At 41.8% G+C, this 288358-nt stretch overlaps 3 protein-coding genes across 5 annotated transcripts in view; 1 reads left to right on the top strand and 2 right to left on the bottom strand.

Moving 5' to 3' along the window:
- tbc1d9 (TBC1 domain family, member 9 (with GRAM domain)) overlaps positions 1-35387 on the bottom strand; it is a 109564-nt gene extending 74177 nt beyond the window's left edge. For both annotated transcript variants that reach the window (XM_051928109.1, XM_051928110.1), the window contains exon 1: positions 34793-35387. In XM_051928109.1, the coding sequence (XP_051784069.1) occupies positions 34793-34913 (121 nt within the window). In that variant the 5' untranslated portion in view covers positions 34914-35387. The remainder of the gene's footprint in view (positions 1-34792) is intronic.
- Positions 35388-55304: 19917 nt separating this feature from the next.
- On the bottom strand, positions 55305-231417 carry rnf150a (ring finger protein 150a). 2 transcript variants are annotated; one of them, XR_007935101.1, is made up of 8 exons: positions 230586-231417; positions 128891-129141; positions 126155-126226; positions 115150-115232; positions 98989-99085; positions 94797-95007; positions 85242-86622; positions 55305-55366 (listed from the first exon to the last, which is right to left on the bottom strand). XR_007935101.1 is itself a non-coding variant. In XM_028802742.2 (7 exons), exons 1-7 carry the CDS (start codon positions 231037-231039, stop codon positions 86504-86506), a joined length of 1287 nt encoding a protein of 428 aa, XP_028658575.1. In that variant the 5' UTR covers positions 231040-231417; the 3' UTR covers positions 84930-86503. The 2 variants fall into 2 exon arrangements, 1 of the variants encoding a protein (XP_028658575.1); XM_028802742.2 differs by lacking the exon at positions 55305-55366 and having other exon boundaries at positions 84930-86622.
- A 29496-nt stretch (positions 231418-260913) lies between these two features.
- Positions 260914-288358, top strand: part of znf330 (zinc finger protein 330) — a 92942-nt gene continuing 65497 nt past the window's right edge. The window contains exons 1-4 of the mRNA XM_028802741.2: positions 260914-261049; positions 276796-276935; positions 277669-277688; positions 286802-286872. Coding sequence (XP_028658574.2) covers positions 276816-276935; positions 277669-277688; positions 286802-286872 — 211 coding nt within the window. The 5' untranslated portion in view covers positions 260914-261049; positions 276796-276815. The remainder of the gene's footprint in view (positions 261050-276795; positions 276936-277668; positions 277689-286801; positions 286873-288358) is intronic.

Genomic DNA, 288358 nt, shown 5'->3' with positions numbered 1-288358 from the left:
CCCCCAACCCCATATCAATATACTCCAATAATTCCACAATCCCACTCTCCCAAATACAATCCTTATATTGCACCAAACCACCAAAATCATACCCCCCTAGTATCAATGCCAACCCCCATCTTAAACCAAGTGACCCCCTAGTAACAGACACTCCAACTGTTCCTTCTTCATACCTCTAACACCCAATAGTAATGCACTTCCCGTCTGTAAACCTATTATCCCAATAATTAATGTGCCCTTGCTTCACTTCCCCTGCCCACCTTTCTCTACCCACACTAAAGCACCCTCTCAGCCATATAAATAATATATTGAAACTCCTCCCTATCTGCACATTCATAACAAATGCTGTCTCACTCCTCCTCCTGCCTACACCCCCAACCAATTAAATATCACACACTCAATCTCCACCCCCTGCCACCACCCATTAACTAATACACTACCCCTCCTCCTTCCCCTATCCCACACCTCATGAAAGCAGATCAGGACTATTGAGCGAGTTCTTTAGATTTGTCAGTTCTGGCACATCACTAGTGTTTCAAGGATAATAGAATTTCAGAAAATAAATGGGTTCATTTTTGCACCAAATGCAAAAATTGGAATGGAGTGAAAATTTTTATCAGCAGTAATATCTACACCCTCACTTCAGCATTATTTCCAACATTATCTGGTTAAAATGGAAGACTGGCCAACTGACAGACACATACATATTTTAAAATAATACATCACCATTTAAAAACCTGAACTAAAATATATGAATACACCTGAGAGGCAAGCATAAAATATGTAAGGGGTTAACCTAAACAGCCTTCATCTTGCTGATCTTAACGTTTCCTTCCTCTTGAGAATCAATATCTGTAAACATTTATGGTCAAAACAAATTGGCACTAAGTATCAAGTCACACTATAATGGCATCAAAGTAGTCAATTACACAATGGTTGTATGAAAAGTAAAGGTGCAATACAGCATTAATGGAAAATGGTTGTTAGTTATCTTCATTACAAAGAACATTTACTCGTACTGTAGAACTGGTTGAAGATCCTCTTCCTTTGTTAAGGGACTCTGCTGTGTCCCATTCACCTACACATACCCAAAAAATAAAAAAAATAAAAAAAAGAGTATAGTGGGCATTCAAGGCTGCATATGTAACCTGCTTCCTTCGGGACTAAGCACTGCATATCATTTTTCTTACAAAGGATATTGACAAGTACGCAGAAATCTGACATTGTCATTGCCAACTGCCAACCAGAAAGACTTCATGTTTGTGCTACAAGAAACACTAACAACGGCAATACTAATACAAAACTACAAACACAGGGTACAACATGCACAACTAAACAGTTTAACGGCCCCACACCCCCTCCATTACCTCCCACCAGATGAACAAGAGGTCACCAAAGTTGAGCTTTGAGGTCAACACCATCAGAGGCCATCTGTCTACACCGACATCCCCAGGACTGCCTCACACGCCTGAAACTGACAAGACAATATAAAAATAGGCAATCAACCAGATGGCTAATGAGTCAGAAGGGTCAAACTTCCTCCATTTATTACAGGTCAGCAAGGCATTGACCAAAAAAGACATAATTTATTTATTTATATTTATATATAAAAAAAGCCAAGTACGGAATGAAGGGCATTATTCACGGTTATAGAAGGGAGACCTTGCATCAGGCCAGTTTAACATTAGTGCATTGCTCTGTAAATCAACAAGCAAAGTGATTGTGGGACCAAAAAAACAACGGACTTACTTCTTCATTCTGTTCAGTAAATATTTCTATACAATTCCTTTCATGGCTAGCACCATGAGAATATGCTTCAATGCAAAGTAAATGATTATCCTGGGCAATACACAATATAATGATATGTATTTAGATCAGTGAGTAATTTTTTAATTACAAGTACCACTGTAAAGCGCTTTACAAAGCATGATATGATTAAAATTGTACATTAAAACAAAACTGAGTAACTAGTTAGCTGCTGGCAGCTGTACTAAAGGGAGGCATACAGAAATTATAGGGGAGCCGGCTTATGTCAATGTGAACAATGTCTCATCATTTATGGAGGGCCCTGTGGATTTTGAGAGGATTGACTTTATATTTTGTGGAATGTTGCATTTTACAGTTTTTAGCATAAAAAATGCACACAAGGCAGCCATAATAAAAGACACTTTATTTCTAAACTGACCGAACTTCAAGCTGCAAAAAGACATACATAGTCCTCACTTAGACTTGACAAACCACTAGGAGGAAATGTATGCTCATTTATACATAATGTTTGCATATTTCTAGTTGCCTATGGCTATAATGATCACATCTCCTCTCTTTTTAAGCACGGAGGTTACCAACAGTAGAAACTGTAAATACTAATTCACACATAAATTAATTAATTAATCTGATGCTGTTGTATTTTAGGTCTTTAGACTTTCCTAGCAGATTTCTTGGAACATGATGTTAGCATTGTAGGTTCAGCATGGTGCCAAAAGGGGTTGGCACAGCTGCCTCATATTTCAAGAATCCACTATATGGAGTTCATATATACTCTGCCCTCTTGTTTCTCTTCCCCATCCCAAAGAACTGACCTTTTTTGAGTATATGCAGATGTGTGTGGGCTGACTGACTACCCTTCCAGTTTTGTTTCCACCTTGCTGGCAGTGCAGCTGGGATTGGAAACTGAATACACTGGTTAGAAAAAAGTATGAATTAATGTTAATAACTTGAAATCCGGCACCTGTAAGTGCCAGGCAGGATTATCCTGCATCCCACCCGGGAGAAAAGGGTGACCGTTGCCAAGAAGGAAAGTGAGAATGGAAGAACAGCGATGGACTGCCAGCCCATCCGAGGTTGGTATGGGATCCTTACCCAGACAGGAGGCCAAAACAAAGGAGGATTGAGGAAGGCTCCTATTTAAGAATAGGTTTATCCCCCACCCGCTAGATGGCAGCATTCCAGGACCTAAGTAACCATGTGACACCTGCAGGGCATGATGAGAATTGCAGTGCCATTAGCTTGTCCTGATGGGTCCTATGGGTGCCACCAGGGGGTGGTGCGGGAATTCTCAGAACTTCCATTTGACCCAGAAGTGCTACCATCGGGAGATAGCCTGACACCGGAAGTACTTCCAGGTGAAACATAAAAGGAAGGTGTCCAACCTCCTCCAGTTAGGTCAGAGTCAGATGGAAGAAAGGAAGATGAATGGACAGAGAAAGAAGAGAAGAAAAGAATAAATGTTGTTTGCAATCATGCTGGGGCAAACTTTATAATAAAAACCCAGTGACTGTATTTGTGTTGGTTGGGTCCAGGATTTGGGGGTTACCTCTATTTGTCACACACTATGTAAAAATGTTTTGAATGTCATCAGTCTTGTGCAAAGCAGAAGTTGTGAACCCAAAAAAATGACCCTATATTCACCAGGGGCCTCATGTATAAACGGTGCGTATGCACAGAAATGTTGCGTAAGAACGTTTCCACGTTCAAATCGTGATGTATAAAACCTACACTTGGCGTAAAGCCACGCATTTTTCCACGGTAGCTCATACCCTGTTGTACGCAAGTTCTCTGCATGGTTTTGCAGACTGGCGGCACCCAGCGTCAAAGCAGTGCTACTGTTCCTGTGTGGTTACCCTTTCTTAGATCCACATCCACGACGGCAGCTGAATCAAATACACTGAAATTAACCGCATATCGTTCATAAATTAAATGCATCTGATTGTAATTAACCTGTAACAATATAATGGTCCACAGAATGGTCAAACTATTCTAAATACCATAACTGCTTTAGCGTTGTTACTCTCACTGCACCTTCTTCTTCTTCTTTCAGCTGCTCCCGTTAGGGGTTGCCACAGCGGATCATCTTTTTCCATATTACTCTCACTGTACCACTCGGAGTATTTATATCACTGTATCCGAGTGTGAATCACAGATCTACAGCGATTGGAAAGAGAATTATCAGTATACAGCATCAAGCACCCTCTGCCTCAGCCATTCGCTATTTGAACTGCTCTCATCCGACCAACGCTTCACAGCCTTTCCTGTTCGGACCTTGCAGTTCACAAACAGTTTCATCCCAAGAACTATACACGCACTCAATCAGTCCATCAAGTGCTCCTTGTAAAACTGTTTGTACTTGCAAGTTACCGTGAGGTAATTGTAATTATGATAGTTATAATATTGCACAACCTGAGCCACTTTATGAAGCGCGTATTTACATATGATGACAATATCATTTTTAAGATGAAATGCAGCAAAATTTGTTGATTATACAGATAAAACTTTAACTTTAACTACACGGTGCCGCAGCGCTAGCGAGCTTGAGCTTCGTTCACGGTTTGTTCCTGCCTCACGCTGTTTTCATGCTGTGGCTGGTGCGACACTGGAAGGATAGATGGATAGAATAATTAAACATTACGAAGATATTTCGATGTTCCTTAAAAGTTTTGAAGAATCTGCGTTCTAAGCTTACAGATGGCTTCACGTCTATTACAGAGCTGATTGTGTGGCAATTGGGTATTTGGAGAAAGAAAAGTAAGGACAGGAATTGGAGGTTAGTACGTTTGAAAAAGACAGTACTTCTGTAATAAAGCATTTCATTGAAGGTCGCGCATGGCACAGCAAGCATCTTGCTGTAAGACATGAACGATCACTGCGCCACCGTGTTCCCATGTTTAATTACATGCTTTAACTCATATCATCATGAAAATTATATCACGTATACATCTCAGTATTTTAATTACTCAGAGAGCTATAATATTACGAACATAATGGATTCTGTGTCCTGTCAGAGGAAAAGCACGTAGTGATTCAGGCACATAGAGTACATATAAGATCAAATACAAAACAAAGCATTTAACGTGCTACTTTAGTAGATGGGATTTGAGAAACTAGTAAATTAAATGATTTTAAGATGAAGTTTATGATGTTCTACTTTAATGACAAAATAAACTACGAGATTAAAGTTGACATTTCGTGCTTTTTTCACACTGTGTGCCTTTTTTTTCCACTGTACCCTAACAAACTTTCATATGACACTCAGGCGGTGGGCTACGAGTCGCCTCTTCATGCCGACTTTGATATGTGACAACTTTTTTACTTCGGGCACTGTGCGACTTTGTGAACTTGAGCTTTCGAGTTTCTCCAACACGCTATATCACTCGATCAACTTCCTTTTGTTGCTTATATAACTGTTTAAACCAACAAATACTACGTTTTTCTTTGCCTCTATTTGGTATTCGCTGAAATTCTTCTATTTTTCCTTGTACTTTTGCCTTTGCCTTTTCACAGATCGCTGGGCTTAAGGGCTATTTATATTGATTTGCATATTCAAAGAAGCGTAATTCTGGGAGGAGTTGGGGAGGGACAGCAACCTCGTGCACGTGCGTTTATTTCCACGCTGAGCGGGATTTATGTAGCGGAAGAACACAGAAGTTGGCGAACGCACAGATTCCTGCATCTAGATTTTTCTGTGCGTAAGCACATTTTGGCTTTTGTGCTTACGTCATGTTATAGTGCGAATTCTACCCATGGCGTTATGCATGAGGCCCCAGGTGTCTCAGAGTGAAAATACAGTCCCCAAGTTGCTGGCAAATCAGGGTTTGGCCCTACATTTACATGCACCAATGGAAAATATTTAAAACTTAAGGTGGCTTCTAACTGGTCAAGTACTTAGGAGATCTCACTCTTTCTTAAACATTACCAAGTTGTCAACTCTGACAGGAGGCTAAGCAGAGCAATATTTCATTATGAAAGTAGCATTTTGTTTTCACGTTTCTTTCTTTAAAACAGTATTTAATTAAATGAAAATGATCAAATACTAATTGTTCTCATTTGCACATAAAACAATATTTGTACATGTTCCTCATTTCTCTATGCTTTATAGACACATATTAGACTTGTGAATTATGGTTCTACCTTAATTCAAAGGTTGTAAGTATTGTGTTCATCTACAAATGGCACAACCAGAGAAATTATACTCTTCTATATAGTACCTTTCACAGAGCACAGCTCTACAATCAGTTTCGCAAAGCACACAAAAAAAATCAAAGCAAGAAGATACAATAACGAGTGCAGTGAAGTTCAGAGTATGTCTTCTTGTGTTTACAAAATCATCTGGTAATCCGGGCAGGAAACACAGCAACAAAAACAACTTTCTACCCAAAAATCTGTTTAACATCAAATGCAGCTACTTATCTAAACATTTTTCAAAATGAAAATAAAAGTCACAGCTTTCCGTTTTCCCATAAACATCCATCTATCCTCTCAATCAGCTTTTTGTATTCACCTCAACAGGGTCATGGGGAGCTAGAAGCAGTCCTGATGACATGAAAGTCTGAAAGCAAGCACTGTTTATAATAAGGCTTATGGCATAAAGGCGTTATCAATGCAACGGTCAAGAAATAATATCTAGTGTATCTGGTGGTGCCCAAAGGATAGAAAAAGAAGGCAGCAAAGCCAACTCATGATAAGATAAAAACAGACCAATGCACAAAAAAAAAAAAAAAAAAAAAAAAAAAAAAAACATACAGTGACATCAGAGGACAAATATGCCTATGAATCAGATGTATTCACAAGGAGAATTTTCCTCACAATAACAAAAAAAATAATTATCACACAAGCTGGCATATATGTAAATATATTTATATCAGTATGGTATAATCAATATGGGTCAACTCTGAAGTCAAAGAAATGTCTGCAAGGAGCGTCTCTTGAAAAACCATTGCCTGCCAGGCAACTAATGTTATTTGAAAAGTTTCTAGCTATGGACTTGTACCCCCCATGCCAATTTTCACTGCAAACTCCAGATGCAGACCACTCTCAAACCCAGCACTATCTGCCACATAAATAAAAAAATACCCATTGCATTAGTGTTCATAGATGGGACTCTAATAATAAATAATAAATCAGTTACTAAAACTAGTATTGAACTGATCCCTAAAAATAATCATTAGTACTGTAGTATTTTAAAGTCAATTCTAACCGCACATGAAGTTTTAAATAATCTTACTCTGTCCTACATTTTGGAATGCCGGTCTCCCTACACTCCAAGTTGTAACCTTAGATCTTCTAATGGTGGTCTCCTTATAATTCCAAGAGCCAAGCTTAAAAGAAGTGGTGAGGCAGCCTGTTGCGGTTATTCACCCAATTCCTGCAATACATCACCAATAGAAATTTGCCAGGCTAATACTGTGGAACAATTTTTTAAAAAACTGCCAAAAACTTAATATTTTAATGTGGCATTTTCTTAGCTACATTTTAGTTGAATTCCTAATAGACTATATGGGCACAGAATTATCATATTCTTCAGGGATTTGCAGTCTTTACTAATCTCTACTTTTATTTGCGGTCTTTTCCGTTTATGCTGTTGTGGCACTCTGGGTCACCAACATCTGATCAAGGCACCACGCAGCCCTCTGTAATGATGGAATGAAGGTGGGCACCCCAGTTGTTGATCCGATCCTCTTATATAAAAAGCCTGGAAACAAAGAGGATGAATTAAGAACATTTATGTTTAGGTAGAATGCTCAGTGGGGACTGGGCAGTTTTTTGGCCTTGAAACCCTTGCAATTTTTTTTTTCCGTCCTCCCAGCCATCTGACCTTATTACCGGACTCATTTTTAGAGATCATGACATTGTATACAAGTACACTACTCTTCTGCATGATATTTATCTTAAGATTGTTTATATTTTTTTTCTTTTTGTTACTTATTCTTTAATATTATTGCCTAATAATTGTTTTTCTTTTCTTTTAGCTTTCTCTTTGACACCTTGTAAAGCACTTTGAGCTACATTGAAATGGAAATTTGCAATAGAAATAAATGTTGTTGTTGTCTCATACATGATCCACAAAGAAAGACATAAGGACAGAGATTAGTTGCTTATCAGTGTCTGAAATTAATATATCACCACTCTATCCAGCTCACTAAGGACAGCTTCATTGAGCTCCTGATGCTAACAGTTCACTTCTAAGTCCAACACAGCAGGTTTGGGACGCACTACCAGCAGTATGCCAAAGTGCAAATCTTCAGACTGAGAAGCTTCTTGGTGCGAGTCCGCAGCAATTTACTTTGCCACGAATCAAGCCAGTATGTTTCACCATTAGCATTTCACAAAACACATACTCTTCCCAAATTTTGCCCTTGAAAAATATTAAGGTGCCCAAGAATTACTGTGAAATACCAGAAAATCGTAAACAAGAACTGAAACAGACAAGGGTGAAAACCATGAGAACAAACTAAAACAGGAAACCAGAAACCAAGGGGTAAGATGACACCCAATAGTTAAAGTCAGAAACAAAATATCAATCCTAATGTTAGGACCTACAAAATTATAAAGCAGTTTTATTCAATGAGGGATGAAGGAAAAGGAGTATGTGGGTCCTTTTCATAGTTAATGTTCAGTGACTTAACACATTGCAAAAAAGACATGAACTAAAAAGAACTTTCTCCATTCTTATTCTAGGTGATAATAAAGAACAGGAATAAGACCCAAAACCTGAAATAAACTCAACACACATGTGTGTAACAGTAAATATTATGACAAAAAAAATGTTTTTTGATGGAACTGTTCAGTTCAGTTCACCTAATCCTTTTCAGGTAAACTTTCTTGTGAAGATATCAGGTAAACTTTCTTGTGAAGATAATATTCTTACTAACAATTCTTGGTTATATAACCCAGCAAACCACAATAGCTTTATATATAATATTGGCACAAACTTTCTTGTGAAGATAATATTCTTACTAACAATTCTTGGATATAACCCAGCAGACCACAATAGCTTTATATGTAATACTGGCAAAATACGCAAACATTATCTGTACTAACACCCTGCCAAAAAAAAAAAAAAACTTGCACCAACTTTGAGGAAAAAAAAAAATAAAAAAACATTAGTAGAAGAGAAAAAGTTTGTAAACTAAAAAGGATAACTAGGGATATGTAAAAGCTTTCAGAAAAAAAAATAACGACATTGCTATTAAAATTGTACACTGACTGAATCTGTGGCTTAAAGGCAAAAAAAAAAAAAAAAAGTAATTTGTACATTAAATTCACACACATTTCAGTGTTGCAGGAGCAAAGATGGCCTCAACCCCTGAAGGTAAAATGACAAATATTTACTGATACAAAGCCAATTAACATAGTATGGATGCCTTTGGGTTTCAGGCAAAACATATGAGAAAACCTTCCCAGGCAGTAGAAGAACACACAAACTGGACACAGGGATTGACTTCACCCATATTCAAATTTAAAACCCTGAAACTTACACAGAATTCCAAACCACCACACCACTGTGCCACACCAAATCATCACAAATACAGTATAAACGAAATGAATCTAATCCATTAGAGTAGCCATCAAATATTTACAACAGGAGCACAGTGAGAAATATGCCACATTATCAGCCAACAAGGAAATTTCTAGATAAGGAAAAAATAAACAAATGACATCAGAAACTGAGCAAGACAGAGGGAGCCATTTGTACATGAAATATGCACATAAAAAAAATACACAAAAAAAAGTTAAAGGGGTTGTTCAAGTTGTGCTTTAAGGCTGGGAACTGAGTGAACACGACTTCCTTCTACTGATTAGCCTAAACCTGTTCACTGGGTGTCAGCACTGCTGACTCAGGAGAAACTCAAGAGTTCAAATGCCTTAGTGACATTTTAAATAAGGAGGCAAACAGTTTATTTAACAAAAAGCAATGAAGAAAAGGTAAGTAACATGGCATTGCAGAGAAGCAGAACAGCTAAATACTGTCAAACCAGCTTAATCCAATGCAGTGTTAAGACAAAGGTCCCCACACAGATGGGTTCTAACAAAGCACAGCTACAGACCCTTCAGCATGATAACACCACAAAGGCAAAAGAGTGATTGAACAGCAAGCCTTGCAACACCGAAGGGCCTGTGTGTAATAATGTTACGAAACTGTTCTGATTTTCCATGATACCAGGCCTCTACTTGTGGCATCATTCTCACATGTTTTAGTTATGAATAACTAGTCACAAGCTTCTGTTGTCAAACAGGATCTATTAAAATTTAGATAGGAGGGAAAAAAATAACAGGAAAAAAACCTGAAGTATAACACTACCATAAAGAGACAACCTTCTGTTTTTGTGTGTGTGTGTGTGTGTGTGTGTGTGTGTGTAACAATCAGAATTGTTCATTTTATTGCTAATATTTTGCCAAAACAAACAACTGTCCAATGTCCAGCCAAAAAATGACAGATCTTAAACAGAACGCACAAAACCAAGCCCCAATCACATATATTTCAATTATATATCTCTCTATTATAAAAGAAAATCTTGAGATAAGACTATTGCCATTAGATTTTTTTCAAGTCCCACCCTCCTCTCAACAATTTTCAACCATAACCACAGTCCTCTCACCTCTCATCCATGTGAATGCTTTTGTCAGACAAAGTTCCTGTGCTCTCAGGTCTTATACATTTTACATTTTCCTCACTTTAAGTTCTCAATAAAAGAAGACGTATTATGTCCAAATCTTATTGAAGAATTTCATCCCAAAGGGTTATCAACAGAAGAAATGAGTACATGGGCAATCGTAGCACAGAGAAAAGCTGAAGTCAAACGCATTAACGAGAAAATTGTCGATCGGTTACACTGCAAATTGGTTAAATGCATATCAATAGACTATGCTGAAACAGTTGGAGGTGATGGTGTGGAAGATGAAAACATCAACTTACAATATCACGACGAATATCTACAACCGTTAACACGGTCTCTGGTCTTCCACCGGCCGAATTACTGCTGAAAGAAGGATGTATCGTAATGTTATTGTCTAACATAATAATAATAATAATAATAATAATAATACAATGTTATTGTGAATTTCCCATTGGGATTAATAAAGTATCTATCTATCTATCTATCTATCTAATTTATGTCTGAGTGATGGGCTATACAATAGGACAAGATTAGTTGCATTCAAAATTGGTAGAACAATTCTGACATGTAAAATTTTAACAGGCAACAAAAAAGGTAATATTAGTACATCTTCCACGGATAACATTAGGCACCAAAGGAGATCTTGATATGCCATTCGTATTAAAACATTTACAGCTTCCTGTTAGAATAGGTTTTGCTATGACAATTAACAAATCATAGGGGCAAACATTCGAAAAAGTCAGTTTATTTATTAGAGAGAAAAACGATATTAACTCACGAGCAGTAATGCATTGTGTTGTCACGATTCAAGTCCAGACACGGAATCAAAATTCAATGCAATACTGACAAAAAGTTAATTAAAAAATTGTTTTTATTGAAGTTTTACAGTAAAAGTGTAAGGTTAAAAAGTATTTGCGTGTTACTCTCAAAGTCAAACAGAATGAAAACGTATAGCGCAATGAATAACTAACGCAACATGAAACAATTTTCTTCATTACATTTTACTATTTTTGATTATGGTTAATTACAGGCAGTCCCCAGGTTACGTACGAGATAGGGACAGTAGGTTTGTATGTTAGTCGGAACAGGTACATTATTTTAATAAATGCTATTGTTGACCGACTATAACCAAGTGCTCTGCCAATGAATGATGGAGTTTCACCTCTCTCTGACCTTTTTATTATTTCTACTTTATTTTCAATGGTGATGGTTTTTCTCTTCTTTACTGTATCACTAGCACTTGCATCAGATTTGTGTTTCAGAGACATTCTTGAAAGATGAAGACAAAAGGTTAAGATGAGCTCTTCTGCACAGCACTGTATATGCTATCACAGCAGGAAGGCACCAGTCATCAACAAGTCTGGTGTACTGACAAGAGACAACTTCCTGCTATGTGCGTAACAGTACAAGCAGGCTTGCTATTGAGAATGAATGGGGGCGGCGAGGGGTGGTTCATCTCCAGCTCACCTCGCAGTCACCTCCACTACAGTATGCTGTAGAAAGAACACGGTGCGGCCAAAGGCAAGTAGTGAATCGCCCAACCTCAATTCAACAGGCAGCCATCCGAGGCACACTACAATGCTACCCCCACCACCCCGTTCAGCCACAACTGGGTCACCGCTTGCAGCATTACCAGCCGTGTGTGCTGGGCAGTCAGTGAAATGCCCCCCTCTGCTTCATCCAGCCTGCATCCAGTCAGGAGCAGTAGCTGCAGCGGCGTAGCACATGAGCGATAGCTGTGGCCCCGGTGACTATGGACAACGGGTCACCGCTTGCTGCCCAAGGGACACTACACTGCGTGAGCAGTGAAATCGCCCCCCTCCAGCCACTGCTTGCAGCATCCCCAGGCCAAAGATGATGGAGCGGCAGTTACTGAGGCGCATGCGTCGCAGCTGCATCCTCGTTCGTAAGTTGTAGGTCGGATGTCCGTAACCTGGGGACTACCTGTACTCGCTATAATGTACAACAGTTAGTTCTATTATGCATATGTAACAATTCCCATGAAAATAACAATCTGTTTAAATTGTACATCCGCTTCCCCATACGCGAGCGGCAGAACCACAAAGAGGCTAGCATGTAGCACCCGCACGGGGGTGGGCGATCGAAGAGAGCAGGGGGCAGAGACCCCTAGTTATTACATAATATTATTCATTACTATTCATTGACTTCTGGTCCATTACAGGGTACATTTCAAGGTGCTATTTTTTTTGTTTTTAAGTGCCTAAATGGATGAGCACCTTCCTATCTTCCAACGTATTACACTTTTATATTCCATCTCGCCAACGTGGGTCCTCTGATCAGACACTCTTAGAAAGTGTGCCTATACAACAGCCGCCACTCCGCTCTGCAACAATCAATCTGATCGTGTCAGTGTGACAATCTGGGATAGCTACACTGTCATACTAATTGAACTGGAGACTGTTGATAGTATCGAACTGAGATGCACTGGGTAAGGAGGGCACATAAGCAAGAGTAAGGTGCAACAAAGTGCCTATGTGCTTTTGTTTAGAAAAAACAAAGTGTTCAAAAAGTACAGTGTTCCATCCATTATAATAAGTACCCTAAGTTCTTGTCTATAAGCCGCGGCTTATCTAAGGAAAAAAGTTGTGAAAATGAAAAAATAGAATATCGGCTTATACATAAGTCCGGCTTATACAGTAATCCCTCCTCCATCGCGGGGGTTGCATTCCAGAGCCACCCGCGAAATAAGAAAATCCGCGAAGTAGAAACCATATGTTTATATGGTTATTTTTATATTGTCATGCTTGGGTCACAGATTTGCGCAGAAACACAGGAGGTTGTAGAGAGACAGGAACGTTATTCAAACACTGCATACAAACATTTGTCTCTTTTTCAAAAGTTTAAACTGTGCTCCATGACAAGACAGAGATGACAGTTCTGTCTCACAATTAAAAGAGTGCAAACATATCTTCCTCTTCAAAGGTGTGTGTGTCAGGAGCACAGAATGTCACATAGATAGAGAAAACAATCTCTAGCAAACAAATCAGTGGTGCTGTTTGGCTTTTAAGTATGCGAAGCACCGCGGCACAAAGCTGTTGAAGGCGGCAGCTCACACCCCCTCCGTCAGGAGCAGGAAGAGAGAGAGAGACAGAGACAGTGTTTGTTTTTCAGTCAAAAATCAATACGTGCCCTTTGAGTTTTTAAGTATGCGAAGCACTGTGCAGCATGTCTTTTCAGGAATCAGCTTTACAAAAGATAGCAACGTGAAGATAATCTTTCAGCATTTTTAGACGAGCGTCCGTATCGTCTAGGTGTGCGAACAGCCCCCCTGCTCAATCCCCATACATCAGGATCACAGATAGTGCAAGAGTGAGATAAAAGTAAGCAATCTAGCTTCTCAGCCATCTGCCAATAGCGTCCCTTGTATGAAATCAACTGGGCAAACCAACTGAGGAAGCATGTACCAGAAATTAAAAGACCCATTGTCCGCAGAAATCCGCGAACCAGCAAAAAATCCGCGATATATATTTAAATATGCTTACATATAAAATCACAATTTAAATGACCGCTACGCGCGCGTGTTGACTCAACGACGCCCAGAGCAGAAAGAACGCGCTCCGGCCGCTCCAACCGCGCCATGCGGGGAGTGAGAGAGACGCCAATATCTCACACTCTCTCCCCCCTTAAAGAAATGAAATGGGTGCGAGTGAGACCACTGACCTCCCTCCCTTCTATTAGTTATAGGTTATAGTACGTTCGGCTTATCCATGAGTCCGGCTTATCTATGATACGATTTTATTTTAAAAATTCGTATGATTTTTGGTCTCCGGCTTATACATGAGTCCGGCTTATAGACAAGAACCTAGGGTAAATCAATCCAGGATTAAAAAAAAAAAAGTGAAGGTTAAGAGACAATTAATAAATAGATCCATAAATAAATCCATACAGCAGAGGTTAAAATCCACTAGCAGAAATCCATACTTTGAAAAACAATGCTGAACCACACTGCTTCCAATATTAAAACTAGTGTTTCTTCGGTTTACCTTTAAGTGGTCTCTGCAGCCAAATGAGATGTGCACTAACAGGTGCAGTAAACCTTTGTATGGGCTCAGGCCCCTGCCATCAAGCCAGACATTCTGCAGGGCACTACACACAGCCCGACTCCGTCTTCTCTAGGCATCCGTGAGATCATAAGGTAGCCATCATCAACATGAATGCAAAGCCAGCTAATTTCCCCACCATCACACAAGAGCAGCTTGTGCACACTTCCACAAGTACCTGTACCTATTCTGAGCCTGAGGGCACCATTTTTATTTATTAAGAACTGCACATCGCCAAGGACCTACAATGTGTTTCATCATAGTCAGGTCTGCAACAACTGTGGTTATTTTTAAGTTCAGATTGAAAACACATCTTTTCTGTTTGACCTTTAATTATAATTGCTTCATTTAATATATTTGTTTTATGTCTTTTTTTATCTTTATCCTGTCTTAGAATGTAGGTCTTTTGACCTTTTTTATGTGCAGCACTTTGGTCAAGATTGGTTGTTTTAAAATTTAAATATAACTAAACTGCACTATTGTTTATTCTGGGTAATGTTACTTATTCAAGACAACATACAGGAGCAGAATACACTACAGTTATTTTAATATACACATTTATAGCCCTTTTACATGACAGCATAGTAGTGCAGTGATTAGCAATGCTGCCAGTCATTGATAATGTGAAGTTTGTATGTCCAAAATGGGACCAGTGCAATTGTGTGCATGTGTAGGAGTTGACCCTGCAAAGATTTGTCCAGGGCTTTTTTCCTGCTTTGTATTGCTGGGGTAGACTCTGGCCAACTACAACTCTGAAATGGATTAAGAAGATTTGACAATGTATGCATGTTTTATATAAAAATAGATTTTAAAAAAGTAAGCATTCTCACACTTACTACATCAAAAACAAGGTTGCATTTATTAAACCCAATTAAGAAGGTATGGACAGACATCACAGGGCTTCGTCCTTGTTTTGCATGGCTCCTTCCACGCGTCTCACTTCGGCATCATTCATGGCCTAGACATTTCACACCACTAGCCACACTCTGTGCATGCACCATATTGCGTTTAATGCAGACTTTGTTATGAAGGAGCTTCATTCTCATAGGATTCTTTAACCGACACATTACTGTCTGTACTGCACACACATTACATAACATTTTGTCTTGTGTCATCCCTTCTTTAATATCATACACCAAGAAAGAATGAGAATAATTAGTTGCATATTGAACATCATGTGGTTGTGTGGATAAAAGTGTTGAAAACTACTATTTTGCTTCCTTCAGAAAAGAACTCTAAGAATTACCACATGGTAGAAACCTGAGCAACAAATGGTAAATAATTACTCCGTACGGTCATTACGCTACTTAAGTGCTTACCCTTGGAAACCCATTACTTAGCGCAAAATTTGGGATTTACTGTATAAAACACAAACTTGCCATAAAAAGCGCCTTAATGTTACAGCAAATTTCTACCATTCATAAGTCCTATGCAGACTTTTTTTTTTTGGGTGTTGGCATTTTACCGAATCCAGGTGGCAGGGCAAAGAAGTGCACAGAAAATCTTACTACACATTTCAAGGACACAGCAGTCACATTCCAAGGTTCTTGAACTAAATTTTTGTATACGAGTTACTTGACATGTTCTCTACGGCAGTCTTCAACATTGGTAGTGATTCCTAATGCATATACTTAATGTCAACTGCCTTATTGTGTAGCCTGTTTTCTCTATAAATAGCAAGGGCAACATTAGCTCTTTTGAAAGATACCAATATTGGCAGTTTATGGAAGAAGCAGGTTTTCATAAATTACAAGGATTTTTTGTGTCAGGATGATTACTGGCTTATAAGACAAATAGACTTCTTAGAGCCATCCTCTTTGAGCTTTGTGATGAACTGGAGCCTACATTACAGTGACCATCATGCAGAAATGAAGAGATCCATGCTCCTTTTCAAGTTTCAGCAACCATAGGGTATTTTTCGACAGGTGCTTTTAAGCACAAACTGTCTAACCAGTCAGGAATATCAGAAATCCCTGAGCTATGGCATGCAATAATAATAATAATAATTCATTACATTTATATAGCGCTTTTCTCAGTACTCAAAGCGCTATCCACACAGGGAGGAACCGGGAAGTATGGGATGGTGTAATTAAGATGTTACCAACATACATCCAATTCCCTTATAGTCAGGGTGAGCAAGCCGAGATCAAACGGCAATTTGCAGCAATTGCCGATTTTCCTAATGTAATCGGTACAAGTGACTGCACACATGTTGTGATAAACGCATTCATTACAGAATGAATCTGCTTTTGTAAAGAGAAAGTGCTTTCATTCAATTACCAGATAACTAATATGTGATGCTGAAATGTTTCTAACTAACATTGTTGTGAGGTGGTGTGTCTCAAACCATGATTTCTCCACTTGTGTGGGAAGCAGACTTCAGGGTCCTGATGTGTGTGATTTTTGGTTTCTTGATAAGTATTCCTAATGGACATGATTGCAGTTAAGTTTAGTACATTACAAACAACTTGTATAATCTTTGTTTCTGGTGATAGCCAGGCTTAACGCCACTCACCAACCCAGAGTCAAAACGAAAGGAATTTCCGCACACGGACAGTGATAGAATGTACCGCTGGTTAATTAAAAGATAAGATAGCAGTGTTATGACTCGTTGTGCCGCACACCGATGGTATCATGGCACATTGTTACTGCTCTCTCCACTCAGCTGCTGTCATTTGCTCCCACTTTTGATTTTTTCTATTGTGTGTGACTCCTGCAGGGAGACCATCAGAAAGAGTGTTCTTGTGGTTTTCAGCTTCAGTCAGTAATACTCTAAGTTTACATTTACTGAAGTTTCGTTTTCAGCCCTTTTTCTTCTGTTCTCTCATAGTTTGTTGTAAAAATGTTACTGAAGAACATGGCCAAATTTATATGGAGATTAAATCGCCTTGTCTGAATATTCACGATCTAAAGCCATACATACTGATGGGAGGTAATGGGGAGGAGGTAATGGGGAGTCCCTAAAACAGGTGCACAAACCGTTTTCAACTGATTTGTGATTTATAAAAGGAACTTGCCATGGCATGTAACAGGCATATGGTTTTATAAACTGGATATTTTTTGTGCAAATGCTATTTTTCCCTTTCAAGCAACAGCAAAATTTAAGTATGGAATCTAAGCATCTGTGTCTGGCTTGTCTGACCCTTTTTCTACAATGTGGTCATGGTTGTACAATTAGCTGATGAACATATATTTTTCTTTATCAGTTTTGTTAATTACTTTCTACTCGGTTTTTAATATATTTGAGCAAATCTGCATCCTTATATGCAATAGTTTTGTATTAAGCGAGTCGTCATCATCATCGCTCAGTCATGCAAGTGGCTGTAGCAGACTTTTGGCAGTCGAGAACAATACAGGTTATAAAGCATTTTTATTTTCCTTTAGGACTCTTTATAATCATAAGAATAGCCTTCAAATCATTTCATAAAGATTTGAGACTTGTTCCTGCTTGACTTCTTTGTATTTTGTTTTGTTCGAAAAACAGTCACTGTGTCTTATTTTGAGCATGATTCTGTAGCGGTTTATTGTGTAGCAATCTAGCATTACAGTATTTTGATTCGTTCATTGAGGGTACATGTTTCAGTGCTATAAAGGAGAATGCTGAAGCATAAAGGCACTGAAAAAATTGTATCTTGAGTTCAGTAGAAATATGTTTGTTTTGCCAGTTTGGTGAGTGGTATAATCTATTCTTATCTTTGTCTCGAGTGTGGTCGTGGAGCTCTTCACCTGTACTTGATTAGGAGCGCAGTGCAAGAACAAAGTCATTCATATTGTTGAATAGCATTTCTGAGGGGACAATGATAGACTGGCCATCTAGCTCTGTGAAGAGGCGAGGTTTCTTGTTTTTTTAGGCTGTCAAAAAACAGTGCCTGTTAAAGCCCACTGAGGCATTCCTTGTGAGATTTTGGGCTATACAAGAAATAAATTGTTGTTGTTGCAAGTAAGGTTTTAATACGAAGCTGCACTTGAGACAAAATTAAGCATGACTCCTGTTTTTATTTCTATGACCTTGATCGCTTCTTTAACATTTAAGCAACCGCATTCAGAATTTTTAATTGAACTGTTTGTAACCAGCTGGCATCTAATGATGAGATGCAAATGACTAAGTCATAACCAGCTAATGTGGTCCGACTTGCATCCATATAGATCAAATTGTAAAGTGAAACTAAAAAAAAAAACAAAAAAACACACAATTGTAAATAAATTAGCTAAAAGTGAAGTACCAAGAAGTGGTACGTGCTTCAGTCTACAACCCACTTGGAGGATATCTCAAAAAAGACAGAATAAAAGCACTAAAGAGCCATATAATTAGGTGACAGATTTCATTAACAACAAATATGGACCTCAGATGCAAATTTGTTGAAGAAAAACCAGGAACCAGGCTGGGGATCCTTGCCGTAGCCAAACCATTCTTGCTCTAATCACCATTTTTAAACATTTATTTGGTTTGGTTCCTTTCAAGACTCGATTTTGGTTTAGATAATAATTGCATCTTTTTGAAGATAACAGCAATGCAAGTGCAGAACAACATATAGACAAAATGCAAGCACTTAACTATAGTTTAGCCTATGGCCTTATGAGCGCTGTTCAAAATGACTTGGAAATTTTGCTGTGCTATAAGAAATTATACAGGAAAATAAAGGAACTGGAAGCAACAAGCATAGCGTGAAACATAAAATGACACTAAGAAAAAAAAATTACAAAATCAAATGGTCTACTTAAGCAGCAAACAGACGACGGGCATCATAGTAACTTCCAGAACTTCTTTTATGTTGTTTTGTAGTCAGGTATCCATCAGTTAAGTTAGTTACCTACACACTAGTGTTTTACAAAGCAAAAGGTGAGAAAAAGAAAATGAAGGCATTAGTACTGTTAATCAATACAGCAGCCTTTAAATAGAGAAGCAGGAAAATAAAGTAAGGAAGTAGGTCTCTCAAAAAAAAATAAATAAATAAAAGGCGCTTCTTTCATACCTACATGAGCTACCATTCATTTTATTTTCTGATCCTTCTGACATGCCGTGGTGCTTTAATTCACACATTCAGCTATTTCATACTGATTTACACAATAAGGAATCATTTGACTCCTATACCGGGCAATGACAGCCATTGCTTTCGTATAAAATGCATGCGACAGCTCTTCAGCCAACTCTTGCCTTTTCATAAATTCCAACAAGTGCTTAATCATGCTAGAAGAATAATGTACTGAATGCTGCTCATATTGAGGGCCTTTGAATTACTGAAAATCCTATTGGCCTATTACTGTAACAGGTGATCCAGATTCAAACACCAAATAAACTGCCAGAAACAACCTTCCAGAACTCTTTGCATTTGACAAGACGGATTACCTGTTTTGTCAATGAAATCTGAATTTTTAAATCCCAGGTATACACGGAGGTGTATATAAAGTTCAGTAAAATATAGGTTAAGTAGGTTGACACCAGCAGTTTACAGTATCAGACACAAACAAGATTCATATAAAACAGCTCTCAGTGAGACTTGGTATCTTTAACAAGAAAAAAATCAAAATCAAAAGCTTGAAAAGCTTGCAGTAAATGTGCATCATTAGCTATGTGTGTGTGTGCGCCAAAAATGCTCCAAAAATAGATCTCTTTGTACAGTTACATAAAAACTGTCTAATCTAAACTGTTCTTCTAGGGTGCCTTTAATCATTCAGTCAGGAAACTTGAATTTTGACAGATCTGAAAAAAGGAACAAAAGGCAAGAGGGTGACCTTGGCAGGTGCACCAAGATGTCTTCTTCTACACGAGAGATCATTTGTAAACAGCTGCTTCTGAAATGGCATGGACAACATGGGCTTGTAAGAGCGCATCTGTTCGGTTTTCAATTTACAGTACACAACACAGCAGCTGCCGGGTTTATGTAGTGACACACCTCTGCACAATACTGCTTGGACTAAATCACGACTTTGCAGTCTTTCAGTAACATTAAACTTGAATATCATTCCAAGCAACCATTTCAACAGCAGAAAGACTTTGTTGTATTACAACTATTCAAATAATTAACACTTCAGGTTCAAAGAGGTTAGTTAGAGCACGCATCCATCCATTTTCAAACTTGTTTATCCTGAGCAGGGTCACGAGGAAGCTGGACCAGCAGCATGCATCGGGTACAAGACAGGAGAAATCCTTGGACAGGGTGCTAGTCTATCACAGGGTGAACACACACATGAACACACACTAGGGTGGATTCACCAATGAACACACCTAACCAGCAAATTCAGTTCACCCTAAAACTATAACACAGTCATACTGCAACATCTATTTTTCAACTCACTTTTGCAGGTTTATAATCAATTTGCTCTCTTATTCACCATAAAGCATTGGCAGACTGCTTGCATATAATGAAATAAATACAAGATGCAATTACAAAGCTATTTTCATAATTAAAAGTTCAAAATGAGAATGCCCCAACCCTTTCTTGGTGGCAAAACAAAAACAGATGGAAGCCAATTTATTTTCCAAGGACAACACTTAAAGACAATGTCTCAGTAGACAAACTGGCAAGGGCATGATCCTCTTTCAGCATTTTCTAACAAGAGATGCATTTCAGATTGCAAGCATCCTTCAGAATACAGCAAATACTTTCTTAATGAGAAGAAGGGCAATGCATAAAAAAAAAAAAGTATGTGCAGTTAGTTTTTTAATTTATGGATTTAGAAATCAAACTAGAAACTGTTATTTTATTTTTAATTCCAGTTCATTCCTAGATCATAGTTGCTCCAATGCTTATATATACAGGAGACACAAGAATACCTAACATTCAGGTAGTGCACACACACTCGTATCACATATCCCCATATAGAGAAAGGATATTTCATGTTTACTAGCATGTTTTTCTTGCCATGACCAGAAAACTCTGTCAAACATGTGACTTAAAAAGAAAGGTAAAACTGAACAGCCATAAGATTTGTACTTTATAAAATAAAAGCATTTTACAGAAAACAAGCAAGAGAATAAATATTCAGCAAACAGAAAGCTGTAGTACATATATTAAAACTAGACATGTTAGCCGACTCCACTGTAAAACTTGGGCCTCGGCTATAATCAAGGCCCTGCTTACTTACTTATCATTACTTACAAACCCGAGCACACAATAAGATCTCAAGATGGAATCATAAGCAGGCTGGCAATGATTAACAAAATAACAGTTTGGGGGGTTTGCTTTGCTACAGGGCCCCGAAGCTGTGGAATGATGTGCCTGCTACTAGAAGAGGTACCCCTCCCGGCTGAAGACTCTCAACTTCAGTTGAACGTACCCTAAGAACAGCCATCTAGCCATCTCTATGAAGAGGATTACTTGTGTTGTATTTGCCCATTTTTTGACACCCACTGCACACCCAACCTTCCTGAAAGGAGGTCTGTCTGTGAATGGCCTTTCCCAAGATTTACTTGTCTACTTAGGGAGTCAAGGCTGGGTGGCGGACAAAAACCTTGCGTGATTTTGGGCCATAAAATAAACAAATTGTTCTTGTTATTGTGTTGTTATAGTGCCATCAATTAATCAGATGTACTGTATATACTCGTGTTTAAGTTCGGTCTTGAAACCCAAAAAATCGATCATAAAAAAATCAGACCCAGACTTGTACGCCCATTCAAAAATGCGACACTTAAATTAGAATTTTTTTTTTTTAAAACATTTTCTTGCCTCCTCCAATCTCGCATCAGTTTCTCAGATGCATCGAATTTTGCTGCAGCAGCGCAGCTACCAATTTCTTTTGCTTCTTCAGTGACGTTTAATTTAAAACCAGCTTCATATTTTCTTCTGATCGAATGCTCCATCGTAGATAAGGGATGCTCTTACGATAAAGGTGTATGAGGGTGTGAAATACAAAAAACACAAATCAGTGCAAACGTCGCTTTGGAATAGTTTGGGTCTAACCGTGTGGTCACGTAGACATGAGATAGAGAGAGAGAGAGAGAGAGAGAGAGAGAGAGGGGTTAGGAGCACACAACTGATACAGTGCATTGCCGTATCCGTGCTCCGTGATTACTCTCTCAGGTGGGCATTAGAAAATCATAATAGCTTGGACCAATAGCGTGAGTCTTCCGCATTCAACTTATACGACCAACATTATATAATACCAGAAATTACACTGTAAAATCAAGTCAGTAAATACTTTACTGTATACAATATTTGTATTTTTTAACAAGTGCAAATATTATTGTCAGGCAGTGTGGTCTACTGGTTAAGGCTTTGGACCTAAGATTTCAAACCCACAGGTGGTAGGTTCAAATCCTGCTACTGACATCATGTGAACACGAGCAAGTCACTTAACCTGTATGTGATCCAGTCAGAAAAAACAAAAGAAATTGAATCAATCTTATTATTTCACATGTGGCAAGTTGCCTTGGATAAAGGTAACTAACAATAATAAATAACAATTATCACTTTATGTTGCTGCTTATTCTTGAGCATGCTATACACAACTATCCATGAATAAAACATTCCTGCATTAGATTAACTCCTGCTTTTTCTAATAACTTGGCTTTTACTAATAGTCATTGTAAAATACAAATCTACAGGAAAGTGTATATTCTTTTGAATTTAAATTAGTACATATTATTATCAATATTAGATGTTTATGTCATTAACTTAAGTATGTCTTTCATGTTTTTTGTCAGTTGTAGGTGGTCTCACTTTAAAGTCTGCAGGTGTGAATGTACTTGTGAAGAACTTTTTGAGAGCAGGGGAGTGGGGCATCCCCAGTCAAAGTATGCATACACACATGTAAATGTAAACCATTTCAAAGGGCAGGGGTGTGTGTCCCCTTTCTAAGTCCAAAGATGACCATATATATTATAATGGAGAAGCTTGTGTGAGACTCAGAAATCTGAACTGTCTTTGAAGACTTGTCTTGGAGGATACCACTTCCGTCTCTACTTCTCGCTGCCTCCCTCTTTGCTTCTAGCAAAGAAAGACCTATACTCAGAGCCACAACTCCTGGCATTCTCACTGGAGCTGTACAGTGCTTGCTAAAAACCAAGTTTCACATCTTCCTTGCACTTCACCAAACTTTGTCCTTCCATTTAACACTTCACTTACAATACACACCATGAAAAAGTAAGACACAAAAAAACAAATTTTTTCCACTAACCAACATAGACAAATATCAAAAAGGAACTGAAACAAAACAGAACGTATCGATAGAAATACAATAAAATCACCAATGTGCTTGAACAAGAGAGCTGGATCAGATGATCTGAAAACGTTAATGTTTCAGAATAGTGTAAGGAAAAAAAATCTATATATATCAAAATCAAAAAGAAAAGGTTTATGAAAGAGGTCACATAGTTTAGCAAAACAAAAGTAAGCAACTCTACTGTGCAAGAACAAAAACAACATTTCAAGGAAACTGTTGACATTTTTTGTTTAACATGTTCCAAAAAGTTAAAAAGTTTCCTTGAATATGGTTTAAAAAAAAAAAAAAAAAAAAAAAACACCCTCAAACCACCACAAAAACATGTTTCACCTTAAAACTTCTCACCCAAGTACTCCCACAACCACAGATCTTCCACAGTACAATGTAAAACCATAAATGGCAGTGGTAAGGGTGATGAAAGGCTGTTGTTTATGTGTACTTAACTATAACACCCACAAAAGAAAATATAAAATGTAAAAGCATCTCAACATAATTTGTATAGGCCGTTTACCATGTGTCAAGTGCACAGAAGTTGTGCCAAATGCTAACTACAAAACAAAACAGACCTTTTCTTGAAGTAGCAGGTCAATGGAATATTATACAGACACATCACTGTTTACCATGCTTGTCTGTCTAGACAGGTAAAGGGGCCCAGCATCCTCTTATGTTTTGCCTAAATAATCCTGGCAGGGTCACATTCCTTAAATATTCTTAAGAATCGCCTTAGTCAATGGGTGGGCCTCTCTGGCAGTGTCTTAAACTGGTTTGAATCCTACCTGGCAGGGAGAAAATTCTTTGTTAGTTGTGGTAATTATAACTCAAAGACACATGATATTCTATATGGTGTTCCACAAGGCTCTATCCTGGGTCCGCTGCTCTTCTCAATCTACATGCTTCCATTAGGTCAGATTATCTCGGGACATAACGTGAGCTACCACAGCTATGCTGATGACACACAGCTGTATTTATCAATAGCACCTGATGACCCCAAATCTCTTGATTCGCTAACACAATGTCTAACCTGTATCTCAGAATGGATGAATAGTAACTTTCTCAAATTAAATAAAGAAAAAACCGAAATCTTAGTGATTGGCAATAATGGATACAATGAGGCTATTAGAAATAAACTGGATGCATTAGGATTAAAAGTCAAATCGGAGGTAAAAAGCTTAGGGGTAACCGTTGATTGTAATCTGAATTTTAAATCGCATATTAATAAAATCACTAGGACAGCATTTTTTCACCTAAGGAACATAGCAAAAGTTAGACCTCTTATATCATCGAAAGATGCAGAGAAATTAGTTCATGCGTTTGTCTTTAGTCGGCTAGATTACTGTAATGCACTCCTCTCAGGACTACCCAAAAAAGACATCAATCGTTTGCAGTTAGTGCAGAATGCAGCTGCTAGAATCCTTGCCAGGAAAAGAAAATCCGAACACATTTCTCCAGTTTTGATGTCACTACACTGGTTACCTGTGTCATTCAGAATTGACTTTAAAATTCTGCTTATGGTTTATAAAGCTTTAAATAATCTCGCCCCGTCTTATATATCGGAATGTCTGACACCTTATATTCCAAATCGCAACCTCAGATCCTCAACTGAGTGTCTCCTTAGAATTCCAAGATCAAAACTTAAAAGAAGTGGTGAGGCGGCCTTCTGCTGTTATGCACCTAAAATCTGGAATAGCCTGCCAGTAGGAATTCGCCAGGCTAATACAGTGGAGCACTTTAAAAAAACTGCTGAAAACACATTACTTTAACATGGCCTTCTCATAACTTCACTGTAATTTAATCCTGACACTCTGTATATCCAATTCATTATAATAACTATTCATTCAAAATTTGTACTAACCCCTACTCTCTCTTCTGTTTCCTTTTCCGGTGTCCTATTGGTGGTGGCTTGTGCCACCACCATCTACCCAAAGCACCATGATGTTCCAACAATGATGGATGGATTAAAAGCCAGAAGTCTGTATAACCATCAGCATAAAGTGACTCCGTGAGAACCCTAACTACAAAGAGGACTATTTCATTTATGTTAGGTAGAATGCCCAAAGGGGACTGGGCGGTCTCGTGGCCTGGAACCCCTACAGATTTTATTTTTTTTCTCCAGCCTTCTGGAGTTTTTTTTTTGTTTTTTCTGTCCACCCTGGCCATCGGACCTTACTCCTTTTTATGTTAACTAAGGTTGTCTTATTTTAATTTCTTATTTGTCTTTTATTCTTCTTTTCTTCATTATGTAAAGCACTTTGAGCTACTTTTTGTATGAAAATGTGCTATATAAATAAATGTTGTTGTTGTTGTTGTTGTTGTAAATCTTCAATATTCCTTTTAAAAATTATAATGCTGTTCAGCACTGCCAATCTATCGTTGATGTTTTTTATTTTCAGTCAACAAAAACACTCATTTATAAACGGAATCCATTATGTACACAAAAGTGCTATATCAGTACGTTTCTTAAGGACAAACAAGGAAGTGCAATTGCTTTGGTTCATGCAGATTTTGCTGCACTTAAAGCAGACATTTATCTTACTGTGTTTAAACAAACCATTTAAAAGTATTGAAAAGTTATATATCACTGGACACTGGGGAACATTTTATATATAACTGTTGTCCCATTACATAAATGAAGGCAATCAGGCTGATCAAAGTAATGATAATCTAGCAAGCTTAACATGCTTCACAGGTAAATCGATGAGGTATATTATATTATGTAATATACCTCATCAATCTCTCTCTCATATATATATATATATATATATATATATACAGTAATCCCTCCTCCATCGCGGGGGTTGCGTTCCAGAGCCACCCGCGAAATAAGAAAATCCGCGAAGTAGAAACCATATGTTTATATGGTTATTTTTATATTGTCATGCTTGGGTCACAGATTTGCGCAGAAACACAGGAGGCTGTAGAGAGACAGGAACGTTATTCAAACACTGCAAACAAACATTTGTCTCTTTTTCAAAAGTTTAAACTGTGCTCCATGACAAGACAGAGATGACAGTTCAGTCTCACAATTAAAAGAATGCAAACATATCTTCCTCTTCAAAGGAGTGCGTGTCAGGAGCAGTGACTGTCACAGAGATAGAGAGAAAAGCAAACAAATCAATAGGGCTGTTTGGCTTAAGTATGCGAAGCACCGCGGCACAAAGCGGTTGAAGGCGGCAGCTCACACCCCCTCCAGGAGCAGACAAAGAGAGAGAGAGATAGAGAGAGACAGAGTTTGTTTTTCAAGCACAAATCGAGGGTTTTAAGTATGCGAAGCACCATGCAGCATGTCGTTTCAGGAAGCAGCTGCACAAAAGATAGCAACGTGAAGATAATCTTTCAGCATTTTTAGACGAGCGTCCGTATCGTCTAGGTGTGCGAACAGCCCCCCTGCTCAATCCCCCTACGTCAGGATCAGAGAAAGTCAGCGCAAGAGAAAGAGAAAAGTAAGCTGGGTAGCTTCTCAGCCATCTGCCAATAGCGTCCTTTGTATGAAATCAACTGGGCAAACCAACTGAGGAAGCATGTACCAGAAATGAAAAGACCCATTGTCTGCAGAAACCCGCGAAGCAGCGAAAAATCCGCGATATATATTTAAATATGCTTACATATAAAATCCGCGATGGAGTGAAGCCGCGAAAGGCGAAGCGCGATATAGCGAGGGATTACTGTATATATATAAATCCTAAGCCTAAAAGTGCAATGATTTTATGTGACGTTTTTATGTCACTTTTTTGTCACGCTTTAAATCGGGATTTTCAGATTATTATTCTGTTTTTAAATTATAAACTAAAAAATATCAACAACTCGCATCCCGTGAGAAGAGACTTTGTGCCAAGAGACTTAACCATGCCCGGGGCCGGAAATAAAAGACAAAGAGTAGATAACAAAGACAGCTGCTGTACAGGCTTTTAAATGTTCGAAGTGCCGCATGAGATGAAGGTCATGTGGCACGGCAGCAAACCAGTAGCTGATCAAGCAAAGAGGCGGTTTAAAAAAAAAAAAAAAATGTATTGGTTTCCCATTGTATCACTGTTTAAGGAGGGTTTCGGAGGAGCGACCGCTTCTCCTTGGGGTGCATTCAGCCCCCTTCTTCACAATACGAGTGGCAGAGACGTGAAGTGGCTGGCACGTAGCACAGAAAAGGGGGGGTTGGCAAGCAAAGCGAGCAGGGGGTAAGCCCCCTAGTGTGTGTGTGTATAATATATATTATACATACATACATTCAAACACACGTAGGATTAACTTAACTTGGTATGGAAAAGACATGCAGGTTATAATTATAACAATAGCTTTAACAACTCAGTAGTTTAAGAAAACAACACAATAAATACAGATAAATACAAACATTAATAAATAACACTAGAATAAACTGTGTTTTTTATACTCAGCTGTAAACCTACTTTTGCCCACCCCTGCATATACTGTATATTTTTTTGTGTATTTCACTCGATCCCATGTGAGTGTCCTTTACTGGTATTTTACGAGGGCAAGACAACAACTATCCACACTTTTGTCATATTTTGTTTGGGTTGTTGATACAGCTTTCCCCAAGCACATCTGGAAACATGCTGTGTCTGTGGTCACATTGGAAAAGTTTCAACCTTTGATCAGTCAGTTTCTCTTGTTCTTTTCTAGTTGTACACATGGCCCCTCCACTCTGCATTTGCACCAGTGAAGAAGAGCAACAAGCAGTAATCTACTTTTATTCATCAGTTCAGGTACAGATGCTCAATATTGCTGTCTGTACTGGACGTGGACGGGCATGCCGATCCTTCTTCGTGCTCAACACTTCTATTACCATTTTTGAACTTCTCAATCCATTCGTAAACGCTTTGTGGTAAAACAGAGTATCCATATTGTGCAGAAAGCCTTCTATGGATTTTGGCTACAGTATACCTTCAGCATATAAAAAGCAGCTCTCACTGGTTGCTGTTCTTCTTTGGTGCAAATGCAGAGTGGAGAGGCCATGTGTACATCTAGAAAACGACAAGAGAAACTGACTGATCGAGGTCGAAACTTTACCACTGTGACCACAGACACAAAATGTTTTATACTGTGCATGGGGAAAGCTGTTCAACGAACCCAAACAAAATTGTCACAAAACTGCAGTTTTTGACTTGCGCTCATATTACTGCAACTGTTTTGAGGGGGCCTGCCAGTAAGAATTTCATTGCACTATGAACCCATTACAGTAAGCTTGAACATGTACTGAAAAGACTAAGCAACACAAGGCAAGAATAGGTCTATGAAACGGCATCACAATACAAGTTTGCCACCAATATTCAGTCACAGACTTTACTAATTTACTAATCATAGTGAGGTGTGGACAGTCACAGTGTGGGCACATTGATGAATGCAAGACAGGTACCCATAGTGAAACTTTCCCAGCATTTCAGTCATAGCACTCTGTGACTAGCCACAACAAAAGCAAACAGGTCTGGTTTTGTCACAAGCCATAGGGGCAAAATCCTGTGCGTGAGAATACACAGTCAATGAGTGCTCATTTAAAAGTACAATCCATTCAATGCACACAAACAAAGAAGAGAACAGTAATATCTAAAAGAAAAAGAGTAGCCAAAAGGAGCAATGTCACTTCAAGAGAAAAAGGAAAACAGGTGTACTACAACGCACATCATGGAACTCTGGAGCCAACGCAAATTTTTAACTATGTTATTCATCTTCGTCACTCGGTCGCAAAGCCTACAATAGAACCTCCTCTTAAATTATCCTCTTTATTTAACTTTTCCACAAAGTGACTACATTCCAGCATTTCCATGTTTTGTACCTACCTATTCCAATCTCAGATGTGGCTAAAGTGGACCCTTTCATGCAGTAGGTGTGAGGCAGGAACCGACCACAGATAAGACAGTAACCCCCAATAACATGACCCCTTCACACAAATTTTTTTGTACAGTTGCCATTTGACCTTACTCACTCATCTTTAAACCACCATCATACAATCTGAGCAGGTCTGACCTCATCTCACTGCCACCTGTAAACCTGGCATTGACAGTACTGTTGTTTAATTACTGCATATGTATGTATTTATAATACCGATTGTATTTATAATAGGGAGCTTCTGTAAAATGTTAAATTTCCCCTTGGGGACAAATCACTCTCTCATATCTCTCTATCAAATAAAAAAATCTTGGGATGAGGCAAGACTTTTTCAGAGAGACGAGACATTTTCAGAGAGATAATTTCAAGTCCCGCAAGATAAGACTTTGTGCCAAGAGATGAACTGAAAACCTAACAGGTCCAAGTGGAGGACAGAAATAAAAGACAAACAGTAGAAGAAGAAAAGACAAAGAGTAGAAGACAAAGTAGAATGTCGTAAAGAGGTTCAAAACGTTGGAGTGATACACATGCAGAGCAGTTTAGAGATTATGAAAGTACTAAAATTCAAAAGTCTTAAAAAACTGATAGTAAACATCGCAGTAGCGCTAACAAACGGAAATTATTACTTGGTGAAATAATGAAACAGCGAAAGGAGATCAAATATATGGACATAGATGATATAACAGAAGTATGTAGATATTGTTTGGCTTTGAAGTTTAAGTCGGAGACTTGTTGATCGGCTAATTCGTGTTACCATCATGGAAATGTAGTGTTTCTTCCCAATGAAGAGGCGTATTCGCGAGAAAAAAAAAAAGACTTTTTTATTTGGTGAAAATGAAATCCACACACTCTACAGGCAAAAGTATCTGAATCTACAATAATCTGTTCGTGTTCGCATCATTCAATGCTCAAAACATAGATTTACACGATTCAGGACCATACGTTATGAGAATCTGTGGTCCCACAACAATTAAAGCTATGACAAGTTTAATTTCAAAGAAACCACAATTCGGTCAGGTTTATATTTACGGGAGAAGCAATGCAACATGGAATCGAAAGAGTTAAATGTTTGGACGTATTAGAAATTCTACAGCCAATATGGATACAAATCCATACGTCCAAAAGTATCGCACTTTTCATGAAACTTATCTGAAAAACACAAAGACGTTTTCTTGGATTTCTATAAGAATATGAAAGATCACGCTCACTTATATAATAAACCAACATGTGACGAATTGTCAGGGATAATGGTTTCGAAAAACAGAGATATCAAAGACAGAGTTGATATTCGTGTTTATCCAAAAGCATAGCACGATTGTTGTAAGCAGCAGATCTGGGAAAGAACTAGCACATAGGGCCCGCACGGGGTTGCCGAGCAAAGTGAGCTGGGGGCAGAGCCCCCCCAATATATATAAAATCCAACGTCTGTATGTCTGTCCACTTTTTACGATAGAACTACTTAACGAATTTAGATTGGGTTTTATTTCTACAATTTGCTTGAACATTCTGCTTGATTATGCGACTTCTCTCATTGGGCCCAGTATAATAGTTTGCTTGCTGTACCGATTTATTTGCACGAATACGAGAGGGATACAGCGGGCCGAGGGGAGGTGGGGCGGGGCCCTCCTCACTCGCACGCCAGCCTCAGAGCGTACCTTACATCTGCTTAGCTCACGAATGAGAGAACTACTTAACGGATTTACATCATTTTTTTTTCTAGAATTTGCTTGAACATTTCGGTTGATTTTACGACTTCGCACTAATCCGAGAGAGAGGCTGCAGGCTATGGGAAGGGCTGGGAAGTGTGACGTCAGGAGTGGGGAGTTGGTCTACCTCTGCGTTTTGGTGTGTACCTTGCCTCCGCCTAGCTAGTGATACCTTTTTGTTTATTAATTTTTAAAGTTTGTCCTGTTTCACTACTACACGGGCGGAGCCGCAGGGGACGGCTAGTAAAGTATAAAATTCACACAAACAATGACTGGCCTGGAATATCAATTTATTCTTCTAGGGCTATTAGGCAACAACACGTATCATCTTAACACCATACTGCCCCAAGGTTAATTAAAGTTTTCTTCAAAACATAAGAACTGATACGTATTGTTAAGATCTCAAAACCATAGCCTTTCAGGAAGATGACTTATTTACCTCGGCAAATGGGCACTGCTATATGAATGACAAGTGGAAGTTACCTCTTTATAGCTCATGCTGAACGTCTCCACTTTAAAAACTTGCAGCATTTGATAACTGTAACTGTAACTGAAAAAAAGGAAAGCAATGGATGGGCAACCTTGTGCAGGGTTGCTTCCTGCCTTGAAACATCTGCTGCCAAGAGACTCCTCACTAAAAATGTATTGAATAAAACAAATACAAAATGGATGGATATAAACAGATTACAAATCCCAGCAACAAATCAGACGCACACCTGTATTAGTTAGAAGCTTAAATCAAAATGATAAATCTAACGCATTTAACTAAATAAGGAGATCAATTAATTGGGAGTGTTCACACAATTAGCTTGCATGGACAATCCTGACAAACTGTAATCCTTCAAACTGAGCGTGTACAATGTAACATAGCTGCACAGTAAACACAAAATCACAATCAGCCCCTCAGTAGATCTTGAATCATTCAGAAATCTCTAGAGAGAACACCATACCAAGCAAACAGATCTCATGTTTGAATTTCATCCAACAAAAAATGTCCACCACTTTAAGAGTAACTTTATTTCCAATTCCTGAAGCTCCTTACTCCTATATTGAAGCTGCATCAGGTGCAAATCACTAAAGTCTTACACAGTGCTAGTGTATTATTACAGAGCACACTTACTCACACACTCAAAAATACAAGGCCAATTTACAGTTGCCAATCAAGGGCAGAGATGTGCTACACAAACAAAAAACTGAGCTACTACATGAGGAGGCATACTTATGAACACAAATCAAAGCAAAAACATGACCACATTACCTATACAGCAGCCCCCCAGGGGGGATGGACCACGTTAAAACAGTCAGGAAAATCTTTAAAGAGTAATCTACACAAGCAAATTTAAAACAGTTGTGGAGCTTCCTGCTGAGCCACCCCATATCAGGTTAATTTGATGATCCTCAAAGACCTGGGGCCTTATTTATTAAAGCTTGTACGGAATTATCCTTATTATAATCCCCCTCACTCACTGTCTGCTTATAAATTACAAATTGCCTTAAATTTGTGCACATATGAACAAGCATGTCACTCCACCCAAAGATCATCCTTAGTTATCCTTATCTGGTAGGCTATAATGTCATACACGTGGTGACAAATCATCCACAATTAACTCTGTTAAAATGATAAATGAAAAGAGTACATGATCTGAATCTACACTGAATGTTGGCCAAGTCTAATCACATTACTGTGTTTATTCTCTGAAGGTGCTTGTAAGGTAACATGCATGCAATCCATAACATTAATCAGGTTAGAGAATCCCTTGTTCTGCTCAGATAGATCTATAGATAGATAGAAGGGAAAGGCACTATATAATAGACTGATTGATAGATAGATCCATAGATAGAAAAGACACTAGATAGATTGACAGCTTGATAATAATCAGACCTTGAGATCTTTCCTCATCTTTCCCCAGAGTGAAAACTGATGAAGACACTTAAATGAGAACATTCATTTGAACTGGAAGCAGCTTAAGATACTCTGAATCGGTCTGGAAGCCCCTACACACGAATAACAAGTCGGCTCACAGCAGAGCTCTCCAGGGTGGGATGCATCTACTGGCACAGGTCCATACAGATGCTCTTGGTCGCTGATAACTGACTGTGAGCCATAAAGTCTTAGCAATCTGTGAAAATGACCCCCCTTTACAACAACATTGGTAAAGTCCTTTAGTAGAGCAGGTGTTGCCATAGATTATTCACTGAACATACTACAGCAATTATGATGTCAGGCCAGTGAGGTGAAGGTCACATTTAAATAAGTGATACCGGAAATAGAGACACAAATGTGGTGTTTCATGATAGTCCACAGAAAAATCAATACAATGCATTTCCATGTTTTAGTCACAACCCTACTGCTTGCTCTCAATAGTCTTTCTACATTGCTGTTCCGCTAATGTATATCAATATCCTTAGGTCATTGTCATTCTTATTTTACCTTTATTTGCTCAGCAGACATTTTTATCCAAAGCGACTTACAATAGAGGTCAACATAACCGTGTGAACATCAGTCTAGAGGACTGTTTAGGAACAAATGTTACAGTTCCAGGACGAGGGTACAAAAATGCAACAACCAATGCCATGTACATAGAAATTTACCAAAAAATGCAACAACCAATGTCGTGTAGATAGAAATTTACCAAACAGGAGTCTTCAGATGCTTCTTCATTTATTTTAGTTGTGGTATATTGTTTTTCCTTAGGTGTTAAGATTTTTGTTTTTTACTCAGGTTTAGTTTAATCTAATGGATTTTGTATATTATTGCTTTCATATAAGTGTTTCTCCTTACTGGGGAAGGAAAAAAATTGAAATTGATAAAGTACAGCATGTACAAAATGAAAGGTTTGTATGGATGCTTTTTAATTTGCATACACTAGGACATTTTTGTGGCAATTTTGGGTTTTAGAAATCCCAATTAAGATCTTATCAGTTTATATGATTGTATTATAAAATGAGGTATCTCTTGCGGATTTTAATTTCTGCCCACTTAAAATTATGACACCAGCGTGTTAGTAGTGTCACAGTAATTTTCATTTACATTTAGACTGCTAAATTTCTTTGGGCGTATCATTTCTGCAATGCATTATTTTTCAATATTAATTTAAATTATATTTGATATTGTTATAAAACTATACTGTAGTTACTCTTTATTATGAATTGCTCCAGCAGATTATGACGTATGCCTCATAGTTACGACTTTTATCTACTTTTATTTTGCATTTATAGCTCTACCTGATTTTTTTACTTTTATTGCTTTGACTAGTGTTTATATTTGATTAAGTTGAACCTAAAGTTGATATTAATGAAACTATATTAAGATCGAGCCAGCTTTGTTAACGCCATTTAAAATACCACCCAATATACAATTTAAAGCTTTGCGTGCTAACGTATGTGGATATGGTGCGTTTTTGGACTGGAATTTGCTGGCCTGCACGGCTGGCAAAAAGCGAACACGAGAGGTTATCACAATAACAAAAAAGGGTAATTCGTACCCGAAACCTTTGCTTCTTTGGCAAAAAGTGCCTCTTTAATGCGGTGCATTGGCATAATGAACCAGGCGTCCTCTGTGTTCGTTAAGGCCAAGGCTCTTACCACCGTGCCTTGCATCATACCAAAGGAGAAACCCCGTACGATTTGCACCTACCTGCCAGTCCGCCGCCGCCTTCTCCGTGTCCCTTCCTCCTCTGCAGGATGAAGTAAGGGTTGGCTCTCTCGGTGAACCACAGCGCGTTGGCCAGCAGTACCTCGTCGGGATGCACCCACATCTTCACAGGTGGCGTCGTGGATGCATACGCGCTGCGAAGGCAAAAACAACAGGAGCGTCCGCGTGAAGCGCGAGATTACATTACGACATTACCGGGGCCCTAACGTGACCAAGGACAGTGTGACTCCCCGATAGGCGACAAGTGCACGAGGATTATGGCCAAATAAATAAATATATAAAGTGCCGTTCTCCGCCGACCAGCGCACACCCTGACCGGAGCCGCCTGCAATCCCCGCTGGAATCAATGACACGGAGCTACGCACTACATGGCTCGAATCATCAGCTAATGACTTGCCAAAGCCACAAAGGTATAATAAAACAAAGAGCAGCCTGGGGGTGGGCGTCCGAAGGCGAAATAAACAAAACAAACCATCAAAAAAATAAAAGGGGGCGACGGAGAACCACTCAACCCCCGAGCTAGCCGCAATATCAACAAAGCGCGTCACGGGGCTGCAGCACGCTCCGCGCGTCACTGGGATTAGGAGGTGGGGGCGTGTCCTGCTGGGCGGGAATGGGCGGGGCAGGCAGGTCTGCCGTAAGGAAGGTTTTCACGCACAATTTGCATTACTATGGAAACACAAACAGTGAAGGCCGGCTTGTCAGGCGCAACGTTTTTTTTTACATATTTGTATTGGCTTAATCTCCTTAAATGTAGTGAGTGCTGTGGCCTGGGGGAGCACAGATCCAAATTGCATCGGGCGCAAGGCAGGAAACAGTCACTCATACATGTCTTGAGGGGTGAGCAGAAAGTTTCTGAGGCTAAGATACCTTCAAAAAGAAAATTCGTTGGATAAACTTACTACTTTTACTTGTAAGTGTAACAGTTGAGTCTGTATCTTTGTTTTTTATGTTTCTTCTGATGCATGCATCTGAATATCCCAATGGGATTAATTAAATGTATCTAATCTTATCTATCCATCCATCCATTATCTAACCCACAAAATCCTAACTACAGTGTCACGGTGGGGGGGGGTGTCTGCTGGAGCCAATCTCAGCCAACACAGGGCGCAAGGCAGGAAGAAACCCCGGGCAGGGCGCCAGCCCACCGCATACTCTTATCTAATAATAACAAAAAATCCCATTAATTATGAACTGAGTATAATTCCAACAAGATTGAACAATGTAATTCACACTAACTTACAGGTCAGGTGAAGTTGGGGAGCATTGCACTGGTGCAGCGTATTGTCACACACACCACATGGATCCTGTTTGGCAACCCCCCATGCAGACACGTGATCCAGACCCACTCTCCAGAAATGACCCTCTATCTGCCGCAGCCAGTTGTTACGTGGACGACCTCTTGGCCTGGTCCAGCCACTCGGGTCCTCAACAATGAGGATCCTGCGAGCCGGATCACCCTTAGGGAATCGCGCCACATGGCCGTAGTGCTGTGACTGACGCTCCCTCACAATACAGGCAATGTGCCTCATTCTGGACTCCATGAGCAACCGCTCATTTGACACAAAATCAAACCAGCGGTACCCAAAGATTCTCCAAAGAGACACAGTACTGAAGGAGTCCAGTCCTTGTCTCAGGCCACTGGATAACGTCCATGTCTCACAATCATATAGCAAGACAGGAAGCGCCAGGACTCTAAAGACTTGGACCGTCATCCTTTGGCAGAGATATCAGGAGCGCCACACACCCCTTTCCAGCAACCTCATGACCCCCCCCCCCATGCTCTCCCAATCTGTCTACTGACTTCATAGGAAGAGTCACCAGAGACATGAATGTCAATGCCAAGGTAAGTAAACCTCTCAACAAAGTCGACACTCTCCCTGCAGACAGACACATCGCTGATGGCTGTGTCCAAGATGTCATTAAATGTCTGGATCTTGATTAATGAATCTTTATTTACAAGGTCAACTTAATTTAGTAAGTGATTCTTAAATTTGCATAATCCAAAACTGGGTTGCAGGGGCCAGATCATATCCCAACAGCACTGAGGGCAAGGCAGGGAATATTCCTGGACATGGGGTTAGTCCATCCACCCACACACCACCTGAGGTCAAAATGAAAATGCCAATCAACCTATAATGCACATTTTTGGGGATGTAGCAGATGTGATTTTGTGTTAAGTCGTAGGGGTGACTTCTGTGTGTGTGAGAGCTGAGAACCAATGAGTGCTCATCCAGAAGTACAATCCATACAGTGCAGCAATAAGGAATAATGAAAGGTTTTGGACATTGCAAACAGAAAGGAGGCTCATCATCTATGTGATGTCTCGTGTTTTACCTATCACGACAGCACGGCCTGCTCTACCATTTTTTTCTGCCCTAGGCAAAGCTGTAAATGGCGCCCTGCCATCCTCTTTGCTGTGAGTGGAATCATCACATGACTTGTACATGGAAACCTGGAGACACGAGAGGGGACAGTGATATATGGAGGGTTTAAACACCAAACAGTGAATTAAGAAATCAAACTTGCCAGGGGGATTTCTTTTAGAGACATCTGTTCATAAGACTGTCTAAGAAAAATATGCTCATGAGGGGTGACATGTAGCAATTGGGCTGTACTAGCAGATTTTATTTATCCATCCATCCATTATCCAACCCGCTATATCCTACCTACAGGGTCACGGGGATCTGCTGGAGCCAATCCCAGCTAACGCAGGGAGGAAACCCACGCAGACACAAGGAGAACATGCAAACTCCACGCAGGGAGGACCCGGGAAGTGAACCTTACTGCGAGGCAGCAGCGCTACCCACTGCGCCACCATGCCACCCGATTTTATTTATTTAGTTTTAAATGTAACATTTCTGTCAAGTAAAAAAAAAAAAAAATTTATTATCTCCATTCATTTTGGGGTGGCATTGTAGCTCTTTATTTGTGTCACTAAAAAAAAAAACCAGGTACCTTATAATAATGGTGACAGTTTATATGCAATTTTTAAGAAGGTAGTTCTTTAATCTATACATTTCATTTAAATTAATTTAAAAAGGTAGTTCTTTAGATAGATAGATAGATAGATAGATAGATAGATAGATAGATAGATAGATAGATAGATAGAGTTAGGTCCATAAATATTTGGACAGAGACCACTTTTTTCTAATTTTGGTTCTGTACATCACCACAATGAATTTTAAATGAAACAACTCCGATGCAGTTGAAGTGCAGACTTTCAGCTTTAATTCAGTGGGGTGAACAAAACGATTACATAAAAATGTGAGGCAACTAAAGCATTTTGTGAACACAATCCCTTCATTTCAGGGGCTCAAAAGTAATTGGACAAATTAAATCACTGGAAATCAAATGTTCATTTCTAATACTTGGTTGAAAACCCTTTGCTGGCAATGACAGCCTGAAGTCTTGAACTCCTGGACATCACCAGATGCTGAGTTTCCTCCTTTTTAATGCTCTGCCAGGCCTTTACTGCAGCGGTTACTTTCAGTTGCTGTTTGTTTGTGGGCCTTTCTGTCTGAAGTTTAGTCTTCAACAAGTGAAATGCCTGCTCGGTTGGGTTAAGATCAGGTTACTGACTTGGCCGTTCAAGAATTTTCCACTTCTTTGCTTTAATAAACTCCTGGGTTACTTTGGCTGTATGTTTTGGGTCATTGTCCATCTGTATCATGAATCAATTTGACTGCTGTATTTAGCTGGATTTGAGCAGACAGTATGTCTCTGAACACCTCAGAATTCATTCGTCTGCTTCTGTCCTGTGTCACATCATCAGTAAACACGAGTGTCCCAGTGCCACTGGCAGCCATCACACTGCCTCCCTCCACCGTGTTTTACAGATGATGTGCTATGCTTTGGATAATGAGCTGTTCCACGCCTTCTCCATACTTTTTTCTTGCCATCATTGTGGTAGAGGTTGATCTTGGTTTCATCTGTCCAAAGAATGTTTTTCCAGAACTCTGCTGGCTTTTTTAGATGTTCTTTAGCAAAGTCCAATCTAGCCTTTCTATTCTTGAGGCTTATGAGTGGCTTGCACCTTGCAGTGCACCCTCTGTATTTACTTTCATGCAGTCTTCTCTTTATGGTAGACTTGGATATCGATACGCCCGCCTACCCCCTGGAGAGTGTTGTTCACTTGGTTGGCTGTTGTGAAGGGGTTCCTCTTCACTATGGAAACGATTCTGCGATCATCCACCACTGTTGTCTTCTGTGAAAATAGTTAAAAAAGATTAGCCAACTGAAGTAAATCTTAGCATTTACTCAAAAGTCCTCTTTACTTTATCCTTGTGTATGCAAATAATGGAATCTAATTATCCAATCAATGTACGATTTCAGAGTTTTTGGGGTTTTTTTTGTCATAATTTATAGTCACAGGGGTCTATGGAGAACTTTTTTTTTTCAGCTTGCCAAAAGCAAATCTTACAGATGGTGGTGATCAATGGCGAATTATATTTTACAAATTTTAACCCAAGTTTTAATTTAGTAGATGATTACAGTTTGAATTACATTAGCCTTTAGCAACGCATTTAAAAGCTGCAGTCCTATTGCCGTTTTGATTGTTTGACTTAATTTTGCAGTGTGGATGTCTTCTAAGCTACAACAGTTTGAGGATTATGATTATTATTATCATTCTTGTTGTTGTTTGTGTTATTGTTAAAACTACGAACCTGCCTCTGAAGAAAATAAAGAAACATACAGGAGCTGAGAACGGTTCAAAGTGGGATTTTGGAAGACCAGGTATCGGTCGTTAGACGTTAAAACCAAAGATCGCTAATCCAAATAAAGTAAAACAATATAATCAGATTGGTCGTATTTTGTCTCAGTTTGTGCTGTTTAAAAAATACAGGCCCCCACATTTTGCCGTCCAAGACAATCATCCAGTTCACCTTAAAATTGATTATTTATTCAAAAAAACAATATTTCACATTTTGGTCCTGCACTGGTAAAAAGAGGTTATGTCATATTGGTGTCAAAGGTCATCATGTCTAGGCAGAACTGCTGGAGCAGAGAAGGTTGCTAACCACTGCTAAGGACTTGGGGGTGGGGGGAGGACGGTGTCCTAGCAATGTTCATTATGGGCTGCCTCTTCTGGTGCTGGCAAACTGCAGTAGCATTGTGGGATTTTACTTTACTGGTGTTTGTTAGTTCATTTAAAAAGACTTGTTTTAGTGAAGGCCCTTTAATAATGACTTGTTTTCAGTTATCATTCTTTGAATTTTAAATGTTTTATTCATCGAGTTTCTTTCATTCAAAGTATTTATTTATTGGCAGAAATGCTTAATTTGTTATTTACTAGGGAGCTTTGCCCCCTGCTCGCTTCGCTTGCCAAAGGGCCTGCACTACGCACCATCCACTTCATGTCCCTGCCGCTTGCGTATGTGGATTTCACTTTCACCAAACAACAAATCTTTTAATTCTTGCAGATACGTCACTTCATTTGGAAGAAATACGACTTCTCCCTGATGGCAACACGAATTAGATGATCTACAAGTCTCTGACTTAAAGTTTAAATCCGAACAATATATTCAATCTCTTTTTACTGTTCCGTTATTTCATCAAGTAATAATTTCCATTTGCTTGCGCTAATGCGATCTTTACTATCATTTTTTTGAGACTTTCAAATTTTCGTGCTTTCATTATCTCTTAACTGCATGCATTTGTTTCGCGCCAACGTTTTTGAACTTATTTACGGCATTCTACTTTGTCATCTACTCTTTGTCTTTTACTTCCGGCCCCGGGCCTGGCTAAATCTCTTGGCACAAAGTCTCGTAACCCGGGACGTGAAAGTGTCTCTCTGAGAAAATCACGTCTCGTCTCAGGCTAAAAAGTTTCATCTTGTCCCAGGATTTTTTTATTATAATAGAGAGATTTGCGCTACTTGCACAATAACCCTTCTGTATGTTTTGCACCTTTTAAGCAAAAGAGACCTGTCTTAAGTCTCTCACTTGCCACTGGTCCATCTCAATTCTCCAAATTACTTAACACCTGAGTGCTGGGCATGCTCTGGCACGGTGAAGTCTAACATATGGTGGCAGCAGTGGGATGGATTTGCAACAGTGAGGAACAAAGAGGTGCCAAGAGACATTTTCCAAGAATAACCCCTGTTGGTAGAATTTTGAGTGGAATCTCGCAAATGAAGAACAAGGACATTATGATGGGTTGTTTTAATTCTTTTGTTGGTTTGCTTTTAAAGACTCTTCGTTTTCTTTTTATAGGCAGAATGATGGCTCTGAGGCTACGGATCAGCATGGGCAATCGGAAGGTTGCCAGTTCAAATCCCATAAATGCCAGAAGTGACTTAACCTGCAATTGCTCCTTCTTGGGTATGACGTTAATCTGCATCCAGCCCTGCAACGAGGTCCCCCAACTTACAGGGAAAACTCGAGGCTGGTGGCAGGATTGGCACTCCAGCCACTGTAACAGACCTCACACTGTTCCAGTGTGGTGCTGAGGTGTCACCCGTTGCACGGCTGTGCTCGGGTCCTAATTTGGGATTCTGAGGTGTTTTGTCAGCAACATGCTGTATCAGTGCAGGCTACCAACCTTCCTCTCTCTCTTTGTTTTCTGTGTGTTTGGGGGAGTTTCATCACTTTAAAATGTGGCTGTGTTCCTTGTTCTTTGTGGGAGGCGGGGCCACCCTGCTGTCACCACTCCTGAGTCACCGTCATATTATTTACGTGTAAGCCAGAGAAACTGGCGGTCTAATAACTGACTGTTGATGGCAGGTGCTAAGTTGTTGTGCTTTTTGTATTTGGACTTTGCTGATTTTTCTATCATTTTGTTTTATTCTCTGGAGAGTGTTTGGGACTTGTTTGCTCGAGGATTGCCTTTTAGACAATTCCTTATTGTGACAGTTTTTGCTCTTTAATAAAATATTTGTTACCTTTTGGCTACAAGGGAAGTTTTGACAGTTTCTCCCCTTATGAAATTTGTGTAGATTTATATTGAACTGTTACCCCATAATGCACTTTTCTTGTCATCTTCTGTCCACTGTCTGTGTTCTTTTGCCCATTTTTAATTAGTTCTTTTTATTTGCCAGTTTCAAATATGGCTTTTATCTTTGAAACTCTGCCTCTGTGGCCAGCATCCCGGAGTTGTTTTGTCACTGTTACAGATGACAATGGTATTTGGTGCGTATTTAAGGAAGAAGCGTACTGAGGACCTGTAAGACATTTGTTTCTTACGCCACACACTCCAATGACCTTACCCTCCTTGGCATTTGTGTATCTGTGCCTTCTCCTTCATTGTTCATCCTGGTTAGATCCAGTTTTGCACTCAATAATAGACACCTTTGTGTGAAATCCTCAGTTTCTTGGCAAACCTTCATCTGGAATAACCTTCACTCTGCAAAACAATACAGTAGACTGACGTGTTTCTTGAGAAAGCTGTTTTACGTTGGCCATTTTTGAACCTGGAACTAAACTTCAGGAATTCCAAACTTTTGACTGGTACTGTAAATGACATCTCACTGACATCAGAAATTGTGAACTGCTGTTATTACATTCACTTGTGGTGGACATCATACTTAATCCCATAAAATGAGACTTTGGAAATAGCTCCCTTGAGCCATATACCTCTAAAATTGCAATGCTGAGCCACTACGTGGACAGGTGAAAATGGAGACTTTTGAAAGTACAGACTCTAGTGGTGCTCTGACTGGTAGGTGCTTATTGTGTAGCCCTTCCCTGATTGAATCCTCTTCATTCCAATGTCCCTGATTGGTCACTTTTCATAAAAGAAAAAATATATTGCAACATAGTGGACATGGAAGGGTTGCTTTCTATGGTGCTTGTTGCGTTGTGTTTTTTACCTTTATGCATCTAAACTGTGTGTTTTACAGTTTGAATGCTTCACACAGGCAAATCATTTATTGGTCGCTGCAGTTTCTGAGTACCAATATAAACCCTTGATGCATATTTTTAGGAAGTCAGTGCGAAATTCCAAAGGACAGGAAAATGGCAAATATTATCCCATTATATAAAAAAAGTGAGCGGGCAGGGCAGATCCAAGCAACTATATGCTAGCAAGCTTAATGCGCATAACAGAGAAATTAATGGAAGGAATTATTAAGGAAGGGCGGCACGGTGGCGCAGTGGGTAGCGCTGCTGCCTCGCAGTTGGGAGATCTGGGGACCTGGGTTCGCTTCCCGGGTCCTCCCTGCGTGGAGTTTGCATGTTCTCCCTGTGTCTGCGTGGGTTTCCTCTGGGCGCTCCGGTTTCCTCCCACAGTCCAAAGACATGCTGGTTAGGTGGATTGGCAATGATTCTAAATTGGCCCTAGTGTGTGCTTGGTGTGTGGGCGTGTTTGTGTGTGTCCTGTGGTGGGTTGGCACCCTGCCCAGGATTGGTTCCTGCCTTGTACCCTGTGTTGGCTGGGATTGGCTCCAGCAGACCCCCATGACCCTGTGTTTGGATTCAGCGGGTTGGAAAATGGATGGATTATTAAGGAAAAGCATTGGGCAACACGTGGCAAAACAGGAGCTTTACTGAACAGTCAGCATGGGTTTAGACGAGGGACGTCATGTTTTGCCAACATGCTGGAATTCTGTGAGGAAGTAACAAAAGGATGCAATCAAAGTGGTGCGTATGATGTTATTTGTCTGGACTTTCAGAAACCATTTGATGGGGTGCCACATGACAGGGTGGGCATCAAACTAGAAGAAGTGGGAGTTCAGGGTGCGGTGTGTAGGTGGGTGCAGAATTGGGTCAGACACAGGAAGCAGAGGGTGAGGGTTTGAGGAACCTCATTAGAATTAGGTGACATTAAGAGTGGTGTCCAGCTGGGGGCAGCACTGGGCCACTGCTATTTTTAATACCGTATTTACTCATGTACCATGTGCCCTCATGTAAGACGTGCACCCTAATTTTTACAAAGAAAATCACGAAAAAAATTTTCCCCGTGTACGACGCGTATTGTGATTGTATAGGAAGAGTTTAGGGCATGTTTTCCGCGAAATGCCCTTCTGTCTTTGTTGCATGACGAAAGAGCGAGTGAGTGAGAGAGGGAGAGAGTGTGTATGAGAGAGAGAGAGAGAGAGAGCGCGCGAGCGAACGAGCAAGAGAGAGAGAGAGAGAGCGTGCGAGCGAGCAAGTGAGAGAGAGAGAGAGAGAGAGCGCGCGAGCGAACGAGAGAGAGAGAGAGAGAGAGAGAGCGTGCGAGCGAGCAAGTGAGAGAGAGAGAGAGAGCATGCGAGCGAGCGAGTGAGAGAGGGCGAGAGTGTGTATGAGAGAGAGAGAGAGAGAGAGCGCGCGAGCGAACGAGCAAGAGAGAGAGAGAGAGAGCGTGCGAGCGAGCAAGTGAGAGAGAGAGAGAGAGAGAGCGCGCGAGCGAACGAGCAAGAGAGAGAGAGAGAGAGAGCGTGCGAGCGAGCAAGTGAGAGAGAGAGAGAGAGCATGCGAGCGAGCGAGTGAGAGAGGGCGAGAGTGTGTATGAGAGAGAGAGAGAGAGAGAGCGCGCGAGCGAACGAGCAAGAGAGAGAGAGAGAGAGAGCGTGCGAGCGAGCAAGTGAGAGAGAGAGAGAGAGCATGCGAGTGAGCGAGTGAGAGAGCCCAAGCAGAAGAAGTAAACATTACAGAAAAAATTTCCTCATGTATGACGCGCACCTCATTTTCTAATGCTAATACTCGGGGAAAAAATGTGCGCGTGGTACACGGGTAAATACGGTATATAAAAATGATTTGGATAGGAGTATAAATCGCAAGCTGGTTAAGTTTGCAGATGATATCAAGATGGGTGGATTGGCAGATAATCGAGAATCCGTTGAATCATCACAGAGGGACTTGGATGGTAGACAAGCTTAGGCAGATTTGTGGCAGATGATGTTTATTGTCAGTAAGTGTAAAGTATTACATGCAGCAAGTAAGAATGTGAGATTTGAATACACAACGGGAAGTCTGAAAATCAAAAGTCCACCTCATGAGGACTTAGGAGTTGTAGAGGACTCGACACTATCAAATGCCAGACAGTGTTCAGAAGCCATCAAGAAGGCTAACAGGATGTCAGGTTATATAGCGCCTTGATGTGTAGAGTACAAGTCACAGGAGGTTCTGCTCAACCTTCATAACACACTGGTGAGGCCTCATCTGGAGTCCTGGGTAAACAGTTTTGGTCGCCAGGATACAAAAAGGACATAGCAGCACTAGAAATGGTCCATAGAAGAGCAACTAGGCTGATTCAGGACTACAGGGGATGAGTTATTGTTTGTATATAAGCTGATAAATATTTTATATGTCTTTATTTGTACTGTAACTTAGACAAAGCAGTGTAATATTGTATTAATGTTATATCGTTGATAAGAAGAGAAATGGTTTGATACCCCTTACTTCTTACATGTAATACTTACAGTGTGTCACACCAGAATTCTATTGGTCTAAAGTCGCCTGTTTGCTTTTAAATCAGAAGCCATTAAGTACCACAATGCCCTATTGGCTGAAGGGTTTGGACAGAGAATCTTTAAATTTGCTTGCTTTACCCCTTCCTATTTCTCTTATATCATCACCATGAAGAAGCATCTCTCTGTCACACCATTGCCATGAGGAGCACAACTCGGCAGCCATATTGAGACAGGCATGCGGCCTCTTCTGAAGAAAGCTGACCACTAATGATGCCTTAACTAGAGACATTTTAAGTAACTAACAAGTCTGTGTGCCACCTGAAAATACACATCAGCATTTATCAGGTTGTATGGTTGCCGATATTCAAATGTACTTTGCTTATTGTTATTATTTATGACTATTAACAATAATACATTATTTAAAATGTAACTTAACTCCTGCTTGTCTTTTACTCTATGTAATTGCCTGAGGTTATAAATGTACAAGGGAAGGTGGGGAGAAGTTATAAAGTACAATACGTTATAAACAGTGCTAAGTCTGTGAGATTTGAGGCATTCTGACAAAGGCTACATATTAATAATACAAAAGGGGAAAAAGTAGAATAATGTAGAGCTCTACCAAGACAAAACAAATATGAAGAAAGGTTTAAAGGGCTGAGTCTTTTCAGTTTAAGCAGAAGAAGATGAAGAGGAGACCTGACTGAAGTGTTTAAAATTATGAAGCAAATTAGTCCAGTGGATCAAGACGGTGACTTTAAAATGAGTTCATCCAGAACACAGGGACACAGTTGGAAACTTGTTAGGAGTAAAATTCATATAAACATTAGGAAGTTTTTCTTTACCCTGTCACAAAAACGACACAAAACTCATCAAGAAGGTTTGGGGCAGCCACCCTTATAATTGGTTTCCTGGATGCAAAATTTCAAATAAATGACAGCACTGATGTGCACAAAATGGAGTCCAAAACAGACCTGAGGGAATAGGGAAAAAGGGGAGACTTTTAAAGGTCAGAGAAGGAAGTGACGTCATAGGGGCCAGGATCGGAAAGGTCTTCAGCCATAGGCTCGAGCCTGGACGTGACATCAAGGGGTTGGAGCCGGCAAGGCCTTCCTCTATAGGTCCGGACCCGGAAGTGATGTCAACAGGGCCAGGTGGAACTTCCTGTGAATGGTCTGTAGGAAGTGAGAAAAAGAGTCAGTGCACTCTGCCACATCCCAGTTAGATTCAGAATTGCCCTCACTCAAGCCCTTTAGCTGCCTCCCATGCGCACGTGTGTGACAACACAAAGAACCACAGACACATGGAATGAAAAAAAAAAAATTAAAATTAAAAAAAATGAGTGACCAAGTAGTGTGGTAGACAGCAGGACTTTAGGGACTTTCAAAACTCGGCTTGATGTTATGTTAGAAGTGAAACGGACTGATGAGCTTTGTTGATTGAATGGCTTGTTCTCGATTTCTAATGTTCTAATGCTTTGTGAGGAATTCTGTGGCTGGCAGTGCCAGGATTTGTCTGCCAAAGCGTGCATACCCAGTATAGACAAATATTTATGTCTTAAGTGTTTTTGGTCATTTTAATGAGGTTGGAGATCATTTTCATTTGAAAACGCTGTTTGATAGTAGATTTGGACGAAGCCTCAGATACCAAAGAAATGTTTCAGACCAAACAAAGTAAAAGAAAAGATGCAGAATTCAAAGTTAAAAAGCACCCAGTCTGTACAATGCGCAAATGGACAATGACAAAGACAGTATGAGGAGATGCAGACATTGAACAGAGAAACAAAAATGAAATAATTGAATTATGTACTACATACAGTATATTTTATTATGCTATGAATCCAACCCACAGAAAAGGACAGTCGGTCTATTTAGCAGACTGAGCCTGAAACTGAGAGGAGCCAAAGAGTTCAGTGGTCGGACAACTCGGAGGGAAAATAAAACGCAATTTGTAAACCTCACTGTTCTGGCTTTAAGACTGCAAGAAGCTCCTTCAAGATGGCTGAGGAGCAGAAAGACTATGGGGGAGATGTGAGGGGTCTGTAATCATGCCAGCAGCCCTCCACAATACAATACAATACAATACAACAGAGTCGGAGTACAGGTTGGTTGTGGAGGTCTTTGTCTGCTGGTGCAGGGACAAGAACTTGGCAACAGCCGGACAAAAGAGCTGATGGTGGACTTCTGGTGTGCCAAGGAGCCTCTGAGACCACCAGTTATCATTCAAGGGGAGAACATGGAAGTGGTGCTGAGCTACTACTACCAGCAAACTGGACTGGTTTGACAACACAAGAAGGGTCAAAGCAGACTGGACTGAGGAGATCGTATACAGCATGCTGATGGAAATGTTCTACCAGTCCATAGTAGCTGGTGTGCTCTTCTACGGTGTGGTGTCCTGGGAAAACAACTTGAGCTCAAAACAAACACAAAGCCTGAATAAACGCATCAGAAAAGCCTGCGCCATCACAGGATAAACCCGGGGTTTACTAGAAGCTGCTGGGGAAAAAAGGAGAGTGGCAAAATTGGATGCCATCATAAAAAAATCCCCTCCAGGAGGCGCTCTCTCTTCTGGAACACTTTTAGTCACAGACTCATTCTACCATGGTTTTGATAAGAAGCTCCTTGGGGGTCTTTACTGCCCACTGCTATGAGGCAATTCAATGATTCCACCCAACATACTCTTTAAGTTCATTTTGAAACATCTGTCCAATGTGGGATTTATTAATTTGTTTATTTATCAGTTGATTGTATTATCATGTCCTGTGAGTCTGTTTTCTTATTTTTTTATGTTTCTGCTGCTGTGTGTGTCTGAATTTACAACGGGATTAATAAAGTTGATCCAATCTCATCTAATCCATTGGTAGGGAAGACCGAGCAGTTCCAGCGATCTTCTCTGCTGTTATTATGACACAGTGGAGAGAATGGCAGGTTCCAAACCAGACCATGATGAATGTTGTAAGGACACACTTACAATGGTACCCCCATAAATAAAGGACATGATGGCAGGACGTAAATTCACTGCTGGGGCTTCATCATCAGGAAGAAGGAGACATGCCATGTCCAGGAGAGATCACCAAACATTGTGATATACAGAGGGTTCTGCTCCTCCAGGGTCCTTCTGAAGTCCACAGTCATTTCCTTTGTCTTGTTGACATTCGGCAGCAGGTGGTGGGCCGTGCACCACCGCACTCCCCCAGCCGCTCTCTCACCTCCTGTCTGTATGTTGACTCATCTATACCACGTATGAGCCGGTCATGATGGTGTTGTCTGCATACTTTATAATGGGCTTTGATGTGGTTTTGGTGGAGCAGTCAGATAGCAGCAGTGTGAAGAGCAGGGGACCTCATCTCATCTCGTCTTCTTGTCATGTGAGTTATGAGTTATACAACAAGATTAAACATGTATAAATACAAATAATGCATTAAAGTATAATGCAATATTAAACATCTGTGAGTAAAGGTTCGAATTTGCAGTTAAAGAGTCCAATCACAGCTCACTGACGCTCATCCGAGCAGCTGGCAGCAAAGAGCAGTCAAGTCGGCAGACACAATAGTATTCTGTCTCTCCATTGCAGTCCCCCGATCCACCAGAGGGCAGCCACAACACAGGGTGCCCATAAACGGGACTTGTTGTGGGGCCCCTGCTTGACAAGTCAAATGAAAGTTCCATTATACAGAGTGGCGCAAGGAAATGGGAAATTTTGGAACTAGGTGTTGGCAACCCTGGCACGTCGGCAGTTGTTTGGGACCAATGTGATGTGGTTTAGAACCCCTTGCCATTAGTTTTAATGGAGCAGTGGAGTAGTGTGCAACGAGGGTTCACTGTGAAAGCCTTTTATAAGAATGGTGATAGTGCTGCGCAAAGGGAATTTCAGTATCATTACCAGTTACAACGTCATGATCGTGTCCAGCGTGAGTGTGTAATTTCGAAGAAACGGGTTCAGCCTTAAAAAAAAGAAGTCCCCAGGTGGAGCCACTTCACATACTGCCTGACAATCGATGGCAGCTATTCAACGATTGTTTGGAAGGCACGTCATTTCTCGCAACAGTGACACTCCATGGCCTCCAAGATAATAATAATAATAATAATAATACATTTTATTTATTTGTAGGCGCCTTTCTAAACACTCAAGGACACCGAACAATAGATAAAACACAGATTATAAACAAAACTAAAATACAAAAATTTAAATCAGACAGAGCAATTGTAATCAAAGAGAAAAAGCAGTCTGAAACAAATGAGTTTTAAGTTTAGATTTGAAAAGTGAAAATGATTCAGTATTTCTAAGCTCAGATGGTAGTATAGATAGATAGATAGATAGATAGATAGATAGATAGATAGATAGATAGATAGATAGATAGATAGATAGATAGATAGATAGATAGATAGATAGATAGATAGATAGACTAGTAGGGTGGATCTACTGATGCTCTGTGTAAGAGAGGACAGAGCTGACTATACTTCCTTAGAAGACTGGCGTCCTTCAACATATGCAATAAGATGCTGCAGATGTTCTATCAGACGGTTGTGGTGAGCGCCCTCTTCTACGCGGTGGTGTGCTGGGCAGGCAGCATTAAGAAGAAGGACGCCTCACACCTGGACAAACTGGTGAGGAAGGCAGGCTCTATTGTAGGCACAGAGCTGGACAGTTTGACATCTGTGGCAGAGCGATGGGCGCTGAGCAGACTCCTGTTCAGACGGTCCTGTTCAGGGCCAGTACATATTAAGGGTCCTCTAGTCACATTTGACGATCACGCTTTTGAAGCCACTGTCTACTGAATGGACTGTTGGGCTACGAGGATCAATTAAGATGACCACAGTTGGAAGGCCACCAGCCGATGAGTGGAGTGTTTGCCTCCAGTGTTCACACTCAATGACCATAGCTGGGAGGACACGATCTAACGAATGGGCTGTTGGGCTCCGACTCCAATAATCACACTGGATGACCAAAACTGTCCAGCTCTAATTTGGATGGTGGACAGTGAACCCTTGAAATGTACTGTTCACAACAGATGACCGTGGCTGGGAGACCATTTCCTGTTAATTGTATTGTCCACTCTATTCACAGTGGATGATCATGGCTTGGAGGTCACTATTCAATGCTGATGGGCTCCAAGATTCACATTAGATGGTCACAGCTTGAAGGCCTTTGTCTGCTGTCAAGTATTTGACTTCAATTTTCACACTAGATGACTAATACTGTCCAGTTGTTATTCGGTCAATAGACATAGCACTTCCAAAGTTCATAATAATTGACCACAGCTGAGAGGTTTTGGTCTAAAAGTGTTCAGAATTACTCCTTCAGTCACAATAGATGACCATGGCTGAGAGGCTGCTGTCTGATGAAGGTATTGAATGGATCTTCAATTCACATAGGATGACCATGCCATTGAGGTCACAGTGTTCATGTTAGCTGATCTGACGTTGGAAGACCACCATCTGCTGATTGACGCCAAGGAAGGAAAGCCACCATCTGAGTGTTTGACTCCAATATTCATACTAGATGACCAAAACTTCCCAATTGTTTTTTGATAGTGGACAGAGCACCTCCAGAGTTCATACTAGGTGACCATGGCTGGGGGGCCACTGACAGATCACCGGATTGAATGTGTCCTCTCTTTACTTCAGATGGTCACACCTTTCAGGTCTCTCAATATCCAATGAATGCATTGTTGGGCTCCAAGGCTCACATTAGATGATCACAGCCAGAAGGCCACCATCTGCTAAGTGGAGTGTTGGGCTCCAGTGTTCAAACTTGATGACCAAAGCTATCCAATTGTTATATGGTCAGTGGACAGAGTACCTCAAGAGGTAACAATAGATGGCCATGTGTGGGAGGCCACTGTCAGAGGAGTCCTCTCTTCATATTAGACGACAATGGCTTTGAGGTCACTATTTCAGTGAATCGGCTGTTATGCTCCAGGGTTTACACTAGATGACCACAGCTGGAAGACCACTCATTGCTGAGTGGAGCGTTTGAGTCCAACGTTCACACTTGATGACCAAAACAATCCAGTTGTTATTTAGTCAGTGGACAGAATTCCTCCAGGGTTCACACTAGGTGACCACAGCTTTGAGGTCACCATCCAGTGAATTAACTGTTTAACTCCAGGGTTCACACTAGGTAACCACAGCTGGAACCCTGCTGGCTATCTGGCTGATGGTCCATGTAATCTTTCCAATGTTCGTGTTAGATGATCACAACTAGAAGGACACCATCTGCTAAGTGCAGTGCTTGACTTCGATATTAGATGGCCATAACTGTCCAGTTGTTATTTTGTCAGTGGACAGAGTACCTCCAGGGTTCACGTTAGATGACCTTGGCTTTGAGGTCACTATCCACTGAATGAACTGTTAGGTTCAGAGGTTCACATTAGATGACCACAGCTGGAAGGCCACCGTCTGACAAGTAAAATGTATGACTCAGATGGTCACAATAGATGACCATGGATAGGCGACTGCTGTTTGATGAGTATATTGAATGGCTCCTCTTTTCATATTAGTTGAGCATGGCTTTGAGGTCACTGTCCAGTGACTGGACTGTTGGACTCCAGTCCACATGACATGAAGAAACATAACCAACCAACAGGTGACAGCATTAGAAAAGACATTTAACCCCACCAGGGGTATATCTGCAGCCCACAGCCTCCACACTGGAGCTCTAAGTACGTGGAGTTGACTAAATGAACTGTCGGCGTTATTTAAGTATGATAGGCCTCCCATAGCCGTGATCTTAACCACAGCTATGAGGCCACTGTCTGACGAGTGTCATGGGTGTGTTGTTCACTCCTGATGACTACAGCTGGAACACCGGTGGCTGGCTGAAGGTTCATGTACTTCCAGTGTTTGTGTTAGATGATCACAGATAGAAGGCCACCATCTGCTGAGTGGAGTGTTTGATTAAAATTTTAGATGGTCATAACTGTCCAGTTGTTATTTGGTTAGTGGACAGAGTACCTCCAGGGTCCACGATAGATGGCCTTATCTGGATGGCTGCAGACTGATGAGTGTATTGAATGACCCCTCTGCTCACATTAGATGATCCTGGCTTTGAGGTCACTAGTCCAGTGAATCAGCTGTTTTGCTCCAGGATTCACACTAGATGACCACAGCTGGGAGGCCACTGCCTAATGAGTGCAGAACTCACATTGGATGATACCGCTGGCTGGCTGGCAGACGGTGTACTTCCAGTCACCATGTTAGATGACCACAGATGTGAGGCCACCATCTCCTGAGTTGACTATGGACCTCCAAGTCACAGTGGTGGCCACTCATACACCTACAGCGTATGCCCGAGCATGTACACCAACATCCTACACCTACAGTGACCTTTTTGTGGTTCTTCTAGCCCATCAGGTCATCAGCCCCATCTCAAGCTGCCCCTGACTACAGGAAAGTCTGCAGAGCGCAGCGGGCTCCGGATGAACCATGATGACAAACAGGAAGATGAGGCAGAGGTGCTGAGCGGTTAACCTCTTGTTCAAAGGCCTAAAATAGAAATGAGCGCACACTGAGATGCCCCCGTTAACACCTGGCAGACTAGCAGGCGCCCATCTTGCGCCACTCAACTAAAATACGCAAGGGGCCCAATGGAAAGAAGCCCCTCAAAGCAACGTCAAAAACGAGTGTCCATGTGGCTTTGGATTTGTGGTTAAACTGATGAGCCTCCACTCTGACAGCTACAATAGCCACACAGATGACATATAGCGCCTTGACTTGAAGTTCACTTTTTAAGCCTAACAAAGCAGTGGGTGGGCTGGAACTCTCAAGCAGTTTGTCTCTGGAAATTTGTCTTTAAATCACACCTTTCTCAATGAGCCCTTTACCTAAAAAGCTGAATTTTATATAGCGCCTTTGAATCTCCAAATCCACTTAAGACCCTCAATATGAGGGAAACGCTACTGCTGAGGATAAGAGAGAGTGGGAAAATAAGACGGACCCTCAAAGCAATGCACTTTTACTGTATATACAGTACCACCTTTAACAGCTGTGTGATTTTTATATAGTGCCTTGAAGTCTTTTTTTATCACGAGCAGTGGCAGTGAATTACAAAAGTTAGCAGTAGAGGAATTTGGGGGCAAACATCTCATTTATTTCTTATCGGTGGTTAAGTCAGTTTAAATAAAACATCTTTCACAGTGAATACTCTCACAGAGTGGGATGAAACAGTATATTATTTATTATATTATTATCAGGTTATATAGCGCCTTGATGTGTGGAGTACAAGTCACAGGAGGGTCTGCTCAAGCTTTATAACACACCGGTGAGACCTCATCTGGAGTCCTGGGTGCAGTTTTGAGCTGCAGGTTATAAAAAAGGACATAGCAGCACAAGAGAAGGTCCAGAGAAGAGCAACTCGGCTGATTGAGGGCTACAGGGGATGAGTTATGAGGAAAAATGAAAAGAGCTGAGGCGATGAAGAGGAGACCTGACTGAAGTGTTTAAAATGATGAAGGGAATCAGTCCAGTGGAATGAGAAGGTGACTTTAAAATGAGTTCATCAAGAACACGAGAACACAGTTGGAAACTTGTGAAGGGGAAATTTCACACAAACATTAGGAAGTTTTTCTTTACACAAAGAACCACAGACACGTGAAATAAGTGACCAAGTAGTGTGGTGGACACGAGGACTTTAGGGACTTTCAAAACTCGACTTGATGTTTTTGTTTGGAGCTTTGTTGGGCTGAATGGCCTGTTCTCATCTAGATTGTTCTAATGTTCTAATTATAAAGCGCCTTCATCATTAGGTGACATCTGGAATATGTGCCAGGTGCTCATACTTCAGTTAGATGCCCACAATAAAATCACCTGGGCAGGGACAATGTGAACAAAGTAGATGAAGTGTCACATCGCCTTGAGTAGTTGGGGGTGTAAAATAGCAGTGGGGGTCACCACATCGGGTCTTGTTCAGAAAGCAGAGGCGTAGCTAGGGTTTTCAGCACCCGGGGACAACTGAAGATTTCGCACCCCCTCCTGTTTGCCAAAATGCAATGGGGAAGGGAAATTTGGTGCTCCCTGGATGCTGCGCCCGGGGACAGATGTCTCCCCTTGCCCCCCCCCTAGCTACACCACTGCCAGAAAGCGGACTCCACTTGGTGCTTATCCTAATGTTTTACTCCCCCCTGTCCCCCTTTTTTGTCGACTGTCCTGCCCTCACCTTTTATCCTAACCTTAACCCCACTGGAACTGGGCCCTGAGGCTAAAATAATGTATTACCTAGGGCCCTGATGTTAAGGATACCCCTAGTCTGCTTTTGGCGTCAAGACCCATCACATCTAACTGTTTCATTCATTTGAGGTCACCATAGGCTGGCGGACTGATCAGGGAATTAAATAAAGGAAAAGAGCTGGCTGACTGCAACCAAATCCAAAGGTTCAGAGACCTTACAACAGGGGTCTCCAACTCCACTGCTGGGATGCAGGTTTTCATTATAACCGTTTTCCTAATCAGTGTCCAGTTTCCACTGCTAATTAACTCTTTTTGCTTTCATTTTCATAGCCCTGTGTTTAAGGATTCAGTCCTCTGAATTGATTCGTTTCTTCATTAAATGGCAACCAAACGGAAATGAGACGTGAAACGAGCCGACTAAACTGGAGCTTCAAACTCCAACCAATCTCTTAATGAGAAGCTCATTCTTGCTGTTAATTAAAGCCGTTATTGAATATCAGGACTTGTTGCTGCTCTTATTCGGCCACAGCAGCCTGTTGATCTTCTGTTTGTTTCTAAGACCACCGTCAAGATGTTTTGGTGACCTGACCTGACCACCTTGACCGAGACCTTCACCTTTCTTTATTTTCAGGTTTAGCTGGTCATGTGGAGGCTTTTGTGTCTCATTATTGTTTGGCTGCTCATTAAGGAAAAAGAAACAACTAAGTGAAGGGTCTCCAACTCCTGTCCTGGAGGGCCGCAATGGCTGCAGATTTTCATTCTAACCATCATCTGAATCAGTGAGCCGTTTTGGCTGCTGATTAACTTGCTTGGCCTTTGTTGTAATTGACGTGACTCAGACCCCTTAGTTCTGGGGTGTCGAACTCCTGTCCTGGAGGGCTGCAGTGGCTGCAGGTTTTCATTCTAACCATCTTCTTAATTAGTAACCACTTTTTGCTGCTAATTAACTTCTTTTGCCTTCATTTTAATTAATTTGACTCTGCCCCCTTACTTGTTTCTTCCTGTGTGATTTTGGGCTATACAAAAATAAACTGTATTGTATTGTATTGTATTGTTTCTCTTTCCTTAATTAGCAGCCAAACAATAATGAGACACAAAATGAGCCACCATGTGACCAGCTCACCTGTGCCCACCACACCCATCCATCCCTTATCCAACCTGCTATATCCTAACTACAGGGTCACAGGGGTCTGCAGGAGTCAATCCCAGCCAACACAGGGTGCAAGGCTGCCCACCACACAATACAGTATCTGAAAATAAAGAAAGGTGAATGTCTCAGTAAGGCTGATCTCTCAGGTCACCAAAACATCTTGATGGTGGTCTTAGAAAAAACAAAAATCAACAGTTTTGGAAATGTCTGCTGTGGCAGAATGAGAGCAGCAACAAGTCATGGAATTAAATAACGGCTTTAATTAACAGCAAGAACTGGCTTCTCATTAAGAGTTTGGTTGGAGTGAAACTGGCTGGAGTTTGAAGCCCCAACTTAGCTGCTCATCTGTCGGCTCGTTTAACGTCTCCTTTCTGGGATGCCATTTAATGAAGAAATGAATCAATTCAGAGTACTGAATCCTCCTGAATCTGCTGCGGACCACCAGGCCTGGAGTTCGACACCCCAGAACTAAGGTGTCTGAGTCACGTCAATTACAACGAAGGCCAAGCAAGTTAATCAGCAGCCAAAACGGCTCACTAATTGAGAAGATGGTGAGAATGAAAAGCTGCAGCCACTGCGGCCCACCAGGACCGGAGTTGGAGACCCCTGCTTTAGAACATGGGGACCCCCTAGTGGAGACAGAAGTAGTTGCCCTGACAAAGCACAGATGGGTAGAACCTGCTGATCTCGGCCAACCTACCCCCTCTTGTGGTTCATTCTGAGAAGACGACAGGGTGCCCTGATGCTTTGGCAGGATGGGAGTTCCAACGACGAAGCTGCTGGACTGCATACCCCAAAGATGAGGGTTCAATGCCCATCTCTGACTCACTGGGTGACCCTGAGTGACTCCCATTATTCATCTTTTTTTAAACCCACGTCCATAATTGGAGGTTTGGATGGCAGAAAGGCAGCATATAAAATGACGTTTGGTCAGTGTGGATGTTGTGGTCCCCTCCTATATGGCGTCTGCCCGCACAAATAACGTGAAGAGACTTGTTTAGTGTCGGGAAGCCTCCAGAATGGACGAAGCACATACAGGGAACTTGGCCTGACGCCACCGGCGCCCTGCGGTGTTTGTGCAGTTGGCGTGTGCTGAGGCGTGTGATGCCGGCTCTCACTCCTGTCACGCGCCCGTGTGACTGTCTGCTGACTGCAATCACACACAGAGGGAAAATCTCACTGCTGGGTTAGGAGACAAGACGAGTTCAAAGGGAGCAGCAGCCATCACTCTATGCAGCACTATAAAACACGAACCTGAAATATTGGAACTGCTGGGTTACAGCGAGCTCTGTATAGGGGGCGCCATAAGAGACGCACAACACATCATCACTATCCAGTGCAGTGACAAGTGAAGTAACTCAACCCCACCAGCAGGGGGCAGTGTGAAGTCAAGTACTATAACCTCACCAGCAGGTGGCAACATGATGTGCAGAAACACAACCAACCAACCAACAGGTGACAACATCAGAAAAGACAGCTAAACCCACCAGGAGGATCTCTGCTCTGTCACACTGGACCACCAGGTATGTGGAGTTAACTTAATGGACTGTCGGCGTCATTTGAACATGACGAGCCTGAGCCTCCCATAGCCGTAATCTTAACCACAGTGTAACCGAGTGGAGCTCTGGACTCTATTGGAGTCAACTTCACCTACTTGGAGCTCCAGGGTGGAGGTTCCAGGCTTTGAGGGCACTTGGAAACAATGCAAAATAAACCCAACAGCAGGGGGCAGTATGACATAAGATAACATAACCCTACCATCAGAGGGCAGGATGGGACTGCTAATCAGATTGTCCCTTAGTGGACAGTGTAGACACCTAACTGTCACTCCCTGGGATTCTGGGAATCCTGGAGACACTTGGAGGTGTAAAGAGTGACCTCCGATGCATCGTCCTCTGTACTCGCTGAGAAGATCTTTAATGAGCCACTCGATCTGAGGCTTCAATTAAGAACTGTGAAGCAACACCACCCAGCCAGCAGGGGGCAGAACAAAATAAAGTAAAGTAAACTCGCCAGCAGGGGGCAGCATGAAAAAAAGGTACCACAACCCCACCAGCAGGGGGCAGTATAAAAGAATGTACCACAACCCCACCAGCAGGGGGCAGCGTGAAAAAAAGGTACCACAACCCCACCAGCAGGGGGCAGTATAAAAGAATGTACCACAACCCCACCAGCAGGGGGCAGCATAAAAGAATGTACCACAACCCCACCAGCAGGGGGCAGTATAAAAGAATGTACCACAACCCCACCAGCAGGGGGCAGTAAAACAAATAAATAAATAAATCCCTCAAAATAATAAATAGGTCTGCCAATAAGGGACAGCATAAAAGAATGTACCACAACCCCACCAGCAGGGGGCAGCATGAAAAAAGGTACCACAACTCCACCAGCAGGGGGCAGTGTGAAGTACAATAAATCCACCAGCAGGGAGCAGTAAAATAAATAAATAAATACATACATACATAAATCCCACAAAATAATAAATAGGTCTACCAGTAAGGGACAGCATAAAATAATGTAACAGATCCCCACCCACCAGCAGGGGGGTGTTTGAACCCAGTAATCTAAATCAATCAATTAAAATGATAAATAAGTCCATCAGTAAGGGGCAGTATAAAAGAATGTAACATAACTCCACCAGAACCTGGCAGAATGAAAAGAAGAAATGTAACTCAACCAGCAGGAGGCAGCATGAAGTAAAATAAAATAAGCACACTAGCAAGGGGCAGCTTGCCATAAGATAACATAACCAAACCACCAGAGGGCAGCATGGCACATGTTAATCAGCTCGTACCATAAAGAACATTGCAGGCACCTAACCGTCACTTTCAGGGAAGTGACACGTCCTCCTGCCTGACACCATTTCTGGGAGACCCTTAAAGGTGTACAGAGTGGCCCCTGATGCACTGTCACCTGTAATTGGTAACTTAATAAGTTAACAAGTTGTGCCAGAAAATCTGAGGCTTCAATTAGGAATTCAGTGTAAGGTATGAGGATAGCAGAGAGGACACTAAGAAATAAACTAAAATGAACCCATTAGCAGGGGGCAGCATAAAAAGAAGATACATAACCTCACCAGTAGGTGGCAGCACAGAATGAAGTAACTCAACCTCACCAGGATCAGGCAGGATGAAGCCAAGCAGCATGACCTCGGAAGCAGGTGGCAGCAGGATCTGATGTAGCATAAGCAACCAAATGGTGCAAGTTTGAGAATCCCACCATTACTGAGGACTGTGTCAAGTAAAATAAAATATACCCAACAGAACAGAGCAGCATAAAGTATGGGACTGTTAAACAGATGAAAATAAACCAACTACCGTGGGGCAGTATGAAATCCAATAGCAGAACCTCACCAGGTGGTGGCAGCCTTACGAGACGCGACGCGACCTAACCAGCCAACAGGTTGCAATACGGAATGAAAACGTACAGCCTCGTTAGAACTAAGGGCAGATTCAAATAATGTAAAATAAACCCAGCAGCAGGGGGCAGTGTGATATAAGGTGACATAACCCTACCAGCCTGGACAACATAAATATAAGCTACATAACCTCACCAGCAGGTGGCAGCATGAAATGAAGCAACTCAAGCCTGTCAGTATCAGACAGCATGAAGTCATTTTGCACAACCTCACCAGCAGGTGGCAGCAGGATTTGATGTAACATAAGCAACCAAAAGGTGTAAGTTTGAGGGAAAAAAAGGCTTTAATTAAGAATTCAGTGTACAGTATGAGGACAGCAGGGAGGACACTAAGAAATAAACTAAAATGAACCCACCAGCAGGGGGCAGCATAAAAAGAAGAGACATAAACTGACCAGTAGGTGGCAGCACAGAATGAAGTAACTCAACCCCACCAGGATCGGGCAGGATGAAGCCAAGTAGCATAACCTCAGCAGCAGGTGGCAGTATGAAATAAGGTGACATAACCCTACCAGCAGGGGACAGCATAAAGATTAGATACATAACCTCACCAGTAGGTGGCAGCATAATAATTCATTACATTTATATAGCGCTTTTCTCAGTACTCAAAGCGCTATCCACACAGGGAGGAACCGGGAAGCGAACCCACAATCTTCCACAGTCTCCTTACTGCAAAGCAGCAGCACTACCACTGCACCACCTGTGAGGACATGAAAAGAAGTAACAGTCCCACCAGCAGGGAGGGCAGTATGAAATAATATGAAGTAAAAGCACCCACAGAGGGCAGCATAACATAAGGTATCACAGCCCCATTATCATGTGGCAGAATGAAATAAAGAAAAGCTGAACCCCATCAGGCAGCAGGGGTCACTGTGAAATAAGGTAACATAACCCCACCCAACATGTGTCAGAACTGAATGAGCTAACACAATGAGGCAGTGTAAGGTCAATCAAAACTAGCTGGTCAGTTAATGGCAGCATGATGTGATGTAACATAACCCTACCAGCAGGTGGCAGTATGAAAGGCAGTAACGTAATCCCACCATTGCAGTGGGTGGTGGAGAAGTGGGGTAAATGAAATAAATAAAAAACACACTAGCAGGGGGTAAGTATGATATAAGATGAGATAACCCCACCAGCGGGAGGCACTATGAAATAAGTTGTAATGAATAAGAAGAAAATAAAAAAGAATATAATTGATAACACATGAGAAATAAGATGAAATAATTTAACATAACTCCACCAACAGGTGGCAGGATGGAATGAAATAAAACAAGCCCAGTTGAGTGGGGCAGTATGAAGTGAAGTAACACAATCCTACCAGTAGGTGGAAGCATGATTTGAATTAAGACTGACAACCAGCAGGTGGCAGTATGGACAGTAGAAGCATAACCCCACAAGCTGGGAGGAAAGTGTGAAATAATATAAATAAAAGCACCAGCAGAGGGCAGCATAATATAAGGTAACACAACTCCAGCCAGCATCATAGGGCAGTAAGATAGATAGATAGATAGATAGATAGATAGATAGATAGATAGATAGATAGATAGATAGATAGATAGATAGATAAGAGGTGAAGAAACGTAACCCCACCAGCAGGGGGCAGCACGAAATCAAATCAAATCACCCCACCTAGAGGTGGCAGGATGGAGTCAAGTCGCACAGTCCCATGAACAGGGTTAATGCACACCCCCTAAGTCTACTTCAGTAAGTTTGAAGTGAAGAAATCAGGCGACGCAAACAAAGCTAAAAATCAAAAGGCATCGAGTTGGGGGCGCCGGGCACAGTCGCTTAAAAAAGGAAAATTAATGCACAGTTGTGAAAATAAGAGGTTGGTTTAGCCAGCGTTAAGGTGCCAAGTTTGTGGTTTGGCACATCTGTGGCATCTTCACACTTCCTACAAATACTGAGTGGCACTGTCATGGACAGCAGTCAGTCCCCCCTGTCACCACTAGGTGGGCCGCTCGAGTCTGACTGTCTTTTAGGGTGGCGCTGCTGCTTGCTGCTGCCCCCTTCTGGCTCCCCCGCTGCCAGTGAACTCCACAGCTCACGTTCAGAGCATTCGGAGGGGGTGGGGGGAGGGGAGGGGGCAGAGCTGACAGACCTGCTTCTGGTGGGCCACAAACACCCACAGTCCCACAGACCCTAACCCTCCCAGTCTGGCAAAACACCTCACCTCAGATGGAAATTCTGCCCGCCTATCACAATGGAGGACTCACTCAAACTCTTCTTATTTTTGTTCCTTTGTTTGAGTTTCCGCCTCGGCTCTTTACACCGTTTGTCAGGTGTTATCTCGGCTTTGGCAGCCCACGGTGACAGTGACTTTTGCGGCTGGCGGTGTCTGATGCCTGTGGGTGACAGCAGGTCGCTACATTTAGGTCATGAGTCACCTCGCTGCCCCCGCCTGGTCTGCCAGAACGAGCTCACCGGGGTATGGGATCACAGTGCCAGCTGATGCCACTTATTCTTATTTCTGTGAAGCTGAGAAAACCACAAAGCAGAGATGGAAGAAAACCAAGCGATGACACTTATACTTGTCAGCTGAAAGTTCAATCCAAAGAGACTTACAAATGGCAAGTGCAGAGCACGACAGCCTCCATCTGTCTGCACTGTGTAGTCTGAGGTGGTCCGGATTGATCTACCAACTTCATGGTGCACTGGGGGAACCACCAGGGGGAGATGCTGCTTTAACGTTTTATGCTATGGCACCTTTTCAGTAGCGGGCACCTTCCTAAGCTGTTTAGAGGTGTTGTGCCGCTGCTCCCATCCCTCTCAAACCCACCAACGTTCTTCTCTGGCCTGAGCCCACTCTAGCAGCAAAGCCTTGTGTTTTATGAGCCAGATGTGCCCACCAGGGGGCGTACCAGCCTGTATTAGAAAGCACTGCATGTTACTTAATGTTCATTGCATATTGTATTAGAGGCACCACAAGTAAACACATCTTTATGGTATATAGCGCCTTTCACCATCCACACAGCTCTCACCTGCACACCGTCTGTGGTGTAGTCGCTTCAGTATTTTTATGACTTGCATTTCAGAGACCAAGCATCACTTGCAAATACATTTTTAAAGTATATAGCGCCTTTCACCGGGGACATTATTCAACCCTGCATTGCATTTGTAGTCCAACAATCCCATAATGAGCAGGTAAACTGACTTGTAATTAATAGGCCATGTGGGGGGGGGGGGGTTGGGGGGCACATTTCCTACATTATAGGCACTACAATTAAATCTATATGGTATATAGTGCCTTTCAAAGTGGACAACATTCAACCCTGTATACTATTTGTAGTCCAATATTCCCATAATGAGCAGGCAAAGTGACTTGTAGTTAAGAGGCTGTGGAGGGGTGGGAGGTAGGGGGGTTAGGGGGGCACATTTCCTGCATTATAGGTACTACAAGTACATCTTTATGGTATATAGCGTCTTTCACTGTCAACACTATCCTATTGTCTGCACACTATTTGTGGTACGGTTGCTTTAATATTCTTATAATATTAAGCACAGTCAGTGGGGTGGGCAGGGGGGCAACACATTTCCTGTATTATTGGTGCAAAAACTTAATAAAGCTCTATGGTATATAGCGCCTTTCACTGTCATGCATATCTTTTGCGGTCCAGTAATCCCATAATGAGCCAATGACATGCTGTATAATTGAGATGCCAATGGGGTGTCACATTTCTTGTATTATAAGCACCACAAACAAACATCTTTATGATTTATAACGCCTTTCACCATGCACACTAGTCTACCCTGCTTACCATTTGTAGTCTAAAATTCCCATAATGTAGAGATGAAGTGATTTGTGATTTAGAGGCCAATGGGTGGTGGCCCGTTTCCTGTATTACAGCATATTGCGCCTTTCACTGTCAACACTGTTCTACCCTGAATGCCATTTTTGGTCCAAAATTCTTGCAATGAGCAGTTGAAGAGATTTGTAATTCAGAGGCCAAGCACAGCCAATGGGGACGCCACATTTCCTGTATTAGAGGCACTGCAAAAAAATAGATCTTCATGATATAGCGCCTTTCACCATAAAATGAATTATCATTATTATTATTATTATTATTATTATTAAAACACTAGTCATTTAGCCCGTTACAATAACGGGCGCTAGAACAGTAGTGCATAAACATTAGTAGGAACAGTCTATATTAAATGGCAAGGGACTTTGACCTCATTCTGTTTGTTGGTCGTATTTTTCTTTCTTTCAGCCTTTCTTTTGTTGATGTTTACTTGCTGAGCTGACCGTTCTTCATGGGCTGCCGCCGTGTATTGTGTGTCTTTAATTTTCTGTGACAGTAATACTGTCTTGTACGGCTCTATTCAATAAGGGCGCGCACAAAAAGGTGAGCTTCAAAAGGGCGACCTCAACTGAGCGCGGCGAATAAAGGCGTTCGTAGATAATTTAGTTCAAATCGCTCTGGAATATGTGAAGAGCAACAAAGGTGCAGATCTTTATTTACGCGCGCCTTTATTCGCTGCGACCAATTGAGGTCGCCCTTTTGAGGCTCGCCTTTTTGTGTGCGCCCTTATTGAAGGATACCGTCTTGTATGTCCGCTGGCTTGTACGTCAGTAATATACCTTTAATTTTCTCTGGCGGTAATACAGGCGTGCGCGTCGGTAATATGCCTTTAATCTCCTCTGACAGTAATACTGGCTTGTATGTGGCTGTAATATGTGTCACTGTATTGTGTACCTTTAATTTCCTCTCGCAGTAATACTGGTTTGTATTTCCGTAAAACGCCTCTAACTTTCTCTGACAGTAATATCGCACATCGCACCGTGCCCCGCGCATGCGCACTTCACCAGAAGACACACCCACACGGACGCCTGGACGCACACAGGGATTTTATTAAAGAGGATTATTCTAACCTGCTTACCATTTGTAGTGTGGATGTTTCAATATTCGTATGATTTATAATTTACAGATCCAGCACAAGCAATAAGGGGGCCGTATTTCTTGTAGCAGCTTAATAACTGTTTTTGGTATATAGCGCCTTTTCACTGTGAACACTACTCTAGCATGTATTCCTTTTTGTGGTTCAGTATTCCCATAATGAGTATTTGATGTGATTTTGTAAATCGGAGGTCAAAGGGAGTTGGGGGGCACACTTCCTGTATTAGAGGTAACACAAGTAAGTAACTCTTTATGGTTTATAGCGCCTTTCACTGTCAACACCATTCTGACCTGCATGTCATTTGTGGTCCAGTATTCTTAAAATGAGCAGCCAAGCATAGCCAATGGGGACGCCACATTTCCTGTATTTTAGGCAGAACAAGTAAATACATCTTTATGGTATATAGCGCCTTTCACCGTTTGCTTATCATTCATGGTACGGATGTTTCAATATTCACATGATTTATAAGTCACAAACCCGGCACAGACAAAAAGGAGGCCATATTTCTTGTAGCACAGACACCACAACTTAATAAATCTTTTTGGTATATAGCACCTTTCACTGTGAACACTGTTCTAACACGCATGCCATTTGTGGTCCAATATTCCACTATAATTTAGTGGACAATTGGGGGGGGCACCACAAGTAAATAGATCTTTATGATATATAGCGCCTTTCACCAATCACACTGTTCTGATCTGCTTACCAGTTCTAGTGAGTTGTTTTAAATATCTTATGACTTATAATTTAGAAATCAAGGACAACCAATGGGGGGGGGGGGCACATTTTTTATATGACAAGCACCGCAAGCAAATACCTCCATCCATCCATCCATTTTCCAACCCACTGAATCCGAACACAGGGGGTCTGCTGGAGCCAATCCAAGCCAACACAGGGCACAAGGCAGGAAACAATCCCGGGCAGGGTGCCAACCCACCGCAGGACACACACACACACACCAAGCACACACCAGGGCCAATTTAGAATCACCAATCCACCTAACCTGCATGTCTTTGGACTGTGGGAGGAAACCCACGCAGACACGGGGAGAACATGCAAACTCCACGCAGGGAGGACCCGGGAAGCAAACCCAGGTCCCCAGGTCTCCCAACTGCGAGGCAGCAGCGCTACCCACTGCGCCACCGTGCCGCCCCAGCAAATACCTTTTATGGTATATAGCGCCTTTCACTGTCAATACCATTCTAACACGCATGCCATTTGTGGTCCCCGTATTCCTATAATGAGCAGATGAAGTGATTTGTAATTTACAGCACAATGGGGGGGGGGGGGCACATTTTCTGTATTATAGGCTCCACATGTAAATAAATCTTTAGGGTATATAGCGCCTTTCACCATAAAACAGTATTCTAACTTGCTTACTATTTGTGGTATGGCTTTTTAAATATTTTTATGACATGTAATTTAGAGACCGGTAGGGGCACCACAGCGTAATAAATCTTTAGAGTATATAGCGCCTTTCACTGTCAACACTATTCTAACATGCATGTCATTTGTGGTCCCCATATTCCTATAATGAGCAGATGAAGTGACTTGTCATTTACAGGACAATGGGGGGAGGGGGGCATTTTCTGTATTACAGGATCCACAAGTAAATGAATCTTTAGGGTATATAGCGCCTTTCACACAGTCTACAGTGCGAGCACTTGCAGGTGAAGAAGTCTTCTCAGGGTCACACACACACATAACGGGCCACTTTATAAAGCGCCTTTCCTTCATGGGCACCACCCCAGGGCGTTTCTTTCATTGACGCAGTGCTGAATGATTGCTGCCATACTTCTGCTCTGGCATATTCGGTGACTTGCTTCGGTCAAACAGGAAATCATGTTCTTCAATAGAACTTATATTTCCTTAATTAATCAGTAGGTGGCAGCACTTTTTCACTGGTGTGACCCTGAACTTCCCTTTAATGCAGGAATGTGCTTGAAAGGCACTGATGAGTGACAGTTACATAAGAAATTATTTTTTATTTCTCTCGACTGTATCATCTCGTGAGACCACCTCTCCTCGGTGTCTTCACATGTAGGGTACTGATCAGTTTTTTCCATGTGCTTACAAGGTCAGGGTAACCCTCTTGGATCTCCCTGGCTAACCAGTCTAATCAGTAGAACGTGTAACGCTCAGCTTTTGCCAGCAGGTGGCAGCAGCCCCTAACATTCAAGCCTGTCTAAAGACTGCAGAGGACCAGCAGCCTGTATGTATGGGCTGACCATTGTGTTTTACTTCTATTTTTTAATTGGTCAGCCTTTATATAGCGCCTTTCAGCAGGCAACAACATCCCAAAGCTCTGCACACTTGAAGCCGAGGTGTTTCCATATTTCTAGATTATCAGAGCTGGCCAGGGTAGACAGAAGCAGAAACCTTGTACTGTATTTTAAAGACCAACATTAGCCACCAGAGGGCAGCATTGCCTATATAATCAGTGCTTTGCCTTGGTGAGTCTTCCTAATGAAATGTCGATGCTGTAAGCACAAGGGGGGCTCCACTGCAGCCGGCAGACCTGCGGCTGTGATGTGGACTCAACTGCAGGAGTCAGTATGCCCAAGCCGACCTGCTCACCCTGCACAATGTGTGAACAATAAATAATCATTTTTTAAATAAAATCAATAATACTACTAATTATTATTATTATAATGATCATTATTATTTATTATTATTATCGTCCAGCCCACTCGCTTCTTAAGCTCTCAGAACTCCAATAAGACTCGGCCATTGCACTTCATTGCTAACTATAGCAAAAATATAAAAAAGTTGATACAGTGCGCCCCCCGGTGGCGACATGTTGCAGTACACCTGTTAATTAATTTGATCTGGTGCCTCTCCTTGATGAATGATCGTATTTTCTGTCTCATTGTGTGACCCTGAGAACTCTCCCTGCCTTTCAGTAAAGTTTACAAAGGAAAGATAAAGTATTTTTTTCTTTTTTCATTTCTGCATTGGTGTGCGATCCTTTTGCCACCCCCAGGTGTTTTTCATGGGCACGCCACCAAACACTTGTTGTGCCGAATGAAGTGACTCACACGGGGTACTCAGTCTGATCAACAGAACTTGTAATGTGCCACTTTAGCCAGCAGGTGGCAGCACTCCCTAAATTACAAGCCTGTCCGGAGAGAGCTGTGAGCCGGCAGTCTGCATGTAGCGGCCTGGCTGTGGTGTTTTTCATTAGTCCGTCTTTATATAGCGCCTTCCCTTTGTGAGACCCCCCCCCCCCCCGCACACACACCCCCCCCCCAGGTGTTTTCACAAGTACAGGGCTGAACTTTTGCTTCCATACTTCTGCAGAGTCAGTTCTGCCCAATCAAGCAATTTACTTCTCCAATGGAACTTCTGCCATATTGGTTAAGCCAGTAGGTGGCGACACTTTCTCACTTACTTGCCTCAATGTGTGACCCTGAGGATTCCACTTTAATGGCCATTTCAGCATCACACCCATGACGTTGCTGTTGATTGTCATTTACTGGAGAAAAAGCGCAATTGAGTTTTTTTTTTTTCATTTGACTGCACTGTGTGATCCTGAGTGACCTCCACAGTCCTGGTGTGGATCAGCACTTTCCTTACATTGACAAGGTCAGCCCTGGCAAATATAGCGACTTTCTTCACTCACACAGGGTCATCAGTTTGATCAAAAAACAAAACTTCAAATTCTTTAGCCAGTAGGTGGCAGCACTCCCTAACGTACAAGCCTGTCTAGGGACTGCTGTGTGTGCCAGCAAGCCTGTAAGTGCGCCCTCTGGTGGCATTAAAAGGAAGCGTACCTGTTAATTGACTTTTATCATTGTGTGACCCTGAGAAATGCACTGTCTGTGTAAATATGAGAACATAGAAAATGAGAGGAGACCATTCAGTCCATCAGGGTGGTTTGGTCAGCCAGAGCTCATTGTAGCACCTTTTGAGTGACATTTAGAAAGGCGCTATATACAATATGATTTTCATTCTTCATTTCTCTTCACCCACAGGTGTTTTCATAGGCACACTACCATGCAACTAATTGCTCCTTCTGCCAGTTAAGCCCTGCCAAATGAAGCGACGCAGGGTCATCAGTCGGATCAAAAAAACTCGAAACACAACGCTTTAGCCAGTAGGTGGCAGCAGTCTCTCAATCACAAGCCTGTCCAGAGGGTGCTGCGTGTCAGCCGCCCTTGTGTTCTGGACTGGCCGTTGTGTTTTTAATGGCTTTCTGCTTATTCAGCTTTTAATTTATATAGCACCTTTCAGCTTTGGAGTTGTAACACATTGCTTCAGCCAGTAGGTGGCGACACCTCACTCACTCACTCACTCACTTACTTGTTCTGTTCTGTTACGCTCTGCTCTGGTGTACGTAATGAGCAGACCTTTTAGCTTGTCTTCATTGTCCTAAGTCATCAATCTTTACTTTATATAGCGCCTTTTCAGTCTGTGCTACCTAGAGAAATGCCCCAAGTTTAGATTCCAGGCCTTCAAAAGCTGCTGCCACACCTTATAAACCTCCTGGGCTTCGGATTGCAAACAGAATGAACACTGCCCCCTTGTGGGCACTCGTATTCCTCACAATGACATCTTCACTTGGAAATGAAGGAGGAGTATGAAGTGTGCCACCTAGTGTCTCCTACGAGAATCATTCATGTTCAGCATTCCTTTAAAGCTGCAGTCAAGTTAGACGCTGGCTCTCCATGACCCTGACGAAGTCTACAAGATGGATGGATGGTTTAACATGGAGCCCCTCTGGGACTTTACCCCTACCTGGTACCCCCTGAGCTGCTTTTCTAAGCACAGGAGGAGCAGATTCCTCATCCAGGTTTTTAGAGAGGACCTTTCCAATTTATAAAAGGTCTCATTTCTCCATCTCTGCCTTTTCTGTAAAAATCAGCCATGTGGCAGAACAATGGCGCCTGTTGTTTGGCAATGTGGGTCACCACACGGGATTTGGTCCTGTGACTTGCGCCTGAGATGCAAAATCCTGAGCCTCACATGCTTTGCCAACCCTTGATGGTCGTCTTTGCTGTGCGCTCACCATCTAATCTGCCACCAGAAACATACAGCAAGCAGTGGCGCCTGCAATGAAATCCCACCGCTGCCACCTCCACCCAATTAAGAAAGCAAAAAGTGCAATCAAATGTTTAGCACGTCATACACGTGATTGACCAATCAGTTCATCTTTGACAGCGCTATACATGAATTACCTACTTATCAGTCTATTTTATAGCACCTTTCATATCCATTATGTAGTGACTTCCATATCTACCTATTTATCTAGCTATTCTATAGAGCCACTCATCTACCTGTTTATTAATGATATACTGCCTTTGACATCTATATAGCGCCTTTCCTATATATCATGTAGTGCCTTTCACATTTATCTATCTGTTCCATAATACTTTTCACATTTATCATACAGTGAATTTCACATCTACCTATTTATCTATTATATAGTGCCTTTCATATCTGTTTATTATATACTGTAGTGCCTTTCACATCTACCTTTATATATATCATATAGCGCCTTTCATATCTTAATCTATTCTATAGCACCTTTCACATCTATTATATAGTGCCTTTCATATCTGTTTATTATATAGCGCCTTTCACATCTACCTTTTTATCTATCATATAGCACCTTTCATATCTTTATCTATTCTATAGAACCTTTCAAATCATTATATAGTGCCTTTCATATCTGTTTATTATATACTGTAGTGCCTTTCACATCTACCTTTATATATATCATATAGCGCCTTTCATATCTTAATCTATTCTATAGCACCTTTCACATCTATTATATAGTGCCTTTCATATCTGTTTATTATATAGCGCCTTTCACATCTACCTTTTTATCTATCATATAGCACCTTTCATATCTTTATCTATTCTATAGAACCTTTCAAATCATTATATAGTGCCTTTCATATCTGTTTATTATATACTGTAGTGCCTTTCACATCTACCTTTTATCTATCAAATAGCACCTTTCATATCTTTATCTATTCTATTCTATAGAACCTTTCAAATCATTATATAGTGCCTTTCATATCTGTTTATTATATACTGTAGATGCCTTTCACATCTACCTTTATATATATATCATATAGTGCCTTTCATATCTTAATCTATTCTATAGCACCTTTCACATCTATTATATAGTGCCTTTCACATCTACCTTTTATATATCATATAGCGCCTTTCATATCTTCATCTATTCTATAGCACCATTCACATCTATTATATAGTGCCTTTCATATCTGTTTATTATATAGCGCCTTTCACATCTACCTTTTTATCTATCATATAGCACCTTTCATATCTTTATCCATTCTATAGAACCTTTCAAATCATTATATAGTGCCTTTCATATCTGTTTATTATATACTGTAGTGCCTTTCACATCTACCTTTTATCTATCAAATAGCACCTTTCATATCTTTATCTATTCTATAGAACCTTTCAAATCATTATATAGTGCCTTTCATATCTGTTTATTATATACTGTAGATGCCTTTCACATCTACCTTTATATATATCATATAGCGCCTTTCATATCTTAATCTATTCTATAGAACCTTTCAAATCATTATATAGTGCCTTTCATATCTGTTTATTATATACTGTAGATGCCTTTCACATCTACCTTTATATATATCATATAGTGCCTTTCATATCTTAATCTATTCTATAGCACCTTTCACATCTGATATAGTGCCTTTCATATCTGTTTATTATATAGTGCCTTTCACATCTACCTTTTATATATCATATAGCGCCTTTCATATCTTAATCTATTCTATAGAACCTTTCAAATCGTTATATAGTGCCTTTCATATCTGTTTATTATATACTGTAGTGCCTTTCACATCTACCTTTTTATCTATCATATAGCGCCTTTCATATCTTCATCTATTCTATAGCACCATTCACGTCTATTATATAGTGCCTTTCATATCTGTTTATTATATAGCGCCTTTCACATCTACCTTTATATATATCATATAGCGCCTTTCATATCTTTATCTATTCTATAGAACCTTTCAAATCATTATATAGTGCCTTTCATATCTGTTTATTATATACTGTAGTGCCTTTCACATCTACCTTTTATCTATCAAATAGCACCTTTCATATCTTTATCTATTCTATAGAACCTTTCAAATCATTATATAGTGCCTTTCATATCTGTTTATTATATACTGTAGATGCCTTTCACATCTACCTTTATATATATCATATAGTGCCTTTCATATCTTAATCTATTCTATAGCACCTTTCACATCTGATATAGTGCCTTTCATATCTATTTATTATATAGTGCCTTTCACATCTACCTTTATGTATATCATATAGCGCCTTTCATATCTTAATCTATTCTATAGAACCTTTCAAATCATTATATAGTGCCTTTCATATCTGTTTATTATATACTGTAGTGCCTTTCACATCTACCTTTTTATCTATCAAATAGCACCTTTCATATCGTCATCTATTCTATAGCACCATTCACATCTATCATATAGTGCCTTTCATTCCTGTTTATTATATAGCGCCTTTCACATCTATCACTTTCATTTCAGTGCCTGACCCCTCCCAAGTTTTCGCCTTTTCCTGTCTGCGCCCCCCAGTGGGCCGACTTTGCCTCTGTTGCCGGCCGTTGAACAGTCCAATGGACAGTCTGGGGCTGGAGTTGGCAAAGGCTGCTCCCCGACAGAGCTGAACGAGGCTCAGAGACCCACGTGTGCCAACTCAAGGGTGCCCATCAGCTAAGCTCTGACGTGAATGAAGGGCTGACGTCTTATGGCGTTGGTTATCTCGTGCTTTACCTTTGTAACTCATCGACAGCCCTCTGCAGACGTCTCTTTTCGTTTTTTCTGTTAGTTGTCAAAAAAGCCAAATTCAGCAGACCATGAAAACGTCCAAGGCGGCGGGTGAGTGGGCCGTTCCACAACAGACTCAAGGCGCTATATGATGACCCGGCTGTGAAGATCTGCTGGAGCTCAGAGGTGTCCGACTGACCGATCTGCCCACCACGTGAGCTCGGGGGGGCCGACTGATGTCCTCTTCTGATGACTGACACTTTCTGCCCCTCAGTTTGCTAAATGAATTGTGGACAGACACACTCGAATAAAGGTTTATATAAAAACTTGGAATAAAATTTATTGGAGCTCACAGTCATTGCTGGACTTGCACAGTTGCATCGTGTTACTAGAACATACCGGATGAACGCCGTTGCACGTATTTACAAAGTCATCTAGAAAACAGCACAGCGAGATCACTTGGCTGGACAAGGCCCCTCCACGTGTTCGCATCAATACCCCCCCCCCCCCCATTCTAACAAACAGAATATATTTTCAGCCTCTACTAAAAAGCAAAATATATATATATATATATACATATATATATTCATATATGATAAAATAAAATGTGCCCCATTTATTTTGTAGGCAGCTCCCTTTAAAACACCATTTTAACATTCTCTGATGCCACTTTTTCATAAAATATATAAAGTGCATTATGGGATAGTACAATGTTTAAAAAAAGACAATTTCTACATCATTTTTTTTTTACGTTTGATAAAAATAATTCTCAGAAAAAAAAAAAAAGAGAAGTTCTGCTTTACAGATTCACAAGTGCATGAGTTAAGCGAGCCCAATCTAGCAGCGGGCACAACGCAAAGTCCTTTATATGAAAAACATACAAAAACAAAGAGCCATCCCCCCCGAGGCAGGCTGCCCGCACAGACAACAAGCTGATGTGCCATCTCTGTAGGACAATGAGAGGGAGGCGTGGAGCGAGGGACCTCCTGTGGGCACCGAGCAGGGCAGCAGCGTGAAACTGAAGAAGCCGACATGGCGTCACCTTGAGGGAGGTGAGCGGGGAGCCGAGTGATCAGCGGACTGCACGCAGGACACCCTGAATGGTTTATAAGGTCATCTAAGATTTTCCACTGACCTGAACGTCACGCAGATCCATCACTTTACGGCTCGTGAGGCTCGGACTGGTCTGAAGCTCCAGTCCTTGTGTCCCTTCTTCTACAGCTGCTCTTTACTCAGTTCTCTTCTAATTGGCCATACCACATTTAATTTCCCACCCACTACACACAGCCCCTCCCATTTGTATGCCCCACCCACCACACACAGACACCTCTCCCATTTCTATGCCCCACCCATTAGGAACAAAATCACTGTCATTGGTTTGCTCCTCCCACTTTCAGCAGAAGCTCCTCTCACCTCTTTGCCCCTCCCACAGCATACAAAGCTCAATTTCATTTGTATGCTCTGTCCACTGTTAATATAAGCCCTTCCCACTGTGAGCACAAGCCCCACCCACTTATAATACCTCACTCAGGATGGGTAAAAGTCACTCTCATCTGTTTGTGCCAATAAGCTCCTCCAACTTATTTGACCCAACCAGTAGAGACAAAAGTCAATCCCATTTGTAGGTTCTGTTCACTGTTAGTATAATCCCCCATAATGTTTATGCTCCACCCACCATGGGCTGACACCACTCCCACTTTCATGGCACACCCAGGGTGGACAAAATCCCTCCCATTTGTATGCTCCACCCAATACCAGCAGACACTTCTCCAATTTATATTCTCAAACCAGTCAATCCCATTTGTATGCTCTGTCTACTCCTACAGTATTTCCTTTGCATGATCAGACACTCCTCCCATTTCTGTGCCACACCCATAATGGCAAAAAGTCCCTCTCATTTTGATTGTTCCACCCACACCAGGAAGAAACTCCTCCCACTTCTATGTCCCACCCACAAAAAACAAAAGTAAATCCCACTTCTTTGCTCCACCCATTATAGACAAAGGTCTATGCCATTAGTATTCTCTTTCCACTGCCAGTATAAGCCCCTCCTATTTGTATGCACCACCCACCATTAGCAGTACCTCCTTTTCTAATACCCACCCACCACAAGCAGATGCCACTCTCACTTCCATGCCCCACTTACATTTTTGTGCTCCACCCACTACAGGTTGATGATCCCTCCCACTTCTTTGTCCCACCCACAATAAACAAACGTCAGGCTTATTTCTATGCTCCACCCATTATAGACAAAAGTCAATCCCATTTGTTAAGCTTTGTCCACTATTGGTATAAGCCCCTCCCATTTGTATGCACCACCCACCATGAGCAGAACCTCCTTTTCTCATAGCAGACACAACTCCCACAGCCTTGCTCCACCTATGGAGGACAAAAGTCCCCCTCATTTGTTTGCTCCAACCACTACATGCAGAAGCTTCTCCCATTTCTATGCTCTACCCATTATAGACAAAAGTCAATCCCATTTGTATGCTTTGTCTAATGCCAATATACAGTAAATTCTGATTTGCATGCTCCGCCCACAATGAGCAGCCACCCTAGTCCTATATCCCTCCCCCTTCTCTGCCTTCCCTAGATTTATTGCTTCTCATTTTACTCGAATCCATGGATTTTTACTCCGATGCCATGCTAGGAATTTCGCATTCTTTTAACTTCATTATCTTGTCCTGCATTTTTTTTTTTTTTGCATTTGGGCTTTGTCTGTAAAATACCCTGAGCTTCTGCTTACTATGAACAGTCCCACCTCACTGTTACATCTGTTTAATTCATTTTAGGGTTTCAGGGGGACGGAGCCAATTCTAGCAGCACTGGGCACATGGTAGGAAACAGCCCTGGCCAGGGCACCAGTCAGTCACAGGGCACATTCGCACCCCTAGTGGGCTGATTTGGAATCACCAATCAATTTAACTGTCTTTGTGGAAACCCCCCCCACCACCACCACCTAACCCAGCCACACACACACACAGTCAAACTATACTGTCAATGTCAGCGCAGGATTTGACCCCAGGCTGCTGGATAGAGGAAGTAACAGCGCCACCCGCTATGCCACAAAATCACACAAAGACCGGCTTGTCCGTCCATCCATCCATTTTCTAAAACTACATTTGCATTACAGGCTTGCATGGAACCTGAGCTTATCCAAGAGTACAGTCGTGGCCAAACATTTTGAGAATGACCCAAGTGTTGGTTTTCACAAAGTCTGCTGCTTCAGCGTTTTTAGATCTTTCTGTCAGATGTTTCTCTGGTGTACTGAAGTAGAATTATAAGCATTTCAGAAGTTTCAAAGGCTTTTATTGACAATGACATGAAGTTTATGCACAGAGTCAATATTTGCAGTGTTGGCCCTTCTTTCTTTTTCAAGACCTCTGCAATTCGCCCTGGCAGGCTGGCAATCAACTTCTGGGCCAAATCCTGACTGATGGCAGCTGCCCATTCTTGCATAACAACGCACAACAATTTTTTTTGAAAAGTTTTGCTTCCTGAACAGTTTATGCCGATTGTGACCTACTGGGTATGCACAAATCTAGTTTTGGTTTCACTGCATCACGTAGGAACTCTGAGAAATAGACATTTATATGTTTACTGACAATAACGTATTCAGTCACGTTTATGTTTCACATAAGCTATTAAATTGAGCAGAATTCAAAGTGTTTTGCTCCTGATTTTCTTTTGTATTCAATGTCTGGTGCATCACGTTGCAGTGTCCAACAGTAGTCAGCAAGCATTGATGGATTCCAGTTGCCCTGGTATCGTCTCTCCATCGTAGCAATGTCCTGGTGAAGCCTTTAGCCGTGTTTGTCACTGACAGCACCGAGATTTGCGGGGAAGAAGTCCAAGTGTGAGTGGAGGAAATGAATCTTGAGTGCCATGTTGCACTTCATTGTCTTGTATGTTTTGAGAAGTTTGTCTACCAGCTGACTGTAGTTTGGGGCTCTGTAATTACCCAGAAAATTGTCAACGACATCTTTGAAGGCTTTCCAGGCCCAACTAACAGATCTTCAAACCGCTTGTCACTCATAACATCTCTGATCTGAGGGCCAACAAAAATGCCCTCTTTGATCTTGGCGTCAGTTATTCTTGGGAACATCTGTCTTAAATAACAAAAACCTTCGCCTTCCTCGTTCAGTGCTTTCGTGAAATTCTTCATGAGTCCCAGTTTTATGTGAAGAGGAGGCAAAAATATCTTTGCCCGGTCGACAAGCAATTCATGTGCCACATTTTTCTGTCCTGGCACTAACTTTTTACGGGGTGGCTAGTTCTGTTGAGAATAGTGCGACTCTTTGGCACGGCTTTCCCATTCACAGATGAGACAACAGTACTTTGTAGAGCCGAGCTGCAGTCCTAGTAACAGAGCGACGACTTTAAGATCTCCACAGATATTCCAGTTGTACCTGCTATACTGGACGTGCTTCAGCACCAGTTCCATATTCTCGTACGTTTCTCTCATGTGTGCTGCATAGCCAACAGGTACTGAACGATAAACGTTGCCATTGTGTAGCAGAACAGCTTTCAGGCTTAACACTGATGAATCAATGAAGAGACGCCACTCTTCTGTTGTGATCAGAACCCAAGGCTGAGAACAATCCTTCAAATGTCACAACAGAAACTGAGACTGTCGACTTGTGCAAAAAATTTGGTTATATCATGATGTCAGCCTCGAAACACAGAAACGTTCATATCTGGTGACAGCAAACACCATTCCTGCAGTCTCAAACCCAGCAGCTTGGCTTTTGCTTGTGACAGACCCAAATCTCTGACCAAATCGTTCAATTCAGACTGTGTTATCAGATGTGGGTCGCCTGATGAGCACGGGTCAAAATCCGGGTCAGTGTCACTGTCAGTACCCTGCATTGCAGTTTCTTCATCTGGTTCATCTAAGGTCCAATCCTCTGGTGGTGTCAGAATTGGAAGACTGTCGTCATGTGGCACGGGTCTCGTTGCTGAAGGCAGAGTAGGAGATTCAGTTGACTTCTTGTTTTTGGCAGAGTGACCAGACACATTAGTCAAACAGAAGTAACAGTCCGTCACATGGTCTTTCTGTTCTCGTCATATCATCGGAACAGCAAACGGCATCGTCTTTCGAGGGCCTCTGAGCCAGGCTCTCAGACTGACAGCACATGTCGCACAGCTAATGTCAGGCGCCCATTCCTTGTCTTGATCACCAGCTGAAATACAGATGATAAGCTTTCTTCACAACAGCAGTCATCCAACGTCTCTGAGGTGCCACACACAGATATAGCAGAATGTATCGCGGCTGTGACGACATTGACGAGACACCAAAACATCTATAGCGTCGAGCTTACTTACTGTTCTATCGCTACAGATACTCTACATATACACACTGACTATCGAGATTAACCAGATGAGCAGGATCGCTGTATGCAGGCCACCTTTATAGCGTGTGAGACAGCGTCAAGCTCCTTCAGACCTGCCCAGGATGGCAACTTCCACAGAACAGCTGCCAACCTGCCCTGATTCCATGGCTGGACATGCCCAGGCTGCACAAACCGTTGTTGATAAGTTGCATACGGGAGCGAAAATGTTTAGATACAAATACAAGAAAAAAACTGAAACAGTACGTGATGGGAAAATTGTGATGTGATATTCGTGATCCGCACCCAAAAATCTACAAGGAACACCCAACAGGGTTCAAGAAGCAAAAACTTTGTTGTGCAGTGTAATCAATGCTTGGAGTTTGTCAGAATTAGTGGGTTGTTTGTCCACCCGCCTCTTGACCACAAGTTCTCAATGGGATTAAAGGTTTGGGGAGTTTCCTGGCCATGGACCCCAAATTTTGATGATTTGTTCCCCAAGCCACTTATTTGTCACTTTTGCCTTATGGCCTGGTGCTCCATCATGTTGGTCACCAAACTGTTCTTGGATGGTTGGGAGAAGTTGCTCTCAGAGGATGCTTTGGTCCCATTCTTTATTCATGGCTGTGTTCTTAGGCACCACCAGTGCAGAGCTTGCTCAGGGATGGCAGCAGGTAGGTGGGAGTGAGGTGAAGATTTTTGGAGGATGGCCTGGTGGCTGTCAAGAAGGGCAGCAAAGAAGCCATCAGGGACAGAATGATATTCTGCAAAAGGTACAGGGATCGGACTGCTGGGGTAGAGTCATTTTCTCTGATGAATCCCCTTTGCGATTGTTTGGGGCATCTGGAAAGAAAAGGTGAGCGGCGCTACCATCAGTCCTGTGTCACGCCAACACTAAAACATCCCGAGACCATTCATGTCACGTGGGGTTGCTTCTCAGCCAAGGCATTGGGCTCACTCACAATTTGGCTTAAGAACACAGCCATGAATAAAGAATGGGAGCAAAACATCATCCGAGAGCAACTTCTCCCAACCATCCAAGAACAGTTTGTTGACCAACATGATGGAGCACCAGGCCGTAAGGAAAAAGTGACAACTAAGTGGCTTGGGGAACAAATCATCAAAATTTGGGGTCCATGGCCAGGAAACTCCCCAGACCTTTAATCCCATTGAGAACTTGTGGTCAAGAGGCAAGTGGACAAACAACCCACTAATTCTGACAAACTCCAAGCAAGAATGGGCAGCTGCCATCAGTCAGGATTTGGCCCAGAAGTTGATTGCCAGCCTGCCAGAGTGAATTGCAAAGGTCTTGAAAAAGAAAGAAGGGCCAACACTGCAAATACGCATAAACTTCACGGAATTGACAATAAAAGCCTTTGAAACTTCTGAAATGCTTGTAATTCTACTTCAGTATACCATAGAAACATCTGACAAAAAGATCTAAAAGCACTGAAGCAGCAAACTTTGTGAAAACCAACACTTGGGTCATTCTCAAAACTTTTGGTCATAGCTGTACAAGGATAAACTCAGAGGCACCAGCCCCCGAGTGGGCAAAAAGATGGCATCAATTTAGAGCTTCCAAATTACCACAACAGTTGCACCTCTGAGATATCGGAGCGGGGACTCGTTTATAGATGCAGGCACAATACTGCAAGTCTAGAACAATCGTGAAAATTCTGGAAAGAGAGTTCAGATCCTTTGACATGTGAGACAGCAGCCCTAATGAACTTGTGCCTTCATAATGGAATTAAAAAAGCACTAAACGTGTAATTAACTGCTGACTTAAAGGAAGGAAAAGAGGACCCTGGATTGGTGTACCTGCCATCCTAGGAGTCACAAAGTCTTACAAATGAAGGCCGGCCATTAAAGAGGCATTTTAAGCCTTAAGAGGCTGTGGCTGAACATCAAGAGGTCCCCTTAACTTGTGCTTCAGCTTCCTCCTGGCCACTCTTTACGGTTTGTATCGTATTCTTGTTTGCCTTAACAGCTAAGGCCCTACAGGATCTGCTCTAAATATGAAGAACGGAGGGCAAACACACAGAACACACTTGGCTCTGCTAAAGTCAGAAACGCTCGTCCAGCCCATTACAAGGCAAACAGCGGGATATGAAGAAGCAAATGTAAAAGTCCGCCCTAGCATAGCAGCGTTTAGACGATGTAAAGTAAGGGATCAAAGTGTTTGGCACCCTTGTTTGTCTACTTATACAGTCATATGAAAAAGTTTGGGACCCCCTCTCACCCTGCATAATAATTGACTCTCCTTTCAACAATAAAGATATCAGTGGTATGTCTTTCATTTCCTAGGAGTACTGCGGTGTTTTCCGAACAAAGATTTTTAGTGACACAGTATTTAGTTGAAATCAAATGTGAAAAACTGGCTGTGCACAAATGTGTGTCCCCTTGTCATTGTGCTGATTTGAATGCCTGTCACTGCTCAATGCTGATTACTTGGTTGATGAGCTCATTACGCCTTCATAGACAGGTGTGTCCCATCATGAGATATAAAGGTATTTAAGGTGGTCAATCACAAGGTGGGCTTCCTTCCCTTTGACTCTCCACTGAAGAGTGACAGCATGGGATCCTCAAAGCAACTCTCCAAAGATCTGAAAACAAAGATTGTTGAGTCTCCTGGTTTAGGGGAAGGCTACAAAAAGCCATCTCAGAGGTTTAAACTGTCAGTTTCTGTAACTGTGAGGAATGGAATCAGGAAATGGAAGGCCACAGGCACAGTTGCTGTTAAACCCAGCAGGTCTGGCAGGCCAAGACAAATACAGGAGTGGCATATGAGCGGGATTGTGAGAATGGTGACAGACAACCACAGATCACCTCCAAAGACCTGCAAGAACATCTTGCTGCAGATGGTGTATCTGTACATCGTTCTACAATTCAGCGCAATCTGCACAAAGAACATCTGTATGGCAGGGTGATGAGAAAGAAGCCCTTTCTGCACTCACGCCACAAACAGAGTCACTTGTTGTATGCCAATGCTCATTTAGACAAGTGAGATTCAACTGCTTTGGACTGATGAGTCAAAAATGGAGTTATTTGGTCAGAACAAAAAGCGCTTTGCATGGTGGAAGAAGAACACTGCATTCCAAGAAAAACACCTGCTACCTACTGTCACATATGGTGGAGGGTCCATCATGCTGTGGGGCTGTGTGGCTAGTTCAGGGTCTGGGGCCCTTGTTAAAGTCGAGGGTTGGACGAATTCAACCCAATATCAACCAATTCTTCAGGATAATGTTCAAGCATCAGTTACAAAGTTGAAGTTACGCAGGGGTTGGATATTCCAACAAGACAATGACCCAAAACACAGTTGGAAATCTACAAAGGAAGACGTACAATGTTCTGGAATGGCCGTCACAGTCCCCTGACTTGAATATCATCGAAAATCTATGGGATGATTTGAAGCAGGCTGTCCATCAAATTGAACTGAACTGGAGAGATTTTGTATGAAGAATGGTCAACAATACCTCCATCCAGAATCAGACACTCATCAGAGGCTATAGGAGGACAGCGTCTAGAGGACAAAAGGAGTATTGATGTCATATCTCTGTTGGGGTGCCCACATTTATGCACCCGTCTAATTTTGTTATGATGCATATTGCATATTTTCTGTTAATCCAATAAACTTCATGTCACTGCTGAAATCCTACTGTGTCCATAAGGCATGTCAGATATTAAAAGGAAGTTCCTACTTTGCAAGCTCAGCCAATGAGAAACAAAAATCCAAAGAATTAAGAGGGGCTCCCAAACTTTTTCATATGACTGCACGTTTGACTGACTGCAGAATCACTGAAGCAGCCTGAAGTTGGCGTCACGCTACCCGACTTTGATGCTGAAAGCGTGTCACACTTGCTGGATCTCATTACCTTGAGGATGTCAGATTACACAAGGAAGGGTCAGGGGCGACATATTGCACGGTGCCCTTTTGACTCCTCAGCACAGTTTCAAATGTCCAAAGTATTTTGAGCTCACAGCATTCTGACGGCCAATTTACATGCCAGTTTTCTTGGTATGGTGAGTTCAACTACAGTCCTAGCCCTCGTGTTTCTTTTTTCCACTCTGGCTTGTTATGACAGACATGAGACAGCAAACAGAGAAGCCCCTCTTGTGTTTGCGTGGTTCAGGACCCCCGCTTTCCTTCAGTCTTTGTGTTCACATTGTATGCATTATAAGGAACGCTTGCTGGTTGTCACACACCTTTGACCTGTTTGAGAACTTGGGGACACGGCACCGTGACTTGCTAGATTACGTGAATGAAAGGCAACGACTGAAAATCGCCGGAAAAGTCGTGCTGTGTGACAGGCTTGGACGATACAACAATTTGATTGTCTTTTAATGATTTTGCGTTGCCATGATATCCAATCACATTGCCTGTAGAAGAGTATTTGTGCCGTAATTAAATGCAACCCAACGTATTAACTACATTCAGATGTAACACGTATGCCTGTGGTGAATTAACTTTGGTACGCTTTTATGGTGTCACAATTAAACACATCAGTATAATGATTAATTGCTTTTCACTACGACATGCAATTTCATTCATAGATCGTGCATCATAACTAAAAGCAAAGCGAACGTTTTGCATTTCGGGTGAACTTTCACACATAATGACTCATTGATATGGATAGCCAATCAGAAGCAGGCATTCATTACGTGATTTTTACCACAAACAGCTGAAGGTTTTTTGAACAAGCAAAAGTAAAATCGCATGGTGAGGGTTAAGACTCACGGCTTTTAGTATTTGTTTCATTATTTTTGCTCATTTATTGTATTACAAAGGACGTTTAAAAAGTCCACACTTTTTATTTTTTAAACTCTATTTACGAGAGTATTTCAAAAACACTTTTCTACATAGTCACCTTCCTTTGCAATGCAATTTTCCCAGCATCGTACCAACTTTTTAATGCCCAATTACTGCTACTCTCGCCTTAACTGTTTCCAACGAAATTACGAACGTGCAGAAACTTTTTGAACGTCCCTTATATTAAGATTCTGTGCTTCTAAGAATTCCCATTAGGGGGTTTTGGTTGTTAAGGAATTCATTTCTTTTGAACTCATTGCTTATTAAAATGTGTGGTTTTGGATGGTAAATTGTATTAACTGTTTCTGCAGCCAATGTCTTTGTAAAAGGACTCCACCATATTGTGTACCCGGTATCACTCCGCTGCTGCTGCAGTAATTAGGGGCGGAGTCACAGGGGTCGTGATCCTGATGCTAACAACACGTCGGGTTAAAAGGTCATTCACTTGATCAATTCTACATTGACGTTTTTAGACCAAAACCCCTTTATTGTGCACCGTGTTTTACAAACCTCGCTGTTTTGCACTTCTGGGATTAGTTTATTGTCTTACATTTTTGATCTTTTACTTCTCAATTTGGATTTGCTACGTCGTACTCTCAATCTCCAGGTTCTCACCTTGCTTAAATTTTGACAATTGTCATCTCCCGATCTGCCTTGTTATTCTTTTTTTGCTCTTTTCTACGGAACATTAAAAGTACCCTTGCAATCCTGACACTGTGAAGGACAACGTGATTTTCTACTGTATCTCTGCTCTCCCATACGCACAAAATATGTTTTTGTTTAAAAACACAGACATTAGCCTGCGTGTTCGCCTTTTGTTCACACTACCCTGGCATTCTCAATCCCCAAAAAGGAAGACTTCTGAAAACGTTCTCCAGAGCCGTAGATTTCTGAAAATGCAGCCTCAGTGTTGTAAGTGTGGATGGGCGAAAACCATTTTTCGAAAAAACACACTCTAATCGCGCTCTGATTTGTTCGTGCTTATTATGTGACCCTACTCTGATTAGATCCTTCTCATTACAACGTCTCATTCCTCGATTAGTCACCCTTCATGAAAGAGAAACGTATTCCAACATAGCGAACACAGACGAGTCACGTTCCATGATGTTGCTTTCCTGTATGTGTCGTGTTCTGTACAGTTTTTACGCTTTACACTTTACCGAGCACTACATTTCTCTAATAAATCCCAATGGCGTCACCATCCCTTTAAGAATTGCCGATGTCTATGCTCACTCTCATGCCCAGTGTAGGCGGAATACTACGTCATATATGTTTTTGGTCATTTTAATTTGAATGGAAATACTGTAGTGAACGATATGAAAACTCTAGTGTGGACGGAGATTATTTTTGTGGAAAAACACCATTTTTCAAATGAGAATATAGCGTGGACGCAGCCTAAGCTATCTGTAGCTAATCTCATTATCTGTGCTCGCTTGATTAGCCCTTATCTTATGACTAACAAACTCCATTAGCCTACGTTAATCTGTTAAAATCACAAACATGCGACGCTACCAGGAATTAGTGGCTGCTGGGCCATGATCCTCAAAATGTCTTCTTTGAAGACGCGATCATGATATTTCCTGTAAGAAACATCATACAGTGGATGGTTCCACTTGCCACAACCTGACTAAAACTTCCTTCTCCAGCAACTCACAAATGTTTTGTAGCAGCACTTGAAGAAGCTGCCACACAGCTGTCACCTTCTGGGCTTGTCTACGATAAGCACTACCACCATGGGATGTGATCGCCGGCTCTCTTATCTGTTTTATTCAACAGACTCTAGCTGTGGACCTCCAGAGCTCCACTCCATTGAGGATGTCGTCACTTTATATTATATGTCAGTTATATTAGATGCCTGGTTACACTACAGTTAAGATTAGATAGATAGATAGATAGATAGATAGATAGATAGATAGATAGATAGATAGATAGATAGATAGATAGATAGATAGATAGATAGATAGATAGATAGATAGATAGATACTTTATTAATAGATAGATAGATAGCATAGTCGGCAAGATTAGATAGATAGATAGATAGATAGATAGATAGATAGATAGATAGATAGATAGATAGATAGATAGATAGATAGATAGATAGATACTTTATTAATAGATAGATAGATAGCATAGTCGGCAAGATTAGATAGATAGATAGATAGATAGATAGATAGATAGATAGATAGATAGATAGATAGATAGATAGATAGATAGATAGATAGATAGATAGATAGATAGATAGATAGGAGCTATAAAAGCCAGGCGTCTCATTCAGGAGATGAGTTACCCACAATACCGCTCTCTAGAACCTGTAGATTTGAAGCCAACATGGCTGACGACTTATTTTGTTGCTACCTCACGCTATCAGGTGCCTGTTATTTTCTGAGTAAACGGGGTGGGCCTGGCTGGCACCCCAACACTTCTTTTGACTCCTGTCCTTCCTAGGACCGACAACAATGCATAAACACAGAGTCGTTTCCTGATTGGTCAGAGTGAATGGAAACACAGAATTGAACTCATACTTGACGAGTTCAAACCTGACATGTCAAGAAACTAATGGGAGCCACTCGGATTGGGTTGGAACAAATCTCATACCTTGAGAGTACGACCTTCAATGACTTTCTGACAATTTTGTACTAATTTGAAAAATGAATGAGGAGCTCACCATGTGGGCTAAAAATCGCGGAGTGTAACCACCGGCAGTCGGGTAAAATGCCAGATTCTCAAAACCAATCTGCCACAAACCAGCACTTCACTTCTAAGTTAGTTAAGATCTTAAAAGGCAGAAACACATCATGTGGAGGTTAAAGCCGCATTCCACTGCAACGCAAACAATCAGCAAGTGCCGTCAACTTCTGCTGTCCACCATCACACATGTCAGAATCACTGAGACCAAATCCAACACTAATGGCTGTGTGGCGCTCCTATGTTTTAGTTTTCTCCGAAATTCTCCCAACCTCTTCATGAATGCTCTCGAGGCCTGTCATTGGACGTGTTTGCCTCCCAAGCTTGTTAGCCCCACCCATACTATAACGACTTGCCATCTTCCCGTCCCTCCGGTGATATGCCAGCTACTATTCTTACAGGTGGTGCAGTGGTAGTGCTGCTGCTTTGCAGTAAGGAGATTGTGGGTTCGCTTCCCGGGTCCTCCCTGTGTGGAGAGCGCTTTGAGTAGTGAGAAAAGGGCTATATAAATGTAAAGAATTATTATTATTATTACAATATTTTCTTGCCAGCCTGGTAAGGAGCCGTGTTGCACCACCATAACATGATGTTAGAACTTATTTTCCAACCATACCAATTATAAAGTTCAGGCTTTCTTTAAGTCCAAAGGGCTAATAAGGAGTCTCTAGACCTCCACTAATGTTTGGCACCTTGATTCTGCCCTCCCATGGATGGACAGCCCTTTCCAAGAGGTGCTTCCGAATTATCTAGAACGTCTGCTTGGTTGACTTCACAGCGAACTTCAACTTTTAAGGCTTATGATGAAGAGCTCGATAGCTGTGGTGGGGTCATCCGTATGATTAAATACGCACCGTGCCCTCACGCCTCACATTATCTCCTCTTTCCGGCTTCCTCTCACTGTCCAAAGAGACACACTGTAAACGGACCCCAAGTGTGTGTTAACCATTGCCTCCCCTTAAAGGTGGCTTCCTGACTTCTTCCCGTTGTCACGGAGATAGACTCCGCCTCCCATTCGAGGGATTATCAGATACATCCAGTGGACGGCTCAGTAACAGAGTGGTGCTGGGCTCTAAAACACGACTGTCTACTGCTGTGGGTTCAAGGTCCTCATAAAGGGGTGTATTGGCTAACAGCGTCCAATGGGATAATTACAATTTCTGATTGATTCCACCTTAACGTAGTTTAGATTTTGTTCAGGTCAAAAAAATGTTTGATAATAAGGTGCGTCTGGTCAATTACTGAGGCATCACGTTTGACGCATCTCTAATCAAACACCCCCAGATTCCATGATGTTTTGCCAAGTAGGAGACAAATTAAATGAGCCCTGCATGCCACTAAAGCACCACCCATAAAAATGAGCACAGCACCTCAAAAAACCCACCCATTAAATGACTCTCGGTGAGTATACATACATGCCAGTGCTGTCACTTTGGCAAACCAACACTGAGGAACTCTTGGCGAAAATGTTCTTCAAGATGACAGCCCAAAAGTCCAGCGTGAAGCCGTCTGTCTGTCCATACGAGTTCTTTTTTTTTTTTTGACACAACGCACAAAGCAGTTGCAGCCCTAGTGATTGCCAAAAAACAAAATACATTATGAGACGACAAAAAAAAAAAAAAACAACAACACGTGCACCCGCACGCACTCACACACATCCTCTCGTTAAGCTTCATTCGCCGGAATGGTTTGGCAGTGATGACTGGGATGAGTGAAAGAAAAGTTTATATTGCACTTGTCTCACAGAACACTTAAGAGCTGGATGTACTGGAGGGTCACGGTGTCGCTTCAGACCGCAGAGAGGAGCAGAACAAAAACACACGCAAGCCATCGTCCGTTCAGTTCACATTTGCCAGCCGGGATTGAACAGAGACAAGCTGGGATGGAAGGAAGGCGTGATGTTCACGAGAACAATCCAAAAGTCTCCAGATGATGAAGGCCTGCGACCAAAGACTCCCAAGATGGTATTGCTTTGCAAGGCCGTCCTCTCTCCAAATGCAGCTCCCTTATATTCTGTGGTGTTCCGCTTTAGTAATCTATTGTTTAAAAACAAGAAAAAAAACAAAAAAAAAAACGAAACAAAATTGCCAAGTAAACTGTTTTGGGATCATTTCAGGATTTCACCTCTTCACAGTCCTGATCAGTGGAGAGCTCTATGTCAGAAAGTCCAACCTCCACGGCCAGAATCAATGAGGTGTCCGAATCGCTGCTCACTGCTGGATCATTGTCATCTGGAGGAACAAAACAACACAAAGAAAAACAAAAGATTAGCCAGTTTGACATCAAGAAACAACGTAATGTTGAACTGCACATGCTCTCTGGTCAGATCTGTCTCTGTAGGTGGGCCATGTGCACCCATTTAGACGGTGTAAGAGTAAAGAGAGGACAACGATAAAGAGTTGGGCTACCGACCTGGTAATCCCATATACAGTGCATCCGGAAAGTATTCACAGCGCTTCATCACTTTCTCCACATTTTGTTATGTTACAGCCTTATTCCAAAATGGATTAAATTCATTTTTTTCCCTCAGAATTCTACACACAACACCCCATAATGACAACGTGAAAAAAGTTTACTTGAGATTTTTGCAAATTTATTAAAAATAAAAAAACTGAGAAATCCCATGTCCATAAGTATTCACAGCCTTTGCCATGAAGCTCAAAATTGAGCTCAGGTGCCTCCTGTTTCCCCTGATCTTCCTTGAGATGTTCTGCAGCTTCATTGGAGTCCACCTGTGGTAAATTCAGCTGACTGGACCTGATTTGGAAAGGCACACACCTGTCTATAGAAGGTCCCACAGTTGACAGTTCATGTCAGAGCACAAACCAAGCATGAAGTCAAAGGAATTGTCTGTAGACCTCCGAGACAGGATTGTCTTGAGGTACAAATCTGGGGAAGGTTACAGAAAAATTTCTGCTGCTTTGAAGGTCCCAATGAGCACAGTGGCCTCCATCATCCGTAAGTGGAAGAAGTTCGAAACCACCAGGACTCTTCCTAGAGCTGGCCGGCCATCTCAACTGAGCGATTGGGGGAGAAGGGCCTTAGTCAGGGAGGTGACCAAGAACCCAATGGTCACTCTGTCAGAGCTCCAGAGGAACCTTCCAGAAGGACAACTATCTCTGCAGCAATCCAACAATCAGGCCTGTATGGTAGAGTGGCCAGACGGAAGTCACTCCTTAGTTAAAGGCACATGGCAGCCCGCCTGGAGTTTGCCAAAAGGCACCTGAAGGACTCTCAGACCATGAGAAAGAAAATTGTCTGGTCTGATGAGACAAAGATTGAACTCTTTGCTGTGAATGCCAGGCGTCACGTTTGGAGGAAACCAGGCACCGCTCATCACCAGGCCAATACCATCTCTACAGTGAAGCATGGTGGTGGCAGCATCATGCTGTGGGACTGGGAGACTAGTCAGGATAAAGGGAAAGATGACTGCAGCAATGTACAGAGACATCCTGGATGAAAACCTGCTCCAGAGCGCTCTTGACCTCAGACTGGGGCGACGGTTCATCTTTCAGCAGGACAACGACCCTAAGCACACAGCCAAGATATCAAAGGAGTGGCTTCAGGACAACTCTGCGAATGTCCTTCAGTGGCCCAGCCAGAGTCCAGACTTGAATCCGATTGAACATCTCTGGAGAGATCTTAAAATGGCTGTGCACCGACGCTTCCCATCCAACCTGATGGAGCTTGAGAGGTGCTGCAAAGAGGAATGGGCCAAACTGGCCAAGGATAGGTGTGCCAAGCTTGTGGCATCATATTCAACAAGACTTGAGGCTGGAATTGCTGCCAAAGGGGCATCGACAAAGTATTGAGCAAAGGCTGTGAATACTTATGGACATGGGATTTCTCAGTTTTTTTATTTTTAATAAATTTGCAAAAACCTCAAGTAAACTTTTTTCACGTTGTCAGTATGGGGTGTTGTGTGTAGAATTCTGAGGAAAAAAATGAATTTAATCCATTTTGGAATAAGGCTGTAACATAACAAAATGTGTAAAAAGTGATGCGCTGGGAATACTTTCCGGATGTGCTGTAACTCAATTGCAAAGTAAAGAAAATATGGAATCATTGTGGAGACGTCTTTTTAGATCACAAAGATGGTGGCGCTTCCCGGAGGAAGTAGACGGACACAAAAAGCAACGTCAGAGGTATTATAACCTTCAATCATCTGGTTTTCAGAGAGGGGAAGAAAAGGCATCGGGACACAGTGCCAACCCCTGGAGCGGCGGTACAATTACAATCACTAGTGCTCTTCAGCTGTCCCGTATGCGCACCCACGTGACAATTGTTAAGCCACGTGCACTTGAGGACGGCGCTTCTACGCAATCTGCGTACTGACTATACTTGCGTGTGGACTTTAAGTAAATCTGGAGGATTCCACCGGGAGGCAGTGCGAGAAATCATCACGGTGAAAAAATTACACCCGGTTTTGTTGTGTTGTGAGTTGAGGGAAGAAAAACGTTAAAAGATGTTGGACATGGCTGGCCTTTTATCCTGGCCAATACCCCCAGGCCGCCAGGTGGAGCCCTGCCTGCAACATAGAGGTGCCCCGAGTTCCAGCAGGGCATTATGGACAATGGAGTTTTCATCCACAGACCTGCTGGATACCACAGGGGCCACTAGAGGACGCTGCATGGAGGCCTAAAGACTCTTACGTGCCCTATAACCCGGAAGTACATCTTAGTGACAGCGACAAGGGAAATGATGTACTTCTGGGATGAAGAAGAGGACTTTTGATCTGACCCAGAAGTGATAGGAAGTCACGTGGACTGAGGGATTAGAAACACTTCCGGGTCAGGGACTATAAAAGACTGGGAAAGATACCAGACGATGAGCTGAGCTGGGTGGAAGGGTGGCAATGCGTCTGGGAGAGTGGAGGATTGTTTATTGTAGTGATTATTGGATATATATGAGTATTGTAGAGAGGACGGTGCTTTGTGCACATTATAGTCTGGGACCAGATGGCATCCCAGGCTGTGCCCTCAGAGCGTGTGCTGACCAGCTAGCAGGTGTGTTCACCAACATCTTCAATCTCTCCCTGAGGCAGTCAGTGGTCCCCACTTCCTTCAAGGCATCCACCACCATTCCTGTCCCAAAGAAACCAGTGGTCTCCTGTCTGAATGACTATCGCCTGGTTGCACTGACATCGGTCATTATGAAGTGCTTTGAGCAACTGGTCAAAGGTTACATCTGCTCCTCCCTCCCTGACACGCTGGATCCTCTCCAATATGCTTACAGAGCAAACAGATCTACAGAGGATGCCATTGCGCTAACAATAATCACTGCCCTCACCCACCTGGAAAGAGGAAATACATACTGTATGTAAGAATGCTGTTCATGGATTACAGCTCGACATTCAACACCATCATCCCCTCAAAACTCGTCTTGAAGCTTGACGACCTTGAGTTGGGGACGACCATCTGCAGATGGATTTTCTCTTTCCTCACAAACAGGCCCCAGGTGGTGAGAGTCGGCAAACACACATCCTCATCACTCATTTTAAACACAGGAGCGCCACAGGGCTGTGTGCTTAGCCCCCTCTTGTATTCCTTGTTCACCCACGACTGTGTTGCAAAACACGGCACAAACATCATCATCAAGTTTGCAGAGGACACAACCATCATAGGCCTTATCACTGACAACGATGAGACGTTAGTAATAGGGTGCCTGGATAACAACTTGTCTCTTAACGTCAGCAAAACCAAGGAGATGATCATGGACTATCGGAAACAGCAAGGAGGAGAACACCAGGCCATCTACATCAGCGGCGTAGAAGTTGAAAGGGCTAACAGCTTCAAGTTCCTCAGAGTAAACATCACCAAGGATCTCTTGTGGACCCTTCACATAGACACTGTGGTTAAGAAAGCTCGCCAGCGGCTCTACTTCCTGAGGAGGCTGAGGAAGTTTGGCATGAATGCCAACATCACCTCAAACTTTTACAGGAGTGTGGTCGAGAGTCTGCTGACGAGGATGCATTACCGTCTGGTATGGGAGCTGCTCTGCCAGCAGCCGGAAATCACTACAGAGAGTGGTGAAGGCAGCAGAGCACATCACGGGCAAGAGTCTCCCTGCCATTGAAGACATTTACCTCCATCGGTGCTTGCGTAAGACAAGCAGCATCATAAAGGACCACAGCCATCCATCACGCCAGCTGTTCTCCTTGTTACCGTCTGGTAGACGATACAGGAGTCTGGCTGCTCAGACTACAAGACTTAAGAACAGCTTTTACCAGCAGGCCATTCGACTCCTCAAGAGCAACACCTGAACACTTACATACACTTGCATCACATCTACATTGCATTACTCACACACAAACTGTACCTGCACACACTCAGAATACTGACTGGAACATGCATCTGCACTTTATGGAATATGCATCTGTACTTATAAAACATTATCTGTGCAATAACTGTCAGTTGTACTTGCTGCTCATTCAACTCATATTTCTCTATAACTTCTTTTAAAACATACACATTTTATTTTATATGGCTTGTCTATTTTTAACTTGTAATTTTTAAAATTATTTTTTAACTTTATTGGATCTAGGCTGAGCGACTTGTTTTTCTCGTCATACACATTTCATTGTATGTTGACCCTGCGTTAACCTATATATGACAAATAAACCTAAACCTAAACCTAAACTTAACCTAGTCTAAATAAATATGATACAGTATTTGGACTTTTATCTGGTGTCTGGCGTAAAGTCTGAAGGTTCAAGGGAGCGATAGCGCCCCCTATCTGTCACAAAGATAAAAATTCTTTGCATTTTAATGCTGTTGTGAAGGTACAAAAAAGAAACAAAAAAACAACAGCGGCACAGAAGATGGTATGTGAGACCTTTAAATGCATCGCATCATTACGATGGGGAATATGCAATGCTTGTACTGCCTATGTGAGAAATGGATGAAGAAAGCACCATTGAATACATTGGCAGGTCAGCATTTGAGTTTGATGATTTGCTTCACCACATTGAAGCACACAGATTGATCTTGCTGGCTTCCCATCACATTTTGATAGTAAGCAACGATACTGACGTCACGTACCAAAACTTGAACACACACACATGGCATCCAAATTTTTGCTGGTACTGCAACACACTCATGCGTGGCATTCATTTCTGACCACATGCTCTGAAGACGCATTTAAATGCATGGCAGCCATAATGTGTCCTTGGCCACAACACAATGCCTCGTACTGTCTCTAGTCCGCCTCCACTCCTCTCCACCAAGCTTCGTCCTTCTTCCTCCCGACTCTTGCCCCCGACTGGAGGGAGGCGGCCCCTTTTATCCACCCCGGATGGACTCCAGGTGTATCCGGAGGAGCTTCTATAGCCACACCACTGTGTGGCGGAAGCTCTGGCAGCGTATCCGGAAGTTGTCCGGGTGTCCCTAATCCTCTTCCCCCCAGCACTTCCGGGTGTGGCGGAAGTGCTGAGGTCCAGGGCTCCCAAGGCATCGGGGCCCCTACAGGGTAGAGCTTCAAAGCTCTGTACTCGTGGCCCCCAAAGCAACCAGGGCGGACGCCCCCTCGTGTTCTGGAGGAGGCATGAGCCCTCCTCCAGTCCTCCTGGGCATCCCAGCCAGGCATGAACCCCAGCCGGGTGCCACAGCGTGTAATAGTCGGCGAGGTCACAAAGGACCCCAGGGTAACTTCTAAGCAACTGAAGACCTCTCTCACATTGGCTAATATTCATGTTTATGAGTCCACCATCAGGAGAACACTGAACAACAATGGTGTGCATGGCAGGGTTTCAAGGAGAAAGCCACTGCTCTCCAAAAAAAACCATTGCTGCTCGTCTGCAGTTTGCTGAACATCACGTGGGCAAACCAGAAGGCCATTGGAAGAATGTTTTGTGGACAGATGAGACCAAAATAGAACTTTTTGGTTTAAATGAAAAGCGTTATGTTTGAAGAAAGGAAAACACTGCATTCCACCATAAGAACCTTATCCCATGTGTGAAACATGGTGGTGGTAGTATCCTGGTTTGGGCCTGTTCTACTGCAATCTGGGCCAGGACGGCTTGCCTTCATTGATGGAACAATGAATTCTGAATTATATCAGAGAATTCCAAAGGAAAATGTCAGGACATCTGTCCATGAACAGAATCTCAAGAGAAGGTGGGTCATGCGGCAAGACAACGACCCTAAGCACACAAGTCATTCTACCGAAGAATGGGTAAAGAAGAATAAAGTGAATGTTTTGGCCAAGTCAAAGTCCTGACCTTAATCCAATCGAAATGTTGTGGAAGGACCTGAAGTGAGCAGTTAATGTGAGGAAACCCACCAACATCCCAGAGTTGAAGCTGTTCTGTACGGAGGAATGGGCCGGTGTGCAGGAGTGATCAACAGTTACCGGAAACGTTTATCCATCCATTTTCCAAGCCGCTGAATCTGAACACAGGGTCACGGGGGTCTGCTGGAGCCAATCCCAGCCAACACAGGGCACAAGGCAGGAACCAATCCCGGGCAGGGTGCCAACCCACCGCAGGACACACACAAACACACCCACACACCAAGCACACACTCGGGCCAATTTAGAATCGCCAATCCACCTAACCTGCATGTCTTTGGACTGTGGGAGGAAACCGGAGCGCCCGGAGGAAACTCACGCAGACACGGGAAGAACATGCAAACTCCACGCAGGGAGGACCCGGGAAGCGAACCTAGGTCCCCAGGTCTCCCAACTGCGAGGCAGCAGCGCTACCGACTGCGCCACCGTGCCGCCCGGAAACGTTTAGTTGAAGTTATTGCTGCAAAGGGGGATCACACCAGATACTGAAAGCAAAGGTTCACATACTTTACCACTCACAAATATGTAATATTTGATCGTTTTCCTTAATAAATAAATGACCAAGTATAATATTTTTGTCTCATTTGTTTAACTGGTTTCTCTTTATCTACTTTTAGGACTTGAGTGAAAATCTGATGATGTTTTAGGTCACATTTATGCAGAAATACAGAAAATTCTAAAGGGTTCACAAACTTTCAAGCACAACTGTATGTCATAGTTCATAATTTGCTTCGTAGGTTGCTGTCTTTTGGGAAGGGCAGTGTCGCAACTCACTGTTGCAGTAAATGGGAATGGGTCGTGGTTATGGTTTGCAAAATGCCTTGAGAAGGGTTGCCGCGGGTTGTTTAAACACTCTGCTATGACTGGTGGTGGCGATTCTGCAAGGGACAACAACTTTATAACTATCAGTGGTGATTCTCCAGAGCAGACCCACCTAGTCTGATATGGACTGGGTCTAAAGATGCTCAGAAGGGAAAGACTGGGTTGTGGACCCGTCACACTAGTACGGCCGTCTTCGAACATTTCAATCCACTCATAGACGACTCTACGAGAGAGAAGTTTATCCCAATACTGAGCACACATGTGGGGATGAATTTGTGCTCCCGGCACACATTCTGCCCACAAAAAGCGTATGACGGAACGATCAATAGATAGATAGATAGATAGATAGATAGATAGATAGATAGATAGATAGATAGATAGATAGATAGATAGATAGATAGATAGATAGATAGATAGATAGATACTTTATTAATCCCAAGGGGAAATTCCCATACTCCAGCAGCAGCATACTGGTACTAACGATATTAATTTAAAGAGTGATAACAATGCAGGTATAACAGACAATAACTTTGTATAATGTTAAATGTTAACGTTTACCCCCCGGGTGGAATTGAAGAGTCGCATAGTTTGACGGAGGAGCAATCTCCTCAGTCTGTCAGTGGAGCAGGACGGTGACAGCAGTCTGTCGCTGAAGCTCCTCCTCTGTCTGGAGATGATCCTGTTCAGTGGATGCAGTGGATTCTCCATGATTGACAGGAGTCTGCTTAGCGCCCATCGCTCTGCCACAGATGTCAAACTGTCCAGCTCCATGCCTACAATAGAGCCTGTCTTCCTCACCAGTTTGTCCAGGCGTGAGGCGTCCCTCTTCTTTATGCTGCCTCCCCAGCACACCACTGTGTAGAAGGGGGCGCTCGCCACAACCGTCTGATAGAACATCTGCAGCATCTTATTGCAGATGTTGAAGGATCCCAGCCTTCTAAGGAAGTATAGTCGACTCTGTCCTCTCTTACACAGAGCATCAGTATCGATGTTCCTCTTTATAAGTTTTGCAGCCATCTTCACCACAGGGTGACAACTTTGATACTAAACTGCAAGGGCAGCCGGCTTGCCAGACAGAACTAGTCACTTGACACTCTCAGACACAACCAATCACTACTCCTCCCGCCTTCACCATTTTCATCAAAAGTGCGGAAACATTTTGAACGTCCCTCATATATATACTGTATATACTGTAGACCATTTCTCTAATTATTTAAACCAACATCATTTATAAAGATGGTCTAACCAAATTCTCTTTTTAAACAATTGCTCTTGTGTAAAGTCTGGTCGTACTTACTATTTGTGATGTTATTGACTTCACCCAACTGAGGGCTCGTGTCACCGTCCTGGAAGACCTGAGGAAGCCCAATTGTCCTGATTGCAGGATCGAGGATCACAGAACTCTCATTGACCGTTAAGTCGCTCGAGCCTGTTATCTGATTGGTGGAGGGCCCCCCTATGGAACCTTCATAGTCTTGGGGGATGTCATCTGTGCAGTCAGCATTTGGCTGAAAAAGATCAAAACGTGAAGTGTGAGAGAACAATAAAATGTCACAAACCAACAAAGTACCATTACCTAGTGGTACCTTCCTGGATCCACAGTACATGAGGGACACATGGCGCAGGAGGACCATCATTTTTATTTTAGAGAATACTTGTGGAGAACCGCACCCAGCTCTTTTATAAACCTATAAAAGTAGTTATAGTCACAACATTCGATTCTGGCTCTTCTTTGGATTTTCCTGTCAGTCTTTTCTCTCCTTGATTTTTGAGGCCTGGATTACGGACTGGTTTTACTTGATGTTAGGGTTAGGTTCTCTCCTCCCTGGCCATAGGACCCTACTTTATTCTTTGTTAATTAGCACTGCCAAATTTTTATATTCTTATCTTTTTTTCCTTCTTCATCTTGAAAGCACTTCATTTGTATGAAAACATGTTATAGAAATAAATGATGTTGCTGTAGGTTAACCTTAGTTTTAAGTTCTTTTTTGCCTTTTCTATCGTTTTGGTTTTGAATTCTTTTTAAAGAAATGTAGACATTCCAATGAACACTTTTGTAATGTTGGGCCACAGGTTTCACGGTTCATCTCTCTTCAAAAATTGGACTCTTTGGGCAGAAATCCAAGCACCGTGTCAGGCCAAGACCAGTTACTATTCATCACCTGCCTAATACCATTCTTACAGTGAAGCATGGTGGTGGTGGTGCCAGCATCACACTATGTGGTGATCCTCAGTGGCAGACTGGTCAGAACTGACAGAAGGACAAATACAGCCAAACACAGAGAGGTCCTGGAAGAAAACCCAATGCAGAGTACACCCCACCTCAGATTGGGGCGACGGTTCAGTGAATTGAAGCACACAGCCAAGACAACACTGCATGTTCTTGAGTGCCCTTGAGTGGTCCTGCTAAAGCCCAGACTGAAACCTAGAAGATGTGTGGAGAGACCTGAAGATGGCCGTTCACAAATGTTTATCATCCAATCTAACAGACCTGGGGAGATCTGCCAGGACAAATGGTATCCATCCATCCATCCATTTTCCAACCCGCTGAATCCGAACACAGGGTCACGGGCATCTGCTGGAATCAATCCCAGCCAGCACAGGGCGCAATGCAATGCCAACCCACTGCAGGGCACACACACCCACACGCCAAGCACACACTAGGGCCAGTTTAGAATCGCCAATCCACCTAACCTGCATGTCTTTGGACTGTGAGAGGAAACCCACGCAGACACGGGGAGAACATGCAAACTCCACACAGGGAGGACCCGGGAAATGAACCCCAGGTCTCCTTACTGCGAGGCAGAAGCGCTACCACTGCACCACCGTGCCACCCCTGCCCAAATCCATTTGTGCAAAGATGGTGGAGACTCACCCCAGAAGACTCAGAGTTACAATTGCTTCCAAAGGGGCTTCTACAAAGTACTGAATGAAGTGTTCAAATAGTTACAGAATGAGAGATGTCAGTTTTTAATATCTAATACACTGGAAGACCGTTCTGAAAACATGTGGGTTATAGAGTGTAGGCTGATGGGCAAAAATGTCAAATGAATTTATTTAAAATTAAATATAATACATTCAACACAGAAATATATTAAATACAACACAATGAAGTGTGCAAAAATAGTTAAATTAAAAGTTAAATATTTCCTAAATGTATATGCGGATTCTACTAGTGGACTAATGAATTTCTTTATTTATTATTTATTGCCAATTTTTATTTTATGGCCATTTTATATGCTGACTGTAAGCTATTTTTCTTGGATATACTGCAACTTTTATGAGTGATGTCATGTAAAATTTCATTGTATGCAAGTATAATGGCAATACGTGATATTTATTTATCCACTTGTCTCACCAATTAAAAGAACACATTTTTAAACCACAATACACAGTAAGCAGGAAATGCTAAATTGTAAGTAGGAAGAAAAACACCATGAGGCATAAGGCCTTTAAAGACACGACAGCTACAGGACATCTAGGGGGATGCGTGTTCTCTCGGTCAGCCATGTCTCAGAACATAGGTGGTGCTCATGTTAAACACAAAAATAGCACTGAATGTATTTGTGTTATTGTCATATGAGAAGCAGGGCTTTTGGTGAGCCTTGCTGGTTTAAAAACCTGATCAGATGGGACCATGTGCCCCGTGCTAGTGGCTATTTTAAACTCAACCATTCTTAAGCACTTAAGTCATCCAACATCCATCCACCTATCCATTTGCTGAAGATGCTTTCTTCACTAAACAGTTATGGAGAGCTCAGGTTCTTCCTGGTGCTTCAAGCTGCCAGAGTGGGTCTGATTTCTCATGATACTCAAAAAAACTGGATAAGTGGGTTCACAAAACAGATGGATGGATGGATGGATGGAGATAATTCACATGAAAACAAATAGTACACAAAATTGAATGGTTTCTTTACTCATAAATAAAGAAAGTATGCTACATTTTACTCACTGTACTCTGTACAGGTGACATTGATAACCCTATAGACCAATATGGTGCCTTTTAATTGTAAACACATTGCATCTTTTTGACAATCCCTTCTGGAGCTTTTCTAATTTGGTCAAATAAATCTTCCATGTGAAAAGATTCCTTGTTTGGCCTTGTTTTTTATAAACGCTGTGGGTTTATGGTCATCCCTTCTCTTGTGTGGGATTTTTTTGGGACATTTAAGTTAATTTTTGAGGCTAAAATCCATTTTGTGCTTTCAATGTCTGTGTCAGGCCACTAGAGTTGGGATTAATCCCATTGGGGAGAGGCTTTTTCCAAGCATTTTGGAGACCTCATACCCCTTCTTCCATGTGGGAGACAGAATTCATAACATTTTATATATACTGTATATATATTCATAAAAATAATTGCCTTCACAAAAAACAAGCTTCTTATATTTCAGCTAAGGTGTGGTCCCTGGCTTATATTTATTTTCCTTTTTATTTTTATTGCTGTTGTTTTTGAAATAATATATTTCATATGTTTCTGTTATAATACAATGTTTATTAATATCGTTTTACGGAAATATTATACCAGATTTATAGATTGTGTATTTACGCTTTTCTTAATGTTCCTTGTTTTATGTGGATGGAACCCCAAGCAGCACAACCACCATGATGTCACTGCCGAGGGATGCCCCTCCATCTTTATATTCAGAGTGAGAATTCAGGGTCCCTCAGAAGTTCATTGTTTGTTGCCAACTGGGATTCATTTGTAAGTACTGTTTTTGGATTCTTCTGGTTTATTAGATGTTTTGGCTGTTATTTCCAGATTGCAGATTTGAGTTGGTTGCCTTTCTTTGACTTATTTTTCCCTCTTCGCCTTTTTTCTCTTTTCAGATTCTTTAAATTTGTGGTATATTGTTTTGTTTTTGTCTTTCTGTCATCCTCTCCCATGAAGGGTAGTTTTGAGTATTTAGCATTTTTTGAATTGTGAACACCTGAGCTCCTTTTGGGCTCATGTAGGCCTTTTTGAATTTGGGATCAAGCTGCCTGGGGTGAGGTCTGTATTTGAGGCTGACCAGTGAAGTCCTGGTCTGGTTTCTATGTTATGTTGAGGCCTGCTCACCCTTTTTGATATTTCTTTATTAGGAAAGAGGGATTCTGTTAACCGCAAGGTAGCACAGAGAATCAAACAAGAAAGACAAAACAAAACCGTGGCTGCCTCAATTAGCATAATTAGCACAACGTTTGTACCCTTGCCCATTTAGAATAGTGTATTTTGCACTTTTACATCAAAACTTAAAAACTGTCTTTAATAACACCCACTGTTTTCTTCACACTAAAATCTCTGGCCATCAGCCACTCTTCAAGTTTACTGGTCTGATGACATCACTACATACTGGGGGTTCCTAAGGACTGATAGTTAGCAAATGTTATCCCATTATATTGTATAAAAAGATGATCAGCTGACCCAGGTATTTATAGGTCAGAAGGCTCAATATGCATCACAAGGAAAATAATGGAAGCAATCAGTAAGGGAAAGATAAAGTAAGACTTACCGGGATTCCTAATGCTTTCAGAATGTTCATCTTGCACATCGGGCATGTGCGGTGGTCTTGGAGCCAAGGATCTACACAGTTCTTGTGGAAAAGATGCCTGCCAGAATAAAAGATATATGCCAATTAGGCACGTTCATCCTTCAAGTATTCTTTAAATCACAATATTCTTTTGTCCTGTTTTGAATTGGTGTTGTGTTAATAATTTAACCTGCTCCTTCAACCTCTTTTGTGTTTGTGTGCAGGGCTGCCTGTAATTAAGTGTCTTGAGTGCCGTGGTCATTAGGGCTGCAGTTACAGGACAGGCCGCTCCAGTTAGGAGGTGAGGCACATCCGTTGTTTGCAACTGTGGTGTTCTGCTCTCTTTTGTGCTCATACCCTTCATGTAAGACTTTTAGATATTGGATTTGTAAGAGCCATTTCCTAGTTACAAAAGAATCATAAATGATTTACTAAATGATAGTGCATAATCTATGAGAGGTTCCTATAACCCCCATAAGTTGAACTGAATTGGTATATTCTAGCTATTTCTAACTTCTCTGACTAAACATTATTCTCAGTTGGTGATTAGCCTTGCCATGTGTTTGGTGTAGAGGGTTTTAAACCGGGCCTTTCGTGCCTTGCGTACCTTGTGTGCGTGTTTTGTGTGCTAAGAAAGATGTGAGACAAAGCACTTCGGACACTAAAATGTCGAGATTCATCAAAATCTCAACATCGAATCTTTGGACGATTATAATACTTTCCCTATATTTCGTATATGAGAAAGTAAAAAAGGTTGTGTTTTGAGATTTAACTGTGTCTGAATCCAGCTGGGGACTTACACTCCCTAGAATATGGAAACGTATTAGGGCCACGGTGAAAAAAAATACGGACAGAGTGAAGAAAAAAAAAAACTAAATGTCGAGATTAAAGTCGACATGTTGACTTTATTCTCGACATTTCCACTTTGTTCGACGTAAATGGCGAGAATAAAGTGGAAATGTCGAGAATAAAGTCAACATGTCGACTTTAATCTCGACGTAAATGGCGAGAATAAAGTGGAAATGTCGAGAATAAAGTCAACATGTCGACTTTAATCTCGACGTAAATGGCGAGAAAAAAGTGGAAATGTCGAGAATAAAGTCAACATGTCGACTTTAATCTCGACGTAAATGGCGAGAATAAAGTGGAAATGTCGAGAATAAAGTCAACATGTCGACTTTAATCTCAACGTAAATGGCGAGAATAAAGTGGAAATGTCAAGAATAAAGTCAACATGTCGACGTAAATGTCGAGAATAAAGTGGAAATGTCGAGAATAAAGTCAACATGTCGACTTTAATCTCGACGTAAATGGCGAGAATAAAGTGGAAATGTCGAGAATAAAGTCAACATGTCGACTTTAATCTCGACGTAAATGGCGAGAATAAAGTGGAAATGTCGAGAATAAAGTCAACATGTCGACTTTAATCTCGACGTAAATGGCGAGAATAAAGTGGAAATGTCGAGAATAAAGTCAACATGTCGACTTTAATCTCGACGTAAATGGTGAGAATAAAGTGGAAATGTCGAGAATAAAGTCAACATGTCGACTTTAATCTCGACGTAAATGGCGAGAATAAAGTGGAAATGTCGAGAATAAAGTCAACATGTCGACTTTAATCTCGACGTAAATGGCGAGAATAAAATGGAAATGTCGAGAATAAAGTCAACATGTCGACTTTAATCTCGACATTTAGTTTTTTTTTTTTTCTTCACTGTGTCCGTAATTTTTTTTTCACTGTGGCCCTAATACGCTTCCGTACTAGAAATACATTCGTTAGATATTGCAGCCTTTTACTTAAAAGAAAATATATTTATGTACAGTGTCCTCCATAATTTTTGTGATAAAGACACATTTTCTCTGATTTACCACTCAGGCTGTGATATTCTAAGACAGAGCTGCACACGTAAAGAAGGGCCAAGTCTATATAATTCTGAAAAAGAGAGAGGGGAACTGTAAAACCATTGGCCGAAGAAGAAAGCAAAACCATAATCTTTATAATAAAGTTTATTTAACATTTTTTTCAATAGCCAAAGTACAGAATATTGCTTTAAAAGAAAGAAATCTAAAGGAACCAAAGCCAACTCCGAAATTCCCAGAACAATACCTTTAATGAGAGCAGGAAGTCCACAATCCAAAGAGTCCAACAAGAAACGCAAAATCCAAAAATGACAAACGAAATCTAAGAAAGAGTGCCGAACAACACAAAGAGGAGTGCTAATGCCTCAGCCCACACGGGCAGCCAACTCAGGGGCAGCGCCAGCAGGTCTCATCCCATTGGTGACCTCACACAAAAGGCAGAGTATGTAACAAATAATGCCGACATCATAAAACGATCAAAAGAATATTACTGCTATGGACTGGTTCAATAGGGAATTGGGGAAAATGCGACGCTTGAATATCAAAGCACCACGAATGCATTTGTATGTCGGTATTTTGCTTCACCACTTCGAACCATTCATCAAACATCGAAGCAGGCACCTCGATCCAGGAGGATCCTCAAAGCGGCTTTCTGTCACATGTCAATAGTGAAAAAGAGACTCTGACGTCACATTCCGACTTTTATCACACTGCGCCCCCTGACTTTTTGTTGGTATTGCAAGTCGCGCACACATCGCAGATAATTAACAAAAGTAATAAATGACATAAAAATGAACAAAATGGACATAAAGCAAGGAATTGAACTCCAACCGTGGGGGAACCCTGGATGAAATATAACACATCGTTAACTTTGTTGCTGTCTTTTTTTATTCTGTGCTCAGGTCATCTTGTAAAATGCTTTGCATATTTTCCAAGCTGTTTAAAAACCATCCACAGACATATGGGAACAATTTCCTCTCCTATAGGGATATAAATACACACTTTTGCTCTTTAATTTTTGTACAATGTCTGGAGAAACAAAAATGCAGTCAAACAGAATGGGGGGTGGGGGGTGAACTGAGGTTACAAGTGTGAGCTGAGACTTTGCAGCCAGCATGTAATCCATCTGAGCTTAAGAAGAAGGAGAGCAAGCGGGTGGTGAATGCGAGAAACTCATCTGCTTTGCATGCTGGTCAGCTGCTCTCCCATATAAGGACTTGGAGGATTTTAGGAGGCAAGAAAATGTCCACCCGTTTATCAACCTCAGAATCAGAATCAGAATATCTTTATTGTACAACGAAATTAGGTGCCATCCCTGCGGTGTCAAAATATAAATAAAATATAATATAAGAAAGGATAAGAAGAAATAAGGTAGAACACAAATATCTCTTATATATATTTCTCTTCTGGTTCATCCTGCTTCCACTTCAAAACCGGTCTCACCCACACGCAGCCGACACGGCATTTCTCGATTCCTATTCGTCCTCTTCCATGTCATGCACTATACTGGCCTGCTGAGCGTAATCCATCCAACAAGTACTCGAGGTGCTGCCACGACGATAAAGTAGCTTTACCACCTTTGCAGGAGCCACCTATGTCTTTACAACAGCTTCTTACACAGCAAACATCAGAAGCTAAAAATGATCATAAACACATTTGAGAATACAACTCTTCTCTAGCGTTTGCTTCCATGGGTGCACAGATAACTCAACCTCCTGGCCATGGACCATACTGTTTTAAAATACACGGGCAAATTTATCACCAAATCTCTACACTATACGCTAACACTTCTACCTCTCCAGGATATGGACTAGTGATGGGAAGTTCGGATCATTTTACCGACTTTTGAGTCTCATTCAGCAAAATGAACGAATCCTTTTTCGAGTCATTTCGTTCATTTTAGCAAAATATAATTAAAATGTTACCTGTTACCTCCCTAACACATCTACTGCTTACACAAATGTTGATCACACTACAAACAAGGCAAAACTTTAATGCTATAAGAAACAGAAAATATTAATTCATTGTTTATCTGGGTCTTTAGTCTATGATTCGCTCACCTCGCCTCTTGTCTGACAAACTTTCGGGTTTGAGTCGTTCGTTCATCACGTGACAGCCCCATAAGCTTAACCTATGCAGTCTGAGCCGGAAAGAGAATTGATTAGTTCATTCCTCGAGTTTTTCGTGTCGTTCGTTCTTTTGTCACGTGACCACTTACCGGCTCAGTACCTCAGTCAAATACTAACGTAAAATTCCATTTGTTGTATGTTGGATTGTAAATGATTTTAACTCTCCAGTTTTTACTTCATTTTGGGTTACAACTTGAAGTTTAAGTTATCATAACCTTAATATTTTAAACTAACCTTATTCATTCAAATTCAAAATGTTATTTGCTTTTACTTTGTCATTATGTCCTTTTTGACCAATCTTTTTATACAAATATTAGATCAATATGTTAAGTCTGCATAGGAAAAACAATTATTATATCAGGAAACTCAAAATTGGAGTAAAAATTAACACTGCTATAGAATCCATATTACTAACCGAGAATGCTAAACCGGATGATGGACGCAGGCACATCCGGCCATGGGCCGTAGCTGCAAAAAGACGTACTGCGCAGGCGCAAAAAGAGTCCGCGAGAGTCGGCTGAGGAGCCGAGAAAGGCGGACAAAAGAGGGCGAGAGAGGCGGATGAGGGGCCCGCGAGAGGCGCAGGCGCAAAAAGAGTCCGCGAGAGTCGGAGAAAGGCGGAGAAAAGAGGGCGACAAAGGCGGATGAGGGGCCGCGAGTGGCGGACAAGACCACAGAAAAAAGGAGTGAGCACATACAAAAAGGAGAAATGAGGCGCAAAGTCAAACGCAGGAAAAGCACGAAACACATTGCACACGAAACTAGACCCGAAAAAAAAAAAAAAAAAAAAAAAGAGGCTCGCACACAACAGCAAGGCACCCCCCCCCCCTACAGGCACCGGACGGGACACACACCGAGAGGGGGATTCAACAAGCCCATGGAACACAAAAAAAGAACACAAAACCACCCCACAGACCCTACAAGCGAGGGACGGGACACACACAAAGAGGGGGATTCAACAATACACAGGAACACAAAAAGAAAGAAGACGCTCGCGCAACAACAATCCTCAACAACCCCCCCCCCCCCCCCCCCCACATCCATAAGAAGTCACACCCAAAGCCACATATTCTAAAGTGAACGTCAGCACCTTCACACTAGACAGCATAGGTGTCAGCATTGGTGGATCTCCTTACAATAAAGCACTATTAACCGTTCAACTGCAGAAAAGGAAACATATTGAAACAAGTCATGAATACACGGTCACGGGTACAAAACGGAAAGGAAAGGATAACAGGAACAAACACACGAAAACGAAAGAAACAACAAAATAGACGGCTATGCAGCATAGGTGGATCTCATTACCATAAGGCACTATTAACCGTTCAACCGCAGAAAACTCTCCATATTAACAGTGAGTGCAATACTTCTTATTACTTATCCATATTTCTAAAAGAAAAAATGTCTCGACTCCAAAAACGCAAAGCTCAACTACAGCTTCTAACTAACGATATACCTAAAAGTAAAAACTTTATGAACTGCGTTAGATCCTACAATAGTTCATTTGCTTTTAGTAAATATCAGGCCACCAAAAGGCAATGGCCCATACTGCTTTCCCATATGTGCACAAATACTGCATCGCATTGGAACAGTGCACCCTGAAACAAATCAACAACGCAAATATGCACAAATCTACATCCTGGATCCACATGACGCAAACTATCAATCAAAGTACTGCATCGCAACAGGCATGGATTCAAAACGAAACACCTCCCGTCTCAGACATACGTTAACGGCAAGGAAGGCTACAACGGGCGTCTCACACAGCACAGGCAAATCGATTACAGCTCCAAAACAACACGTCCCAAATACTACATATGCAACAACGCGCCTCTCAAACGGCACAAGCAAAACATACCCCGGAAAAATTCATTCCGATTAATGAATGTCATTTGCAATCATTGTCATTCAGTTCACTTCCCTGAAGAAACAACTGGCAATACAAGTAATACATTTACACGTTATTGTCAAAAGGGTCAAATTAGACTGCCTTCTTTACATTCATATACTGAATATCTACAGAAGATTCTAACTGACGATGTACCTGAAAGTGAAATCTTTATCAACTACATTAGATCCTACAAATCGGTATCCACTATGAACATTAACGGTGGCACTGCACGTGACATCCGTCTTCAAAAAATGTTGTTTATTGATGAATGTACAATGGCATGAAGTCACTTACTCAACACCATTCATAAACTTCTACAAACGTTTATGAATAATAATATTCGATTTGGAGGAAAGGTACTTTTATTAGGAGGAGATTTTAAACAGTGACTAGCTATTCTTCCAGATGCCATGCACTCAGCTATTGTTCAGTGCACCTTAAAATACGCAGACAATTGCCATTGCTTTCAAAAGATACAGTTAGTAAAAAAGATACGATGTCCAGAACCAGATCATAACAATTGCTTATTACAACTGAGAGATGGTACACTCACCAATACAGATGGACTTCAGCCACATATTATTACAATTCCTCAAGCCTTTATCTGCGACGACTTAGTTACAGAGACATTTGGAACAGCAATCTCATTAGACCAAATGACCCTTTTAACACAACGCACTATATTATGTCCAAAAAATATTAATGTGGAAAACATAAATACCCAAGTCATTCCATTACTTCCTGGAGAGACACAACTCTTTCTAAGCTCTGACAAAGTTGACTCTGATCATGATAATGACCATCTTCATTGACCTTACAAGTTCTGACCTGGAATTACCTTTTACACTTAAACGGCGTGTACAAAGAAATTTTCCAATAAACCTTTACACTGTGCCACACACTTTATTGTTTGCTTTCTATTTGCATCATCTACACCTTCACACTATTCTATATCTCATTCATACATCACGCTCTTTGTCATTCCCAACACCAGGGGTTGGCGAGCGAAGCGAGCAGGGGGCAGAGCCCCCTAGTAGTGTACGATTATTAACTATAAGTACTTTGTAATGGTAGGCTTGGATTATTTTATTATATAGCCTAGTGTTTGTTTACTTTACTGATAGACAAAGACAATAAAAGGACAAATTAATCAATAATTTATTTGTAACAGGATTATTTATTTGTAAAATAACACACCACAGATCCTCAAGAAACAGTAACAAAATCATAGTGACAGAAATTGACAGACCTTTTTTATTTATAAGAAAATGCGTTTTAGATATTTTTGATAATTTCATGATAATTTCTAAATATGATCCAACATACAATAAATGGAATTTTACGTTAGTATTTGACTGAGGTACTGAGCCGGTAAGTGGTCATGTGACAAAAGAATGAACGACTCGAAAGACTCGAGGAATGAACTAATCAATTCTCTTTCCGTCTCAGACTGCATAGGTTAAGCTTATGGGGCTGTCACGTGATGAACGAACGACTCAAACCCGAAGACTTGAGAGATGAACTAATCAATTCTGTTTCCGGCTCAGACTGAGTTGGTTAAGCTTATGAAGTTGCGCAAATGAGCATGCGCGACTGAACGAATCACTCCCACGAGACGACTCGTTCTTCTCGAGTCACATTAAAGATTCGTTCAAAATGAATGAATTGTTCAAGAACGACCCATCACTAATATGGACAGTTGTATGTTTTTGACACAGCGCTAGCTACTGAAGTACAAGCAAACTCTGCATGCAGCGAAACTGTACTTCTCCAGCTAGATTCCATGTCTCCAAACCATCAACCACTTCACTAAATCATACAAACACATGCATGAAATCACTCAGTCCAATCCAACAGCATCTGTATGAATGGTTTTCAAGGAAAACCCTGGGCAGGATTTACGACGATACAATGCCCCGACATGTCACACCGATGTTGCAGCGATGCTGATGAATGAGGAGATTACCTTATATTATATATAACTTATGTTTAATGAGCACCACTTTGAAAAGTTTGATCGGCAATGTGCTTACTGTGGGCTGGTAATTTTTCATGGTGAAAATAGAAGGATGTGTTGCCAAAATGAAAACGTTCAGCGCACCAATGGCAGGTTCTATTGTTAGTCCTCCAGGACACAGTCCATACATTTTCACTAGCCTTTTATTTTAGGACCAGAGGTCAGCGTGTTCCATGACTTGTTCATATTTTTGTTAAATAAACTCTTTACATACTCATATTAAGAAACTTTGCTCTGTTATTTACGGCCTGAGGTTTGACGGTTTTCCTTCTTCCTCTCCCGAAACGGTTTTGTGCCTTTTGTCCCAAGCCTGCTTTGTGTTTAGTGAAAGACTGATTTTGATTTTCTGACTCATTTGAGGGTGGCACGGTGGCGCAGTGGGTAGTGCTGCTGCCTTGCAGTTAGGATGCCCGGGTTCGCTTCCCGGGTCCTCCCTGCGTGGAGTTTGCATGTTCTCCCCTGCATGTGTCTGCGTGTGTTTCTTCCCACAGTCCAAAGACAGGCAGGTTAGGTGCACTGGAGATCCTAAATTATCCCATGTGTGTGCTCTGTGGTGGGCTGGCGTCCTGCCCAGGGATTTGTTTCCTGCCTTGCGCCCTGTGTTGGCTGGGATTGGCTCCAACAGACCCCTGTGACCCTGCAGTTAGGATATAGCGGGTTGGATAATGGATGGATGGATGGACTCATTTGAAGCCTGAAGCTGCGTTTAGGAGGAATCACAATAGGCATAATGGCGGGAGGGATGGGGATTAACAAAGCCTCATCATGACCCTGAGGTCCCAAGTTTGAGTCTCAGTTCAGTAGGCACCATCTGTGTGACATTCAAATATGCACCTCGTGCCCCCAAATGGTTTGCTCAGATCTCCCAAAGATAAGTCTAAGTATTATTATTAGGGCTGGGAATTGATTTAAAAAATGAAGTAATTAATAGCACAAACGTATGTGATTAATCACAATTAATTGGGTCTAATATTAAAACATGTAATTACTTTAAACCTAAAGTAAATACACAATGAATCACAAAATGAATGTAGAGTGAACGCAAATGAATTTAAAAAATTCAATGGCATATTTTAAACTTAAAAAGTGACCTTAAACTGGAACATTTAACAAAATATGACTTGAGCACGTACAACCTGAATTTGGATGCCTTCCTAAAAGATGAGTTTAAAAGAAGAAAACACGGCCAATGTATTCATTATCAAATTGGCATAGCATATGAGACACAGACGTGTCAAAGTAAAAAACGATCGGAACGACTGTTGACTTTGAATGCACTGCTGATTTAATTGAAAGTATAAGCATCTCCTAAATGAGCATACACTAAAACTTGTGTTAAAACTCCACAAATGCTCTCCTCCATTGTGCATCATCATCAACGACTTGATAATTATACTCTACACAAGTGTTTTTCATCTGGTGGAAATAACAGTGTAGTGCCCCTGTGTCCTGACCTGAGACAGACATTCTCCTCAGTTGATCGAGACTTGTTGAGGAGGAGGAGGAAGACGGGACTACCTGGAGAAGCAGCTCTGTGATCGCCGCTTTGCAGACACAGCACTTGAGCAGCATGGAGACGTTTGACCGTTACACTGCTCGTCTTCCCCTTTAGTGTTAGGCCGCGAAGCGCGTTGCTGTCTGACTCTTGTGTTCCCCTCTACTGCAGTGGACTGTTCACTCTGCACTGTTCCCGCACACTGTGCTGCTACTTCTCGTCCCCACACGTTCCACAACAGCACAGTGTTCTCCTTCACTCCGTTCCCAGGGCCTTCCAGCACCTTCCGCTCTTTTTTCAGGACCTCCTCCTCCTGCTGTGGTGTTTCATTAGCAAATTGTACTGCACCTTCTGCGACAACAGTGCTCAGTAGTAGGGATGTGGAAAACAATTCTCTTTAGTGGTTCGATTCATTTCATTCAGTTCACCAAAATGATTTGAATCTTTGAATCACTGACTCGTTTACTTCAGAAATAACAGCAACATACAGTCATATGAAAAAGTTTGGGAACCCCTCTTCATTCTTTGGAATTTTCTTTATCATTGGCTGAGCTTTCAAAGTAGCAACTTCCTTTTAATATCTGACATGCCTTATGGACACAGTAGGATTTCAGCAGTGACATGAAGTTTATTGGATTAACAGAAAATATGCAATATGCATCATAACCAAATTAGACAGGTGCATAAATGTGGGCACCCCAACAGAGATATGACATCAATACTTAGTTGAGCCTCCTTTTGTCCTCTAGATGTTGTCCTCCTATAGCCTGTGATGAGTGTCTGATTCTGGATGGAGGTATTGTTGACCATTCTTCATACAAAATCTCTCCAGTTCAGTTCAATTTGTTGGACAGCCTGCTTCAAATCATCCCATAGATTATCAATGATATTCAAGTCAGGGGACTGTGACGGCCATTCCAGAACATTGTACTTCTCTGCATGAATGCCTTTGTAGATTTCCAACTGTGTTTTGGGTCATTGTCTTGTTTGAATATCCAACCCCTGCGTAACTTCAACTCTGTGACTGATACTTGAACATTATCCTGAAGAATGTGTTGATAATGGGTTGAATTCATGCAACCCTCGACTTTAACAAGGGCCCCAGTCCCTGAACTAGCCACACAGCCCACCCCACAGCATGATGGAACCTCCGCCAAATTTGACAGTAGGTAGCAGGTGTTTTTGTTGGAATGAGGTGTTCTTTTTCTGCCATGTAAAGTGCTTTTTGTTCTGACCAAATAACTCCATTTGTGTCTCATCAGTCCAAAGCACTTTGTTCCAAAATGAATCTGGCTTGTCTAAATGAGCATTGGCATACCACAAGCGACTCTGTTTGTGGCATGAGTGCAGAAAGGGCTTCTTTCACATCACCCTGCCATACAGATGTTCTTTGTGCAAATTGCGCTGAATTGTAGAACGATGTACAGATACACCATCTGCAGCAAGATGTTCTTGTAGGTCTTTGGAGGTGATCTGTGGGGTGTCTGTCACCATTCTCACAATCCTGCTCATATGCCACTCTTGTATTTTTCTTGGCCTGCCAGACCTGCTGGGTTTAACAGCAACTGTGCCTGTGGCCTTCCATTTCCTGATTTCATTCCTTACACTTGAAATTGAGAGTTTAAACCTCTGAGATGGCTTTTTGTAGCCTTCCCCTAAACTAGGAGACTCAACAATCTTTGTTTTCAGATCTTTGGACAGTTGCTTTGAGGATCCCATGCTGTCACTCTTCAGAGGAGAGTCAAAGGGAAGGAAGCACAACTTGTGATTGACCACCTTAAATCCCTTTATATCTCATGATTGGACACACCTGTCTATGAAGTTCAAGGCTTCATGAGCTCATCACACCAAGTAATCAGCATTGAGCAGTGATATACATTCAAATCAGCACAATGACAAGGGGGCCCTCATTTTTGCACAGCCAGTTTTAAACATTTGATTTAAATTCATACAACTTAATACTGCGTCACTAAAAATCTTTGTTCAGAAAACACCGCAGTACTCGGATGTTCCTAGGAAATGAAAGACAGACCACTGTTATCTTTATTGTTGAAAGGAGAGTCAATTATTATGCAGGCTGAGAGGGGGTCCCAAACTTTTTCATATGACTGTATAATCTAGTCTAAAATCTAGACTAGTATCATAACAATGCAACAACTTTAACCACCAAACAATACAGACAATATAAAAAGCAAGAAACAAAACAAGCTATTACACATAATAATAATATTGAATTTTGACAATAAATAAAATTTCAACGATAAAAAAAAACAACAATCATACAAATACAAGGGACATTCAAAAATTTTAACTCTATTTTTTTTTTTTTTTTATATTTTTATTTTATTAATTTTCATTGTAATCATTCCATACAAACAGATCAATTTATAGCCCAACAAAACTGAAGACAAATCAAACCCCACCCCTGAGAAGGACAGCTTAGCTAAAGGAAAATTGCTTAAGGCTTTTTAATAAGGCAACATTAAACAAAAGAAAGGGAGAAGTAAATATATATGTAAATAAGAGATGGAGAAGAAAGTTAAATGCAATAATAGTTATTTCTCTTATTCTAAAATAATATTGATTAAATCCTGCCAGGTTTTGAAAAAAGTTTGTACAGATCCTCTAACTGAGAATTTGATTTTTTCCAATTTTAAATAATATAAAACATCGGTTTCCCACTGACTTATCAGAGGAGAATTAGGATTCTTCCAATTTAACAAAATAAGTCTGCGTGCCAAAAGTGTAGTGAATGCAATCACCGTTTGCTTGTCCTTCTCCAATTCAAGTCCATCTGGAAGAACACCGAACACAGCTGTTAATGGGTTAGGAGGGATTGTGATACTAAGGCTGTCTGAGAGGCACTTAAAAATTTTTGTCCAAAATGATGTTAGTTGGGTGCAGGCCCAGAACATGTGACCCAGTGAGGCAGGAGCTTGGTTGCAGCGTTCGCAGGTTGGATCCTGCCCTGGAAACACTTTGGACAGTTTTAAGCGAGACAGATGGGCTCGATATATAATTTTTAGTTGAATAATTCTATGCTTTGCGCATATAGAACTCGAGTGAATTCTCTGCTTTGCTACCTTCCACTCCTTTTCTGATATATTGATTAAGAGATCTTCTTCCCAATGTCCTCTTGGATCTTTGAAAGGTAGGGACTCTAATAAGATTTTATATATTGCGGAAATAGTGTTTATTTCCTCGAAATTGAGCAGTATTTTTTCCAGCAATGTGGAGGGTGTGAGGTGGGGGAAATCGGGCAATTTCTGTTTAACAAAGTTTCTAATTTGAAGATAGTAAAAGAAATGTGTAGCTGGGAGGTTGAATTTTGAACGTAATTGTTCAAAAGATGTAAATATGTTGTCTATATATAAATTTTAACTCTATTTATTAAGGATTTCAAAAACAAATTCTATCACTTTTCTACATAGTCACCTTCCTTTGCAATGCAATTTTCCCAGTCACATGACACTCTCAGACACGACCAATTACTCCTCCTCCTCCCACCTTCACCGTTTCCAACAAAAATATAAAAGTACAGAAACCTTTTGAACATCCCTTGTAGAACCTTAGAAGAGTGCACACATCACGATAAAACTGTGAGAACATTGAAATATGACTAAATAACATTATTTTCAGTTTGGATTAATTGCCCGCAGTTATCTTCTTTTATATCCTTTCCTCTCTGATGCAGTCTCCCATACATATATAATAAGTGAACTGAACTGCGATTCAGTAGGTACCGCGAGTCTCTTGCCTGCAGTTCAGTATATGAACTGATCCTTTCGGTGAACTAGTTCAGTGTACTGTACTGTGACTCTCTTGTCTGCAGGTCATGAACAAAACTTCTCCAGACCAGTAGGGGGCATACTGGTTCATTAAATCAGTCAGTGTGCTGAGACGGTCTCAGTCACTCAGTCAGAGTGAACTAATCCATGGGAGGTGCTTGGTGTCATCTACCAAGTCAGTCATTGGCTAGCTGTAATTATGACTGTTTTGCTGAAACTGTTTCCTAATATGCTATTTCCCAAAGACAGCAGCCATTTAGTGAAGTTATTATGATAAAGATGCCAGAGTAGTGGAGAGGAAGTGTACTGGTGCCGATATTTAAGAATAAGGGGATGTGCAGGACTGTAGTAACTACAGGGGGATAAAATTGATGAACCTCAGCATCAAGTTATGGGTAAGAGTAGTGCAAGCTCAGTTCAGAAGTGAGGTGATGATTAGTGAGCAGCAGGATGGTTTCATGCCAAGAAAGAGCACCACAGATGTGATGTTTGCTCTGAGGGTGCTGATGGAGAAGTTTAGAGAAGGCCAGAAGGAGTTGCATTGCGTCTTTGTGGACCTGAGAGAAAGCAAATGACAGGGTGACAAGAGAGGAGCTGTGGTATTGTATGAGGAAGTCGAGAGTGACAGAGAATTACGTAAGAGTTGTACAGGATATGTATGAGGGAAGTGTGACAGTGGTGAGGTCTGCTGTAGGAGCGATGGAGGTGGGATTACATCAGGGATCGGCTCTGAACCCTTTCTTATTTGCAGTGGTGATGGACAGGTTGACAGACGAGATTAGACAGGAGTCCCCATGGACTTTGATGTTTGCTGATGACATTGTGATCTGTAGTGAGAGTAGGGAGCAGGTTGAGGAGACCCTGGAGAGGTGGAGATATGAGAGGAGAGGAATGAAGGTCAGTAGGAACAAAACAGAATACATATGTGTTAATGAGAGGGAGGTCAGTGGAATGGTGAGGATGAGGGGAGTAGAGTTGGCAAAGGTGGATGAGTTTAAATACTTGGGATCAACAGTACAGAGTAATGGGGATTGTGGAAGAGAAGTGAAAAAGAGAGTGCAGGCAGGGTGGAGTCGGTGGAGAAGAGTGTCAGGAGTGATTTGTGACAGATGGGTATCAGCAGGAGTGAAAGGGAAGATCAACAGGACAGTAGTGAGACCAGCTATGTTATATGGGCTGGAGACGGTGGCACAGGAGATACAGCTGGAGGTGGCAGAGTTAAAAATGCTAAGATTTGTATTGTGTGTGACGAGGATGGACAGGATAAGAAATGAGGACATTAGAGGGTCAGCTCAAGTTGGACAGTTGGGAGACAAAGTCAGAGAGGCGAGATTGCGTTGGTTTGGACATGTGCAGAGGAGAGATGAGGGGTATATTGGGAGAAGGATGCTAAGGATAGAGCTGCCAGGGAAGAGGAGAAGAGGAAGGCCTAAGAGAAAGTTTATGGATGTGGTGAGAGAGGACATGCAGGTGATGGGTGTAACAGAGCAAGATAATGAGGACAGGAAGAGATGGAAGAAGATGATCCGCTGTGGCAACTCCTAACGGGAGCAGCCGAAAGAAGAAGAAGACTATGATAAACGCTCCAGACTGTCGTGGAATGTTATATAAAATGTAGCACGCACTGCAAATGCCTTGAAAAGATTAGTTCTTTAATGTCACTGAACCATTACGTTCGTTCAGAGACCAAGACAAGTACAAAAGAACTTGTTTGTTTGTTCACTGCACATCACTACTCAGTAGCTGTCCAGGCTTATGGCCCGTTTTGAGTCACAGACCCAATCATTACAGTATTATTGTTTTGTAAATGTTAAAAAAAAAGTATATAAAAATGCCGCCCTGGCCACTCGCTGCCAGCAATGGATGTGACAATATTTTTTAATGTATTAAACAGGACACACAGGGGCATAGCCAGGAATAGATTTTAGGGTGGGCCTTTGTAAAAAAATGGGTGTTCTAGTTTATCTAGGATATATATGGACACTTTTCCAAAAAATACATCCATTTATACTGTGGTAAATTCACATAACTGAATTATTAGGACCACTCAATACTTGAGCAAAAATTATCAAGGCAATCAAACGTTGCTCTGCCATGGCGGGGACACACACACAAAATTAGTTCCTACCTGTCCTGTATTCAATCCATTTGAATTGTTCACAACATTTTGCAGAGAAACATCAAGCCTTTCCCATTAACATAATTGTCGGAAATGACTGCAGATTAGAGTGACTGGCTCGTCAACGGCTGACAAATCTTTTGGTGGTTCTGTCACAGCATACTTGTATTCTGGGGGTTCTAAAGCCATAGTGTGTTTTCAGATGAAGATGCGCTTGAAATGTTTGCTCCAGTCATTTTCTCAGTGGCACACTGTTGCACATTGTGTGTCTCATTTGTGCCTGGACGTTCCTCTTCATCTAAACGAGGCTTTTTGACAAACCTTGATATTTCCATTTGTTTTACCATGTCAGAAATAATCCCTCAAAATAAGAAACTGTCTCTTGGTGTTCGTCAGAAATACTCAATTAAGCAACTTAAGGTTCTGTTAATTGTCTAATGACTACTACCAATCAGGTTACTCATACACCATAACACTGCCCCATTTATTAATTTATTGGAAATTCAGTAAACCAATGGAAAACATGCCACTTTAAAACCGAAGGAAAGATAAAATAACAAAACACCCAATCAATTACAAAGTTTGATGAACTGATAGGCCGGGCCTATGGCCAATCAGAGTGGGCCTTGACCTAGTCAGGCCCACCCATTCCATACTCCACCGAATACACATTATTCACAAAAACTAACGTGTTAGCCTTCCCAGGCCTAATTATTATACAATGACTTGGTGTGGGTGAGAGTGGGTGTGTGGTACCCCATGCAGTGACCTCAAATAGAAGGAAAAAAAAGGAAGTTTGGGAAATGAACTGGCGAACATACATACAGTAAAAAATGCTACTTACCGACATGGCAGAATTCGCACAACATCGTTTGGTTTGTAGCCTTCAATGCACACTGCACAGTTATCAAATTCTGGCTCTGTTTCCTGGAGGGGAAAGAAAAACGTCAAAATATGGCTTCTTGTCCAATTATTTTACCATCGCTGTACACTTTATTTAAATGTAGCCAGCAGTGAAGATTGATGATTTTTACTACATCATTGTGGTATCTGCGCTCGTATAAATAACCAGCTTATATATTATTAATTATCATTATTATCACTATGCTCCAGTGCTTTGTTTCCTTTTTTGCTATTTTTTGTGACCAAAGTTTAATTAACATTAATGAAAAATGGAAATTATGACACCAACAGGGGCTGCACGGTGGCGCAGTGGGTAGTTCACTTCCTGGGTCCTTCCTGCGTGGAGTTTGCATGTTCTCCCTGTGTCTGCGTGGGTTTCCTCCCACAGGTTTGGTGCATTGGCGATTCTAAATTGTCCCTAGTGTGTGCTTGGTATGTGGGTGTGTGTGTGTGTGTGTGTGTGTGCGCGTCCTGCGGTGGGCTGGCTCCCTGCCTGGGGTTTGTTTCTTGCCTTGCATTGTGTTGGGTGGGATTGGCTCCAGCAGACCCCTGTGACCCTGTAGTTAGGATATAGCGGGTTGGATAATGGATGGTAAATTACACCAACAGATTTCTCATAAAAGAAACAGTTACAAATGCACAAAGTTTGGCCTGTGTGACCACTAGGGGGAACCCTAAACCCCAGTCACAACTTCACCGACTTGGCCACAGATTCAGATAACAATTGTTTAATGTTCATAAATACTTCTGAAAGGTAAATATTCCAACACAACCGATGCCGATTACTCTTTTACACTCCATCTATACCACCCAGCAAGCGTTGTCCACCTCCTCCCGACTCCGATTCCCTGATGAAGACGAGGTGACTTCTTTTATGTTGAATACTTCCGGTGCCATAATGTTGCACTTTGGAAGCACTTCTGAGTCAAGTGGAAGACCCCCAAGGTAGGGACATCGCATTTACTGCAGCTTCCACTGGAGGACCCTCAGGACCCCAACCTTAGACCTTTGGACTACAACTCCCAGCATGCTCTGCGGGTGTACTAATGGGAACTCTGCCAGAGGAATGCTGCCACCCGATGTATCGGGGAAATAAATAACCTCGGGAAGCAGATGCCCTCTTGTCTTTCAACTATGGCTTCCCAACTTGGAAAGATATCAGGGGTGGTAGAACTGCTGCCACCAGACATAGAGTAGCTACTGTATGTCAATTGCTTAAATAACCCAAGAGACTGATAGCAAACCATACATAGCCTTCTCCCATTTTCTACAATGGTGAGTTTCCCATGAACCAATAGGAAAATATGACATAAACAATAATCTATAATAATAAAAGGCAAAGCCCTCACTGACTGATTCACTCACTCACTGACTGACTGACTCACTCATCACTAATTGTCCAACTTCCCGTGTAGGTGGAAGGCTGAAATTTGGCAGGCTGATTCCTTACAGCTTACTTACAAAAGTTAGGCAGGTTTCATTTCGAAATTCAACGCGTAATGGTCATAACTGGAACCTCTTTTTTCACAATATACTGTAATGGACGGCAGCTCGATGGCCGTGGGAGGAGGAGTTGAGTGTCACGTCATCACGCCTCCCACGTAATCACGTGAAAAGACTGTGAACGCAGTAGGGACAAATGAAGGAGGAGCCGCAAACAGCGAAGAACAAAAAATTCATTAAACAATTGAGAAGGGAGCGAGTGAAGCATACAAGCATGTTCATAAGGGAAACAAAGCACGGTGTAAAACATAAGTTTAAATTAAGTTTATAGAAACGCTCCCGCTGCGGATTGCAATAACATATTCGCGAGATAAAAGTTTAATGAGAAGACACGAGGTATAAACGAACCACACGCCGTAGCGCAATGTTAGGGGCAACAGTTTCAACCATTCTATGATCTGCTTCTCGCAACTGAAAGACGGCACATGGCAGATGTTAGCCCACTTGCTGACCGCAACGTTAGGGGCTTCAACTCTGGCGCTGACGATATTCGATTCTCGAGAGGGGATGCAGTGAGTGTGTATGCCTGATGAGCCCAGAATTAAGGAGAAACACGTGTCGCATACTCTTTGCATTATTTGAAAGTAAACTATTAAAACCATTCTATGATCAGCTTCTGGGAACAGAAAGAGGGCACGTGGCGGATGTAAGGCGACTTCTTGACCAACCACAAGCGTAACCTGGCAGGTAACCACCCATACAGTCAGATTGTGATTCAGAAAACGAATGCCATGCATTTAATTACCATGATCTACATACTGTCAAATAAACGAAACACACGCCGTAGCGCGACAGCTGTGAAAAGCGAGGTTCACAAAAAAACAGATCCTTAACAAATTGTTATTGGTATATTTTCGATCCGTTTAAAAAGGTTTTATTTTCTTCTTAAAAAATTAAAAGCAGTACTTCGCCGCAACGAACCGCGAGAATTTGGCTATATATATCTGCTTCTCACAATTAAAAGATGGCACGTGGCGGATTTTAGACGACTTCATGACCAAACATAAGTGTTACCTGCCACGTAGGGTTACCACTTTTAATACAAAAAAATAAGGGACGCATACTGCAGCGGGTGCCACATCCCAGTGCCAACAGTTTGCAGACTGTACTTAAAAGACCCGCCCTCCTCACTGGACAGTTAAAAAGACCAATCAAACTAACGATGACATCAAGTATTACCTAATGAAAAGTAGGAAAGGAGGCATCTTCATAAAATGCGTGTGGGATGATTTGCATGAGACGCTGCTTTAAAAAAAATGATAACAAAAATACGGGACAAATCCCGTCCCGTATTGATTCAAAATGGGACGCGCAATTTCATTCTCAAATACGGGACGATTCCAGATTTTAAAGGACGGGTGGCAACCCTACAGTGCCAGGTAACCACCCATACAATCAGATTGTGATTCAGACTAGGAATGCAATGAATGTAATTACAAGGCGAAAGTCTTGCAACATTCAAAGATGATGGGTTGGGATAAGTACACCATAGAACATAAAAGAGCTTATGAAGCCTTGAACCGAAAAAAGCAAGATCTCAGAGATCGTAAAAAAAAAAAATAGGAGGTAATGTCGTTTTACTCGCTGTAGATTTTAGTCAAACATTACCAGTTATTTCACGAGGGAGACCAGCAGATGAACTCAATGCGTGTTTAAAATCCATGCTTCTCCCACGCTCGGTTATATGTCGCGTGTTCTCGGGTAGGTGCACCAAAAAATGTATACATTTAAGCATGTAATGGGAAAACAAAAAATGAGGTATACCCGAAGGCACTGCAGTAGTACTTAATGTAACTTTACTTCTTAAATGTTAATGTTTTACTGTTTAATAATTTATACGCTTCTTATATGTTGTTCAAATTCTTTTATCAAAATACCAGTGACAGCGCAATGCACGATAACATGGAGTGAATACACCATACGCATCTGCCCACGGCCGCCCTGGTGTGCGCAGATAGGAGTTGATTCTACAATAAAATAAAATAAAGATAAAAACCCAGGATTGTTTCCTGCCTTGTGCCCTGTGTTGGCTGGGATTGGCTCCAGCAGACCCCCGTGACCCTGTGTTCGGATTCAGCGGGTTGGAAAATGGATGGATGGATGGATGGATAAAAAGAGTAATACAATCATCACCCATAAAGCGGATAGTAGACGTGACGTTCTATATGTGTACCAGATTTCAAGTCAATAGGTGAAACGGTTTGCGAGCTACAGGTGATTTAAAATCCTGGACAGACAAACCAATAGCCACAGTAGCAAATTACAGAAGAAGATTTTACTGTTTAATAATTTATATTTATATGAAATGTGCTTCTTATATATTACTTCATATTCTCATATGATAATGATGTTAATGTTGTTTATATTGATTTCTATGTTATTGAAACTGCATGTATGTGTGTATACATATATATGTGTATATATATATATATATATAATATATGTGTATGTGTGTGTGTGTATATATATATATATATATATATATATACTAGCAAAATACCCACGCTTCGCAGCGGAGAAGTAGTGTGTTAAAGAGGTTATGAAAAAGAAAAGGAAACATTTTAAAAATAACGTAACATGATTGTCAATGTAATTGTGTTGTCATTGTTATGAGTGTTGCTGTCATATATATATACATATATATATGATAGCAACACTCATAACAATAACAACACAATTACATTGACAATCATGTTACGTTATTTTTAAAATGTTTCCTTTTCTTTTTCATAACCTCTTTAACACACTACTTCTCCGCTGCGAAGCGCGGGTATTTTGCTAGTATTTCAATAAACCTAATAAACTCATCAGCTTTCACTTGACTTTACCTCCACCTTTCCTTTCAATTTTCTTTCGACCTTTCTCTCCTCCCTTTTCCCACAGGTTCCTTTTACACCTTGTGGACTCAGGTGTTCTGCCCGACGACCCACAGAATGTCAATGGAGAACTGCTGAGATGACTGTGCCCACATGCAACATTCAGTCAACTTGCCTACCCACTGAACACCCTGAGGCCACACAGCGTCACAGCGGAGCATTTCTGGAGCCCCAAGTCTGAGATGAGCTGCACTGATTTTATATACAAAACTCGCACAGCTGCAGACCCCCTAATGCGCTTTACCACAGCATTATGAAGAGGACAGGTAGTGTCAATTATCCATCCATCCATCCATTTTCCAACCCGCTGAATCCGAACACAGGGTCACGGGGGTCCGCTGGAGCCAATCCCAGCCAACACAGGGCACAAGGCAGGAACCATTCCTGGGCAGGATGCCAACCTACCGCAGGACACACACAAACACACCCACACACCAAGCACACACTAGGGCCAATTTAGGATCGCCAATCCACCTAACCTGCATGTCTTTGGACTGTGGGAGGAAACCCACGCAGACACGGGGAGAACATGCAAACTCCATGCAGGGAGGACCTGGGAAGCGAACCCAGGTCTCCTAACTGCGAGGCAGCAGCACTATCATTGCGCCGCTGTGCCGCCCTAGTGTCAATCATGGTGGCCTATAATTTTGTCCTCATCCTCTTTTCTGCATATAGCAAGTTCCAAGGTATATAATCTAGCTGTTATATAATAATTTGAAAAAAAACACTCATAAATCCATGTCTCCTGAATCTGAAACTGCAGAATTCCACTCCATATAAAACATGCATTCTCCAGATTTGCCCATCGTGGCACTCGCGTCTCTTCGCTTGACCCCTGGCTGCCCTGCTCAGTGTCTCCTCGACAAAAACGAGAACCACTGAGTCTCATCGTGTTTACTCACCTGTCTTTGCCCATTTATATTTCTGTACATCTATTCCCTCCTGGAACAGTTTTGGCATTCGCCCATCAATCATTATTGAACAGGGTCAGGACAGTAGTCATTAGGTGAAACAGCCTGGCCTGAAGAGTGATTAACCGCTGATGTGAAAATGGCAGACTGCAATTACAGCCATCCTGTGCGCATCAAGAAGACGCAACGGTGCCACTCATCACAATTAGTTTAATTGGAATATGCCATTCAGAAGGAAAGGAAGCAAATTACACCATTTAGGGAAGAACAATGGCATAAACACCCCAGTCAACAGATATTTAGGACAGCGCAATGGTGCAGACCCTTAGGAATCTTGGATTTGCTGTCTGAATGTTCTCCCTGCATCAGTTTAAATTTACCTCCCATGTCCCCCCAAAATACATGCAACGTATGTTAACTGCACATTCTGAATCGGCCACTGTGTGACAAAGAACGCTGTACTGGTCAAGTGTAAATAACACATTATATAAATACTAGCCACGATACCTGCAATCATATTATTTGCTATTTCTTGCCCTATGTGTTCCTTCAGCGCTTTTCCTGTGTATTTGCATGTGTGAACATCTCTTAACTGGCTCTCCCTCTCTCAAATGCATTCCCGTTAAGCCTGCTTCTCAGACTCTGTCATTATTTTCGAGGCGCCTTTCTCACCTCCTGTCCAGTTTCATATTTGCCATCTTTGAAGGCGACACTTTCGGCAGCCCTCATACACCTTTAATCCTCCTCGTGTGTCTCACATTTGCACTTTCTCTTTTGTCGAGTCACCGAAGCCAAACTGACCAATCACACCAAAGTCAAACTGACCAATCAGATTGCTCTGGAGGACTGGACACACCGACCTTAGTGTTTTATTATATAGTAGATTCATTCAATACATAAACATGTCACTATTATACAAACGTCATGAAGGTGTGCACTCACAATTATAGTTCCAGTTTGGTAGTGTTCAATAGTGTTATTTACAGTCATATGAAAAAGTTTGGGAAGCCCTTTCAGCCTGCATAATAATCGACTCTCCTTTCAACAATAAAGATAACAGTGGTCTGTCTTTCATTTCCTAGGAACATCCGAGCACTGCGGTGTTTTCCGAACAAAGATTTTTAGTGACGTAGTATTTAGTTGTATGAAATTAAATCAAATGTGAAAAACTGGCTGTGCAAAAATGTGGGTCCCCTTGTCATTGTGCTGATTTGAATGCCTGTCACTGCTCAGTGCTGATTGGTGTGATGAGCTCGTCAAGCCTTGAACTTCATAGACAGTTGTGTCCCATCATGAGATATAAAGGTATTTAAGGTGGTCAATCACAAGTTGTGCTTCCTTCCCTTTGACTCTCCTCTGAAGAGTGACAGCATGGGATCCTCAAAGCAACTCTCCAAAGATCTGAAAACAAAGATTGTTGAGTCTCCTGGTTTAGGGGAAGGCTACAAAAAGCCATCTCAGAGGTTTAAACTGTCAGTTTCAACTGTAAGGAATGGAATCAGGAAATGGAAGGCCACAGGCACAGTTGCTGTTAAACCCAGCAGGTCTGGCAGGCCAAGAAAAATACAAGAGCGGCATATGAGCAGGATTGTGAGAATGGTGACAGACAACCCACAGATCACCTCCAAACACCTGCAAGAACATCTGGCTGCAGATGGTGTATCTGTACATCGTTCTACAATTCAATTTGAACAAAGAACATCTGTATGGCAAGGTGATGAGCAAGAAGCCCTTTCTGCACTCACACCACAAACAGAGTCGCTTGTTGTATGCCAATGCTCATTTAGACAAGCCAGACTCATTTTGGAACAAAGTGCTTTGGACTGATGGGACAAAAATTGAGTTATTTGGTCAGAACAAAAAGCACTTGCATGGCGGAAGAACAACACCACATTCCAAGACAAACACCTGCTACCTACTGTCACATTTGGTGGAGGTTCCATCATGCTGTGGGGTGGGCTGTGTGGCTAGTTCAGGGACTGGGGTCCTTGTTAAAGTTGAGGGTCGCATGAATTCAACCCAATATCAACAAATTCTTCAGGATAATGTTCAAGCATCAGTCACAAAGTTGAAGTTACGCAGGGGTTGGATATTCCAACAAGACAATGACCCAAAACACAGTTGGAAATCTACAACGGCATTCATGCAGAGGGAGAAGTACAATGTTCTGGAATGGCCGTCACAGTCCCCTGACTTGAATATCATCGGAAATCTATGGGATGATTTGAAGCAGGCTGTCCATCAAATTGAACTGAACTGGAGAGATTTGGTATGAAGAATGGTGAACAATACCTCCATCCAGAATCAGACACTCATCACAGGCTACAGGAGGACAGCGTCTAGAGGACAAAAGGAGGCTCAACTAAGTATTGATGTCATATCTCTGTTGGGGTGCCCACATTTATGCACCTGTCTAATTTTGTTATGATGCATATTACATATTTTCTGTTAATCCAATAAACTTGATGTCAGTGCTGAAATCCTACTGTTTCCATAAGGCATGTCAGATATCAAAAGGAAGTTGCTACTTTGAAAGCTCAGCCAATGAGAAAGAAAATTCCAAAGAATTACGAGGGGTTCCCAAACTTTTTCATATGACTGTAATTAATGCTTATTGTTTTCTTTCCGTTATTTAGTACAATGTCTTGCCACATGTGCTTCTTGTTTATACCATTCCTGTCTTTGTTGGTGTGTTTGAATCGACAGCCATGCCACCTTCCACATACATCATATACAGGGGTCCTCATTAGAGCCACTAGTGTCTGTTTTGTTTTGTGCAGGCATTAAAGTCCAAAGAAGTGTCACCCCATGAGTTTTAGGTGTTGGGAGAAGTCAAGATTTTAGACTACAGACAGACAGAAGTGAAACTCAGGACATGCTTCTTGGCTTACTTTTGAAGCCCTCGTCCCCATTTTCGTCATGTCTGTGACTCCCATCACATATTTAAGAAACTTTTCATTTGATTATGTTTGTAACCATCGTCATTTTAAAGATTTTTTTTTCTCCATGGTCAATAAGGCTATGTTCACACTACTATGTTTTTTAAAATGCAGACATTAAGCCCATTGTTTTTGCCTACGAAAATGAAAAGCGCCAGCTTGGTGTTGCAACGTGAATGGTTGCAAGTGTAGACTTATTAAAAAAATACATACTTTAATTGTGCTCTTATTTCTTTGTGTTTATTACATAGCCCTTCTCTGATTGGATCCTACTCATTATAATAACTCACTCCCTTTCTTCATGGAAGAAAATCACGTTCCAACATAGAAGACATAGAGGAGTTGCTTTCCATGGTGCTTGTTGTGTTGCTAACCTGTATACATCTAATTTGCATTTTGTACCCATTTGAATATAACGCACATATGTGCAAAATAAGTTAATGGCCACTACAGTTTTGGGATAAATCCTCTGGCTGGCATCGTTAACATCCCTTCAAGGAATTTTCCGTTAATGTACACACGTCCAGTGCAGGCGAATGTCTTGGTCACAGGCAGTTTTGTTCATTTTAGTGTAGACGGAGATGCTTTCATAAACACGGTGAAAGCACTACAGTGGACGGAGATCATATTCATTTAAAAACACCTTTAGCAAATAAAAACATAGTGGTGTGGATATAGCCTAAGACTTTGAATGAAAACACGGCAAGGTGCTATATAATAGAACATCACAGCTTTAGACGTCATTGCTGATTCATCTATTGAATTTTAATTAAATATTTTTAATCAATACATGATCATTTTTACAATTTAATATAAGCATATACTTAAATGAAGTTGTAATAATGGGTTACTAAAAGCATAAGGAAAAGGGTTAAATAAACGCGGCTTAAAGCTTGGGCATGTGAGGCTTGTGCCTCATCTACTGTAGAGGAGCCACCAAGATAGTTGCTAAGGTTAAAATGAAGTAGATGAGTAATGAACACCCCCTTAAAAAGTGAGAACAAACGACTCCTAATTATGAAGCGGTGATAAGGTCAATGGGAAAACCCGTAGGACACCCTGATTAACAAAGCAATGAGCAATGTTTAGAATAATAGAAGAATTGACATGAATATTAAGTTATGGGTGGCTGTAATCGACTGGCTAAAATGATATAATTCTGCATATTAAGAGTCGGATGATGTCATGTATTAGATAAGGTAAAGGTAATAGAAAAGTATAAAAGGGAACAAATCTTTCTATTATAAAAAAAAATCTTGGAAAGAGACAAGACGTGATTTTCTCGGGGAGACACCTGTACGGGACGCGAGACGAGTCTATGCTGGGGGCCAGAAATAAAGGACAAAGAGTAGATGACAAAGTAGAATGTCGTAAAGAATTCAAAAATGTTGGCGCAGTACACATGAAGAGCAGGTTAGATATAATGGAAGTAGGAAAATTCGAAAGTCTCAAAAAAAGGATAGGAAAGATCGCATTAGCACAAACAAACGGAAATTATTAGTCGGTGAAATAACGGAACAGTGAAAAGTGATCGAATATATTGTTTGGATTTAAACTTTAGGTAGATCGTCTAAATCATGTTGCCAGCGAGAATTAAAAGATTCCAGAAATGATGCCACGGTATGAAGTTCCCTAAGACGGAGACTTTTAACATGAGATTCTTTCAAGTGGGCGGCACGGTGGCGCAGTGGGTAGCGCTGCTGCCTCGCAGTTGGGAGACCTGGGGACCCGGGTTCGCTTCCCGGGCCCTCCCTGCGTGGAGTTTGCATGTTCTCCCCGTGTCTGCGTGGGTTTCCTCCGGGCACTCCGGTTTCCTCCCACAACCCAAAGACATGCAGGTTAGGTGGATTGGCGATTCTAAATTGGCCCGAGTGTGTGCTTGGTGTGTGGGTGTGTTTGTGTGTGTCCTGCGGTGGGTTGGCACCCTGCCCGGGATTGGTTCCTGCCTTGTGCCCTGTGTTGGCTGGGATTGGCTCCAGCAGACCCCCGTGACCCTGTGTTCAGATTCAGCAGGTTGGAAAATGGATGGATGGATGGATTCTTTCAAGTCACGCCCGACTTACAACTATTTTCAAACAAGACCACCGTCATCTAACCTCTCAGTCGTGTGAATGCTTGTGTCAGACACACTTCCTGCACTCTCAGCTCTTAAAAATGTTATCATCACAAAAATTTTATACGTTCTAGATGACACGTCAATGACAAAGCGAAGAAGAAAGAGCACGGACAAACATTCGAAAAAGTCTTTTATTGATTAGAGAGAAAGAAACGATATTCACTCATGGGCAGTTATACGTTGCATTGTCATGATGTAAGTCCAAACACGGAATCAAAATTCAATGCGATCTTGAAGAAAAGTTAATTCCAAATATTGTTTTTACTAAAGTTTTAAAGTAAAAGTGAAAATAATGCATATGTAACAATTCCCATGAAAAGAACAATCTCTTAAAATTGTATATGCGGTTAACCAAACCCGGGGGTGGGCGAGCGAAGTGAGCAGGGGGCGGAGCACCCTAGTTGTATTAATGAACGCTCACTCCATGGACTTTAGTGCATATCTATTTGCAAATGAAGAACCATTCTGCATTTTCATCTGGTCTCCAAGAATGACTTCCTTAAAAACGAAGGAATTTTTTTTTTCCCCAACACCACATCCCGATACCCCAACAAGTCACCACACCATTGACGTCTCCTGTTTCCCCCACACACACACTCACCTTGTCTCCCTTCCTTATTGTACGGACTTGAAGTTTGCTGATGGCTTTTTTTGCTGCGTCTCCAAGACGTCTCTGGGAAAACATGAACTGCTGTTAATGAAAAATAGAAGAGCTCACATTACACAGACAAATGGCTGAAACAGCAGGATACTGGGGGAAACGAGCAAAACCGACTTTATTTTGCACTATTTTAGCCAAAAGACGTGGTTGAGATGTAATGAGTAGAGAACTGGATATCTGACATGTGAATTATGCAACTCGAGTAAACTGATTATTTATTTATTTATTTTAATGGACATTTAGATATTGTTTGCTGTTCGCTCAGCATTGGTCCCAACAAAAGCTTATTATGTCTGGAACTTTATCCGATCTCCATAAAGACAGGAGATAAAATATTTTTCAAACTCACCAATAGAAACTACACAGGGTAAGATAATAAAAGTATTAGTTTTAGGTGGAGTATTCCATTAAATATGATAGCCAACGCCCGCCATAGCATACGCCGGTGTAAGAATAGGAACGGAAAACGGTGAGAAAGGAATTCAGAAATCAAGCAGAAATAAATACTTCTTGAAAGACGCAGTGTGTATGTAGAATTTCTGGCCAAGCAGGATTACATGTGAAAGTGATAAATAAATCAGGCTTTCTGAATTTACGTACTATGGCCATGTCATCCTGATAGTTTTGTTGCATGTATCTTGGACTTCCTGGAAATGTTGACGGTAATATGATCATTTTACCCTACACGAATGTTATTTTCAGCGTTTGCTTGCAGTGTGTCTGATAGTCCTTTGTATTGTTTCACACACAGATCTTGTTGATGTAATCTGAGATAGTTGAGACGCGCGCCCTCTGTTTTAACATACGCGTCTACGACGTACTGTTGGAATAGTTTGCCACTGGAGTGCAAAATACTAAATGTATTCTTCATTGCTAATCTGTGCAATGCATAAAATTGGCATTGACTAAGCCTTATTCGCTTGGCGGTTCTTGGCGGTTGAGTTATCTGTGCACCCATGGAAGCAAACGCTAGAGAAGGGTTGTATTCTCGAATGTGTTCCTGATACTTTTTAGCTTCTGATGTTTGCTGTGTAAAAAGCTGTTGTAAAGACACAGGTGGCTCCCGCAAGGGTGGTAAAGCTACTTTACCGTTGTGGCAGCACCTCGAGTACCTGTTGGACGTATTACGCCCAGGAGGCCAGTATAGTGCATGACATGGAAGACGACGAATAGGAATCGAGAAATGCCGGACGGCAGGAAGACAGGAATGAGGTGAAGAATTACCTGTGGTAACGGATAACGTGTGTATGTCTGCAGTGTGCAGCGTGGGGAAGGGTTTGGAAGAGGATGAATAGGAATCGAGAAATGCCATGTCGGCTGCGTGTGAGCGGGACCGGTTTTGAAGTGGAAGCAGGATGAACCAGAAGAGAAATATATATAAGATGAATACGTACATGAAATTTCATCTGCCACAAGTCTGCCCAAGCCTCTATGTATTGTGTCCCACTCCCTCTGTAATCAGGGATGGCTGCCCCAAGCAAAAGTGAAAATGTCGCAGCCACACCACGCAGTTGCTACACACATAATGGCAGATCGCAGAACGGTGGAGTGTAGTAATCCACTTGTTGGTTTCGTGTGAGATGTAGATGGGTGTTATATTAAAGACTGGGAAGGGGTGTGATTTCAATGTGTGGTCACTTGATCATTCAATTCAGAAGGGGTGTGGATGCTCGATTGTTTAATCGAACCAGGGGGGAATATCCCTTGGTGTTTTGGGCATGTAGATGATCGATCGTCTCATTGAGTAATTTTGGTGTGCAGACAATTGAACCGCTTAACAATGTCCTCCTTAGTGACTTCAGCATACATGCACCCAGTTAACTGAAAAAAATGAGTTCTTAGGATGCCCATCACAAACTTTGCCACCCTAAATGACCATTTAGTTTGCTTATATGGTGGAACAGGCCTGGTCTATAACGATTCAGCGATTCCATTGAGTTTGGTAGCAACTCGATGGAACCAGCATGATATTTGAATTCTTATTATGACTGTATATGAATATTACCAATTAATTAAGGGGTTTAAAACAAGTAAGGATAGAAACAGAGGTGCACATTTTTTCCAGTGGTTTTCAGTCCCAGATTTCATAGACAGTAGCAGGACATCCACTTTGTGTAGTCTGACCCTGCCATAATCAGACAGCTCTGTCTAGAGGCGGGCTCTGTGTACATGAGAGCCGACAACCAATGAGCACACACCTAGAAGTACAATGCGTATAACGCAGTGTGACGGATGGCTGGGATGCCCCTGCAGCATATGTACCAGGGGAGCAAGCATTGGGTGAACAAACACAAACCCAAACCCACCAATTCTGACAAACTCTAAGCATTGATTATGCAAGAATGGGCTGCCATCAGTCAGGATTTAGCCCAGGAGTTGGCCTGCCAGGTTGAATTGCAGAGGTCTTGAAAAAGAAAGACGGGCCAACGCTGTAAACATGGACTCTGTGCATTAACTCAATAAAAGCCTTTGAAACTTATGAAATGCTTGTAATTTTTCTTCAGAATACCATAGAAACATCTGACACAGAGATCTAAAAACACTGAAGCAGCAAACTTTGTGAAAATGAATATTTGTGTCATTCTCAAAACTTTTGGCCACGGCTGTACATAAAAAAAAATCTGCAAAAATGAAACAAAGAAGTGTAAAAACAAAAGCAGGAATCACGCCACTTACCTGATTCCGGTCTCTTGCATTTGCATATCTGAATCTCTGAATGTAGTAGAAGACTAGCCAGGCGAGAGAGATGATCATCAGCACAATAAAAGAGATGGAAACAAAGACCACCGACGTGCGGCTGACGTATTTTTGAAGGTTGCGCGTCCCTATGGTGATGTGCATCATCACGGTGACATTCCTTTCCAGTAACATTACAATCTCTTTCCCTTTGGGCTCAGGAATCATGATTGCCACAATATCTCCAGCACCTGCATTGGGGAAGAAAGATGAAATATGAGAGGGGTGTCCACATGTGGGAGATTATCCACAAGTCTCAAGAGCATCTGATATACAGTACTGCAAGATGGGGAACCAGAACATAGCCATTTGTGCTTCTTTAAATATGGCACATGACAGGTCTGACCTCAAAATGTTGACACGATTATCCCACATCCCCGGTCACCAGCCCTTACTGCCACTGTTACAGAGACCAATAATGATGATGCAGCTTACAGAGTAGACTCAGCTGTGCCAGGACTACAAACCAACCTTCATTGTCAGCAAAATCAAGAAGCTGCTCAGAGACTTGAAAAAGTAGACGGCGAGTATAAACTTTGCACACCCGGATTTGACCAATTTACCTCATTCATCCTGGCAGATCATCTCAGGCTCCATTAGATTGGCAGCGCATCACCAGAGATGCTAAGAATGTCTAAGAATGGCAGAGTTCAAGTTGTCATAGCATGTGAGGGACATAAATATAACAACGGCTTTAATAGACCTGTCATTGTTGTGCTGCAAGCATGAGGGTGCCCTGAAATATATGCAAATCCCCTGAAATGAAAGTCTATAATGTGCACTTTAATTACGTCCGCAGTGTTTGATTTGTACTTTTAAACTGCAGAAAAGTAGAAGACAAGTACATGCTTTGCACACCTGGATTTGGCCAGTTTGCCTCTTTCTTCCTGGCAGATCATCACAGGCACCATTAGATTGGATGCAAAGTGCCAGTGAACTGCCATCTTCAGGTCACACCAGACATGTTCTAGGGGTCTGGCTGGGCCACTCAAGGTTCAGTCAGAGACTTGTCCCAAAGTCACACATTACACCTGCCAATCCTTAAACTCAAACTACTGCAAGGCACTATACAGCATCACACCCTGTCAACTGCAGCCCCTATCACTGACTCAGTATGTGCCACCAAACTCATTGGCTGGCGCGTCATCCTACAACAAGATAATGAGCCAAACACACCGCTGAGGTCACACAGGAGTTTATCAAAGGTAAAAAAAATGGAAAATTCTTGAAAGGCCAAGCCAGTCACCAAGTCCAATTCAGCAGGCCTTCCATATGCTGAACAGAAAACTTAAGGGGACAAGCCCCCCAAAACAAGCAAGAGCTGAAGATGGCTGCATTAGAGGCTTGACAGAGCATCACCAGAGAAGACCACCTGCTGATGTCTATGAATCGCAGACTTCAAGCAGTCATTGCATGCTGGGATATGCAACAAAGTACTAACTACGATGGCTTAAACAGACCCAAACACTATGGTGCCCAGAAATGGGGGAGCATGTAGAAAAAATGTTGTGTGACCAAAATGTCTGAAAATCCCCTTAATTGAAAGTCTGCAATGTGCACTTTAATCACAATGTCTGAATTGTTTGATTTGTAATTTTAAACTGTGGAGAAGAGGGTGAAATCAAGGAAAAATGGAGTCTTTGTCGACGGCATGGTGGCGCAATGGGTAGCACTGCTGCCTCGCAGTTAGGAGGCCCGGGTTCGCTTCCTGGATCCTCCTTGCGTGGAGTTTGCATGTTCTCCCCGTGTCTGCCTGGGTTTCCTCCCACAGTCCAAAGACATGCAGGTTAGGTGCACTGGCGATTCTAAATTGTTCCTAGTGTGTGCTTGGTGTGTGTGTGTATGTGTGTGCGTGCCCTGCGGTGGGCTGGCACCCTGCCCAGGGTTTGTTGGCTGGGATTGGCTCCAGCAGACCCCCTTGACCCTGTAGCTCGGATATAGCGGGATGGATGGGGTCTTTGTCTCAAACAGTATGGAGGACGCTGTAAAAAAAGGTAATTAATTAATTAAGCCAGCCACCCGATTTTAATCAAAAGTATCAGGCCTTCTGTATGCTGAAAAGAAAACCTAAGGGGACAAGCCCCCCAAACCAAGCAGGGGCTGAGGATGGCTACAGAAGAGGCTTGGCAGAGCATCACCAGAGAAGACCCTCAGCACCTGGCCCAGGTTGATGTCCATGAATCACAGATTTCAAGCTGTCATTGCAAGTGAGGTGATATGTGACAAAATCCTAAATATGATAATGGCTTTAATAGACCAGCCATTGCTGTGTGCCAAACATTAGGGTGCCCTAAAATGGAGGGGGGGGGGCATGTAGGAAAATTGTTGTGTGACCGAAATGTCTGCAAATCCCCTGAAATGAATGTCTGCAGTGTGCACTTTAATCACAAGGTCTGAAGTGTTTGATTTGTAATAACTGCAGTGCAGAGGGGGAAATCAAATGTTATGTCCAAATGTTATGGTGGGCACTGCATACTTCCTAACCTTTCAAGACTCTTTTCAAATAATATTTCCTACTTTTGTTACCATCGGTTTTACTGTGTTTTAATTAAATTTCCCTTTATAATAATACTGATTTTATACTATTTGATTGGGTCAAGGTACAGTAATAAGAGCACCTGTTGTGGGTGATTGCCATATTCCCACAGGGGTTAGCGGCTGAGGGAGGATACTGCCAATAAAAGCAGTGCAGTGAGTGGGCACCTGCTGTGGTGATTGGCACAGGTGTAGCTGAATGGTTTGGTCTGCTTGTGCACAGCTACTGTAGTTAAGTCTCTTTGCTTAAAGCAGCAGTTCATGAGCTGATAAGGCTGTAAACGACATTCTGATATCCTCTGATGAAGGAAACTCCACTGTAATTATGTTGTTAGACTTAAGTGCAGCATTTGACACCACTGACCATTCTATTTTACTGCACAGGCTAGAAAATGACGTTGGGCTTACAGGCACTGTGCTCAGTTGATTTAGTTCTTACTTATCAAATCGATTCCAATATGTACAGAAATGTGCTGACAGTACTCCATCATTATACACAGGAGTTCAATATGGTGTCCCGCAGGGCTCAGTACTGGGACCTTTACTGTTTTCACTTTACAGGCTTACACTGGGATCTCTCATTAGGAAACATCACATTAATTTTCACTCGTATGCAGATGACACCCAGCTATACCTTTCTTTTAGATCAAATGAAGTTTCTCTGATGTTATCTTTATTTAGTTGTGTTAGTGAATTAAAGGAGTGGATGGATGACAACTACTTGTCTTTAAACAGAGCTGGTAATTATTGGAGGGAATGATGCTGATCACAACAATATTCTGTCATCATTTAACTCAGTTGGAATCCCCATTAACTTTACTGAATCAGCCCGCAGTCTAGTTATCTTTGACTCTAGCAGGTCATTTAAAACGCATATTACAAAGTTGTCCAAAACATGTTTCTTCCATCTTAAAAATGTTAGGAAATTAAGGCGCTTTCTAAATAAACAGGATTCTGAGAAATTAATTCCTGCATTTATTTTTAGTCGGATTGACGACTGCGATGCGGTGTTCACTGGATGTTCAAAGTGTTCTCTATACAACCTCCAGTTAATCCAAAATGCTGCTGAAAGAATTATTACAAGAACAAGAAAATACAAACACATAACTCCAGTTCTTAAATCCTTACACTGGCCCCCGGTTAAGTTTAGGGCAGATTTCCAAATCCTCCTTTTAACATATAAAGCCTTAAATGGCCGATGTCCGGCTTACTTGTCTGAACTTATCATGACTTACAAACCTGAGCGCACATTAAGATCTCAAGATGCCAGTCTGCTTAGGATTCCAAGGATTAATAAAATAACAGTGGGAGGTCGAGCTTTTAGTTATAGGACCCCTAAACTGTGGAGTGGTCTGCCTGCTACTATAAGAGATGCCCCTTCAGTCTCAGCTTTCAAATCTCACGACTTCAGTTTAGCACACCCTGACTAGAGCTGCTGATTAACTGTACAGACTGCATCTCTGTTGTCAGTCATTAGCACTAAAATATAAGTAACATGACAGTTAGAATTTGTTACTAACCCTCACCTATTCTGTTTCTCTTCTCGGTACTCAAATGTGGCACTTGGTGCCACGGCCCACCTGCCAAGTTGTTTTGCCTGTCTAAAGTAAAGTCATCCCTGATTGAGGATCGTAGGAATTGTGGGGTAGAGGGGTCCTTTCACCAGACTGGCTGGCCCAGCGCTGTTTCAGCTGTGGAATGGCCAATTGGGGGAGGCAGCTTGATGGTCGAAGTCTCCAGGACTCTCAACAAATCCAAATCATATGATGTGATATCATCTACTGTTAAATTCTGGTCTGTACTTGTAAAACTTTTATTTTTATACTGTATTGAGGACTTGTTCTGTTTTGTGTATTGTGTTGTATTGACCCCCTTCTTTTGACACCCACTGCATGCCCAACCTACCTGGAAAGGGGTCTCTCTCTGAACTGCCTTTCCTGAGGTTTCTTTCATTTTTCCCCTACAAGGGTTTTTTTTGGGAGTTTTTCCCTTGTCTTCTTAGAGAGTCAAGGCTGGGGGGCTGTCAAGAGGCAGGGTCTGTTAAAGCCCATTGTGGCACTTCTTGTGTGATTTTGGGCTCTACAAAAATAAATTGTATTGTATTGTAATTGTATACAGCAGTGTTACTTGGGAGAAGGCTCATAGGCTCCAATCATGTTATTTCTCAGCCAGACCAGGGGTTGGCGCCGTCATCTGATCCTTTCCCCTTCTGTCCCACTGTAGACCAGCAGAAGAAACACCCAAACAAAGAGTGACATCACCACCAACCCTCCCTCTCATGACGTCACTTTCGTCCAACCCTGATGACATCTTCCCCCTCAGAATCCACCTAACAAAGACATCACCTCCTCTTCTGGCCTCTCTGAGTCATCCCCTTCCTGTGTCTGCCATATACAGTGCATCCGGAAAGTATTCCCAGCGCATCACTTTTTCCACATTTTGTTATGTTACAGCCTTATTCCAAAATGGATTAAATTCATTTTTTTCCTCAGAATTCTACACACAACACCCCATAATGACAACGTGAAAAAAGTTTACTTGAAGTTTTTGCAAATTTATTAAAAATAAAAAAACTGAGAAATCCCATGTCCATAAGTATTCACAGCCTTTGCTCAATACTTTGTCGATGCCCCTTTGGCAGCAATTCCAGCCTCAAGTCTTGTTGAATATGATGCCACAAGCTTGGCACACCTATCTTTGGCCAGTTTGGCCCATTCCTCTTTGCAGCACCTCTCAAGCTCCATCAGGTTGGATGGGAAGTGTCGGTGCACAGCCATTTTAAGATCTCTCCAGAGATGTTCAATCAGATTCAAGTCTGGGCTATGGCTGGGCCACTCAAGGACATTCACAGAGTTGTCCTGAAGCCACTCCTTTGATATCTTGGCTGTGTGCTTAGGGTCGTTGTCCTGCTGAAAGATGAACCGTCGCCCCAGTCTGAGGTCAAGAGCGCTCTGGAGCAGGTTTTCATCCAGGATATCTCTGTGCATATCTCTTTCCCTTTATCCTGACTAGTCTCCCAGTCCCTGCCGCTGAAAAACATCCCCACAGCATGATGCTCCACCACCATACTTCACTGTAGGAATGGTATTGGCCTGGTGATGAGCAGTGCCTGGTTTCCTCCAAACGTGACGCCTGGCATTCACACCAAAGTGTTCAATCTTTGTCTCATCAGACCAGAGAATTTTCTTTCTCATGGTCTGAGAGTCCTTCAGGTGCCTTTTGGCAAACTCCAGGTGGGCTGCCATGTGCCTTTTACTAAGGAGTGGCTTCCGTCTGGCCACTCTATCATACAGGCCTGATAGGTGGATTGCTGCAGAGATGGTTGTCCTTCTGGAAGGTTCTCCTCTCTCCACAGAGGACCTCTGGAGCTCTGACAGAGTGACCATCAGGTTCTTGGTCACCTCCCTGACTAAGGCCCTTCTCCCCCGATCGCTCAGTTTAGATGGCCGGCCAGCTCTAGGAAGAGTCCTGGTGGTTTCGAACTTCTTCCACTTATGGATGATGGAGGCCACTGTGCTCATTGGGACCTTCAAAGCAGCAGAAATGTTTCTGTAACCTTCCCCAGATTTGTGCCTCGAGACAATCCTGTCTTGGAGGTCTACAGACAATTCCTTCGACTTCATGCTTGGTTTGTGCTCTGACATGAACTGTCAACTGTGGGACCTTCTATAGACAGGTGTGTGCCTTACCAAATCAGGTCCAGTCAACTGAATTGACCACAGGTGGACTCCAATGAAGCTGCAAAAACATCTCAAGGATGATCAGGGGAAACAGGAGGCACCTGAGCTCAATTGTGAGCTTCATGGCAAAGGCTGTGAATACTTATGTACATGTGCTTTCTCAATGTTTTTATTTTTAATAAATTTGCAAACACCTCAAGTAAACTTTTTTCACATTGTCATTATGGGGTGTTGTGTGTAGAATTCTGAGGAAAAAAAATGAATTTAATCCATTTTGGAATAAGGCTGTGACATAACAAAATGTGGAGAAAGTGATGAAGCGCTGTGAATACTTTCCGGACGCACTGTAAATCTCTCTGTTTCACCCTCTGTTCTGAAATCTGCTTGTAACAATGTGGTTATTTTCATGTTGCTTTTTCAGTATATGGGGTGACCATCACCAAACCTTTACAGCAGCTATATTAAGGCAAAGTTCCACAGCAATACACCATTTGTAAAATTTTCGTTTGTCTCACTTCAACACTGAGCCAACATCCTTGGGTGAATTTCAGCAGGTTTCACTCCCCCTGCCTAAACAAAATCTCACGATGCCACACTAATTGACAATCAAAACAATCAAACAAATCACCAGGACCAGATAATATTTATCCTCAAGTTTTTAAGGAGGCTAGTGAGTAAAGATATAAACCCTTGACACATATTTTTAGGAAGTCACTGTGCACTGGAGAGATTCTGAAGGACTAGAAAATGTCAAATATCATCCCATTGTATAAAAAGGGTGACAGGGCAGATCAGAGCAACTAGAGGCCAGTAAGCTTAACATGCATCAAAGGAAAATTAATGGAAGGAATTATTAAGGATAAGACTGAGCAAGACCTGGCAAGAACAGGAGTTATTAGGAACAGTCAGCATGGGTTCAGAAGATGGAGGACATGTTTTACTAAAATGCTGGAATTCTATGAGGAGGCAACAAAAGGATACAATCAAAGTGGAGGAGATGATATTAATTATCTGGACTTTCAGAAAGCATGCCACATGAGAAGGTGGGCATCAAACTAAAAGAAGTGGCAGTTCAGGGTGTGTGGTGCATAGATGGGTTCAGAATTGGCTCAGACACAGGAAGTAGAAGGTGATGGCGTGAGGAACCTCATCAGAATTGGCTGATGTTAAGAGTAGTGGCCAGCAGGCAGCAGTGCTGGGGCCATTGCTATCTTTAATATCTTATATATAATTCGGCAGTCTACTCATTCACTCACTCACTCACGTCTGTCTGAAGCCGAATGCGCAGTCGCCTTCTGCGCAGCTGCCTGAAAAACCTTACTAGACCGACATCGCGGCAGGCGGCGGATTTACAGCCGCGAAAATTCACAGAGAAAGGTGACTTCGATTAAAGCTCTAGAGGCCTGAAAGGCGATTTCGACTACAGCTCCAGGCCTGATTACGCATTCATTCAATACACTGTAGCAGTGCTACTTTATAAGAACTGCATCTCCCAGCAGTCCTTGCAGGGGCTGCTGGGGTCAAAGGTGGTCAAAGGAGGTTTAAAAGAGGGCAGAGGGCAAAAAGGAAATAAAAAGTTTGTTTTGTTTGGTGCGTTGTGTGTTGCGTTCATCTGCCGTGCTGCCTGCTGTTATTGGAACTCTAATTAATCATCGTGTCCTGGACTGTATTTGTTTGTTGGGGTCTGGATCGTCTGTCTACCTGTGCACTGAGGACTGTGTTGGATTCATTGGTTTTCCGGAAGAGTGGAGTGCTCCTGAACCATCCATCTGATTTCATCCTTTCCGTATCAACCGGTAGGACTGTGTTTTTCCTTCACCCTTTCAACTTACAGATCGCTGGGCTTAATTTCGTCACTTCCCATTTTTCATCTGGATTGGTTTTCATGGACTTTTGCTGTGTGGTGTTTGTGTGTATATATGTTAAATGTAACATCGCCGAAGGGGTCAGGGGTGGTATTACTGTTTTAATTTAGTTAATTGTGTTCATTATACTCTTAATTGTTTGCCTTTCCTGGTGTGCTTTATTGGTCTCTGTTGTGAGTGTGTGTGGGTCGATCCAAGGCTGGGGACGTTCCAGGGATCTCTTATATTAAAATAAATAAATCACCGTCAGCCTGGACGGTGTGAATCTTAGCGGCCCCTGACCGCTACAACACCTATATCAGGTTTGTGGTGCTTATACTTACTACTATTGCACTCGTGCCCATTTCATCTTACGTTGTTGAAACGGGCTCTTTGTCTAGTATAGAAATTATTCAGATAGTAATATAAGGAACAAGCTGGTTAAGTCAGCAGATGATACCAAGATAGGTGGATTAGCAGATAATCGAGAATCCATTATATCATCACAGAAGGACTTGGATAGCAAACAGGCTTGGACAGATTTGTGGACGATGAAATTTAATGTCAGTAAATGTAAAGAATGAATGACACATAGGAAGTAAAAATGTTAGGCTTGAATACACAATAGGAGGTCTGAAAAGAACCGAAAGTCCACCTTATGAGAAGGATTTAAGAGTCATAGTGGTCTCTAAACTATCGACTTCCAGACAGTGTTCAGAAGCCATTGAGAAGGCAAACAGAATGTCAGGTTATATAGCGCCTTGATGTGTGGAGTACAAGTCACAGGAGGTTCTGCTCAAGCTTTATAACACACTGGTGAGGCCTCATCTGGAGTCCTGTGTGCAGTTTTGGTCTCCATAAAGACATAGCAGCACTAAAGAAAGTCCAGAGAAGAGCAACTCGGCTGATTGAGGGCTACAGGGGATGAGTTATGAGGAAATATTAAAAGAGCTGAGCCTTTACAGTCCTTAGAGAAAATTGAATGTAATGAAATGTAAAGTATGACACGTAGGAAGTAAATATGTGAGGTCTGAATACACAATGAGACATCTGAAAATCAAGAGTCCACCTTATGAGAAGGACTTAGGAGTCATAGTGGACTTGACATTATCAACTGCCAGACAAACCATTAAGAAGCCTAACAGAATGTCAGGTTATATAGCGCCTTGATGTGTGGAGTACAAGTCACAGGAGGTTCTGCTCAAGCTTTATAACTCACTGGTGAGGCCTCATCTGGAGTCCTTTGTGCAGTTTTGGTCTCCATAAAGACATAACAGCACTAGAGAAAGTCCAGAGAAGAGCAACTCGGCTGATTGAGGGCTACAGGGGATGAGTTACGAAGACTAAAAGAGCTGAGCCTTTAGTGTGATGAAGAGGAAACCTGACTGAAGTGGTTAAAATTTTGAAGGGAATTAGTCCAGTGGATTGAGACACAGGGGACACAGTTGGAAACTTGTGAAGGGGAAATTTTGCACAAACATGAGGAAGTTTTTCTTTACACAAAGAACGACAGACACTTGGAATAAGCGACCGGGTAGTGTGGTAGACAGTAAGACGTTAGGGTCTTTCAAAACTCGACTTGATGTTTTCTTGGAAGAAATAAGTGGATAGTACTGGCGAGCATTGTTGGGCTGAATGGCCTGTTCATAACCTTAGATCTTCAAATGAGCGTCTGCTTAGAATTCCAAGAGCTAAACTTAAAAGAAGTGGTGAGGTGGCCTTCTGCTGTTATGCGCGTAAAATCTGGAACAGCTGACCGATAGAAATTTGCCCGACTAATACAGTGGAGCACTTTAAAAAAAACTGCTAAAAACTCATTATTTTAAAATGGCTTTCTCAAAGCTTCATTTTAGTGTAACCCTGATACTCCGTATATGCATTTATTTATCATAGTCATTCATGCTGGCTCTGAAATCCATACTGACCCCTACTTCCTGTGCTGTTCTTTTTCCGGTTTTCTGTGGTGCTGATCTACGCCCCCACCACCCAATCAAAGCACCGTGATGTCCCTCTATTGATGGATTGAAGGCCAGAAGTCCACGTGACCATCATCATCAAATTCTTCCATGTGAAGCCTGAAAACCATGAGGACTTGTTGAGGTCATTCATGTCAGGTAGCTGGGTGGTCTCGTGGCCCCCTGCAGATTTTTTTTTTTTTAATTCTCCAGCCGTCTGGAGTTTTTATGTTTTTTTTTCTGTCCTCCCTGGCCATCGGACCTTACTCTTATTCTATGTTAATTAGTGTTCTCTTATTTTGTCTTTTCTTTTTCTCTTTCTTCATCATGTCAAGCCAGGGCTGGATTAAGAGCTTTGGGGGCCCGTAGCACATTTCAAATTTGGGGGCCCTTTTGGTCTGCATCATCTGAAGTTTAGATTCTGAACAAACCGGACTAAATAATTATTTTACTCTCGATTATAATAAGAATCTTATAATATTTATGTGAATTTTATGTGTTGGGCCCCTAAAGTTTTGTTGTGTAAGAAATTTACAGTTTAAAAACGTAAAGATAATATTTTTAAAGACCAGTTTTTCAATGCTACACTTTTTCATTAAATATTGGGTCCACCATTTGGGGGCCCCTGAAATTGTGGGGCCCGTAGCATATGCTACATGTGCCTATTGGTTAATCCGGCACTGTGTCAAGCACTTTGAGCTACACTATTTGTATGAAAATGTGCAACAGAAATAAATGTTGTTGTTGTTGTTGAGCTGAAAGGCTTTGCCAAGGGGTGGTGGTGGTGGTGATGGGGGGGGGGATTCCTGAGCCTCTGCCCCCCCTTTAGCCCCCCCTTTCAAAGAGCTCAGTTGTTTTACTACTTATCTTGATCATGAATTTCACCGTACTCTGTACACGTGATAACAACGACCCTCTAAACCTGTGCGTTTTTGGTTTTTATCGACTGTTCTTTGCCGTTTCTTTCCCATTTAACTTCATAGGTTCACAAAAACAACAATCTGTGGTCTCTGAGAAACAACAGCCGAGTTGAGCAGCCAAGAGGCAGCCAGCAGGCTCCAGCGAAGGGGCTCCATATACGTCAAAAAACTCGGCACTAATGAGAGTCGATTTAAAGCAGGAAGTCCAGTCTGGCTGAACGGTGATGTAAAACAGATCCTGGGAGCGCCACTAAAATGATCTGATGAATATTCAAACCTGGAAAAGATTACCGTTCCACAAATAGCAGCCCCTGTTGGCTTCCTCTCTCTCAGTCTCTAAGAACTGGCAGGCAGCTGACCAGAGATAAGAATCCGAGTCGGGGGTCTCACGTTCAGTCCTGCAGATTTTTAATCCAACCAGTTTTACAAACCGAGGGGTCTCTCATTTTTGTTTCAGTGATCAAATTCGGGTTTGTCAAACTCAGATCCTGGAGGCTTTCATTCCAGCCTCTGCCTTCAATAGTAGCCAATTACTGTGGCTAATGAAGCGTACGCCATTGGCTTTCATTTTAATTGACATGCTATTTAAGAAGCAGAATATTGAATTGTTTCTTTTTTTTTTTCTTAATTAGCAATCAAACAATAATGAAATGCTAAGGGAGCCAAATGAAGACAAGCTAACATGATCCTAATTTTTGCACCTGGGTGTCCACCACATCACATCTGTTTCAATGACAGGCAGCGCGGTGGTGAAGTGGATTCGGCTTTGGACCGAGGGTGTGGGCTCAAAGCCCACTACTGACACTGTGGGTTTGAAGACCAGACAACGTAGTGCGGTCCTAAAAGGAGACGATACCTGTGGTCTGTGTGCCATCTTGGTGAGGAGTGGAACGAGATCAGCCCCAAGTTTAACTAATCCACTGCTGATCTTGCTTTGGCAACGCATTTCTCTTTGGTTTGCTCAGCTGGCCGTCTGATTGCCGGTTAATGGCGGCGCGTAGACTATTAACGCCTCACCCTCTCTCAATTAACAACGTGCCACTAAGCATTCCTCTCGATTTGAAGGGACAGAGCACAGGGAAAAAGAATGTCCTCAAGTAAACTTATTAAAATAAAGTAATTGCAATCAGGTAAGCTGCATTACCCTGGTCATCATTCAGAAAACGTTATTCGCTTCAAGTGTATGAAAAGGCTGTGAAATCCCTATACGGAAAATAATGACGACAGGAGGTATGTGTTAATAGATTAGTATCTGAAGCATTATTATTTCTCTGTCACTCACGGGAGGATCTACCATCAGGATGGCCTCTGTGGTGTGCACCCTGGGGTCCTGGTTACCAAAGGGCCTTGCGGTATGGAAGAAAGTAATGCCACCATCTTTCTGTTTTTAACCTTGTGCTCTTCCACGAAACACACGTACGCGATAATGTATGAGTGACAGCGTGCTCAAATCTCCCCATGGATTCTTTTATATTTATACTAACCATCCCCACGTGACTCCACCTGCGTGGTAGTGAAACAGGACAAACTTTGAAAATCAATAAACAAACAGGTATCGCTAGCTAAACAGAAGCAAGAAACACACCAAAACACAGAGGGAGACCGACTCGAACGGAGGCTGACGCGTGAATAAGGAGGGCCCCACCCGGCTCCCTAATCCATGACGTCACGCTTCGCCCTCACGTTGGCCTGCAGCCTCTGTCTCGGATTAGTGCAAAAAAATCGCTCCTGCAAGCAAACTATGATTCTTAACGCGATGAGAGAAGTCACAAAATCAACTGGAACGTTCAAGCAAATTATACAAAAAAACGATTTAAATCCATTAAGTAGTTCCTCGTTCGCTAACTACGCGGAGGTATGGTACGCCTTTAGGCTGGTGCATGAGTGAGGAGGGCCCCACCCAGCTCCCTACTCCTGAGATCCCACCTCTACCTCCCCTCGGCCTGCTGCATGTCTCTCGGATTTGCGTGAATAAATCGGTACTGCAAGCGAACAAGAGAAGTCGCAAAATCAACCAGAACGTTCAAGCAAATCATACAAAAAAATGATTTAAATCCGTTACGAAGTTCTCTCGTTTGCTAGCTAAGCGGAGGTAAGGTACACACCCCAAGGCTGGCGTGTGAGTGAGGAGGTCCCCGCCGCCCTCTCCTCGGCCTGCTGCGTCTCTCTCGGATTTGTGCAAATAAATCGGTACCACAAGCGAACTACAATACTTAACATGATGAGAGAAGTCGCAACAACCAGAATGTTCACAAACATACAGACAGACAGACGTTAGATTTTACATATATCATATATATTTTATATATTTCATATATAATAATAATAATAATAATATATCATATATATTTTATAGGGCGGCACAGTGGCGCAGTGGTAGCGCTGCTGCCTTGCAGTTAGGAGACCCATCTGGGTTCGCTTCCCAGGTCCTCCGTGCGTGGAGTTTTCCATGTTCTCCCCGTGTCTGCGTCGGTTTCCTCCCACAGTCCAAAGACATGCAGGTTAGGTGGATTGGCGATCCTAAATTGGCCCTATTGTGTGCTTGGTGTGTGAGTGTGTGTGTCCTGCGGTGGGTTGGCACCCTGCTCGGGATTGGTTCCTGCCTTGTGCCCTGTGTTGGCTGGGATTGGCTCCAGCAGACCTCCGCGACCCTGTGTTCGGATTCAGCAGGTTGGAAACTGGATGGATGGATGGAAAATCTAACATCTGTCTGTCTGTATGTCTGTGAACATTCCGGTTGTTGCGACTTCTCTCATCATGTTAAGTATTGTAGTTCGCTTGTGGTACCGATTTATTTGCACAAATCCGAGAGAGACGCAGCAGGCCGAGGAGAGGGCGGCGGGGACCTCCTCACTCACGCGCCAGCCTTGGGGTGTGTACCTTACCTCCGCTTAGCTAGCGAACGAGAGAACTTCGTAATGGATTTAAATCGTTTTTTTTGTATGATTTGGTTGAATGCTCCGGTTGATTTTGCGACTTGTCTCAACAGCCTTTCCTAATCCTACAGTTTCCAAAGCACATAAAATATCTAGTCTGAAGACAGACAATATTCGTAAAGAATGTCTCATCACAGTGCCAGTCGAAGTTTCATAATCGGTGCTCCTTGCTGTCTATACAGCATGTATTCAGTATTCTTGTTAGACTTCTGGGGGAAGACGAGTCCACCTTGGTGGATGAACCACATGCCTCTTGCATCAGCAAAATGGCACCATTTGGTGTCCATAGCATGGTAGCGAGATTTCAGAGTGTGTGCACTGCTTGAGTGTCATGAACGGTACCACTCGGTGCTCAGAACACATCCCCATCGAGTTCCCAAAATGGCACATCTCTGTGTTCATAGCGCACATTGAATATTATTAAACTTTAAGGACTCTCGGGCCCCCTCACTGTCAAAATCACACGTCCCTTCCAAAACAGCTTGGTGTCAATAGCACCTTGGGGGAGTGGGGGGGGGGTTTGGGGGGTGTCTTTCCAGAGAGCACCTCTTAACTTACATGAACGGCACCCCCTCTGATGATGTCGCCGTAAGCAGGTGCCTTTTTCCTTAATTAGCAGCCCAACAATAATGAGATACAAAAGAAGTCAACACATGACCAGCTGACCTGCATCCATCATACAACATCTGAAAATAAAGAAAGTTGAAGGTCCCAGTAAGGCTGATCTGCTCATGTCCACAATACTCCATTAAAATTAAAAATATCAACTGTTTTGGAAATGTCTGCTGCGGCCGAATGAGAGCCAAGGAATTAAATAACAGGTTTAATTAACAGCAAAAATGGACTTCTAATTAGGAAACTGGTTGGAGTCCCCAACTTAGCTGATCATCTGTTGGCCCACTTCACAACTCTTTTCTGTTTGGGTGCCATTTAAGGAAAAAAAAATGAAGCAATTCAGATAACTGGATCATAAAAAAAATAAGTCAATGGAATGGAAAAGGAGTTAATTAGCAACAGAAACGAGTCCCTGATTAAGAAATGGTTTGAATGAAAACCTACAGACACAATAGCACTCCAGGACCAGAGTTCGAGACCCCTGGGCTAAGGGGATTAGGGATACACAACCGAGTCATAAAAGCCGAAGAGCAGACCCTGATGGAACTCACGATCACGTGGTGGTGACAAATCAAATCAACTGCACCCTTAGCTAACCATAGGAGCCACACTTGTGGACAGAATGGCCTCCTACTTCTTTGCTAAGAGTTTATTCATATTTAGCATCTGAATTCAAAAACTTGTTATATGACTCATAAAGAGCAAAAGGACCCAACGCAGAAGAATGATTAAAGAGATAAGAAAAAAAGCAATGAAGCAAACACCTCACTCTCCAGGCGAGTTATACAACACCGCAGAATAGCAGAAACTCCTGCAAGCAAGCAAGCAAGCAAGCCAACCAACAAAGGAGACACATTTCTCCAATTACACGCATAAAAAGTTCCCATCAGGATTCCTAAATGACGTTCAGCCAGGCACAGCATGCCAGAACTGTGCTGTCATGCATTACGCTGGTCAAGTTATCCAAAGGAGACCCCGGGGACCGTTCAGTCTCGGCTCCATTATGTCATAAGAATCAGCTTTTATGATGAAGTGAATCGTGGCCTGGTTTCATTTTTTTTTTGTGCAGAGGTACTCAATAATAAAGATTTCTTTGGCTTAGCGAACCCTGTATCTGTGCCGATTCGAAATTTGGCCGTCCACAGGGCCATGTTCTTCACAGTTCCTCAGTCTGGCCTTGGATTTGCTGATAGGGCCAGGAATCACGTTTTTTCTTGAAGCAGATGGTTGGAAAAAAGAAAAGCAGAGCCACTTACATCAGAATTACACGGCCACTCAGCAAATCTTAGACAGATGTGAGATGATGTCCTTCCCACTCAGGTCTTCCCAGTTAGAATTTACAAGCTTGAAATGTTAGGACCCTGAGTGGAGTGAGAACAAATTAGTGGCCAATGGTTCCAAAAAAAAAAAAAAAAAGGGTGCCAGTCTGGTTATACTTAGGAGAAACATCATCTGGCCATGGGTAGAAGTTTTAAGGGTGAAGTGTACAGTCGTGGCTAAAAGCTTTGAGAATGATACAATTGTTGGTTTTCATAAAGTTTGCTGCTTCAGTGTTTTTAGATCTTTCTGTCAGATGTTTCTCTGGTAGACTGAAGTAGAATTACAAGCAGTTCATACGTTTCAAAGGATTTTATTGACAATGACATGAAGTTTATACACAGAGTCAATATTTGCAGTGGTGTCCCTTCTTTCTTTTGTAAGATCTCTGCAATTCGCCCTGGCAGGCCATCTGTCAATCAACTTCTGGGCCAAATCCTGACTGATGGCAGCCCATTCTTGCATAATCAGAATTTGTGGGTTTTTTGTTTGTTCACCCGCCTCTTGACCACAAGTTCTCAAAGGGATTCAGGTCTTGGAAGTTTCCTGGTCATGGACCAAAAATTTCAATGTTTTGTTCCCCGAGCCACTTAGTTGTCACTTTTGCCTTATGAACTGGTGCTCCATCTTGTTGGTCACCAGACTGTTCTTGGACGGTTGAGAGAAGTTGCTCTCAGAGGATGTTTTGGTCCCATTCTTTATTCAAAATTGTGAGTGAGCCCACTGCCTTGGCTGAGAAGCAACCCCATGTGACATGAATGGTCTCAGGATGCTTTACTGTTGGTGTGACACAAGACTGATGGCAGCGCCGCTCACCTTTTCATCCCGATGCCCCAAACAATCGGAAAGGGGATTCATCTGAGAAAATGACTTTCCCCCAGCAGTCCTCAGCAGTCCAATCCCAGAATATCAATCTGCCCCTGATGTTTTTCTTGGCTTCTTTGCTGCCCTTCTTGACACCAGACCATCCTCCAAAGGTCTCCGCCTCATTAACACCTGCCTGCTGCCCTGCCATTCCTAAGCAAGCTCTGCCCAAGTGGTGCCCGCAGCCGAATCCACTTTAGGGGACTAAACTGTTCATTCTGCTGGAATCCAGGCACTTCCAGGCAGGTGACACAAGTGCTTGAGAAGGGTGGAGACGACATTATCAGTTTTGTGAAGGTTCGTTCCATTTTTAATAAATCCCATTTCTAACTTCAGCTTGACTCCCCTTGATTAGATAGATAGATAGATAGATAGATAGATAGATGGACGCACATATGTGAGGGGGAGTCAAGCTAAAGTTAGAAAATGGAATTTATCAGAAAATGGTACCAACCTTAACAAAACTGATGATATCATATCTCAATGTTGTCTCCACCCTTCTCAATGCACTTGTGTCACCTGCCTGGAAGTGCCTGGATTCCAGCAAATTACAAGGTGTTGTCTCGTCCTCGCAAACCACTCATGCACCACTTTCTTCATGCTGTCGTCAGTCTGGAATCGACGACCACCCAGATGTTTTTTTAGCGGTCCAAAAATATGGAAATCCCACGGTGCCAAATCTACTGATACCTCAAAACTTCAGTTTCTCCAGACAAGCCTCGGTGTTCTTGCAGCAAAAGGACCCCTTGAGACAGCAGTCCCTGCCACTTGGATCGAATAGCAGGCTTCATGTTGGTCTCCGGCAAGTCACAGTAACTTGCACTGGTGACTGTAGAACCCCTTTGGCATGTAGTGTTTGACAATAACTCGGGTGCACGAGTGGTAGCGTGGACAAAACAAAACTGTTCATTCTGCTGGAATCCAGGCAGGTGACGCAAGTGCATTGAGAAGGGTCGAGACTCCATTGAGAAATGACATGATCACTTTTGTTAAGGTTAGTTCCATTTTTTAATAAATCACATTTTGTAACTTTAGCTTCACTCCCATAGATAGATAGATAGATAGATAGATAGATGAAAGGCACTATATGATAGACAGACAAATAGATAGATGAAAGGCACTATATGATAGACAGATAGATAGATAGATAGATGAAAGGCACTATATGATAGATAGATAGATAGATAGATAGATAGATAGATGAAAGGCACTATATGATAGATAGATAGATAGATAGATAGATAGATGAAAGGCACTATATGATAGACAGACAAATAGATAGATGAAAGGCACTATATGATAGACAGATAGATAGATAGATGAAAGGCACTATATGATAGATAGATAGATGGATGAAAGGCACTATATGATAGATAGATAGATAGATAGATAGATAGATAGATAGATAGACTTTATTTGTCCCCAAGGACAGATTGTGCAACATACTACTACCAAACATGACTATATTAAATGACCTTAAATTGGATGCATGAAGTAAACGTCCCTCTTTAAATATTTTTTTTCACAAAGGAGAAACAGCATAATTAGGTAGATGGTCAGATTATTTTGGGTGATCAATGTCTATTTCCATTGTATATCTAAGGAAGTAACAATACAAACTCTTTCTCTCTCTGTATTAACACGTTTGCCTGAAGTCAATGCAGCAGGCTAAAGACGTTTATAATGTTAATGTCTGTGTGGGTTTTCCTCTGGGCCCTCCAGCTTTCCTCCCACGTTCCCAGAGACGTACCTTTTAGGTTAACTGCTCTTTTTGGAGTGCAGCCTATGATGGATTGGTACCTTATCCTGTCTTGAACCCAGTACTGCCAGTCTGGGCTCCAGCTCCCTATGTCTGTAACAGGATTGCAAATGTGACAATCTGTCCTAACTGTACCAAAAGGTTCAAGTGGGATGAAGTTAGCTGGTTGTCTGCCGGCTCCCTTTGCATCTCATTATTGTTTAGCTGCTGGTTAAGGATAAAGAAACAAGGATTCTGAATGTTAACATACAAATCAATTAAAATGAAGGCAAAATAAATAATTGGATACTGATTAAGAAAGTGGTTGGAACAAAAATACATGGCCAGAGCGGCCCTCCAGGATCCAAGCTTGACATCCCTGGTATTTGCCTCGTTTTGTCTTCTTGGAAATAAAGTCATGAAACACACAGCAACTGACAAAATGTACAATTTAAGTGATGTTCCAGTGAAAATACTCCAGCTTTTAATGCACATTTATGCCAACATTAGTCTCGAACCAAAAAAAAAAAAAAAAAAAAAAAAGGACACTGAGCAGCCAGCTGTCTCCATAGTTACTGGAAGCCATCCAAAGTCTTCCTCTTCATTGTTTGCGTAGTGGCTGAAAAGTCAATAAAGCTGCCAGGGGGCATCAGCCTACTTGTTTGCTCAGCCTCTTCTGCCAGTGAAAGTCTGCATCGGTGAAATGTTCCGTCCAGAGAGCAGCAGAAGGCAGTCAGGATGCACTGCACTTTGTCAAAGTATTCGAGAGGAGTTAAACCTCTGAGATTTTATAAAATTAGTAACATGACACTGAAAAAAAAAAATCTTGAGATCGGGAATAAAAGGGACTCCTTAACTAAGACTAAAGTCTCTTCTTTCTAAGTCTGGTCTTTAAATCCTTTTATGCTTTAAAGACTTGGCATCAGCTACAGGAGCATTTACAGTTAAGTACGAAAGTATTAAAAATGGGAGCAAATCTGCTAGCTTTGGTGAGCAGTACCAAAAGTTCTTACAAGATAATTACTTCCTAAAGAATAAAGTGAAAATCCCAAAGAAGTTTGAGGAAAACATTTTACAAAAACTATGATGAGGACAGGCCTTCCCAGTTTAATAAAGCTCAACAATCTTACCCACCTGATTCCTCCAAATTAACATCACGTCTCCACTTGAAGGTCCCTAAAGTCCAACTGTCTACCACACTACTTGGTCATTTGGGCAAATGGGGTCAACGGCAGATATTGAAGTGATAATTACTCAGAAGCTGCCACTGTATTACATACAGTACTGTGCAAAAGTTTTAGGCAGGTGTGAAAAAATGCTGTAAACAAAGAATGCTTTCAGAAATATAAATAATGATTGTTTACTGTTATCAATTTATAAAATGCAAAGTGAGCGAACAAAAGAAAACTCTAAATCAAATCAATATTTGGTGTTCCTACCTTTTGCCTTCAATTCTTATAGGTCCACTTGCACAAAGTCATGGATTTTGTAGGATTCTAGTCAGGTGTCTGATCAGCCAATTCTACCAAACAGGTGCTAATGATCATCAATGTCACACGTAGGTTGAAACACAGTCATTAACTGAAACAGAAACAGCTTCAAACTGGGTGAGGAACAGACAAACTCTGCTACCAAGGTGAGGTTGTGAAGACAGTTTCATGTCATGGCAAGATTGAGCACAGCAACAAGACACAAGGTAGTTCTACTGCATCAGCAAGGTCTCTCCCAGACAAAGATTTCAAAGCAGACTGGGGTTTCAAGATGTGCTGTTTAAGCTCTTTTGAAGAAGAACAAAGAAACGGGCAATGTTGAGGATCGTAGATGCAGTGGTCGGACAAGGAAACTTAGTGCAGCAGATGAAAGACACATCAAGCTTATTACCCTTCGAAATCGGAAGATGTCCAGCAGTGCCATCAGCTCAGAACTGGCAGAAACCAGTGGGACCCAGGTACATCCATCTACTGTCCACAGAAGTCTGGCCAGAAGTGGTCTTCATGGAAGAGTTGCAGCTAAAAAGCCATACCTCCGACGTGGTAACAAGGCCAAGTGACTCAAGTATGCACGAAAACATAGGAAGTGGGGTGCAGAAAAATGGCAGCAGGTGCTCTGGACTGATTTGAGTCAAAATTTGAAATATTTGGCTGTAGCAGAAGGCAGTTTGTGCGTTGAAGGGCTGGAGAGCGGTACAATAATGAGTGTCTGCAGGCAACAGTGAAGCATGGTGGAGGTTCCTTGAACGTTTGGGGCTGCATTTCTGCAAATGGAGTTGGAGATTTGGTCAGGATTAATGGTGTTCTCAATGCTGAGAAATACAGGCAGATACTTATCCATCATGCAATACCATCAGGGAGGCGTATGATTGGCCCCAAATTTATTCTGCAGCAGGACAACGACTCCAAATATACAGCCAAAGTCATTAAGAACTATCTTCAGCGTAAAGAAGAACAAGAAGTCCTGGAAGTGATGGTATGGCCCCCACAGAGCCCTGATCTCAACATCATCGAGTGTGTCTGGGATTACATGAAGAGACAGAAGGATGTGAGGAAGCCTACATCCACAGAAGATCTGTGATGAGTTCTCCAAGATGTTTGGAACAACCTACCAGCCGAGTTCCTTCAAAAACTGTGTCTAAGTGTACCTAGAAGAACTGATGCTGTTTTGAAGGCAAAGGGTGGTCACACCAAATATTGATTTGATTTAGATTTCTCTTTTGTTCGTTCACATAATTTTGTTGATTGAAGAAAATAAATGATTAACACTATATAAGGCACTATATAATTACTAGATAGATAGATAGACAGACAGACAGACTGGGGACTCTACATTATCCCAATGTGACTGTGTTTGTGTCTGTGTGTTTTCTACAGTGGATTGGTGTCCCGTCCAGAGTTTGTTACTCCCTTGTGTCCTATGCTGCCGGGGTAAGTGTCAATGTGATGGTCTGGATTGGCTCCACTCTCCCCAGGTGCGTCTCGGAGCCCCTTGTACCCAGAACCAGCGAGAATGTACCCAAAGATGAGGACACACAGACAGTCAGAAAGATTAGTACAAAGTGGTTAGGTGCTTTTACTAAAACCAAGCCGTCAGATAAACAGAGTCCAAACACAGCAGTTCAAAATAAATGATCTTCAATAAATACATACTCCATTAAAAGCAAGGTGCCAAGTTTAGGTTAAAAGCCAAATAAATCATTCCCATAAAAAAGGAGGTTAAAATCTCAGGCAGATTTTTTCTTTCAAATTGGACACAAGCCCCAATGCCTCTTTCAAACACCTGGCATCTCTTCAGCTTATCCCATCAGGACCTTGCTGCCCACCGATAGGTGCAGTCAACCAGTTGATCCCAGGGGTTCAGGTTCCTACCACATGTCCGTCAGCATCAGTAGTCCTCCCCTCCAAACCCCACTCATGTCGCCCACAGTCAGCCCATCGACGTGAAATATGGGGGACGTTGTACAATGGGCCTGCTTCTACTCCTCTGCATTGCCACCTCCCAAGCCCCCACACTCGAGTGCAGGCCTGCCAATCGCCATACTCCCACCATACTCCCAACCACCTGTCTGTGTTCTTTATAACACGGCCTCATCACTATCCTGCCCCTTTTCTACTCCTGTAAACTCCGTTCTCTCTTCCTCTTTCTTTTCTTTGATCTCCTCCCCTCTTTGCTCCCCGTAGAGCTCTGACTGGGCACAGGTGCTGTTCTCGATCCACTTCGAGGTGCGAATGAGGCACCTGACTGATCTGCTTGCATTTGCACGTGAATGCACGATTAGCCAAGCACTCCAATCAGTCTCGCACCCTCTCTGAGCCTGCACGCTCCGGGACTCTCGATCTACTTATATATTTACAAGATACGCCGACTTTCCCCAGTGCTGAACCTGAATTATGTGGATTCAGTAAGCACTGGATGGATGGCTGGATGAATGGATGGCTACTTTATGTAGGATGCTGCCAGAAAAGAAATATAAGTAACACAAAAAGTCACATGCTTCACCCGCAAAAACAAAAAACAAATCAGACTTGCTCTCTTGCATCATAATCCTATTTTCTAAAATGCAGTAAGGTAATCTGTCAGATATATGAGATGACAGCTCAGGTTAGCCCGCCTACTGTGACAAGGCACACTATAGAAGGAGCAAATAAAGGAGAAAACAAAACAATAAAATAAGGGAAAATGTGTTAGAATGAGACAAAAGTAGGTCACAAATAAACAAGCAGCCTTTTATAACAAACAGCCTGGCTCATTTCATGGTGGTTTAACAAAAGTCAGGCCACTTGATTCCATATGCGGCATTAGCTCAACTCGCCATCTGGGTGCCCCGCAGATTACTGTCAAAGGCCTTTGTGAGATAAGCGCCTGGTGTTCACAGCCTCTGGAATGGGAGGAATCCACTTGGCACATCCGGCGGGGTTAGAGTAGCAGAAGGAGTGGTGGTCTCCGTGAGGCCTGAAAAGGACATGTATGGGTGGATGAAAAGAAAGGTTTGGGCACCCCTGGTCAAATTACATGTTTTATAAAATTGCTAAGTGAAAAGAACTTAAAAAGTTCATTTCTGCACATTCTGAAAACACACCGGCATGGTATAAGAATGGCCAGAGCACACTGTACTTCCTAAGGAGACTCAGATCTTTTGATGCATGCATTTGCCATTCCAGTACATGACATATCACAAATATTAACATTGCTTTAATTAATCCCATACCAAATGGCACACCACAGAGACATATGCATTGCATTGCATTCCAGTAAGTTGTTTGAAATGCTCTAATGCAACAAATGTTTGTGATGCACCATCTGTTGTAATGGTATATGCAACTTGTATGTCTCTGTTATATGCCATTTGGTATGGGATTCATGAAAGTAATATGTTCATTTTTGTGATGCAACATTTGCTGGAATAACAAATACAATTCATTTAATTGCTACAAGTCTTTGTGATGTGCCATCTGTTGGAATGGCAAATAAAATTCATATGTCTCTGTTATATGCCATTTGGTATGGCATTCATGAAAGTGATGTCTTCATTTTTGTGATGTAGGATTTGTTGGAATAACAAATACAATTAATTTTATTACTACAAGTCGTTGTGATGCACCATCTGTTGGAATGGCAAATGCAACTTGTATGTCTCTGTTATATGCCATTTGGTATGGGATTCATGAAAGTAATGTGTTCATTTTTGTGATGCAACATTTGCTGGAATAAAAAATACAATTCATTTAATTGCTACAAGTCTTTGTGATGTGCCATCTGTTGGAATGGCAAATAAAATTCATATGTCTCTGTTATATGCCATTTGGTATGGCATTCATGAAAGTGATGTCTTCATTTTTGTGATGTAGGATTTGTTGGAATAACAAATACAATTAATTTTATTACTACAAGTCGTTGTGATGCACCATCTGTTGGAATGGCAAATGCAATTCATGTTTCTGTCATATGCCATTTGGTATGGGATTCATGAAAGTGATGTGTTCATTTTTGTGATGCAGCATTTGTTGGAATAACAAATACAATTCATTTTATTACTACAAGTCTTTGTGATGTGCCATCTGTTGGAATGGCAAAGGCAATTCATAGGTCTCTGTTATATGCCATTTGGTATTGGATTCATGAAAGTGATGTGTTCATTATTGTGATGCAACATTTGCTGGGATAACAAAAACAATTCATTTAATTGCTACAAATCTTTGTGATGCGCCATCTGTTAGAATGGCAAATGCAATTCATATGTCTCTTGTTATATGCCATTTGGTATGTGATTCATGAAAGTAATATGTTTATTGTTGTGATGCAACATTTTCTGGAATAACAAATACAATTCATTTAATTGCTACAAGTGTTTATGATGCGCCATCTGTTGGAATGGCAAATGCAATTCTTATGTCTCTGTTATACACCATTTGGTATGTGATTCATTTGTCATGATTAAGGCTGAATATTGGTGTTTGGTAGTAGAGAAGCCATATTGTGTACTGTTGTCAGAGTCATTTCCTGTGTTTCCAGGGGCATGGTCTCCGGTATTATGACCTTAACTTAAGGCATAAAAGGTCAGCCTTTTGCTCTGAGCTTTACATGACCTGCTGATAAAATCCTTATTTTCATTTGATTTATTGTGTGTTACTTTTCTTGTCTTGGCTGGTTTTCGACTTATTGCCTGTTATTTGACCTTGATTATTGTCTCCTGGGTTTTGGTTGCTTCAGTCTATTTTTTTTTTTGGTCTATTCTTCTGTTTTGTCTTTAGCCGGCTGCTCCCAGTTTACTCACAAAATTAGTTATCTGCTTTCCTGCCAGGTCAGGACATCATTTAAAGCATTGATAATGTTTGTGATGTACCACTTGTTAGAAAGACAAACACGATTCATTTTATTACTACAAATATTTGTGATGTGCCATCTGTAGGAATGACAAATTCAGTGCATATGTCTCTGCTTTATGCCATTTAGTATGGGACTCAAGAAAGCAGTGTTAATGTTTGTGAATGGAATGGACGGGATAACAGAGACATAGAAACCAAACGGACACACAGACACTTGTCCTTTTATTAAGATGGATTACAGATAATATGACCGAAAGTACAAATGTGAGTACAGTAGTGGCAAACCATACAACCTGATATTGGTAAATGAGCCTCCAGACCGAGGGTGGTAAGCCAACTCCTTAATTTATACCAATCCTTTATAGCCACAACTCAATTCCAGTGACTAACAGAATACGACTATCATTTATGTGGAAGTAAAACAACCCTGGACAGTCCATTCATGCATCCACCCACACTCACCCACACTAGAGGCAATTTAGAGTCCCCAATTAATCTAACATGGGACACGGGGAGAACATGCAAACTCCACACAAATAATGAGCAGACATGGAATCTGAATGAAGGATGTTAGCAGCATGGCTAAGCACTGCACAGTCCATGTTACAATATCAGGGATACTGGACAGAACAGTTTTAGGCATGCAGAGTGGACCTCTAATAGTTATGATGATGGACAACGGTGACAGTTCAGTCCCTTGTGACCCTGAGGGAATCAATTAACCCTAGCAGTGACTCCGGAGTAGAAACATAGAAACCACTGAACTGCTCACTTGTGATTTGTAAGGCTGTTAGGGTAAAAAGTTTTTAGCTATATAAATACATTAAATAAATCTTACCATGTATTGAGTTTTCCATTTTGATTTCACTTCTTTTTTTATGCAACTATTTATTCTCTTAATGTAAAGTTAGTTTTTTTTTTAATCAATACCTATCTAGGCGGCACGGTGGCGCAGTGGGTAGCACTGCTGCCTCGCAGTTTGGAGACCTGGGTTTGCTTCCTGGGTCCTCCCTGAGTGGAGTTTGCATGTTCTCCCCGTGTCTGCGTGGGTTTCCTCCCACAGACCAAAGACATGCAGGTTAGGTGGATTGGCGATCCTAAATTGTCCCTAGTGTGTGTGTGCCCTGCGGTGGGCTGGCTCCCTGCCCAGGATTTGTTTCCTGCCTTGTGCCCTGTGTTGGCTGGGATTGGCTCAATCAGACCCCTGTGACCGTGTAGTTGGGATATAGTGGGTTGGATGATGGATGGATGGATGTAAATATAAAGATGTAATGGGAACAGTAAATTGTTACGTCCCCGTCGTGTTCCTGGTAATACATTTAACTTTATGATTTTTTTTTTTTGTTTACTAGGGGGTTTGCCCCCCTGCTTGCTTCACTCGCCAACCCCCCTGCCTGCACTGCACGGCAGCCACTTCGCGTCTTGCGTTGTGAAAAGGGGGGCTGAATGCACCCCAAGGAGACGCGCTCGCTCCTCTGAGACCCCCCTCTCAAACGGTGATACAATGGGAAACAAATACAGTTTTTTGTTTTTACCTCCTCTTTGCTCGATCAGCTGCTGGCTTGTGTGATCTTCATCTCGCCTGGCGCTTCGAACATTTCAAAGCCTGTACAGCAGCTGTCCTACTCTTTGTCGTTTATTGCCAGCCCCGGGCCTGGTTAAATCTCTTGGCACAAAGTCTCGTGGGACATGAGTTATTGAAATTTTTACTTTATAATTTAAAAACGGAATAAGAATCTGAAAATCTAACAACATCACATTTAAAGTTCGATAAATTCTGAAAAGAATGACACCAAACATATATATGTAGGTTTTAAAATAAGCCGATTTAAAGCGTGACCAAAAATGTGACATAAAATCGTTGCACATTTAGGCTTAGGATTTTATATATAGAGTAGATTTCTGCTATGTAAATATAAGGGTGGCACGGTGGCACAGTGGGTAGCACTGCTGCCTTGCAGTTAGGAGACCCGTGTTTGCATCCCTGCGTGGACTTTGCATGTTCTCCCCGTGTCTGCGTGGGTTTCCTCCCACAGTCCAAAGACATGCAGGTTAGGTGCATTGGCGATCCTAAATTGTCCCTGGTATGTGCTTGGAGTGTGTGTGTGTGTGTGCCCTGCGGTGGGCTGGCACCCTGTCCCGGGGTTTGTTTCCTGCCTTGAGCCCTGTGTTGGCTGGGATTGGCTCCAGCAGATCCCGTGACCCTGCAGTTGGGATATAGCAGGTTGGATAATGGATGGATGGATGGATGATACCTATCTAGTGTACATTAAGTGTTCTATCCTTTGTATTTGGTGACTATCTCTTAAACCCTAATTATTTTTAATTGCTTTCTTAGAACTCATCCACACCTAAACGTTTTTCTAGTGTTTTAATGCTTGACCAGAATGCTCCTAAACTGCTTGTAAAGTTATTATCCATTATTTTCAATGTGATTGTTCACATCTAAGCATTTTATCAGTGAGTAGTTTAGAAGACATCTGTCAACAGCAGTGTTTTGGGCAGTTTTGCCTCAACACTTGTTCCATTAAAATGAATGCTCATAAAACGCAGGTGGAAAACAAAGTAAAAGAGAGCGTTTCTAAAGCATTTGTACATAAAATTGCTGCCTCTTCCAGTGGGATGAGCCAGAAGTGGAGTAAAACTTCTAAAATGTGTATGTCACGCTATTTGGACAGTGTGGAGACAGCAGACTTCATTGACCTGCTCAGGCAGCACCCCGAGCTCGTTCTTCTTTTAGCCACAGAACCCACTAAGTGTGTCTGGTTTGGGTGTCGATTATCTCAGGTTGTTGATAATCAGGAAGGCCCCATTTTGTCTTTATGCCTGTAAATTGTCACAGAAGGAATATAACTCATTCCACTACTGAAAAGAAATGTCTATCAATAAAATGGACAATTGAAGCACTCCATTACGACCTTTGGGGGTTGAAAGTTTACACTGATAACCGATCCCAAGATAAGACGCACTGAATGGTTTACTCAATTGCAGCCTTTTCATTTTTCTGTTCAACACCGTCCCAGTATGGCTACAAGATAATGTAGATGTCACTTCACCATTCTTGAAAATCTAACAACATCACAATAAAGTTCGATAAATTCTGAAAAGAATGATACCAAACATTTAGGTTTTAAAATAAGCCTGATTTAAAACGTGACATAAAAACATCACATAAAATCGTTGCACATTTAGGCTTAGGATTTTATATATAGAGTAGATTTCTGCCATCATTATCATAATTAAGTGTAGCTAAATGCAGTTTTACCTATAGCAATTTATTGCAAACAATATTAAACTAGCCATGTGCGCCCAACTACGTTGCGCGTGTTAAAGTTGTCTGTGAAGGGCTCCCTGTTTAAACGCGGCTGTCAGTCGTGAACTGGGCCCTTCGTCGCACAGCATTATGATTTTTTATAAGGGAAACAAAATTACAAAAGAAAACCCTTGGACATTGATTTGATAGGAACGGCCTACTCGGAATCACCGTCTGAATAGTAATTATGTGGTGGTGTAGGAGCATTTCTGCTTCTCTCCATTCACAGTCCGTCTCGTTTTCACGATACTGTTGTTTCCTCTTACGATTTCTTCTCAACCTTTCTCCAGTCTCGCAGGTTGCTTTGCTGCAATCCAAAGAGTAAAGCAATATACACGGAGCAATGGTTATAAAAGGGGGACACATAGGTATCCAGGCTCTTTAAGGCATAAATAGAGATCATTTCACTGACATGTGAGCAAGCCAGGGTACAACACTGAGATGCGCTGCACTCGCCGGCTACAACGTAACAATATTAATTTCCGGAACGTGCTGTTACGTTGTCATTCATTTTACCCACTGTCTGTCTTTCATTCATATGTTACGTAGGCACGTACCTTTTATCTTCGGCAATCTCATTCTCTAACCAGGCCTCAGGAGCTAACCAGTGTAACACTGTCCACCACCCCTTTCGTTATTCCGGCACATTGTTGACATCCGTGAGTAACAACAACGTACTAAACTGGAAGGTGGTCTACGCATGCGTGGAATTCGCGGACAAACAAAGATCAAGATCCAAATGAAGATTATATATAAAGATTAGTTAATTTAAAGCACAACAATTTGTTTAATTTGAATGTCTGTGTTTTGAGGTGTGACTGGAGTACTACAGTCTTCAGTACTATAAGCCTGGAGGAGATTCTTAATGCAATGCCTATGTTTTAGCTGTCTCTCTACTGCCATCTAGTGCTTCTTCTTCTAATTCATTCGCGGACAAACAATGATCAAGATCCAAATGAAGATTATATATAAAGATTAGTTAATTTAAAGCACAACAATTTGTTTAGTTTGAATGTCTGTGTTTTGAGGTGTGACTGGAGTACTACAGTCTTCAGTAGTATAAGCCTGGAGGAGATTCTTAATGCAATGCCTATGTTTTAGCTGTCTCTCTACTGCCATCTAGTGCTTCTTCTTCTAATTCATTCGCGGACAAACAAAGATCAAGATCCAAATGAAGATTATATATAGAGATAATAATACTAACACTTTTTCTATGTTTTTAGGCGACTACAACACTTTTTACTTTGCACATATTCTCGGTAATGAATACGTAATCATGAAAAAATTCCAACACCGTTTTTGACCTCCCTAAGTGCGAAAATATAATTTTAATATAAAGTTTGATTATAAATAGGCCTAGTGATAAATGATTGTGTATTGATATTATCAGTTAGTTATGATGAGAAACAAAAACATGATATTTGAGAAATATTGTGCAACTGAAAGTGGCTCTGATGACCTTTTCCTCCGTCTCAGTATACGAGAAAGTCGAGGGGAGCGCACTCCTAAAATTTTTCCTCGTAACCCAATTTTGTCTTTTTTTGTGTCTTCAAGACCCAGATTTGTCTGTGATGGTCATCCCCATGATAGGAATCCCTTGAAGAATCGCCACCAAATGTCATCCCTGGGGGTGACCCACCTAACGACACTCTCTAAACCACAGGTGTCAAACTCCAGTCCTGGAGGGCCGCAGTGGCTACAGGTTTTCATTCTAACCATCTTCTTCATTAGTGACCAGTTTTTTGCTGCTAATTAACTTCTTTTGCCTTAATTTTAATTAACTTGACTCAGCCCCTTTGTTGTTTCTTTTTCCTAAATTAGCAGCAAAACACTAATGAGACACAAAACGAGCTGCCCACACAACCAGCTATCCACAATATCTGAAAATAAAGAAAGGTGAAGGTCTCAGTAAGACTGATCTCTCAGATCACCAAAACATTTTGAGGGTGGTCTTAGAAAAAACAGAAAATCAACCATTTTGGAAATGTCTGCTGTGGCAGAATGAGAGCAGCAACAAGCCATGGAATTAAAGAATGAGTTTAATTAACAGCAAGAATCAGCTTCTCGTTAAGAAACTGGTTGGAGTGAAATTGGTTGGAGTTTGAAGACCCACTTTAGCTGGTCATCTGTTAGCTCGTTTCACATCTCATTTCTGTTTGGCTGCCATTTAATGAAGAAATGAATCAATTCAGAGCACTGAATCCTTAAAAACAGGGCCATTAAAACAAACAAAGGGCAAATGAGTGAATTAGCAGTGAAAACTGGTCACTGATTAGGAAAAGGGTTAGAATGAAAACCTGCAGCCACTGCGGCCCTCCAGGCCCAGAGTTCGACACCCCTGCTCTAAACCATACATGACCGTATGTATCCCACTGAGTAAAATTGTGAATCACGACTCTTGTAAGACCCAAATTCAGAAAACATGCAACCCAAAAAGGGTTGTGACTTATAATTTAAGAACCTACAAGTTAGGCTAATTAATGAAAATTAATCAAATGATTTCCTGCTTGGAGATTTTATACCGGTTATTTTGCTGTTAATTATCTTTTATGGTTTGGTCACTTCCCCCTTTGGGACAGTCCAGAATTATAATCAGGACACATATGGAGTGTCGTGATTTAGGATGACAATTGAGGCTTTGTGGCCTTGTCCTTTAAGAGAAGCCATATTGTGTACTGTTGTCAGGTTCACGTCCCTCGTTTTTAGGGGCGGGGTCTCTGGGGTCATGACCTTGACTTAATCAGCAACCGGTATAAAAGGTCAGCCTTGAACCGGCTATGAACCTAATCCAATCTGTGGATAAAATCCTCAATTTCATTTTGACCAATTGGGTATTTACTGTCTCGTTTTCGACTTATTGCCTGTTATTTGACCTTGATGTTGTGTCTCACTTGGGTTTCGGTCGCTACAGTTTATTGTTTTTTTTTTCTTTTACTTTGCCTTATGGCCACTTACCCCGGTTTTCTCACTAAATCAATTATCCTGGTTTCCAGTTGAGTCAGGACATGGAGTACCAGAACCCTTCTTACTCACATGTACTGTATGTGCAGGATGCTTTGGCGTCACCCAAGCCAGCTAACATTCACCTCAGCAGGAAGTTCAAGTCTGTAGCAGCTGACTTCACCAGACCACGAGATGTCTAATTCCACAATGTCCGGCTTCACCTAACCCTGTCAAAGTTTTCCTGTGTGAGAAGTCAAAATCCAACTTTATTTTGCACTGGACTGGGTTCTGTTTGTCTCTAATTCAGCACTCAATTTCACTGACCAAGCACAAAAGCAGCGCCAAACAAGGGCACAGCAGCCAACGCAAATATTAGTAAAAGTTAAAGAATTCCCTTTTGCTACAAGCCCAGTACTGCCGAGCACATTTGACTCTACTTGAGGTGCGGCTCTTCCAGTCGGAGCCCAGGAGGATGCGTTTTGCTCACCAGCAGCTGCTTTCGGCAGCACAAAACAGCAGTGAGACCCTTTAATGCCGTTTTATGAAGGCACCGGGAAATGCCACAAATTCTTGTCTGTTGACATACTGCACTGTATATTCCCTTACTACCCATGTGGAATAAATTACACAAAAATAAATAAGTGAACGCAGACTTGTTACCTTGTACTTAAGATAAATATACAAGAGCAGCTGGAGTGGAAAAAAGACTTCAGACGGACCGTTTACATTTTGATCACATTTCGTCATTGAGAGCTGACCACCTCTGATTAATTCATAATTATGTAACCTTTAAAAAAGGAAATGGGGCGCCCGACTTAACAACACTGAAAATAAAGCAAAGATATTTAAGGGAAACTGCATCACCAAATGCCTCTGTACTTTATAAAAATGGTTTTTAATTGGGAATAATAGGAGCCCATCTATATGGACTTGGACTCCGCCAGGGCTGCCCTTTGTCACCGATTCTGTTCATAACTTTTATGGACAGAATTTCTAGGCGCAGCCAGGGCGTTGAGGGGATCCAGTTTGGTGGGCTCAGGATTGGGTCACTGCTTTTTGCAGATGATGTTGTCCTGTTTGCTTCATCAGGCCGTGATCTTCAGCTCTCTCTAGATCAGTTCGCAGCTGAGTGTGAAGCGGCACCTCCAAATCCGAGACCATGGTCCTCAGCCGGAAAAGGGTGGAGTGCCCTCTCAGGGTTGGTAGCGAGATCCTGCCCCAAGTGGAGGAGTTCAAGTATCTCGGGGTCTTGTTCACGAGTGAGGGAAGAATGGAGCGTGAGATCGACAGGCGGATCGTTGCGGCATCCGCAGTAATGCGGGCGCTGCATCGGTCTGTCGTGGTGAAAAAGGAGCTGAGCCGTAAGGCAAAGCTCTCAATTTACCAGTCGATCTATGTTCCTACCCTCACCTATGGTCATGAGCTATGGGTAGTGACCGAAAGAACGAGATCGCGAATACAAGCGGCTGAAATGAGTTTCCTCCACAGGGTGTCTGGGCTCTCCCTTAAAGATAGGGTGAGAAACTCAGTCATCCAGGAGGGGCTCAGAGTAGAGCCGCTGCTCCTCCGCATCGAGAGGAGTCAGATGAGGTGGCTCGGGCATCTGATCAGGATGCCTCCTGGACGCCTCCCTGGTGAGGTGTTCTGGGCACATCCAACTGGGTGGAGGCCCCGGGGAAGACCCAGGACACGCTGGAGGGACTATGTCTCTCGACTGGCCTGGGAACGCCTTGGGATTCTCCCGGAAGAGCTAGAAGAAGTGGCTGGGGAGAGGGAAGTCTGGGCATCTCTGCTCAAGCTGCTGCCCCCGCAACCCGACCTCGGATAAGCGGAAGACAATGGATGGATGGATGGATCTATATGAGTTGGCAGCTGTCAGGATTTCTTCCCAGTTTTCTTATATTTTCATTTTTTGTTTTGTTTGTACAGGTCGGCCCACCTTCTCCATGGGTATATGGTTCCAAGATCCCCCCAAGCCGATGTGCAAAAGCCACGAATGTGCAGGACTTCTATAAAAGCATAAAGATGATTGGACACATGAAGCGAACACAAGAGCTGATACAGCAGGACTCAGGGACATCTGGTCTTGGGTACGACAACGACGAAGACAACGATGATGTTGCAATTACTGTGTATAGCGCATTGCAAGACACTCAAAGATGTGCAGCATCCACCGGGATGATGTGATGGCAGCCATTTTGTGCCAGTTTGTTAACCACACATTAGTTATGAGATGGTCACAGGGTGCAAAAGGTAGTCAAGCCAGTTAGCGACAGGGGATGATTAGGAGGCTGGAATGATGTCAGTCAGTCATTTTCCAACCAGCTATATCCTAACTACAGGTTCACGGGGGTCTGCTGGAGCCAATCCCAGCCAGCACAGGGTGCAAGGCAGGAACAAACCCCGGGCAGGGCGCCACACACACCCACACACCAAGCACACATTAGGGACAATTTAGGATCGCCAATGCGAAGAAACCCACACAGACACAGGGAGAACATGCAAACTCCACGCAGGGAGGACCCAGAAAGCAAACCCAGGTCTCCTTACTGTGAGGCAGCAGCGCTACCCACTGCGCCACCGTGCCGCCCACGATGAAGCCATGGTGGGCAATTTAGGCAGATCATCGGGATACACCCTGCTCTTTACAAAGAATGCCCAGTGATCGTTCATGACCACAGAGAGTCAGGACCTCAGCTGAATGTCTCACTTGAAGGACGGTGCCAATTTTTACAGCACAGTGTCCCCGTCACTGCAATGGGGCATTGGCATCCAGACACAGACCCAGTGATCTTTCATGGCCACAGAGAGTCAGGATCTTTCTTATCGTCTTCTGGTTACGATTCCCTGCTTGTTTTAAACTCTTTTACTGGTCGATCCATCATGCAATTCTGCATCAACCTTGACGGTTATTTGCTGTTATAACACGCAAGGTGTCAAGGAGCTAACTATTAGCTAACTATTACCAAAAACGTAGGGATGTTTGTATTCTCTGAGACATAACCCAAATGCACGACCTCCGACATTTTTACAGTTGCGTTCAGATGTTTACCTATAATTAGGATGAATTCTTTAAAACTCACTTTGTAACCCCTCCACAGATTTTATACTCACAAACTACAAACTTGGCGTATTGTTTAAGACATCGGCTTTGTGCAGGGCAAAAGTCATTTTGTCCAACAATGTTCACAGACCTCAGAGTATTTAACTTTTTATTGACCATATCACAATTCCAGTGGGTCCTAATTTTCCATACCCTTTGTTAAACGGGCCTTCAAACAGCTTGGAAAATTCCAGAAAATGATGTCAAGCCTTCGGGCAATTCAACCATTAGCTTCTGCTAGCCAATTAGCCTAATTGGAGTCAACGTGTGGATGTATGTTAAGGCCTACCATCAAACTCACTGCCTCTTTGCTTGACATAATGGGAAAGTAAAAAGAAATCAGCCAAGGCCTAAGAAAAGAAAATGGTGGACCTCCGTATATCTGGTTCATCCTTGGGAACAATTTCCAAATACCTGAAGGTCCTACGTTCACCTGTACAAATAATAATACGCAAGTAAAAACACCATGGGACCATCCAGGGGTCATACAACTCATGAAGGTGACGCGTTCTGTCTCCTAGAGAAGAACAGACTTTGGCACGAAAAGTGCAAATCAATCTCAGAACAACAGCAAAGGACCTTGGGATGATGCTGGAGGAAACAGGCAGGCAAGTATCGATATCCACAGTAAAACAAGTCCTATATTGACATAATCTGAAAGGAAGAAGCCACTGCTCCAAAGTCGCCATGAAAAAGCCAGACTGCAGTTTGTAATGGAACATGGAGCAGTGTGGAGAAATGTCCTCTGGTCTGATGAATCCAAGATTGAACTGTTTGGCCATGATGACCATCATTGTGTTTGGAAGCCAAAGAACACCATCCCAACCATCAAGCATGGGAATGGGAGCATCAAGCTGTGGGGTGCTCTGCTATCGGAGGGACTGGTGCACTTCACAAAATAGATGGCATCGTGAGGAAGGAAAATGATGGAGATACACTGCAGCGACATCTCTACAGCTCAGCAAGGAAGCTGAAGCACAGTCACAAATGGGTCTTCCAAATGGACACTGACCCCACACAGACCTCCAAAGCTGTGGCAAAATGGCTTAACCCCTTGTTGCCTAATTTTATTTACAATTACATAAAATTATTTGGACAGAGACACCTTATTTCTAATTTTTGTTCTGTACATTACCACAATGAATTTGAAATGAAACAACTCCGATGCAGTTGAAGTGCAGACTTTCAGCTTTAATTCAGTGGGGTGAACAAAACGATTGCATAAAAATGTGAGGCAACTAAAGCATTTTTTAACACAATCCCTTCATTTCAGGGGCTCAAAAGTAATTGGACAATTGACTCAAAGGCTGTTTCATGGGCAGGTGTGGGCAAGTCCGTCATTATGTCATTATCAATGAAGCAGATAAAAGGCCTGGAGTTGATTTGAGGTGTGGTGCTTGCATGTGGAAGATTTTGCTGTGAACAGACAACATGCAGTCAAAGGAGCTCTCCATGCAGGTGAAAGAAGCCATCAGAAAAAACCCATCTGAGAAATTGCTACAACATTACAAGTGGCAAAATCTACAGTTTGGTCCATCCTGAGAAAGAAAGCAAGCACTGGTGAACTCAGCAATGCAAAAAGACCTGGATGTCCACGGAAGACAACAGTGGTGGATGAACCCCCCGTCTACAGGGGGTTAAGGACAACAAGGGCCATCACAAAGCCCTGACCTCAATCCAACTAAAAATGCACGTGCGAGCAAGGAGGCCTACAAACCTGTCCCAGTTACACCAATTCTGTCTGGAGGAATGGACCAGAATTCCAGCCACGTATTGTAAGAAGCTTGTGGCTCAAATGTTTGGCTCAAGTTAAACCATTTAAAGGCAACACGACCAAATATGAACAAAGTGTATGACAACTTGTGACCCCCTGGAATGATATACTCAATAAAAAGTGAAATACTTGGAGGTCTGTGGATGTGGTTGAAAGAAAATCACTTTTGCCTTACACAAAGCAGAGGTCTTAAACGATACCCCAAATTTATTGTCTGTTAGTATAAAATCTGTGGAGGGATTATAAAGGTTGTTTTAAAGAATCCACTCTAAGTGGATGGAAACGTCTCACTTCAACTGTATACACAGTGTCAGAAGTGTGAAAATGTGGTCATGTGACCAGCACCAAAACATCAGATAAATAATGAAAGGTACAGCACAGACTAGGACTTTAATAATAGCAACTCAAAACATAAAACTGACTTAATAACTCAATTGTATATTTGTGAAAACCCCATAAAACAAATATACACACACAGATACAGATATACTGTATAATCTGAATAATATAATGGGAGTTATACTAATAGTATAATGTGAATTTCCCCTTGGGATTAATAAAGTATCTATCTATCTATCTATTATTATATAGTGCCTTTCACATCTATCTATCTATCTATCTATTATTATATAGTGCCTTTCATATCTAGCTATCTATCTATCATATAGTGTCTTTCACACTATTTATCTATCTATCTATTATTATATAGTGCCTTTCACATCTATCTATTTATCTATTATTATATAGTGCCTTTCACATCTATCTATCTATCTATTATTATATAGTGCCTTTCACATCTATCTATTTATCTATTATTATATAGTGCCTTTCACATCTATTTATCTATTATTATATAGTGCCTTTCACATCTATCGATCTATTATTATATAGTGCCTTTCACATCTATCTATCTATCTATCTATCTATCTATTATTATATAGTGCCTTTCATATCTATCTATCTATCTATCATATAGTGTCTTTCACACTATTTATCTATCTATCTATTATTATATAGTGCCTTTCACATCTATCTATCATTATATAGTGCCTTTCACATCTATCTATCTATTATTATATAGTGCCTTTCATATCTATCTATCTATCATATAGTGTCTTTCACACTATCTATTATCATATAGTGCCTTTCACATCTATCTATCTATCTATCTATCTATCTATCTATCTATTATTATATAGTGCCTTTCATATCTATCTATATATTATTATATAGTGCCTTTCATATCTATCTATCTATCTATCTATCTATCTATCTATCTATCTATCTATCCCATCAAGCGACTCTGTTATAATTCTGAATTTTTTAAATTCTGACACCATTAAGGAAGTCCAAACAGCACAATAAAGTAGGAGTCAGCTTCACACAGATAGTAACCAGGATTGAGCTTGAAACCCAAGGCTGCTGTGCTACTCACTATGGAAAGCTGCATATACAATAATGACTTATTAATTAATGAACTAGTGGACTCAGCAGATGCATGGGGGCTTTTCATACAGTCAAGGATAAACCCAGATTAGACAAATTTCAAGAGATTAACCGAGGCCTTGCCCCGGTGTATGGGGTCAAGCGGCACAGGATGCGTCCTTTAAAGCTGCTTTTTCAAGTTGGAGTAGTAATCAGAACCAGCAAGAGCAGGAGTCTGCTGCTGTATGTCACCTTAACCCCTGAACTTGGCAATACACCGCAGCCTATCCACCTCCCATATCGACTTGGAGGGGTCTTTGTAGTCTAGTGCCCCCCGTGCTCAGTCTCTTGAAATTTGTGGCCTCACCGAGTTATGTCAGCTGCATCGGTGCTGTCTTAGTCACTCCTGGGGAGACCCCATTTGTACTGGTTTTGGTTTCAATCAACTTCTGTTTTTAATTGGACTAGAGGCTCTGCCCCCTTGCTGGCTTCGCTCGCCCACCCCGTGTTTGGTTTACCGGATATACAACTTAAAGAGATTGTTATTTTCATGGGAATTGTTACGTATGCATTATTTTCACTTTTACTTTAAAAACATTTGTAAAAACAGTACTTGTCCTTTATTTCCGGCCCCGTGCGCGGTTACATCTCTTTCTCGCACGACGTATAACGCTGCTCGCGTTGTGAAGGGTGGGGGGGCAGCTGAACGCACACTAAGGATATGCCGTCGGATCATCTGCTGCCTTTCTGCTGCTGGCGAGCTGCCTGTTCTGCTTGTCGCATGTCGTTGTTTTAAGAGCTGGGAGCACATGATGCGTGTCTGCCAAAAGCAATCCAACAACTGCTAGGTTAGATGTCCATGGACTTGTTTTAAATGATGGCTCACTGCCTTGTCTCACGTGACGTTGTAAAAGCAATAATTGTCCTTTATTTCCGGCCCCGGGCGTGGTTACATCTCTTTCTTGCAGGATGTACAGTATAACGCTGCTCGTGTTGTGAAGGGGAGGGCAGCTGCTGTCACGCTGCCCATCGATCATTTTAAAGCCTGTACAGCCGCTGTCCTTTTTGCCACTTCGTGTCTCTGCTGCTCGCGTTGTGATCGCTTCTCCGTGATGATACATATACACCTGACCGAATTGTGTTTTCTTTGAAATTAAACTTGTCGTTGCTTTAACTGTTGCGGGACCACAGATTCTCATAGCATATGGTCCATTATTGTGTAAGTCTACGTTTTGTGCATTGAATGATGCGAAGGTGAAAAGACTTTGTTTTCTGCTCTTTGCCTTTTATTTCTGACCTCGCCTTGTCCTGCTGTTTTCTCAATTACACCTGGTCCTGACGATTCATTTTCTTTTGTTTGTGCTATTGCGATCTTTTAGTCGTCGACGTTTCATTTATAACGTATTGTCCTTTATACTCTTTATATGCACTGAGACCCCTGGATCCTAACCCTAATTTTTTTGCTGGCCGTGCTCTGATATTGCTTGTAAGTAGGAAGTGTCTTGCAAGAATCTCATGTTATATATCCCTGCGAGACGCTCCGTGGCCATTCTCTTTCATCTCGCGGGTCTTTTATTTGTCTTCCGTGATCTTAACGTGAAGATCACGTATCATCTCCTAGTCATTCCCTCCCACAGGATTTTTTTTTTTATAATTGAGAGACATCTAGCCTAATAAGGGAAGCTGTTGTTTCAGTTTCTGCGTTTTGGAAAACAACGTACAAATTACAAAACTAAGTTTGGTCATTATCTGAGATGGGTCCAGCTGCAGACCTCCATGATTCAGTTAGTCCCCTGGATAGCGAATTGGATTGCAGGTTTTTGTCATGTGGTTTTACTCCTCCCACAACCCACTGGGTCCTCCAGGGTCAAGATTTGGGGTTCCAAAGTAATCTATCTTGTCTGTATGGTCCTAGAGAGCAACTATGCAAAATCTGGTTCAGATTGGTCAAAGGGTGTAGGATTGTATAACTTGTTCTGTGCCATCAGTTGCCACTGGCGTTCATACCGTAGCACACTGGGCAAGGTAAAAAAAACACCAAAAAAACACTGGGATCCCCAGGGCCATAAATTTGAGTTCCAAAGTAGTCTGTCTTATTAGTATGGTTCACAAGAGCAACTAGGCCAAATTTAGTCCAGATTAGTCAAAGGATGTAGGATTGCATAGAGGATATACAGGCTGACAGTAGTCTATCCTTATATTATTTCGCTTGTGTCCGTCTGTGCTTCATATAAACAAATAACGGTTGCCACAATTACTCGATCCCTCCATAACAATAGCAAGGAATCCGTGTTCCTGGCAGAGTTTTGGCCTCAGGCTTATCTTCAGTTCTTCAATGTGACCGATTATCGACTGTGGTGTTTCTCTGTTTATTCAGTGCATACTTTGTTACAGACTGAAACTGCATTATGACACCACCATTTTACACCTCCTTTTTCCTTCACTTCAACGTAAGCCTCCCGATAAAATGAAAAGGCACATATAGCGTCGCTGCGACCAACAGAAACGCTCTCGCCGGCCTACATACTCACACCAACGCACAGAAGCAGAAACATCGACATCACACCAGATCAACCAGCACAGGCAAGATGCCTTACAAAAACAAAGACAATGTATGACAAACGACAGAGCGACATGATCCGAAGATCAGCGGCAGTAAGTCTTGTACCTGGACAGTGAACGTAAAACGAATTACACACACACAACCTTTCTGAAGAGCCACAGCAAACTGCCAGACAACAAGAAAGATTACGACAGAAAAACTGCAGGGATTCCATAACACTGACAACTCAAAACAAGACATTCCCTTGATATTACGGCGAAGGCAAGTCCTCGTCCGTTTAGCACATCGTATGACTATCACCAAGTCACAAGGACAAACGTTTAAGAACGTCAGAGTTTATTTGTCAGGCCCTGTTTTTACCCAGAGCCAGTTGTACATGACAAGGGTACAGCCTTTCCAGCAGCTCTATGTACGGCTTTATCTTTCTACCTTTTTATCTATTTCACTGTTGCATTGTTATCACTCTGTAATTTAATATTGTTCTTTATCAGTATGCTGCTGCTGGAGTATGTGAATTTCCCCTTGGGATTAATAAAGTATCTATCTATCTATCTATCTATCTATCACTTATATAGTCCCTTTCACTCTATCTATCTATCTATCTATCTATCTATCTATCTATCACTTATATAGTCCCTTTCACTCTATCTATCTATCTATCTATCTATCTATCTATCTATCTATCTATCTATCTATCTATCTATCTATCTATCTATCACTTATATAGTCCCTTTCACTCTATCTATCTATCTATCTATCTATCTATCTATCTATCTATCTATCTATCTATCTATCTATCTATCACTTATATAGTCCCTTTCACTCTATCTATCTATCTATCTATCTATCTATCTATCATGTACAGTATATAGTGCCTTTCACATTATCTATCTATCTATCACTTATATAGTCCCTTTCACTCTATCTATCTATCTATCACTTATATAGTGCCTTTCACATTATCTATCTATCTATCTATCTATCTATCACTTATATAGTCCATTACACTCTATCTATCTATCTGTCTATCTATCTATCTATCACTTAGATAGATAATGTGAAAGGCACTATATAAGAGATAGATAGATAGATAGATAGATAGATAGATAGATAGATAGATAGATAGATAGATAGAGTGAAAGGGACTATATAAGTGATAGATAGATAATGTGAAAGGCACTATATAAGTGATAGATAGATAGATAATGTGAAATGCACTATCTATCTATCTATCTATCTATCTATCTATCTATCTATCTATCACTTACAGTATATAGTGCCTTTCACATTATCTAAGTGATAGATAGATAGATAGATAGATAGATAGATAGATAGATAGATAGATAGATAGATAGATAGATAATGTGAAATGCACTATCTATCTATCACTTATATAGTGCCTTTCACATTATCTATCTATCACTTATATAGTGCCTTTCACATTATCTATCTATCTATCACTTATATAGTCCATTTCACTCTATCTATCTATCTATCTATCACTTAGATAGATAGATAATGTGAAAGGCACTATATAAGAGATAGATAGATAGATAGATAGATAGATAGATAGATAGATAGATAGATAGATAGATAGATAGATAGAGTGAAAGGGACTATATAAGTGATAGATAGATAATGTGAAAGGCACTATATACTGTACATGATAGATAGATAGATAATGTGAAAGGCACTATATAAGTGATAGATAGATAGATAATGTGAAAGGCTCTATGTACATGATAGATAGATAGATAATGTGAAAGGCACTATATAAGTGATAGATAGATAGATAACGTGAAAGGCTCTATATAAGTGATAGATAGATAGATAGATAGATAGATAGATAGATAGATAGATAGATAGATAGATAGATAGATAGATAGATAGATAGATAATGTGAAAGGCACTATCTATCTATCTATCTATCTATCTATCTATCTATCTATCTATCTATCTATCTATCTATCTATCTATCTATCACTTAGATAATGTGAAAGGCACTATATACTGTAAGTGATAGATAGATAGATAGATAGATAGATAGATAGATAGATAGATAGATAGATAGATAGATAGATAGATAGTGCATTTCACATTATCTATCTATCTATCACTTATATAGTGCCTTTCACATTATCTATCTATCACTTATATAGTCCCTTTCACATTATCTATCTATCTATCTATCTATCACTTATATAGTGCCTTTCACATTATCTATCTATCACTTATATAGTGCCTTTCACATTATCTATCTATCTATCACTTATATAGTGCCTTTCACATTATCTATCTATCTATCACTTATATAGTGCCTTTCACATTATCTATCTATCTATCTATCTATCTATCTATCTATCTATCTATCTATCTATCTATCTATCTATCTATCTATCTATTTTCCAGAGTTTTCTATAAACCCGGGTTATACGTACAGGTACTTGCAGGTTACACACAGGGGGAATATTTTCATTGACAATAACATTTATGCAACAAATTGCATTTTCCGACAATTAGACATCGGTGTGCTACATGACCCGACGGCCACACTTCACACATACTGACTTGCGTGTGCCTGCATTTGTCTTCTTATCCAATATGTTCTGTTAATTTGTTCATGTTACACTTTGTATCGTAAATCTTCTTGCCGTTGTAAGTGACAATAATGACACCCCATACTAATCATGGGACTATTCTAATACCGAGTCCTCTCACAAGTCACTACTTATTAAAATAATCTCCTTTCTTACTGTAACGTGTGCTGTTCTTCTCTCCCTCATCATCATTTCATTAACGCTTTTATTCTTGCGACATTTGTTGTCTCTTGTGCGTATTTAGCGGGCAGCGCTGCACACAGGCATTTCAAATATTCTTTTTCAAGAAAATTCTGGATTTTCTTTTTATAATTTTGAACCAAGGTTGGTCCAAACTGCAGGTGCCAAACCCGCAGACAAGGCAGGCTGACTGTATGTGTATGTTGTTTATTTTTGAAACAGTTTTGCATTAATTTTGTTACTTCCGACCACCACTATTGTGTGATGAGGCAGCCGTCTCGCGTCTGTTGTTTCCACGGACAGCGGCGCCAGAGGTTTTGTGAATGACATCATTGGTGCAGTCGTTTAAAGATTTAAAGAACAATGCCATGGAATCATAGGTGTTCAAATTTAACCAATTCAGAATAAACTTTTACACATTTTCTTCTAATGATCCCTTGGTTTCTGACTTTTGCTTTACGTTTTTATATTACGATTTTTGTGTTACGTTTTTGGTTTGACGATCTTCCTTATCATCTTCTGGTTACGACTCCCTGCTTGTTTTAGGAATCTTCTACTGGTTAATCCACCTCATACTAATCATGTGACTATTCTAACATTGAGTCCTCTCACAAGTCACTATTTATTAAAATAATCTCCTTTCTTACTGTAACATATGATGTTCTTCTCTCCCTCCTCATCATTTCATTAACGCTTTTATTCTTGCGACATTTTCACAAGCACGATTGTCTGTATTTATAAAGACAGATGATTTTCAGGCACCTTCTACTTCTATTACCTGGGTGTCCATATTTCATAATGTAACACGCTGTTCCCATAATTCCAATTTTCAACGAGCCCAAATAAAGCTCGTTCATAGACATTACCCTGCCCCCCCCCCGTAAACTCCATCTTGAATCTGATCCTCGTTGTCACAGAGTTTGTACACTTCATTACATTTCAAATTCTAAGACTTTGTATGACTTTTCCAATACCAACCAGAACATGAATCCAAGAATACTTTACACTCCAGTAGTGAATATCCACAACAAAATTACATCTGTGACATCAGAAGGGTGCATTTAAACTGATGTCACATTACGTGAGTTTGTGTCGTGGGGCAAGTCAGAATTGTCGATCACAGTCACTGATCACGTTGCTGCACCATGTCAGTTTACACGACTGTCTATCGCAGTCCATGTCACTTTCATCTCCCGAGTGTCGATCTTCAAGCACTGTTGTACTCGCCCCTTTTTCTGGCAGCCAATAGCATGTTGCCTGAAGGAGTGACACTTTACAAGAGTTGAGTCTCTGCCCTTTGATTCTTTTTCATCATGCTGTTATGGTATGTAAAATATGTGACATCAGACAGACGAGCTTTTCTTCTATTTGTGAGGTCCAAAACACACATATTCCTCTTGTCGCTGCAAAATTCTATCCATTGAACTTCCAAATGAGCATTCATTGTTTCATTTGCTTGTCCGCTCTCCTGCGTACACATCTTGCCCTTCCGACTAATGAGAAAATCAAGCCTGTTTGATTTTATTCTAGACATTCACAGACTAGCTGGACTCAGTCGTTAGGTGTGTCACATTTGATGATCAACTTTACCGGATCGCACCGCCAACTGCCTCTGACTAACTAAGATTATGTAAATGAAGGCTACAATTTCATTTGGTAACTGGAATGACAATCCCAGTCATAAGAGGACTGGAAAAGTCATCTAATGTGAGATGGGCTTTAAATGTACAAGAAGAATGTATAAGCCTCCAGTAGCAGGACAAGCTTTAGAAGCATGAGCTCCCCTTCCAGGACGGCAGCCTGGGGGAATACAGGTGGCTGAGATGAAAGGCCAGTGATGGAATGGAAGACATGTCGTACCTGATGCAATGCATCCCCATTAGTATAAGAGATGTGTGAAGGACCATCAGGAGTGGATAAACTGAAGCTTACTGAGATGTGGAGAATTGTGTTGGTCCCTCGACAGCTCATTGAAACAGTGCTGTATGCCTCCTGAGAAGTGATGAAATGAAAAGTAATTGTCCCTTGTGTATCTGTATGCCTTTGACATGTCATTGAGTAAAACAAAGCAAGAGTGACAAGAGATCAAGTGTTGATTATTCTATAAGGATCTTCTAAAATGGCCTGGATACATCTGTTGGGACCCCTATTAAAGATCCTAAATCACTGGATTCAATTGATGTTTCAAACTCGCTGTTTTCTTGAATTTGTATCACACAGACGTCTCCAATTGTGCATTTGATCACTCTGCCGATTTAAATGGAGTAAAGTCGTCACTCTGCTGTTTGGTGTCATCGTGTGTCCCACATTGAACGCAGACCAGAAAAAGCAAAGGAGGGAGCTGTCAGTGCTTGTCAATTTAGACAGGCATGTTAAAGGCAAAGGCTAGATGACCACCTCTAAGCAGCTTGATGTTCTTGTGACAACTGCAAATATTATGAAGAAGCTGAAGGTCCATGGGATTGTAGGGAACCTCCCTGGTTGTGGCTGCAAGAGAAAACTTGACCCCTGAATGGGTAGAAGGACAGTGAGAATGGTACACAAAAAGCTGAGGTCAACTTCCAAAGAGACACAAGCTGAACTCCAAGGTCAAGGTCCATCAGTGTCTGATCGCACCTTCCGTCGCATTTTAAATGGAAGAAGACCCTGGAGGAGTCCACATAGAAAAGCCAGACTGGAATTTGCTAAAATGTATATTGACAAGCCACAATGCTTCTGGGAGAAGGTCCTTTGGATAGATGAGATAAAACTGGAGCTTTTTGGCAAGTCACATCAGCTGTATATCCACAGACGGAAAACATGAAGCTTTTAAAGACGCAAAACAGCAGACCTACTGTGAAACACGGAGCAGGCTCACTTATGTTTTGGGGATGCTTTACTGCGTCTTGCACAGGGGGCCTTGTGTTTGTGCAGGGAACAATGAAATCTCAAGAACATCAAGACATCCAGGAGCCAAACGTCCTGCCCAGCATCAGAAAGCTCTGCCTCAAGTCATTGGTCATGGATCCTCCAAAAGGGTAAAGAGCCAAAACGCACAGAGAAAAGCACCCAGGAATGGTGAAGAACAAAACATTGCATTATTCTGAAGTGGCCTTCTGTGAGCCACATTTAATGAAAAGAACTAAAACATGCAGTCTGGAGAAGACCCCCATCAGACCTGACCCAGCTGGAGCAGTTTGCTCAGGATGAGTGGGCCTGTGGACAGGTGACAGAAATCTCATGGAGAGCTCCAGGAATCACCTGTTTGCAATGATTGCAAACTCTAAAGGCTGTGCAACCAAACCCTTACCCATGCTGCACGCAGCAGACATACACACAATCCTCTTCCCGTTACCACAGGTAATTCTTCACCTAATTCCTGTCTTCCCGTCCAAGAGTACAACATTGGGACTCCAGACCAGCAGTGCAAACACTGCCATGCACTACACTGGCCTGCTGAGCGTAATCCATCCAACAAGTACTCGAGGTGCTGCCACAACGGTAAAGTAGCTTTACCACCTTTGCGGGAGCCACCTGTGTCTTTACAACAGCTTCTTACGCAGCAAACATCAGAAGCTAAAAATTATCGTGAACACATTCGAGAATACAACTCTTCTCTAGCGTTTGCTTCCATGGGTGCACAGATAACTCAACCTCCTGGCCATGGACCATACTGTTTTAAAATACACGGGCAAATTTGTCAGCAAATCTCTCCACTATACGCTAACACTTCTACCACTCCAGGATATGGACAGTTGTATGTTTTTGACACAGCGCAAGCTACTGAAGTTCGCTTACAAATTGAAGCAAACTCTGCATGCAGCGAAAATTGACTTCTCCAGCTAGAGTCCATGCTCAGAACCATCAACCCCTTCGCTAAATCATACAAACACATGCATGAAATTTCTCAGTCCAATCCCACAGCATCTGTACAAATGGTTATCAAGGAAAACCCTAGGCGGGATTTACAACAATACAATGCCCCGACATGTCACACCGATGTTGCAGCTATTTTCGTCGGAGAAGATGGCGAACCGCCTGCTGAAAGGGACATTTGCATCTATCCCATAGGCAACTCCTGTAAACAGATTTCCATGCTCAATATGAATTGCGATCCTATGGTTTACCCACTTTTATTCCCTTACGGAGACATATAATGGCAAAATAAAAGAACCGCCAAGCGAATAAGGCTTACTCAATGGCAATTTTACGCGTACAGATTAGCAATGAGGAATACATTTAGTATTTTGCACTCCAGCGGCAAATTATTCCAACAGTACGTCGTAGATGTGTATGTTAAAACAGAGGTCGCGCGTCTCAACTATCTCAGATTACATCAACAAGATCTGCGCGTGGAACAATACAAAGGACTATCAGACGCACTGCAAGCAAACGCTGAAAATAACAACGTACGTGTAGGTAAAATAATCACATTACCATCCACATCTCCAGGAAGTCCAAGATACATGCAACAAAACTATCAGGATGCCATTTAGTATGTAAATTCGGAAAGCCTGATTTATTTATCACTTTCACATGTAATCCTACACTGTCAGATACCCAAAGACCAGAGCACAGACCTGATATTGTAGTACAAGTCTTTTGGATTAAGCTGCATATTACTTAAAGACATTATACAACAACATCTTTTTGGGGTTGTTATCTATATATATATAAAATTCTTTTCACGTTTTAAACGGAAATTGAGTATGACCACGCGATATAGAAATTATGTATAAAACAGAAATTACGCATGACCACATGATATGGAAATTACGTATGACCACAGAACATATTATAATACAGGAAGTAATTAATCACTTCGTTTGTGGATGCCATTTTTATATCATCTTTACGAATTGTTATTATTTGGGTGAGAGTTATTTTACTGATATTAAAAAGAAGTAAACACAAACACGCCGAGAAGTTTTATTTATTCATCCACGTGACTGTCGTAGAAACTGCCACATTCCAACTTTTTTTTAGTTGGCAGTACTTGATAGTAGAAGAGATGAAGAAAACAGCTTTGCGTCTTTCTACTTTTTAACTGCACCGAGCTGTAAACAACGGGTCGGGCAACGTCCTCTCTTCTCGCACTGTTTGTGACACTTCAAGTGCCCCGTCAGCTCCTGGGAGAGTGGAAATCTTTGCGAATGAGTGTAATTGGTGGCAACGAAGCGGGACACTGTTTGTCCCTTAAGGTGAGTCCAGGTCACTAAAACCCTGCAAACATTCAAGGTTGCTGTTGTGATCAATTATTTTAAGAAGATGGAGAGTTTACATCTAAGAAGATGTACAGACCTCTTCATGTAAAGTGTTGGACTTGGGAATTGTTTGGACCTTCTGCTCGTTAAGCACGAAAGGGCAGCGTCCACATTTATCAGAATTATTTTTCTCTTAAATCACAGGCACATCGTGCAAGGTTGTCAGGCAGAAATTTGGACGATAACATAGAAAATGTAATTTCTATACCACAGTGGTCGTGTAGCGCCTACTGACAGATGATCCAAATACATTTTAGCTGCAGTTAGTAATACTAACCTGTTGTGTTATAGCGCCTTTAAAATGTAGTTTACTCCAAACCCCTCCAGTAGTGCTCAATATATCTTTACTTCTTAAAATGTTACTGTTTTACTGTTTAATAACTTATAGACTACATTTTATTTTTTTCCTTTCCACCCAGTGAGCGAAGCCACTAGGTAATCAACTGGTTGATTATATTTATATAAACACACACAATTCCCACTCAGACTCGCCTTCCCCATGTTGTACGTGGCTTTATCTAGGGTTAGATCTTTCGACTCATTATCTGTCGTCTCCACCAAAACACCCATTCACAACTGCGTCTTTCAAGAAGTATTTCTTTCTTCTTGATTTCTGAATTCCTTTCTCACCGTTTTCCGTTCCTATTCTTACACCGTTGTATGCTATGGCGGACATCGGCTAGTCTCTATATATAATCTTCATTTGGATCTTGATCTTTGTTTGTTCGCGAATGAATTAGAAGAAGAAGCACTAGATGGCAGTAGAGAGACAGCTAAAACATAGGCATTGCATTAAGAATCTCCTCCAGGCTTATACTACTGAAGACTGTAGTACTCCAGTCACACCTCAAAACACAGACATTCAAACTAAACAAATTGTTGTGCTTTAAATTAACTAATCTTTATATATAATCTTCATTTGGATCTTGATCTTTGTTTGTCCGCGAATTCCACGCATGCGTAGACCACCTTCCAGTTTAGTACGTCGTTGTTACTCACGGATATCAACAATGTGCCGGAATAACGAAAGGGGAGGTGGACAGTGTTACACTGGTTAGCTCCTGAGGCCTGGTTAGAGAATGAGATTGCCGAAGATAAAAGGTACGTGCCTACGTAACATATGAATGAAAGAAAGACAGTGGGTAAAATGAATGACAACATAACAGCACGTTCCGGAAATTATTATTGTTACGTTGTAGCCGGCGAGTGCTGCGCGTCTCACAGTTGTACCCTGGCTTGCTCACATGTCAGTGAAGTGATCCCTATTTATGCCTTAAAGAGCCTGGATACCTATGTGTCCCCCTTTTATAACCATTGCTCCGTGTATATTGCCTTACTCTTTGGATTGCCACAAAGCAACCTGCGAGATTGGAGAAAGGTTGAGAAGAGATCGTGAGAGGAAACGACTGCATCGTGAAAACGAGAGGGACTGTGAACGGAGAGAAGCAGAAATGCTCCTACACCACCACATAATTACTATTCGGACGGTGATTCTGAGTAGGCCGTTCCTATCGAATCAATGTCCAAGGGTTTTGTTTTGTAATTTTGTTTCCCTTATAAAAAATCATAATGCTGTGCAACGAAGGGCCCAGTTCATGACTGGCAGCCGCGTTTAAACAGGGAGCCCTTCACAGACAACTTTAACACGCGCAACGTAGTTGGGCGCACATGGCTAGTATAATATAAACTCTTATGCAAAGTCTGACATTTGTTAAATACAGAACAAACAATGATGGGTGACAATGTCACTTTCAAGTTACTTCAGAGACAATTGTGGGGTCTTCATTTTTTCATGGAGGGGTAACCAACAAATTTGTCCATGTCTGTAGTTAAATGTGATACGAGACAGTAAATAGAACATTTGTTTACCGTCTAAATTTAGTTTCTTTTCTTTTTTTTTTGCAAACCTTGTGATTGAAGCTGTGCTCTTTATCTACAGGGTTAATTTTAAATGCTAAAAGACGATACTGTGACATTACTGTTGCTTGTGGCCCAAAGAGGCAAGAATAGTAAAGCACACCACGTGTCCTCAACCGCCATCATGTGCTTCTGTGAAAACTAAAACTTCTAAAACTTGGCTGATGTGTGGTGGAGCGATTTTGTAGACATGTTCATGTGATATCTCTGCTTCTCTTGCAAAGGCCACATCATGAGATACAAGTGGAGATATTCCAAATAACGTCAGCTATTCCTCTGTGAACCTTTTAATAAAGAAAGGGGTGGGAGTGTAAGAGAGTGTCTGGAATATGTTAACAGAGGTGACAATAAACTCCAATGATTTTTGATAATTTAGATGACAATCACAATCCATATTACTAACCGAAGGTTGTAAATCGGATATGAACGCAGAGCGCTGGGCGCAGGGCACATCAAGGCGCACTGCCGCATTGCAACGAGCCCGCCACAGAGAAAACAAAAAAGGTTGTAAACCGGATATGGACGCAGGGCGCTGGGCGCATCGAGGGGCACGCGCACTGCCACACTGCAACGAGCCTGCCACAGAGAAAACAAAAAAGGTTGTAAACCGGATATGGACGCAGGGCGCTGGGCGCAGGGCACATCAAGGCGCACTGCCGCATTGCAACGAGCCTGCCACAGAGAAAACAAAAAAGGTTGTAAACCGGATATGGACGCAGGGCGCTGGGCGCATCGAGGCGCACGCGCACTGCCACACTGCAACGAGCCCGCCACAGAGAACACAAAAACGAGAGGATTCAGCTCATATGTGAATCACATTACAGTATTACAGTACGGAATCCCCAGATGTCCAAACTACACAGCGTAAACCGGATATGGATGCAGGGCGCATCAAAGCGCACGCGCACTGCCGCACTGCAACGAGCCCGCCACAGAGAAAACAAAAAAGGTTGTAAACCGGATATGGAAGCAGGGTGCTGGGCACAGGGCGCATCGAGGCGCATGCGCACTGTCACACTGCAACGAGCCCGCCACAGAGAACACAAAAACGAGAGGATTCAGCGCATATGTGAATCACATTACAGTATTACAGCACGGAATCCCCAGAAGTCCAAACTACACAGCATGTTTGAATCACACATCGAAGCTGCACTGCAATGAGCCCGCACTGATAACGCGCTTCTGAAACACCAAAGGCAAAGGAGTCACAGCTCAAGAACGAAACAGCTCAATTCACGGAAATACAAATCCGAGCCCATTGCTAACGACACAGCCACAGAAAAAACAAAAACGAGACGATTCAGTGCATATTTCAATCACATTACAGTATTGCAGTACAGAAACCCCAGAGGTCCAGACTACACAGCATATTGGAATCACATTACAGTATTAGAGTTCGGCGTTCATGTGACGTTACAGTTAAGGTTGTAAATACTCCATACCAAGGAAAACTCATTCAAGGACAAGACACCATCTTTACTACAAATGTTGTATATAACGAAGTATTTGATTAAATATCTGTGATCTACCATTGGATTACTTCTTTACTTCCTATGTACTTCATTTACACCTTTACCCTCAACACAGAAACAACACCAGATGGAAAAAAACAATAAACAAACGCTCCGTATTAAACGTAAGTGCGATTATAATTCCTAACAGTAAACGACGTATAGCTAACGGAGTCACGGCTCCAAAAAGAAACAGCTCAACTAACGGAAATACAAACACAACGACTTCTCGCTGACGACACAGCCATAGAAAAACAAATATCTTTATTTAATTAAATGAACTTTCCCAGGACGCACCCACCCTCCATGATATTTCATCCCTCCAAGTATCAGAGGGAACAGACAGTCGTTGCCATTCTTGGATTTGCGATTCTTTCGAGAATCGCGGGCTTGCTGGTTTATCTCTAAATCCACTGTTTATTTTATTAGGTATAAGGACCTTGAGTTTGGGAAAAGGTGCTATGTAAGTAAAATGAATGATTATTATTATTATTACTGTATTATTATTATTATTATTAATAACAACAGTGGATTTAGATAGTATTCAGTCCCCTTCACTTTCCACCCACTTGATTGTGTTTTCATGTTAAATGGTAACATTTGCCATATTTGCCCATCAATGTAAACTCAACAACCCATGATGACAAAGTCATGTCATTTTATAATCTGCCTAATCCAAACCAGGGTTGTGGTGGTGGTGGTGGTGGGGGGTTTCAGGGCTAGCATAGGGCACAAAGCAGGAACAAACCCTAGACAGGGCACTAGATAATGATAAAGTGACAACATGTTTTCAGAAAGATCTTTAAATTTGTTAAACTGAAATCTCTCATTCCTAGAAATATTTAGACCCTCTGCTCTGGAACTTCAAATTGTGCTCAGGTGCCTCCTCTTTGCTTTCATCCTCTTTGAGATGTTTCTAGAACTTGACTGAAGCCCTCCTGTGGCAAAACTGTGGACGTCGTTTAGAAAGGCACACATGCATCTGTGCATTGAAGGTCCCACGATACACACTGCATGGCAGGACAAAAACCAAGCCACGAAGTGTGTAGACCTCCATGACCAAATTATGGTGAGGTTGTAGATCAGGGCACAGGGGATCAAACAATTTGTAAAGCTTTGAGTGCTCTCAGTAGCATGGTGGCCTCATAAATTGTGAAATGGATGAAGTTTGGAACCACCAGAACTCTTCCTAGAGTTGGCTGTCCGGCCAAACTGAGTTAACTGGACAAGAATGACCTTCGTCAGGAAAGTGACAAAGAAGCCAATGGTCACTCTGACAGACTTTCAGAGGTCCCCTGCTTAGACAGGATAGCCTGTTGGAAGGACAACCATCTCAGCAGCACTCCATCAATCAGGCAATGATGGTAGAGTGGCCATCCTGCTTGGAGTTTGCCAAACAGCACATAAAGGACTTGGGCAGCATAAGGAAAACAATTTTCTGGTCTGATGAACTGAACAGTCAATAAGTCATTAAGCACTATGTCTACTGAAGACCAGTCACTGCTCATCACCTGCCTAATACCATCCTTAGAGTGTAGCATCAGGGTGATAGCATCATACTGTGGGGACAGGGAGACGGGTCAGAATGGAGGGAAGGATGAAAACAGTCACATACAGAGAACACCTTGAAGAAAATCTGCCCAGGAGAACATGCCACCTCAGACTGGGGCAATGAATGAATGACCCAAAGCATACAGCCAAGGCAAAGCTGGAGTGATCCAGCCAAACCCCACAGGACATGTGTGAAGAGACCTGAAAATGGCATTTCAGTGACACTTCCCATCCAATCTAATGGAGCTGGAGAGGATCTGCTGGGGAGAATGAGGAAGAACTGACGTGCAAACACACACACACGCACACAATTCACCAGCATGTCTTTGGACTGTGGGAGAAAACCCATGTAAACACTGGGAGAACATGCAAACTCCACACAGGGAGGACCCTGGACGTGAGCCCTGGTCTGCTTACTGCGTGGCAGCAGCACTACTATCTATCTATTATATAATGTCGCCGTGCAGCCCGCTTGTCTGTTATAGAATACAATGCCTTTCACATCTATCTATCTATTATATAGTGCCTTTCACATCTATCTATTAATCTATCTATCTATCTATTATATAGTGCCTTTCACATCTATCTATCTATTATATAGTGCCATTCACATCTATCTATCTGTTTATCTATCTATCTATTATATAGTGCCATTCACATCTATCTATCTATCTATCTATCTATCTATCTATCTATTACATAATGCCTTTCACATCTATCTAATTATCTATTATATAGTACCTTTCACATCTATCTATCTATCTATTATATAATGCCTTTCACATCTATTTATCTATTATATAGTGCCTTTCATATCTATCTATCTATCTATTATATAATGCCTTTCACATCTATCTATCTATCTATTATATAATGCCTTTCACATCTATCTATCGATCTATCTATCTATATATCATATAGTGCCTTTCACATCTATCTATCTATCTATCATATAGTGCCTTTCACATCTATCTATCTATCTATTATATAGTGCCTTTCACATCCATCTGTCTATTATATAGTGCCTTTCACATCTATCTATCTATTTATCTATTACATAATGCCTTTCACATCTATCTAATTATCTATTATATAGTACCTTTCACATCTATCTATCTATCTATTATATAATGCCTTTCACATCTATTTATCTATTATATAGTGCCTTTCATATCTATCTATCTATCTATTAATAGTGCTTTTCATATCTATTATAGAGTGCCTTTCAAGTCTATCTATCTATCTATCTATCTATCTATCTATCTATCTATCTATTAATAGTGCTTTTCATATCTATTATAGAGTGCCTTTCAAGTCTATCTATCTATCTAATACAACTTTCCTTTCTGTTGGTCTGTTAATGATAAATATGTTGTTAGATTTAGAATTCTGGAGGTATGGTGGCACTGCTCCCTCTGATCACAGCAAATGGTGGGGTGCTGCCTGTTGATCAGGATATCCAAGTAACAATTTCTTCGTACTCTGCAAGTGTGAGAGCAGTAACCCTATAAAAGTTCTATATTTTTATGAGTTCCTGTTTATCAAGATAGCGGTGCTCCACTATCATCGATTTCATTTCAGTTTTGAGTTTCAGTGTTCGCTCTTCTCTGCCTGCCGTGCCGTTCTGTTGGCTTGTTTAAACTGTTCATCCTAAAAAGCCCTCTGTGAAAATATTGGCAAATCCTTCCCAATCCCTTACACGCTGTTGCCGGAGGTCTTTATTTTCTTGAGATCCACCGTCTGAAACTTTCCACTGAGCTGGCACAGCAAGTCTTGATTAGTGGAGTGCAGCTGTTCAAACTCTTAACAAATTCTGTTCTAAACAAGTAAACCTCCACCAAGATTACATTCTGTGCTGCTCACTTCCTTCCTACTTCTGGAGATGTGGGGTAAGCGAGATTAGGAGGTACTTTATGTAATTTGACTGCCAAAACACTTACTGAAAATACAAAATACACCCATAAATGGCGGTGGAATGATGGCACTGAGGCTAAGGATCTGTGCTGGTATCCAGAAGGCAGCCGCTTCGAATCCCCGTCACTGTCAAAAGAGATCCTACTCTGCTGGGCCCTTAAGCAAGACCCTGTAATTGCTCCAGGGGTGCTGCACAATGGCTGACCCTGCGCCCTGACCCCAAGGGGTATGCGAAAACTAACAAATTCCTAATACAGGAAATTGTATAAGGCGAAATAAAGAACAAAAAACAAAATAAATAAAACTCAGTGATTTAGTAAAACGGTGAGCACTACAGACATACTGCCCTGGACCGTCAACTATACTTACATAGACTAATAATAATAATACATTTCATTTATATAGCGCCTTTCCCATGCTCAAGGCACTTTACAGAATTTAAGAAGAATGGCAGGGTATACAGTACATATCATTGTATAAACCAGATAAATAAATAAAGAAGATTATGACAGCAAATTCAGAGAAAAAAGCCTAAGAGACCACATAATTGATGGTCTCGCACACACACACACACACACACACACACACACACACACACAGGTCACATGATTATCTTGACAGAGAAGTAAACTGAGAGAAGGGTAATAAAGTCAAGTAGAGCTAAAAGACAAACTGAACAGATGAGTTTGGAGTTGTTTTTTAAAAGAATTCATGGAGTCAGCTGACCTGATTAATTTTGGTAGGTCATTCCAGAGTCTGGGCGCTATACAGCTGAAGGCCCTGCTGTCACCCATGGAGTGTAGATTAGTGTGGGGCACAACAAGATGGCCAGAATCAGAGGACCTTAGTCGGCGGGCAGGCACATAGTGATGGAGAAGGTCACTGATGTAGTTTGGTGTGATGTTATTTAAGGCTTTGTAGGTTATTAATAGGATTTTATATTCGATTCTGTAGGACACAGGGAGCCAGTGGAGACGGAGCAGGATGGTGTGATGTGCTCGCTGCTGCTGGTTCGAGTAAGGACTCTTGCAGCTGAGTTTTGAATAAGCTGGAGCTGTGATATAAGATTAGAAGGGTCACCTGCCAGTAGGGAATTACAATAATCGATGCGGGATGTGATAAAAGCATGGACAAGTTTCTCAGTGTTAGAGAAGGAGAAGAAGGAGCGAACACGGGATATGTTACAGAGGTGAAAGTAAGAAAGTTTCTTAATGTGATTTATGTGGGCGGAATAAGAAAGGGAGGAATCAAAAATGACACCAAGATTTTTTACAGTAGAGGCAGGTCTGATGAGATCACCGCCAAGATGGACTGGGAAGGAGCTCATTTTATTAAGTTGCATTTTAGTCCCAATTTGCAGAAGTTCAGTTTTGTTGCAATTTAATTTTAAAGAGTTCTGCTCCATCCAGGTTTTAATTTCACTGAGGCAGGTTGTGAGCTGAGAAAGCTCTGATGAAGTTCCACTTTTAACATTGAAGTAGAGCGGAGTATCATCTGCATAAAAATGATAACCCAGTCCAAAGCTATGAATGATATGGCCAAGGGGAAGCACATACCGTAGATACTCGCGTATTAGTCGATCTCGCAGATAAATCGAGTGTATTGTTTAAGCCGAAAATTACAAAATTTATTATGACCCACATATAAGTCGAGGGTAAAACTTGACAGCTATCAGAGATAGAGGGCGACAATCAGCTGTTAATGGCAACAAAACTTACTGTCACATCACAGGCATTCCCTCTGTGTTTGGAGAAATGTTAGACTCCGCGACAACTAATCCTTGCGTGTGCGTGAGTTGCGAAATGTAAACAAAGGCAAGATGGCGTCGATATGTCACAAGGGAGCGAAGCGAGTGCAGAAAAGAAAACACTCGGCAGACGATGTTTTGCACATTATCGCTGAGTCGGACTCTGATTTTTCAGAATCAGATTTTATTGACAGTGATCAGGAATCGAGCAAGAGGGTAAGAAGCCGGCATCAGCTGATTGGACTCCAGCCAATGCCGCGCCAGCTGATCGGCAGCCGATACACCTAACGGAACTTCACAAAACAGCATGGCTTGCTGTTGGACACGACAGATCACCCGCTGCTGGACTACTGCAGGCTGCTCTCTCCTGATGCTGCTTTTCAGCTACTGTCAGACGAGACAAACAGGTAGGCAGAGAAATTTTTTGAATCGCGGGCTGTGCTTGCATCGCATTGATAGCGTGCGTTGCCTTGGTTCTTTTGATTCCAAATCTGGTTGCACGTGGCAGCTAATGGTATGTTTGTTATCCAAAACCTGCAAAAGCTAATGCTCAGATTCAAGTATTTCACAGTTTAAAGAATTATTTAATGAAATTAGAAAAAAGCTAGCTAATTAGCAATAGTATTGCTGGCTTATAATTATTTCAAAGACCATGGGAAACGGCAGATGACTGGTGACCTAACACCGTGAAGCGTTGTGTGTACAATGTCATTACCCAAATTCTATGGACAATTGTGTTGCCCTGCGGATAAGTCGATTCTGTTTTTTTGAATGAATTTTAAGGCATAAATTTTTCGACTTATACACGAGTAGCTACGGTAAATACAGAAGAGCAGAGGGCCGAGGACAGAGCCCTGAGGAGCGCCTTGTGTGACTGGCGCTGAGCTGGACCTGCTGTTGCCGAGACTAACAAACTCCTGCCTATCAGTCAGATAGGACTTGAACCACTGGAGGGCAGTGCCAGAGATACCCAGCATGTTCTCCATTCTGGACAGTAGAATGTCAAATGCTGCACTGAGGTCTAACAGAATTAATATGCTGGTTTGTCCAGAGTGTCCTGCAATAAGCAAATCATAGCATGCAAAAAGTTAAGTGTGTGCGGCGCCACAGCTCCCAGTACACACTCACAGGAAAAAGGAAGAAAAGTAAACTTTTCAGACGTAAGCAGTTTATAATCTTTGCAAATTTACAAGCAGATATCACAGAGTGATTAATGTTGAGGTGGACTGAATGTCACAAAAATATAAATTGAAAGGAAAAAAAAATAATAAAAGACATCAACATTTGAGGACTCTGAATACTTCAGTAGATTTCATTTCTCTGTCCTTCTCACAGCTTCTTAAAAGTTCATAAACCATACCCACCCAAACCCTCTACTCCGGCCGGGGTTGGGGGGGCTGACGTCGTTTTCGACCACTCAGCTCGTTAAAAGCACAAGACGAGAGTGCTTGTTAAGATCTTCTTCTCCATTACTATTGGCTCCATCTGAATAAATCATTCATCAATGGGTTTTAAGTGATAAAGTGGGGTGGACTGATTGATTTGAGCGCCACGCTAATCCCTTCTGCTAAACAGCACGTTAAGAGGAGAAAGCAGTAGCTGAGCAGCTCAACACTTTTAAGGTACAGTGTGTATAGAAAATGCCCCCCCCCCACTTCAAAATATTCACATTTTGTTACTTTGCAGCCTGTAATGAAGAGACACGCACACACAAAATATTACTTCACTTGTATTCACTCAACGCAACTTATAATAGCAACAGTTTACAAGCAAATAAATAAATCTCTCTCTCACTCTCTCTCTTATATATATATATATATATATATATATATATATATATATTGTCACAAAAACCAGACATAAGAGTCATAAAAAGGTTTGGGGCAGCCACCCGTATATTGGTATCCTGGCTGCAAAGTTGCAAAATGTATAAGAGCACTGCTGTGCACAAAACCGAGTCCAAAACAGAACTGAGGGAATAGGGAAAAGGTGGAGGCTTTTAAAGGGGAAGACAAGAAGTGAAGTCAGATGGGTCAGGCTCATAAGGGTCTTCAGCTATAGGCTCGAGCCCGGACGTGACATGGAAGGGGCCGGAGCCCACAAGGTCTTCCTTCATAGGCTCGGACCTGGAAGTGACGTCAACAGGGCCAGGTGGAATCTCCCGTGGATGGTCTGCAGGAAAGCGAGAAAAAAAATCAGTGCACTCTGCCACATCCTGGTCTGACTCGGACCTGCCCTTACTCAAGTCCTTTAGCTGCCTCCCATGCGCACGTGTATGACAAGATATATATATATATACTAGTCATTTAGCCCATTACAATAACGGGCGCTAGAACAGTAGTGCATAAACATTAGTAGGAACAGTCTATATTAAATGGCAAGGGACTTTGACCTCATTCTTTTTGTTGGTCGTATTTTTCTTTCTTTCAGCCTTTCTTTTGTTGATGTTTACTTGCTGAGCTGACCGTTCTTCATGGGCTGCCGCCGTGTATTGTGTGTCTTTAATTTTCTGTGACAGTAATACTGTCTTGTACGGCTCTATTCAATAAGGGCGCGCACAAAAAGGTGAGCTTCAAAAGGGCGACCTCAATTGAGCGCGGCGAATAAAGGCGTTCGTAGATAATTTAGTTCAAATGGCTCTGGAATATGTGAAGAACAACAAAGGTACAGATATTTATTTACGCGTGCCTTTATTAGCTGCGCCCAATTGAGGTCACCCTTTTGAGGCTTGCCTTTTTGTGTGTGCCCTTATTGAAGGATACCGTCTTGTACGTCCACTGGCTTGTACGTCCGTAATATACCTTTAATTTTCTCTGACGGTAATACAGGCGTGCTCATTGGTAATATGCCTTTAATCTCCTCTGACAGTAATACTGGCTTGTATGTGGCTATAATATGCGTCACTGTATTGTGTACCTTCAGTTTCCTCTCGCAGTAAAACTGGTTTGTATTTCCATAAAACGCCTCTAACTTTCTCTGACAGTAATGTCGCGCATCGCACCGTGCCACGCGCATGCGCACTTCACCAGAAGACACCCACACGGACACCTGGACGCACATAGGGATTTTATATATATAGATATATACAGTATAAATATAGGGTGGCATGATGGCACAGTGGGTAGCCCTGCTGCCTTGCAGTTAGGAGACCCGGGTTCACTTTCTGGGACCTCCCTGCATGGAGTTTGCATGTTCTCCCCGTGTCTGCGTGGGTTTCCTCCGGGTACTCCGGTTTCCTCCCACAGTCCAAAGACATGCAGGTTAGGTGCATTGGCAATTCTAAATTGTCCCTAATGTGTACTTGGTGTGTGTGTGTGTGTGTGTGTGTGTGCCCTGCAGTGGGCTGGCGCCCTGCCCAGGGGTTTGTTTCCTGCCTTGCACCCTGTGTTGGCTGGGATTGGCTCCAGCAGACCCCCGTGACCCTGTAGTTAGGATATAGTGGGTTGGATAATGGATGGATGGATATATATATATATATATATATACACGGGTCTTGGAAAGTATTGAAAAACTGAAATGTAGAGTTGTCAGGTAATTGGAAGGAACTACTTTCGTGTTGTTGACGTGCTCGCATCGTTTGTGTATTAGCGGCTAAGCGGGTGACTCTTCAGACGTTTCGCTTTGCTGACATGCTGGCCTCGCTTGTGTATCATCAGAGGCAGAGTCCTTTCCCCGACTCAGAGTTGATTGTTTGCATTCAGTTGCACTTCCAAGCACTTTGACGCCCCAGGAATAGCTGAAGGAATCTGAACAATTACAGCTGATCACGGGTGGAAGCCAATGAGCTTGGTGTGCAATGGTGAAGGTGATTACTTACAGTTTACAGGGATTTTTATGATGGGGTGATCCTTTAATCATCTCAGTGATTCTGGTGTTTTATTTTTTCTGAACTGTTGCTATTTTATCTTTCACTTGGCCATTATAAATTGCATTGAGTAACTACAGCTGGAGAAATATTTTTTATATGTGTGTGTGTGTGTGTGCGTCTTCATTTCAGGCTGCAAAGCAACAAAATGTGAATATTTTAAAGGGGGTGATTCTTTTCTATAAACACTGTAATTGTAAAGCATGGCAGTATTTTAATCCAAATATGACTCGGTGTGCATGCAAAAAAGGTTCTTAAACAAGCTTTCTCTTTCTCTCTGATGCAGGTTTGGCTTTTGGCAGAGTAACCCGAGCGGCTTCCAGCTAAATGTCCACAAAGCATCGTGTGTGGCCCTGAATTATTCCAAAACCAGGGTCTCATCCCCGGCTCAACTGTCTGTTCTTTTTATGTACCCACCTGCTATGCAAAAAGCACCTACTTGCAATCACCACGCCTGTCTGTCTGCACATATCTAAGGCCACGTTCACATGACCAGGCCAAAGTGACTTCAATGCGATTTTCTGCCATAATGTGACAAATCTGATATCAATATGTGTGTTCTGCAAGCGAACTGCCAGATAAACCTTTGAGCAAAAACTGGGAGATGTGTGTAAAAAACAAATTTAAAAAAAATGTATATATTGTAGCCCGGCCACAGACAGACACGATAACACAGTGTCCACCACACACACACGTTTATTTACAGCAATATATACAATACTATTTACACAGTCCAGTCCTTGGTTCTTCTGGCCGCCTCCACTCCTGTCTTGCAAGCTCCGTCCTTCTTCCACCCGACTCCGGCTCTCCGAATGGAGTGAGGCGGCCCCTTTTATCCAGTCCTGGGTGTGCTCCAGGTGCCTGATGACAGACTTCCGGCAGCACTCCCCAGTGTGGCAGAAGTGCTGCCCTTGCACCCGGAAGCACTCTGGGCATAAACCATCCCTGGTTTGTCAGCACTTCCTGGTGTCCCGGAAGTGCTGTCCCCCAGGGATCAAGGACCGGCTGGGTACCCAGGGGAAAGAAGTGCCGCTCTCCCGGTTCCTCCTTCCTCCAGGCATCCCGGTGGGGCAGGGTTCCTGGCCGTCTATCACAATATATAAAGTGAAATAAAACCAAAACTCAATATGAGAGACAATAATTATGGTCGAGAGAACAAGAGGGTCAAAACCAAAAGTACATGCGAGAAAAGAGCACAAAAGATAAACTGTGAATACTAGATTTGGTATCCACGGATCGGATACGGATTTGCACCCATAGCAAGTCAATTACGCAAGGGTCCTGACCTCAGAGACCACGCCCCCTGCAATGCTGGAAGCGGACCTAACGATGTAAAAAAACACAGGCAGCCAATGAGAACCCACAATTATACTAAATCTTGACATTGTGGTCATAGATAGGATATGCGTCCGATTCGTAGCCAGATAGATAGATAGATAGATAGATAGATAGATAGATAGATAGATAGATAGATAGATAGATAGATAGATAGATAGATAGATAGATAGATAGATAGAAAAGGCATTATATAAACTAAAGACATACATAGATAGATAGATAGATAGATAGATAGATAGATAGATAGATAGATAGATAGATAGATAGATAGATAGATAGATAGATAGATAGATTTAGCGTAGTTGGCAGGATTAGATAGATATTTATATTAGACAGACAGACACAGACAGATGTGAAAGGCACTATATAACTGACAGACAGACAGACAGACAGACAGACAGACAGACAGATAGATAGATAGATAGATAGATAGATAGATAGATAGATAGATAGATAGATAGATAGATAGATAGATAGATAGATACTTTATTAATCCCAAGGGGAAATTCACATACATCTGCAGCAGCATACTGATACAAAAAACAATATTAAATTAAAGAGTAATAAAAATGCAGGTAAAAACAGACAATAAGAGTGTCCAGGGAACGAATCCACATAGACGACAGTGATAGGAGTGATCAATAAAAAATAATAAAAAAAATAAATTAAAAAAAAGAGAAAAATAAAAGGTAGAAAAATAAAGTCATACAGATACTGACATCAACTCTCCACTCCCTAGTGCATTCCATGAACTGCCAGGAAGTAGGAGAGGCCCTCCCTTAAATAGGGCGAAGGGCCGTTCCTGACGGTGATTGGCAGGTGGCCCCGCCCCTTGGGGAGCAACCCACAAAACACAAGGGCCATAACCAAGGACACAAAATGAACACAAACAAATGTGTATGTAATAAACAAGATAAAACATAATCATAAACACAAAACAAACAAGAAACACCAATTTGAACTCCAGCCAGGGGAGACATGCTGGCCGAAACATGACAACATGAAGGAGAACAGTCAGATTGGAATTCATGCTGTTTTGTTTTTTTATTTTGGGCCTACAAGCATCGGTCAAGCCACCGGTAGAGTGGCGACACAATAATGGAGGAAAGCAACAGCTGTGACAACAGTCATATTTTGAATTGAAGACAGGACTCTTGACCATTCAGATGGAGGAGTGGGTCTTCGAGTCAAAAAGTCACTACCATGAAGCTTTAGTTTTCTATTTATGATGTGCGTGACTTATTCCCGACACACTGTGTATTTAACCATATCTTAGCAAAAAAGCATGCGTTTTTTACATTCTGAACATATGATCGAATAAAAGACGAACACGAAAAGTGAGATTTTTTTTTTCTTTTTTCTATTGATGTCTTTCATATTGCTTGCTGTTTGTACAGCACTGGTTACTATTGGCTTCTATTATTTCGTAAACTTTTTTCTCCCCATTCTGTATGAACACATTAATTTTTTTTCTTAGCCATCACTACAAACTACATGGGATAAACAACATATAAACAATATTTTTGGGTGCAGTAGTCCTTTACTTAATAATAATTAATAATTCTTTGCATTTACAGTATATAGCACTTTTCTCACTACTCAAAGCGCTCAGCAATTGCAGGTTAAGGGCCTTGCTCAAGGGCCCAACAGAGCAGAGTCCCGATTGGCATTTACGGGATTCGAACCAGCAACCTTCCAATTGCCAGTGCAGATTCCTAGCCTCAGAGCCACCACTCTGCCTACTTATGCATTTATTATATACAGCACAATTTCTGGTCCAGGTTTTGGTCTTGACACCGCTGGAGTACGGCGATTCGCTACTACCAGGAGGACCCACTTAGCCATCAAGCCACTGCAGATGGTCCAACATGAAGCATCCCGTCTTCTATTCAACTAGCCAAGACGGATGCATGTCACTCTTCTCTTCAGGACGCTACATTGGCTCCCCGTAGCTGCACACATTAAATTCAAATCAGAACCTACAGAGCAGTCAATGGGTCAGCAGCTCTATGCAGTCTGAGCACAGTGCAGTCCATCTTCACTGAATTCATTACATACTGACATACAGGAGCACCTGCTCAGGTCAGGGTTGCAGGACACTACAAATGGTGATAAAGTCAGCTAAGAATACTACTGGCATTCAGCTCCCTTCTGTTGCAGACATATACAGGGTAGAGCAGGGAAACAGGAAATTATGGAACTAGGTGTTGGCGACCCTGGGGTGTCAGCAGTTGTTTGGGACCAACGCGGCCTCGTTTAGAACCCCTTGCCATTAGTTATAATGAAGCAGTGGAGTAGTGCGCAACGAGGGTTCACTGTGAAAGCCTTTTATAAGAATGGTGATAGTGGGACTGCTGCGCAAAGGAACTTTCGCTGTCATTACCGGTTAGGACGTCACAATCATGTCCCGTCTATTGCGACTACAACATGGGAGAGTTTTTTCGAAGAAATGGGTTCAGCCTTAACAAAAGAAGTTCCCAGGTGGAGCCACTTCACATACTGCCCGACAATCGATGGCAGCTATTCGACGATTGTTTGGAAGGCGCGTCATTTCATGCGATGGTGAAATTCCATGGTCTCCATGATTCCCGGATCTCACTGTTTGTGATTTTTTTTCTGTGGGGACATCTTAAAAGCCGAGTGTACCGCACACGTCCTGCAACCATTGCTGAATTAAAAAGGAGGATTGAAGAGGAAATCGCTGGCATTCCTCTTGACGTGTGATGTCGAGCAACACATAAGAGAAATGGACAGCACCTTCATGATGTCTTCTTCAAAACATAAAGCGAATATTGAATGATTATTGATTAACATCATTAATTGCATATCCCGTACATAACTAAATGTATTTTGTAATGTGTTTATTTGTGGGTTGAACGTCAATTGAAATGTTCCCATTTCCCTGTGCCACCCTGTACAACACACACACACACTGCCACCTTACAAAGGCTAACAGGAGTATTTAAGGCCTCAGTCATTCTGATTAGTTGCTCTCCTCGATTCTGAACCTCAGCACTCACACCACTAAATTTAGCAACAGTGTGTATCTTCAGATCATAAGACTTTATTCAAAAGTCACTTATAACAACACCAGTATAAATTACGGCTGTCGGGTCTAACGCCGCTATGCGATATCAGATGATTCAAACTGCAGCAGCCCGTCTTGTATCTAGCCTACCAAGATGGGTGCACATCACAGCTCTCTTCAGGTCAGTAAATTGGCTCGCTGTAGCAGCACACATAAAGTTCAGATTCTTGATGCCTGCCTACAGAGTGGTCAAAGGGTCAGCACCTGTGTGGATGGAGGTGCTATGCTTCTTCTCGCCCACTCAGGTCTGCCAATGAACTCGTCTGGTGATGCCACCTCTGCGTGGTATTAAATCCAATCCACAGTGTTTTCAACTGTATCTCTGAGTTGGTGGAACAAGTTGCCCACCTTCATCTAAACTGCTGACTCCCTCAATGTGTTTAAGAAGCGATTGAAAACCCTCCTGTTCTGTGAATATCCGTCAAATGGTTATGGAATGTTATTTTTGTCATAGTTAATTGATTTTTTATTGCTGTAATATCAACTATTAATTGAAGATTCTCAATACTTTTTTTATATATAGCGTTGTCATGGACATCAGTGTAGCGGGGCCACATAGGTATTGTTGTTTATAGTGTTGCACCCAGCACTTCTGGGTGTGGCGGAATTGCTGAGGACCCGGACTCTCCTGGCATCTGGGTGCCCCCTGGCGGTGACCACAGGCCCCAGTAGGGTTGAGCTTCTAAGCTCTGTTCCCGTGGTCCCCAAAGCCACCAGGGCGGTCACCCCCTCGTAGTCTGGAGGAGGCGTAATCCCTCCTCTGGTCCTTCTGAGCGTCCCGGCTGGTTACCACCCCCAGCTGTTTGCCACAATAGATATATTTTACGTCGGGCATTTGTATTATTGTTTTTATCAATGTGCTTCATTTAATGTATTTCTACACTTTTTTTTACATATCTGACTTTGTTTACTAGTCTTTAAACCATCGATTGGGGAAGAGGAACAAATATTAATTGTCAGAGGTAAGATTCTGCATATAACTTGATAAATATTTTGTATGTCTTTATTTGTAATTTAGGCAAAGCAATGTAATTTAGTGTTTACCCCCCCCCCCCCCCTTTAGGAATGGGTCTCTTTGAATTTTACGACAGAGTTGGGGGGGGGGGGGGGTGCCTTAAACCAGTTTGGCGAGTATTTCTCTAAAAGGCCAGTCTACCTAACATATGGTCTTGGGGGGTGGCAGGTGTTAAGATGTTGTATTCCCCCATTGGTCTGAAGTATGGCTGTTTGGAATTGGCTTCTATCAGAAGCTTTTAAGTACCATGATGTCCTATTGGTTGTAGGGGTTGGACAGAGAATCTATAAATCTGCTTGCTCAACCACATTCTCACTCTCTCTTACTAATCTCTGATCATGAAGAAGCATATCTCTTACCAACTAACATATGATGAAGAAGCATATCTCTCTTACTAACATCTGATGAAGATCATCACACCATGAACTGAAAGGACAACACAATGGAGACCACAGCTCAGTAGCCATTTTGGAACAGGCATATGGCCTGTTCTGAAGAAAGCTGAGCACCAATGATGCCTTAACTAGAGACATTTTGAGTAACTACAAGTCTGTGTGCCGCCTGAAACTACACATCACCATTTAATCACGTTGTATAGCTGCCAATATTCAAATGTACTTTGCATATTGTTATTACAGTAATCCCTCACTTATCGCGGGAGATAGGTTCCAAGGCCGACCGCGATAACTGAATTTCCGCGAAGTAGGGACACCATATTTATTTAATTATTTAGCGTGTATTTGGACGTTTTTAAACCCTCCCTGTATTGTTTACGACCCACCCTTTACTCTATTAATAACAGGGACAACTGCTAAGCAATATGAAATCGGTAGATAAGTTTACACTTACTGTATAGCAAAGTACATGTAGCTATATATGACGTGATGATGGTGATGAATATGCTGCGCAGTAAAAATGATGACGGTGAAGGTGATAAGGACCTGAATGCAGTAGCAAGAGCACGTTAATGCTGAATGAGTGAGATGAGACTTCCTGGTTAATGCAGCACTCCGTCGCTGAGCCAATCAGCAGCACACAGGAACTTAACTGCGTGCTCTGATTGGGTAGCTTCTCAGTCATCCGCCAATAGCATCTCTTGTATGAAATCAACTGGGCAAACCAACTGAGGAAGCAAATACCAGAAGTAAAAAGACCCATTGTCCGCAGAAACCCGCGAAGCAGCGAAAAATCCATGTTATATATTTAGATATGCTTACATATAAAATCCGCGAAGTCGTGAATCGCGAAAAGTGAACCGCAAACTAGCGAGGGATTACTGTATTTATGAATATTATCAATAATACATTATTTTATGTGTAACTTAACTCCTGCTTGTCTTTTACTACACCTAATTGCCTATACATATAGAAGGGAAGGTGAGGATCCATATTACTAACTGAGAATGGAAAACCGGATGGCATGGACGCAGGTACACGGCGATGGGACCATGAGACGTACTGCACAGGCACGTACAGCTCAACTAACAGAAATAGCAAATAAAACAACCGCCATATTGTGAGTGGCACTACTGCGGAGTGAGGTTAGGAATAATGTGCTTCTTGGGATTGTACAAACCGCTGAATGCTTTACACCAAATTCAAACACCATACAGGTCAACGATACACACACGAGCCCACCTGGATAAGATCAATGAACGCAGGCGCCTACAACAAGCGTTAGAAACTGCGGAAGCAAAGCAGGCACGGGTTAAGACACGGGGTCCGCAAAGGTCCACAAAGATAGTACGGAATATGTAAGAGCACATCGATCAAAAAAAAAATCAATCGTGTAAAAGCACATAGTACACACAAATCATGTGCTCTCAGCGCATAGAAAGCGTATAAGGACAATACGGAGAATAGAGACCCAAAGACACTGGAGAAAAAAAAGGCAGATAAGAGATTATGAAAACAGTGGAGTTCGAAAGGCTCAAACAAACGATGGCGCGATACACATGCAGACAAAGGTACAGAATATGGAAGCAGTACAATTCGAAAGTATTGTAGCGTCCCACCCAGGTTGAGGGCTTTTTGGTTTTAAGTGACTGTTAGGTCCGATTGAGGGATGGTGGAGTACAGCACGGAGGACTGATAGCGGGGTATTGATTTAATACAGTAATAGGGAGGGTGTTGGAGAGGGTACTAGAAAGTTGTGTTTGGGGTTAGGAAGTCAGCGATTGTTCAGGTAAAACTTTGTGACACTTTGTCATGTCAGTCACTACAGTATCAAAGAAAAGATAGAAACGATTGCATTACCGCAAACAAAACGTGATTAATCATCAGAACCTGAAGAAACAACTGGCAATACAACTAATGAGTTTACACGTTGTTGTCAACGGGGTCAGGTTGGACTGCCTCCTTTAGATGAATATCCTGAATATCTACGGATGTTTCTAACTAACAATGTACCGAAAGTAAAAACATTATGGACTGCATTAGATCCTACAATAGTTCATTTGCTTTTGCATCTACCGGGGTAAATATCAGGCCACCAGCTGGCAATGGCCCGTACTGCTTTTGCGTATGTGGACAAATACAGTATTACATTTTCTCACAAACATTAGGAAGTTTTTCTTTACACAAAGAACGATAGAAACTTGGAATAAGCTACCAAGTAGTGTGGTAGACAGTAAGACGTTAGGGTCTTTCAAAACTCGACTTGATGTTTTCTTGGAAGAAATAAGTGGATAGTACTGGCGAGCTTTGTTGGGCTGAATGGCTTGTTCTCGTCTAGAGTGTTCTAATGTTCTAATGTTCTAAAGCAAGGGTTCCCAAACTTTTTTCAGCCGCAGACCCCTTTACCAAAAACTTTTAAAACCGTCGACCCCCTAATTACATGCAATGGTTTTTCATATCCGCACTTGCTTTGATATGTTCGATAAGACAATGAACAGACATGTTTGTGCTACATGTATTTTCACGCATTCTTACGTGTGACTCTTTTAATGACACATTTTACCTTTTCATTCGCAAATTTGGTATGTAATGTGTTTTTTTTAAATGATTTTACTTCTTAATTAGGTACCTATTGGAATCATAGATATTTTGAAGTAACAAACAAATAGCAGTAGTAAGGGGGTCTATTTTTGCTGTCGTTGACCCCCAAATTTTTTCATTGAAACTATCGACCCCTAGAAAGTTCAAATCGACCCCAGGGGGTCAATATCGACCACTTTGGGAACCCTTGTTCTAAAGTCTGACATCGGATTGGAACAGTGCACCCTGAACCAAATCACGAACGCAACTATGCACAAATCTACGTGTTAGATCCAGATGACGCACTCTATCAACGATTTTACTACAAATGTTGTGTATAAAGAAGTATTCCAACAGATCCTTCTAATGTGCCATGCTATGGGTTCTTTACTTCCTTTGTTCGTCATCTACACCTTTACAATTCGATATATCTCAGACATTCATCAATGTATTTCAGGTTATCCAACCCCGGGGGTAGGCGAGCGAAGCGAGCAGGGGGCAGAGCCCCCTTGTAAGTTATATACTATAATACCTTAAAAACAGTGGTAAGTCTGTGAGATTTGAGGCGTTCTGACAAAGGCTACATCTTAATAATACAACAGGGGAAAGTAGAGCAATATATTACTGTACCACAATAAAACACTTGGTATAGGTAAGTTTCTCAGTAATTCATCCAGGCCACAGGTCCTGCTAGTGTGGCTGCTGGCTGGGTAAGGAGTCGGCCGTTACACCAGGCCACTCTTGCCAGGATAGGGAGGCCAGTTTAACGAAAGGACAAGGGGAGACCAATCACATGAACTATTTGCTCCCCCGATACAATAGGTAGCAGTCTTCCTGGGCTACAGTGCTTGCATGGCCACCCGCAGGGCGGGCTGGGTATTGCAGTCCCATTAGACAGCATTGCTGTGGCCCATGGGTGCCGCCAGGGACAGCTGCAGGGACAGACCGTCTCCGCTTTAAAGAACTTCCGCCTGACCCAGAGGTGCTTTTAACAAGAAGTGCGGTAACACTGGACGTACTTCCAGATCTGGCAATCTCATCTGTAGGTTTGTACTTAAGTAGAATTTGTATGTAAGTCGGAACGAGGTCCATTATTTTAATAAATGCTATTGTTGACCGACTATAACCAAGTGCTCTGCCAGTGAATGATGGAGTTTCACCTCTCTCTGGCCTTTTTATTATTTCTACTTTATTTTCAATGGTGATGGTTTTTCTCTTCTTTACTGTATCACTAGCACTTGCATCAGATTTGTGTTTCAGAGACATTCTTGAAAGATGAAGACAAAAGGTTTAGATGAGCTCTTCTGCACAGCACTGTCCACGCTATCACAGCAGGAAGGCACCAGTCATCAACAAGTCTGGTGTAATGATAAGAGACAACTTCCTGCTATGTGCGTAACAGTGCAAGCAGGCTTGCTATTGAGAATGAATGGGGGCGGCGAGGGGCGGTTCATCACCAGCTCACCTCCACTACAGTATGCTTTGGTGCGGTCAAAGGCAAGTAGTGAATCGCCCAACCTCAATTCAACAGGCAGCCATCTGAGGCACACTACAATGCTACCCCCGCCACCCCGTTCAGCCACAACTGGGTCACCGCTTGCAGCATTACCAGCCGTGTGTGCTGGGCGGGCAGTGAAACGCCCCCCTCTGCTCCAGCCTGCATCCAGTCAGGAGCAGTAGCTGCAGCGGCGTAGCGGGCGGGCAGCAAACCATCATCCTGCACACTGTGGCCCCAGTGACTATGGACCACAGGTCACCGCTTGCCGCCAGGAGCTGCCCGAGGGACACTACACCGTGCGAGCAGCGAAACTGCCCCCCTCCAGCCACCACTTGCAACATCCCCAGGACCGAAGATGACGGAGCGGCAGTTACTGAGGTGCATGCGTCGCAGCTGCATCTTCGTTTGTAAGTCGTAGGTCGGATGTCCGTAACCTGGTGACTACCTGTTGTGGGAGATGGCCGGCTATTCATCCCGGCCAATACCCCCAGGCCGCCAGATGGAGCCCTCCCTGTAGCATGGAAGTGCCCTGAAGACCAGCAGGGAATTACAGACAATGGAGTTTTTATTCCCAACCCTGCTGGACACCGTGGGGCCCACCAGAGGACGCTTCAGGGAGGCACAAGGACTTACACGTGCCCTATAACCCAGAAGCACGTCAGGATCGTGTGACCAGAAGGAACGACGTGTTTCCGGGTTGAAGAGAAGGACTTTTTATCTGACCCGGAAGTGATAAGAAATCACATGGACTGCAGGATGGGAAACACTTCCGGGTCAGGAAATATATAAGGACTGTGGGAAAGCCCAGACGCTGAGCTGAGCTGGGAGGTAGGGTGGCGAAGTGTCTGGGAGTGGAGGATTGGCGATTATTGATTATTGTAGTGTGGAGTGGAGGGTGCTTTGTGCACATAGTTATTATAAAATAAATAATAATTATAATTTTACCCAGTGTTTGGAGTGATACCTGAGGGTTCAAGGGAGCTCTAGCGCCCCCTACTGCTACACAGTATATAAGAAGATCTTTGGGGACAGTTTTTTTCTTTTTGTTTAACATTTCTCCTTTCGGTTTAGGATAAAGAACTCAGTCTTGACTTCTTTTGGCCCGTGTAGGCCTCAAGGTCAATGTTCAGTTTTATACTAACACACTGCCATTTATGCAGCTAAGGCCCAGCACCAGATAAGTGCCATAGAGACCTTAAATGTCAGTTTTGAGATTGTTATGATTTCAAGAGAGATTCTTTTTTTTAAATTGTGTTTTTCCCGATTAACAACACATTTATTACATTTGATTATACATTCATATCCCTGTAGCCTGGCCTTTTCCTTGTAATCCACTTATGGTTAACATAACGCTCTCTGGAGACGAACAGCCATGTAAAAAAAACAAAAAAACAATAAGCCATCCATTTCTGAACCTGCTTAATCCAATTGAGTGCCTGCAGGCAGTCGTGAAGTTTACTGCAGCACTGTGTTCTGTTTATTCCATGTGCTCTGCATTCATGTAACCCGCTTATGTGCTTTATTTCCACCTAGTATTACAATGCCACAATGATTACTTTATTCTTTTTGTTATACATTTCATGTCATTTTTTTAATCCTCTTATCCTGTTAAGGGCTGCAGTAGCAACAGGCCCAGCAGGTCAGCTCAGACTTTCCTATCTCGCCCCCTGCTACAGATTCCAGCTCTTCCTGGGGAATTCCCAGGCTTTCCCAAGCCAGCCAAGTGAGATATCATCCCTCCAATGTGACCTGGGTCTGCCACGGGGGCTTCCCAGTGGGACATGCCCAGAGCACCTCTAGGGACAGCAGTGCGGGTGGGCACCCTAATGTCATGGCCCAGACCACTTCAACTGGCTGTAGTCGATGTGGAGGAGCAGTGACTCTGATGTGGGTGTCCCCCCTAAATTGCTATCGTGGAGTATCAGCCCACCACCCTCTGGGGTGTGAAATCTTGTAAACAAGTTGATAAATTTGTTAATATTATAATTAATTAATACGTTTGTTAAATTGTGACTTTCCCCTTGAGATTAATAAAGTATCTATCTAAATATTTTGTATGTCTTTATTTGTAACTTAAACAATGCAATGTAATAATAGTGATTCACTAGTGAGAAGCCTTCATGTTTATACCCCCCCCCCGTAACAGTTGCTACATACTTTATGTGCTTTATCTGTTTCTGCTGCTTGCTCCCTTCAGAATATATGTCAGAGGGCCTCGCATTTGGGAGTCCTGGGGACCTGGGTTCGCTTCCCGGGTCCTCCCTGCGTGGAGTTTGCATGTTCTCCCCGTGTCTGCGTGGGTTTCCTCCCACAGTCCAAAGACATGCAGGTTAGGTGGATTGGCGATTCTAAATTGGCCCTAGTGTGTGCTTGGTGTGTTTGTGTGTGTCCTGCGGTGGGTTAGCACCCTGCCCGGGATTGGTTCCTGCCTTCCTGGCTCCAGCAGACCCCCGTGACCCTGTGTTTGGATTCAGCGGGTTGGAAAATGGATGGATGGATGGAATGAGTATTTTAAGGGGATCAGGGGGCCAATCCACTCCTGTGGTTCCCTGCATAAACGCGCTGGTGTGTGTCCTTAGAGGAGGAACCGACTTCAAAAGGACAAGGAGGCGCCCATTTTGAAAAGAAAGGATTGCTTGAAAAGGAGTTGGGAAAGAGGATAAGAAAGGAAGCAATCTGTAAGGCAAGAAATGCTCCATAGTGAGATCAGAAAAAGAAAGAGTGCTGGCTGACCAGGGAAGGTCATCGGAGTACAAGGCTTTGTCTTTTATTTGTGACGCTTGCGTCTTCCATGGAGGGACGTTAACGCCATCACGCCCGGGTGAGGGGCACTTCAGCATTCAAGATAAGAGTCGTCTCCATGCTGGTGAGAAGCAAACGAGTCAGTGGGATATTTGACTGGTACACTGGATTTATCAGCCTGGTTGGACCCAAAGCCAAATCAAAGTTCAGTCTGAAAGGGACTGGGGAATGCATTGGGAGTGTATGTCTGATTTATATTTGTATATACAGTGGTTATAGAAAAGAATCCCCCTTTGAAATATTCCCATTTTTTTTGCTTTACAGCCTTAAATGTAAACACACAAACTAATATTTCTTCCCAGCTTTACTTACTCAATGTAGTCTACAACATCCAAGTGAAAGATATCACAGCTACAGTTCAGAAAAAGTATAAAAAACCAAAAACAAGACCTACTGAGATTAATAAAGGACCCCCCCCCCCCCAATGTCAGTGTCATTTTGTTGACCCCCCTTTTGCTTTAATGACTGCCTTGACTCTGTTGATTCTTCTCTATCAGCTTTTCACACCTAGACTGAGCCCACTCAGTATTTGCCCCCCACTCTTCTTTACAGTTGAACTGTTGAAGTTCGCTCACATTGGATGGTGAGCGTTGGTGGTCTGCTATCTTCAGATCTTTCCACAGATTTCCAATGTGATTTAGGTCTGGGCTCTGACTGGCCACACCAGGACATTCACTTTTGTCTCCTTCAGCCACTGTGTACTCAATTTTGCTGTGTGCTTCGGGTCGTTGTCATGTTGAAAGGTGAACATTCTGCCCATCTTCAACTTTTTGGCAGAGGGTAGCAGGTTTTCCTCGAGAATTTGACAGGATTTTGCCCCATCCATTTTTCCTTCTACCATAACCAGAGCCCCAGACCCCCCACGACAGGATGCTGCCCCCTCCATGCTTTACTGTAGGTATGGTGTGTTGTGGATGGTGAGCTGCATTGGTGTTGAGGCCAAATAGTTTGATTTTGGTCTCCTCTGACCATAAGACCTTTTTCCACTTGGCATCAGAATCTTCAAGGTGCATTCTGGCAAAGCTCAAACGAGCCTCAATGTGGCCTTTCTTGAGAAGTGTGACCCTCCCAAACAAACCACGATGGTGGAGCGCTTGTGAAATTGTTGTCACATGTACTCAATGACCACTCTTTGCCATCAAATCCTGTAACTCCTTCAGAGTGGCCATTGACTTCTTGGTAGGCTCTCTTACCAGTTTCCTCCTTGAGCTTCCATCCAGTTTGGAGGGTCCTAGTAGTACCAAACGCTTCTTTATGATGGACTTTACTGAGCTCCTTGGGATTGATAAAGCCTTTGAGATGTTTTAGTCTCCATCTCCTGCCTTATGTCTGTCCACAACTCTATCCCTGAGGTCTTTTGAAAGTGACTTGCCCCCCATAGTCAGTTGTTTGCTGTCAGTTGCACTACCAAGCAAGGGAATGAATGAGCCAGGAACAGCTTCACTAATCCCACTCATTACAACTGATCACAGCTGGGAGGAAGTCAGTAACTGTAATGGGAATGGTGGGCACTGACACCTGAGTGAGTTTAGGGGGTGGGGGTCCTTTATTAATTTCAGGATTTCTTGTTTTTGATTTTGTAAAATTCTTCTGAACTGTAGTTGTTATATCTTTCACTTGGATGTTAAAGATTTCATTGAGTAAGTAAAGCTGGAAAAAAATATTAGTTTGTGTGTTTACATTTAAGGCTGTAAAGCAAAAAAAATGGGAATATTTCAAAGGGGGGATTCTTTTCTATACCAACAGTAAGTCCATTTACATTAACAAGGAAACGTAGCACACTTCAATTTACTGTACATAGATATTCTACTGTGGTGGGTTGGGATTGGTTCCTGCCTCGTGCCCTGTGATGGCTGGGATTGGCTTCAGCGGACCCCCGTGACCCTGTGTTCGGATTCGGCGGGTTGGATAATGGATGGATGGATAGATATTCTATTTTATTATATTTGCACATTGTTCATTGTTCTGGGTGAGCGAGGTCCTGCCCCAAGTGGAGGAGTTCATGTATCTCGGGGCCTTGTTCACAGGCGAGGGAGGAATGGAGCGGGAGATCGACAGGCGGATTGGTGTGACATCCGCAGTGATGCGGGCTCTGCATCGGTCTGGCATGATGAAAAAGGAGCTGAGCCGAAAGGCAACTGGACTCTGGACTTCCTGACCAAGAGACCTCAGTCAGTCCGGATTGGAAACAACATCTCCAGAAGCACCACACTGAGCACTGGAGCCCCTCAAGGCTATGTGCTCAGTCCATTACTGTCCACACTGCTGACTCCTGACTGTGCAGCAACGCACAGCTCTAATCACATCATAAAATTCGCCGATGACACGACTGTGGTGGGTCTCATCAGCAACAACAATGAGTCAGCATACAGAGAGGAGGTGCAGCAGTTAACGTACTGGTATAAAGTCAATAACCTGTCTCTGAATGTAGACAAAACAAAGGAGATGATTGTTGATTTTAGGAAGACTACGAGTGACCATCTGCCACTGAACATTGACGGCTCAACTGTGGAGGTCGTCAATAGCACCAAATTCTTGGGTGTCCACCTGGCAGAGAACCTCACCTGGTCCCACAACACCAGCTCTTTAGCCAAGAAAGTCCAGCAGCGGCTCTATTTCCTACGTAGGCAGGCTGAGGAAACCCATCTTCCACCAGCTACTCTAACAACATTCTACAGAGGAACCATAGAGAGCATCCTGAGCAACTACATCACTGTCTGGTTTGGAAATTGAACGGTCAGGTGTTCGCAAAGCCCTACAACAGATAGTGAGGACAGCTGAGAAGATCATCGGTGTCTCTCTTCCCTCCATCATGAACATTTACACCACATGCTGCATCCGCAAAGCCACCAGCATTGTGAATGACCCAACACACCCCTCACATTCACTGTTTACATGCCTGCCATTGAGAAAAAGGTACCGAAGCATTTGGGCCCTCACCACCAGAATGTGGAACAGTTTGTTCCCCCAAGCCGTCAGACTCCTGAACACTCACGGACCGGACTGATATCTGATATCTGTGTCCCGTTCTGTAGTGTTGCACATGTTTGCACATTTGACTCACATGCACCTTGTTATATACTATGTGTCTTTATGTTACGTGTCGTGGATTCTTCATTGTTCTGTGTTTTATGTAGCGCCATGGTCCTGGAGGAACGTTGTTTCGTTTCACTGTATATGGATGAAATGACAATAAATACTCTTGACCTGACTTGACTTGATGAGCACTGGGTAGTGACTGAAAGAACGAGATTGCGAATACAAGCGGCTGAAATGAGTTTCCTCTGAAAGGGTGTCTGGGCTCTCCCTTAAAGATAGGGTCAGAAGCTCAGAGTAGAGCCGCTGCTCCTCTGCATCGAGAGGAGTCAGATGGCGTGACTCGGGCATCTGATCAGGATGCCTCCTGGACGCCTCCCTGGTGAGGTGTTCTGGGCACATCTAACCGGGAGGAGGCCCCTGGGAAGACCCAGGACACGCTGGAGGGACTATGTCTCTCGGCTGGCCTGGTAACGCCTCGAGATTCCCCCGGAAGAGCTAGAAGAAGTGGCCGGGGAGAGGGAAGTCTGGGCATCTCTGCTCAAGCTGCTGCCCCCGTGACCTCGGATAAGCGGAAGAGATGGATGCGCATTGTTCAGATCTTGTTTATAATTATAAAGTTTACTTGGAATATATTATTTTCTTTTGTATATATATTGCATCACCTTAATTAATTTTAATTGTAAATTTTATTGCATGGTCTTATGGCCGATTCAGGGCACATTTCACAACATGCTGTATGTGACAAATAAAGAATCAGTCGAATCAATCAAATGAATCAAAATAAGAAGCAAATCTAAACTGTCTGTGTGGATGTGTGAGTTGTCTGCCCTGTGAGGCTGACAGGATAAGCGCTGCACCCATACCCCCCCCCCCCCCCCCCCCCCAACACACTGGTCCTGAAGTGGGATTGTAAAGGGATGAGTGAATGGCTGCTTAATTTCCTGAACTTGCTGTCAGCAGTAACTCCAAGGAGCCCGTCCTCATGTGTCAAGTATGGTAGACGGCAGCAGCTGTTGACAGTGGAGGAAGACATTATTGTTAGAAAAAAAACCCTTGACGAAGCTGTGGTGCGGTTTTGTTTATTTGGTTTATTTCGGGAGGTGTAAAGCTCACTGTCCTCATCACTTCTCAAAGCGCACAGCTGAGTGAAGCACAAAGAGCAAAGAAAACAGAACTGAGGTGGCATCAAAGACCGCAAGACGAGGCTCCCGAAGGACTGACTCACAGAACCAGACGTCCGCAGCACAGAAGTACAATAACCGTTTACCTCTCACATACTCTCATAGTCGTCCCGGGTGTGACGTTAATCTGTATCCAGCCCTGCAAGTAGGCCCTCCAAACTGCAAGGAAAAACCCGGGGGGGTTGATGGCAGAATTGGCACTCCAGCCCACCATAAAAAAAAAACCTCCCACTGGTTCCACTCCATCTGAACTAGTGGGGTGCTGAGGTGTCACCAGTTGCATGGCGGCACTCGGGTCCTAATCTGGGATCCTGAGGTGGTTTGTCATGTGGTGGCTGCAGCAAGGCGCTGTATCAGCGTGTGCTCCTAACCTCTCTCCTCTCACGTAGGGTCACACATCAGAAGGGAACCTCTGTAATGGTTAGGCTCGGTTGGGCAGGGGCACGTGGCCACATCCTTTCACTTGCTGACTAGCTGTGATCTTGTAAGAATGCTAATTCAGTTTTCTTTTTTAATTCTTTTTAGTGGTTTCCTTGCTGAGTCACAAAACATCTAGATGTCTCTTAAGAAGCAGCATATATGACTTCTCAAAAGGTGATCAGAAATTCCACACCATTTTTTTACTTGTTAAACTTGTGCTGGCCTGTGGTGATCAAATTTTTCTTAAAATGGTTAATCTGCTGTCACATAAGTGATGCAGAACGTGAAATTCAGAACATATTTAGACCCCCTTCACTTACTGCGCATGACATTGTGCTGTAGATTTCATTTTAAATGGACACGTTTGCCATTTTTGCCCATTCATTTACACTCTGTAACCCATAATGGCAAAGTAAAAAAACATGTTTGCAGAAAGGTTGGCAAATGTATTAAAAATATGAAATCTCTCCCCTCATATAACTATTCAGTACTTTATAGAAGCCCCTATGGCAGCAATTCCAGCTTTGAGTCTCCATGGGTAAGTCTCTACAAGTTTTGCAGCCATGGATGTGGGCAGTTTAACCCAAGGGTCGCCAACTCCGGTCCTGGAGGACCACCGTGGCTGCAGGTTTTCATTCTGACATTTTTTTAATGAGTGCCCTGTTTGTGCTGCTAATCAACTTCTTGTGTTTTCATTTTAATTGACTTCTTTTTTAAGATTTGTTCCTCTGAATTGTTTCATTGTTCATCTGAATTGCTTCATTGCTTTCCTTAAATGGCACCCAAACAGAAATGAAATGTAAAGTGAGTGAGCTAACAGAAGACCAACTAAGTCAGGGCCACAAACTCCAACCAATTTCACTCCAACCAGTTGCTTAATTAGGCGCCGATTCTTGTCGTTCACTAAACTCGTTCTTTAATTCTGTGGCTTGTTGCTGCTGTTGTGTTGCATTAGCAGACATTTCTGAAACTGTTGATTTTCTCTTTTCTAAGAGCCCCCTGTTAAAATGTTTTGTGGAGCTGAGCAGATCAATATTCCTGAGACCTTCATCTTTCTTTATTTTCAGATATTGTATGATGGACACCAGCTCATTTGTATCTCGTTATTGTTTGGCTGCTAATTAAAGAAAAAGAAACAATTAAGGAGTCTGAGTCTTCAAAAGGAGTAAATTAGCAGCAAAAACAGGTCACTCATTAGGAAAAGGGTTAGAATGAAAACCTGTAGCCACTGCGGCCCTCTAGGACTGGAGTTGGCGACCCCTGGTTTAACACACTTTTCCTCGCAAGCTCCATTAGGTTAGCTGGGAAGCATCTGCAGACAACCATCTTCAGGTCTCCCCACACGTGTTCTGTGACTTCATTGCACTTTCTGCATACTTCATTGTGCTGTAGATTTCATTTTAAATGGACACGTTTGCCATTTTTGCCCATTCATTTACACTCTGTAACCCATAATGGCAAAGTAAAAAAATATGTTTTCAGAAAGGATGGCAAATGTATTCAAAATCTGAAATCTCTCCTCTCATATGACTATTCGGCACTTTATAGAAGCCCCTGTGGTAGCAATTCCAGCTTTGAGTCTCCGTGGGTAAGTCTCTACAAGCTTTGCAGCCATGGATGTGGGCAATTTAACCCAAGGGTCGCCAACTCCACTCCTGGATGACCACCGTGGCTGCAGGTTTTCATTCTGACATTTTTTTAATGAGTGCCGTGTTTCTGCTGCTAATTAACTTCTTGTAAACTCATTTCAATTGACTTCTCTTTTAAGATTTGTTCCCCTGAATGTCTTCATTGTTCATCTGAATTGCTTCATTCCTTTCTTTAAATGGCACCCAAACAGAAATGAAATGTAAAGTGAGTGAGCCAACAGAAGGTTGGCAAATGTATTCGAAATCTGACATCTCTCCCCTCATATAACCATTCAGTACTTTATAGAAGCCCCTGTGGCAGCAATTCCAGCTTTGAGTCTCCGTGGGTAAGTCTCTACAAGCTTTTCAGCCCTAGATGTGGGCAGTTTAACCCATTCTTCCCCTCAAACTCCATTAGATTAGCTGGGAAGCATCTGCAGACAGCCATCTTCAGGTCTCCCCACACGTGTTCTGTGACTTCACTGCACTTTCTGCATACTTCATTGTGCTGTAGATTTCATTTTAAATGGACACGTTTGCCATTTTTGCCCATTCATTTACACTCTGTAACCCATAATGGCAAAGTAAAAAAATATGTTTTCAGAAAGGATGGCAAATGTATTCGAAATCTGAAATCTCTCCTCTCATATGACTATTCGGCACTTTATAGAAACCCCTGTGGCAGCAATTCCAGCTTTGAGTCTCCGTGGGTAAGTCTCTACAAGCTTTTCAGCCCTAGATGTGGGCAGTTTAACCCATTCTTCCCCTCAAACTCCATTAGATTAGCTGGGAAGCATGTGCAGACAGCCATCTTCAGGTCTCCCCACACGTATTCTGTGACTTCACTGCACTTTCTGCACATTTTATTGTGCAGTAGATTTCATTTTAAAGAATGCATTTGCCGACTTAGCCACCTGCCATGTGTTTTACATTTTTTTTTTATGTATATAAATTCTGCTTGACCTCTAAGGGCTCCAACATCACAGTTTCCGGCTAAGCCTGGGCCTCACCAGAAAAAGCGGACAAGAAAATGAGATGAGAAGAGGTTCTGACAATTGACATTTTTGACTCAGCAATACCATCTGATTCTAATTTCTCTCAAAGCTGCTGTCACCTCATGCCGTCAGTGGAAAATTCCGGACAGTTAAAAATGTGGAATGGAAACGGAGCGAATAGCAAATTAGAATAAACAGACTTGCGTCAGAGCAAGAAACTCATTTCTAATCTTACCTCAGACATTTATTTCATAATTTTGAATGAAACGGTGACTTGGACTATGGAGATTCAGGCCCTTACAGAGAAACAGTGGGCTCACAACAGAATGAATAAAACTAGTGGTGTTGCTCAGATTTCGGTTATTGGGGGGCTGAAATAACGAAAGAAAAAAAAAAAGGGATTCGGCCACCCTTTGAAAAAAAAAAAAAAAAAAAAAAAACAGAGAAAATGAGCTTTTCGGCTACGATTTACGATTTTGGCTCCGGTTATGTGCTCCTTTTTTTTTTTTTCGGTTGGCAAACTTTCCAGACTGCAATTCTTGAAAGACGTCCTGAGCTCTGTTTGCTCAACTAATTAGTCTTATTGGTTGTGACACTTGGCTTGGTGTTTCTGGCTTAGCAACATCTCTCGATTCCACTTTCTCACAAAGCTGCTGCCACCGGTTTTAGACCAGATGTTCATATAAAAATTATAATATATGAAAGTGTTCATATCATAAAAATGTCAGAACTTACAAAGAATGCAGTTTGTTGTGTTTTTGTGAAACGTGGCTCACAACTAACATCCCAGATGCTAACGTGGAGCTACCCGGGTTTAGCACAGTTAGAGCGGACAGAGACGCAAGTACCTGTGGGAAGCACAAAGGAGGAGGACTCGCTCTCTACGTTAATACACGGTGGTGTAACTCTGGACATGTTAACGTCAAAGTCTCCACTTGCTGCAGGGACATCGAACTGTTGGCCGTAAGTCTGCGTCCCTATTACTTACCCAGAGAGTTTGGACACGTCATTGCTGTTATCGTTTACATTCCTCCTCGGGCGGACGTGGAGTCAGCGAGTGACATCATCCATTCTGCTGTTGCTAAGTTACAAACGCAGCACTCTGAGGCGCTTGTGCTAATCGCTGGAGACTTTAACCATGTGACGCTGGACAAAACATTACCTGCATTCTCCCAGTATGTGGACTGCAACACCTGGGGAAATAAGACTATTGATTTACTGTATGCAAACGTTAAAGACGCATACAGCGCCACCCTGCTGCCTGCGCTTGGGAAAGCAGATCATAACCTGGTTCTGCTTCAGCCTCACTACAAACCAAAAGTGAGAGTCCTACCTGTAACCACACGATCATTCGGGAAGTGGTCTCCTGAGGCTGAGAATACTCTGAGAGAATGTTTTGGAACTACAGACTGGGATATCCTGCAGGGATCACAGAGTGAGAACATTGAGGAGGTTGTTGACTGCACTACTGACTCCATCAACTTCTGTATGGACATTGTAGTTCCAGTAAGAACAGTACGCTGCTATGCTGACAACAAGCCATGGATTACAAGTGACATCAAGGGCCATCTGAACCAGAAGAAAAGGGCTTTTAAAGGCGGTGATCAGCATGAGCTCAAGCGTGTGCAGAAGGAACTCCGAGTCCAGCTCAGGGCGGCGAAGGAGCAGTACAGGAGAAAGCTGGAGCAGAAGTTGCAGAATAACAGCATGAAGGAAGTATGGGATGGGATGAAGATCATCACTGGCTGCAGCTCGAAGCAGGGTACCACCATCGAGAGAGACGTGGAGAGAGCAAACCAAATGAACAACTTCTTTAACAGGTTTGACCACCCTAACCCACTCTCACTCTCACCTCGGAGTACTGCACCCTCCACACATCCTTCTGCTGATACCAGCATAGGAGAGACATCCCCACCCATAATAACAACAGCGCAAGTGAGCAGAGAGCTGAGGAGACTTCGTGCCAGCAAAGCAGCGGGTCCAGATGGAGTATCGCCACGACTGCTGAAGGTCTGTGCATCAGAGCTGGGGGGTCCTCTACAGCCCATCTTCAACCTGAGCCTGGAACAGGGGAGAGTCCCGAGGCTTTGGAAAACATCTTGCATCACCCCAGTCCCAAAGGTATCACATCCTAGTGAGCTGAATGACTTTCGGCCTGTTGCTCTGACATCACATGTGATGAAGACCATGGAGAGGCTGCTGCTTCACCACCTTAGGCCACAGGTTCAACACGCCCTTGACCCTCTGCAGTTTGCATATCAGGAGAAGGTGGGAGCGGAGGATGCCATCATCTATATGCTACACCCATCCCTCTCTCACTTGGACAGAGGCAGTGGCGCTGTAAGAATTATGTTTCTAGACTTCTCTAGCGCCTTCAACACAATCCAACCTCTGCTCCTTAGGGACAAGCTGACAGAGATGGGATTAGATTCATACCTAGTGGCATGGATCGTGGACTATCTTACAAACAGACCTCAGTATGTGCGTCTTGGGAACCGCACGTCTGACATTGTGGTCAGCAACACAGGAGCGCCACAAGGGACTGTACTTTCTCCAGTCCTGTTCAGTCTATATACATCGGACTTCCAATACAACTCGGAGTCCTGCCATGTGCAAAAATTCGCTGACGACACTGCTATCGTGGGCTGCATCAGGAGTGGGCAGGAGGAGGAGTATAGAAACCTCATCAAGGACTTCGTTAAATGGTGCGACTCAAACCACCTACGCCTGAACACCAGCAAAACCAAGGAGCTGGTGGTGGATTTTAGGAGGACCAGGCCCCTCATGGACCCCATGATCATCAGAGGTGACTGTGTGCAGAGGGCGCAGACCTATAAATACCTGGGAGTGCAGCTGGATGATAAACTGGACTGGACTGCCAATACTGATGATCTGTGCAAGAAAGGACAGAGCCGACTATACTTCCTTAGAAGGCTGGCGTCCTTCAACATCTGCAATAAGATGCTGCAGATGTTCTATCAGACGGTTGTGGCGAGTGCCCTCTTCTACGCAGTGGTGTGCTGGGGAGGCAGCATTAGGAGGAAAGACGCCTCACGCCTGGACAGACTGGTGAGGAAGGCAGGCTCTATTGTAGGCATGGAGCTGGACAGTTTAACATCTGTGGCAGAGCGACGGGCGCTCAGCAGACTCCTGTCAATCATGGAGAATCCACCGCATCCACTAAATAGTATCATCTCCAGACAGAAGAGCAGCTTCAGCGACAGACTGCTGTCACTGTCCTGCTCCACTGACAGATTGAGGAGATCGTTCCTCCCCCACACTATGCGACTCTTCAATTCCACCCGGGGGGGTAAACGTTAACATTTAACATTATACAAAGTTATTGTCTGTTTTTCACCTGCATTATTATCATTCTTTAATTTAATATTATTTATTGTATCAGTATGCTGCTGCTGGAAAATGTGAATTTCCCATTGGGATTAATAAAGTATCTATCTATCTATCTATCTATCTATCTATCTATCTATATCTGTTTGCATCCTGCTTTGTTGCGTTTACAGTTCTGGGTCTTGCACTTGTGTAATGAAAGTGTTACTTTTTCTGTGTGTTTAAATGTTTTGTGCTGCTACTGGAGCAAGTCGACCTCCCTTTGGGGATTAATGAAGTAATATTCTGTGGTGGGCTGGCACCCTGCCCGGGGTTTGTTTCCTGCCTTGCGCCCTGTGTTGGCTGGGATTGGCTCCAGCAGACCCCCGTGACCCTGTAGATAGGATATAGCAGGTTGGACAATGGATGGATGGATGGATATTCTATTTATAAAGATCCTCCGTTTGCCTCTTTTGTGACTAGCCAGGGTTTGATGACTTTTCCCCCTCTAGTGGCCATTTTCAGGTATCTTTATATATAATTCACTAAGCAACCGACCATGGCACACAAGACAGAGACTATGGGATACGCACGACAGAGCCATGCCCACCAACTCACAGAGCCCCACCCACCAACTCCAAGACCATGGGATACGCACGACAGAGCCCCGCCCGCCAACTCTAACCCTCCTCCCACGTCATGGGATACGCACGACCGCGTCCACCCTCGCAAACCGTTTGACACGCTGCATACAGCGATTCACATCCGTGACAAACATGCTTCTTCTTAGATGGTCCTGCAGGAACAGGGATTCATACCATACTAAGAGCATAGTGTTTTTGTTGGCTTGCCCGCCTGCCTGCCCGCCCGCCCGCCTGACTGTTACCAGCATTCACCACAATGTACTAGAGTGTAAAACTATCACAGCTGCTGCCTCACAAACTGTCCTTATTCCCCAGATTTCCCTGAGCCCATCAGATTCAAATTTGCCTTTACTTTTGCATGCAGACAATTTCCTGTTAGATTGGCCTTTGCAATGACAATTAATAAGGCACAGGGACAAACTTTCAAAAAGAAATGCCTGTATCTGCCAACTCGAAGACCATGGGATACGCACGACAGAGCCCCGCCCGCCAACTGTAACCCTCCTCCCACATCCACCGTCACACACTGCCTGCTCATGTGCCCGCACGCAGCACCTCACCAAACACATCCTGAGTTGCTTTTGTCTGTGCTACAGTCCACATGCACCTCTGAGCCACGTTGACTGTTCATTTTCCTAACATGGCCACCGCTTCACATGTATTTCAATGTGAAACAATTCTTCTTTCATTTTTATACAAATTACTGCATCAGGTAACTGTTTCTTTCTATCAGTCGGATATTTCTGGAAAAATGTCATCGACGAAACTTTTGCTCTCGAACTTCGCAACATGGCTGTAACCTTTGTTTGCCAACATTGGGATAACTTCGGCGACGTGCTGTCCGTTGTTCTTAGTCACGGAAGCATAGTCATACAGTCTGCTCAACAATACGCTGACTACATGAATACTTCCAGAGTTTATGGTGGCGAGGCAGAATGTTCCAAATACTTCCAGCGCATGACTCCCGAGCACTTACTGTCGCCAGTTGCATTAACAAGCAGCCTTTGTGGCGTCACATGCATGTACTTACACTGATGACAAATATGAGAGCTCTTCCTCACGAACAAGATTTCGCAAAATGGCTCCTCGATGTTGGAGACGGGAAAAACGGAACACCCGTAACATTACCTTCATATTGTTTTCCTTTTATTTCTGATCCCGTTCAACAATTATATGGCGACATCGACTTCTCAACTGTAACTCTGGAACAACTCAGTACGTGAGCTATATTAACCGTCACCAACGAAGACTCGCTACACCTTAATGAACAAGTATTGAAACTTATCCCTACCGACGAAGTAACTTTCACCAGTGTTGACTCCATCGTCACAGAAAGATCCCGCAGATCAACTTTCATTCTCCGAAGAATTTCTTAGCAGTCTTACTCCCACTGGCATGCCTCCGCATAAACTCCAAATTAAAATTGGTTCAGTCGTCATGCTTCTCAGAAACCTCATGCCAGCAAGAAGTCTCTGTAATGTGTGGCAGGTGGCCAGATGTGGTCATCAGCCGCCTGCCTATTTAAGGAGCCGCCTGCCCTCATTAAAGACAAGAGTCGGGTGGAAGGCAAGGAGGCGGCCTGAAGAGAGAGAAGGCATTGTTGTGTGGACAGGACTTTGGGGTTAGTGGGCACTTAGACTTTGTAAATAGTGGAATAAATAAACGTGTGTTGGGTGACATGAGCGTGTCTGCCTGTCTGTGTCCGAGCCAGTCTCCACAAATGGCCCTAGACTGACTGTTACCAGCATTCACCGCAATGTACTGGAGTGTAAAACTATCGCCAGCTGCTACCTCATACAGTGGCGTAGCTCAAGTTCGCGCCACTCTGGGCGGGGCTTCAATTTACCGCCCTCCAACGTATCTGAATATGTTAACTTATTTAAACAGAAAATTAAAATGACGTATTGAGAAAAATTAAGATACATTTTGCATAGGTTTACTTATATATAGAGAAACAACAATATTTTTTTCACATATAATTATTTATAAGCATCGACTTAGACAAGAATATAGTATAGACGCACTGATAAGACGTGTTCTGATTATTAGTTTAATATAATTACGCTACGAAAACCAGAACTGGTGTGGTGTACAAGTGATAGGTGGGGATGAGCAAGAACGCTTTCGGATTGATAACAAAACGAAATTATACATTGTGAATTAGTTGTTTATCTTCCTAGACATTATTATCGGTGTAATGTTTCTGTTTATTTTTGTTATTGCCTCATAAATTTCAACTGCCGTGTCTGATGCCGTCACAGAAGGGCCGTCTGAAAATGATTTTTGAAGCATTTGTGGATGAAAATCAGAGAATTTTTTCATTCATGAGTGATATTTTTCCAAACCCTGCTGCTTACACATGAAGTGTTCTGAGCCTTTTGGCCAATAATGCTGCACCCAAAAATGTGCCGCCCGGGGTGGACCGCCCCTAGCTACACCACTGACCTAACAAACTGTCCTTATTCCCCAGATTTCCCTGACCCCATCAGATTCAATTTTGCCTTTTACTTTTACACGCAGACAATTTCCTGTTAGATTAGCCTTTGCAATGACAATTAATAAGGCGCAGGGACAAACTTTCAAAACGATATGCCTGTATCTGCCAAACCCAGTTTTCAGTCACAGACAATTGTATGTTGCTCTCTCCAGAGTTCCATCTTTTTATTCACTCACAGTCGTATCCTCAAACCCCATTTGGACAACTGTGTCTTTCAGGAAGTGCTCACCCATCTTAATACATAATTCACCAGCCTCCTCACTCACTCACGTCCGTCCGAAGCCAAATGCGCAGTCGCCTTCTGCGCAACTGCCCGAAAAACCTTGCAAAACCGACATCGCGGCAGGCGGCGGATTTACGGCCACGAAAATTCAAAGAGAAAGGCGACTTCGATTAAAGCTCTATAGGCCTGAAAGGCGATTTCGACTACAGCTCAAGGCCTAATTATGCATTCTGATTCAATTACGCATTCACTCAATACACCTATATCAGGTCTGTGGTGCTTATACTTATTACTATTCCACTCGTGCCCATTTCATCTTACATTGTCGAAACGGGCTCTTTGTCTAGTCAATAAATAATTATGCGGTGTATGTTATGCCATGGGTTGGCTAGTTTTTTTTAAAGGTTTTGTGCTTAGGATCTCCAAGTTCATGGCAACCTTATCATTCACAACAGGGTCAGCTCATCAGACGTTCTCTGCCATGGCCAGCCAGCTACATTCAAGACATCCAACTGTACGTATCTCTAAAAAAGAGCAGAACAGCTTTAAGATCACTACAGCATTGTTATTGCACCAGTCGACAAACAGGAGGCAGCAGTCATAGTTTATGTGTCTCCCGTTGATTGGATTGTGTTACTACTACTACTGTTCTGAAGAGAACTGCAGATTTTAAGAGACTGGGAGATGAAACTGTGGTCCGGAAACTTGCAGAGGTAAACAACAATTATTAACTCTCTCAGCCCTGGATTTTCTGTTTTTATGGGAAAAATTATTTTGCAAGATATTTTACATTTGGAGTGTCTAGGAAGCTCAAAAATGGAAAAAAAAAAAAAAAGATCACTATTATTATACAATAGCTGCCAAACACTTCGACACTACTTGTTTCACTTCCGTGTTTTGCGGACTGTATGCCAGTCTCTCCAGTCTGTAGCACGCCCGGCTGCAAACGTACCTGTGCTTTACAAAAACGGCTGCAAATATATGTACTAGTAATAGGATGTCAGGGTTGAAAGGGTTAAAAGAACAGACATTATTAACTAAAACCGTCCATAACTCAAAGGCAAAGCCGAGTACGCATAGCAAAGTCTCTAAGCTGTGAAGTCCTTTAACCCGACACTCCTAAACACCACAACATGCACTGTAAAAAAAAAATATTAAATTTACGGTAAAGTACTGGTAGCTGTGGTTGCCAGAACTTTACTGTAAAAAAGAAGGTGAGAAAATTTTTTTTGGTCTACAGTATAACTTTATAGTAAATAACTGTTACATAACTTCTTTACAACACATTCCAACAGAAGTGAATGTTTAACCATAACCTAAAACCCATGCACTGTAATAAATATGCCAACCAATAAACCTTTAGAAAACCATTGGATCAAACACCAGTACACAGTTTGCATCAATAAAGTAACAACAACCAATAGCAAACATGCTGTGTCATTGAATTACGTACATTGAAAAGAGTTCAGTGTTTTAGGAAGTGACAGCACACTGTCTGGTGGAGAAGTAAAGTCTGTTTTTGTGGTGTCCTACTGGTGTGCCAGCCCACCATAAATCAGCTTCTATAACCTCAAAAAACCTTCAGCACGCAGAGAAAAAGAAGTCTGCTAACTTTAAATTATTTTTTCCTCTACTGTTCAAGGGTATGCGGCTCACCAAGAACAATAGGATACAAGGGGGCGTGTCCTTATGCAAATATCACAACTTGGGTGTTGCTGAAGCAGCGCTTTACCGTTTTACATTTTACAGTTCTTTACCTTCACTATTGAACAGTTTTACACTATAAAATTAACAGCAATTTGTTCAGTGTAACCCTAATGTATCAGTAAATGATAGCATAATTTGAAGGTATAAAAATATTGATTTTACAGAACTTGGGTGTAAAAAATAATGAAATGTATTGTTTTAAGATATGCAAATAATTTTCAGTAGAACATAAGGTAACTTTCCCTTTTTTCAAAAAAGGTATTTTACTTTCACTATTTACAGTATTTTTACTGTTAAATTTACTGACATTTTTTTTTTACTTTTGTTTGTTTTTAGAATTTAAAATCTTGGATCATTACCTTTGGCGCATTGTTGGTTTATAAACTGTCAGTTATTGCGATTTCCAGGAACACTTCACTAACAACCCAGCCTCATTATTACTGACTAGCTGTGTAAGCCCGTGCTGTAAAAAGCCGGGGCTCCTAAAAACTATTGAAATCGTCAGAAAAAAAATTGAAATGCAGAGTCAGTGGCTTCGTTTCGCGGACGTCCTCACCCCCCTTATCTATCAGGAGCTAAGCGAGTTTCTCTCTCCTCAGAGGTTTCGTTTTGCTGATGTGCTCGCCTCCCTTGTGTATCAGCGGCTAAGTGAGTTTGTCTTTCCTCTGTGGTTTCATTTCGCGGACATCCTCACCCCCCTTATATATCAGCGGCTAAGCGAGTTTCTCTCTTCTTCTCTGCAGTTTCGTTTTTCCGATGTGTTCACCTCCCTTGTGTATCAGCGGCTAAGCAAGTTTGTTTTTCCTCTGCATTTTCGTTTTGCCGATGTGCTCGTCCACCTTATCTATCAGTGGCTAAGCGAGTTTCTCTCTTCTCCTCAGAGGTTTCATTTTGCCGATGTGCTCGCCTCCCTTGTGTATCAGCGGCTAAGCGAGTTTCTCTCTTTTCCTCTGCAGTTTCGTTTTTCCGATGTGCTCGTCCCCCTTATCTATCAGCGGCTAAGCGAGTTTCTCTCTTCTCCTCTGCAGTTTCGTTTTTCCGATGTGTTCACCTCCCTTGTGTATCAGCGGCTAAGCGAGTTTGTCTTTCCTCTGCAGTTTCGTTTTGCCGATGTGCTCGTCCCCCTTATCTATCAGCGGCTAAGCGAGTTTCTCTCTTCTCCTCAGAGGTTTCATTTTGCTGATGTGCTCACCTCCCTTCTGTATCAGCGGCTAAGCGAGTTTGTCTTTCCTCTGCGGTTTCGTTTTGCCAATGTGCTCATCCTCTTTATCTATCAGCGGCTAAGCGAGTTTCTCTCTTCTCCTCAGAGGTTTCATTTTGGCGATGTGCTTGCCTCCCTTGTGTATCAGCGGCTAAGCGAGTTTGTCTTTTCTCTGCAGTTTCGTTTTGCCGATGTGCTCGTCCCCCTTATCTATCAGCGGCTAAGCGAGTTTCTCTCTTCTCCTCTGCAGTTTCGTTTTTCCGATGTGTTCACCTCCCTTGTGTATCAGCGGCTAAGCGAGTTTCTCTCTTCTCCTCAGAGGTTTCATTTTGCCGATGTGCTCGCCTCCCTTGTGTATCAGCGGCTAAGCGAGTTTCTCTCTTTTCCTCTGCAGTTTTGTTTTTCCGATGTGCTCGTCCCCCTTATCTATCAGCGGCTAAGCGAGTTTCTCTCTTCTCCTCTGCAGTTTCGTTTTTCCGATGTGTTCACCTCCCTTGTGTATCAGCGGCTAAGCGAGTTTCTCTCTTCTCCTCAGAGGTTTCATTTTGCCGATGTGCTCGCCTCCCTTGTGTATCAGCGGCTAAGCGAGTTTCTCTCTTTTCCTCTGCAGTTTTGTTTTGCCGATGTGCTCGTCCCCCTTATCTATCAGCGGCTAAGCGAGTTTCTCTCTTCTCCTCTGCAGTTTCGTTTTTCCGATGTGTTCACCTCCCTTGTGTATCAGCGGCTAAGCGAGTTTGTCTTTCCTCTGCAGTTTCGTTTTGCCGATGTGCTCGTCCACCTTATCTATCAGTGGCTAAGCGAGTTTCTCTCTTCTCCTCAGAGGTTTCATTTTGCCGATGTGCTCGCCTCCCTTGTGTATCAGCGGCTAAGCGAGTTTCTCTCTTCTCCTCTGCAGTTTCGTTTTTCCGATGTGTTCACCTCCCTTGTGTATCAGCGGCTAAGCGAGTTTGTCTTTCCTCTGCGGTTTCGTTTTGCCGATGTGCTCGTCCCCCTTATCTATCAGCGGCTAAGCGAGTTTCTCTCTTCTCCTCAGAGGTTTCATTTTGCTGATGTGCTCACTTTGCTTGTGTATCAGTGGCTAATCGAGTTTGTCTTTCGTCGGTGGTTTCACTTTGGCGATACAGTCGCTTTCTTTCAGCTTCATGCTGCAGCCTCGCACTTCTTTCTTCTTCCGACTCGTTAACTTGGGGCCGCCTTGCCGGCCCTTTGAGCTTCATGCTGTAGCCTCGCACTTCCAGGCCGGACAGACAGACAGACACACTTCCACGTGTAGACGTTTATCTATAAGATGAGTGAAACTCACTGAATTCGGTTTGACTCGAGTTACGCAAAACACAGAAATGTTTGGGAATTTTGACAAACTGCATTGAACTCAATGAGGGGAAAGAAAGTGAACTCAAACATGGGAGGCAGGTTTTCTTAAATGGAAACCTGTGTTGTATCAAAATAGATGTTTTACGTCCATTTTAAGGCTTTTTCTATTACCTATGGACCTGTACACCCTTAAGCCCCATTGTAAGCTACAAGAGCAGAAAAGGGTATTATTAAAATTTATTAAAAAAAAAAACACACTTCTTGTAGAATGCAATTTTATGCACCAAATTAATATATACCTGTACCATGATTGTGAAAAAATAACTTTGACTTAAAAAATACATGGATGGAGTTTATGATGTGGCCCACTTTGAACAGAATTAGGCCTTTCTGAAGTTCTGGGGCCCTGAAGCACAACAACGTGAAACGCTTTATTAGCACTGAAGCTTATGATTTACTGCAAAACCTACAATGTTTTACTGTTAAAAATCACACAGAAAGTCATCTGTTGGACACATTAGCTTTGTTTTAATTTTTTGTTTGCTACTCATATGATTTAGAAAGGAATTATTTGTGTGAAAAAGCTAATAGTGAAGCAAAATTGAACATGAATATAAACCAGTGATGAGAGATATGAGAACAAGGAACAGTCAGTTTAAACAGGAGGACACCACAGTGGCACAAGGGTTAGTCTTCTGGCCTAAATGCTCCCAGGACCCCTCTCTTTGACTTCTGACCTGGCACATTTGCCCCCATTTCTACATGAATTTTCTCCCACCTCCCAAAGACATGTGTGTTAACTATGACTTCTGAATTGCCCTGAAGTGCGATTGTACGTGTGTGTGTGTGTGTGTGTGTGCCACAGACTGCCACTCTGGCCACAGTTGGTTCTTGCCTTTGACCCAGCGCTGCCTGAAGTTCAGCTCCCCCACAGCCTAGCATAACAATAAGCAGTTTTAAAAAATAGAATGAGCTACAAAAATAGATAACAGGGTTATAAATAGAGGCCCGAGATGCTCGTTCAAATTCCTACTAACATTTGAATTGACAGACAATGTGCTGTGGCCTAAACAGTATGGCGTTGCTGGATCGTTTCCCAACTCTGGCTCACTATGTAACCCTGAGTAAGACATTTAAACCTGGCAGTGCTCCACATGTAGGCCCTGCTCTTGTAGTCTCACTCGTTTTCCACCAGACACATCCCGCCCAATCTAACAGATCTTCAGAGGAAGAATGAGCTACACTGCCTGAATCCAAGTGTGCATACATAGCTTGTAGAGAAAGACTCACCCAAGAAGACAGAAAGCTGAAATTGACTTTTTCATAAATTGGCAGAGGTGGGTAGAGTAGCCAAAAATTGTACTCAAGTAAGAGTAGCGTTACTTCAAAATAATATGACTCAAGTAGAAGTAAAAAGTAGTCATCCAAAAAATTACTCAAGTAAGAGTAAAAATGTACTTGGTGAAAAGACTACAAGTACTGAGTAACTGTTTGATCATAATAAATGATTCATTTTTTTAGAAATGTTGTAATAAGACAGACAAAAATATAAAATAATGTGCATATACTGCTATTTCCAAATAATAAAATAAAAAATGAGTAAAAATAAATCACTTCTTTACAAAATAAAGATGCAACAATAACACAAAGTTCCAAATCTCAGTTTTTCACAACAAAGCTTTTGAAGCCAAAACCTACAGTAGGTAACGTGTGTGTTTGAACAGTGCAAAGTACTTACAGTGACGAGATCTACGGACTGTACACTGACAGTACAATACTGCATATTCACTTACCCTCCAAATAGCACACCTGATAGAGCAAGGCAGCATGTGCACCGCCAACAAGTCTCACTTTACCTTGACTGGCCAGTCGCGGATAGTTGACACAGTTAACACAGTCACTGTATAATAGATGTAGGATGCTCTTTTTAAAAGAAATTAAAAATTGAGACTGCAATTAACATGAACAAGTGTCCTTATAACTGTTCTTATTTTTAAGTTCTGTAAGACATACACTGTCAGACAGAGAAGTTACTAGATAGACAAACTGGGAAGGCACTGTATAATAGAAGATATAAAACTGTCAGGAGACAAAAAACAGCTAGAGGGATGGATGGATGGATGGATGGATGGATGGATGGATGGATGGATGGATGGATGGATGGATGGAACAGTCATTATATAAACTAAAGACATAGATAGATAGATAGATAGATAGATAGATAGATAGATAGATAGATAGATAGATAGATAGATAGATAGATAGATAGATAGATAGATAGATAGATAGATAGATAGAAAGGCACTATATAAACTAAAGAGATAGATAGATAGATAGAAAAGGCATTATATAAACTAAAGACATAGATAGATAGATAGATAGATAGATAGATAGATAGATAGATAGATAGATAGATAGATAGATAGATAGATAGATAGATAGATAGATAGATAGATAGATAGATAGATAGATAGATAGATAGATAGATAGAAAGGCACTATATAAACTAAAGAGATAGATAGATAGATAGAAAAGGCATTATATAAACTAAAGACATAGATAGATAGATAGATAGATAGATAGATAGATAGATAGATAGATAGATAGATAGATAGATAGATAGATAGATAGATAGATAGATAGATAGATAGATAGATACTATATGGCAGGTGCTGCAGAAAGGCAAACAGGCAGTGAGAGTACATTCACATGTGAAAGGCACTAGATAAACAGATAAATAGGGAAGGCACTTATATAATAGGCAGACAGAGAAGGCACTAGACAGATGCATAACAGTATTAGCTATATAGTAGTTTCGTTTTATATATAATGTATATGTATTTTTCAACTCGGAGAATTATGTCAAAAAGAAATACATTAAATCATATATTAATAGACATGCAGCACACAGGCAAGCGGACAGTGAGAGTGGAGACAGATGTGAAAGACGCTAGATAGATTGTATACAATAGGCAAAAATAGCGACCACTTGATAACAGTGTTAGCTCTAATCAATGAAATGATCCATCCCCTTTGAGGTTTGCTCATTTTATTGTTATGCAACATTGAATCCCAGCAGATTTCATTTGACTTTTATGCCACAGATCAGCAGAAAAAAAAAACACATTCTTAATTGTCAGAACTGAAAACTGATCTCTGCAGAATGTTCTAAATGAAATCTCTCTATTATATAAAAAACAATCTGAGATGAGATGAGACTTTTTTTTTGAGACTCACTTCCTACGCTCTCAGCTCTTATACATTTTTACGTTTTCCTCACTTTAAGTTCCTAGTACAAGAAGACGTATTATGTCCAAATCTTATTGAAGAATTTCACCCTGAAGGGTTATCAACAGAAGATATGAGTACACGGGCAATCCTAGCACCAAGAAACAAATTAACGCGAAAATTGTCGATTGGTTACACGGCAAATTGGTTAAATGCGTATCAATAGACTCTGCTGAAACAGTTGGTGGTGGTGATGATGAGGAAGATGAAAATGTCAACTTAACAATATCATGAAGAATATCTACAACCGTTAACACCGTAGGGTCTTCCACCACCTGAATTACTGTAGAAAGAAGGATGTATCCAAGAAAGGTAATGTAGTACATCTCTCCCGGATAACATTACACAACAAAGGAGATCTTGATATGCCTTTCATATTGACATGTTAAACCATTTCCCGTTAGAATAGATTTTGCAAAGACAATTAGCAAATCACAGAGACAAACATTCGATAAAGTCGGTTTATTTATTAGAGAGAAAGAAATGAAATTCAATCATGGACAGTTATACGTTACGTTGTCACGATGTAAGTCCAAACACGGAATCAAAATTCAATGTGAATATTGACCAAAAGTTCATTCAAAAAACTGCTTTTACTAAAGTTTTACGGTAGAAGTGTAAGTTTAAAAAATATTTGCATGCTAATTTCAAGCCAAACAGAACAAAATTGTATAATGCAACGAGAAACACGAACGCAACATGAAACATAATTTTATTATGTTTTACTCTTTTTTACTGTGGTTAATTACTTGCTCTAATGTAAAACAGTTAGTTCTATTATGCATAAGTAACAATTCCCATGAAAATAACAATCTATTTAAATTGTTCATTCGCATCCCCATACGCTGAAGAGTGGCTTGCGCATAGTGCCGGCCTGGGTATTGGCGAGCGAAGCGAGCGGGGGGCAGAGCCCCCTAATTATCAATACAAAACACAAAATAATTGCTCACATACATATTCACCACCTTTAACATGACACCCCTAAATCATCTCCGGTACAATTGATAATCTCTATGTACTACTAGTACTATAAACACATGAGAAAGCAAGTATTGTATTTCACTAAGCATTAAAGATGTAAGAGTTAGGATTCAAAAGGCTCATGTCTACATATTTTTAGATAGATAGATAGATAGATAGATAGATAGATAGATAGATAGATAGATAGATAGATAGATAGATAGATAGATAGATAGATAGATAGATACTTTATTAATCCCAAGGGGAAATTCACATTCTCCAGCAGCAAAAAATATTAAATTAAAGAGTAATAAAAAATGAAAGTAAAAAACAGACAATAACTTGAATAATGTTCAACGTTTACCCCTATAGATGAAAAGAGCCGGACAAACATAAAAAAAACAAAGATACAAACTCACATGGTCAGATAATACAATCAAAAAATCAGTAAAGAAATCCAGCTCAATAAAGAGAAATGTGTCCATGTGCCTGCCTGCCTGTCAGTCAGTCTGTGTGTTTGTCCAGTTGCTGTCTCTCCGACATTCTAAAACACGGGTGTCGAACTCTGGTCCTCGAGGGCCGCAGTGGCTGCATGTTTTCATTCTAACCATCTTCTTCATTAGTGAGCCATTTTTACTGCTAATGAACTTCTTTTGCTTTAGTTTTAATTAACTTGACTCAGGCTCCTTAATTGTCTCTTTTTCCTTAATTAGTAGCCAAACAATAATGAGACATCAAACAAGCCACCATATGACCAGCTCACCTGTGCCTATCACACAATATCTGAAAATAAATAAAGGTGAAGGTCTCAGTAAGGTTGATCTCTCAGGTCACCAAAATATTGAAAATGTTCTTAGAAAAAAACAGAAAAATCAACAGATTTGGAAATGTCTGCTGTGGCAGAATGAGAGCAGCAACAAGCCATTGAATTAAACAATGGGCTTAATTAACAGCAAGAATCAGCTTCTCATTAAGAAACTGTTTAGAGTGAAATTGGTTGGAGTTTGAAATCCCAGTTTAGCTGGTTATCTTTTGACTCGTTTCACGTCTCATTTCTGTTTGGCTGCCATTTAATGAAGAAAGGAATCAATTCAGAGCACTGACTCCTTAAAAGCAGGTCTACTGAAATGAAGGGAAAAGGAGTTAATTAGCAGTGAAAACTACTCACTGATTAGGAAAAGGGTTAGAATGAAAACCTGTAGCCACTGCGGCCCCCCAGGCCCAGAGTTCGACACCCCTGTTTTAAAAGATGGTGCACCACAAACATTTGAGAGTAATAAAATGCATTGCATTTGGCATTCCAACAGATGGTGCACTACAAACATTTGGGAGTAATAAAATGCATTGCATTTGGCATTCCAACAGATGGCGCATCACAAACATTTGGAGTAATAAAATGCATTGCCTTTGGCATTCCAACAGATGGCACATCACAAACATTTGGAGTAATAAAATGCACTGCCTTTGGCATTCCAACAGATGGCGCATCACAAACATTTGGAGTAATAAAATGCATTGTATTTGGCATTTCAACAGATGGAGCATCACAAACATTTGGAGTAATAAAATGCATTGCATTTGGCATTCCAACAGATGGTGCATCACAAACATTTGGGAGTAATAAAATGCATTGCATTTGGCATTCCAACAGATGGCACATCACAAACATTTGGAGTAATAAAATGCATTGCCTTTGGCATTCCAACAGATGGCACATCACAAACATTTGGAGTAATAAAATGCACTGCCTTTGGCATTCCAACAGATGGCACATCACAAACATTTGCAGTAATAAAATGCATTGTATTTGGCATTTCAACAGATGGAGCATCACAAACATTTGGAGTAATAAAATGCATTGCATTTGGCATTCCAACAGAAGGCACATTACAAACATAAATACTGCTTTTATGAATCCCATACCAAATAGCCTATAACAGAGATGTATGCATTAAAGAGTGCACTGCAACACTGAGGTCTAGGTTGGATAATTAGATTTCAGATTATCTTTGAATGGTAGCACAGCTAGTGAATAAATAAATATATATTATGCTGACATTGCAAAATAAACTTGAGTATACACCAATCAGGTGCGGTGAACAACATGGATTATCTCGCTCCAAAGGCACTTAATATATGAGGCAGCGAGTGAAAGTAAATTCTTGAAGGAAAAAACAATGTACTTGATTTATTTATTTGTCCAGTAGCCACTCCATCATGCAATTCAGAAGAGGTCATCCACCTGAAGCGAAGCATGTTTGGGCCCAACCAGTACTGGGATGGGAGAGCATCTAAGAAACGTTTGGGTTGCTGCTGGGAGATATGTTGGTGAGGTCAGCAGGGGGCGCTTACCCTGTGTTCTGAATGTGGATCCCTAGTGCAGTGACAGGGACACCGTGCTGTTAAAAATGGCACCGAGACATAAAATTGAGGTCCTGACTCTCTGCGGTCATTAAAGATGCCTGGGCATCACTCATAAAGAATACAGTGTATGCCAATGTCCTGGCTAAACTGCCCACCACGGCCTAGTCATTCTGGCCCCTAATCATCCCCAGTATCTAATTGGCTAACTACCTCTCACCACTTAACAGCTAATGTGTGGTGAGCTTACTGGTGCAAAATGGCTGCCGTCACCCCATCCAGGTGGATGCTACCCATTTGTGTTGGTTGAAGTGGCTCCCCACTCGCTATGTAAAGTGCTCCGAGTAGCTAGAAAAGCACAATGTAAATGTAAAGAATCGTCATGTATTATTGTTCATTGAGCAGAATCACAGGTTTCAACGGTGCCAATGCAGTTACAAACCCCAATTAGCCTGAACAGATGACTAATTAAGGATAAGCTCAGGGAGTTTACCATTAGGACACTGAAGGAATGGCTGCTGGAAATGGGGCTTTGCAGTCAAATGTGAAGAATAAATTTTAAAAATCAGTCATTTCAAGTAGTAATAGCCATTAGCAACATTAGGAATGCCTTGGCTATAATTTGAAATCAATTTAATCGTATCTTGATCAAAAAAAAAAAAAAGTTGATTTCTATCAAAACTACAAACATTTCTGGGCGATTCCAAACTTTTGAATATTAGTGTATACAGAACAAAAATCAAAAAGTAAAGGCAATTTGAAAATGACACGGTGACTGGAACGGATCGAAGCTGATGCAATGCAACACGCTGGCAATGGCTTATGGGTAGTTGGAACACACACAGCACAGCGCCCTGCCATTCAGTCCAGTGGAAGCCAAGGTCAAATGAACGCGGCCGATCCGCTGCAGGATTGCTCCATTCTAGAACGATGTGTAATTGTGAGATTTCTTTGGGAAAGAGGGAGTGAAACCTGTGGAAATCCAGCAAAAGATGTTGGCTTGTGCGGATCAGTCAGCTGTTGGGGTACCCAAACTTTATGGTACCCCAAGTTATCGGATCCATAGCCGATATCCGAATGTGCGGCAACAGCGGACAACGTAATCCATGGGTTATTCTCGGATGCTGATGTGGGCTTTGTGTGCAACGATGCTGAACATCGACCAGATTGAGCTTTGTCTTCCCGTTTTAAAACCTCTCTGTCCCTTCGTTGTCACTTCCATACTGAGCCAACATCCTTCGGTGAATTTCAGCAGGTTTTACTCCCTCTGCCCAATGAAATCTCGTCCATGTTCATTTGATAAGACTAACAGCAGAGCTCTGTGCTGTGCGTGTTCAAACTCCCCATCAGCCATCGGGAACGTCTTGTATGGCGTCAGCTCTGATCCGTTCCGGTTACTGCGTAATTTTCAAACTGCCTTTACTTTTTGATTTAATAATAATAATAATAATTCATTACATTTATATAGCGCTTTTCTCAGTACTCAAAGCGCTATCCACACAGGGAGGAACCGGGAAGCGAACCCACAATCTTCTACAGTCACCTTACTGCAAAGCAGCAGCACTACCAGTGTAATATTTGTTATGCGCCATCTGTTGGAATGACAAATGTAATGCATATGTCTCTGTTATATGCCATTTGCTATGGGACCTGTAAAAGCTGTGCTAATATTTATAATAATAATAATTCATTACATTTATATAGCGCTTTTCTCAGTACTCAAAGCGCTATCCACACAGGGAGGAACCGGGAAGTGAACCCATAATCTTCTACAGTCTCCTTACTGCAAAGCAGCGGCACTACCACTGCACCACCTCTCACAGTGATTTATCTGTGATTTATCCTTGTGTATTGTCACAGGTGGCTGGGAGGGTGACCACCCAGCCGGGACGCCCCGGAGGACCACTCACGCCTCCTCCAGACCACGTGGGGGTGACCGGCCCTGGTGGCTATGGGGACCACGGGTATACCCTGTAGGGGCCTGTGGTCACCGCCAATGCCTTGGGAGCCCTGGACTTCAGCACTCACGCCACACATGGAAGTGCCGGGGAGAGAGGATCGGGGGACACCTGGAGTACATCCAGGTGATTATAAAAGGGGCCGCCTCCCTCCATTCGGGGGCTGGAGTTGGAAGAGAAGGACGGACAAGATCTTGGAGGAGGCAAGGAGGCGGCCTGAAGGAAGAAGAGGCATTGTTTAAGGGCCGGGACTTTGGGGTTAGAGTGTGCACTGTAAATATGGAGACTTATAATAAACGTCTGCGGAGGGTTGGCACCCTGCCCGGGATTGGTTCCTGCCTTGTGCCCTGTGTTGGCTGGGATTGGCTCCAGCAGACCCCCGTGACCCTGTGTTCGGATTCAGCGGGTTGGAAGATGGATGGATGGATGGATGGATAATAAACGTGTGTTGGGTGATTTAAACGTGTCCGGGTCATCTTCCACAGTATACACTCGCTTTAAAAGGTTTGGAATCACCCAGAAATTTTTATGTTTTTGATACAAATTAACTGTTTTATCAAGCGTCTTGAAGAGTAGAAAAGGCACTATGGAAATATAATGTATTATTAAGATGCCATATACTGTATATACGCAGTGGGTAGCGCTGCTGCCTCGCAGTTAGGAGGCCCGGGTTCGCTCCTCCCTGAGTGGTGTTGGCATGTTCTCCCCGTGTCTGCGTGGGTTTCCTCCCACAGTCCAAAGACATGCAGGTTAGGTGGATTGGCGATTCTAAATTGGCCCTAATGTGTGCTTGGTGTGTGTGTGTGTGTGTGCCCTGTGGTAGGCTGGCACCCTGCCCGGGGTTTGTTTCCTGCCTTGCGCCCTGTGTTGGCTGGGATTGGCTCCAGCAGACCCCTGTAACCCTGTGTTTGGATTCAGCAGGTTGGAAAATGGATGGATGGATACTGTATATATAAAAAACACAAATACACACACACACACACACAATATTTAAATTCTTCCAACTGTTAAGCAACCCAACAATTTGTGCATAGAAACTGTCCAGGAGTCCAGGTGTGAGTGCCAGGGGTCCTGTACCATTTGGCAGAAGGAAGGAGAGAGAAAAGTGACCGTGCAGGATGACCGAGGTCTTTAACTGTCTTGTTTTTCTGTCTAAAGCACGGAGTCCTGAAAAGGCGGCAGCTGGGTGCCAACGTTGCCCGCTGTCTTATGCCCAATGATGTCGGGATCAACAACATCCAAAGAACCCTAATCTGATCTGCTATCAGTTGGTATGCACAACGGATGGAAGCAGGGCCAGCATCATAGGCCCCCTGGGCAAAATATTGTGCTGGGACCCCCGTTAATAAAAGCAAAACAGAAACACGCATAGGCATCAGAAACCCCTGAGTCCCTAAGGATCCGTTAAGACAGCCCGGGATGGATGGATGGATAAAAGACAGCAAAAGGAAGGAACACATCTGGAAACTACTGGCTTGACGTTCTCCACCTTGGGTCCAAAGCTGGAAAGGTCCAGATGGAATCCCACAGGTGACGCAGTGGCTGCGGATTTTCTGTTGATTGGCTGCAAACTGCCGTCTTCTCTAATCGTCTTTCCCGACTCGACCAGGAAGCCCTTAAAGTTTACTTTGTCTGCCCTTTAATCGATCGCACACCTTTCACACTCTCCCTCCAGTAAAACTCGAGACTTTTATGCACACTTTTCCTTGCCAACTGTTGCTCCGAGGACGCCACAACCGACGCGACGCGTCTCGGTAAAGGGGCGGGTCTTCCCGTTGGCGGGCACCTGGCAGGCGCGGGACTCACCTGCGTGGGGCATCGTGATGGTCTCGTTGGCCACGCCGGAGCCCACGTTGAAGATGACCACGGCAGAGGCGTTGTGCGCGGCGGCGTGTCGGATCTTGTCCCTGTAAGTGCAGTTTCCTTTGGGGATGAGCGCGATCCAGCTCCTGGCACTGGCCGGGACGCTAAATTTAGTGTTGGGGTCGCAAGCCAACCTGTCGTGGGGAGACGCGGGCATGGCCACAACCCCCCGGGCGTCCTGCTTGAGAGAGTGCTCCCCGTAGCGGCCACACTCCGTCCTTTCGCTCCTCACTTCGGATGTGTTGGGGTCCATGTAGGTGATATTTACAAAGGCCGTGTACCATTCTTCCTTCTCGGCAACCGTGAAGTCCAAGCAGAGGAACTGCACGAAACAAAAGGAAAGCAGCCATGTTGAGAGCGCCAGGCTGCGGCAGGCTTGGTTCAGCGACATGGCCATGTCGGTTCGAGCGCAGCTCCGAGATTCGTTTCCGTTATGTAGCCGCCGTCTCCCGCTTGCCTGCCTGCCTGCCCGCCCGCCTCCTTCGGCCGCGGCTCTGGTCTTCTTGCAGACGGCTGTCTGCAAGCAACTGTCTGCAGATCCTTGGCTTCGGCGCCGCTGCTGGGTCTCTTGCGATTAAAAGGTACGTATCAGTCTGGCCGCCACCGCTACTGCTGCGACGGCAGGAGGAGCCTTGTGATGTCGATGTCGCTGGCTGTCAGTGTCTCCCAGACTGACTTGTCGACTGACTCCCTTGTTTTCTCTCTGCCCGCGTCTCCACGCTGGATAGACTTGTGATGTGAGCGCCGCCGCAGCGACATCTGCTGGCGAGTCAGCGAACTGAACGCGGGGGGCTCGTCGCCCGTCATTGCTGCTCTAAAAGGGGGGCAGCCTGCTTCCAAAAATCCAACGCCAGTCTCGAGTTCGTGACATACGACAGACAAGCTACGTGCCAGAAAAGTGCACGGCTTAAAAAAAAAAAAAAACGAAAACAGAAAACTGAACGGAGCGTCGAAAATGCAATTCACGAATCCAAACTGCTGACATGGGTTAATCTCTTAAAACTCAGAATCGCTCCCACATTCAAAACAAATTAATCTTTGGATTTAATTAATCCAACAGGTTTGTAATTATTATTTTATACCTGAGCCCACCCTTTATAAAAATTAGGGCTCTTGTTCAAAAAAGCGGACGCCACTTGTTTTTAAGATTAGGCACCCTTACGCTATTTTAAGATTAGGGACCCTGGTGTAGCTGGCCTTACCCCTACGAACCTTAAATTCAGGGTTTGTAGTAGGGGTAGGCCAGTCTAAAACAAACAACTAGAAGGAGATGGAGTCCGCTTTTTGAACAAGACCCAAAATTAGTTCTACCTACTAAACATTCTATATTAAATTGACGTACAGTAAACAAAAAAAAATGTTAAAATCAGGCCCAGTCTTAGGTATTATGGGGCCCTAGGCGAAAGGGGGGTCCAGGGGCCCCCTGAAGGGGGTGGAGCCCCCCTGGAAGCTCTGCGAAATGCGTGAAAATTAGACCAAGGAGATGTTTTCTTGTAACGTTACGAGGTCATCACCCTGCGTCCCTTTTTCGCCCGGAGTAGTTAGCTGCTACAATTTAGCCAGTTTGAACTGTTAAACATGCGAGGGGAGGGGCGGGCTGGGGGCCTGGCCGCCGTCGATCCAGGGCCCTAGGCGGTCGCCTACTTCGCCTATGCCTAAGGCCGGGCCTGTTAAAATTGCTTAACCCAGTTATGTCAACAGGTTCACAATTGGGGACTTTACTTTAACTCAGTGGTTCCCAACCTTTTATTGGCCATGCCCCACCATTTACCTTATTCTTATTATTACCTATTCAAAAAGTGAACTCCTACTCACGTGCAGGAAGCCCATAATGTCATTAATTTGGTCTAAACAAGCTTCCAAAGAACATGGTGACAAAAGAGGGAAAGGAGAGTTGAAGTACTGACAAAGAAATCACTATCCATCTATCCATTTTCCAACCCACTGAATCCGAACACAGGGTCACGGGGGTCTGCTGGAGCCAATCCAAGCCAACACAGGGCACAAGGCAGGAACCAATCCTGGGCAGGGTGCCAACCCACCGCAGAAGAAATCACTAAGAAATTGTTAAAAAAAATAATAATATAATATGAAGTAATGGTTTCCTCACACAGTCCAAAGACATGCAGGTTGGGTGCATTGGTGATTCTAAATTGTCCCTAGTGTGTGTGGGTGTATGTGTGCCCTGCGGTGGGCTGGCACCCTGCCCGGGGTTTGTTTCCTACCTTGCGAACCTATGCTGGCTGGGATTGGCTCCAGCAGACCCCCGTGACCCTGTGTTAGGATATAGCAGATTGGATAATGGATGGATGGACAATAAGACAGCGGTCCTCAAACTGTGGGGCGAAGTAACAAACAAGGGGGCGCGAATGTTGCCATATGTGGCGTAATTTCACTATTCGTAGGAAAATTTTAAACTTGTAGCGGTGTATCGGCAGCAGAAAATATAGGAATAAATTTTATTAGGGTTTCAAAAAATGTTAGGTGGGGGCGTGATTAAAACTGTTATGAAAACTTGGGTCGCAAATACTTAAAGGTTGAGGAACGCTGCAATAAGAGATGCGATATTCATAACTATAAAGTAACTTTAATGACAGCTTTTTCTGTAATATTTTGATCATTTTATATTTTTGTTATATTGCAAATCATTGTTACAATTCATATTATTTTAATGGTAAAAAATGATTTCTAAATAGAAAAACTCAAGCTGGTTGTAAAAATCATAAATTAAAGGGTTCCTCACCATCCCTTCTATGTTTATATTTTTTGTAAAAAATAAAAATTATTTGTTTATTTTTTTCTATTATTTTTAACAGTGAATTTCTGTTTTTTTCATTTTATAAATTGGTTAACGTACCTAAATTCTCGAATTGCTCCCAGTGGGGCGTGCACCACACATTGCGAATCACCGCTTTAACTAAATGATTAACAATTTACAATACAATACAATTTATTTTTGTAGAGTCCAAAATCGCACAATGAGCTTTAACAGACCCTGCCTCTTGACAGCCCCCCAGCTTTGACTCTCTAAGAAGACAGGGAAAAAATGGAAGAAACCTCAGGAAAGGCAGTTCAAAGAGAGACCCCTTTCCAGGTTAGGTTGGGCGTGCAGTGGGTGTCAAAAAGAAAAAGGGGGTCAATACAATACAACAATTAAACCTTGCGTATTTTAACGCTAACCAACCACATTTATTTATATAGCATATTTTCATACAAGGACGGCACGATGGCGCAGTGGGTAGCACTGCTGCCTCACAGTTGGGAGACCTGGGGACCTGTGGTTCGCTTCCCGGGTCCTCCCTGTGTGGAGTTTGCATGTTCTCCCCGTGTCTGCGTGGGTTTCCTCCCACAGTCCAAAGACATGCAGGTTAGGTGGAGTGGCGATTCTAAATTGGCCCTAGTGTGTGCTTGGTGTGTGGGTGTGTTTGTGTGTGTCCTGTGGTGAGTTGGCACCCTGCCCGGGATTGGTTCCTGCCTTGTGCCCAGTGTTGGCTGGGATTGGCTCCAGCAGACCCCCGTGACCCTGTGTTCAGATTCAGCGGGTTGGAAAGTGGATGGATGGATTTTCATACAAATGCTGCAGCTCAAAGAAAGAAAAGTTTATAAAAAAACAAAAATAAGATTAGGCCATACTAAATCACAACGAATAAAGTAAGGTTCGATGGCCAGGAGGATGGACAAAAAAAAAAAAAAAGTCCAGATAGACTGGAAAAAAAAAATCTGCAGGGGTTCCAAGGCCAGGAGACCACCCGGCCCCCACTGGGTATTCTACCTGACATCAGTGATCTCAATCAGTCCTCATGGTTTTCAGGCTACACATGAAAGAATTTGATGATGATGATGATGATGGTCATGTGGACATCTGGCCTTCAGTCCATCAAGACAGGGACGGCATGGTGCCTTGATCAGGTGACGGTGGCGACAGAAAAAATAGAAAAAGAACAACAGAGAAAAGTAAAGATTAGTACGGATTTTAGATAGATAGATGATGGATAGATAGCCAAGGGGAAATTCACAATTTTTGGATTTTGGAGCCATATATGATTTATCAGGGTTACACTAAAATGTAGCTGTGACAAAGCCATGTCAACATAACGGGTTTTTAGCAGTTTTATAAAGTGCTCCACTGTATCAGCCTGGCGAATTTCTAACAGTAAACTCGTATTCCAGATTCAAGGTGCCTAACAGCAGATGGCCGCCCGCCTCACCACTTCTTTTAAGTTTAGCTCTCGGAATTCTAAGCAGACCCTCATTTGAAGACCTGAGGTTACAATTTGGAGTGTAAGGTGACAGACATTCTGAAAGAGATGATTGAAGGCTTTGTAAACCATCAGCATTATTTTAAAGTCAATTCTAAATGACACGGGTAACCAGTGTAGTGACGCTAAGATTGGCGTGATGTGCTCGGATTTTCGTTTCCGAGTTAAGATTCTGGCAGCTGCATTCTGCACTCGTTATAATCGATTGATGTCTTTTTTTGGGTGGTCCTGAGAGGAGTGCATTACAGTAGTCTCGTTGAGTAAAAACAAAAGCGTGGACTCATTTTTCAGCATCTTGCCAAGTTATAAGGGCTCTAACTTTTGCTATATTCTGTGAGAGATGGCCGGCAGTTTATCCCAACCAGTACATCCAGGCCACTAGATGGAGTCCTCCCTGCAACATGGAGGTGCCCTGAATTTCCGAAGGGCATCATTGGAAAATGGAGTTCGGCTTCACAGCCCTGCTGGATACCGTAGGTTCTGCCAGGGAGGTGCAGGGATGGCTATTTTCCCTATAGCCCAGAAGTACTCCCTAGTCATGGGGACAGAAGAACTGAAGTACTTCCGGGCTGAAGACAAATAAGAGTTTCCATCTGACCCGGAAGTGCTATGGAATCACATGGACTGAAGGACAGAAGCACTTCCGGGTCACGGACTATATAAAGGACTGTGGGGAAACCCAGCAAAGAGAGCCGGAGTTGGGAGGAAGTGTGACGGAGCTGCTGGGAGTGGAGGATTGATTTATTGTATTATTATTGAGTATTGTGGAGGTGGAGGTGCTTTGTGCACATTATTGAAATAATTTAAAATATTACTGGGACTTTTACCTGGCGTTTGGACGTGTTGTCTGTGGGTTTTACGGGGCAACAGCGACCCCTAGTGTCACAATTCCTTATGTGAAAAAATGCTTCCCTGGTAATCTGATTAATATGTGATTTAAAATTCAGGTCAGAGTCAATTAGCCCTAAATTCTTTACCTCCGTCTTGACTTTTCAGCCTAATGGATCAAGTCAGCTACCACTGTGTGTCGTCTGCATTGTGCAATGAAACTCTGACATGTGTGTCTCCATGGGACAGCTGACAAAAACACAAAAAAAAACAACAACACATGAATAGCACGCAATATACGGCAGTTCAGCCCCTTGGAAGTGTTAACATTTTATTGTTGTACAACATTCACTGCCATCCTCAGCCAAACTGGGGCCCAAATGCAGAATCTTCTTGGGCCCCCACCATCCTGCCCCTCTCTGAATCGCTTAATTTAATATTTCATATGACAGCTTTAATCCGAGCACAAAATGTATAAATAAACACTTAACTATAACTTTTCAACTTCAAATATGAATACCTATTTTTCAAAGCAATTAAAACTTGAAAGTGAACGTTTAGGGGTTTCCTCGGTCTCTTTGGTGTGTATCACAACAGCACATGTCTACATCCTCTGAAGGCTCCATGAGATCATCACACGATGGCATCTGTGTGAGGTCTGAGAGGACACTGATGAGGGCCAAGCCGCTTATACGTCGCTGTGCCACTAATGACCTCAGGTATGGCGTGATGGGCTGAAATTTTGAAAAACTCATAACTGGAAAGCTTGCTGCAATCCGGAAGCGCAATCCATAGATTTGGACTTCAATGGCATTTAATGGCAGTTACAGTGCATCCTGAAAGTATTCACAGCGCATCACTTTTTCCACATTTTGTTATGTTACAGCCTTATTCCAAAATGGATTAAATTCACTTTTTTCCTCGGAATTCTACACACAACACCCCATAATGACAACGTGAAAAAAATTTACTTGAGGTTTTTGCAAATTTATTAAAAATAAAAAAACTGAGAAATCCCATGTCCATAAGTACTCACAGCCTTTGCTCAATACTTTGTCGATGCCCCTTTGGCAGCAATTCCAGCCTCAAGTCTTTTTGAATATGATGCCACAAGCTTGGCACACCTATCCTTGGCCAGTTTCGCCCATTCCTCTTTGCAGAACCTCTCAAGCTCCATCAGGTTGGATGGGAAGCGTCTGTGCCCAGCCATTTTAAGATCTCTCCAGAGATGTTCAATCAGATTCAAGTCTGGGCTCTGGCTGGGCCACTCAAGGACATTCACAGAGTTGTCCTGAAGCCACTCCTTTGATATCTTGGCTGTGTGCTTAGGGTCGTTGTCCTGCTGAAAGATGAACCATCGCCCCAGTCTGAGGTCACGAGCGCTCTAGAGCAGGTTTTCATCCAGGATGTCTCTGTACATTGCCGCAGTCATCTTTCCCTTTATCCTGACTGGTCTCCCAGTCCTTGCCGCTGAAAAACATCCCCACAGCATGATGTTCCACCACCATGCTTCACTGTAGGGATGGTATTGGCCTGGTGATGAGCGGTGCCTGGTTTCCTCCAAACGTGACGCCTGGCATTCACGCCAAAGAGTTCAATCTTTGTCTCATCAGACCAGAGAATTTTCTTTCTCATGATCTGAGAGTCCTTCAGGTGCCTTTTGGCAAACTCCAGGCGGGCTGCCATGTGCCTTTTACTAAGGAGTGGCTTCCGTCTGGCCACTCTACCATACAGGCCTGATTGTTGGATTGCTGCAGAGATGGTTGTCCTTCTGGAAGGTTCTCCTCTCTCCACAGAGGACCTCTGGAGCTCTGACAGAGTGACCATCGTGTTCTTGGTCACCTCCCTGACTAAGGCCCTTCTCCCCAGATCGCTCAGTTTAGATGGCCAGCCAGCTCTAGGAAGAGTCCTGGTGGTTTCGAACTTCTTCCACTTACGAATGATGGAGGCCACTGTGCTCATTGGGACCTTCAAAGCAGCAGAAATGTTTCTGTAACCTTCCCCAGATTTGTGCCTCAAGACAATCCTGTCTTGGAGGTCTACAGACAATTCCTTTGACTTCATGCTTGGTTTGTGCTCTGACATGAACTGTCAACTGTGGGACCTTATATAGACAGGTGTGTGCCTTTCCAAATCATGTCCAGTCAACTGAATTTACCACAGGTGGACTCCAATGAAGCTGCAGAAACATCTCAAGGATGATCAGGGGAAACAGGATGCACCTGAGCTCAATTTCGAGCTTCATGGCAAAGGCTGTGAATACTTATGTACATGTGCTTTCTCAATTTTTTTATTTTTAATAAATTTGCAAAAATCTCAAGTAAACTTTTTTCATGTTGTCATTATGGGGTGTTTTCTGTAGAATTCTGAGGAAAAAAATGAATTTAATCCATTTTGGAATAAGACTGTGACATAACAAAATGTGGAGAAAGTGATGAAGCACTGGGAATACTTTCCGGATGCACTGTATATCCCTATTGATTTGTTTATTCTATGCATGAAGGCCTAATCTCTCTATTATAAAAAAAAATCTTGGAAGGCTTGGAAGGAGACGATACGTGATTTTCTCTGAGACACTTTAATGTCCTGTGAGACAAAAGGACAGCTGCTGTACAGGCTTTTAAATGATTGACGCTGTATTATCGTAGTGTTTCCCTCTACTTACTCTTTACCTGTTTTTCTTCAAGGGTAAGTGTTCTCGTCAAGTTTGTTATCGGGTTGGTCTACTGTTGCACTTTAAGATGAACACACACATACATAGCTATACACACACACACACAGACCCTAACCACAACAGTCCCCCATGAATGACATACACACACACTGATTAACCTTTAGCACTTTAAACCACACAAGTGCCTTAAGAATAACACGGCCTGTCACTCAGCACTTACTTATTATCGGCATAAACAACATACAATGTTTTAAAGATATCTCAGCACTAAATATTACTTTTGGTCTACAAGAATACATTTAAACAGACAAAGGCTCAGCATACTTGACTATCAGTCATTTACCAGCCCAGAATGCCTTACTTTACATCCTGTTCCCTACTATTGGGTGGAGCTCTCACCCTCAGCCTTAATAAACCTCACAGCACGGAGCGTATAGCAAACCTCCGGCTGCACCAGGTGCTCAAAGAAATCTACCTTATTACTTCAATCATTCTATAGGCCAGCATTTCTTAGCCTTTAAGTATTTGTGACCCGAGTTTTCATAACAGTTTTAATCGCACCCCCCTAATGTTTTTTTGAAACCCTAATAAAATTTTTTCCTATATTGTTTGCTGCCGATACACCGCTACAAGTTTGAAATTTCCCTACGAATAGCAAAATTACGCCACATATGGCAACATTCGTGCCCCCTTTTTTGTTACTTCTAGGCGCGCCCCACAGTTTGAGGACCGCTGCTATAGACATTAAGACAAAGCATAGAAAGTTAAAAGCAGCATGGTATTTATTACAGGAATAATAATAATACCACTGGAACAAAGAATAATAGAAAATAAGAGTGATAGAAAAGTCTGGATATATATATAGTCTTTAGAAAAAGGTTACGAAAAAAAGTTACAGATGACAAGAATGAATGTCACAGGGCGGTGTTTGATTTAGCAATCGATGTTCATGAAAATGCTGTTAACTGACGATTGGATGAAAACTGGTCACACATGTCTTTGTTTTCTTCTCTGACGTCGCTCTTCCGTCGTCGCTGTTTCTCTTCTTCTTCTGATGTTGCTTTCAAATGAGCCATATTTATTATAAAGTTTCATGCCGTGGTTTCACAACACATGATTGTTGCATGCACCTGATTGGCTGGCTGTCAATAAGATGGATGAGTTTTGCTCAGACTCTTTAATGTATCTTTTCCCAGACTGTAAACCAAATTGTTGTCCCAGATGTCCATTCATAAATTAATCAATATCCTGAGGCATGGCTCAGTCTTCCTTTCCCACGCTGTAAAACCATTTTAGCACTATGCTGTGAACAACTGTTATTAAAGTGAGGTGTAAGGGAAGAGGAGATGCCTTTTTATTATAATGCCTCCTACATCTGAATTCATCTTGTTAGGACTGAGCAAAATATAATAATAAAAATATAGAGAATAATTTGTAGATGTTATACACCATAACAGATGAGCAGCGCGACATGCAGATCACGCAGCTCGGCAGCCGCAGCAGAAAGCCAGCAGCTGATCCGACCGCATCTCCTCAGCGTGCATTCATCCCCCCCACAACACGAGTGGCAGAGATGCAAAGTGGCTGGCACATAGCATGTCCCGGTTGAGCAAAGTGGGCAGGGGGCAAAGCCCCCTAGTTACTAATAATAAAAACAGTAATAGACTAGAGTATCAACATGCTGTTACTCTTTGTTACTTGATATAGCCTACAGTATCGCCAACAGCAAAGACCATTTTGATACTCCTACTAATAATAATAATAATAATAATAATAATACTACAGATAATATACTGCTCAATAAACATTAAAGGAACACTTTTTAATCCGAGTATAGCATCAAGTCAATGAAACGTCTGGGCTATTGATCTGGTCAGTTAAGTAGCAGAGGGGCTTGTTCATCAGTGCACTAGAGGGGCAACAATGAGACGACCCCCAAAACAGGAATGAATGGTTTAACAGGTGGAGGGAGGCCATTGACATTTTTCCCTCCTCACCTGTTATGTCACTCGTTTTGCATTTCGCTATAGTCAGTGTCACTACTGGTGGCATGAGGCCATACCTGGACCCTACAGTTCATCCCATCCCACACTTCCTTCATGCTGTTATTCTGCAACTTCTGCTCCAGCTTTCTCCTGTACTGCTCCTTCGCCACCCTGAGCTGGACTCGGAGTTCCTTCTGCACGCGCTTGAGCTCATGCTGATCACCGTCTTTAAAAGCCCTTTTCTTCTGGTTCAAAAGGCCCTTGATGTCACTTGTAATCCATGGCTTTTTGTTAGCATAGCAGCGTACTGTTCTTACTGGAACTACAATGTCATCTATCTATCTACAGAGGTGGCACAGGTAGTCCAACTTCCCGAGGATGGCACATCAATATGTGGCATTGCCAGAAGGTTTGCTGTGTCTCCCAGCACAGTCTCAAGGACATGGAGGAGATTCCAGGAGACAGACAGGCAGTGACTCTAGGAGAGCTGGACAGGGCCCCTAATAGAAGGTCCTTAACCCATCAGCAGGACCCAGGAACAGGATGAGCACTGCCAAAGCCTACAAAATGATCTCCAGCAGGCAGGCAGGCCACTGGTGTGAATGTCTCTAACCAAACAATCGGAAACAGACTTCATGAGGGTGGCCTGAAGGGCCCGACATCCTCTAGTGGGCACCGTGGAGCTCAATTGGCATCTGCCATAGAATACCAGAATTGGCAGGTCCACCACTGGCACCCTGTGTTTTTTTCACAGATGAGAGCAGGTTCACCCTGAGCACATGTGACAGACATGAAAGGGTCTGGAGAAGCCGTGGAGAACATTATGCTGCCTGTGTAGTCCAAGGAGGTTCTGCTCAACCTTTATGATGCACTGGTGAGGCCTCATCTTGAGTACTGTGTGCAGTTTTGGTCTCCAGGCTACAAAAAGGACATAACAGCACAAACAAATGTCCAGAGAAGAGCTACTGGGCTGATTCAGGGCTACAGGGGATGAGTTATGAGGAAAGATTAAAAGAGCTGAGCCTTTACAGTTTAAGCAAAAGTAGATTAAGAGGAGACCTGACTGAAGTGTTTAAAATTATGAAGGGAATTAGTCCAGTGGATTGAGACTGTTGTTCTAAAATGAGTTCACACAGGAACACAGTTGGAAAATTGTGAAGGGGAAATTTTGCACAAACATTAGGAAGTTTTTCTTTACACAAACAATAATAGACACTTGGAATAAGCGACCAAGTAGTGTGGTAGACAGTAAGACGTTGGGGACTTTCAAAAGTCGACTTGATGTTTTTTTGGAAGAAATAAATGGATAGGACTGGCGAGCTTTGTTGGGCTGAATGGCCTGTTCTCGTCTAGAGTGTTCTAATGTACTTCTAATGTTTGGTGGTGTTTCAGTGATGGTCAGTCTGGGGAGGCATATCCATAGAGGGTCACACAGACCTCTACAGGCTAGACAACAGCACCTTGACTGCCATTAGGTTGCGGGATGAAATCTATGTCAAACCCTATGCTGGTGCAGTGGGTCCTGGGTTCCTCCTGGTGCACAACAATAACCAGCCTCATGTGATGAGAGTATGCAGGCAGTTCCTGGAGGATGAAGGAATTGATCCTATTGACTGGCCCCCACGCTCACTCACCTGACCTCAATCCAATAGAACACCTCTGGGTGGGACATTATGTTTTACCACCAGGTTGCACCTCAGCCTGTCCAGGAGCTCAGTGATGCCCTGGTCCAGATCTGGGAGATCCCCCAGGACACCATCTGTCGTCTCATTAGGATGTTGTCAGGCCTGCATACACACACGTGGCAGCCATACAAACTACTGAGTACGATTTGGAGTTGCTGCAGTGAAATTTCGGCACAATGGACTCACCTGCCTGCCTGCCGCCTCAATGTATCCCTTTGAATTTCTGGGTGTCTTTGAATTCAGCTCTCTGTCGGTTGATCATTTTCATTTCCATCCTTTTGTTCCTAACACATCACCATACCAGTCCATATCAGTAGAGATAGCCAGCACTTGGGCCCGGCCAGTACTTGGATGGGAGACCATCTAGGAAAAGCATTCATGTTCTTTATAAATGAGACCCCTGGCCTCTGACTCAGCCCTTCCAGGATATTCACATTGTTGTTTTTAAAGCTATTCCTCAGTAGCTTTGGCTTTACGCTTGCTCTTAACTCATCTTGCTGGAAAACAAATCCTGCACGAGACATAAGTTTCTTGGAGACTTCATCAGGTTTTTCTTCCAGGATTTCCCCACATTTTGCTGCATTTATTTGACCCTCACAAGCCTTTCAGAGCCTGCTGCAGACTGGCATCCCCACATCCTGATGCTGCCACCACTTTGCTTCATGGTGGAGATGGTGCGTTTGTGGTAATGTCCAGTGTAACATGGCGTTCAGTATAATGGCCACAAAGCTCTGGACTGTGTAACTTCTTCAGAGGTCTTTTAAGCGGCCTCCCTCACTCGTCTTCTTTTTGGATGATCAGCGTATCAGTGTAGTTTTCTACTCCTTCAGATCATCCATGACGAGCTTCTCCAATGTAACAGACTTTCACATTGTGGCTTGCGGCCAGGTCCCATGCCCGGCCGGGACGCCCCTGCTGCATATGTTCCGGGGGAGCAACCATAGGCAACTCAATACCTCCCATGGGATGCTTGGTGGCAGCCTCCCTGGCCGACGGTGGTGCCTCAACCTCCTGCAGAGCTCCATGGGAGATGGAGTCCTCCACAGCCCGGTTGGGAGCTGGGGTGGCCACCAGGGGGTGCTGCATGGATTCCACAACCCAGCTGGACAAATCTTCAGCCCCACCCAGAAGTGCAATTGGAACCAGGTGGTCTAGCACTTGGAACACTTCCGGGTGGGCTATAAAAGGGGCCAGCCACCACCACTCAGTTGGCAGAGTTGGGAGGAGAGGATGAAGCTTCAGTGGAGGAGTGGTGGTGCCAGAAGGGCGTGTTTTGGTTGTGTTGAGTGCTTGTTTGGGACTTTGTATTGCCTGTGGGGTGCACGGGGAAGACCAGCAGCTGATCGAGCAAAGAGGAGCCCCCCTCTTCACCACACGAGTGGCAGAGATGAGAAGTGGCTTGGGGTTGGCGAGCAAAGCGAGCAGGGGGTGATTTAAATCAGGCTTATTTTTGAACCTACATATATATGATTGGTATCATTCTTTTCAGAATTGACCGAACATTAATGTGATGTTGTTAGATTTTCAGATTCTTATTCTGTTTTTAAATTATAAACTAAAATATCAAGAATGTTGTGGTCTTTATTTTTGATCAAGTAAACTTTCTTTCACAGGAACAAACTTTAAAAAAAAAAAATTATCTCTTCATAACACCAATGTTTGTATTTAGGCGATTTAGTTAGCTGAAGGTCGAGTTACGATGACCCATTGCATACCACTTTCATTTTCACGTGATGTTTCCTGTTATTTAAATGAGTCATTTTTTTAAAAAAGTTTTGTTATCTATAAGAATGTCAGTTAAAAATGAATGGATCATATATTTAGTCTCTTAATGATAATAATAATAATACATTTTATTTATTTAGCACCCTTCCCATGCTCATCGAGCATAGTGGACCTCAGTTTAACAGGAATGCTCTAATCAGTAAGAGAGTAAATATTTTATTCTCATTTCATTATTTTTACCCCGTTAAATAATAATTAATTTTCCTTTTACATATTTATAGAATTTCAGAATTTTGACTCCAATAAATAATACTTGTTTCTTTTGTACATTTACAGATTTTACTAATATTCTGGCAGCAACTGGAGGCTGGGTGCCAAAGGCCCCCCTAGTAACTCTATAAGTTTATATAGTGTCTTTCATTTCTGTGCATCTATCATTCTGTTTTATATAGTGCCTTTTCATTTCTATCTATCTATCTATCTATCTATCTATCTATCTATCTATCTATCTATCTATCTATCTATCTATCTATCTATCTATCCATTCAGTGGCATAGGGTGGGGTGGTGCTTCAGTTTGCCGCCCTCCAACATATCTGAATATGTTAATCTATTTAAATAGAAAATTAAACTAACGTATAGAGAAAAATTAAGATAAATTTTGCATAGATTTATTCATATATAGAGAAACAGCAATAATTTTTCACATATAATTATTTTTAAGCATCAACTAGACAAGAATATACTGTAGTATAGACGCTGTACTGATAAGCCATGTTCTAATTATTAATTTAATTTAATTACGCTGCGAAAACCAGAACCAGTGTAGTGTACAAGTGATAGGTGGGGATGAGCAAGAACACATTAGGATTGTTAATGAAACAAAATTATAAATTGTAAATTAGTTGTTTATCTTCCCACTGGTGTAATGTTTAGGTTTATTTTTGATATTTCCTCATAAATTTCAACTGCTGTGTCTGATGCCATCACAGGACAGTCTGAAAATTATTTTTGAAGCATTTGTGGATAAAAATAAGAGAATTTTACTTTTTTCATTCATGAGTGATATTTTTCCGAACCCTGCTGCTTATGCATGAATTGTACTGAGCCTATTGGCCAATAATGCTGCCCCCCAAAATGTGCCACCCGGGGCAGACCACCCCCTCCACCCTATTATCTATCTATCTATCTATCTATCTATCTATCTATCTATCTATCTATCTATCTATCTATCTATCTATTATATAGTGCCTTTCACATCTATCTATCTATCTATCTATCTATCTATCTATCTATCTATCTATCTATCTATCTATCTATCTATTATATAGTGCCTTTCACATCTATCTATCTATCTATCTATCTATCTATCTATCTATCTATCTATCTATCTATCTATCTATTATATAGTGCTTTTCACATCTATCTATCTATCTATCTATCTATCTATCTATCTATCTATCTATCTATCTATCTATTATATAGTGCTTTTCACATCTATCTATCTATCTATCTATCTATCTATCTATCTATCTATCTATCTATCTATCTATCTATTATATAGTGCCTTTCACATCTATCTATCTATGTATTATATAGTGCCTTTCACATCTATCTATCTATCTATCTATCTATCTATCTATCTATCTATCTATCTATTATATAGTGCCTTTCACATCTATCTATCTATCTATCTATCTATCTATCTATCTATCTATCTATCTATCTATCTATCTATCTATCTATTATATAGTGCCTTTCACATCTATCTATCTATGTATTATATAGTGCCTTTCACATCTATCTATCTATCTATCTATCTATCTATCTATCTATCTATCTATCTATCTATCTATCTATCTATTATATAGTGCCTTTCACATCTATCTATCTATCTATCTATCTATCTATCTATCTATTATATAGTGCTTTTCACATCTATCTATCTATTATATAGTGCCTTTCACATCTATCTATCTATCTATCTATCTATCTATCTATCTATCTATCTATCTATCTATCTATCTATCTATGTCTTTAGTGTATATAGTGCCTTTCATATCTATCTATCTATCTATCTATCTATCTATCTATCTATCTATCTATCTATCTATGTCTTTAGTTTATATAGTGCCTTTCATATCTATCTATCTATCTATCTATCTATCTATCTATCTATCTATCTATCTATCTATCTATCTATCTATCTATCTATCTATGTCTTTAGTTTATATAGTGCCTTTCATATCTATCTATCTATCTATCTATCTATCTATCTATCTATCTATCTATCTATCTATCTATTATATAGTGCCTTTCACATCTATCTATCTATCTATCTATCTATCTATCTATCTATCTATCTATCTATCTATCTATCTATCTATCTATCTATCTATCTATTATATAGTGCCTTTCACATCTATCTATCTATCTATCTATCTATCTATCTATCTATCTATCTATCTATCTATCTATCTATCTATCTATTATATAGTGCCTTTCATATCTATCTATCTATCTATCTATCTATCTATCTATCTATCTATCTATCTATTATATAGTGCCTTTCATATCTATCTATCTATCTATCTATCTATCTATCTATCTATCTATCTATCTATCTATCTATCTATCTATTATATAGTGCCTTTCACATCTATCTATCTATCTATCTATCTATCTATCTATCTATCTATCTATCTATCTATCTATCTATTATATAGTGCCTTTCATATCTATCTATCTATCTATCTATCTATCTATCTATCTATCTATCTATCTATCTATCTATCTATCTATCTATCTATCTATCTATTATATAGTGCCTTTCATATCTATCTATCTATCTATCTATCTATCTATCTATCTATCTATCTATCTATCTATTATATAGTGCCTTTCACATCTATCTATCTATCTATCTATCTATCTATCTATCTATCTATCTATCTATCTATCTATCTATCTATCTATTATATAGTGCCTTTCACATCTATCTATCTATCTATCTATCTATCTATCTATCTATCTATCTATCTATCTATCTATCTATCTATTATATAGTGCCTTTCATATCTATCTATCTATCTATCTATCTATCTATCTATCTATCTATCTATCTATCTATCTATCTATTATATAGTGCCTTTCATATCTATCTATCTATCTATCTATCTATCTATCTATCTATCTATCTATCTATCTATCTATCTATCTATCTATTATATAGTGCCTTTCACATCTATCTATCTATCTATCTATCTATCTATCTATCTATCTATCTATCTATCTATCTATCTATCTATCTATTATATAGTGCCTTTCACATCTATCTATCTATCTATCTATCTATCTATCTATCTATCTATTATATAGTGCCTTTCATATCTATCTATCTATCTATCTATCTATCTATCTATCTATCTATCTATCTATCTATCTATCTATCTATCTATCTATCTATTATATAGTGCCTTTCATATCTATCTATCTATCTATCTATCTATCTATCTATCTATCTATCTATCTATCTATCTATCTATCTATCTATCTATCTATCTATTATATAGTGCCTTTCACATCTATCTATCTATCTATCTATCTATCTATCTATCTATCTATCTATCTATCTATCTATCTATCTATCTATTATATAGTGCCTTTCATATCTATCTATCTATCTATCTATCTATCTATCTATCTATCTATCTATCTATCTATCTATCTATCTATCTATCTATCTATCTATTATACAGTGCCTTTCATATTATCTATCTATCTATTATATAGTGCCTTTCACATCTATCTATCTATCTATCTATCTATCTATCTATCTATCTATCTATCTATCTATCTATCTATCTATCTATCTATGCCACACTGCCTGCCAGTAATATTAACCCTTTTGGAAAAAAACAACAAAAACCCAGAAAGCAGGCACAGCTCTGTAGTGGAGATCAGTGCATGCGCGGTGCCCGTCTCAGAATGATTACACGATTGTTTGGACTCGACTGACTGGGATCTTTTTAAAAATGCTTGTGTAAAAACTCATGAGCTGACTAACCCTGTTATTTCTTATATCAGCTTCTGTGAAGAGGTTTGCATTCCCAGCAAAACTATTTTGATTTACAAGAATGTAAAGTCGCGTTTCACCAAAGAACTAAGGGATCTACATTAATTAAAAGAAAAAGCCTGTAAAGCTGGTGATAAGGACGCCTACAAACCAGGCAGGAATCGACTGAACAATGTAATCAGATGTGCTAAATGGAAACACAAAAATAATCGGGAGCTTCAGTGTTCAGCAAACAATCACTCCCCTGTATGGAGAAGCCTTCAGTCGGTTACGAATTACACAAAGTTGTCTCCCAGTGTTCGCTCAGTTTCATCCCACCCTAATAAACTTATTGTAACACGTTTTCCAGCGGATTTGAAGAACAAGCTGCTGAGTATCTTCAGTCCCTCTGCTCCTCCACTTCTGAAGTGGTTTTGACAGCAGCCATTTCTTCACAAAGGCCTCTCCCCTCTTCTTTCCTTTCTATTAAGGAATGCGATGTCTGGAAGTTGTCTGCAGCACAGAGCTGTTCTATCACACTCTGTGCCAGGCAGCTCACTCCTCTCTTTACAGATATTTTTAACCCTGTCTTTGGCTCAGGTCAAGATGCACTGATACAGCACATTGCTGCACGCACCACATGAAGAAACAGCTCCTGATCCTGGTTGGCAACCCCTCCCAGGCAGACACGTGTTCCAGTCCCACCCTCCGGAAATGACCCTCTATCTGCTGCAGCCAGGTGTTATGAGGACGTCCCCTTGGCCTGGTCCAGCCACTTGGGTCCCCAACAATGATCACCCTCAGGTAATGGTGCCACATGACCGTAGTGCCATAACTGACGCTCCCTCACAATGCAGGTCATGTGCCCCAATCAGGACTCCATGAGCAACACAAAGTCAAACCAGCAGGACCCAAGGATTCTCTGAAGAGACACACATGAAGGAGTTCAGTCTTCGTCTCAGATCACTGGATAGCGTCCATGTCTGACAACCACATAGCAAGGCAGGGAGCATCAGGACTCTAAAGACTTGGACCTTCGTCCTTTTGCTGAGATGTCAGGAGCGCCTTTCCAGCAACCTCATGACCCTCCATGGTCTCTCAATCCATCTACTGACTTCATAGAAAGAGTCACCAGAGTCGTGAATGTCACTGCCGAGGTCAGTAAACCTCTCGATGAGGTCGACACTCTCTCCGCAGACAAACACACTATGGCCGTGCCCAAGAGGTCATTAAAGGCCTGGCTCTTTGGTTTTTATCAGGACCCTTGCAAGCCCAGACACTCAGACCCCTCACGCAGTCTCTTGAGACCCCCGATCAGAGCCTCCATTGAAGATCACTGCATCGTCAGCAAAGTCAAGATCAGTGAACCTCTCTTCATCAACAGATGCCCCCCAGCCGCTGGACCCCACGACCCTGCCCACCACCCATGCTATGCAAGAACTGAAAAGAGCAGGAGCAGAACACACCGCTGATGGACCCCAGAATAAACTGGGAAAAACACAGAGGATCTGCCTCCTCCACTCTCCACAGCACTCACAGTACCAGTGCACAGGCCAGCCATGATATCCAGCAACTTTAAGGAGACTTCATTGGATCAAAGTATCGTACCAGATGGCTTTAAATCTTCTGTTATTGTTCCTGTTCTCAAAAGTGATGAAATAAAGTGCCTCAATGATTATGGGTCTATTGCTCTTACATCAGTTCTAATGAACGTATCTGAACAGCTTGTGCTGAAGTCTGTCACTGCTACTGATCTTAACCCTCTTCAGTTCACGTATCGAGCAAATAGATCTGTGGACGACGCCATCAACATGGGCCCTCACTTTGTGCTCGAGCATCTGGATTGTACAGGACCTTAGGCCAGAATGCTGTCTGTAGACTTGAGTTCAGCTTTTAGCACCATTGTCTTTGAACTGTTAACTGAACTTCTACAGACTCAACTGAATCCTTCCATCGGTAATTGGATTTACAGTTTTCTGACAAACCAGAAGCAATACGTTTGTGTGGCTTCCCACCTCTCAGAATGTCTCCATATTAGCACAGGTGCCCCTCAAGGCTGGGGACTTTCCCCCTTACTTTATTCCCTATACACATTAGAACACTCGAGACGAGAACATGCCATTCAACCCAACAAAGTTCGCCAGTCCTATCCACTTATTTCTTCCAAGAAAACATCAAGTCGAGTTTTGAAAGACCCTAACGTCTTACTGTCTACCACACTACTTGGTCGCTTATTCCAAGTGTCTATTGTTCTTTGTGTAAAGAAAAACTTCCTAATGTTTGTGTGAAATTTACCCTTCACAAGTTTCCAACTGTGTCCTCATGTTCTTGATGAACTCATTTTAAAGTCACCGTCTCGATCCACTGGACTAATGCCCTTCATAATTTTAAACACTTCACTCAGGTCTCCTCTTCATCTCCTTTTGTTTAAACTGTAAAGGCTCAGCTCTTTTAATCGTTCCTCATAACTCATCCCCTGTAGCCCTCAACCAGCCTAGTTGCTCTTCTCTGCACCTTCTCTAGTGCTGCTATGTCCTTTTTGTAGCCTGGAGACCCAAACTGCACCCAGGACTCCAGATGAGGCCTCACCAGTGTGTTATAAAGCTTGAGCAGAACCTCCTGTGACTTGTACTCCACACATCAAGGCGCTATATAACCTGACATTCTGTTAGCCTTCTTAACGGCTTCTGAACACTGGCTGGCAGCCGATTGCGTTGAGTCCACTGTGACTCCTAAATCCTTCTCATAAGGTGGACTCTCGATTTTCTGACCGCCCATTGTGTATTCCAACTTCACATTTTTACTTCCTATGTGTAATTCTTTACATTTACTGACATTAAATTTCATCTGCCACAAATCTGCCCAAGCCTGTCTGCTGTAGTCTAGTCTTTCTGTGATGATATAACAGATTCCAAATTATCTGCTAATCCACCTATCTTGGTATATTAAAAATAGTACCGCCCCCCCCCCCAGCACTGCCCCCTGCTGGTCACCACTCTTAACATCACCCAATACTGATGAGGTTCCTCACCCCATCACCCTCTGCTTCCTGTGTCTGAGCCAATTCTGCACCCATCTAAAAACATCACCCTGAACTGCCACTTCTTTTAATTTGATGCCCACCCTCTCATGTGGCACCTCATCAAATGCTTTCTGAAAGTCCAGATAGATAACATCATCTTCTCCACTCTGGTCGTATCCTTTTGTTGCCTCCTCATAGAATTCCAGCCTGTTAGTAAAACACGACCTCCCTCTTCTGACCCCATGCTGACTGCCCTGTCCTTGCCAGGTGTTGCTCAATCTTACCCTTAATAATTCCTTCCATTAATTTTCCTGTGATGCACGTTGAGCTTACTGGCCTCTCGTTGCTCTGATCTGCCCTGTCACCCTTTTTATATAACGGGATGATATTTACCATTTTCCAGCCCTTCGGAATTTCTCCAGTGCACAGTGACTTCCTAAAAATATGTGTCAGGGGTTTATATTTGTACTCACTAGCCACCCTAAGAACTCGAGGATAAATATTGTCTGACTGGAGGTGCACTGATCCATCAGTAAAACTCATTAAGTTTGCTGAGGACACCACCATTATTGGTCTAATTACTGATGATCATTAATGGTAAGGAAAACAGCTTACAGAAAAGAGGCGTCTTGTGTCTTGGTGTGCTATCAATAACCTGGGGCCTCGTGTATAAACGGTGCGTACGCACAGAAATGTTGCGTACGAACCTTTCCACGCTCAAATCGCGATGTATAAAACCTAAACTTGGCGTAAAGCCACGCACATTTCCATGGTAACTCATACCTTGGCGTATGCAATTTCTCCGCTCGGTTTTGCAGACTGGCGGCACCCAGCGTCAAAGTAGTGCTACTGTTCCTGTGTGGTTACTCTTTCTTAGATCCACATCCACGGCGGCGGATTTATCAAATACACTGAAATTAACCGCATATCATTCATAAATTTAATGCATCTGATTGTAATTAACCTGTAACAATATAATGGTCCACAGAATGGTCAAACTACTGTTCCTGTGTGCTCATCCTTTCTTTCTTAGCTCCACATTCCTGACGCGGCTTTATAAATACACTGAAATTAACTGCATATTGTTTATTAGTGTAATGCATCTGATTGTAATTAACCTGTAGCAATATAATGGGCCAGGGAATAGCCATAGTATTCCAAATACCATAACTGCTTTAGCGTTGTTACGCTCACTGCATCTTGTTCTTCTTTTTGCTGTTCCCGTTAAGGGTTGCCACTGCGGATCATCTTTTTCCATATTACTCTCACTGCACCACTCGGAGTATTTATATCACTGTATCTGAGTGTGAATCACAGCAGCAGCTGATCAGAAAGAGAATTATCGGTATACAGTTTCAAGTACACACTACCTCAACCACGGCAAAAAGCGTCAAAGCCTTTCTTGTACGGACCTCGCGTTTCAGAAACAGTTTCATCCCAAGAACTATAAACGCATTCAATCAGTCCATCAAGTGCTCCTTGTAGAACTGTTTGTACTTATAAGTACAATCACCTCACTGTAAACTTTCACTACAGTTCTAATATTGCACAACCTGCGCTATTTTATAAAGCGCGTATGATGACAATATCATTTTTAAGATGAAATGCAGCAAAATATGTTGCTTATAGTATACAGATAAAACGTTAACTTCATTTAAATAATCTGTATTGTTAATAATTAAACATGTGAGGACACGGTGCCGCAGCGCTAGCTAGTTCAGGGATAGCTCCTGCCTTGCGCTGTATTATTGCTGGTGCTGACGCGACACTGGAAAGATAGACGGATAGAATAATTAAACATGTACTATGAAGATATTTCAATGTTCCTTAAAAGTTTTGAAGAATCGGCGTTCTAAGCTTTCAGATGGCTTAACGTCTATTACAGAGCTGATTGTGTGGCGAATGGAGAAAGAAAAGTATGGACAGGAATTGGAGGTCAGTACGTTTGAAAGAGACAGTACTTCTGTAATAAATTATTTCATCGAAGGTCGCACATGGTGCAGCAAGCTTCTTGCGTGAGATATGAACAATCACTGCGCCACCGTGTTCCCATGTTTAATAACATGCTTTCATTCCTATCATCATGAAAATGATATCACGTATACATCTCAGTATTTTAATTATTTAGAGAGCTGTAATATCATGAATGTAATGGATTATGTGCCTGTCGGAGAAAGAGAAAGAACGGAAGCATGTAGTGATTCACACACATAGAGCACATAGAAGATCAAACACAGAACAAAGCATTTAACGTGCTACTTGAGAAACTAGTGAAATAAACGATTTTAAGATGAAGTTTATGATGTTCTACTTTAATGGCAAAATAAACTACGTGATTAAAGTGGAAATTTCGAGATTAAAGTTGACATTTCGTGCTTTTTTTCCCCACTGTGTGCCTATGTTTTTTGTCTGTACCCTAATAAGCTTTCATATGACACTCAGACGGTGGGCTACGACTTGCCTTTTCACGGCGACTTTGATATGTGATTTCTTTTTTATTTCGGGCACTGTGCGACTTTGTGAATTTGATCTTTCGAGTTTTTCCGACACTCTGTCACTCAATCAACTTTCTTTTGTTGATTATACCACTGTTTAAACCAACAAATAGTACGTTTTTCCTTTGCCTCCACTTGGTATTCGCTGAAATTCTTATATTTTCCCCTGTGCTTTTCTCATTGTCTTTTCACAGAAGGCTATTTATATTGATTTGCATATTCAAAGAGGCGTAATTCTGGGAGGAGTTGGGGCGGGACAGAAGGCGCGTGCACATGCGTTACTTTTCACGCTGATCGGGATTTATGTAGTGGAAGAACGTGAAAGTTTGCGTGCGCACAGATTCCTGCATCTGGATTTTTCTGTGCGTACGCACAATCCCGCTTTTGTGCTTACGCCATGTTATAGTGTGAGTTCTACGCACGGCGTTATACATGAGGCCCCTGGTCCTCAGTATCACCAAGATAGTAGAGATGGTTATTGACTTTTGCAAACAGCAGTTACGAACCTCTCCCCCTAGAAATGCATAATTCTGCAGTTAATATGGCGGAATCCTCTGACTTTTGGGGTACACACTCAGCTGGGACATTAGCACCACTTCCAACACTGAGAAGGGTGCTATACTGTCTGCTCAGATTCAGACAAACTGACAGGGCAACACTTCAGATGGACAGTACAGATGGACGATGAGCCAAAACGTGCTGGGACAGCAAACCAAGTGGAAAATTCTTCATGGAAATGGAGTGCAGAAATGATCAGCACCCTCAACTGAACATTTGCTAGGACCCCCCTTTGGAAACAACTGCCAAAATCGGGCGCTTCCTGTTAACCACAAATGAGCTTCTTCCAGCTCTCTACTGGACTCTTGGACCACATAGACCAACTGCTCCAGGTCTCCCAGACTTGAAGGGGGTCTTCTCTGTTCTATGGGATATAGATCTGGACTCACGGCTCAGAAATCTCCAGCACTTTGTCTTAAAGCATTTCTGGTTGATTTTTTGAAGTAGGCCTTGGGGGTCCAGCATACCTCTGATAGAGAGACAGCTTTCTTACACTGGGCCCAACATTGTGCTTCAGAATTCTGTGGTAGTCTTCACATTTCATGATGCCACACACACACAATCAAGGCATCCAGTGCCAGAAGTAACAAAGTATGGCCAAACTATCTTCGAACCTCCACCATGTTTGACCACAGGGACTGTGCGCTTTCCTTTGAAGGAAATATCTAAAATCCTAAGCCTAAAAGTGCAACGATTTTATGTGACGTTTTTATGTGACGTTTTTTGTCACGCTTTAAATCGGGCTTATTTTAAAACCTACATATATACAGTATGTTTGGTATCATTCTTTTCAGAATTTATCAAACTTTAATGTGATGTTGTTAGATTTTCAGATTCTTGTTCCATTTTTAAATTATAAACTAAAAAATATCAAGAACTCACCTCACACGAGACAAGACTTTGTGCCAAGAGATTTAACCACACACGGGGCCGATGGGATGAGGAGGTTGGGATCAGGCGCAGATAGCACATTTCTGCACCCACCACACAAAGAACCACCAGGATTGGGACCTGAGTACAGCAGGTGACACCTCAGCACCACATTGGAACACTGTGAGGTCTTGTACTGTGGCTGGAGTGTAAGTTGGAGGACCTGCTTGCAGGTACAGGTTATGGATGCCAATTAGCGTCATTCCCAGGGTGAAGCAATTGCTGCTTAAGGGCCTTACTCAAGGGCCCAACACAGTTGAGTCATTAATGGTGTTTATGGGATTCAAACGGGCAAACTTCCAAATGCTGGCACAGATCCCTAGCCTCAGAGCCACTACTCCGCCTATGGAGAATGGACTGAGGAGATATGGAAAACAGTCCTGTGGTCTGACACACCAAAATCTGAAATTCTTTTTTGGAAATCATGGACTCTGAATCTTCCTGGCTAACAAGGAGATGGACTATGGGCTTGTTATCAGCACATAGTTTAACAGCCAGCATCTATGATGGTACAGAGGTACATTAGTGCACATCTGGGACATCACCATTAATAATGAATGATATCTTCAGATCTTGGTGCAACATATGCTGCCATCTTTCAGGGAAGGCTTTGATTATTTCAGCAACACAACACCAAACTGCAACCAGCACGTCTCACAACAACATAAAGAGTCCGTGTGCTAAAGTGGTCTGCCTGCAGTCCAGACTGGTCAGCCACTGAAAACATTTGGTGCATTATGGGCTGGTAACAACACTTCAAGAGAAGCAAACTGAATCAAATGAGCATATATATATATATATTTGCAGTTGGAGATCCACGAAGGGAGAAAAAACGAATCACGTATCATAAAATAGTTTTATTCCTGAGCTTTCAAGCCCTATCAGGGGTCTTCATCAGAGGATAATGCTTAGACTTACAAGAATCAAAGGCAATATATAGCAACACATTCAGTATGGGGGTGTGATGGGGGGGTGGGTGGAGGTGACTAAGTCAGTATGATCAAGTGGGGGGGGGGGGGGTTGTATAGTTTAATTAATGTGTACATGTCCTTCTTAAGTTGGCATATGCTGGGTTTATGTCCAAGTGTCTGTTGATGGCGTTTTCATCTGATAGCCAAGACTCGGCCAACTCTCTGGCGCTTTTTGTACTGGCCTTAAATTTTACTTTTACGTTGTCCCAGTTGAATGTGTGTCCTGTCGATTTAGTATGTGCATATATCAAAGATAGTGCGTCCTTTCTTCTGATGGCGTTGCGATGTTATATATATATATATATATATATATATATATATATATATATATATATATATATATATATATATAATTTTCAATTTTTGTTTCGACATTTGATATGGTGTCTTTGTTTTATTTTTAATTAAATTTAAGCTTTACATGATTTGCAAATCATCACATTCTGTTTTCATTTACATTTTATACAGGGTCCAAAGTTTTTTGTTGTAATAAAACTCACAGTTAAGTACATTTCATCTCCTTAGCAGCAATCTGTTCAGTGATGCACAATAGCACCCCCTTGTGTTCACACAGACTTACATTTCTGTCTTTTCATTCTTACTTTCCTGTATACGAAGTAGAAGGTATTGTAATCGTCCAAAATTTCAATGTCGAGATTTTGATGAATCTCGACATTTTAGACCTCCCTGACTTTCTCATATATGAAGTACAGAAAAAGTATTGGAATCTTCCAAAAATTCGACGTCAAGATTTTGATGAATCTTGATGTTTTAGACTTCCCTGTATTTCTCGATTACGAAGTATAGGGAAAGTATTGGAATTGTCCAAAAATTAGATGTCGAAATTTTGATGAATCTCTATGTTTTAGACTTCTTTGAATTTCTCACATATGAAGTACATGGAAAGTATCGGAATCTTACAAAAATTTGACGTTGAGATTTTGATGGATCTTGATGTTTTAGACTTCCCTGACTTTCTTGAATACGAAGTATAGGGAAAGTATCGGAATCCTCCAAAAATTGCATTTCGAGATTTTAATGTATCTCAACATTTTAGACCTCCCTGAGTCCATAAATACCATTTTTGGAATTATGCCTGTGTGTGTGTAAACACCATAACTTGAATACGCTTTCACTTCGGTCAACCAAACTTTGCATACAAGTATTAGGTAAAAAACATAGATTTCTATCAACTTTTGGGCTCCTGTCAATTATGGAAAATCCACTGCATCCACTAAACAGGATCGTCTCCAGACAGAAGAGCAACTTCAGCGACAGACTGAGGAGATCGTTCCTCCCCCACACTATGCGACTCTTCAATTCCACCCGGGGGGTAAACATTAACATTATACAAAGTTATTGTCTGTTTTTACCTGCATTGTTATCAATCTTTAATTTAATATTGTTTTTTTTTGTATCAGTATGGTGCTGCTGGAGTATGTGAATTTCCCCTTGGGATTAATAAAGTATCTATCTATCTATCTATCTATCTATCTATCTATCTATCTATCTATCTATCTATCTATCTATCTATCTATCTATCTGTTTGTCTGTCTGTCTGCCTATCTATAATATAGTGCCTTTCACTTCTATCTATCTATCATATAGTGCCTTTTACATCTATCTATCTATAATATAGTGCCTTTCACTTCTATCTATCTATCATATAGTGCCTTTTACATCTATCTATCTATAATATAGTGCCTTTCACTTCTATCTATCTATCTATCTATCTATCTATCTATCTATCTATCTATCTATCTGTCTGTCTGTCTGTCTGTCTGTCTGTCTGTCTGTCTATCTATAATATAGTGCCTTTCACTTCTATCTATCTATCATATAGTGCCTTTTACATCTATCTATCTATAATATAGTGCCTTTCACTTCTATCTATCTATCTATCTATCTATCTATCTATCTATCTATCTATCTATCTATCTATCTATCTATAATATAGTGCCTTTCACTTCTATCTATCTATCTATCTATCTATCTATCTATCTATCTATCTATCTATCATATAGTGCCTTTTACATCTATCTATCTATCTATCTATCTATCTATCTATCTATCTATCTATCTATCTATCTATCTATCTATCTATCTATCTATCATATAGTGCCTTTTACATCTATCTATCTATCTATCTATCTATCTATCTATCTATCTATCTATCTATCTATCTATCTATCTGTCTGTCTGTCTGTCTGTCTATCTATAATATAGTGCCTTTCACTTCTATCTATCTATCATATAGTGCCTTTTACATCTATCTATCTATAATATAGTGCCTTTCACTTCTATCTATCTATCTATCTATCTATCTATCTATCTATCTATCTATCTATCTGTCTGTCTGTCTGTCTGTCTGTCTGTCTGTCTGTCTGTCTATCTATAATATAGTGCCTTTCACTTCTATCTATCTATCATATAGTGCCTTTTACATCTATCTATCTATAATATAGTGCCTTTCACTTCTATCTATCTATCTATCTATCTATCTATCTATCTATCTATAATATAGTGCCTTTCACTTCTATCTATCTATCTATCTATCTATCTATCTATCTATCTATCTATCTATCTATCATATAGTGCCTTTTACATCTATCTATCTATCTATCTATCTATCTATCTATCTATCTATCTATCTATCTATCTATCTATCTATCTATCATATAGTGCCTTTTACATCTATCTATCTATCTATCTATCTATCTATCTATCTATCTATCTATCTATCTATCTGTCTGTCTGTCTGTCTGTCTATCTATAATATAGTGCCTTTCACTTCTATCTATCTATCATATAGTGCCTTTTACATCTATCTATCTATAATATAGTGCCTTTCACTTCTATCTATCTATCTATCTATCTATCTATCTGTCTGTCTGTCTGTCTGTCTGTCTGTCTGTCTATCTATAATATAGTGCCTTTCACTTCTATCTATCTATCATATAGTGCCTTTTACATCTATCTATCTATAATATAGTGCCTTTCACTTCTATCTATCTATCTATCTATCTATCTATCTATCTATCTATCTATCTATCTATCTATCTATCTATCTATCTATAATATAGTGCCTTTCACTTCTATCTATCTATCTATCTATCTATCTATCTATCTATCTATCTATCTATCTATCTATCTATCTATCATATAGTGCCTTTTACATCTATCTATCTATCTATCTATCTATCTATCTATCTATCTATCTATCATATAGTGCCTTTTACATCTATCTATCTATCTATCTATCTATCTATCTATCTATCTATCTATCTATCTGTCTGTCTGTCTGTCTGTCTATCTATAATATAGTGCCTTTCACTTCTATCTATCTATCATATAGTGCCTTTTACATCTATCTATCTATAATATAGTGCCTTTCACTTCTATCTATCTATCTATCTATCTATCTATCTATCTATCTATCTATCTATCTGTCTGTCTGTCTGTCTGTCTGTCTGTCTGTCTGTCTGTCTATCTATAATATAGTGCCTTTCACTTCTATCTATCTATCATATAGTGCCTTTTACATCTATCTATCTATAATATAGTGCCTTTCACTTCTATCTATCTATCTATCTATCTATCTATCTATCTATCTATCTATCTATCTATCTATCTATCTATCTATCTATCTATAATATAGTGCCTTTCACTTCTATCTATCTATCTATCTATCTATCTATCTATCTATCTATCTATCTATCTATCTATCTATCTATCTATCTATCATATAGTGCCTTTTACATCTATCTATCTATCTATCTATCTATCTATCTATCTATCTATCTATCTATCTATCTATCATATAGTGCCTTTTACATCTATCTATCTATCTATCTATCTATCTATCTATCTATCTATCTATCTATCTATCTATCTATCTATCTATCTATCTATCTATCTGTCTGTCTGTCTGTCTGTCTATCTATAATATAGTGCCTTTCACTTCTATCTATCTATCATATAGTGCCTTTTACATCTATCTATCTATAATATAGTGCCTTTCACTTCTATCTATCTATCTATCTATCTATCTATCTATCTATCTATCTATCTATCTATCTATCTATCTTTCTTTCTGCTAACAGGAAGTGGTACTTTACCTTTTATTCATGCAGCTGGAGAGTTTGATTTATTCAACTTTACTTTTATAATAATTTGTTGAATATATTATTAATTTGATTTGATTTGATGTTAATGGTTATTTAATGTACATAATATAAAAATATAATCATTGTCTTGTGGTTCACTCCTCAAATATCCATCCCCATATCTGAGAATACGAGAAAGTCAAGGGGAGACAACCTCCTATTTTTTAAATCTGAATAATGCAGACCAGGGTCACAGGGGAGGGGGTGGAACCTATTCCAGCTAGAATAGGGTGCAAGGCAGGGACAAACTGCAGACATTACATGGCAAATACACACACACACACACACACACACACACTGTGGCCACTTCAGCGTCACCAGTTCACCTAACCTTCAGGTCTCTGGACGGTGGGTTGAGAACATGCAGACATTCACTCAGGGAGGACTCAGGATTCAATCCCTGGTCTCCTTAGTGCAAGACAGCAGCCCTACCACTGCATCACCATGCCTTTAATCTAAAGTGACATACAAATGAAGTCAACTTAATAGAATAAACATCAGTCTGTGCGACTGTTTGAGAACAAGTGTGACAAGACAAAGGTACAAAATTGAACTTCACAACTGAAAAACTCAGAACAAAATGCCACAAAATGACGACTAGAGAGGAGGTTGGAAACATCAGTGATGGAGAGAGGCGAAAAAGATAGGAATGTTGTGGTATAGGGATGATGATAATTGACTGCTTATGACAGCCACGTTTTCCTGAAAAAAAAGGTTGCAAAGTACAATGGACTGGCTGGATTTGCACCTTCTAGTGGCTTTCACAAAGTGTCCTGTCATTAGTAGGTTTCAAAAGTGTACAATAATACTAATTCCAGCTGAATATTCTCTGCATGTAGCAAAGGTAAGCACTACGCCACCGTGCCTTATTAAAAAAAAAAGTCAAGCAGGAACCAATGCTCCGTTTGTTTCACTAGAAACCCGAACACTTGAATCGGTGCGCCCGTCGGACGAATTCTCTAAGCGGACCGACTGTCGAGGCTTGGCGCCCAGCTTCCGGTTTGTGGTACCGGCGTCGGCGGCAGTTCGTCACTTTTGGCAGAACTAAGAGCGGAGGTGAGCGTGAAGTTCTACGTGTTTTGTACTTATTTGTTCTTTAGTCGTTTTGTGTTCCTAAGTGTGCTTTAAACGAATGTGTTATTCCGTCTGGTGACGTTGCTTGGTTTGGTTCACTGTCAACGTGTGCGAGTCGCGACCTGCTGGCGGTCCTCAATTGACGCCACCTGTTACGTGAGTAGTGTGCACTACACGACCCTGGTAGAGCCCATCGGGGCAGAAAGAGGTATGTCAGACTGAAACGTCTGCACGGGTTGTTCAGTTATTTTAATAGGACTGACGTAAGGTGGCGGCTCCGCTGATCTTCCATTTCGTTCACGCCGCAGTGTGGAGCGGAGCCGACCGGCGTATGACAGTTAAGTGCGGGTTTGACACTCGTGATTTATTGAAGCAGCCTGATTGATAAGACCAGTAATTGTAAAAACTTGTCAATCAGCAGTGTTATTAAAAGGCAAGGCGACTCGTCCCGGTATGTGCTTTGAGGCAATAGAAGAAGAAGAATAGCGAATTGTATTTATATAGCGCCTCTAAATGAAATCAACGCAAATTACTCATCCGTAAGCTCAGACTAATGAAAGATGTCAATGACCTCTTGTTGTCCTTTTAATCACAATGTGATCCACTCTGTTATCACTTTCATCCACGTTTATATAGGGTCGATGTTTTATAGGACGCGCTCCAGCAGATTACCAGACATTCGAAAAAATCCGGACGAGAGCAGACCATTCAGCCCAGCAAAGCTCGCCAGTCTTCTGCACTGGATTCTTCTAAAGTGAACATCAAGTAGAATTTTGAAGGGCCCTAAAGGCCTCCTGTCTACCACACTACACCCAAGCTGCTTATTTTCACACCCTGTGCAAAATGAAGTCAGGGCCAGACGATTTTTTAAATATGCAAGGGAACTTTATTTAACATACAGTTGTGCTTGAAAGTTTGTGAACCCTTTAGAATTTTCTATATTTCTGCATAAATGTAACCTAAAACATCATCAGATTTTCACTCAAGTCCTAAAAGTAGATAAAGAGAAACCAGTTAAACAAATGAGACCAAAATATTATACTTGGTCATTTATATATATTTATATATATTTATATACTTGGTCATTTATTGGTCATATATACTTGGTCCTTTAACCGCCACCTTATCGTGGTGGAGGGGTTTGCGTGTCCCAATGATCCTAGGAGCTCTGTTGTCCGGGGCTTTATGCCCTTGGTAGGGCCACCCAAGGCAAACTGGTCCTAGGTGAGGGATGAGACAAAGAGCGGTTAAACAAACCTCCTATGATGAAAAACAATTTTGGACGGCGCTTTCCCTCGCCCGGATGTGGGTCACCGGGGCCCCACTCTGGAGCCAGGCCTGGAGGTGGGGCTCGATGGCGAGCGCCTGGTGGCCGGGCCTGCACCCATGGGGCTCGGCCGGGCACAGCCCGAAGAGGCAACGTGGGTCCCCCTTCCCATGGGCTCACCACCTATGGGAGGGGCCAAGGAGGTCGGGTGCAGTGTGAGTTGGGTGGTGGCCGAAGGCGGGGACCTTGGCGGTCCGATCCTCGGCTACAGAAGCTGGCTCTTGGGACGTGGAATGTCACCTCTCTGAAGGGGAAGAAGCCTGAGCTAGTGCGCGAAGTTGAGAGGTTCCGGCTAGATATAGTCGGACTCACCTCGACGCACAGCTTGGACTCTGGAACCAATCTCCTTGAGAGGGGCTGGACTCTCAACCACTCTGGAGTTGCCCCCGGTGAGAGGCACTGAGCGGGTGTGGGTATACTTATTGCCCCCCAACTTGGAGCCTGTACATTGGGGTTTACCCCGGTGGACGAGAGGGTAGCCTCCCTTCGCCTTCGGGTGGGGGGACGGGTCCTAACTGTTGTTTGTGCGTATGCACCGAACAGCAGTTCAGAGTACCCACCCTTTTTGGAGTCCCTGGAGGGGGTGCTAGAGGGCATACCTTCTGGGGACTCCCTCGTTCTGCTGGGAGACTTCAATGCTCACGTGGGCAATGACAGTGAGACCTGGAAGGGCGTGATTGGGAAGAATGGCCCCCCCGATCTGAACCCGAGCAGTGTTTTGTTATTGGACTTCTGTGCTCGTCACGGATTGTCCATAACGAACACCATGTTCAAGCATAAGGGTGTTCATATGTGCACTTGGCACCAGGACACCCTAGGCCCCAGTTCGATGATCGACTTTGTGGTCGTGTCGTCGGACTTGCGGCCACATGTCTTGGACACTCGGGTGAAGAGAGGGGCGGAGCTGTCAACTGATCACCACCTGGTGGTGAGTTGGCTTCGATGGTGGGGGAGGATGCCGGTCAGGCGTGGTAGGCCCAAACGTGTTGTGAGGGTCTGCTGGGAACGTCTGGCAGAGCCCCCTGTCAGAAGTAGCTTCAACTCCCACCTCCGGCAGAACTTCGACCATGTCCTGAGGGAGGTGGGGGACATTGAGTCCGAATGGGCCATGTTCCGTGCCTCTATTGTTGAGGCAGCTGACCGGAGCTGTGGTTGGTGCCTGTCGTGGCGGCAATCCCCGAACCTGTTGGTGGACACCGGCGGTGAAGGATGCCGACAAGCTGAAGGAGTCCTACCGGTCCCTTTTGTCCTGTGGGACTCTGGAGGCAGCTGATAGGTACCGGCCGGCCAAGCGGAATGCGGCTTTGGTGGTTGCTGAGGCAAAAACTCGGGCGTGGGAGGAGTTTGGGGAGGCCATGGAGAACGACTTTTGGACGGCTTTGAGGAGATTCTAGGCGCAGCCAGGGTGTTGAGGGGGTCCGGTTTGGTGGGCTCAGAATTGGGTCACTGCTTTTTGCAGATGATGTTGTCCTGTTTGCTTCATCAGGCCGTGATCTTCAGCTCTCTCTGGATCGGTTCACACGAGTGTGAAGCGGCTGGGATGAGAATCAGCACCTCCAAATCCGAGACCATGGTCCTCAGCCGGAAAAGGGTGGAGTGCCCTCTCAGGGTTGGTAGCGAGATCCTGCCTCAAGTGGAAGAGTTCAAGTATCTCGGGGTCTTGTTCACGAGTGAGGGAAGAATGGAGCGTGAGATCAACAGGCCTATCGGTGCGGCATCCGCAGTAATGCGGGCGCTGCATCGGTCTACCGCAGACCTCACCACTGTCACACTTCCCCCGTACATATCCTGTACAACTCTTACGTACTTCTCTGCCACTCCCGACTTCTTCATACAATACCACAACTCCTCTCGGGGCACCCTGTCATATGCTTTCTCCAGGTCCACAAAGTCACAATGCAACTCCAACTCCTAAATTCAGCAGACTTAACCAGCTTGTTACTTATATCCATCCATCCATCCATTATCCAACCCGCTGAATCCAAACACAGGGTCACGTGGGTCTGCTGGAGCCAATCCCAGCCAACACAAGGCACAAGGCAGGAACCAATCCTGGGCAGGGACACACAAACACACCCACACACACTAGGGCCAATTTAGAATCGCCAGTCCACCTAACCTGCATGTCTTTGGACTGTGGGAGGAAACCGGAGAGCCCGGAGGAAACCCACGCAGACATGGGGAGAACATGCAAACTCCATGCAGGGAGGACCCGGGAAGCGAACCCGAGTCCCCAGGTCTCCCAACTGCGTGGCAGCAGCGCTACCCACTGTGCCACCGTGCCGCCCTTGTTACTTATATCTCTATTCAAATCATCTATATATATAAAATCCCTATGTGCGTCCAGGTGTCCGTGTGTGGGTGTCTTCTGATGAAGTGCGCATGCGCGGGGCACGGTGAGTGCGCGATATTACTGTCAGAGAAAATTAGAGGCATTTTACGGAAATACAAACCAGTATTACTGCGAGAGGAAATTAAAGGTACACAATACAGTGACTCATATTACAGCCACATACAAGCCAGTATTACTGTCAGAGGAGATTAAAGGCATATTACCGACGCGCACGCCTGTATTACCGCCAGAGAAAATTAAAGGTATATTACGAACGAACAAGCTAGCGGACATACAAGACAATACCCTTCAATAAGGGCGCGCACAGGCATCCTTCAATAAGGGCATGCCAAGCTCAATTGAGGTCGCCCTTTTGAAGCTCGCCTTTTTGTGCGCGCCCTTATTGAATAGAGCCATACAAGACAGTATTACTGTCACAGAAAATTAAAGACACACAATACACGGCAGCAGCCCACGAAGAACGATCAGCTCAGCAAGTAAACATCAACAAAAGAAAGGCTGAAAGAAAGAAAAATACGACCAACAAAAAGAATGAGGTCAAAGACCCTTGCCATTTAATATAGACTGTTCCTACTAATGTTTATGCACTACTGTTCTAGCGCCCGTTATTGTAACAGGCTAAATGACTAGTTTTTGTATATTACAAATAGTAGCAGCCTTCCACTGACCCCCGTGGACACCACTCTTAATATCAGACAATTCTAATAGGGTTCCTCTCCCCATCACCCTCTGCTTCCTGTGTTTTAGCAAATTCTGCACCCATCTACACACCACACCTTGAGCTCCCACTTCATTTTCTTTAATGCCCAATCTCTAATGTGGCACCTTATCAAATGTTTTCTGAAAATCAAGATAAATAACAGACACTCCACTTTGATCGTATCCTTTTGTTGCTTCCTCATAGAATTCCAAAATATTGGTAAAACCCGACCTCCCTCATCTGAACCCAAGCTGATTTTTCAATAAAAGTCCTGTTCTTGCCATGTGTTGCTCCGTCTTTCCTTTAATATTTCTTTCCATTAATTTACCTGTGATACCTGTTAAACTTACCAGCCACTCTTTTTATGTAGTAGGCTACTATTTGCCATTTTCCAGTCCTTTGCAGTTTCCCCAGTCTGCAGTGACTTCCTAAAAATATAAATAATAATAATACATGGTGCCTTTCAGAGAACTCAAGGACACCGATGCCACAAACAATATGCCACAAGAGTTTATGTATGTACTCGCTATCCTCCTTAAGAACTCAGACATACATATTTTCTGGCCCTGGTGATTTGTTTGATTTCTAAGCAGGACTTCTCCCTCCATAATTTTTAGACCACTCAGTGCCTCCTTAGTAGTCCCTTTACCCTCTGGGAGGTTATCTACTTCCTCACGTGTGCCTAAAGTGATTGGGGCTGATGTAGACAATTTGGTTAAGTGTGCGTCAGAGGGCAGTGCTGAAAACACGGAAATTCATCTCGGCTGATGACGGACACCCATTACATGTAAATCTGTAGGAGATTCGCTTTGAAAAGCCACTACACTTTTGGCACGCAGACTTATTTTGTTAAATTGGAAGAATCCTAACTCTCCTCTTATAAGTCAGTGGGAAACCGATGTTTTATATTATTTGAAATTGGAAAAAATCAAATTCTCAGTTAGATCTGTACAAAATTTTTTCAAAACCTGGCAGGATTTAATCAATATTATTTTAGAATAAGAGAAATAACTATTACCGCATTTAATTCCCTTCTCCATCTCTTATTTACATATATATTTACTTCTCCCTTTCCTTTGTTTAATGTTGCCTTATTAAAAAGCCTTAAGCAATTTTCCTTTAGCTAAGCTCTCCTTCTCAGGGGTGGGGTTTGATTTGTCTTCAATTTTGTTGGGTTATAAATTGATCTATTTGTATGGAATGATTACAATGAAAATTAATAAAATAAAAATATTAAAAAAAAAGCCACACAAATCGCTTCAGAAATTCCTTTCTCCTCAGTGCCATCCATCTTTTTAATAAGGACAATCAGAGATAGTCATTAACAAAAATTCAAGAGGTGCAGATTTTTTTTTCTTGTGTATCCATTTTAGGTAAAGTGTACCATCAAAGAAGTACCGTAGATACTCGCGTATTAGTCGATCTCGCAGATAAGTCAAGTGTATTGTTTAAACCGAAAATTACGAAATTTGTTATGACCCGTGTATAAGTCGAGGGTAAAACTTGACTGCTATCAGAGGTAGAGGGCGCCAATCAGCTGTTAATGGCGACAAAACTCAGTGTCACGTCACAGGCATTCCCTCTGTGCTTGGAGAAATGCTAGACTCGTTGACTTGGCAACTAATCCTTGCGTGTGCGTGAGTTGCGAAATGTAAACAAAGGCAAGATGGCGTTGATATGTCACAAGGGAGCGAAGCGAGTGCAGAAAAGAAAACACTCGGCAGACGATGTTTTGCACATTATCGCTGAGTTGGACACTGATTTTTCAGAATCGGATTTTATTGACAGTGATCAGGAATCGAGCAAGAGAGTGAGAAGCTGGCATCAGCTGAGCGGACACCAGCCGATGCCGCGCCAGCTGATCCACTGCCAGCTGAACGCATTCGCGCAGCTGATGCAGCTACGGCAAGGTTCGCGTGGGAGGAATACCCAGACATTGATCCGTGGGAGCCAAACTGGCTGCCGGACTTCACAAGACAGCATGGCTTGCTGTTGGACACGACAGATCACCTGCTGCGGGACTACTTCAGGCTGCTCTCTCCTGATGCTGCTTTTCAGCTACTGTCAGACGAGACAAACAGGTAGGCAGAGAAATGTTTTGAATCACGGGCTGCGCTTGCATTGCATTGATAGCGTGCGTTGCCTTGGTTCTTTTGATTCCAAATCTGATTGCACGTGGCAGCTAATGGTATGTTTGTTATCCAAAACCTGCAAAAGCTAATGCTCAAATTCAAGTATTTCACAGTTTAAAGAATTTTTTAATGAAATTAGGAAAAAACTAGCCAATTAGTAATAGTATTGCTGGCTTATAATTATTTCAAAGACTATGGGAAACGGCAGATGACCGGTGACTTAACACCGTGAAGCGTTGTGTGTACAATGTCATTACTCAAATTCTATGGACAATTGTGCTGCCCCACGGATAAGTCGATTCTGTTTTTTTCAATGAATTTTAAGGCATAAATTTTTCGACTTATACGTGAGTAGCTACGGTAGGTTTTAACAAAAAAATCTGTTTTTTTTTTCTCAAATAATGTAAACTGTTTTTAGATTTTAGATTTTCTGTGTAATTTTTTTAACCTGTTTGGTCTCCATGTATTTGTTTTATTTCTCTTTATGTTATTGGATGCAACTGAGAAGGAAAATTTCATGTTTTCTTGTATAAGCATTACTAGATAAAAATTTTTGGACCTTTCCCGTGCCCAAAGCATGTTACAAATAGATAAGTAGAACTTTATTTTTTTTTAACAGAAGCTCTTTAAATAAATACATAAATGCTTAAATAGATAAATATACACACAGACACACACACTCTTATGATCTGAACATGCACCAAAATGACTATAAAGAAAGAGAACTTCTGATGTCCTTCCTAGTGAGGCACTATACAGACTTATTGCTGTTGGTATAAAGGAGCACCCCAGTCACGTTTCTTGACACACTTCTGCTGAATAACTGGTTAACTGAAAGTCCTCAGTGTTGGTGTGTCGCAGAGAGGATGTGCAGCATTGTTTGTAAAGGCACTCAGTTTTGTTTTCATTCTTTCCTTTGCTACGACCTCCAGGGGATCCAGAGTTCAGCCCTCTTAATTAGCTTGTTGATTCCATGAGCCTCTGAATTGATGTTACCAACCCAGCGCACTACACTGGCCATCACAGAGTTACAGAAGATGTGAAGGATGTCACTTCCCACATTAAAGGAATGCAGTCTATTAAGTAGAAAAAGCCTCCTCTACCCTTTTTTCTGTAGTTCCTCTGTGTCCTGAGACCAGTCCAACCTATCATTAATGTGGACCCCCAAGTTCTTGTTAGATTGGACCACCTCCACATCCACTCCCTGAATAGTGACTGGGCATAGAGGCTATTTGGTGTGCCGAAAGTAAATAAGCAGTTCCTAGGTTTTGCTGATGTTAAGTTGCAGAAAGTTCTGTTTGCACCAAGAAACTCGACCTGAGCCCTCTCCTTTATCTCTTCCCACTTATTGATACACCATATAAGTCCAGAATCATTTGAGAATTTCTGCAAGTGACATAACTTTCTCTTATATTCAAAATGGTACAAAAAGCAAAGAAAAAGATCCTATTAGTAACATGGGATACAAGCATTAAACACAAAATACTAGATTATTACATCTCTCTATTATATAAAAACTAGTTGATTACTCAGTGGCTTTGCTCACTGAGTGCAAGGGGAAAAAAATACAATGTAGTCTATAAGTTATTAAATAGTAAAATATTAACATTTAAGAAGTAAAGACATATTGAGCACTACTGGAGTGGTTTGGGGTAAGCTACATTTTAAAGGCGCTATAACACAACAGGTAAATAGTACTAACTGCAGCTAAAATGTATTTGGATAATCTCTCAGTAGTAGATCCCTTGTGAAAGGCGCTACACGACCGCTGTGGTATAGAAATTACATTTTCTATGTGATCGTCCAAATTTCTGCCTGACAACCTTGCACTACGTGCCTGTGATTTACTTCTTAAAATAATTTATGACAAAAGGAACCTTGAATGTTGCGGGGTTTTAGTGACCCAAACTCACCTTAAGGGACAGTAAGTAGTAGTGCAGGGTAATTTACCAACAGAATCCTGCTTCGATGGCGCCGATTACAATCATTTGCAAAGATTTCCACTCTCCCAGGAGCCGACGGGGCACTTGAAGTGTCACAAACAGTGCGAGAAGTGAGGACGCTACCTGAAACTGCGAAGCTCTCAACCCCGCAGAGCAGCCCGATATTCCGTGCCTGTCAGTGTCCACTTTGTTCTCATGCACATTGTTTACAGCTCGCCACAGTTAAAAAGTAGAAAGACGCAAAGCTGTTTTCCTCATCTCTTCTACTATCAAGTACTGCCAACTAAAAAAAAATTTCAATGTTGCAGTTTCCTCGACCGTCACGTGGATGAATAAATAAAACTTCACTGTCAGAACGCGCCTGGCAGCGGACGGCTCAGCGCTGTAATCCAGAGAGGAGGGCTGGGAGAGGACGACGCGGGGTGCACTTCTATGGGATAGATCGGCGTGTTTGTGTTTACTTCTTTTCAATATCAGTAAAATAACTCTCACACAAATAATAACAATTCGTAAAGACGATATAAAAATGGCGTCCACAAATGAAGTGATTAGTTCCTGTATTATAATATGTTCTGTGGTCATACGTAATTTCCATATCGCGTGGTCATACGTAATTTCCGTTTCAAACGCGAAAAGAATTTTATATATATAGATATCCTACAACAACACTTTTTTGAAAAGATTTTTTCCAAGTCCTGCGAGATGAGATTTTTGACATGAGATTGTTTCAAGTCAATCTCTCCTCTCAACCATTTCCGGTTCACGTCCCACGCCTGTGGTCCTCTCGCCTCTTACTGGCTTTTGTCAGACACATTTCCTACGCTCTCAGCTCTTATAAATTTTTACGTTTTCCTCACATTAAATTCCCAATTAAAGAAGACGTATTATGTTCAAATCTTAGTGAGGAATTTCATCCCAAAGGGATATCAACAGAAGAAATGAGTACATAGGCAATCCTAGCACCGAGAAATGATGAAGTCAAACGAATTAATGCGAAAATTGTTGATCTGTTACACGGCAAATTGGTTAAATGCGTATTAATAGATTATGCTGAAATAGTTGGTGGTGATGGTGGTGGTGATGGTGCGGAAGATGAAAACATCAACTTACAATATCATGAAGAATAACTACAACCGTTAACACCATCTGGTCTTCCACCGGCCGAATTACTGTTGAAAGAAGGATGTATCCAAGAAAGGTAATGTAGTACATCTTCCCCGGATAATATTAGACAACAAAGAGATCTTGACATGCCATTCGTATTAAAACTTTAACTGTTTCCCGTTAGAATAGATTTTGTAAAGACAATTGACAAATCACATAGACAAACATTCGAAAAAGTCTGTTTATTTATTAGAGAGAAAGAAAAGAATTCTCTTACGGGCAGATATATGTTGTGTTGTCATGATAAAAGTCCAAACACAGAATCAAAATTCAATGCGATATTGATGAAAATTTAATTCAAAAAATTGTTTTTACTGAAGTTTTACAGTAAAAGTGTAAGTTTAAAAAATATTTGCATGTTAATTTCAAAGCCAAATGGAATAAAATCATATAACTGGTTTACTGGTGAGGCCTCATCTGTACTGTGTGCAGTTTTGGTTTCCAGGCTAGAAAAAGTCCAAGAAAGAGCAACTCAGCTGATTCCAGGACTACAGGGGATGAATTATGAGGAAAGGTTAAACGGGCTGAGTCATTAAAGGAGGTTAAGAGGAGACCTGACTGAAGTATTTAAAATGATGAAGTGAATTAGTCCAGTGGATCAAGACGGTGACTTTAAAATGAGTTCATTAAGAACACGGGGACACAGTTGGAAACTTGTGAAGGGTAAATTTTGCATAAACATTAGGAAGTTTTTCTTTCCACAAAGAACGATAGGCACTTGGAATAAGCGACCAGGTAGTACCTTTTACCATAGCAAATCAGTTTAAATACCTAGGGGTAAATATCACAAGTAAACATAAAGCTCTTTATCAACAAAATTTTGGCGTCTGTATGGAAAAAATTACGCAAGACTTGCATAGATGGTCAACCCTTCATCTCACTTTAGCTGGAAGAATTAACATTGTTAAGATGAATATCCTTCCTAAACTTCTCTTTTTATTTCAAAACATTTCAATATATATCAACAAATCGTTTTTTAAACAGTTAGATTCAATAATAACCTCATTCATTTGGAACTCAAAACACCCACGTATCCGAAGAGCGACCCTACAAAGACCTCAGGCAGAAGGTGGCATGGCTTTACCTAATTTTCAGTTTTATTACTGGGCAGCAAACATACAAGCCATAAAAACCTGGACACAAATAAATGAACATACACAGGCTTGGTCCGCAATAGAAGTAAAATCCTGTAGTACTTCTTTATACTCCCTGCTCTGCTCTCCAATAAATGAAAGTTATCGCAAATATACTAATAACCCAATTGTGCTTTACTCACTCAGAATATGGAACCAAATTAGGAAGCATTTTAAGATGGAAAATCTTTTATCAGTGGCACCTCTGCAAGAGAACCACCTCTTTCAACCTTCGCAAGTATATCCAGTTTTTAATACCTGGAAAAGTTTTGGGATTTAAATGCTTAGAGATCTTTATATAGACAACATATTTACATCTTTTGAACAATTACGTTCAAAATTTAACCTCCCAGCTACACATTTCTTTTACTATCTTCAAATTAGAAATTTTGTTAAACAGAAACTGCCCGATTTCCCCCACCTTGCACCCTCCACAATCCTGGAAAAAATAATGCTCAATTCCGAGGAAACAAACACTATTTCCGCAATATATAAAATCTTATTAGAGTCCCTACCTTTCAAAGATCCAAGAGGACATTGGGAAAAAGATCTCTTAATCAATATATCAGAAAAGGAGTGGAAGGTAGCAAAGCAGAGAATTCACTCGAGTTCTATATGCGCAAAGCATAGAATTATTCAACTAAAAATTATATACCGAGCTAATCTGTCTCGCTTAAAACTGTCCAAAATGTTTCCAGGCCAGGATCCAACCTGTGAGCGCTGCAACCAAGCTCCTGCCTCACTGGGTCACATGTTTTGGGCCTGCACCAAACTAACATCATTTTGGACAAAAATTTTTAAGTGCCTCTCAGACAGCCTTGGTATCACAATCCCTCCTAACCCATTAACAGCTGTGTTCGGTGCTCTTCCAGATGGACTTGAATTGGAGAAGGGCAAGCAAACGGTGATTGCACTCACTACACTTTTAGCACACAGACTTATTTTGTTAAATTGGAAGAATCCTAATTCTCCTCTTATAAGTCAGTGGGAAACCGATGTTTTATATTATTTGAAATTGGAAAAAATCAAATTTTCAGTTAGAGGATCTGTACAACATTTTTTCAAAACATGGCAGGATTTAATCAATATTATTTTAGAATAAGAGAAATAACTATTATTGCATTTAACTCCCTTCTCCATCTCTTATTTACATAGATATTTACTTCTGCCTTTATTTTGTTTAATGTTGCCTTATTAAAAAGCCTAAAGCAATTTTCCTTTAGCTAAGCTCTCCTTCTCAGGGGTGGGGTTTGATTAGTCTTCAAATTTGTTGGGTTATAAATTGATCTGTTTGTATGGAATGATTACAATGAAAATTAATAAAATAAAAATATTAGAAAACAAAAAAAAAAATAAATAAATTTTGCATAAACATTAGGAAGTTTTTCTTTACACAGAGAATCACAGACACGTAGAATTAACTACCAAGTAGTATGGTGGACAGTAGGACTTTAGGGACTCTCAAAACTCAATGTTATTTTAGAAGAATTAAGTTAATGGGACTGGTGGGCTTTGTTGGGCTGATTGGCCTGTTCTTGTCTAGATTGTTCTAATGTTCTAAAAGCCACTTTAATGAATTCAGACCCTTTTGTTTGTCCTTTAATTAAAATGAATAGTGCTTGTTTAAGTTCTGATGGCAAACAGGTTTGTGTTAAAGGACAGCAGCTTAAATTTTCAATTAGAAAAAGAAGCGATAAAGAAGAATTTGAAATTTCTGCTTAGTAAACAACAGGCTTGTGGTTCGTGTGGTGATTGGTTATCTGGAGAAAGAAAAAGGAAGGATAGGACCTGGGGGTTTGGTACGTCAGACAGAGACAGCACACATGCAATAAAGAAAGCCCGCTCAGAAGAACATCCATTGAATTCTGTGTTCGTGTTTCCGACCACCAGATCATGAACACAACATTTACACAATATTTCAGTTAAACCTGCGCGATACCCATTCATACATCCAGTTTATTGGAGCCTCGTCACATCTGCCATAAAGTTCTCTACACTGAATGTACACCTGGGGACCCCTTACTGCAAGGGAGCAGCACTACCGCCACACTACCATGCATATTTAATACCTGCTTTAATGCATTTCATCATGAAAATGATATCAAGCATTTATCTCAGCATTCTAAATTTTCAGAGAGGAGGAATATCATGAAGTGAATGGATTCTGTGTGGTGATCGCTGCCTGCTCCTCCTCTTAGTCAGTTTAAGAAGCACGTAGCTATTAAAATGTCTCGGGGAACACTTAACACAAAGCATTTAATGTGCTACATAACTTATGATGGGGTTTGAGAAAATCTAGTAAATTAAATATTCAGTTTAAGATGAAGTTTAGTTTACTATGTTCTACTTTAATGACAAATTCCGAGAATAAAGTCAACATGTCAACTTTACTCTCGACATAAATGGCGAGAATAAAGTAGAAATGGCGACAATAAAGTCGCGTCGAGATTAAAGTCAACACAGTACCCAGGTACATTACACAGTATTGAACAAAATAAAACAAGTACAACTTGGCTTGCAGTATTATCCAGTAGTATAGAAACAGTATTCACAGATTTGAACATAATGGTCCACATCCAACCTTTTAAAACCAAAGTATCTCCAGACAACAGACATGTTTTTTGGCAAAAGTTCTTCTGTGTCATCATGTTCAACTTTATTGCCTGTTACAGCTTCAGTTTCAGAATGTTCTCTGTCCATTGTCACCTCTCAATACCTCTACTAACATTTGTACTCCGTTGCATGCCGGTTTAGCGGTGCAGCAGTGAAAAAAGGTCCCCTCTTAAACAGTTTCCTGCTGCGCCACGTTGTGAACGTTGTTTAGACTATTTAAACCGGTGTTGCAGTATAAGAAAAATACATATCATAACAAAAATAACAAAAGGTTTTTGGTATAAACCGGTATACCGCCCAGCACTACTTCACTGTCATTTTACATTTACAGTAATCCCTCCTCCATCGCGGGGGTTGCGTTCCAGAGCCACCCGCGAAATAAGAAAATCCGCGAAGTAGAAACCATATGTTTATATGGTTATTTTTATATTGTCATGCTTGGGTCACAGATTTGCGCAGAAACACAGGAGGTTGTAGAGAGACAGGAACGTTATTCAAACACTGCAAACAAACATTTGTCTCTTTTTCAAAAGTTTAAACTGTGCTCCATGACAAGACAGAGATGACAGTTCTGTCTCACAATTAAAAGAATGCAAACATATCTTCCTTTTCAAAGGAGTGCGCGTCAGGAGAGAGAGAACAAAGCAAGCAGTCAAAAAAAAAAATCAATAGGGCTGTTTGGCTTTTACGTATGCGAAGCACCGCCGGTACAAAGCTGTTGAAGGCGGCAGCTCACACCCCCTCCGTCAGGAGCAGCGAGAGAGAGAGAAAAACAAAGTCAAAAATCAATACGTGCCCTTTGAGCTTTTAAGTATGCGAAGCACCGTGCAGCATGTCCTTCAGGAAGCAGCTGCACACAGAAGGTAGCAACGTCCCTATCGTCTAGGTGTGCGAACAGCCCCCCTGCTCACACCCCCCTACGTCAGCGCAAGAGAGAGAGAGAGAGAAAATGCGTTGGGTAGCTTCTCAGCCATCTGCCAATAGCGTCCCTTGTATGAAATCAACTGGGCAAACCAACTGAGGAAGCATGTACCAGAAATTAAAAGACCCATTGTCCGCAGAAATCCGCGAACCAGCAAAAAATCCGCGATATATATTTAAATATGCTTACATATAAAATCCGCGATAGAGTGAAGCCGCGAAAGGCGAAGCGCGATACAGCGAGGGATCACTGTATTAGTAAGTTTTTCTTTTAATTAATTATTAAAATGTTACGAATTTTCTCCAAATTTTTCCCTTAACCAGCATTTTAAGTGCAAATGACTTGCATACCAAATCTTTTTACAAACATCTGTAGAAGTAGAATTCGTTTATAAGCGGTCTGTCTGTATTTCTTATTTATAGGCGGCAATTTCTTTCTCGACAAAAAAATAGAATACAAAAAGTACCTTATACTGCTATACAGTTGTTAGTGAAGTGATACATTAATAGTAATAATAATAATACATTTTATTTATACAAGGCGCCTTTCAGGGAACTCAAGGACACCGAACAAACAATAAATAAATAAATAAAAGACACAATTATAAAAAACTTAAAACATCAGAAAATCTAGAAATTAAAACCAAACAAAACCATTATAATCAGGAGGAAAAAGAAAAAGCCATTAAAGACATTTACTTACAGGCACTCTGCACCTGTTATCTCCTCATGACTGAAATGTCTTTCGTGATTCAGGCGTTTTGAGAGATCCTTTCCAGATTTAACACTTGGGAGAAAAGCTACTGCAACAATAAATATTTATTTTATATGTGTGCTTATTTGAATTGTGCCACCTCCAGGTTTGGTTGCTGCCTTTTACGTAATTCTGTTAGGACAGACTGCAGTCCAAGAGATCTTATAATAAAGTCGTTGGGTTTGTAAACAGGATGGATGTATGGATGGATGGCATTATACAAAGAGACAAAAGTATTTATGCTTAAAGTCTTAGAACTGATCAAAAGTGACAGAAGTAATTTTTAAATAATTTGTTCAAGCTTTATTAATCTCTTTAATCCTACACAATACCTAACAGAAAAATTATGTACAATACATCTCTCTGTATATAAAATAATAAAACATCCAGTGTCCACAAGAAGGTGGCAATGTCCAATAAACAGAGGAAACATGGAGCTCAAAAGAGCGACGGCTATAAGGTCTCGAATGTCCGATAAACAAAGGCAGCAAGATGCACAAAGAATGAGGGATGTAAGGGCTGGCGTATCCAGTGCACAGAAGTTTGTAAATGCACAATGCTATCAACAGACAGACTTACCATTGTACCATTAAGCCACTTTACTATGCTAGTTGGATAATAAATTCACTGAACAGATAAATTACATCCTTGGGACTAATTCTGTTTATTGGTGCACTTTACATTTTAGGCTATTATCACCGTTGAAAAATGCCAAAGAAGAAGACGGGTGCCCGTAAGAAGGCAGAAAACCGGAAGGAGCGGGAGAAACAGATGCGGGCAAACAGAGAAGTGGTGGACCTTGCCAAGCATCCCTGCAATGCCTCCATGGTAACAGCAGTCATTACAATCATCATATGAAAGAATAAAGAATGTGCAGATGATGAGAAAATATTAGTTGTACCTGTAAAGGTAAAAAAGTACTAAAAGTAATTTATTTTAAAAGCGGTGCAAATCACAGTTTAAAGGTACACAAGCTGGCTAGTTTAACTGGCAATTCCAAATTGGCCTTCCGTTAGTTTGAATGGTAGTGTTTACATAAGATGACCCTATGATGAACTGATGACCTGTCCATAAATTGGTTTCTGCTGCTACTGAAGGCTCCAGCCCCCTGTGACCCTGACCTAGATTAAATGGGTTTTGAGAATATGATGTTGTATTAGAAATTACTCGTGTTGTAAACATAACCACTGTTGTTGTCAAGCATGGGTCCGTATCCCATGAACTCATCCAGTGTGTCACAATACCTATGACTAAGTGCCCCCCCCACCAAATGTGTCATGAATTTTACTGACTAACATCTATTCGAGGTGTTTTTGATGAGCTGTAGCAGCAGCTTCAGCACCCCGAGGTCACCGTAATGTCTGTTTTTCCCCTTGTTGATCCTGTTTTGTAACTCCCTAGTGCTGGATGTTAGAGTAATTTTTGCATATCTGACCATGACAATGTCCCATGCTAATTTTTCCCTTTGCATACTGTAAAAGCAATGTGTCATTTGCATTTGTTAAATCATTTTTGTCAAAGGTTTATGTTATGCTAATATTGTGTCAATTTTATTTTACAGGAATGTGATAAGTGTCAGAGGTATGTACACTCTTTTCTTTGGTGACTCGTTTTCTTCTCATAGTTAATTGGAAACACACAACACTATATAAGCGTGATGGTAAAAAGACTCCTTCTTTCGTTAGGGGTTGCCACAGCGGATCATCTTCTTCCATATCTTCCTGTCCTCGTCATCTTGTTCCGTCACACTATCACCTACATGTCTTCTCTCACCACATCTATAAATCTTTGCTTAGGCCTTCCTCTTTTCCTCTTCCCTGGCAGCTCTATCCTTAGCATCCTTCTCCCAATATACCCCTCATCTCTCCTCTACACATATCCAAACCAATGCAGTCTCTCATCTCTGACTTTGTCTCCCAACTGTCCAACTTGAGCTGACCCTCTAATGTCCTCATTTCTAATCCTGTCCATCCTCATCACACCCAATGCAAATCTTAGCATCTTTAACTCTGCTACCTCCAGCTGTGTCTCCTGCTTTCTGGTCAGTGCCACCGTCTCCAACCCATATAACATAGCTGGTCTCACTACCGTCCTGTAGACCTTCCCTTTCACTCTTGCTGATACCCGTCTGTCACAAATTACTCCTGACACTCTTCTCCACCCATTCCACCCTGCCTGCACTCTCTCTTTCACCTCTTTTCCACAATCCCCATTACTTTGTACTGTTAATCCCAAGTAAAAAGACAAAAACAAAAAACAGCAAAGTATCCAGGTTTCCAGTTTGATAACCATATTTATATGGAATTGTTTTCAAGTGTATTTTTAGAAGTACAGAGAATCCCACTCCTTCATTGCTGCCAAGTGTGACTGACCATTGTTTTTTGTTTCAGTGTAGACAAATGACAAGTCTACATCTGAGTTGTGTACTTCTGGATCAGTAAAGCAGTCAAGTGACACAGGCCACAATTTGTTCTACTGGTTTGGTGTCCCTACTTTGTCATGCTTGTTGCATTAGAACAGGGGTGGGCAGATTCAGTCCTGGAGGGCCGCGGTGGCTGCAGGTTTTTGCTCCAACCCAATTGCTTAATAAGAAGCCCTTATTGCTCAAGTAACACTTCAGCTTCACTTTAGTTGTCTCGCTCGTTAAGATTTTGAACCCTTATTGCTTATTTTAGTCTTAAACAGCTGTATTCTTGGTTTTTAATTGCTCCTAATTAGCAATACCATGCAAATGACAAAAGAGACCAGCAGTTCTCCATTTAGCTTGTTTTCATTTACACCTGTGTGGATTTATCACGCACTATTTGGTTTAATTAAATACTTGGAAGGAAAGTGAAGAGAAAAAAGCACTGAGAATTACTTATCTGTTTTAGACTTCAAATCATTTGGATGATATCCTTAGAAAGGAAAATAAATCTAGGATATGAGAATGACCTGACATGGTAGAGTTAAAGCACTAGCAAGCCATGCGATTAAATAATTGACAAGGATTGGTTTTTAATTAAGCAACTGGGTTGGAACAAAAACCTGCAACCACTGCGGCCCTCCAGGACTGAATCTGCCCACCCCTGCATTAGAATGATTTTTTTGTTGTCGCTTTAACAGGTTGACTAGGAAACATACATAGTTGTCTTCTGTTTCCCCAGTTTATTGCAAAGTTCATAATTAATTTACTATTTTAGGAAGTCTATTTTTGTATTATTGTGAAATTTGTGAGACTACCAGGAACATTTATTGGGTTCATCTACTCTTGCAATCAAAGATTAATACACACACACATACACACCAGACAGAGTCTCGAGTGGTGCCAATTGTCGGTCACTGTACAATTTTGCACATAGGACACACGCACATATATACTGAGATCCTAGCCAGACAGTCTCAAGTGGTGCCAGTCACACTGCAGCATTCTGCCTAAGATTCTTCATATAGAGATTCACTATCAGCAGCTGTAACAAACTTGCAGATGTTACTGTGACACACATAAAATTGTAACCCTTTTGGTTAAATGCTACTTGCTAATCAAATTATTTCTTCCTTTTGCTGTAGTTGTTTTTGATGAGCAACCACAATAACCTTGATAAACCTTGTGAATAGGACAGTAGCTATCTAACTCACTCTTGGTACCCATTTATTATTTCAGTCATTCTAGATTCAAAGGCAAAGTATAGAAAATATAAAAGCAATGTGGTATTTATTAACATATACAGTGGTGTGAAAAACTATTTGCCCCCTTCCTGATTTCTTATTCTTTTGCATGTTTGTCACACAAAATGTTTCTGATCATCAAACACATTTAACCATTAGTCAAATATAACACAAGTAAACACAAAATGCAGTTTGTAAATGGTGGTTTTTATTATTTAGGGAGAAAAAAAAATCCAAACCTACATTGCCCCCTGAACCTAATAACTGGTTGGGCCTCCCTTAGCAGCAATAACTGCAATCAAGCGTTTGCGATAACTTGCAATGAGTCTTTTACAGCGCTCTGGAGGAATTTTGGCCCACTCATCTTTGCAAAATTGTTGTAATTCAGCTTTATTTGAGGGTTTTCTAGCATGAACCGCCTTTTTAAGGTCATGCCATAGCATCTCAATTGGATTCAGGTCAGGACTTTGACTAGGCCACTCCAAAGTCTTCATTTTGTTTTTCTTCAGCCATTCAGAGGTGGATTTGCTGGTGTGTTTTGGGCCATTGTCCTGTTGCAGCACCCAAGATCGCTTCAGCTTGAGTTGACGAACAGATGGCCGGACATTCTCCTTCAGGATTTTTTGGTAGACAGTAGAATTCATGGTTCCATCTATCACAGCAAGCCTTCCAGGTCCTGAAGCAGCAAAACAACCACAGACCATGACACTACCACCACCATATTTTACTGTTGGTATGATGTTCTTTTTCTGAAATGCTGTGTTCCTTTTACGCCAGATGTAACGGGACATTTGCCTTCCAAAAAGTTCAACTTTTGACTCATCAGTCCACAAGGTATTTTCCCAAAAGTCTTGGCAATCATTGAGATGTTTCTTAGCAAAATTGAGACGAGCCCTAATGTTCTTTTTGCTTAACAGTGGTTTGCGTCTTGGAAATCTGCCATGCAGGCCGTTTTTGCCCAGTCTCTTTCTTATGGTGGAGTCGTGAACACTGACCTTAATTGAGGCAAGTGAGGCCTGCAGTTCTTTAGCCGTTGTCCTGGGGTCTTTTGTGACCTCTCGGATGAGTCGTCTCTGCGCTCTTGGGGTAATTTTGGTCGGCTGGCCACTCCTGGGAAGGTTCACCACTGTTCCATGTTTTTGCCATTTGTGGATAATGGCTCTCACTGTGGTTCGCTGGACTGCCAAAGCTTTAGAAATGGCTTTATAACCTTTACCAGACTGATAGATCTCAATTACTTCTGTTCTCATTTGTTCCTGAATTTCTTTGGATCTTGGCATGATGTCTGGCTTTTGAGGTGCTTTTGGTCTACTTTTCTGTGTCAGGCAGCTCCTATTTAAGTGATTTCTTGATTGAAACAGGTGTGGCAGTAATCAGGCCTGGGGGTGGCTACGGAAATTGAACTCAGGTGTGATACACCACAGTTAGGTTATTTTTTAACAAGGGGGCAATTACTTTTTCACACAGGGCCATGTAGGTTTGGATTTTTTTTCTCCCTAAATAATAAACACCATCATTTAAAAACTGCATTTTGTGTTTACTTGTGTTATATTTGACTAATGGTTAAATGTGTTTGATGATCAGAAACATTTTGTGTGACAAACATGCAAAAGAATAAGAAATCAGGAAGGGGGCAAATAGTTTTTCACACCACTGTATAACAATACCAAATAGAACAACAGCATTTATTTATATAGCACGTTTCATACAAATGATGTAGCTCAAAGTGCTTTACAAGATGAAAAAAGAGGAAAAAATATAAAAATAAAATTAGGCAATACTTTTGTTCTATTTTAATTAGTAAGGTCCGACGGGCAGGGAGGACAGAAAAAACAACAAATTACTCCAGATGGCTGGAAAAGAAAAAAAAAACAAAATCTGCAGGGCTTCCAAGGCCTACGAGACCACCCAGCCCCCACTAGGGAAAATATAATAAAAAACACAATAGATAAATCTGGATCTGAATAGTCTTGGAAACACTTACTGAAAATCAGAAGTGGACCGCTTTTGGTTTATAGAGATTGCCGTTATTCATAGTTATTGTTTATTGTTATGTTTTCTGACATCCAAACCAGATGATCTCATGTCTCTTGATCTCTGATGTCAGCCTCCTGTCATTGTTTTTCTTCCTTTTCTTCTTCTTGTTCCATCAGAGAAACCATTCTTTTGTTAAAATGTACACATGGAGTTTCGGGACGTGCGACATTGGACACATTTTATTGGCTATCTTTGTCCTGATGATGAATGACTGTGGTGAAAGTGTTTGATCTTTTAAGTACTTCCGCACTTCTTCCTTTCTCAAGGTGTAAACTTATTTGGCAATTCCTTGCCCAATGGCATCCATGCCTATCCAGGTTATAAATGAATTGAAACAGGTTCTGTGGCATCTGTGCTTATTTTCCATTCCCAGGTCATAAAGTAATCGAAAACGAAGTGGACTGGATCAAATGCATAAATTAGTAGTACAATATAAAATGATATTTGGAATGCCTGTAATTAAAGTCCTGTAAATTCAGTTCATCCTAGTTCGTTGAGCAAAATAATATTGAATATAAATGCTTTTGAAAATTTGATGATTTTTCACATCAGAACAAATTTTGATTCTTAATTGGCTCTTTGCATGCGGGGGGTGGCCCTGTGATAGACAGGCAGAGGTAGACTCTGGCTCCCCATCTCTGATTTGGATTTAGTGGTTTTGAGAGCAGTATTTTGTCTTATGAAAAATCACCAAGTTTGCTACAGTTGAAGTCAGAAGCTAACATACACTTTAAAACTCCCTTTGTATCCCCTCTACAGATTTTATACTAATAAACTATAATATTTTGTTTAAGATGTTTACTTTGTGCAAGGCAAAAATAATTTTTTCCAACAATGTTCACAGACCTCAGAGTATTTCACTTTTTATTGACTGTGTCACAGTTCCAGTGGGTTACAAGTTTACATACACTCTTGTTCATATTTGGTCGCATTGCCTTTAAATTGTTTAATTTGAGCCAAATGTTTTGGGTCGCCTTCCACAAGCTTCTTACAATATGTTGCTGGAAGTTTGGCCCATTTCTCCATACAGAACTGGTATAACTAGGACAGGTCCATAAGCCTCCTTGCTCTTACATGCTTTTTCACTTTTGCCCACAAATTTACAATCAGATTGAGGTCAGGGCTTTGTGATGGCCACTCCGATACCTTGCCTTTGTTGTCTTTAAGCCATTTTGCCACAACTTTGGAAATCTGTTTGGGGTTATTGTCCATTTGGAAAGCCCATTTATGACTGAGCTTCAACTTACTTGCTGAGCTCTTGAGATGTTGCAGCAGTATATCTCCATCATTTTCCTTCCTCATGATACCACAAAATGATGCCTCCACCCACATGCTTAACGGTTAGGATGGTGTTCTTTGGCTTACAAGCCTTGCTCTATTTCTTCCAAACATGATGATGGTCATTATGGTCAAACAGTTAGATCTTAGATTCATCAGACCAGAGGACATTTCTCCAGAAGGTAAGATCTTTGTCCCCTTGTGCCATTGCAAACTGCAGTCTGGCTTTTTTTATGGCGGCTTTGGAGCAGTGGCTCCGTCGTTATTGAGCAGCCTTTCAGGTTATATCCGTGTAGGACTTGATTTACTGTGGATATCGATACTTGTCTACCTGTTTCCTCCAGCATATTCCCAAGATTCTTTGCTGCTACTCTGGGATTAATTTGCACTTTTCTTGTCAATGTACGATCTTGTCTAGGAGACAGGAAGCGTCACCTTCCTGAGTGGTATGATGGCTATGTGGTCCCATGGTGTTTATACTTGTGTATTATTGTTTGTACAGATTAAATTATTGGAAATTATTCCCAAGGATGAACCAGATTTATGGAGCTCCATTTTTTTTTCTAAGGTCTTGGCTGGTTTCTTTTGATTTTCCCATTATGTCATCCAAGATACAGTGAGTTTGATGGTAGGCCTTAACATATACAGTATTCACGTGTTGACTCCATTTAGGCTAATTGGCTATCAGAAGCTAAGTGTCTAATTCCCTAAAGGCTTGACATCATTTTCTGGAATTTCTCGAGCTGTTTGAAGGCACAGTTAACAAAGTATATGTAAACTTGTGATCCACTGGAACTGTGATATAGTGAAATACTCAGAGGTCTGTGAACATTATTGGAAAATATGGCTTTTGCCCAGCACAAAGTAGTTGTCTTAAATGATATGCCAAATTTGTAGTTTTTTTAGTATAAAATCTGTGGAGGGGTTATATAGTGAGCTTTAAAGAATTCACCCTGAGTGTATGTAAACTTCTGACTTCAACTGTACAGTTAGGTCCATAAATATTTGGACAGAGACAACTTTTTCTAATTTTGGTTCTGTATATTATCACAATGAATTTTAAATGAAACAACTCAGATGCAGTTGAAGTGCAGACTTTCAGCTTTAATTCAGTGGAGTGAACAAAACGATTACATAAAAATGTGAGGCAACTAAAGCATTTTTTGAACACAATCCCTTCATTTCAGGGGCTCAAAAGTAATTGGACAATTGACTCAAAGGCTATTTCATGGGCAGGTGTGGGCAAGTCCGTCATTATGTCATTATCAATTAAGCAGATAAAAGGCTTGGAGTTGATTTGAGGTGTGGTGCTTGCATGTGGAAGATTTTGCTGTGAACAGACAACATGCGGTCAAAGGAGCTCTCCATGCAGGTGAAAGAAGCCATCCTTAGTCTGCGAAAGCAGAAAAAAAACCCATCCGAGAAATTGCTACAATATTACGAGTGGCAAAATCTACAGTTTGGTACATCCTGAGAAAGAAAGCAAGCACTGGTGAACTCAGCAACGCAAAAAGACCTGGACGTCCACAGAAGACAACAGTGGTGGATGATCGCAGAATCATTTCCATGGTGAAGAGAAACCCCTTCACAACAGCCAACCAAGTGAACAACACTCTCCAGGGAGTAGGCGGGCGTATCGATATCCAAGTCTACCATAAAGAGAAGACTGCATGAAAGTAAATACAGACGGTGCACTGCAAGATGCAAGCCACTCATAAGCCTCAAGAATAGAAAGACTAGATTGGACTTTGCTAAAGAACATCTAAAAAAGCAGGCACAGTTCTGGAAAAACATTCTTTGGACTGATGAAACCAAGATCAACCTCTACCAGAATGATGGCAAGAAAAAAGTATGGAGAAGGCGTGGAACAGCTCATTATCCAAAGCATAGCACATCATCTGTAAAACACAGTGGAGGGAGGCAGTGTGATGGCTGCCAGTGGCACTGGGACACTAGTGTTTATTGATGATGTGACACAGGACAGAAGCAGCCGAATGAATTCTGAGGTGTTCAGAGACATACTGTCTGCTCAAATCCAGCTAAATACAGCAGTCAAATTGATTCATGATACAGATGGACAATGACCCAAAACATACAGCCAAAGCAACACAGGAGTTTATTAAAGCAAAGAAGTGGAAAATTCTTGAATGGCCAAGTCAGTCACCTGATCTTAACCCAACTGAGCAGGCATTTCACTTGTTGAAGACTAAACTTCAGACAGAAAGGCCCACAAACAAACAGCAACTGAAAGCCGCTGCAGTAAAGGCCTGGCAAAGCATTAAAAAGGAGGAAACCGAGCATCTGGTGATGTCCAGGAGTTCAAGACTTCAGGCTGTCATTGCCAGCAAAGGGTTTTCAACCAAGTATTAGAAATGAACATTTGATTTCCAGTTATTTAATTTGTCCAATTACTTTTGAGCCCCTGAAATGAAGGGATTGTGTTCAAAAAATGCTTTAGTTGCCTCACATTTTTATGTAATTGTTTTGTTGACCCCACTGAATTAAAGCTGAAAGTCTGCACTTCAACTGCATCTGAGTTGTTTCATTTCAAATTCATTGTGGTAATATACAGAACCAAAATGAGAAAAAAGTTGTCTCTGTCCAAATATTTATGGACCTAACTGTATATACAATATGTGAAATAAACCACAAATGTAAACTACTAGTGATTAAATATTTAGCTTTATTTGCATATTAAAAGTAATTTTTTTCATCAGAAAAGGTAGAAATAATTAGGTGGTTGTTATATACAGAAATGGAGGGACCGACACAAAGCTGAAACTTATAATTGTATTTTTAAACACATGAAACTGGGTCGTAAAAAATCATTACATGTAAAATGTTCTATAGATTGTTCTTTCTGGTTCATAAAACTGTTTTAAAACATCAAGTGTGATTAAATTTATACCATCTACATGTTACATAGTGTATCATATATAAAATATAAAAGCCAGATACCACTGACTCAGTGAACCATGAGGACTTGGGACTTGAAATTTGGAATGTGGTTACCCTCGGCCCAAAGGTGCTCGCTAAGAAACGGTTTTAAAAATTTTCGTGGTCCAAGCGTGAAGTTTCTCATAGTTTTTTTTTAGACCCGTTTGTATGTCTGTCCACTTTTCACGAGAGAACTACTTGATGGATTTAGATTGGGTTTTTTTTCTATAATTTGCTTGAACATTCTGTTGATTTCGCGACTTTCTTATTGCGCTAAGTATCGTAGTTCGTTTGCGGTACCGATTTATTAGCATGAATCCATCGGGCTGCGGGGAGGGGGGCAGGGCCCTCCTCAGTCACGCGTCTGCCTTGAGGCATAACTTTAACTCCGCTTAGTTAGCAAACGAGAGAACTACTTAACGGATTTAGGTCAGGTTTTTTTTTTTTTCCTTGAATTTGCTTGAACATTCCGGTTGATTTTTGCGTCTTCTTTCATTGCGCTAAGAATTGTAGTTCGCTTGCAGGAGTGATAGATTCGCGCTAATCCGAAACAGAGGCTGCAGGCCGAGGGGAGGGAGAAGCGTGACGTCAGGAGTAGAGAGCTGGGTGGAACCTCCTCACTGTCCTGTTTCACGAATATGCGGGCGAAGCCACGGGGATGGCTAGTTTAGATATAAAAGGAAGAAATGGCTTGTTTAAAATTTAGCTGATTTTGCTTTAGTTGCTAAGATGTCTTGACTTCTTTTATTGTCTATTAATGATTATCAGTGATTTAATTGTTTGTTTTCTTTTAGGCGGCAGAAGAACAGATCTTTTTGCTATTTCTGCAGTTCTGTACAAAAGCTGCCAATCTGTGCTCAGTGTGGTAAGTTACAGCAACAACACATCAAGCATGCGGGCCTTAGCTGTTAACAGAATATGTAAAATGGCTCTTTCAGCTGTGTAATACTTGTTTTTTTTATTAACTCTACAATACATTTTGCAGGCTCTTAAAAGCATGGTGACACAAAAGATAACATCCTTGGCTGAAATCACACACCAGGTCATTGTCTCTGTGGCTTGTCCTTCCAAGGGATTTCCTCTCACATTCCCCAAGATGTGCATGTCTGATTGAGAGACAGTTTTACATTAAGCCTGTGTTAATGTGGGTGTGTGTCTGAGTGGCTCCTGAGATGGACTAGTATTCTATCCAGGGTTGCTCACTGCCCTGTGCTGCCATGATTGGTACCACCACTACCATTTATTTGTGTAGCTCATTTTTATACAAAAAGAATGAAGTGTCTTTGTGTGTGTCTGTCCTGTTGCTATGTCTCTGCATTCCAGACCATGGCGCATCACAAACAATATCACTGCTTTTACGAATCCAGTAGAAAATGGCATTTAACAGAGACCTAATGCATTGGATTGTGCATTGCAAATATTAATGCTGGGGTATACATTGATTACTTAGATTTCAAGCCACCTTAGACAGGTAGCAGAGCCATATATACAAAATGTGTCTGTTTGTCTGTCTTGCAAGTACTTGCAAACTACTAGGACTGCAGCCTTAATAATAATACAGTTATATAGCGCTTTTCTCACTACTCAAAGCGCTCAGCAATTACAGGTTAAGGGTCTTGCTCAAGGGCCCAACAGAGCAGAGTCCCTTTTGGCATTTATGGGATTTGAACCAGCAACCTTCCGATTGCCAGTGCACATCCCTAGCCTCTGAGCCACCACTCCACCTAATTAATACTCTGATCTTAGTATTAATTGAAAGCTTATGATCCGATATGTCTGATATGTTCTAGAAACTCAAAAAATTTTAGGTTGCGGCAACCTGGGCTAAAAAGTTTATTGTAATTAAAGCACTGTTCTCACAAGCCCATCAACTAATAACCTCTCAAGACATGGTGCATAAATTCTTCACAATTCAGATATTAGTCCTGTCATTTGTAAATAATGGGCAGAGAGTTTACTTTCTTATTTGTAAAATGTAAAATATATACATTTTTTTTGTAGTGTCGCAGAAGCCTTCTCTAACTCCAAAGGCTACTTCCACGAGTTTCAGTAGTAGGTAATTAAATAAACAAACCAATACAGGTGAGCCTCAATTTACACCTGTTCCGCAGGTATGAAGGTGTATATAAAACCCTAAAGTTTTCGATTCATTTTTATATAACAACTTCCATTTTTATTTTCTTGTATACGAAGTATAAGGAAAGCATTGTAATTTTCCAAAGATTCGATGTCAAGATTTTGTTGAATCTCGACATTTTAGACCTCCCTGACTTTATCGTATAGGGAAAGTATTGTAATCATCCAAAAATTCCATTTCAAGATTGGGATGAATCTCAACGTTTTAGACCTCC

This window comes from Erpetoichthys calabaricus, chromosome 5, assembly GCF_900747795.2.
Source record: "Erpetoichthys calabaricus chromosome 5, fErpCal1.3, whole genome shotgun sequence".
In the NCBI taxonomy this organism is placed as follows: Eukaryota; Metazoa; Chordata; class Cladistia; order Polypteriformes; family Polypteridae; genus Erpetoichthys; species Erpetoichthys calabaricus.
This window is presented reverse-complemented; position numbering and strand designations above follow the sequence as displayed.

Bases quoted from the DNA above. Each gene is read 5' to 3' on its own strand.
- rnf150a (XM_028802742.2), bottom strand. From the start codon at position 231,039: ATGGCCATGTCGCTGAACCAAGCCTGCCGCAGCCTGGCGCTCTCAACA. The intron at 126,227-128,890 runs GTAAGTGGCGTG...ATGTTTTCCCAG, and splicing joins ATGCAAGAGACCGGAATCAG to AGACGTCTTGGAGACGCAGC. The intron at 115,233-126,154 runs GTGAGTGTGTGT...TTTCCCCTCCAG, and splicing joins CAATAAGGAAGGGAGACAAG to GAAACAGAGCCAGAATTTGA.